At 42.7% G+C, this 270,002-nt stretch overlaps 1 protein-coding gene across 2 annotated transcripts; it reads left to right on the top strand.

Moving 5' to 3' along the window:
* The first annotated feature begins 42,801 nt into the window (after positions 1-42,801).
* Positions 42,802-250,727, top strand: CHST8 (carbohydrate sulfotransferase 8). Of its 2 annotated transcripts, none has more exons than XM_036390099.2 (4): positions 42,802-42,898; positions 88,017-88,241; positions 246,238-246,275; positions 249,309-250,727. In XM_036390099.2, the coding sequence occupies exons 2-4, from the start codon at positions 88,133-88,135 to the stop codon at positions 250,458-250,460; spliced, it is 1,299 nt and encodes a 432-aa protein (XP_036245992.1). In that variant the 5' UTR covers positions 42,802-42,898; positions 88,017-88,132; the 3' UTR covers positions 250,461-250,727. The 2 variants fall into 2 exon arrangements, with proteins under 2 accessions (XP_036245992.1, XP_036245991.1); XM_036390098.2 differs by lacking the exon at positions 42,802-42,898 and adding an exon at positions 43,042-43,135.
* The last annotated feature ends 19,275 nt before the right edge of the window (positions 250,728-270,002 follow it).

Genomic DNA, 270,002 nt, shown 5'->3' with positions numbered 1-270,002 from the left:
ATGGGAAAAAATATTTTCTTTTGTTATAAAAATACCAGAAGAGCTAAAAATCCAGCAGAATAGAATTCCAAGGTAGCAAATATAACTAACAGGGGCTCTAAGGAGAAGCATTAAGCAGAAAGCATAAATAACATGTAACCCAAAAAGACCTTAGAAACAAGTTCCACACCTGAACTTTTGAACTCAATCTTCCCACTGTACTATCATGTATAAAAATGGTATGATTGATGGGCCTGAAATTCACATTTCAAATTTTGCAGATGAGATTAAATTAGAGAAAACATCCAAACCATTTCTAATACCATGGAGGCGTTAGATTGATTATACTCTTGGATTAATAGATGGTAATTGGAGATACACAAAGACTTTAAAATCTTCAAGCAAAGGACTTGCAGAAGAAATAACTATTATTTGGAAAGGCACTGGAGCAATCTACCTCATAAAAAAGATAAAACTTACAGTGCAATATTGTTAAGGTTTTCAGCCAATGTACATATGAAATGAAAAAATAGACAATCAGATTGCTAAAGGAATAATGGAGAGATAAAGGGAGGCACAGTTTTATTTTGTAAGGCACTGGTTAGATGTCACAGAGACTTCAATCACTGAAATGAAAATATATTTTCACTATACCAGTAGCAAGCAGAGAAAGAGTAATATAATTAAGGATGTGCTCAGACACCCAGTGTAAAATCTCTGCTATCACTTGGAAAAATCAACAGTAAAAAAGGCTGTTCCACCCAGGGAGTCAAGGCTGAGCTACACAACTCTCCAATACTGCCAGCACGCACCAGCTGAGCTGGGATAACTCAGGGGTTTGCTCTGTCTTGAAAATATTCATGGACTCATTCATTCAAGGGTTCAGGTAGGCTTCGAGCTCCTCATGGTGACTGTGTGCACCAGGTCATCACAAAATGCACAGCACATGACACAAAGCTCTGCAGCTCCTCTGCTGCGTTTTCTAGACACGTTGAAAATGGGAATCCCCAGTGTTTCAGCCTTCAGTGGCAAGTGAAAAGGATACAACTGCAATAGCTATAAAATCTCATGATTGATCTAATGTTTCTGTGCTTAAAGTAGGCTTTTATATCCAAAGTTCTGCCAATCATATGGAAATGGCTGACAAAACAATGAAAATCAAAACTAAGGGTTTAGAAATGCAGTTTTTCTGAAGTGATCATAATATTGATAAACAGACAGGCTGAGTGCTATGAATGCACAAGCCTGCCCCTACCAGGTGCAAGATTTCTGCTCCTGCCTACTCATACATAACCATGCCTGACTCTCACCTGTGTTCCTTTGATTAGAACTATTTATTTGGGATTTTTTAAAGTCTTCATGAAAGTAGCATATATTCAGTGGAGAAGTGAGAAGATCAAAGTATTTGCAACAGCTACTACCTTTTGTAGTCCTGGAACAATCAATATTGGTTGTGGTATTATCCAGCATTACTGCAACAGAGCAGTGCTGTGAAAGCTTAAGGAAAAGCAGTGTTGATCAGCCCTGAGGGCCAACAAGAAACAGATTCCACTCACCAGAATTTGTTTAATCTACAAAATAAAGTCTGTTTGCTCACATGCAGCAATGGTTAAGAAGTATTAAATCTTGATCTGTCACAAAAATGCTGTGTGATTTCCAAACCTCCCCCTACCCTTGGCATTTGCAAAAAAAGGAAGCTTCTTGCTATTTATATCATATATATGATCATATATCCTGACAAACTGGTGGCACAGCAGTGCAGTAACCAAGGGCTTGTGTAGCAGTAAGAGCAGCTTCTTTAACACATGAGAGCTTTGGGGTTTGGATTGAAGCACAACATTTATTTGTTCACTTGCAGACAAACATGGAACCTACTGAGAGAAAGCTAACTGGGGAACAGCAGCTCAAACTATGATCCTAATCTTACAGGCCTCAGCTGAACCTCTTGAATGTGGGAAATGTGACTTCAAATCCTTTCTGGGGTGAAGAAGTCCCTTGCCTTCTAACCATCACCAGTTCATAAAAAGAAAATTTGAATGAATCTGTTGTGGGACAACTCATGGCAGCAGGTGAGACCTGTGCAATCCTGGCCTCCTCTCTCTGCCCTGTAGTAAGAAAGCAGGGCCTGAAAATCCTGCCTAAATGCTGATCTCTCCTGAAATCAGTCCATTCTGCTACAAATATTTTAGCAGCATCTCAGTGGAAAGTGAATTCTTGTGTAGTTTCCTAAGCACTGAGGCACCCTGAGGAAGGGCTCCAGCCACAGGTGTCACCCTGATTTTTTAAGATTTTCTAAGCCTTCTGATGTTGACATTCTTGTAGCAAACTTTCTCACACACTTTCTGTAAATAACTCATTGTTTTGCATTCCTTTATGGAGGAGGAGAAATTTGATGGACTGCTGGTTTGTCCAGTGTCATTGGAGAGGTGGCACTGTCACCCTCCAATCCACTGTCACCTTTGGAAAACTATAAATGTTGGAGTCAGAAAATCAACTTCCTTTTTCTTCTTCACCTTGAGAGCAGCGGTGTGCGCTTGTGTTCTTTCATGTCCTATAGTGACACGCAGGTGTTCACCAGGAGAACCCCTCCAAAGTCAACGTGGTGAGACTGCCAAACTACCTTTGTGTAGTTTCCTAAGCACTGAGACAGCCTGAGGAAGGGCTCCAGCCCCAGGTGTTCATCAGGAGAACCCCTCCAATGTGAGGTGAGACTGCCAGATCCCACCCTGGCACCACGGAGCTCTGCCCCCAGCCCAGGGGGAGTGTCAGAAGTGTGGGCATTGCTTGTCTGTGGCTGAGGCTCCATGGGCCCTCACCAGAAGGGATCAGGGCCATCCCCACCAGGGGCTGGGAGTTGTCACCACCCATGGCCAGCACAGCAGGAGACTCCTGGGAAACTCCTGACTTGCCCAGTGCCAAGCACACTTGGGATGATTCCCATGACAGAGCACTCAGAACTATGACAAGAGCAATCAGACCTCCTGCTTCAAATGAACCATCTTCATTCACTCCAAGACCTGAAAACACTTTTGAGACAGAGTTCAAAGAAGTAGAGCTTGTTTTTACAAGACCTGCCAATGTTTAGTCCTAGCAGATTTGCCACCAAGTCTCATAATAAGACAAACCTCCAAAAACCCCCAAGCAAACTAAAATTTTAGATGATTGAAACTGGTACTTGTTTTCCTGATGAGTTTCTGTTTAAATTCAGACTTAATAGAATTTACTCCCATAAAACAAACTCAGTCTGGAAAACAGGGAGCCTCTTCATCCTGCTTTATTGTTTAAACTAGACCTTCTGGAGACAGTTCTTCCTTTGCAAGAAAAACCTTGTTAAAGGTGACAAATAAGACTGAGATCAATGTTTTATTAAGGACAGACTCTTGCTACAACCTACACAGATTATTTTAAATCATGTCATTGTGTTTAAATTACAATTTTCATTTGAATAGGATTTAACTAGAGAAAGGATTTATTCTCAAAGTTTGGAATTCCTGTCGGAGTACCAAAAATACAGCAGGTGCTATCAAAAAAGTATGAATTCTTACCTTAAAGTTATTATCCTGACCAGAGCTCACATGTGCAGCACAGCACATACACTTGTAGCTATCTTTATTTCCATTTAGATATGTTCCATGAAAAAGCAGATTTGTGATTCTATCCATTGCAGTAGCATTGAAGAACTTTAAAACAGGAGCAGATAGAAAGGATTTAATTAATCTTATCTCAGCACATTTGCACATTGCTCTCTTGAGAAAACCAAACTTCTGCACATACAATTGTTTGCAAGCTAATGCTTTAGATACATTTCTCAGCAGAAGTTAAATGGCTTGCACATTTACAGTAAATTGATAGCTAAACCTAAGTCGGGCTGTCCCTGAACAAACAGAAATGATAGCAGCCATTAGGTTCTGTGAGTTAATGCCCTGTCCCAGGGCAAGGGGCTGCAGGCATCTGCTCTGAAGGAGCCACTTCAGGTAACAATGCCCTGGAAAGGTGCAGAGATAGCAGAGTGCAAAACCAGCAGATATTTACACTTTTACTTAATTATAAAATGCATCTAGATCACATGCAAACTGTTAAGTGTAGCTCACTGCTCATACCATTGCCAGTGTGCAGCCTCTGCTCCTGCCTGCCTGCCTGGGATGGCTGAAGGAGATGGGCACACAGAGCTTGGGAGATGGACAGAAAAGGGCTCTGCAAAAGCTCATCCTCCCTGGGGACAGAGCACTTCAGGCTGTTCTGTGCTGCTGCAGGGGCACCAAAACAATGGCAAAGGCACAGACAGGGGAGACACAGGGACCTGGAGGATTTGGGGGCGACTGCTTTGAAGTGAAACAGGGGTGCTTGCACGGGGGTGTGCAGGGCATGAATCCTTCCTCAGCTGCAGAGGACACTGATGGAGCTGATGACCAGGAGAGTCTCCTGGGCTGAGCTCCTCCTCCCACCTGTTACACAAGCAGATTCCTGTTGGCAGCAGACACAAAATGGAGGGGGGCAAGCTGTAGGAGGCTCTCCATTGTGTGTGTGGGTGACAGAGCCACACTATCCTGCTGAACAGCCCAGTGCATGCACGTGACTGGATTTGAACCTGGAAGAGACTAAACCTCACTGCAAATTTTAGGACTGTAATTTTAAAAGTCTGGTTGAGAATTCAATCAGAATATGGAAATTACATGCATAAACTTAGTTTCTCTGCAAATGTTGACACATGCTCCAAACCCCTCCTATTGACAAGTTTTTCTGTGCTGAATTCTCTCTTGAACTTAAAAAAAAAATCAGAGCTCCCATGTGCAAGTTTCTGCTCTATGTGCTATATTTGTTAAAATTATCATAAAAGAAAATTGACATTTTCATAAACTAGAAGGTTTGTATTAAGGTCATGCAATGAGTATTTATAGTCTTATTACTCTTTAGTCCCTGGTAGAAACTACCAAAAATAATCATGTAATGTGATATTATCACACTCCCACTAGTTACACTGTGAAAGTGAATTAAAACATGGTTAAAATGTTCTCCATGGAAGCTCTGAAGAGAGGCCAGAAGGACAAAGGAGGACACTGGAGCACAGATCTGAAAGCACAGCACATCCTGCCGTGTCTCAGTGTGAAGATTAGTGGCCACCATGCCCCACTCGAATTCTTCACCATTTTCTGCTGCAACAGCAGGGAAAGAGCAAAAAAAAAAATTAGCAAAGAAAGTGTCATTTGGATTTGTACAGTAACAAGTAATATACCTCCAAAAGTTCATCCATTCAGGCTATAATTCCACCTCAGATTATGAACATGTCAGTTCCTTCTGGTCTCATGGATCTACGACAGCTCCAGCCAGACTCTCAGAGGAGTGAGATGGGTGGCACTCCCTGTGGGCACTGAGGGGGTGTTTCCAGCTCTGCTGGGTACATTCTTCATGAGCTGCTTCTCCTTCCTTCCATAGCACACCCCCATTTATTCCCTTTGCACATACAGAGCAGACATTCTTCCTCCTCCCTCCTCCATACTGCATCATTCTGGTCTTAGGTGGAAAGATGGAGCCAAGAGGCCAAAAGTTTTGCTTCATTCCACAGCACAGAAGAAAATGATAAATTTATGGCAAATCACAAAGTGTTATCCTGCAAACTGAAGAAGGTGCAAAGCAGAGCCATCTGGCAGTCTCTCCTCCCTCCCTCTGAATCGCTGTCACATTTCAAAATCAGCCTGTGTTTTCCATCAAAATTGGGAACCCATGGGCCACAGGCTGGGAAATATCTCTAGAGTAGGTGGAACAGGGGGCAGAAAGCTTGAATCCTTACTTGCTACTGCATTTTGTGGTGATTTACTTCCAATCTGCTGCTTCCCCTGCTCCTAGGAGAAGGAAAGGAGATGGCAGCTGGGGTAGGCACTCAGTCACTCCTTACAACCATAAATGCTGGAGTAGTCAACAGGCAGGACCAAACTCCAAACTTCTCTGAGGGTCCTTCATTTCTCCAAGGTCATGAGACCAAAACAGTCATTCTACTCCTCCTCTGGGGAAAAAACCCTCCTCTCCCCCAGCCCCACTCCAAAGCTGCAGCTATGCTGACATTTTTGTAAATGTTTTCTATTTTGCTGCTTTTGACTAAAAAACAAGCTCCTGTGGAGAGACAGAGAAAAGCGTGAGCCCAAATTCAGCTCTTTTGATGAAAAGAGAATTTTTCTTTGTGTAGGAATGTGATTGTTGAGGCTCCATCTGAAGAGAGTTCATGGACACACACAGGTACCCATGACAACCCAGCACACAGAGGCCTGGATATTCTGCATAGGGATGGATGGGTTAGAACATCCACAATGACGAGGATCTTCCAAATGAGGGATGACAGCAAATTACTTCCATCTGTGATGTAAAAGAAAACCTTGGCATTTCATTCTACATACTTGATCTTCTCCAAGTACCTTCCCATTTGTTCTATAAATAAATAATGGTTTTACTTGGAGTGTGCTGTTCTCCCATGAAAGTGGAAAAGACTTGTTCCCTTATCAAGCACAGAAAAGGTGCTATTGGCTATAGGAGTGTCAACAAGGCAACATTTGTACTGCCCAGCAAACCCCAGGAAAGACAATAAAACAGAAAAATAGAGTGGCTCCAAGTTTAATTTGTTTGCTGTTCTAATTCTGTCTGTTCATTTCTGTTACCAATCCAAAAATTCTTAAATCTTTTGGGTAAAATACTAGCTTAACTAGCAAAACAGAACTACCCTGTAATCACAGTTCTGACCCAATTATTTCATTCTGCTTGGTGATCATTCCCTTCCATGGCTGAAAACTACAATGTAGAGCCACAGTCTGGAGTGAAAAAGCTGCCCAAGAGCAGGATTATGCCACTTTTTCATGCCCTGTGCTGTTGTGAGGCATCCTTTGAACAGTTCCTTGTGAGGATACAGAACACTACAGCTCGTGCTGCTGTGCATGTGCTCACGAGTCATGGAGAGCTCCATGGACATCCAGATCTCCTCCACAGCACTACTTTTTAAAATGTTTTTGAACACTAGCCATAAATTCTTGATCCAAGTACTCAGCTTAATCAGGACTTGCTCTTGTGTCTCATCCCTGCATAAAAAGAGAGAATGTGTCCTTTAAATACTATGGAAATATTACCTCTGACAAAGATGCACAAAATGCCACAGAATGCAGAGTGCACTTACATCACTTTTATTTATGCTGAGATATTTGAATAGTTCAACTTTACCATTTATTTGATTGGGGAAGTTTTTACATATTCATGCTAATTCTCAAGCAAGTGCCTCAGTCCGATTTATGTTGTAAGTTCTTTTCATTTTTTAAGCCATTCATGCAGGCTTTTCATTAAAGTAGAAGAGAATCTATAATGGATTCAATATGTAATGCAAAGATCAGCTTTGAAAATAGATCTATTTCTGCCTAAGTCATCAAATATTACAGGTACATCAGTCTAAGTTCTGAGAAAGTCAACTGAAATGAGAAGCTGCCATTGTGGGTGCAGGGAATTAGAGAGATTTTCCATTTGTTCAAAGTCTCCTTTCTATTTCTGTACCCAGATTTCCTTCCCAAGTCTGTATATCCTCCCTTCCCACATCCTGCAGCCTCTTTGCTATCCCTGCTCATGAAGTTCCCTGCTATCTTGTCCTTTGGGCAGTCTTTTGTCCCCCCTAAGCCATGAGACATCCAGTATGAGGCCTTGCAGTATTTCTGTAGCACTGAACTGGTAACTGGCCCAAACCTTTCATCTTCTTTTGGCAAAGTTTATGCTGAAGTCATTGGTTGAACAGTCAGTGAGTGATTTTTCCTGATTTGGCTTTAAATGCTGTGTATATTAAAATGGGAAGCAAAGCAAAGAGATGCTGTCAGTTAGCATCCCAGTACTGAGCACAAAATTAAGAATCAAAGTCTTTTCTCAAATTAGAACAGACATGAACTCTTAAGAATAGAGGAGAACCCACCAACAAAACATACAAATGAGTTCTCAAAAGGTATTTCTATTATTAATGAGTCACTGGTCCATCTAGGCAAGAGTTCTAAGTTCCCAGGGACATTTACAGGCTAATAAGTGAATCAGATAGGGTAACAAGGAGACAAAGGAACAGAAATCCTCAAGGCATCAGCTACAGCAAATGGAAGCAAATGAGAAGGTGTTCACAGCAGTTTGCTGTGAGGGAAAGGGCAGAAGGTAAAATGGAACTCTTGAGCAATGACAATCTATTTGGGCATCTGGCAATGCACAGCCAAACCAAACATACAAATTCATGAAGAGTCTGAGCAGCTTAATAACATGGCCCAGAGAATTTCAAGGCCAAGTCAACATCACTGGTGAGCCAGGCTGATGCTAATTGTGTGGTTCTTTGACATACTACTAGAGGAGACCAACAATTGCTCAGTTCATATTTGACAAACAATTGATCTGACAGCTTATTTGATTTATTTGGAACAAGGTATATAATGATTGACCTTCCTCTTTCCCGTATTTACTTTCCACTCATAGAGCTGCATAGATTACTTGTGAATATATTCATTGAACTTTTTATTGGATCGATTTTTCAAAGATGCTGATAGACAACCAATGTGTTTTCCTTTTCATTTTCTTGCTCATGTCATGCTGCTACACTGAGAGTTATGGATGGCCAGGAGCACAAGAATCAGAGCCTCAGGGAGCCCTCATCCTTCTTGGTTACAAACAACAGCAGAAAGCACCTCTTCATTAGCAGCTATGAGAGGACTTACAGCACACCAGTGGCAGCCCTGCCTCCATCCATCAGGACCATTCCCCTTTTACCCCAGGAATACCCACACCCCTGCCACAGTCTTGCAAACCAGAGAAAGTTTATATTCTTGCCTATTGCCAGAGCCTGAAGTAGTCCAGTAACAGAGATTTTACAATGCTTGAAAGATTGCATTTATTTTTAATGTAGCTCTGTGTAAAATCAGAACCATTCGAATTTTTTCTGTGAAGATATTTCAGTAAAAGCTTTGCTGGTAAGATGAGGAGATGCCTGTTGTTTAATCCCCCACATCTTTGCTGTATTTCTCCTGCTGTTCTTGTTGTGCTTGGTTCTTTTGCTAGTGGCTCAGTAAAAAAGCAGAACATAGTGATACTACTTGTTTAAATACATTTTGGGGGGGAAAGGCAAGCCCTGTACAAAACCCTAACTAACAAGATTGCTGTGAGCCCTGAGGAGCTGCAGCACTGCCTCTGTGTGTAGGTGGCCTGAGCAAATGGCAGACACAGCAAAGCACCAGGAATCTAAATACTGCTGCAGAGTGGGGATGGAGCTCAGTTCAAGTGTAAACAAGTGTAGCTCCATCCAAATCAGTAGCTGTGCCTGCTTTTCCCAGTAGGGTTTTGTGCCAGCTGTGCACTCCAGCAGCATGTCCCTGCAGCCAAGGCTGGCCAGCCCTCCAGGAGACACTGCTGCCAGCAAGGAGGGACAGCACTGGGGAGCTTGGTTAGCCAAAACCTGCCATTTTGCAAACATTATTGTTTAGCACTGCTGTTACTGCTTCTCCTCATTGTAGGCTAGGAAGTCTGCACTGCATGGAAAAGGCAAAAATGATGAATTCCTGTGGAAGTGACATGTTTACATGGCATGCTCACACATCACCTTTGTTTTGCTGGGAGCAAGGCAAGGACCAGATCAGAGGCTGGAGTTCCAGCAGGGTCCCCTGAGAGTCCCCTCTGAAGCCCTGACACAGCAGGTCCCAGGTACAGGTCATGTGCAAACGTGCAGAAAGTGGAAAATCAAACAGCAGTACGAACCCAGCTCAACACTGGTGAAGATTGTGCCATGTCTGTTCTAAAGCTTTCTGTTCTGTGTGCTGGAGATTGCAGTGGCATCAGGGCAAAGCCTGAAGCAGATCAAGGCTCAGAGGGACTGTTCTCACACACAGACCTTACTTCAAATAGAGAAATCAGAGAAGGGGAACAGGTGATAAAACATACTCCAAATGCCAAAATTCATCCCCCAGCTACTGCTGAACCAGATTAACTTGCCATGGCACGCAGGGAGCAGCAGCATCACCAGAACAAGCAATCCAGCTTCAGTGTCTGATACCACTTAATCATAGTGAAAGATGTTTGGCCTGTCTAGCATGTGTACCCCAATCAGAGATTCCTCACACTTTTACAGCAAGCCTACTCATCTTTCTTCCTAAAACAAATAATCTCTCAGGCTCATTGCAACCCACCAGTGACACTTAGTATTCTGATCACTCCATGTGAGCCCACCTGGTATATTGTGTTTTAAATCCCAGCACTGTTATGGCTATGCATTTTCACTAGCTCCATGCTAGAACACAATAGCCCTGTTCAGTAAGAAGTAAATCTAAATTTCAATCCTTGACTGATGAGGGCTATATAAAAGTGGTTTTTTTACACTTTTATGCATCTTGAAACCAAATCTGTCAAAACATGTTAACTAAACAATAGGATACTTAAACACTTGCTGCAATATCAAGAAGCTTTTTCTTCCTCCCATTTCACTGGGTACAAACCTTTTTGATCTTAAACGGTGACAAAGGATCATTGAAAAAGTCCCCACTGTCTGGTAATGTCTGGAAAACACTATTTATCCTAGACAGTTTATCAATGTGTCATTTAGCTCAAGGAGATTATAAAAAGGGATGAAGCACATCAGCTGCAGAGGGACTTTCAGAACTCTGACAACACCCCCACTTGGCTCATGGCTCACCTGCTCCCACATCCCCACTAAAAAGGATCCTGCTGAGAGTTCTGCTCTGCTGCCATATGGATGGAGCTGTGCAGTACATCCTTTGGCACTGGAGGAAATCCCTGACCCATCAGGAGATGGTGTGAGGTGTGATCCCAGACTGAGAGGGACCAAGAAGCACATGGGCCTTCAACAGCCAAGGGAAACAAAATACTGGGTCTGCTCCCAGGACCACTGACATCACTTGCAGTTTCTGAGGAGACCTCAAGGCCTTTGTGAACATTTGTGCTATTCTTTTAGCTAAAGTCATTGATAAAAGCAGGATAGATGTGAGCTCAAATGTACCTAAGCTGCCAGATCTCAATAGTGTAATGATAGAAAGATCATTTCCTGTAATCCTGTAAGCATCTCTCATTTACCAGGGTCCAGCTCTCCTGTCTGTACATACTGCTCATACTTCCCCATTAGCCTCTCTAGCAAAGATCAAACTTGTGTGTCTCATAACTCCTTGATGTGATTTATAAAGCTATCTAACTTGTTTTCTTCCTAGCTTATCTCATGTAACCTATTTGTCTTTTTATTACAGCATCTTATCTGCCCCTTATTTGCTGTAGCTATTTATCAAAGCCTTACAGTAATACCTATTCCTGCAGCATTATTGATGTGGGTGCCTGCACAGCCCAACCCCAGGCTGGCTGTGCTCTGGGAGGTGACAAAGCTCAGGCTGTGGAGCACAGTGAGCAGCAGGGTCACTCACACCCCTCCACCCCAGCTGTGCCTTAGGTGCCTTCACTCACCTCAGGGGGATGTCCCCACCTGCTCTGGGCTCTCTGGTGCAGGGAATGCCCAGCATGGCACTGGGCACAAATCACACCCACCAGCAGCTGTTTGCTGCAGCTGAGGAGAGAGCTCTTCAACTTTTGGGGACTGACTCACACTGTCTGCCCTAGCTTGTCTGTGGTAAGTGAGTTATACTGGTATTTTGCTGCACAACAAAAGATATCCAAGTCTTAGATCATTCAGAATATAGAGCCCTCTGGAGATGTGCCTGGCTTTATAACTCTATTGCCAATACCAATACTATTGCTGCCATAGTTGTGGTTATTTTCAATCAAATACCTCAGCCAGTGACAGCTCTTTGTGGTTGGTTTTGAGTCTAATTTGTTACTTAACACCAGCTTTAAAGAGGTAATGAAAAGCAAAATAATGACAAAAATATTGATCTTTAATATTTGTCACAGGCATCTTTTATGAAAAATCCTTTCCTTAGGATTTTTCCTCCTGAGAAGCCAAGAGGTCTCAGGAACAAAATGTAACCAATGGTTATCTGCTGCTGTGGAATGCAACAGGTGCATCTGGGATTGGTCTCACGTGGTTGTTTCTAATTAATGGCCAATCACAGTCAGCTGGCTCAGACTCTCTGTCCGAGACACAAGCCTTTGTTATCATTCTTTCTCTTTCTATTCTTAGCCAGCCTTCTGATGAAATCCTTTCTTCTGTTCTTTTAGTATAGTTTTAATATAATATATATCATAAAATAATAAATCAGCCTTCTGAAACATGGAGTCAGATCCTCATCTCTTCCCTCATCCTCAGACCCCTGTGAACACAAATATTCACAAAAGGCAATAGGAAAAGTGCTTGTTAGGGCTCATGTATATTCACATATATGTGCATTTATTTTGGGGAGAGAGATGTTTGAAGGTGTGTGGTCAGTAGGGATCTGCCAGCTATGATCTCTCCCATGCAGAGGGGCTCTGTGGTGTGCCCTGGGAATGCAAAGAGCACAGACTCCTTCAGAGCCATATTCTGTGTATTTATATTTGTATTTGAAAGCTGTAGAAAACTGAAGTCCATCTAAGTGTGTTCTCATAAAGAGATCTCATCAAACTTTTCTGAAGCAGAGATGCCACTTTACCCATCCTGTAACAAACCACGTGCAGCCAGAGTGCCTGAAATGCCCTGAGCTCTCCTGAGCCAGGAACCTGTGCTGGGTGCCTGGGGAGCTGTGGGGCAGGGCCCCCCTGTCACAGCCAGACTGTCCCCAGGGGTGGCTGCTGTGTGCTCTGAAGCCAGGGGGGCATTTCAATGGACACACACACCTCATATACTTCAAGCATATGTCTTACAAATTTATTCTCTTAATTAAATCTTCTCTACTTGAGTGAATTCTTATTAGCCACGTAAAGAAATGCCTTGTCTCATGAACATTACTATATGTTGATAGACAAAAAGTAGAGAGTTCCAGGCACTTATGACATATGTTTAAAAACTTACTAGTTTTTGAATTGTTGTCTTTCTCTTGTCAATTTAATATTTCCATGTCCTTTTATTTTTTAAAGCAGCAAATGGGAAGAAATTTGACTTGAAATTCTGATTTATACATCAACTCCAACTAGTTTTCTTCCTAACTAGCTAATCCTGACCTTCTAACCCTGTCTTCACACAAAATTTTATCTAATCATTAACAATCCAATTCTCATTTACCAGATCTACCAGGTACAGAAAAATTTTAAAATGGGCAAGTGGCAAGCATGAGAAACATGATGAGAAAGAAAATGAGGTGTCAGGTTTATAAGTAAGGGAAGATACAAAAGAGGTACAGGGAGAAAAGCAGGTGAGAGAAGCAATGCTTTATTAGTTGTAGAAGTTTTATCAGATTTTTCCAGCTCCTGCATTGAGTAGCAGACAGGAGAGCACTCAGCTGGCCAGGAAAGCTGCCATTAGTGCTGTGCCCTCTGGGAAATGCAAGTTCCCCAACCAGAGGATCAGGAGCCTCCCATGGCAAATTTGCTGGAAGGAAGATGAATCAGACTGAACTGGGACACGGGAGGAAGGATCCTGCTGGAGCTGGGAGAGGCCAGGGCTGACACCAGAAGGGGAACTATAAGATGGTCTCCTTTAAATCCTCCACAAAGGCTTCCTCGTGCACCAGGTAAGCCCACAAAAATTGAGACATCAGAGAGATGTGGATGGCAGGGCAAGAGGAGAGGTCAAGGCTGAACAATGGGAAACAAAAGGCACCATTTTATCTGCAGGAGAAAAGCAGTGGGATGCTTCAGAGTGACCTGAACGAAGAATACAATAAGCATTACAAAGTCTGCATTAAGGAGGGAGAATAATTTCTTCTTTTCAAAATCAAATTCAAGTAGAAGCAGCCTTAGCAAAAGCCACTTTATATAAATGAACACAATTCTTTCATATATCACAAAGACTGGCTGGGCCAGAGGACTCTCATTGTGTCTCATTTCCTCCCAGCTGTGGTGCTTTGGCTGTGCTGCCCACGGGTGTGTGTGACACAACTGCAGCAGAGCAGCTCAGCAGGAGGACAGGGGCTCTCTGTGACACTCACCAGCTGCCTTCTGCCTCCCAAAAGGAAAATGAAGGCCAGGTCATCTCAGAGCCCATGCACTGCATGATCCTTGTGGGTCTGTTCCAGCCCAGAATGCTCTGTGCTTCTGTGATGTAATTAGTTTGCACTAACTCAGTACAGACTGAGAACCAGGGATGGAGGTGATTTCAGACAGGTTTATTTCTGTGTGATCACTGAGCACCCCTGGGCAAGCAGGTCTGCCTGATTGCAGCAGCAAAGCCCTGCTGTGCTCCCAGCTGGGCTGTGTCCCCTGGTGTCCCCAGCCCTGCCCGGGCAGGCACTGTCACCCTGCAAAGTGGGCTGCAAGGTCAGAGAAAGCACAGAATGTGCTACAGCAAAGGAATGACCTAAGAACCCTCAGAACTGAGGAAACTGGAGGAAAACCAGGAGTGCCATACCTCTGGATGGCAGAGGTGAATGCTGATGGTTTCCAGGCTTTCTTGTGAGCAATAATCTCCATCAACAGGGCCACAGTAGGTGGACAACAATTTAGACCTGTGATGAAAGTAACTATCACCGTCTGCATAAAGGGAAAGAAAACACACAGCAACTGAGTTTCAAGGGTACTTGAGTAAGTCTGGTCTCTGTGATTGCATCAGCCAATGAGTTCCTGAGGTAAACAACCCATAGGACTTCACACAGAACTAGTCAGGGGCATCACTAGGAATTCACCTTGGAGAAGTCATGGAGAGGCACAAAAGGATTGGAAAGTGACAGTGCCCATGCTGAACACGGGGGAGGATGGCAGAGTGAGGAATGAAAGGGCAGCTGAGAATGCTGGAACAAATAAACAAGTGATTTGTAAGGCCAGGGAGGACATGAAGGAGATGAACAGCCCTGTGCATGAATCTGTCATGTAAAAATAATATCAAAACAATATCATTGCATTTTGCAACAAGGTAGCAGACCTTGTGCTGAAGGGAGAAGGGCGAACCTCATACTTACCCTACTAGAGTCTGACACTGTTTCTCATATTTTTATATGAGCTACAGATATACAATGTAGATTAAACCTCTGTAGGAGGAAGCAAGAAAGACAGGGTGACTTAAGCTGGGGAGGAGTTATTGATTGTTTACTGTTCAAAATGGAAGGATGCACAAAACAAAGGAATTGCCTGGGGATTTGTCCTGAGCCAGCTCTGCTCAGTGCCACATTGCTGTGACCTGGAAGGCAGGACACAGAGCATCCTCAGTACATTTGCAAATGACCCCCAGCCAGAAGGGACTGCAAATGTGTGGGAGGACAGCATCAGAATTGCAAATGGCCCCAACAAGCTGGGGAACTAGCACAAACAAGAGGGTGCATTTCAATAAGAGACTGCAAAAATACTCCACTGCAGAAATACAAAATGGAGGAAGATTGGTTAGTTGGAAGTTCTTTAGGAAAGGATCTAAGAATTATAATAAATTATACTGAGTGGCAATCAAGAATGCCCCAATTCTGAAAGAGACAGGCATGCATAAACAAAGGGATATTCTGCAGGTTGTGCAGTTTGCTGGGGAAGCTTAGCAGTGTGGGGTGCTGTCCTTCAGGAGGGACCTGCACCACTTGGTAAGGGTCTGAAGGAGAACAGTGGGAAAGGTCAAAGCCTAGAAAATGGGCCTACATGGAACTGTGAATGAGGATTTTCATTTACCCTAATGCTAAATAAAAGCTAGCTAGCTAGCTCTGGTGAAAAGACACAGGGAATCAAAAGGTTTCTTTGTCCACAGCTGATGGAATAGGGAGCAGTGTGGAACCCAGCATCCCCAGCCCTGCACAAAAAGAGGCATCAGAGCCTGTTTGTACAGACACTGCAGATGAGGGGGTTTATTAGAGGAAAAAAAAGTTCAAACCCACTGCAATAATCTGAAACCAGGTTAGATGGGCTCACACAACTACTTCAATAATCAATCCTATGATGAGAAAAGCATAGTCAAGATCAACATACAATGATCAAGGAATGTTAACCACTGAGTACTTGAGTTCAAGGTGTGCCAGTCAATCAAGGTGAAAAAAAAAATGTAGCACTAATCCTTCTTCAAGGATAAAAAACCTCCATGATTTGTATTTTCAGGTGATTGCAATATTATAAGAGAGATCATCACATTGAATATTCATAGATTGCCTTAGGCAAGGCCTTAAAGTGATCAGAGAAATCTCTGACTGCCCAGCATATAATTTTATTTGTTCTTAATTAAAATTTAGGATCAAACAAGCTTGTGTAATTGTCCTTAAAATGCTCCCTTCCTGGACCTTTATCCTGCCCAACCTCACCTCTGACTGTCTAGCCATGTTTCTTGGGCACTGCTTTTGTGTTAGCTGCACAGAGACGACTCCAAAACCTCCAGAAGGAAGCCCCTTCAAGGAGCCCTTCATTGCCATCCCAAACCCTGCAAACCACTCTGTGAGTAATCCCAAACCTTGCAAAGCACTTCAGCTGAAACACAGCAGCACAGCACTGCAGGCACAGGACCCCTCTGGAGCCAGCAGAGTGCAAAGCCCATGGCCCTGAGCCTGCACAGGCACTGCCAGCACGGAGAGGGACACCAGGACACAGGCAGGACACAGGCAGGACACAGGCAGGACACAGCTCATGCCCACCTCCACTGCCTGGCTCACAGCCACCCTGCTTTTCATGCTTATAGCCATAATAATATCCCCTGACAAACCCCCACATCTCATTCTGACAGTAGGCACAGCACTGCAGAATTAATGAATGAGCAGGAGGAGAAAACTACTCATTTGGAAGAAGTCTTCTGGAGCAATATAAAGCTGCAGGAAACCTGCCTGATTTGTCTTTTGGCAAGTTCTGCTACTAGCTTTAAATTAACACTGCAAGTGTTCTCAACTGAGTCTCTACAGGAACTAGTCAAGTGAACCTCAGCACACCTGTAATTGCACATTGAAGTTACTCAGACCTCAGTTTTCTGTCTTGGAACAAATTAGGTTTATTTTTAGGTTTTTGTCTTCACCTGAATCCAAAGCTACAGCTGTGTAATGTTAAGCTCACAAAGGTCAAAATCAGAAGAAAATTATTGCAGCAGCTGTTTCGAAGTGAAACATGCATTTTGCAGAGATCTGCTGGTAATGTTTTGTTCTGCTTCTCTGTTCTTGCACAATTTTCTGTGCAGAGACTCTTTTGACATTGGTATTGTATTCTGCAAGTGCTGGCTAAGAACAATTTCTCCAGCTTACACAAGGGTTTTAAAACTAACATTTTTTTTAGTAGTATCTTCATCCCTCCCATGTCAACTTAGCAGTGATTGAGAAAGGCTAATTGGGGTTTTTGGCTTTCCCTTACATCTTGAGTGTAATAATGTGGATCTATTTGTTTTGTCAGATTAGAGTGGTGTAAGAGCTAAGGAAATTTTTATGTTCTTACAGCTTCTGTATTCAAGTTAAGATATGATAAAGAGGAGGAAACCTAAAAATATGGAAAAAATTGTGGAAATCTGATAACTTTCAAACGTATATATAAGCTATCTAAACCTTTAGAACTATATAAGGCATCCCACATTCTTGCTCCTGTTGCTAAGAACAAACTGGAAGTCAAAGTCAGCAAAAGCTCTCACCCCAAATTATCCATGTCTCAGTCACTATCAAAAGCTCTAAAATATGTCAGATCTCACAGTCAGCTCCAGTTAAGAGTATTTTGCTGACAGGATTTAACTCCTCCTAATCTTTGTAGCATCGTACCTACATTTTCTCTCAGCTTTTCTTCATGTGCCAGACTTTGCAGTTTCCCCTCCAGGTCCCCATTCCATGGCCCTCTGTGCTTTGTGGTACCTCTCTGGAGGCTGCCATTCATCAGAGACACTCAGGGCAGCCTCCAGGTGTTTTTACTGCCCTGGAGGAGCTGCCCAGGGCTGGAGCAGCACTAAGGGGGGCAGTCCTGCAGGTGCTTCCAGCAGGGTCTCCATGAGGCAGCTCAGCTGGAGGGGGATCAGGAGACCAAGGCAGCAGGTGCCAGGAGCCTTCACAGCTCCAGCATGAGGGGATCATGGGTTTAATTTGGATTAGATTGTTTGTGACCGTGTTCACAGGGGTCTGAGGGTGAGGGAAGAGACAAGGACCTGACTCCATGTTTCAGAAGGCTTGATTTATTATTTTATGATATATTTTTATGATATATTTTACGATATAATTATGATATAATTATATTAAAATTGTACTAAAAGAATAGAAGAAAGGATTTCATCAGAAGGCTGCCTAAGAATAGAAAAAGAAAGAAGGAATGATAACAAAGGCTTGTGTCTCAGACAGAGAGTCCGAGCCAGCTGACTGTGATTGGCCATTAATTAGAAACAACCACATGAGCCCAATCCCAGATGCACCTGTTGCACTCCACAGCAGCAGATAACCATTGGTTACATTTTGTTCCTGAGGCCTCTCAGCTTCTCAGGAGGAAAAAATCCTAAGGAAAGGATTTTCATAAAAGATGTCTGTGACAATTGTTTGATCTTTCCTCAGAGAATCAAAACTTTCTAAAGGGAAAAAGCTGTTTTAGAGGTGCTCTCTAAAATCATTTCCTGGTGCACGGTGCAGTTCAGAGCCCAGTGTCCTGTTAAACAGGAGGCACCAGCAGATGGTCAACAGCAAATCCCAGCAGTGCCCTACCTGAAGCACTGTGCCAAAGGCTTACCTTCCTTCTCCTCCCAAATCGTTGGAAAGTTTCTTAAGGTCCCTGGGGAGGAATGCTGCAGATGCCTTGAAATTCAGGGTATCATGAAAATCTATCAATCTCAGTTATGAAGTGCCATAATTATGCCCCACTATCTTCATTACATAGGTCAAATTCCTACTTGAAATGCATTCAGCTCCCAGCACAACCATTACATTTGATTTCCATAGGATTTTTAGGGAGAGGTAGCATTGCTGACCCACAGAAGCCTTCCTGAGCTGTTCAGCCCTGTTTGATTTAAGGAGCAGTGCAAATTTCCCTTCTCTGTGCATTACAAACTTCATCTGCTTCCACTTAGTTACAAAGTTGAGATCTAAAAAAGGCAAAATCCCCAAGGCTGACACAAAGAAACACCCTGATTTATAATCTCAAGGTATGAAGAAGTAAATTTCCAGCCTAGTGAGCTACCCACCTAGCTGCAGTTATTATGTGTTAAAATTCCCTGTACACCACACAGAAAATTTGCCCCTAAGCATTTTTTAAATTTTTTTCCCCATCTTACAAACTGCCAGAATACTAAAGTGATTTTTAGGAAATTGCTCACACTGGTAAAAATTCACTATCTGATATCCAAACATAAGCCTGAAGCACAGAGGCCAGAACCAGCCCTCTAATTCAGAATAGGTAGGGATTTTCTGACAGAACATGTTCTGTCAGAAAATGTCAATGAATCAACTTTCCTCCAAAAAGGAGACTTTATCTATTTCAGTAAAATGTTCCCTGAAAAGTGTCTGACTGCCAGCATGGACAAAGCAAGCTCCTTTCCTGCCTAACCCCTGCAGAAATCAGACCAGAAGATGTGGGCACATAGTTGGGACTTTTCTTTCCAGGAACTCTCCCAGCCTCCCATTTTCCTATGTGTGCTGTCTACAGAAAAATGAACAATTTAGTGGCCCCCTAATGGGGGCAGCCCAGTGGTTCTGCCACCCTTGGAAGAGCAGCAGATTAGAAAGGTGTCTCCTCTCCAGCCCTAGTTCCAAACCAGCAGGGCTGGATGCCCAGTAGTGGTGTCCTGGCTCAGTGCTACCATTCTCAGGTAACCTCCTGCAATTCTGGAACTCACTGGGAGCTTTGGCCAAGTGCAGAGGGGAGCTCTGGACTGTGGCCAGTTTTTTAGGGCTAGTAAATAATGGGGGTTTGTCATTTCCTCTGCAGCACCTGGGAAAGGCTATCTGCCCATCTGCCCTGCTCCCAGCACTATCAGCACCCACTCCTGCACAGCCTTGGCCAATCCATCACACACTGATCTCATGGCTGAAATTCATTACAGGAGATATGGCTGGCTTCCTGCTTCTGCAGGAATGAGATTTTCTTCTGGAAACTGGGAGCTGATAAAAATTCCCTTTGTAAATATCAAGGCTGCTTGAAATATTTCCTTCTAATTTTCTTTTATGAATGTGTTGGGGGATTTTTGTGAAGGATGTTCAAGGAACAGACCACAGAACAGGGAATGGCAGAATGTGGGGGGGTTTCCTACTGAAGCAGTCAGCTTTTTAAGGAAATGTTGAAAACATTTTAATTTTGTCCAGTTCTGAACTAAAAATATTTATTTTTGCATCTTCTAAGGCTTCTACAAGAAATCAAAAATTTTCTTCCAAACAAAAATCATTTCACTAAAGCAGGCCAGTGTTTCCCAAAGGAATGAATAGCAGCTGTGCCTTTCAGCCCTGCTCAGCATATCCTGTACATCAAAAAGAGAGAAAGATGTGTAAAACTATTGATCACTTCTGCTTCAATGCACTGAAATTCTGAATTTAACAAAAGCACAAGCCCAGCACTGGAAATTTCTGTATGTTCCCAAGACAAGCACATTACAAGATAACTAGTGGGGAATTGCTCATAGTGCCCCAGGTTGAGTTATTTTCCCAAACAAAACCTGCCTTGGTCCTGCTGCAGGTTATAATCAGCTCATCCAGACAGGCTGTCAATTAATGCTCAGCTTGGGAGATTTTTATGATGTCCATAAAGAATTACACTGTGGCCATTGCACTCACACACTGAATCAAATGGGAATGATATACAGCCAGAGCAAGCCTGAAATAATGCCTTGCTAGTAATCTAGCCACATTATTTTAATTCTCTCTAATTCTCTGTGCTTGTGGAAATCCCACAAGAGAAAATCTAAATAAATGAATCATAATTATAAACATTGTTTATGTAATTGGCAAATGCTGCAGAGATAAGTGAGCACTGCTTATTCCTACACAAATACAAATTAAATCTGGACACTGCACCAAAGATCTGCCCTATAGTGCTCCAAATTTAACAAGACTCAAAGATAAAAAGCTCAGCCCACTACTGTGATTTGTCTCTCTGTCTTACCACGCCTCCATAGCTAAGCACACCCATACACCATGGTTTCCAAACTGGAATTATGGATCAGATATTTTAAGAAAACACAAGCACATTCTTCATATCCCAAGTGCAAAAGGAAAGGGCAAGATAATCCTCAGCAAAGTAACCCCTTATCAGGATCACAGGCAGCCCCATTACTGCCATGACAGCTAGCTCAGCTGTGAGCCAAATGCCTGGGAAAGGCCAGCCAAAAATCCATCAGTAAAAGCTCATTTTTCAGTGCTAAAGGAGAAACCAACACTGCCACGTGAGGCTGGCACGGGCAGGGCTGGGCAGCCCCTCTGTGCCAGGGCCAGGCTCCAGAGCAGGGGCTGGGGGCTCAGCAGGAGCTGGAAACAGCCCCACTCCCATTCACAACAAAACCCAATGAAGCAGAAATAACAGCCCAGGGCACGGGGATCTGCAGAGCTCAGAGGTGAGGGGGTGTCCTGAGCCAGCAGGGAGCCACCATGCATTCATTTCAATGTTCTACCAAATGAACTTTACAAGTTCAGAAGGTGGATTTTTTTAGGTGGAGAAAAGAAGACTATAGAAAAGAAGACAGGCTTTTAGGCACATTCTAGCTTTTTTCCAACTGTGTATTCCAAGGAAGCACAGTGCATCTGCACCTTTCTCTAAAAACATCTTTTCTAGGCACTGCAGTGCCAGTGGAGGTGGAGGATTGACAGCTCTGGAGATCCATTCTGCTGTTTACCCAATGAACAGGCACAACACAGGCAGCACAAACTTTGCTGAGCCTGCCTGACCAATGTGCCTTTGGTACCTGCTAAAAAATTGAACAGCCTCCAAGCAAGGTGTGCACTGCAGAGGGCACAGCCTGCGGGCTCAGTGGCAGCTGCCCCCATCCCCTGGCACTGCCCAGGCCACTCCAGGCTGTGTCCCAGGGCTGACAGGACAGAAGCAAACAACAGCCATGCACACTCAGGATCCTTCATTTTCAGCGAGAACCCACGTGGAGCCTCTCAAAGCTGGTGCCAGGCAATGTGCCTGGGGGATCTCAGACACAGCAGATCCTCAGAGGTGCTGCTCCTCATTCCAGCAGCAGCCTGGCACTCCCTGCACAAGCACAGCAGACATGCAGGAGCTGCAGAGCAGGAGATGGAAGTCTGCTCTTTAAATATCTTCTGTGCACTGTGTAAGCAGATTCAAGCTCATCTTCCTCAAATTGCTTTAGTAACCACATTAACCTCTGGGATTCCCCTATGTTTCCTGGGGTGGGTGAGTAATAGCTCAGGGATGCAGCAGTAATGGCTGAGCTCCCTTTCAGTGAGTACTGAACATGGGAATCTGTGCTTCTGTGCTTTCCAGAAATGATATATTATTAGTGCTGCATCTGAAATAACCCAGTAATTGCTTAATGCTTTATATTTACATAGACTGTACATTATGTTTGCTCTGAGAGAGGGAAAGAAAACTAAGCAGGAAAGGAGTTTGCAATAAACCTACAGTAAGCAATAAAGAGCTATAAATGGTAATCTGTCAATAGCATCAGCTTCTGGAAGGGCTTGGTTTAGGAAAAGAGGAGCATCCTTAGCTCCCAACAGATCTAAATCAGCCCAAACTGATGTAGTACCAAGCAGGATTGAGTCCTTCCTGAAGGATGAGCTATTAAATGCAAACAAACATAAAATCTCATTTGAAAGATCATATTCACTACAAAAAAGGGGAAAAATCATCCTCCAGATAAGGCACTGGTATGCTGGGACTCTGCAGTGAGCTCCAGCTCTGCCAGAGATTCCTTGCTTCATCTTGACTTCCTCAGTGTCCCTGTTCCTCTCATCTCTACCCTCACAATGGGGACATTCCTCTCCTCCCCTCCCTGTACTGGGCTGTGCCATCTTTCTGTGAGCATGCACAGTTCCCATGTGAAGGAGATGCCCCAGGCCAGCTGCAAACTAAACAATGATTTGTAATATTAATTTTTGAGCTCTTTCCTTCTTTCTCTCCTTCTTTTTCTCCATACTCACTGAGAAACTGATGTTAAGGAAGTTTGGCCTCTTCCAGCTTTGCTGACTGCATTTAAACTTCCATCCCTGGGAAATGGAGAACTGTCATGCACACCAGCTTGTGTGTGCTCATCTGTTTTCAAAAACAAAAACTTCCATTGCCTGGCCTGAGAAATAAACAGCCAAACCCTTGTAAGTAAGCAAGAATGTGCATGTGTGTGCAAACCAGAGTGGAAGTAAGCAAAGTTTGCAATCTACTGGTTCTCCAGGTCTTCATTCTTCAATTTAATGTTACCCTGAATGCAAAATGAAACATCTCTTACATGTATAGGCTGAAGAACCCCTCTGAAATCAGCTGGAATGGCTAAAAACCATTAGGCCAGGATTTTAAACATGGGGAAAACCTACTGAGAGAGGGCTGTGCCTGAAGCAGAAGCTGTGGTGGAGTGTGGGGATGGAGGGGAGAGCAGGAGCACTGCCCAGCCTCCCAGCAGCTACACACTGCTGCATGCTGAGAAACTGGCAGGGATGAGGGTACAGGAGAACTGGGAGCCATAAAAACTCTGAGGATATTATACAAGGATTACCATGGTATAGATATTGCAGTCTACTGTGGGCAGAAAGAAAGAAAAATAAGAAAGAAAGGAAAAAAAAAAAAGAAAGAAAAAACCCAAGCAAAGCTAATTTCCTCAATTTACATACAGTTGTGTCTTGCAAGTAAAATACAAGATTCAGCTATTCCCAGCTTCTTGCTGCACCAAGGGAAAAGCTGCTTGATTGGCACAGGGGTGAGCAGCACCAGAGCAGAAGGAGAAGCTGAGATAAAGAGTCAGGGGTAGGAGGGGGTGAAGGGCTTGGATCCAAGGGTATAAAACAGAGACAGGTCTCCCATTAACATGACAATTGTTCCTCAAGGCTCTGCTGCCTGTGCAAACTGCACGGGCCAGTCTGGCAACATCCAAAAGCCACAGGCATGGGCAGGGCCCCGAGCTCAGCCAAGCAGTGCCTCACCTGTTCAGGGATTGTCTCAAGGTACAAATATCCATGCAAAAAGTTATAAAATAAAATCATTTCAATCTGGTCTTTGCAGGGAGTCTCTCACTGACATGTTCTCCCTGCTGGGGGGCAGCAGTGTCACACTGCCCCACTGCTGCCCATGGGACAGCCACCAATGCCACCAGCCTGCCAGGCCCCTCCTCTGTGCTGTCACACAGTCTCTGAGCTGGAATCCAGCACAAGGCACTCGGGGCTTTGGTAGAATCCCAGCTGCCATCCATGGGGTCAGACCCTGGGGCAGGGGCTGTAGCCTGGCTGTGAAGGAGAGCACTCCCTTCCCTTTTGCAATTCTGACAATTCACATGCAATTCTGATAATGCCCTGCACCTTTTTGATAATTCACATGTATGATGATGTCTAAAAAACAGCCAAGGGAGGTGACAGGACTCCCTTCCACATGATCATTGAAGGAGTTACACAGTGACAGCCTACACCACAAAGGGAAGGAACCCTGGAGGAGGTGCCACCATACCTGGCTGCTGAGAGAGCTTTATGAAAATTGTGGGAAGAAAGAACTAATTAGCAGTGAGTGGTAGGAGCAGATCAACTTTTTAAAAAGGAAGATTTCCATTTTTATGCCATGGCACCTAAGTAACAAGCAGAAGGAAGAAGAAATAAAGAAAGTATATGAGACTGATGAATTATTTGACAATTCATAGAGCAGGACTGGGCATTTAGTTACAATGACTGAACAAGAAATGTGGTACTGCTCCCTCCAAGGAGTTACTGCACAGAGAGAAGCCTCTTCAGCTCCAGTGTGCCTTTGCTGGGCAGGGATTCCTGCAAGTTTGCAGATAGGAAAAGGAAGGTTTCAAGGTGTAGCAGCACCTCAGAGAAGGGGGCCTGCATCTCCTGTGGATGCCATCCAGTGTTCAGGGAATGATAGAGAGATAGCACTCCCCTGAACAATTAGCCAAAATCAATCTGGGCCCTAATAAAATGTATCCTGTTATGGACTAACCCACACAGAGCAAAGACCTCACTGACATCAGGGGAACAGCAGAGTCACAGGTGACACTTGCCAGAGACAAATGAAGGAATGTTTGCACAAAACACCCTTTAAAGGGGCAGTCAGCAGAAGTCCCAGGTGAGACAGAAATGGAAATATTGAAAAGCTGCCTTCCCATTGCCTTCAGAGCCTGTCACAAGATTCCTGGCAGCAGTCCGGCCATGAACAGCACTGCAAAGGCTGAAGAATTTGGCCAGCAATTTTTATTTTTCTGACAAAAACCTCAAGCCCACCCCACACACAAAAGCTGTGCAATGAGATACTATTACAATAGCTTGCAGGGAAAATCTTCCAGTTGGTCAGTCCAGCCATGGAGCTGAGTAGCTTAAGTAGTCTGAATACATTTAACTCCCTGTTTTCACCATGGAAATGCTCAACAAAACTGACCTTTTCAATTTCAATAAAACTGGATTTTCCTGTAGGTCCCCTGTCAGCCACTGCAATAATAAGTGGGAGTGCTAAAGCCCAGAATTATTAAAAACTGAAAAAGAATAAAATGGTGTCCCAGCCCCACTGCTGCTGTGCTGGATCTGACTGCATTCACTCTGCTGGCAGAGCTGCACTCTCCTTCAAAAATTTCAGAAAATACAATTCCATCTGTGATTATGCTGATGCCAATCTGGAGGATCTGCTGACTTCTTGCTAGGTCCCACTCAGAGCAGGACATGGCCATGGCATCCCTGCGGACACACTGCAGCTCCTTCACCTGGGCAGGCCATTTCTGGGGGTTGCTGGGTGCTCTGACCATCCTGGTGTGTTTGTCCTTCCTCACCAAGCTCTTCATTCCCCTGATCCAAAGCAGAGCACTAAGACTCAGTCTCCCAGCACCAAGGAAGGTGCTTCTTCCTTTGCCATCCAAGATGCTGCTCCCCTCTGGCTGGCCAGGCCTGTCACAGACATCTTTTATGAAAATCCTTTCCTTAGAATTTTTTCTCCTGAGAAGCTGAGAGGCCTCAGGAACAAAATGTAACCAATGGTTATCTGCTGCTGTGGAATGCAACAGGTGCATCTGGGATTGGCCCATGTGGTTGTTTCTAATTAATGGCCAATCATAGTCCAGCTGTTCTGGACTGTCTCTGTCAGTCACAAGCCTTTGTTATTCATTCTTTTTCTATTCTTAGCCAGCCTTCTGATGAAATCCTTTCTTCTATTCTTTTAGTATAGGTTTAATATAATATATATGATAAAATAATAAATCAGCCTTCTGAAACATGGGGTCAGATCCTCGTCTCTCCCCTCATCCTCAGACCCCTGCAAACACCACCACACAGGCCAAGGATGGACAAGGTGGGGAAATGGACAGGAAATGGCAGACACTCATAGAATTATTTCAAACTCCCAAGTTTTTATGTTTTTTACCAAGGAGTTTTGGCATACCTGTCCCACAGACTGTGATCAGTCTCAAGAATAACAGCTATAAAACATGGCTGGAAAAATATTGATGTCTGTTTAGATCCATGCATTGTCAAGTATCCATCATTTGGCAGCAGTTGAAGTAAGAAATTATTTCTTCTTTGTGTTTAACTTTCTCCAGTGTCTGTGTTCAGGGAGGTATCCTCAAGAGTGATGAAATTCAGGCATTCACATCTCATTCAATGCTTTGGAGATTAGGTAGTTTTGAAGTATCCAAATCTCCATTTCACATGTCACTTTTTTAGCAAAATATAGATATGGGTAGACAAAATGTGAAACAGAGCAGCTTTTAATAAACCCCTCAGGTTCCAGCAAACCACATTGTTATCAAGAGCTAGAGCCACATTCCAGCATGTCCCTGTGCTCCCCCACCCCATGCTGTACCAGCTCCAAAGGCTCTGTTTTCCCTGGAGATTCCAAATGGGCTGTTAACATGCCAGTTGTTAGCACTGTACTCGATTCAGATGTTTCACATGTCAGACAACAGCATCTGACTGAAGCCAGGCCTGTGCTTGGGGCAGAGCTGCCCTCAGGGAGCCCTAGGACACAGCCCCAGCTCAGTGCCTGCTCTCCCCATCCCTCTCACACCCAATCAGGCTGTGTTTGCCATCCAGCCATGAAGCACTGCCTGGCTCTGGCTGCAGTGTGTTACAGGGACCAGATCAGCCACTGCCAAGTAGTAGTGATGCCATTTCCATCTGAAGTGTGCTTCCAAGCAGGCTTCCATGCCCGCTGCCTGCTTGCATAAAAGAAAGATGCAAAACCCAGCCTAACCCTTTTCCTTGGCAGGTTTACAGATCCTTTGTACTTTCCAAAATACAAAATCATGCAAGCATCTGTGCTCACATCACTTTCTTTCCTTTTGCTATAATGACAGAACTTTTGGGTTCCTCTGTTCCCACAGTGGAACTAATCCCTGGAGGCCCAGCCTCAGCTGAACCTTACTCTGTTTGTTGGCTGCTGCAGAAGTGCAGAACACTCTGCTCAGTAGTGAGTTCACAGCTTTTGGTGCCTCCCTGCTGCTCCTTGAGCAGAGGCATGAAAGGAGAAATATTCACATTCTGCTCCCAGGTACCACAGACTGCCAGGTGATGGAGCAGTGCTTGTCCAGATCCCTCCTCCCTTCCCAACAGCTCCTGATGTGCAGCTGTCCCAGTCCTCTTCTGCTTGGGCACACCCAGCTCCTGCACAAAACCTGCCTGGAGCACAGGGCAGGCAGAGCCAAGAGCCTGAGTAGGTGCTTGCACATGGGGAAGGAGCTGTTGAATGCTCCTGCTCCACCCAAGTTGCCTTAAGCTCAGTCTCTGCTTCAACACAATATTTTTTCCTTGACAGCTTGAGAAAAATAACTTCTGTTATTCTGAAGCCTTTCAAAAAATAAAAACTAACAAAAATAAAATCTCTCTTCCTATTTGCTACTTTTGTGTAACTTATTGCAGTTACGCAGTGCCTGTGCTGCACAGCTCCTCCAGCTCCCTGTGGGGTCAGGGCCTTTGGGGAACACACACCCAGAGCTGTGGGATGAAATGATCCAATGACCCTGGAGGACTTCCAGTCCCACGGGGCAATGCCACCCTCGGGGCTACTGGGGCACCTTCAGGGAGGTCCAGGTTCAGAGAAGTCTGAAGAGTAAATTCAACTTTCAGAAGAGTTAAATCAAAGTTTTAAGCTCACCAGCATCACCAGCTTTATGTTCCCACCCAAGAGCCCTGTCTCTGCCAGCTGCATCTGCACTGGAGAGCCAGCAATGCCCTCAGTGGGGACACTGGCAAGCTTTGCCAAGACATGGCAAATTACAGAACTAAGGGTTTTAATTGCTTATTTCATACCTTCTAAACAGAAATAATGTTCCTGAAAACCCAAGGCAAAGCCAGCTGAAAAACAAGAGAATAAAGAGAGCAAGAAAAACCTTAATCCTGAAGTAAGGATGAGGATGAGCCCATCCACAAAATCTGAGTTAGAGCATTTTATTTAAGACTGTTTATCTTTACTATGTCCTGTTTAGCAGAGCTTTAGACCTTTGATCCTGCCAGTGCATTTGCCAAAGGCTGTACAGAAGATTGCACCTGAACACATCACCTTAGCAGTGACATTCAGATGCCTTTCAGCTCCATGACCAACACAGCTGCAGAGCAGGATGCTGATGGAAAGTGGATTAGGAGATTGCTCATCCTCTCAGAAAGTCACCTGGGACAGCTGTGTGTTGCTAAGCCCTGCATCAGATGGAGAGAAAAGGGCATTTTGCACAAGTCAGGAATTTGGTTTAACAGCTTCAGCAGGAAGCCAAGGCATGAGGCTGGTGGTTCACACTCCAACAAGAAACATAAGAAAACAACCCAGAGGTTTTTCAAACAGGCATGGCACAGCAGGCAAAGTCTGTGGCAGGGAGAGGGAGGATCCCAGAGCATCAAATGCCAGCCCTGCACCAGGCTCTGTGCACTCCCAGAAAGGGCTTTGAGCAGCAGCCTCCCTCCCTGGCAGAGATGTGAGCTCTGTACTTCCTACCAGCCACCTGGCTACTGAGTCAGAGCACATTTTAAGCCAAATGCTTGTGAGATGGGGGTGGAGGGGAAGGGGAAGCCTCTTTATTCTGCAAAAATGACAGGACTGACATGGTTCTTCATTTTATCCCTGCTCAGTACACACAGCACCTTCACAAATGTTCCCTCCCACACAGGGCCAAATGCAGTGCTGGTGCCACCCCCCTGTCCCTGGGGCACACAGAAGGGGACTTGCCCCTCTCCTCCCAGGAACTGGCATTCCTTTGACCTTCCCAAGACAATTTCATATGAAACTGGACTCAAAGGAACCATGCAAAATCAAAGACTGCCTGAGGGAAATAAAGCAAGCACCTTCCTGCATGCCATTAAAGCCCAAATTCTAAGGAAATAACCTTGTCTGCTTCAGTCAGTTTGTTTCACTCTGCTAGTTGTCCAAATGATTTTAAATTACACATGCTCAAATAGAAAAGGATGGCAGTAAATAGGAAGCTGTAAGTAAACATTGCTCCTTAAAAGGTAGCAGATGAGATGCTAGCCATACCATACAATGGCATCAAATATATACAGATTTTCCTAATATTTCTCCATCACTTTGATTTAAGAAAAAGATGGCTCCTATTTGCAGCCTGTCATGGAGTGATCTGAACACTGCTGTGGTCTTCCTTTGGGTTCCCTATAATTTATCTAATTTCCTAAGAACATTTCTGGAGAATCATTCAGGGATATTTCCAAGTTTTTCTATTTTTACTGAGTTTCCCTCAATCCAAGTATCCCCACAGGAATTAAAGCAACTGAACACAGAATCCTCACCTTTGTTGATCTGTCTTGTTTTCAAGAGATGCAGCTCTTTGTGTGGTCGAAAGAGACAACCCCAGGTGTTTGCTGTACACCACTCCCCATCCTCCTCATCCTCTGTGCAGTCATTGGCTGTGCTCCCTGTGCCCACCAGGACAGACAGGGAGGGGTTGGTGTGCCCACACCCCACGAGCACACACAGGGCAGCCTGGTTCCAGGCACAACTTCCCAAGGATATTGCCTGGGAATTGCAGTGAGGAACCTCAGAGAGGAGAAAACAATTCTTATCTCTACTTGCTGCTCCTGTTGTTTTTGCACATGTGGAATGGGTTATGGAGATTGTTAACCTGAAGGGATTTGGCAATTGGATTCTGCTGAGGATTGTTTGGTTTCCTTGGCCATTGGATCAAAGCAGTGTCCTGGCTGTCTCAGACAGTCATGGGTTTTTCTTTAGTATGTATCTTTGTATAGTACAGTATTTATCTCTTTAATATAGTATAGTATAATGTAATATAGTTTTAATAAAGCAATTGTCAGCCTTCTGAATCAATGGAGTCAGATGCAATCATTTCACCACGTTGGGGGCACCCTGCATTTTACTATAGCTTCCCTGGTGTCATGGTTTGACAGCAGCTTTGTCAGGTATTTACATCTGAGCACCGATTGGTTTGACCACAGCCTCCCCAAAAAACTCCCTTCCTTTTCAAACCAGGACACCTGGGCCCACAGGAGCCCTGGGCAGGTGAGTCCGAGGCCTTGACAAACCCAATTTCAGCCTCTACCAACAGTGCAGTGCTCAGGCCCACGCCAGGAGCCCCTCACTGGTGCTGCCATACCTGCTAGGAGCCAGGTGCTGCAGGCAGGGACTGTGCAGGGGACACTGCCCATGGGGGTCCCTGCTGGCACAGCTCCAGCAGTGACTCTGTGGCTCAGTGCCAGGCTAGGGGCTTTGTGCTGCTGGCTGGGGGCTGTGTACAAATCACAAACAGGACAGGACTGCTGGGAACTGCCTTGAGCTGTTTTATTTTCCAGCATCACTCCCATTCCATGGTTACGACAATGGGAAGATGCCAGCAGCTCACATCCCAGGCAGTCACCTGGGACAGCTGTGTGTCTGTGTCTGCAGACCAAGAACTCAATGTTACAACTCACTTTAAATGTTTTGCCCAATCACACAAAGCAAAAGCACATTGACAGTAGTTCTATCCAATCACCATAAGCACAGGTACCTTTGGTTAAACAATGCTGGCTCATTTCAAATACAATACCTGCTTGTGAGCCTTCAAACACAATGCACAGAGCTCCATTATTAAGCTTAGAACTTCCCAATATCTCACTAGATATATTTTTCTGCAGCTTAGGGAGTTATTCTAGCCAAATGTTAATACACAGAACAAAATTGTTCTATTTGTCCTCACTTTTCTACTTCTCATATAACTTTTCTGCTGACCAATCTCAGGGCTACTGCTCAGCTCTAATCACAGTTCTGCTGTCTCTAAGGCCTGTCTTTTGCAGCTTTCCCAAAACCTTCTGAATTTAAGGATTCCCACAGTTTTGGTTGGTTGATTTGAGATTTCTCAGCTAGTGCTCTAATAAGTGTGGTGGGTTCAGTGCTGGCTAATCACCAGTGCACTCACTAGGATGTACTTGCCTAGTTTTTGCTGTCAGATAGGACTAGGAGAAAGGTAAAGCAGGCTTCAAATTTAAAAGGGTATAAAGAAAAGTTTATTAACAGCAACTAAAAGAAAGAGTAATAGGAATCAGAACAAAACTTCTAGAATTCTTCTCTTCCCTTTACAACCTTTTATTTCTCAGTGACAATGTAAAGAAATAAAATTTAAAATTTTAGTCAGTTTACTATATATAGAATAGTCTTCCTTTGGTTCACTTAGGGAGAGAAGTCTCTCTTGTTAATGTTATGGAGACTTCTCTACAAGAAAACAGTTCTCTTGTGTTTCCCTTCATGAATAGTAAAAAAAGTTCCTGGGTATCTTTCATCTTTAACATGTGTTTTTCACAGAAGCATATACAGCTTTTGCAGCAGCTAGAAGCTTTGCATCACTTCCATAAATACCTCCCATGCAAAACCAGCCCAGCCAGCCATTGCTGGGAGCCTGGGCAGCCCCTGCTTCTGCAGGCTTGTGCCTTGAAACAGCCATTTCCAAAGTGCCCCAAAATAAACACTAATAGCTGCTGGGTCAAACTATTTGCTGGCTCAGTGGACACATGGGGCTTCCTCCTGCAGCCCTCTCTGCTTCTGTTTGACTCCTTTGTTAAAAATGCTGAGGAAAAGATACTTTCTTTTATAAATTAGGCTATTACCTCAGATTCACCTTTTCTCTTAATGAAAAGCCAGTTTCTACAGCAGGTCAAATGAATAGCCCTCAAGTACAATAAAGTCAAGTTCTTCCAATGTGTTTCTTGGAAAACAGGGAGTTCTCATGGTGGGTCCAGCTGTGCATCTGTACCCCTCACAACCCCCAGCAGGACAATCAGCACCTCTGCAGCCCAGGAGAAAGCAGCACCACCTCCCTTCTTGTAACCAACAGCCTCCACTGTCAAACACACCCTCCCTTTCTCTCCTCAGTTTCCTTCTGGGCTTTTCTTCTCCCTCCTGCCATTGCTCAGCCTGTGAGGGAATGCTCGAACATCGAGCCTTACTCTGGTTCCTAGAGTCTCACTTTTTGAAAGGATGAGATTTCCCAGCATCCTCAAGCCACTTCACATTTTCCTATTCTTCTTCTAACATATCCCCTATCCCTTCATTTGTGTTTACCACTCGTATCCCCTTTTCTATTTTTCCTCATTTTTTATTGATCCATTTTTCTTTTTACCCTCTTCCCTTCAATTCTTTGCTTCTCCTTTTTCTCCCTACCCCATTCTAGTGACACTTTCTGGCTAGATGTATTACCCACTGTGCTGAGGGGAAGCAGTGCATCTGAATTCAAGCTGCACTGTCCAACTACAGCAATTCCAGATATACTTACAGAAACAGCAAATCAAACTCTTGGTGTTCTCATCTCCCCGTGCTAAATTCCCAGGGCCAAATGCCTCCCATTATCAAAACAATTTTAAATAAAGCTAAGGGGAGAATTAAATGAGAAATAAATTGGGCATTTAAAGCCTGGTTTGCAGCACTCAGCTGCTCTCACTTCAATAACTGCAGTGCACACCTTCCATCAGCCCCCACTCTGCAGAGCAGTCTCTGTTTGCTGGCATGTTCCCCACTCTGCCAGAGATGATATGGACACCCTGCACTGCCAGATAAGCAAAATATGTCACTCTCCCTTGCCTAAAATTAAAATGGGTACATTAATTTATTTGATATCTGTTACAGGCTACAGCAGAAATCAGAGAGGGAGAGGGAGCACGTTCTGCATCGGCTCTGTGCTCAGAACTGTGATGTGGGGCCTCCCTGCACACACTTGGCCAACATTTTGTGGTAAACCCTCAGATACTTCTGCATAAAATGAGGGTCAGGAAATAAATACTGCTCTGGGATGAAGTGATTTTGTACTTTTTACACATATAGCAAGTGAATCCCAAGCTACCTTCTAACCACATCCTGTTGGGACAGGCCCTCCCCAGCTGGATGGGGGCAGAGCACAGCTGGATGATGTGTTCCCTTCATGGCCAATGTGTTCCCTTCATGGCCAATGGCATATCAAAAATCAGAGGGGTGGCAAGAAATCCTTTTTTTCAGCCTTAAACAAAATGAAAATCAAAACTGAGAAATTAGTTGTTCAGAGGCCAGGAGAGAACTAGCTAGAAGGGCTACATGTTTATACATTCGATGTATTTTCTTTCCATTTTGAAGAGAATAATTTCTAAACTGGCTGACACTCACGTGTGAATTATGACTTCTGGCTCTAGGGGTTGTAGATACAGGCAGAGCCTAAACACACAAATACTGCACCTGTCCTGCTGACACAGGGCTCTTTTTTGCACTGCTAAAGGGATGCAGAGGAAGTGACAAAGAAATGCTCATATTTAAATTAAGAGTCAGAAAAAAAATATGAAAAACAACAGAATATTTACACAGATGGACGTGGATACACATACACCTGTGCAGGCACTGTGAGGGGAGGAGGAAGAAGGAGAAATGGGAAAACCATAAAGTTCTCACCAAAACACACGAGTTCTGATAAAAGGAAAAGATCCAGTCCTTGTATACAAGCAAATTTCCCAGGTTGTGGTCTAATATGTATCTTTTGCTTTTTATTTAGCTATACTTTTGGAGTTACAGATTTAAAATACACAGAATCACTGTAGGGAACTGTAGGGAAAAGCAGAAAGAAGTTCCTCCTGAAGACTCAATTGAATTACTCTGAAAAGATTAATTAAAATTGAATTCTCTTTTGGCACAAAATCTCCTGTTTGCTAGTCCTTGCTACGTCTATTACCTAGTTTCCATTAGGAGATATTATAGTCTGTAATGAAATTATCTTCAAGGGCGCTGTGGGATTAAACAAAAAGTTTACTGCATTCTGAGAGCTGCAGGAGCAGCGAGGTTCCAGTGCAGATTGGCTTGCTTAATGAGAAAGTGTTCACATGTCATCACTGAATTCACATCAGGGATCTCCAGCAATGCTTTTCAAGGGACAGAAGAGCAAATAACTGCGTGGAGATTGGAAAACAGCTTGATTTGCAAAGTGACAGCCAGAAGTCAGGTCTTTACTCAATCTCTCCAAAAGCCTAGGGAGAGGAGAGGGGAAGGAGGGTATTTTCTTCAACCCTGAGAACAGCTTTATAACTAGAATAAGAATTATTACAAAGGAAAGGCCATTGGCCCCTCCAGCATAGGGATGTGGTTCTGCTGTCAGGATTTGGGGAAGCCATCCAGGGAATCACCTACATTAGGGATCAGTGTGAGTGAATTATTTACATTGCAACTGGTGCTTCAGGTCTGACATGCTATAAAATATTGCTTTCTGTTTTCTCACACTTGGAGTCTAATGAAACACTTGACATACCAAGAAACCCCTCAAAATGGACCTGGGGGCAGAGCCTGGCCCTGGATGACACAAGGGAGAATTTCACTGCAGTGTTGAATTAACAATAGCACAAAGAGTCACTGACCACTTTAACTGTACAAGGAAAATCAGTTTGAGAGAGACAGAGCAAACATTATTTGTGTTCTTTTTTTCTGCATATTCTCATTTTATGGCACTTGCAAGGACACTGTGAAATCCCCAGTGTCATAAGTGTTGGCCTCAGAGGCTGGCAATGATATCAAAAGGACAATATTTGTGTGTTGGCTGTTTGGGGCACTGTAACAGAGCCACCAAACAGGTACTCATCACATCCCAAATCTGTGCTTCTAGCCACACAGCCAGCAGCCTTGTAATGGAAAGTTAAAATGTAAACACAAGCTGCTATTTCAGTGCAATCACACAAATGTAGCAGCTTATGTTCTCTTTTCCTTTCTTTCCAGAAGGGACAGGGTACCTGAATCAAACTACAGCTCATCCTTTTTCTTTTTGCTCCTTTTTTCTTCTCCCTAAGTGCCCAGTCAATTAAATCTTGCTTACATAAGGAATTCTAACTTGCTTTATTCCTACAATGACAGTTGACAACGTTCAGACTAAAGGATGCCAAAATCTGTTTTTCCCTAGATAGCAAAAATACAAACAGAAATCAAACCCAAGCAGACTAATAAAGGATTACAAGAGCTGACAATGCTTTATGAATTTGAAAGGTTACATTGCTTGGTTCAAAATAAACCTGAAATCCCGAGTCTGCCCTGAGATTTTTGCCTCCCCTGTTCACACCATTCTTCCCTTTGCCATACAGATAGTTGCTCACAAAGGAGTTCACTGACATCACCTTGCTCATCTAGTCCAGATGGCCCAAAGTGATGAAAATCCAAAGGTATTCCAGGAAGTGACCTTGCAGGTGCTTTAGTGATTCAAAATTCAGAGAAGACTGAAAGCCTGACTCTGGAAGCATCACAGCTCTAAGGAAAACCAGCTCACCTAGGCAGCAGCTGCCTTTTAAAGGACAACAGCAGATTCCCCAGTTGACAAGACATCTGCTACAGTTTCCCACAATTCCTGACTTACAAAGGAAATAAGAGCTGGTTTGCATCACATATGTCAATAGCTGGATTTTTTCCTTCTTAACCTTCAGCTTGTGTTACCTCTAATGAGACAAGATGACAATGCCTGCTCAGAAATGAAAACAACAGGGGGAAATCTACAGGACAAAGGTAGTTTACTTTTTTTTCCTCTGAACTGATCTGCCTTCCTCTGAGAAGCTGGCCAAACTGAAAATCACAGGTCTGTACTGCTCTTACCCTCTGGGAGATAGATAGATAGATAGATAGATAGATAGATAGATAGATAGATAGATAGATAGATAGATAGATAGATAGATAGCTAGCAGATAGATTATAGCTAATAGGTAGATAATAGCAGATAGATTATAGATAATAGATAGATAGATAGATAGATAGATAGATAGATAGATTAGATAGATAGATAGCAGATAGATAATAGATAGATAGCAGATAGATAATAGATAATAGATAGATAGATAGATAGATAGATAGATAGATAGATAGATAGATAGATATAGATAGATCATTAGATAGATAGATAATAGAGAGATAGATTATAAGATAATAGGTAGATAATAGCAGATAGATTATAGAAGATAGATAGATAGATAATAGATAGATAATAGATAGATAGCAGATAGATTATAGATAATAGGTAGATAATAGCAGATAGATTATAGATAATAGGTAGATAGATAGCAGATAGATAGATAGATAGATAGATAGATAGATAGATAGATAGATAGATAGATAAGATACAAAGTGCCTCTTCCCAAACCACACCCAGCCTGGCAAAATAAAAATGAAATCAACATGGTTTTGCAAGGGAAAAGCCAGCCTCTCACTTTTGCTGAGGAGTGTTTGAAATGAGGATGGATCATAGTGTGAGTCATTTATGTCTCCTCTCTGATGCATTCACACCCGCCTACCACTGCAGGGGGACTCAGAGGAATGACCTGAATCTCAAGCACCCGTGGGTTTGCAAACAAAACCCAGCAGATGAGGTCATGCAAAGCCAGGCCTAAATCTATGGCTTCCCCTTTGGCCCTGGTTTGCTCCTCTCAGTATTTCAACAGTGAGAGAGCAGGAGAAACAAGGAGTGGTGCCATGTAATGAAACCATGGATCACAGAGCAGCTCCAGAGTATGGCATTCCCATTTCACAGGGGGGGGATTCAAGCAAGCAGACCAGGTGAAACCCCAGTTGATCACAATACTTGTACTTATTTTAATTGTTTATTGAAAACAGCATGACAGATGAAAAACTGGAGAATGAGGAAAAAGAAACATCAGCTTCATTCACAGGCTCAGCTCCCTCTGCATGAACCACACACAAAATCAATTCTTCATGTTATATGCTAAAAAAGAGTTGAAGTGTTAACAGGAACATGAGAGGGGAAAGACAGAGGCAGGAAAGGAAAGAAGAGGTGGCAGGAAGGTCTGGTCAAAGCCAGGTTTGTTTTGGCAGCAGGTGGGTGGGACAGATGAGGCAGAGGTGCACTCCAGGGATAGAGAAGCAGAAGGCAAGAGATGCTGAACAGGGAGAAGATGCTTGATAAGGGATCAGGAGCCAGGCCTAACATGAGGCTGGGAAAAGCCTGACTTCGTAGTTATTTTGCTTTGGTTGGTCCTCAGAACAGTGGTTCAGGAGCAGGCTTAATGCCTGCACAGTGCTCCCTCTCTGCTGACTCACACCACCAACTTACAAAACACATAAAATTGAGAAGAATGAATGCAAGTGTCAGGAGATCTGCCCCTGTTCCCAGCAGCCTAAAAAGGAACTTGTTTATGCCACCTATGAAAGAGCTGTGACACATTCCTTCAGTGATGGAATGACCCCACTAGGATCACTTTTACTGGCCAACATTGAGCATATTTTTCTCCAGTTCATCTTTCCAGTGTGGTTTATTCCACACATCCACTTGGAAAAACATGTTCAGCACCATCACAACAGCTGCACAGCAAAGTCCATCACTATACTGATAGATCATGGCTTCATTTCTTGCCCAAACACAGACAACGAGGAGCTGCATACAAGGCACATGCAAATTCTGTCCCTGAGCTTTACTGTCTCAGAAATGACAAAGCAAATCCATCCAGGACAATGAAGGCAATCCAAAAGAGCCCCAAGCCCCAAATGCCAGCATGGATAAGATTTGAATGGATCCCCTGAAGACCCAAAGCTAGAACTGCACATTGTATCACCTGCAACAAGTTAGTCCTTAGAGAACAGCATTACCTTCAGGTTTGGTTTGGAAGAGCCATCAGCAATTACTCCATCTTAACAACCATTTTTTCAGGATGGACAAAAAACTGGAGCAGCAAAACATTCCAAACCCCAGCAGCCTTATATGTTGTTCTGGGGAACATTTCAACACACATCTTCGCATGTGGAAAGAACCCCACACCTACCCAGTAAGGAGCACTCCAGCTCCCAGTTACTCCAAGTTATTGATGGAATTTCCAAAGAGTAGTTCTGAATGCCATTTTTGGAATTTGAGTCTGCCAGGTCTGGCTGCTCTCACTTAAGACTAAATCAAATGTTTCTCAGGCTTTCCTGTCTAAACCATATTGTTCCTCCTGGGCCCTTTGGCTATATTTTATGAAATAACTGATGTTCTCTATCTCCAGGGGGCAATTTATTACTGCTTCTACCAACAAGGAACCATATGATCTAATACATCTCTTCCAGTTCTGTCTTTTGAGGTTTCTATAATCTTTCCAGAGATTTTTATTTTGTTCCTAAAGAATGGTTTGTGTACCCTACAATTTGTCCCATGGATATTTCTTGGTCTGAAAAAGACATTGCCTCTCCATAAAAACCTTGCCAGATACTACCTATGCAGAAGCATTGCTCCAGGGGCAGAGTGCATGGAAATTTTTTTTCTTAATTTTGGTTAATTTTGGTCCCAAAAAATTCATTATTACTTTACTTTCTTCTATCCCTAGCGTTACTCTGTGCTTCCCCCTCTTCCTCACTGGCACTGTCCCAAAGCCCAGTCTGCCCAGCTCACCCTGACTGGCTCATTGTGTGTAAGCAATTTTAAGAAAATGGCCTTCAGAGAAAAGCTCTGTTCCCCCATTCAGGTCTGGGAACCCTAAAGCAGCATCAGTAACACAATCAGATCCTGGAACTGGCCATGGGAGAAACTTAATTCTAGCCCAAGAGCCTACATGGGCAGATGTTTGAAGCAGGGCTTTACCAAGCACCTCATACACATTTATTTCAGTGGGTGCCAGTCGGTGGAGCCTGCAAATGAGCTTGCTGCCATGTAGTTTACATGTGGGGCTCAATTCCAGGTGCATTAGCATCCTGTTGTGAGCTGCTGTTGGAGGGAAGGATCCAAAGGAAATGAGGGATTAGAGATGGGGGAGACAACAAGGCCCAGATCTGCTTTAGACATTCCAATGAGGCTCTTAATTTGCTGCTTTGCTGCACTACACACACACACACAGACACACAGACACACAGACACACACACAAATATATATATATACATTTTTTTCCCCATAAACCCCAACTGCTTTTGCTGCTTCTCAAGAAGGATGGTTTTGAAATACCCCCTCCAAAGCTGGGACAGATGTTTCCAGAGTTGGGGTTTATGAAGTTCCTGTGGCAGCTATTTCCAAGGCTGCTTTGTCATACATTTCTTTGCAAGGGACCAAGAATGGCAGAGAGGCTTTGCAGATAAGCATTTCAATTGCAACCTTTATACTAAAGTGTAATAGGAACATCAGGGAATTAAATAAAATTATATTTTTCCTAGATGTCTGCTTAAAAAGGAAATTCAAGATTTTATGGATGCCCCAGAGACAAACTATTACATTACATTCCTCGCTGTTCTTATTTGAGTTCTGTCTGTTTGAGCACCTCAAGTAGCACAGAATCATTCATAAAGAATGGGCAAGAGAGACTGTGTCCCATCAATATTTCAAGCTTGGTTATCAAATCAAGAGAAATTCATGAGTTCTGCTCCAGCTTAACATTTTCAGGTTTGATACTATTGTTTGACAGTTTAGAGGGTTTTCCCTCTGCATTCTCATTGTCATTAATATTTTATATAATGTTCCAGTTGATGCTATTGTAATATTATTTTTTTTACTTGGCTGTACTAACCAGTTTTTTCTTTTCTCTTTCAGCAGGGAGAAATTCACACTCATTTGCTATTTGTGGGGTGATGACATAGTGTGAAGAAGCAGTAATGATGACTGACTGATAGAAGACACCATATGTTCTCTTCATTTTTCTCTGTGCTATTTTCTGAGAGATGAATAAAGACTCAGTATCACATAAGCTTTCCTATATATAGTATTAAAAAAAATGACCTTTTTTCCCCAAATAATTGGCAGTATGGGAGAAATGATCTTTTTCCTAAAGCATTCAAACAGTATTGCTATAAATATCAGGCTCCAAATCATTAAGATAAATAATTTCCAGTCTTTTCCACCAGAAACATTTTACATGTATCCAGGCACCAGAAACAATTTTACAATTAATTCTACTCACCCCCAAATGTTCTCCATCTTTCCATAGCAAACATTTTGAAAATATAAGTTGCATTTGCTGATGACTAAGCAAAGGTAAACAATTCCTTCCAGTCTTAAAAGAAACTAGATTCTATACAGGGCTCTAAGTGACTGTGTGCAATGCATGGTAATCAGAAATCCTGATTATAAGCACAGCATCACTAGATCATGATACTACATTATATGCTGGGGTGTTTCTTTGCACCCTGAGTGTCTGAGTCTGTGCAACTAATAAAACAGATAATAAACACTTCAATAAATTGCTTTGCTTTAACATGTTTTAATATCAAAATAATTGGAAATCTCATTTCCTAGAAATAACAGAATAAAAATATTTTCTTGTTCTAGCATAAGCATTTACCAAGTATATTCTTTTCCTAGATAAATATTTCCTTTTTTTGTTTCCTCTTCATTCCACCCTCTCAAAACCAAGGCTTTGTGACTGTTGCTCTTCCTCCTAACTTTGTAATAGTCACTAACCAGCCTCAGACCACAGCAGAGCCACACACATATCTGCTAACAAGCAGTCAGGAGCAGAAACAAAGAAGTAAACAAAAGGGATTCACATTGCCTTCTGTTCCATTGGAGACTGAGAGGGAAAAAATAAAAATCAATCCTCTAAACACAGAAATAACCCCCAGAAATCAGTGGTTTAAGATACCTTATTTTTCAAATAATCAGGAATTTTTTGTAGGTAATTTTGAGCCAAAATTGGAGAAAAACATAATTGTGAGTCCTGCAGGCAGCAGGGCAGAGAACTCGCTGTCAATGGACCCAGTGCCAGGACTCTTGTTTGGGCTTTGTTTTCAAGGTCATCCATTTCAAGCATTTTTCATAACACAACCTGAATAAAGAATAGAGAGGCACAGTCTGCTCGCCCTGCTCACAAAGGCTCCCACCCAGATGTGGCAGGGAAGGTTCCTCATGCCAGGGGATGGCCCTTGGAGGAGGTTTTCTCCCTGGTCACCTGCCATAGCAACAGACACCGAGCAGTGTTTTACATGTACAGTCTGCAACTCACTTTACCCAGTTAGAGACTTATTGTATTGCTGTGACAGCTTATGCACCCTGCACCACAGAGAGCAGGACAGAAGGTGCTCAGGTACAGCAATGACTGCAGTTTTCACATCTTATTCTTCCTTTGAACTCCAAGTGGCATGAATGCCTCTTCCCCTGGAAAGCTGTCACGTGCACCTTCTTTTCCTATGACAATGGAATTACACAAAGTCTGATCTCAAAACTCTCATGGAAATATTCCATCCTATCAGCAATGAGCTGGCTTGCTTAAGGACTACAGACTTGGGTCCCTAATCAATGCTTTGATAAATAACACCTACTTAGAACAATTGATTGCTAAGGAGCAGACTAAGTGTAATATATTTCTGCTAATCTAGTCACAGGATTAATGTCATAGTTTATTTATAAAGATACACCTGAAATTATTCTGAGGGCTATAGATAGAATCCATCTTGACACACATTTCACACTGCACAGTGTCAGGTGGAGGTGGGTGGTGGGCACTCAAGGCAGCATCTCTGGTGCTGCTTTTTGGCAAGCTCCCACTGCCCCCAGGCTGCCAAAGCTCAGCTCCACGGCTCCCTGGCAGCAGGGGAGCTCCTGGGACCCACAATCCAAAGTGAGGAGTGTACCCCTTGATGGCAGGCTCTGGGGGCATTATTCAGTCCAATTAAATGGCCACTTCACTACACCAGCAATAGCCAGGCATGGCACCGAGGCCATTCTTGGGGATTACAGCCATGCCCCGGTTCTGCTCTCATGAGACTCTTTATTCTGCTGCACAGTTATGTGGGAAAAGCCTCTCTGTATTTTAGGGTGGAAAATAGCCAGCAGAGAGTGCAAGAGGCCCCTTCTGTGCTGTTACTCCACAGTCCATATGCAGGCTCAAGATAAGGCACCTTGGTGCCCACCATGCCCTGGCTACAGTGTGTCTGCTCCAGTTTGTTCTTCGAGGACACCATCACTTCAATTCTCTTCGATTACTTCTGTGTCTGCCCTTGAGGTGTGTGTTCACAACCGTCATTTGGGATCGAGTATGGGCCACCCATCTTCCCAACCAGTCTCAAAATACATATATATTGTGCAAATTGCAGCCCGGAGGAGACGCCCGGCAGGATGCATGTATCCACACAGAGGATACGGAGGAGCCTCCCTTCTCCTTTCCTCCCAGACGACACCGGGCAGCAGGAGCGCACAGGCTTCCCCCGCACCCTGCCCGGGACCTTTCTTCCCTCCCTCCCCGCAACGAGCCCCTCGGGGGGTGCAATGTTCGGCCGGGAGCCGCGCGGGCTCGGCATGCGGGAGCCGGGAGCGCGCAGGGCGGTCACGGGCTCGGCCCGCAGCGCCCCGCTCCGCTGGAACTGCCCTGCAGACAATGCACGATCCGGCGGAGCGGCGGGGAGCGCCCGGCGCCGCCAGAACGTGGCAAACTTGAGGCGAGAGCACCCCTGGAAAGGCGGCGGCCCCGCCCGCGCCGCGGCGGCGAGGGGAGATGCGCCGGGGCGCGGCGGGAGCGGAGCGCTCCCCGCCGGAGGCCGCCGCACCTGCTGCCGGAGGTGCGCGCTGGGCGCGGGGCGCGGCCGCCGGCGGGGCCGGGGCCGGCGGCGGGGCGGGAGGCGGGAGGCGGGGAGGGGGGCGGCGGCCTCCCGTCTCGGGCGGGCTGTCCCGCTTCACTCTCTCCTCCCCGCCGAGCATCGCGGGCGCGGAGCCGCGGCTGCGGCGCGCAGGGCGGCGGCGGGAGCGGCGCGGAGGATGCGCTGAGCGAGCGCGGGAGCGGCGCGGCCGCGGCGCAGGTCAGTGGCGAGACCCCCCCCACCCCCGTCCCCGGGCTCGGGACGCGCTTCGCCACCCGCATCCCCGCATCCCCCGGCCGCTCCCCAACTTTTCCCCGCACCACTTCGGGAAAGTGACCAAACTTGCGGCGGGGCCCCTCGTGCCGTGTCCCCTCCTCATCCCGGCGGTGCGACCCCCTGACCTCAGGGCTGCTCTCCCGGTTCGCGGCGCTGTGATTCCCGGTGAAATTACAGCCGTAATGCCCGGTGCCGGGAATTGCGGGTGCAGGGGCAGCCGGGCGCGGTGCGGGTCGCCCCGGGCTGCGGCGCGTCCCCTCCGCCCCAGCCCGCTCCGCTCCCTTCGCTGCCGGGCGGGGCCGGCCCAGCCCCGCTCGGGCACCGGCACCGGCACCGGGACCCATCCCCAGGGAGGATGGAGCCGCCGGCTCCGACGGGCTGAATGCTCACGGGTACGGCTCCGGCATGGATTTCTGTAAGGAAAATAACGGGTCCAAAGCAAACTAGTTGATAAATGCAGGCATCTCCCTAGACTGGAAACCCGGTTCACGCGGAGTTCAGTCTGTGCGAGCAGGAGCGGTATGACGGGACTCGGAGGCACTTTTTAATTTCTGGAGCTATCTTTAGAGAACAGGGGGTTTCTTTGGGCGCTGCTCTCCCTCAGGAGTGCTTTTCAGCACGTCCCCATTGCCCTGCCCCTGCTCGGCCACACGGCAGCTCGGACCGTGCAATGCCCCTTCACACCTCAGCCAGCCTCCAGAACGGGTGTGTTCAAACCACGGCAAGAATGATTTGTACAAGTATGTTCGCCCCAGGGTGCTGGTGATGGCAACCGGACAGCACCCTGCTGACCTCTGGGATTCCCGGGTGCTGCTGGAAGTAGTCAGGAATGATGTGATAGCTGCTCGTAGATGTGTCATTAGTTTTAGATTTTTCAGGGGTTAGGAAAACCCCTTATTGTGATTATGTTATAATATTGCTTTCTGTCTGTAGCCGACTTATGTTGCATGTAGATTAACATGTTTTAAAAAAACCCCAAAGATGCTCTCTTTTTTAATGTTAGACACCTACATAGAAAATTCTTGTATTTTATTGCAAGATTTAAAAGTTGCAGCTATTAAGAAAATAGGCTGTATCTACAGTACCAGGGAGAGAGGGTGAATAGTAAACCTGAACGGTCTCAGAAATGAGAATTGGAAATGCTGCTGCTAAATCTGTTTTGTTTATCAATGATGCTCACTATTTGACAAGAAAGCTATCCTCAGTTTATCCCAAGAAGATTTCATTTTGTCAGATGCCTGGTGTCTCATCAATTCCTTTCATGTCCCTGGGATTTTCTCTTTTCCAGGCTCAGGCCACAGCAGCTCTCTGTGTTGGGGATAACTGTTAAGCTCTTCTTTTGAATTCATGAGCTTCCAAATTAAACTTTTGCTGACACCTGCTACCTAGCCTGGTTGAGCATAATGACAGTGTCAGCCAGGCTACTGGAGCTCTGCCACCAAACAAAGTAAATTGCAACCAAAAACAATTGTAAGGTGCCTGGACTAGGTACCACAATGATTTGGGGGACATCTGGGAAACTCTGGCTACTGGAAATCCAATCAAAGTCTGCTTCTAATGGAGCTAACTTTCCAACAGCAATCACAGGCAGGAATTAAATCCATAGAGTAGATGGCAACAGAGATTAATAATCATCATCAATTAGCTGATGGAATCAAACAGAACAAAATGAGGGTAAACAAAAACCTGTCTCCCCCTCCCCCTTGAATGCAGTCCCACCTTCATTTATCCACAGTCAAGGCATTTATCCACAGTCAAGGATCTCTCCTGAGCACTGGTTTCAAGTGCCAAAAAATTTAGCAGGTGTCATAACATAAGGTCAAGACTTAATTATTTATATGGAGACATCAATCATCCTGTGGGGATGATTTATTTATAAATCACCAGAGCTGTAACAAAGACAGTGAATTCTGATTTCCTCCTGCTCCTTCCTGAAGGGACCAGGAAGGTCCACACTGTGGCCAAATGGCCTCAGGAGCCTATAGAAGTTTTTGCCCAGCCCCACATGGAGGAGGTTTTTCTACTCCTTTTAGATCGTGCAACCAAAATACCACCGGGGAAATCTCATGCATATTTGCTACATCTCAGTAATGAACATTTACTGATTATGGATTATCTGGAGAATTTAGCTTTTTAAACATTATTCAAATTTTTATGTTTATGTAAGCTAATAAGACTGAGGAGATTCAGTAACTACTTTTTGCCTTATGGTATTTGAAAAGAGTGTCCATGGGGCTTAGCTCAGCATCTTCCATAGTCGCTTTTAAAAGACTGAAATAGAATTTTTCTGCCTGAAAAAAACACCACCCTGTCTCTACTCAGTATAATGTTCTTTGCTCACAATTAATGCCAAAAATCAATTTTCTAATATGCTTTTTATGTTTCTGCTGAGCACAAACAGGATGGCACAGTAAAAGCTTTTATTGCCATCTGATTAGGCTGCAGTGGGGGTAAGTGAGTGGCTTGGGCCAGCAGGGCTGCAGGATTGCTGTGCTGGATGCAGCAAACACACAGAAAGGCATGGGATGCTGAGCACCAGCCACAATCCTGCTCTCAGGGTCATTCAGGGAAATGTTATCAGCTCTGTGGGCAGAAGCAGGATCAGGCCCGTTAGGTTTTCTGATAGCTGGACAAAGTCATGAACATGCACTTGGGCTGTTCCTTAACCTCCTCTTCTGGGATTTTGATAAAGGGTTAATTACAGCCAGGGACTCTCAGAGATTTGTCCATTTATTTATCTGTTAAGAGGAATCATGCTATTGATCTTACTCACATGACTGTTTTTAAGGCAGGGAGGTGATTAACTTTGAGTGAAACTGGTAAAAAAAGAATATAGGAAGAAAGATGGAAAAGAAAGTTCTGGTTAAAATAAGAGCTAGGATAGAAGGTTTCCTTTGCTTTTCCATCATTAGCTTGTGAAGATGTGTAGCCCAAACCCATCAGCTTTGCCACCAAGAAAAGAGGAGCACAAGGAGTATCCAGGGCATCCTGTGATCCTTCTGAACTTCATGGCAGGACTCCAGTTTGGCAAGAGCAAGTCAATAAGCTCTCCCACACATCAATTATTCTGTTCCCACTGATTGTAAAAGAAGACCATTTATCACTGTATTTCAGCGACAGAAATACTAAAATAATGTTTCACTGGGCTTATAAGAGGGTGTGAAAAAGGATGGATGAGCTGGCAACATCTTCAAGGAACAATTAAGACATTAAGAGTGCAGGAAAATATTTTTAGGAAATAACTAATTAGCAAGAAAATAGGAATTTAGGAGCCTGATTCAGTTATGAGATGTTCCTCAAGCACCCTCTGAATTTTGCTCAGAGCATGTGAAAAAATGAAAAATTCATAGTATTTCTTGTAGGCAAGACCAGTCATCTGCTTGTGTGTTTTTATGGAATACTGGGTATATTTATAGCATTTAGTAATGCCAGCAACATTCAATGTAAAGAGTAACAGATGAATGTATCGTGAAACAAGGCACTGGCAAGGCAGGTGGGAAATGATTTCCAAAATATTGCAGCAACCAGGCTGGGAGAAATCTAGGAAGATGGTAAACATAACAGACCTAGGTAGCTTCAAGCAAGGCCAGGGTTAAAGCCCAGGCTGAGCCCTATGCACGTGTTCTGAGGAGGGGGAGAGCCAGGACTCCTGTGCCAGCCCAGCAGAGGTGGCCTCCACGCCACGCCAGCCTCAGTGCATCCAAGGGCACGGGTGACAGTGAAATTGCAGCTGAGTGCAGAGACAAGAAAGGAGGGGAATGAGATTGTATTGGCTCAACTGCAAGAAGCAAATCACAGGCTTCCCCAATCAGACAGATGATGCCTAACTAGGGCACAACGTGAACCACAAAGAAAGGTGGCAGATTTCACAAATTAGTCATGGCAAAAACGGTGAATTTCACAGCTTGAAGTGAATTCACGTTATAGGATGAAACAGCACAAAGTGATTAAGAGCTCTAACTGATAGGAGCAATAAGCATGTGAGACTTAGTCATCATACAGCAGCCAACATTTGTCTCTGGCTTCAGCTGAGCCACAGGAGCAGCCCTTCAGCCTCCAGCTTTTGAAGCTGAGTGGGAGCTGGTGGGGACAATCACAGACAAGATCCCACAGAGGTTTGCTGGAGTTTCCTGTTTCTGTGAGCCATGGCAGCTGGGAGATGTTGTGCAGGCACAGGCTCTGCTCCCGCTGCCACCACTGAGACCTTGGAGCTGTGGCAGCAGGACCAGCAGGAGCTCATCTTCACAGCATGACCCCATGGTGAAGAGCAGAGAGGGAGGACAGCTGAGGAGGGGGGACACTGTTGCAGCACACTCCCTGCCATGCTGGGAGGACCTTCCAGGTCTGACAGTGCCATTTTCAGAGCCACTAGGTGCTGGCATGTGCCACCTCATGGTAACCACAGTATGCATCCCTAATAGAAAACAACCATTAAACAGTCTATTCACATTTTCTATTCTTTCAGGGGATCAAAACCAGTGTCACAAGCCTCTGTCACAGGTGGTGTTGCATGACTTTTGCTGGTAAAATATTTTAATAGCTGTGACAGCCCACTTTCAAGGTAATGTCTGTTAACAGATACTGGAATGTTACCCTACCACTTGTATCCCTGGTCAGATGAAGATAAAAATTCTGGAGAAAAATGTCACCATTATATCTCAATACTTTTGTTTCTATGTACACTGTTCTATCATAGCTATTGAAAATCCATAGAGCAAAATGGAAGCAAACTGAGCTAATACCAAGCAGGACAAGGCCACCCTGGAGAATTCCTAATTGAAAGTGTTGGCGGTGGCAGGCTGCGGCCAGGCTGGGGCAGTGCCGTGCCCGGGGGGTTAACACAGCCCGAGCTGGCAGGCGGGGCCGGGAGCCCTTCGGGGAGCAGAGCCTGGCAGCTTCCCGCTGCTGATGGAGGCTGTTCCAGCACCGTCGGGCCCGCTGAGCACAGCTGTGTTAATGCTGAGCAGGGAGAGGGGAAGCTGCTGAAGTTGCCAGGAATGAAGCCACAGAAGAACGTAATGGGGCAGTGCCAGTTCCTTCAGATCCCACCTGGAACTTATGAGCCATCCGCGGGGGGTAGCAGAGCACCTGCAGCGCAGATTATCCAACACTCACCCTCTGTGCAGAGTCCAGCTGCACCTCCACTCCACTGCCCGGCCACAGCTCCACTGCACGGCCACAGCTCCACTGACCGGCCCACCTCCACTGCCCAGTCCACCTCCACTGCCCGGCCACAGCTCCACTGCCCCGTCCACCTCCACTGCCCGGCCACAGCTCCACTGACCGGCCACAGCTCCACTGACCGGCCCACCTCCACTGCCCGGCCACAGCTCCACTGCCCGGCCACAGCTCCACTGCCCAGTCCACCTCCACTGCCCGGCCACAGCTCCACTGCACAGTCACAGCTCCACTCACTGGCCACAGCTCCACTGCACAGCCACAGCTCCACTGCCCAGTCCACCTCCACTGCCCAGTCCACCTCCACTGCCCGGCCACAGCTCCACTGCCCAGTCCACCTCCACTGTCCGGCCACAGCTCCACTGCACAGCCACAGCTCCACTGCCCAGTCCACCTCCACTGCCCAGTCTACCTCCACTGCCCGGCCACAGCTCCACTGCCCAGCCACAGCTACAGCTCCACTGCACAGCCACAGCTCCACTGCACAGCCACAGCTCCACTGCCCAGCCCACCTCCACTGCACAGCCACAGCTCCACTGCCCAGTCCACCTCCACTGCACAGCCACAGCTCCACTGCACAGTCACAGCTCTGCTCCTCACCCAGCACGAGAGGATTTCCAGTTGTACCCTGAAGAAAGACCCCAACAAGGATTGATCCCTCTTGAACAAAGTTTGAAAAGAATTATCATTTCTAAAGCATTTGATAGGAATGACCTTGGAGCCTTGGTAAGGAACTAGAAAAGACTTTTAAGAAGACAGTCAGGGTGAGAGACCCTCTTCTCCTACACTGATTTTGGAACCTGGCAGGTTTTAAGAGATCTTTCAGTTACGTTTTGCAAATCGATGCTAATTTGATGTATTGGAGCTTAGCACTGTGCCAATTCACTGTCAAACCAGTATTAACTAGGCATTTTTGGGGAATGCTTCTATCTCAAGGTCCATTAAATATGCAAACCTGGCAATTATTTCACCACCCTTAAAATACTTAATTTGAAATGTGCATCAGAGAACCCATAAATGGTCTTTGAGTCCTCATCAGAAGGAAGCCTTCCTCTCTTGAAAGTGCAAATCAGAGTCCTGGGAGAGGGGGCTGGTGACTGTGCTTGGGATGAAGACAGGAGGCAGCGGGGCCCGATGCTGCCTGCAGTGCTGCCACAGAGAAGCAGGGGCACGTTAAGGGCCTGATCTGCCGACCACCATTCATTCACACAGCAACCAAGCAGGAGGAAGTCAGGAAATGTTAAGTCAATGGCCATCCTGGAGAGAGCGCTAATTACTCACCTTGGGAGAGGTGGCTGGATCAGCTACAGGAACTTTCTGAGTGCTTTTTGAACCTGAGTGCCTGTCATCTGACATTCACCTAAAGATAGGAGCTAAATAAAAGTTGCTTTATTTTTAAGAGTTGTTAATTTAGCCATAGCTGCAAGAGATCCTGGTCTTTAAATCTGTGTTCCTTTAATACCTGCACAGAAACAGTTGGAGAGAGATGGTTTCTCCTTTCTCCAGTGTGGTCCTCAAATACAGACCCAATCCTCTTCAGGGTTGGGAGAATCACAGCAGTAGTTAGCAGTCACATGTATATTAGATGACACATGTATATTAAGATGACAGGCACCTATGTTTGAATATGGGATTTAATATGCCTTCATTTTTATGTCTGAAATGGGGATACTACTTAGCTCAAAGAAGATCAATTAATTTTTGTGTTGCTTTTAAGTTCTTTAATGGAAGATGTTACATAAATTATTATTTAATATACTTTAACAGGTTTTTTTTGCATGAGCTGCTTGATCTGCTTAGAGCATATAAATCAGTATGAGCTGCATTAGTAAAATAAGTTCAAAAATCTAAAGAGTACATCAGAAGTTAGACTAGTGCATAAAAAGCTAAAAGCTAAGTTTCTCTTTCATTGGCAAAAAGCAGACAGATTGGGTTTTTTTGTGGACCTTTAGACTCCTCATTTCTCAGGAATCACAAAATCCATTTGTGAAAAGATCTAGGAAATAAAGAAAGAAATTGTGCAAGTGACATCCTGGTCAGTAAAGCATGTGAGTCTGCAGGCACACAGACAGGATGATGCCATGAATCTCCCCTTTGTGCTGCAGTTCAGAAGAGGAGTTATTTTCTTCATCTGAGCAGATGCCAAAGGCTCAGAGAAGGGCGAGCGGACAGAATGCAGCCCCTTTCTTGGAGCAGAAATGTATTTGCCTCTGAGAGAAGAGAGAAGAGAGAAGAGAGAATCCCCTCCTAATCTGCAGTGATGAAAACCCCTTCATCTGGGGGTTACCACAGCACTGGGGGCAAGGCAGAGCATGACCAGCTATTATTTCATCCTTCCATGCCTCAGTCCAGAACTTATTCCATCCTACACAGATTTCCACATCCACCAGTTCTAGGGAAAGTTCCTTCCCTGCATCTCTAAGATATACAAACACTTACATGCTTTTTTCCATCTTTCCCAAAAGCAGACTTTATCACACTCACATCTAAAAAACTCCCTCTCCAACTACAGAAGCTAATTTATTACTTTTCTGGCTTTTCTTCTCAACCATTATTCAGATTACATTGTTAGTTTTTTTCCAATAATACCAAAGTCCTGTGACAATGTTTTAAAGAGTCACTTATAACTTAGTAGCAAAGTAATTCACATCTGCCTGTTAGTTATGGCTGTGGGATCCACCCAAGGAAGCTGCTGTCCAATAAATTACTGAACTGTCTGCCTTCACACAGTGCTCCCCAAACTCTCCAGCATCTCTTCCCTGCTTTCTATCACCTAACTGAGTGCCAAAACAAAGGATGGCAGCTGTTTCAGCACTTAATGCCAGTATTCCTTTGCAGACTAGGGGGAGGGGATTCCCTTTCAAAAGGCCACGTTCCCTCTGAGACTGGCAGTAGTATTATCTCACATCTTTAAATACCAGTCTTGGAGTTATTGGTGTGACAGCAAGGTGCAGAGATTTTATGACAGAAAATTTACATGAACAATTTCTTTTTTTTTTCAACATCAAAAATCTACTTTTGAACCCTTGAATTAATTAATTAATCCTTTTCTCATAAACACTGTAATTGTTTAATGCTTTGGAATAGCACTGCCCATATTGTTTTGTGTATGCTGCCACTCCTGCAGGTCTCAGTGTCTCCCCACAGCTTTAGATGTTGTGTATGCTCCTAACACATGTGAGTCTACAGCTCACATAAAGCTCTTCTATTCTGTACCTTACACAGGAGGGCTACTGCACTGATAGCAGCCAGTACATAGTACCTATAAATAACAAATCATCACACCTGCCTACACTGTGTTCTTCTGATACATTATTAACCTCTGGTGCAGCACTTTTAGTTCAAAATACTAGAATCAGCTTGTTATTCTACCTTTAGTTTACACTGGGAGAAACCTCAGCTCAGGATAATGTCAGGAGATTATCTGAGGTCTCTGTTATAGTAGCAGCATGTGTTGCTAGCACAGAAATTCATCTGGTTTTCATAAATATTTGATAGGGCTCTATCATCCTCATCATCATTTGGAGCTGGTTGGAAGAGGATCCCCCCACGATTGCAGCCCATTTCTGAGTTGTGGTGGAAAGTCAGTCGGTGATATTTCAATCACAGAGTTCTTATAACAAATTCCATTCAAATGCTCTCTGAAAGGGAGTTAAGGTTTCATCCTGCTGCTTAGAGAATGATACGCTAAATGCAGCTTCCCATGGGCTTGGCTGCAGTCCAGCACTTTGTAATTTATAGTTCTCCTTCGGAGTTCTGGCTGTGACCTTGGGAAGTTCTCCCACGTTTTGCTAAAGCACCATCCCAGAGCCCTCAGCCCTTCCCAGGAGCACAGGGCAGCTCCTGGGACACCCAGGAGCACAAGGGCAGGTGGGAGCAGCAGCACAGGGGAGTGTTCATTGCCTCTTTTTTACTATTAGGAGCAAATCATGGAATGTTGTTCTTAAATGACAGAAATTATTAGGTAGCTTCAAAGCATAAAATTCATTCACAGAAGAGGTTTAAATTATATTAGCCAAAGGCATTTTCTGCAGAGACAGCCACAAAACAGCTCTAATTTGAGATCTCCAAACAGCTGTTGTGCCCTATGTATTTATATTGAAAAAATAACTGGGAAGATTATGTTAACATGCAATTAAATTAAAAAAAAATTTTAACATAAATACTGATCTTATTGATAGCATACAGGGGGTGCCTAAGAGGCTTTTCTGAGAAATGTGTGTGTCCATGGCCAGAGGAACTGACAACCCAGATTGTAACACATGCCACTTTTAACAGAAAAATTGTGTAATTGAGAGAAATTATTGCCTTGAAGATTACATTCATTATAGATTGTAAAAGAGATATGTCTTCAGAATGACTGCAGTTCCCTTCAGTTAAAGAGCTATTCAGAAATACCAGTGTTTGAGCTCATGGACATAGCTGCAATTGTTTTAGCAGAGTTAGTGAGGTAAAGCAATTTAGAGGAAGGTACAGCAGACCCATGCAGCTCTTTTGTTTCTTTATGCTTTCCAGATTTTTCAAGGACATATCTTCTGAAAGTATTTGTTTGTACTTACCTATTTGGATTCCTTAGGATGGGGAATAATTTTAAAATAAAAAAGAATGGCTTTTAAAATATTGATTTTTAAAATTATTTTTTTAAAATTTTAAAATCATGAGAGAAGTCTCTTAGACTTTTTATTTCACCAATTGCTATGGATTTTCTGCAAAACAAGTGATATGGGTGTAGCTTTGAAACGTAAGAAAAACAACTCTTCATTTTTTCATTTGGTCTTCAAAATATTGCATCTGACATTATTTATGATTGGCACTTACCATAAATGAACCTTCACTGTAACCCAGTTGTATCCCAGCTGTATCTCTTTTGAAGGGCTTCTTCTATTACCTGATGTGAAGGCATCAGGGAATAATTATGTTAAGTAGTTTTTTGTAAACAATAAACCAGCAAACCCAAGAAACTCCCTTTGCTAGGTGCTCATCACCAAGACACCACTGGCAAAACATTCATCAGCTCCCTGGACCAGTCTAGAAATGGTGGCACTTCACTGGGGAACTTCAGCAGAAATATGTTTGGCTTTTTTCTTCACTTGTGGCCCAACTCCAGTGCAGTGGTTACACCTGTGGGCAGTGATGAGGAGTGTGGGGAGGCCCCAGGGCAGTGGTGCTGTGTGTGCAGAGACCTTTGCAGCGGCGCCCTGATGGGGAAGGACAACTGGCAGTATTTATGGCAGGTTTCTGTGCTAAAGGTTTCTGTGCTCTACACTGAGTATTTGTTCTGGCAGTAGCTCTAATTGTGCTGTAAACCACCCTGGGTGCTGGTTGCTGTGTGCCCAGGAGTTTGACTAGAAGCCAGCCAACAGTGAGCTCTGTGATAATGGTTCATCATTTCGCCACAGGAGCCCCATGCCCGTGGGTAGCAACAGCCTTCCTGCTTCCTCCCACGCTCTCTGAGCAACCAAATCCCATCTCCAGGGTGTCTTCTGGACTATAAACTGCTATTGTTTATTATTAGCACACTGTGAATGTGAGGTGTGTATTAGAGATACCTTTCTCTCACATGTTAGAGAATTAATATCAGCCTGTCTCCAACCCAGCTGACCCCATTCCCATGCATTTCTAGGGCACTGAAGTAATGGGGAGAGCTTGTGCAGAGGGGATCCACCACCAGAGCTCATAATTTCCTCCAGGAAATGTCTTCCCTTTGCAAAGTCCTGCTCAGCCCTGAGGATCTCCTCATTTTTTCAGTGGAACCCAGTCAGTGTTGGCTTTTGCAGTGCTCTGAGCAGAGGCAGTGGTTTCTTCCAGCTTTTCAGTGTTGCAGAGTTTTTTATATGATCATTGGCATTATTCATGCACACCTCCAGCTCCTCATCCTTAAGTGACTTTGAGACTTCCTTCTATAATCCATCATAACAGCAGCTCTCTTGGCTGGCCTTGCCTTGCCTTAGTAACAACTGCTTCTTCTCCCAGCAGTTCTCCTGACACCTCTTGTCAGCAGGACAGAAAGCTGATCTCAGTAAGAGGGGACTGTGTGGAATTCATCCACGTTTGGATGGGAAGGGAGGGTGCATGATGGATAAAGGAGATATGTGAGAGAGCATCAGAGGAAGCAGCTGGGCTCATTCACAGAAGCAGCTCTGCCCTCTAATTCCATGTATCACTGGGTGCCATTACCTGGAGCAGAGCCTGTGAGACCAAGAAATACTCATTCCATCTGAGCTGGCTCCTGTGTGTCTGACCAAAGCCCCTCTGCTTTTCCCAGCCACAGAGCATCATCTCCCTGGCTGCACAAGCCTGGCAGTTATGCCACACTGGGACCTTCCCTGTTTGGCTGTTCAACTGCCCTGTTACATTCTTTTCTCAGGGCTTCTTTTCTCCTCTAATATCTCACCTAAACTTTTTCTTTCTTAGCATCAGGCCATTGCTCCCTGGCCTACAATTTTCTGAGACTGTGAATAACTTCCTTCATTTCTGTTGTTCCTTTGATATTAGACTGTGGTCATGTTCACCCTGAGCCATCTCTTCCATTGGACTCTGAATTTGGCTTTCTCAGCCTCACCACACGTTATGTTCTCTAATCTACATGCCATTGTCCTCCTTTGTTTTCATCTTCTTTTGAAGTTTGGTTGCCAAAAATACAGAGCATCATGCTTTTAGATGGCTGTTATTTGTACTGAACTTACATGCACTTCCCACAGTTAGCTGTATTTTCTTACCCAGAAGGGCTATTTTTGTTTATGTTGGTTTACTTTATGAAATTATCTCTCTCCTCTCCAAATTTAATTTTGCAAATGAAAATATATGAAATAACTCTCCATTTTGCTGCCAAGGTACCAACAGAAAGCAGTAAGACTAAAGAAGGCAACTGGTTATAAAGGCTTCTAAGTTCAATCTTTGTGGGAATTCAGTGCAGTTTCTGCACGGGTAACAGAGGCAGGACTGTCCTCAGGATTATCCCTGTGCCATGTGTAAGGGTCTCTGCTATTTTGGAAAGTATTATCAGCTACCTTTCCCCAGACATTCAGTTTCTCCAGTAATATTTTCCTGTGATTTATCACCAAAATATGAATTTGTGTCCTATGGGAAGTTCTAAGTTTGGGGTTTTAAGATAAAAAAAAAAAATCTCAGTTTTAAAACTTGTCACGAAATACAAAATTCTTGGGAAGGAAATTCAGTTTGGTGAAAGCAGAAATGCTCCATCCAGATGATTTTGATCCAGCCTGGGTACTGTGATTTGGCTGCACTGATGAACCTGCCCTTGTCTCTGCTCAGCATCCCACAGGAGCTGCCAGTCCCAGCCCACCCTGCCCTGGGCTCTCCCCAGCAGGCCCCAGGGCTCAGCCAGCACCAGCTTCCACCACCCAGCACTGCCTCTCTTACCTTGTTGCTTTCCATAATAACAAATCAGGAAAAGGTTATATCCCATCATGGAAAAGGAGTGAGATCTTTGTATGGTGAAAGAATTGCAGCTCTCCAGAGCAACAGGGAGGTTGAGAAGAAGGGAGAAATTTGAACCTAAATTTGTAAAATGAGGTCATATTAAGATTTCTAACAATGCCTAAGATCTGAAGGATGGAACCAGCCTCCTGCACTGTAGCACATGGGGCTCTGGAGACCTGCTTTGGATGGATTGGATTTCTGCACATGTGCCATTCCCTGGCACTGATGGTGTCCCTCATCAAACACAAGAACCCAGCAAGCAGCACGGCTTTCCCAGCCTCTGCCTTGGGCTCCCCCAGCACTTGTGACCAGTCCCTTGGTTTGCTTACTCCTTTATTCTGTGAAACCACTGGCTCCTCTTGTCCTGGGCTTGTAATGGCTTTGCAAGTAGGGTCTCAGTTCTGAAAAATCATGAGAGAAAGAATACCTATAATAATACTGTTTTTAAAATAACTAATTCACAGTTCTACATTGACTTATTGGAAAAAAAAACCCTCCAATAACTATTAATAGCAATGCACATGAGGACTGCTGATGTAAAGAACAGGACAAACTTTCTAAAATATCTCCTATCTTTGTACTCTATAAATATTTATTTGTAGCAATACTGCTGATTTCACTGGCACCTCAGCTCACTCTGTGTCAGCAGAGCCATGACAGCTTCACAGGACAATAACAAGTTAAAAGTAACATCTGCAGAGCCCCTTCCTGCCAGAAGAATTGGCCTCTGAATAATTTTTCTTTTCAGTAGTTGAACTAAAATCAGTAAGGGGAAGAATTGCTTCAGTTGTCCAAAAGACAACTTGAGTGTTTCGTTTTTATCACTGAAACAGAAATCTTCAAAATTAAAACTTATTTACAATACAAAAATTACTTATTTTCTTATAAGTATCAAAACAAAACATTTGGATTTTTTTTTAAAGTTCAGAATAAAGTTTCTCATGTTTAATTAGCTGCTACTCTCATTAACCAAAAAAATAATCAAAACCCAACAAATAGTTCATAAAACACCTAATAAATGAAAGATCCCAGCAAGCCTCAGCAAAAATTACAATGAAGTAATTGCCTTTTAGAGGATCAGTGTTTTTAATGGGTACTGAAATGCACTTTGGAAAGTGGCTGTTGCATCTGTCTTTTAGTTAATTATTCAATTCAAAATATTTGAAATATGTGTTGTAAGATTATTTTAATTTTCCCAGCAGAGACACTGACAGTTCCTGGATGATACTGCACCAAACTGTCCTCTTTAATGACATTTTCTTTTTAATAGTCATTGATCCACACAAATTTGTGTGGATTGTCAGTTCCTAAATAGGAGCTCATCATTTACATTGCTTGTGAGAGCTCTGTCAAGGGCTGAGCATGGCACAGAGGATCTCCTGCTATGCAAGCTTGCCATATAATCACATGATTGGTGGATATGATTTGGATTCTAATATTTTGTGGCTGCTCTAAATACCACAGTGTACCAAAATACCATGTCTTTTGTGTGCTGACATGCTTGCTGACAACATTCTGAAAGGGAAGGTAAAATCCTGTGGTGAATCATAAGCAAAATAAACTGATTTGGAAAGCTGTATTTCCTGTCTGTCCCCAAGAACAAGAGCCTCTCATCTCCTTCTCCACCCTGTTTGGGCCAAAATATCACCTTTTGTTAGTTGATTGTTTAAAAGATTGAGCATCCCAACCCCGCTGTTGATGCAATAGGAACACAAAGGTCTTTGCCATCCTTCAGCACACGACAGGAATGGTTTATCCTGTCTGGGCCCTCGGCAGGAGCCCTGGTCCACAGCCCAGGGAACAGGCTGTGCTCTTTGCTGAAGGAGCAGGAGGGCAAAGCAGGGTGACAGAGGGCAGGGACAGGCTGAGGAGCCTCTCACACAGTCCATGGTGAGACACCAATCCATTCTGCCTCTCCTGACCTCCTGTCTCTGACACTGCTCTCAGCATATCCCTCCCCAGCCCCCACACTGACTGCAAAATGCTCTAAATAAAATCAGGCAGACAGCAGCCCAGGCAAGAAAAGAGGGATCTGGGCTGTCCAGGGGCCCTGGTGAGGCAACAGGCGTGAGGCAAAGGGGTAAAAGGGTGCAAGAGGAAGGTATAAATTCAAGACCTAGAGCTGAGACTCAAATATAGGAGTAAGAAGCCAGATGAGCTGAAAAGGGAGCTGGCATCCATGCTCCAAGGGATTCATGGAGAACAGAGGGCTGCCTGGCTGTTAAAGTGTCCTCTCAAGGACACCAAGGAGGATGGGAACAGTTCACAGCAATGCCCAGTGACAGAGACAGGATGAGACTCCCACAGGCTGGACCTTGCATCAGGCACAGTGTGGCAAAGCCTTGCTTTTCCCTCTCCCTGCTCTAGGTCTTGTCCTAGAGTCACCTTGAATGTTATGAAAGCAAACACCTTCTGGAAATGAAATTGTAACTTGTGGTATAAGAGCATGCATGAGGCCCTAAAAAAACAGGGATATTACAAAATCCTGTTTTAGTGGGTCTGGTCCTAAGGAGCAACTGTGGCTTCCAGCTGCTGTACAGAGCCTTGAGAGGCATCATCCTCTTATAAATACCCATTTATAATTTTTAAAAGACAAGACATCAATGTCTTTGTGACTTGTTCCCTTTATAGGGAGTGCTATGGGGGAAGAGATGGGGAAGGCTTCCCTGTCCTTTCTCAGAGAATCCCCTGGATTAGGGAAAGGGGAGTCCTTTGGGACCCTCCTAGATACCCCCGCTCCACTTACTCTTTTCTAGTGATTTCCAGCAATTCTCACAGATTAGTGCCCCCTCAGGACAGTTCTGCTCACAGACACATAATGCTCTGTTTTCCCCTTCCCTCAGCATCTCCCCTGAAATGGTATCCTTGGGAAGGAGGAAGGTTTACAGTTCTTCCCCCTTTCTTATCTTGTAAGCTGTACTCATTCTCTGCTGCTACACAAGCAATAAACCAGGCACCCAAGCAGGGATTGTCTTAGTAATATTCCATTTCTCTGTCAGACTTTAGGTCAGGTGATAATTTTGGATGAGGTATTGTCTGCAAAGACAATGAATGCAAGAAGCCATCTTTATCCCAGCAAGGGATAAACTACATGATCCAAGTGATTTTCCCTGTCACTATCTATGTTTCTACTATGGAATAAACTGCTGGACAAGGAGAAGGATTTATTGCTTGAACTGCAGTGATGGATACTTCCAAAAAAGCTCAGCTCAGGTTATCTCCTCATAAGGGCACTGTGTGTCCAGCAAAAAAAGGATATTTTGCTGCTGTGCAGAGACAACCTGGAGAGCACAGCATATTCCCCCTGAAGGCTTTCACAGATGGCAAGGATTCTTGGTGTGGATGGCTCAGGTCTTGAATATCAGTAGGATATATAGGATTCTTGGTGTGGATGGCTCAGGTCTTGAATATCAGTAGGAACTTGAGGCCAATTTTAGCTTTCTTTGTTTTCAGCCTTTCTGGGACATATTTCATTCTAGAACAAATTCCTAGGACTTGTGTTCTAAGGAAATTCTAGGAATACTGAAGTAGGGAGGAGAGTTCTGGGGAAATGCATGGATTACAGCTTTTCCCTTCCCTAGAAGCCTGAACCACATTCACAGCCTGTCCATGACCAACCTCAGAACAGGGGGAAATTTGCAGGCCTGATGCCAGCAGAAAACTCCTCCATGAAGCAGTCTGTTTTTAAGATCCTATTCATTATACAGTAAAGGTCTCACAGGCCAGTCTGTTTTTTTATATTTTAAATGAGAATGCTGTAGTCCAGCTCATAACAACAGTGAGGTACCAGCCCTCAGCCTTGTATATTTGTTATTCTGGGCAACTGAAGAAAAAAACCCTTTAGTGGGTTCAACAAAGGGAACCAAAGATAATTGTTTAGAGTATATAGACATGAAGGTGACTCGTGGATGTTTATACTTCCCAGACTGAGAAATGTTATTCAGGGGAACAGGATGTTTTGAGCCTACAGCATCCTATTTTTTTCTGTAAAATAAAACTCTGTAGTATCACAGGGTCAATAGTTTTCTTCTGCTGTTAGCCCCTAAATTCTATTAAGAAATTATTGAATATTCTTCCCCTGCCTCTTTTCCCTTTTTCATTTTTTTTGTTTTGCTTGTTTGTTGTTTGGTTGTGTGTTGTTTGTTTTGCTTACCAGATATAGAAATGCTTCTCTTAAAACATAGTAGTCAGTGAGTGTCTGTAGCTGACACTGGATAAAGCTGTCATTATGATTTAGGATTTCACTGATTGTCCTTTATTATTTTTATATTTTGTAAGAGGTTTTTAACTTTCCTTTTGTGTGTTCATGGAATTGTTTAAAATATGCTTTGCCATAGTAAAAGGATATTGAGCAGAGCCTGTTGTTATTACCATGCAAGCCAGACAGTCTGAACAGTCTTAGTCAGATGTAAATCCACAATTATAAATCACCATGTGAAGGGGAATAGCAATCACTGCATTTTGATCTATCACCACAATACTTTTCATATAAATATACTGACCAGAATAGGAAATGGAGGTGTATTTTCTGTGTCTTTATGCAGTATACATCTCTTTGAAGCACCATTTCTGCTAGACATCAAGAGTACCTCTGAATTAGAACAGCTCACAAAGAGATGGTGCAAGCCTTATGCACAGCAGAGGGATTAAAAAAAAAAAAAACCACAAAAACCAACTGGGTGGGAGAACTGTGTAGACCAGTAAAAATTCTACAAACTGGGGTGTACAGCATGTGTAGCTGTGTAAATATAATGCTTAAATAGTTTCCTCTGCTTCAAAGAGAAGGGCTGTCCTGGGAGCTATGGGGCAATCAGAGTTTAGTCCTTACTTTGCCATGGACTTGTGTGGTATTTTCTGCCAATCATTTAATTTCATTGTGCCTAAGTTTCTTCATGTGTAAAATAAATCCTTCAAATACAATTGGATCAGCTTCATACAGCAAATTACATCTGATGCTGAATCATGTCTTTTATCTCTCTATCTGCCTGCTTATTTTTATTGTGAGCTCCTCAGGGCAAAGACTATCACTTGAAGTCTCATATATAATAAAAGTCTCTTTAGCACCACAGATCCCATTCTCAGGGACTGCAAGCTTAGGGTAATAAAAATAAACAAATGTGATCAGCCACGGGAATTAAAATAAAGTATCCAAACCAAAGAAAATCTATACTTATGACCTTCTCTCATGAATATACTGGCCCCCAGAACAGATACACTGCTCAGCTGCATCCCTGGGCAGATGTAAAACACTTCATTGTTTGGCCAATTGGATGTGTTAAGAAAAGCTTTCTTGCCACAGCAGAGCCACGTAAGAATAAAATGAAGACCGGAGTCTAGGAAATGGGGTAGTTCATGTTTCAATGACCTTAACAAGGGTTTGGAAAGGAACATTAACATTCCTGAATCTCTATTTTCATTTGTAGGAGCAGGTTGGCTAGTCTAAACTTATCTGAGCTGGAGAAAAATAGGGGGGGGCAAAAAGGATTTTTCTGGTGACACAGACGCATGAGGGTGAGGTACCTGGAAAAGAGAGCTGAGAACACAAACAGGTCTGCCTGATTCCAGAGCCAGGGCTACCAGCCAGGTTTTGTGGCATGCTCACATAGCAAAGAAAGGCTTATTTAAAAAGTTCTATTTCTTAGAAGGCAGAAGCTAAAATTTTATTCTTACTGAAAATATCATCTCCTGATACAGAATAGAGCTAGAACCTGAATAGGAACATGACAGGGATTTGGTCTGCTGAGCAGTTTCAGAGGATGTTTACCATACTTCATCTGGTCAAAAAACTGAAGAATGGCAAAGATGGAAATATTTTCTTTTTTTAATGCCTAGTTTTCCTAGATTTGAACATTATTTGCAAATAAATACAGAGGAGATAATAGGCTTATTAGGCTGTAGAAAGATGCTTGAGAATGGTGGGAGGAGGTGAGGGGTCACTGAGGTCAGTCCCTGCAGGTTAAGCAGGAGCCCTCGGCTCAGACAAAGCTCAGTGTCTCCCATTCAAGCTGGTTGCAAGTGCAGAGCCCAAGGTTGTGTCCTAATGATAAGCTCCTGGTACACTGCTCATTATTTTTCATACATATTAAGCTCATTTTGCTCCCAGAAGAGGTCTCTGGGGTCAGCAGCCGCCGATGCCTGTTCCCTTCTTTGGCATTAACACAGCTGTGGCAGAGGCTCAGCAATTCCGCTTGCTGGGCCCACATTTTAAAGAACATTATTTTCTTCCAGAAAAACATTTCAGTTCTTGCAATCAGGGCTTGTTTCTGTAAATTAAGGAATGAATTGTGCCAAATTGTTCTCCTCTTCTTCTCTCTTCTAGGGTTATTTGCAATGTAGCTTATGCTACTGTCAGTACATCCACTCCGTGCTTTACAGGAAAATGAAATCATTACACACAACACAAATTGCCAGACCTCTTTCATAATCACACACTCTTAATTGGCATGTAAGCACCAAGATCCCTGTAATACATGCAGTAAAATGTCTCTGACTCATTTTTTTTCTCCCAGGTTGAAAGGTCAATGAGAGTATTTTTCTTTAATTTGACAGGCACACAAGAAATAATGCAAGACTCATTTATGGTCAGGTAATGCACAAAGAAATCTATAAATCAAGCTAAGGGGAATATTAGATCATGCTCATATCTGAACCCATCTGGCTTAGTTCACAAAGAATCAATATGAGGCAGAGAGCTCAGTATTACTCGTGATTTATGCTCTTGCATCTAAGGGGAGAAACATTTGCAATTTTTAAGTCTCTTCATCTGAAACAAAAGGTGAAAAAGAAACTACGGTTGGCTATTCCAACACATGCAGTAGGTAAGTGATACAGTGACAGATTACAGCTGCAGGGGGAAGGGATGCTTCATTCTGCTTAATGACTCAGCACATTGTTTTACTATTTTTATCTTCACATCCCCCCCCCTCCAAAATTATCAGTACAGATGTATTAAGAAATAAAATTGGCTAGATTTCCACAAGTTTGATTTTTGTAAGGGAATTGCCATTGATAGTTCACAGGCTCAGTGCTGTTAGAAAATACAGCATATTGTAACATACACTTTTCTTCACTGTCTTCTTTCAAATATTACTTTCACTAATAAACCCCTAAACACCCAAAAACGTGGCATGGCTAAATATTAATCCTGCCCCATACCATCCTATACACAAAAGCTTTTGATCCTTTTGTGAACACCCAGGATTTACATGAAAGATTTCTACTTCTCTACTACATCTCTCAACTAAATCAAATCTCCAGCTGGCCTTGAGTTGAGCCTCCCCAAGAGGCAGGAGGAGGAGGAGGAGTGTCAGACAGCATTGCTGAATGCTGCACCAGGGCACGGGGCGGGAGGCAGAGGCAGAGCAGAGATCTCACAAAGCAATTAGGGTATGAAAAACACACTGCAGTGATGGGTGCCATAAAAGTGTCAGGGGAACTGGGGCAAGTAAAACATCCATTTCAGCTTCAGTGATTTGTTTTACATACACTGCTAATATCCTTCATACAAATACCAAATGCAGTTTAATTTAAATCTTGGAAGCCATTTAGGCTAAAGTGAGAGACTGACATATTTTTCTTCCAGCTAATGTGTACAAGAAGAATCAATAAGTTTCCCAGTATAATTTGATGAATTATTACATCAGACATTATTGATCCAGTCAAAGAAGAAGGAGGTCAAAATAATGAAAATCAGTTGGTTGTCATTAGAAATGCTTGGGATATTCATTTGGAAAAGGTTGGTAACTAAAATGGTCTATGGGCTTTACACTTATTGATTTAATAAATAGAATAAGCCTTGCTGATCCAAAACAAGGTTACTTGTATAGGTGTTTCAGGGGGTTGTGTTGCTGAAAGCCAGTCTATATGTCTTCTGTATGTGTTTAAATTATATTTTAGTTCAGCACACTGAAAGCATTCATTTTAAACATCTGTTCCTTTCAGCCACAATTTTCTACTGCACTTTGCTGCTGAGAACCCTTAGACTTCATTCTGGTGGTAGGCTTAGTACTCTTTCAAGTATTTAGTTCAAAGTTTTTAATATGTTTGGCTGATTATTAGTAACAAATACATTCATTAATTTACACACACTTCATAAACACTGGGAAGGATTCAAGAGCCTCCCACACAAGAGGCAATTGTGTTGGGGCTGTGTTATTGACTCCTGCTTGGATAAGTCCTTCTAGCAGAGAATTACACAGTGTTGCACATTTCAGTCCAAAAGACTAAAAAATGTTTCAGGAACATGACTGGCAGTTAGCAGAGCTGATCCTCTGTGCAAACCCAGGGCACTGGGAATATTTCTGTGTCTGCTCTGGGGTGCCCTGACCCCCAGGGCAGCACTGACTCTGACCCTCACTCATGGAGAAAGTTTCCCAGACTTCAAGATAGACTGGAACCCACAAAAGTGTGCAATAGATTATAGAGAGCAGTGTAGGTGAATCACTTGGTGAGAAATTGAGGTTTTGGGATTTTTAGTGTGTTGTGGATGGAAGCAAGATGGAGGGCACAGGGTGCTGTCCTGGGTTTCTTCTTCATGCTTCTTCTTCCTCCTTCTTCATGAGTTTGGGTGGCATTTTGTAATTGGGCAGAAAAGTCCCCATTGTGGGCTCTGTGGTATCAGTTATTGGGTTAAAAGGGAAAAAAATCTAGGTATCAGCTCTTAATTGGATAGTTTAGTCTTAAAAGACCTTGGAACAAGAGATTGTTGGCCATTTTGTGCCTGATAATGAAAAGCTGCTGAACTCACAGCAGTGAGGCTGTTTTACTGATAAGAAATAATGAACGCCTGAGTGTCAACATGAACGACCTCAAGTGCCTTCAATCCAGACCAGAGAAACCCACAACTGGGACCGCCACAATCCTCCATGGCAGGAAGGGCCAGCCCTGGAGGCGCTGGCTGCCCATGGCCTGGCAGTGCAGAGCCCTCAGCACCGCACTGGCAGGGAGCTGAGCCTGCCCTATCACGCTCCACACACCAGAGAGAGAAAAGGAGCTGGAATGGGATTGATCTGGGGGGACACAGTCGGGATACGATATCCACAGCTTTCCTTCTCCTTGTCTTCATACCACCGGAGTCTCCTACTTTGGGCATCGCCCTAGTCTTGGTTTGTTCCCTCACTAGCTTTACTGTCCGGGCACTATTCCCCTACCTGGGGTTCACTTTCCTTTTTTGCAATCTCAGCCTTCCACCTCCGCGCTTTTGCTGTAACCACGGTGTGCAGCTGCCCGTGCAGCAGACACCGCTGGCCGCAGCCCCGGGTGCTCCCGGGCCCGGCTCTCCCTCACGCCCTCAGCAGCCCCGGCCGCTCCCGGGGCCCGGCTCTCCCTCACGCCCTCAGCAGCCCCGGCCGCTCCCGGGGCCCGGCTCTCCCTCACGCCCTCAGCAGCCCCGGCCGCTCCCGGGGCCCGGCTCTCCCTCACGCCCTCAGCAGCCCCGGGTGCTCTCTGGGCCCGGCGCTCCCTCACGCCCTCAGCAGCCCCGGCCGCTCCCTCACGCCCTCAGCAGCCCCGGCCGCTCCCGGAGCCCGGCTCTCCCTCACGCCCTCAGCAGCCTCACGTGCTCCCGGGCCCGGATCTCCCTCATGCCCTCAGCAGCCCCGGCCGCTCCCTCACGCCCTCAGCAGCCCTGGGTGCTCCCGGGGCCGGGCGCTCCCTCACGCCCTCCGCAGCCTCGGCAGCGGGCCCACCATAGCTCGAAAGGAGCTGCAGCAAACACAAGGGATCAGCTCACCCCACCCCTCGCAAGGACTCTGAACGCTCTGGGTAACAGCAGTACCCACCAGCTGCTAGGAGGGAAGCAGTGGACCTGAATGCGTTTCACCTGCTCTCTCTCAGGCGGCATTTTGCTGGTGCCATCGGAGCAGGCTGGAGCACTGCCTCTGGGAAGGGCAATTTAACTGAGCACACAATACAAGTATTATTGCTATAGCCCTGAATTGCAGAAGAGAGTCAGAGCTCTGCTACATCTCTGGGAGTTTGGGGTTGGTCACATCCCATCTGCTTCAAATGTCCTTCTAGCACAGGAAATGTGTATGTGCAGATATGGCTCACTGAAAGTTAAAATTTTTTACTCTGTCTTCTTTCCTCACTTGGAATTATTCCAGAATTTCTCTTGAGCATGAGAAACTAAATATGCTTTCCTTAAGGTCTTTAGGAATTCCTTGCTCTGGTTCTGGTGTAATAAATACCCACTGACATTTGAGTTGACAGTAGTTACAAAGCCTGGGCCACACAGTACAGCAGTATAGTGTGAAAAATTAAAACATCCGTAGCTGCTGCTTATTTGCTGCAAGTAGAAGGAGATCCTGAAAAAGAATTCTATATTTCATCCCAATCATCCTTCAGCATGGCCAATGCCTAAAGATATGTGTGTTTTCCCTTGCCGGCAGCACATCTAGCAGGCACAGAGCTGCGTAGGAGTTAAATATAACCAGGGTGACAAAAGTCATCTCCCAGACAGGTAGAAAATGATACGAGCTCTAAGGCACATGACTGGATTGATCGTACCTGCTGTGCACTAATTTGAAGGTACAATAGCAGGGCACAGAAAGTTGTACTGGCTAACTCAGTGTAACGGTATCACAGCCTCTCTACTGAGTTATAGTTATGAATCTCCTTTAGACAGCACAATGCAACTTTTCCTCCTGGATAAGATCTATTATTTTTGTCACCTGCTCTATAAGAAGACACCTGGACCATCATTATCCCCGGCCAACCTTATAGGTTCTTTTGCCTGCCCAAATTGGTTCATCCTAGAACTCACCAGAATGAGCAGTATTAGAATGAGAAGAGCTGGCTGGGGTGAAATGGAAGAGAAACACTAATTTCCAGTTCCTGTACATGCTGCAAGATGAAGCAGAGTCTTTGAGTTACAGGTATGGACATGGCAAAACTTTCTAGTCCTTTCTAAACAGCCCACATTTCACTGAGCTGAGGCCAGGCTGTAAAGTATAAGACAGAGAGTGCTTAAAGAGCCATTGCCAAACATTTTCTTTGCTTTCCAGGCAGTGATTTCAGCTCTGGACATTTATATGCAGTAGTGGTTTAGGATTAGATTAAGAAGTACTTCATGCTTAGGATTACACCCAGATTCAGGGAAGTTCAGATCCCTGAGGAGCAGTTATAGCCTAAAGCAGAAAGGCAGCTGTCCTGTGCATGGTGAGGTGCTGAGCACTGGCTCTTAACAAGACACCAGAGAGTCATTTGGTGTCCCTCTCCTGAAAAGAGAGATGATTTCCCCAGTGAGGAGCCTGCACTTGGGTCATGATGTTTGTATCTCTGTTAAAATGGCGCATTACTCCCAACACCGGTATCTTTCTGGCCACAGAGGCTAAAGTAGTATTTCTTGTTCATACTTTATGTGGTTTTTTCCTGCAAAGCTTCACTTCTTTATTGTTAATTATTTAGAAGCTCTGAGTTATGTAAATAAAATCTGTGACTTTTGCCTTTCCAGGGGCTGGAGCTAAGTTAATGTAGAGCAGTGCCAAGGAGCAAACGGGGTTAGAGCATGTTTTAAATTGCCATTTTCTTGCTTGTAATTTATTCTTCCTATCCCTAGCATTCCTCTGCAGAGATATTTATAAAAATAGGTGCTCCATGCACTGTATATCACAGGTTTATTTAGGATTGTTGTTGAAGATTTACACTGCTCAAAAGAGCAGTCATAGCAGATAATTCCATTTGCAAGCTTCAACAAAGTGTTCTGGGGAAAGTGCTGTTATCACCGTGAAGAATTTTAATGATGGCAGGCTTTACAGACAACTTCTTTGGCAAACAAGGCTGCAGCAAGATAACTCAGCAAGTTCCTTTGCCAGAGGTGGTTTTGTATTTTTGCTGCTGCCTGTTAAACACACCTTACCTCCACCTCCAGAAGTTTCAGCACCAGGTCTACCCTGCCGTGCTAACATTCCTAAACATAAAACATAAAACACCTCTCAGGATCTCACCTCAAAGGGTTGCTGGGTACCTCACAGACCGGCCACTGCTTCTTCTGTTATAAAACCTCTTGTTAAATGAATGTCTTTTGGCTTTGCCATTACAATAAGGACAATGATAATTTTACTAATAACCTGATATGATTCAATGTGCTCTCTGGAGAAGCTGGGTTAAGATACTTCTTACTTTCTGGGAGATTCCTCATTAATTCACATCCTGCTGACCACCAGTTTCAGTATTGCACTAAATTAATACTGTGTTTTAGTAATCCATTACCAACTTTTGGAGGGAGTGAGGAAGAGAGGAGTTTGCAAGTTGGTAAGACCCTTCACCTCACAGTCCTCACTGACCAGAGACCCTTTCTCTACACATTTACACCTGCAGGGACATTCCAGAGGGATGTCCATGATATTCTTGCTATCTATTGCATGTAATACATAATTATTATGTGTCATATATTGCAGATAATATGTAATGCTAATACAGTGCTAGATATTGCAGTTACCCAGCTTAAATTCCCTTTCCTACAGACAAACTGCTTTTCTGTGTCACAGCCTTGGTAACCCCTGAGAAGCCTCTGCCTTGGCTACCTCAGGCTCCCAGTGCTGCAGGCCATGCCACTGCTCAAAGGGGAGGAGGGACTCAGTGTCTGTGGCCTTCCCTTCACAACTCTTCACCGGTTCCTGGAAAAGGGAATTTTTGCTGCTCCTTCTCATATTGTTCCTTTTCAGCAAAACCGTCAGATTTTGGTGTTGTCAGTCTGGCATCCCCTCATTAGCACTGGAAAAGCTCATCAGTGTGATTCTATTATATTGCACTGGAAACCTTGCAAGATGCCACAGAACTCCCCTGTGATTTGTTTCCTTTCTCTCATTGCTTTTATGTTGTCGGCTAGAACAAAAGGAGTTTCAGTTAATTATCTGTGTATTTGCTGAAACCACTAACCTACATCCCCAACTAGCACAAAACAGTTGCTTGACTGAAGTTCTTGGCAGATTTAAACACCTTCTGGTCGTAAGTTTAAAAAAAAATCTATTCCCATTTTCCAATTTGCATATTCAAATTTGCTTATACAAAAATAAACATTCTACTTTTTTCACTATTCTCCTGTACCTAAGGAAAAGGAGGATGATTCAGCAGCTGGAAAACTAACCTGAACTGTGGAAAGTCCAAACTCATCTTCATTTTGTCCACAAATTTCCCATTTCTGTAGGCAAGTTCTTCAGTTTGCTTTGTAAAAGGCAGCAACAGCATTGTTTTCACAACGACAGATTGTGAAAAATCTCAGCTATTACAGTGACAGGAAAGGTGCAGGTGATGAAATAGATAAACTGTACTGTAAGAACAGAACATGAAGGCATTTAATCTGGTTTAGTGCTTTGAAAATACATGTATCTCCATGAATATGACTTTCTTTCAGTGCCATTCTGTTTTGATGCACTGTTCCTTTGTTGAATCCATTTCCTCAGCTCACTTCACTACCCAAAATATAGTGAGAAGACAGCTCAAAGACACTATGCCAATGTCATGCAGCACACAGGATGAGATGGCTCCAAGTATTATTGGTGGTGGTTCTTGAGTTGAAGCACCACCAAACAGCAAATCATAGCCCTAGAGCTTCAGGAGTCATTTCTTTTGCACAGTAGCACAGGACATAGCTGGAACTCAATTAATGTTTCCACTGCATTTTCATAGATCTGTGCCCTTGCATGCAATATCAGACAGATCACATGCAAAGTCACAGCCACCTCACTGATGGATACAAACTGAATGTCACCATCTATGCACCCACCATGTTGTCCTCACCCTTGATGGTAATTACATCTGATTTTTTTCTCCTCTTGGGGAAAAATTAAACAGCTGCAAGATGTGGAGATCTTATCACGTGTGTGGAGTGAGAGGGTTCAGATGTCTCTCTTCTGGCAGATAATTGCTTAGTTTAATGAGGAAGTTCTTAACCATTGCTTCTGTGCCTTGTATAATTATTTGCATATGGCATCATCAAGTTAAAAAGAGTGTACACATTCAGAACTTCTTCTCAGTCTTGTGTTAGACATTAATGAAAAGAAGCTGAGGGTAGGTTTCTCACTAATGATGATGGAAAATTAGTTTCAAAACCCCTGAGGTGTCTTGCAAGATACACCAATGATATATAAAGGTCCAAGGAGAGAAATTCAGCACAAAATATTGCCTAGGCTCTTTTGGACTGTTTCTCCAAGAGATCCTTTTCCCATTTAATTTGTAGTTATGAGGGAGGATGGCAAAGAGTAAACTCAGAAGGTTCTCAGAGATTGCAAGCCTGCAATACTCCAGCAAGCGAGCGAGGCTGATAAACAGCGCAGGCGAGACAGCGAATGCCAGCGTGGCATATCCAGTAAAGGTTACACGCCTGGAGACCAGCAGCAGCACACAGATTCATGGCTTGTCTTAAGTCTTGAGCTAGTGAAAAGTTGAGTGTCTAGAGAGGAGCAATGCTTTATGCATTAGTCATAACATTTGGAAGGGCAGCAAATCCACAGGCACAAGAGGCACAAAGGCACAAGAAAACAGTTGCTAGTCCTTCTCATTCTGCGAGCTGCAGCCTCCAGTTATTCCCAGGCACCTCAGCCAAACAGCAAGCACCCAGTTCAGAGAGGACCATGCTCTAGCTGCACTCTGTGCTACCCTCTGCTTCAGCATCTCATCTGTAAGCTTGTGTATTCTCTGATAAGGTTGTTTGGGTTCAGCACTTGTTTAAAGTGTGAGGGGAAGAGACAGTGTTGATCATTGGGAGTGACTGGTTCAGTCAGTAGTGACCACTCATGCAAGTGTGTAATACAAGCCACATTTAGCAGTAAGGGATCTGTTTGCCCAACCTCATGTTTTCTTGCAGCTAAATTGGGAAGAGCTGCAGGAGGGAGGGTCAGGTGATGCTTTTGGCATGGCTCAACCATTCAACACATCAGATAGGTCTTCAGTTTGGGGCGTTATTTATTTTCCTGAGCAATAGACTCCTAATGTTTGTTTGAGGGCCTGCATAGCTCTACAGATAAATAAGTCTATGGCAATAAGGCTGGTTTTTTGGATAATTTTCAGAACAGTTTAGAAATAGCCCATATATACACTCAGAAGAATGAGAGAGTTCAGTCTGAGAATTCCTCCACCACACAGCTGCTGCTCACTACATACACTTGCTGTTTGCATTGTCTCCTATGTCCCCTGGGTTATCCCTTTAATGGCTTTGACATTAAACACCTGAACAGTTGCTCAACATACAGAATAGAAAAAAAAAAGATGAGGCAAGATGGATAAAAGATAAATGGAGGTGACAAAGAAGGTAGCACTAATGGTTCAAACCAAAATAGCTCTTTTTATGTTTGAGGAGGTCCTTAAAACACAAATGCATCACGACCATTAGCCATAAGATGCACAGTTAGTCTCAGTGCTCTCAATTCACTTTGTTTTACTGATCTCAAATATTTTACACACAATTATGATTTTGTAGTTACAGTTTAGTTATGTGAGAAAGAGGCTCTAAAGTGTTCTTGTCACACAGTGTGTGCTGGAAGTGTGTTTAAACCAGAACTAAGGGTTTGAAGAGGTGTCAGGTCCTGTTTGTTTTGCAGTCAACACTCAACAATAATAAAGTCATGATGCTTCTTTAAAAGGGTGCAAAATTCACCTGTAAGAACAATCAAGAAAATTTGAATCAATAAACAATTTGGGAGAAAAAGTAAGGGACTGGAAGCTGGGAAAAACCAGAATAAAATCTAAAATAGTGCACTTAACATCCCTGTTCCACCTGAGTATTCTGGGGATCTGACACTGGTCCAGGCACTCTCAGGTACACACAGCAAGGCAGTAGTTGGGCAAAGCTGTCTTTTTCCCTGTGGTGCATGTACATAAACTCTAGTCACTGTTAGCCCTGAAGAGGGCTGCAGAGCTGCAACATTGCTATCTGGAACCACAGGAGTTCCTCTGCTGGCTTCTGCACTTTGTTAAATTAAACTTTTACAGCAAGATGTGACACCCAGAGCAGCACAGTGAAGTTTTTGTTCTAATCACTGTTAGTGTGAGTGATCAGCCCACACACTGCTAATTGCAAGTGGGGTAGAAATAATGTGCAGCCTGACTTGACTTTAAAAATGTGTATTTTCCTCAAATCCTACACTGTTTTTCCTCTATTGGAGTCACACAACCATGAAGTGTCATGATGAGGCAGCAGAACAGAAAAGGTAAAGATTTCAGGATTTCAGGCTCTGGATGTTTTCATCTTGCCAGGATGAGTAGAGGTGTCGGTCTGAAAGGAAGTGACTAAGGAGACAGAAGTTGCTTTCAGGGAACTTGAGCAAAGCCAGGCCAGTGGGAGGATTCCTTGGGGAGTGCACCCCAGTAAAGCTGAGCTGTGTTGTTGCAGCAGCCCCTCCCTCTGGGTGAGCAGAGCCCACACGCTCGCTCCTCTGTAACCCCAGCCACGCTGGCAGGCAGGGCAGAATTCACTCTGTCGGCCCTTCTTGCTGACATTAAAAGACACAAAATCTGCTGTGTATCCTAACTTAGTCTGGCTAAAAGGTGTGGAGTGGCTGGGCAGGATCTGCATCAAACTAAGGGAAATTTAAGGAAGGATGCTCTTCCTTCTTAAAAACCAGATTTCTCTCTGCTGAGTTTTTATGCTGTGCAGTAAGTGTGGCAACATGATACAGCTCCAAGTTTTTTCCTGGAGGCTGGAGCCCTTTACAGGGTCTTGTATCAATACATTTTTGTGCCCTTGAGAGTGTTTTGTATCAATATATTTACCATGCAACATGTATGTATTATGAAATTATAGTCATATTGACAATATTAGTCTTGGCAATATAGGACACAGAATTTATCTTTGTGGAGGAAAGCATCCTTACATCACAAAATTATGATCTAAAAATACATTTTGAAAAAGATATCATTTTATTAAAAAGCAATTTTGGCCAAGAAAATTGACTTGCTTTAATCAAAACCACCAAACTATATAAAACACAATATAAAATAACAGAGACATGACTACACTTTTGTGGGCATCTGAGCATAAAATGGTGAAACAATATTACCTCTCAAATGAAGGAACTCAAGGGCACTTTCTGTCACCTACCTACTGCTCGACCCATAGATGGGAGAAATCACACTAGAGAGCACCTGAGTCAGGTAAAGAAAAATCAGTGGCATTTCAGTTTTACTGATTTCGAGTGTTCAAAATTCTTGAATGACACTCTCCAAAATAATGAGGTTTAAAAATAGTAAATGTCATAAATGCTTTCTGGTTTTTATTCCATAATCAAAGTAATTGCAACACTATTTAAGGTTAAGTGCCTTATTAAGAATCTTTCATTACCTGTGATTGAATTAAGGGCCAGCAGCATTCAAACCAGTCCTGCAGGCACTTGCTAGCTGCTACTACCCCTTTCTTAATATAAGTAGCACAACTCTGTTATCTCCAGGGACTCTAGCAAAACATTAGCTTTTGTAACATGACTGGAAAGGTACCAAGTTTGGGTTATTTTCAGTCTGTGGGAGTAAGTTCCAGAAAAAGAGCTGGTTGGGGAATTCTCCAGCAGAAGGTTTTTCAGCAAGAAAATGCCCTTTTCGCACAACCAATGTTTTCTATGTGGAAAAAGAAAAATTTTAAAAATACATTTTTCCCTGGGAGAATCAAAACAAAGGCTGGCCCAGCTGCTGCCTGCTACACACTCCCCAGTTCCACTTTGAGCAAAAAGTGAGTTTAACAGCTGCTTCCCAGGCAGGCTGCTGGAGTGAACAGTCCCAGCTCTCTGTCCTCCTGGCCTGTGCCAGCTGCACAGGGAGAGGAGCAGCACAAACTGGGGAGGATTAGAGCCCTCCACATTCCTGGTGAAGCTCTGCCAGTTCCCAGGCTTGCTGCACTGCTCTCCAGGTGACAGCAGCCACCCACAATGAAAACACTACTTCAGGGCCCAAGAAATTAAATTTCTCTGAAAATCCATTTCTACAAAAATGTCACTTTGACATTTTGTCCTAGTTCAATACACCTGCTCTCCCTGGGGAGCAGAGTTTCTGGTTTTGAGAGGATTCTGCCCACGCATGGCAGGCTCTCAGAGACCCCCCTGCCACCACTGCTGTGGGTGTGACAAGGACACGGTGCCTGGGTGACCCTGTGGCCACAGCCTTGGCCATGGGGAAGGGCTGACCCAGAGCTGAGCCTCTGCTGAGGTGCTGGGGTAGCTGAGTAAGCAATTAACAAACCAGCCTTGAAATTAGAGCTGAGATCAGAAGAAAAGCTCACATCCCTCTATCACCGGGGCTATGAAATGTTTATTCCAACCACAGCACAGAAACATGGGTTTAATGGCACTTAAATATATTGGTGTTTTACAGCATCCTAGGACATGAATATATTCATCTCTTTGCTTAGTTGCAGGAAATTGCAGTGATGGATTGACATCATTTTGTAATTGCATGTGATGCACAACCAAAACAGAGCTCAGGCAGTGAGCTGCATTCTAACCAAATGCTCAGTATTTGTTAATAATGAAAGTTCAGCTAGCTTGATATAAGAACTGCATCTATAGGATGAAATATTAATTTATTATGCTTCAGTTGAGATTTTTAAGGTAGTCTGATTTTCCTTGAATGCATGTGTTTGTCATTATCAGCCTGAACACAACTAGCACTCTTCAAGGTTTCTGGCTGAAAAGAAATTGAGCGTGCAAATACTCTTTCATCATAATCACACTGACTGTGCAGGGTAATTCATAAAAGAGCCAAAATGTATTGAAATTCAATATTATTTTAGTCCAAATCAATATTAATAATTGTTTGTATTTTAAAGTGAAATTTACAGTTGAAAAATGTACAGAGATCAGCCCATAGTTGCTAACACATCAAATTTTCCTATTAAACTTAAAGGCACAGTAATTTTACTTCAAAATGTTTCTTATAAAGCAAGAGAAGCCATTGATCTGTGAAAACAGCTATCTATTATTTATGTGAACAACATTAGAACAGATTTGAATTATAAATGAGCTGAAAGGTCAGTAACTATTTTACTTTTAAGGTCTTGATTTTAAATTTGGCTAGCTTAATAAAAATATTTATGTGGGACGGCTCCCAGTGGAAATTGCACAGAAGAATTAGGCACAAAACACTGTCTACAGTCAAACCCCAATACTATTGGTACCTTTTACAGAACCATTAAATGTGAGTGATTACAGAAACTAATAACACTTTCTTTGATCTTCAGCCATAGCATCATAGAATGGTTTGGAGGGGACCTTAAAGATCATCTAGTTCCATTCTTTTGCGTGTGACTGCCTCGATTTCTGTACCAAATGCAGATAATTTGAGTTTGCAGTGATGTTATCGGAGCCCTCAGCCAGAACTTGGTCAGGGTCAGCCCACAGGAGAGATGGCACAGGGAAGGGGTGAATAACCCTGTGTTGGGAAGGATGAAAGTTTGACAAGAAAGTCTCACAGATATGTGTGCTTAGCAGAAAGATTTTTAAATGTAGAGTCTGATGAAGGAATAGAAATGAAGCAAGTTTTGATATAGAAGAAAAGAATTGCTGAGCCAGTCTCACTGGATAACCAAGGAGGCAAAGGGTGTGTTAGTTAGAAGGGGTTTTTATGGCTTAGAGCAAAGGATAAACCCACCCCAAACAAGAAGATGTTTTTACCAAGCAGAAAGAGAGCACAGGCAAACAAGGCAGCAAATGTGGCAAGTAGAAAAAAGGTCTCAGAATTTTCCACTGCAAGAAAACTGAAAACCACCTCCTAGCTCAAACTGTGATGTACTGACTTTTAGTGATTGGAGAACAGTAACATGAATATGGTAATTACAGTAGTTATGATAGGCTATAGATAATAGTTAAGGTATAGATTGGTTCTACTGTATTAAGATGCTCAGCAAAGAAAAGTCTATAATGCAATGGAACCAAAAGAAAAGTATAGAATGCATTGTAACCTAAACCAAAGGGTCTCCAGGCCTGCCTGCAGCTGGAGCTGACAGCTGTGGGCTCAGCTCTGTCACCCACCACCCTGGGCTGCTGTAACCTCTTGGATGGAATAAACTGCATTTTGGAGAGCCCCTGGGGTCCCACATCCCTCATTTCGGCTCTTACAGTCCTGTGTGGCACAGGGCTGCCCACACCAAACAGGAGAGGATCCCTGATTTGTTTTAGATTCCCTGCTTCAGAGTCTGGGCCCAGCTCCCAGCGTGCTGGTGTCCCAGCAGTACAGCCAGAGCAGAGGTGCTGGGGAGAGCCATGCCAGGATGGCTGTTTTCCCTCCCCAGGAGGAGTCCTCTGTGTCACAAATACTTGGAGAGTTGCTCCATTTCCTGGAGCAGGCACCATTCTGCCTGTCCACACTACAGCAAAAAGAGGGAGGAAAGGACTGAAGTTTTTAGGCTGTGTCTACCTTTTCCTCAGTGAATGCAGAACCTAAAAAAGATGGAGTTACAAACCCTGTGTGGAGTCAATAGGGCATGTCCATTCCTACAAGCATCAGTGGAACAACAGGAAGTTTGCTGGTGACATTTAGTGATCTCTGATATTCACAGCACACGGGTATGCCTAGCAGCTACTTGCCTTATCTGTTCTTATTACAAATCACACAAAACAGGCTTAAAAATAACTGAATAACAGCAAATCAAATAGTAATATTCTCCCACTGTACCAGCATTACAGAACTGATTTTAAAGAGATTTCATGCCTATTCAGGATGCTCATTACAGCTCAATATCAAAAATTGCATTCTGTTTAAAAGGCAGAGTGGTTGCATGTGTTTCCTCTGGCTTCCCTAAGTGTGGAGTGTCAGGAATTCTGGTGCAGAGTAGCTTGCAGAAAAGGACAAACTGGAAGTGTATCACAGGTAGGAGTCCAAGTTCCTGTACGGTGACCATCACACTGGTGTCTGCTGCCCTGTGTAAACGGGACCCACAGACAACTTGCAGCTCCTTTCTCACCCAGCCAGGCTTACACCTGCTGCAGGCACCTCCTGAGGAATCAGCCCCATTTCTGAGCACAGCTGTGTCCCTCTCCCCCTGCTCTGTGCCCTCCTGTTGTTCAAAGCATGGCTGTGCTGAAGCTGCAGGTGGGATTCCATCCCTCTTCCCCAAAGCTGACTTTGGCAAAAGGCAAAGCTTTTGGAAATGAAGGGGTGTAATGTCACCCTGTTCTAAGTTCTTCTAAGCCTTCTGATGTTTACATTCTTGTGATGAACTTTCTCACAGAGTTTTATGGAAATATGTATTTCTTTACATTCTTTTCTGGAGGAAGAGAAATTTGATGGACTGTTGGTTTGTCCAGTGTCATTAGAGAGGTAACAATGTCATCCTCCAATCACTGTCACTTTTCAGAATCTATAGAGTCAGAAAGTAAACTTCCCTTCTTTTTACCCGGGAGGTTCCAGTGTCCATGTTGTTTTGTTTCGTGTCCTATAGTGACAGTGTAAGGGTAGAGCAAATGTTCCCTGCCCTGTGTAAGCAGTGCTCCAGTTTATCACCAGTACAACCTTCCTGCCAAACCTTCCTGCCAAACCTGCCAAAGGGCTTTGGCAAAAGGCAAAACTTTTGGAAATGAGGGGGTGTAAGGGTAGAGCAAATGTTCAGTGCCCTGTGTAAGCAGTGCTCCAGTTTATCACCAGTACACCTTCCCTCACACTGCTGTGCAGCTGGCACTCCCTACCACACATGGTACAGCTCTGCTCCTCTGCAGCCCTGCCAGCCTCCACATGCTGCACATTCCTCCCACCAACACAGAACCATTTCACTCCTAAAAGGGATGGAAAAGTTTCCAGAACCTTCCCTTCCCTCATACACACCTGGAGATCTCCCAGTTTGCAGATCTTCCCTTGGTCCCACAAGGCATGAGGAGGAGGAGGGAGCTCAGTCTGGGCCAGCCCATGTAGATGGTGGCATGTCACAGCTGTGCCTCTGCACACCCAGGCAGCTCCCCTTTCAGCACTCAGTGCAGCTTCCCTTTGTATGCTGCAGTAACACAATGACTGAATAAAAATAAAAATTCTATTTCCTCTTGTTTAGAAATTGCACTTCAAAATAAAATGCAAATATTTGTTTCAGTTTGCTTTATTCTAGGGTAAAAGTTTCATTTGGAATCAAAATATAAAAGGCATTTTAAAGACAAAACCAGTTTTCCCAAGTAGATCTAGATTTAGACTATGCCTTCTCAACTGACTGCTTTGTTTTAACTGGCCAAATCAAGAACAAGAGAAAATATCTCAGCTCTGGCATACAGGCATAGTCTAAGTGAAAAGGCACCTTGAATAAACAGATCTTTAATTAGGGAGAAGGCAAATTTCAATAAGAAACAAATTACTCATGATGGCTAGAAGGATTAAGAGTCAGTATTAGCTGAGAACAGTCAAATGTGCACCATTACAGAAGGTGCTAGAGTCGATAAAGGAACCCTCTCCACAAACATGTGCCATTTGAAGGTTAGGAGACCTGTTTTGTTCTTCCTCTAGAAGAACATCACCACAAACCCACCCAGTCTGAGTCAGGAGCTTGTTTTCCTTCTGCTTTTGCAGAAATTTTGGTGTATTTTGTTTCCACAATTAAAACCACCCTCACTGGTGATAAAGGTTTTTATTTTCTAGGTTACAGGGACCATTTCAGTTTTCCCTTTCTTTTTTTCCTTTGCTTACTTATGACTCCCAGACACAGATTCTCTGCTTCAGATACTTTTGTCCTTTAGAAAAAGGAAATACCACAGAGGAATCACAAACCTCTGCACTGTATTACATGAACCACATATTATATATGGTAAAGTTAAGCCATAATGTTGAGGAAGAGAGCCCCACACATATATTTACATAAAACCACTCAAAATTATTGCTATAAAAACTATTTAAAATCCTGTAATATCAAGAGGTGTGACATGGGAATAAAACTTTTACCGAGTAGAAAGGAACATATTAACTTTTTATACACACATACACATATATACATATGTATCAGCTGCTCATAAAATCTTTAAGTTTTGTCATCTTTTCCTCTTTATCATAACACACCTAAACTGCAAAGAAAAATTAATTTATAAAGGAAAAATTCAAATTTACATTTGCTGCACACTGACATAAAAGGAGGAAGGATATCTGGGGTAATCACTTGTTTGGTACCCTTGGAAATCCAGCTTATTCCAGGTGCATTGAACTTCTGAGAGAAAACATTTTCATTTGAAATACCCAGGAAACCTATGGAAAAGATAAACAAAGCCAGACAACTGAAGAAGTAGTATAATATCATATAACTGTTATATGACAGTGTAATAATCTAAAAAAACCTTGGAGGATGTGAGAGTAACTTTAAATAGAAGAGAGATTGAGGCAAGTGGAAGGAACGGAGGCATTTCAAACTGGGCTGTAATGAGAACCAAGTGGGCAGCTGAATAACCAGAACTTCTCTGCTGTATTTTACAGGAGTTCAGTGTTCTCCACACAGCATATTTCTTTCTATATGTAATATTGGATGTGGATAACATGCCTGTAAATCCTGCAAAGGCTGAGCTGCTGTGCAAATTGTGTGCCTTCCCCTCCAGTGTGATAAAAGCTGGACAAGTGCATTATTGACACTCACTGTTTACACTGTCACTGTGCAGTTCCTGTGAGATGGTAATTTGAAACACAGTAAAAAACTTTTTTCATTTCAAGGGGAAACTGCTTTTGAGATTATGTTTTAGTTTAGGAATAGAATTATAAACCCTCGAGGATCTTGGAGAGGTGTGTGTTGACTTGCTGAGGCCCTGCTGCAGTACTGAGGAGATTAGTAACACATGAAGCCTGCTACAATTTGCACCCAGAAAGACAGGAAAGAAATCTTCTTGACTTTGAAAGGATTATTTTGGTTGTTTACTGAGTGCTGTCCCTTTTGGTCTTAAATTGTAGATGAAAGTGGAAACCAGAAGTGCCCCCTTCCTATTGCAATGTGTGATGGAAGTGAGAGGAGCAGCTTTAGCAGATTTGCTAGGGCTTTTGGAGTGGGAAAAAGGGGTCATACATTACCACTCTTGACTTCAGCCACATCAAACAATACCACATCCTTCTGCAATTATGCTGAAATTCAGGCTTTGGCACATTATATAGCTTTAATATCCCTTCTAGCACTGTGTGGATTCAAAGGACAACACTGGTGTATGTGAGAGTGTAGAACTGGACCCACAAATACCTGACAAAACAAGTTTCCACCAGAGAAAGAGAAAGCCTCTCACCCTCCTTTCCACACTCTTTTGGGTAAATGATGTATAGATGAGCAAAAGAGGCTCCTGTAATTTTCAGGAATCTCATCCTGTCCAGAATTCCCCATTTTGCATAATTGGAAGAGATGCTGAAAGCCAAGACGTGTAATGACACCGGTGACTGGAGAACAGAGCTGTTAACAGGCAATAAGTTCTGCCTAATTTGCTGCCACACTGCTGGAGTGCCCTGGTGGCAGGCAGCAGAGGTGGTCACTCAGCATGTGCAGCCAGGATCACTGGGATGCAGGAGAGGCTGCTTGGGCAGCAGGGGAAGAGGTGGCAGCTCCTCGGGCTGGTCCCAAGCTCAGTAGGTCCATCTTGAGGTCTTTTGGGTCGCTGTGACCCCGAGATTGTTCAAAGTCTCTTTTCCCAGCCCAGTGCTTGAAGAAGCACTCAGGGCTCTTCATTTCTCGGTCTCAAGGTTGTTCATTGTTCCTTATCTATAAAATTCTTTCTCCTGCCCTGCCAGGTCCATCCAGCAGGACAGTTCCAGGCACTGTGCCTGCCCCCAGGGCAGGGTTATGTCTTTATACTAAAAACTACCTGTACAATGTTTACAATTCCTTCCCAATACCCATCACCTGTGTTAGACAGTGAGCTTCCACTCTAAACCAATCTAAAGTGCCACCATCACAGCAGAAGATGGAGGCCAAGAAGAAGAAGGAGAAAGGCTGGACACGCCAAGATCCCTCCATCTTGCCTCCTGAATCCCCATTCTAAAAACCCCAAAATCGACTTTTCCACCCAGTGATAACTTCACTATTATTCTACCTAAACTGTTGTGTCTTGCTGATCTTCATCCAAGGTTGGCAATTTGCTCCATGGGTCATAATCAAACCCACAGGTGTTCTGGGCTCTGTGCCAGGGTCTCTGAGCCCCTGGCAGGGGTCCTGGCCATCCTGGACAGCCAGAGGGATGTGCTGGGTTCCCACAGGTCCAACTGACCCAAGTGCCAGTTCCTGCCTCTGCAGGATTCTCCTCTTGGGGAAATGGAGAGTGTAAAGTAGCACAAAGTCACACAGGGCATTCCCTTCCTGAATTCCAGCTGCTGAACTGTGCAGTGCTCAGGAGATACCCACTGGAGCCACCATCATGGTCCTGAGGACACCAGGCTGAGCCACCCCTCTCCACTCAAGTATTTCATTCCTGATTTAAAAGGATTTCAGAGCTGGATAAGCCCTCAATTCCTCCATTGATTTCATCAAAGTAGGTTTAATTCCTTTCCCTACAGGAAGGGAAAATTTGAATCCAGATCTTTTCAGAAGAGGGTTTTGGGGATGTTTCAGGAGCAGGATATTTTGAACAGTTTCAACTTTAAAGTTAGTATTTCACCTTTCTCCAAAATGCATAATTTCTATTATTACACAAAGAAGAACATAATTATATATGTAGTTGATATAAGCCAGACAAAATGTTTTGATTTCAAATATCACCTGGAAACAAATTTGTCCTTCCCAATCCTCAGGAAAAATCAAAGTTTTTGTTCTATTGATACGTGAGCCTGAATATAGTGATAGAAAATACAGCACCCAAAGAGGAACATTTAATGAATGGAAGCAGCCACAGGATTAGTAGTTTCCTACTTCTTTCTATGCTAAAGAAGCTAGAGGATTTGGGATACTTAGGAGTCATTTGCATTTCCTATTTCCAAGAAATGCTGACAGATGACTTTTAGCATCTCCATCTCTACTTTCGTAAAACTCCTATTAAAAGTTCATTTTGCTGGTGAATATGAATAATGTTTATAAATCCAATCTTTGCTTCTATAAATGTTATGATAAGCCTGATCTAGGAGTCAGGGGTAAAACAGACTGGACACTTGAGTCCCTCAGTCTTTGAAGCCTTTTGTCTCTGTAAGTGCCTTGAAGCAGGAAACACATGCTTGGCTCAGCTGCACAGTGAGAAGTAGCTGTGTTCACACACCTCCTAGAAGCAGCTAATGGATCTAGAAGAGATCACTTCAGTAATAATAGTAAATTTTTTCCTATATTATTGTAGTAATAATATTCCCTTTTTCTTAATTCAGCTATTTGCCCAGTATCACTATTCCAGTCTCTAACTCTTGGGATCTCCAGCTGCTCAGAGTGACCCCCAGATACATTAGAAAGTCTCTTTTCTTAGCTTGGTGGTTGAAGAAGCAGCCAGGGCTCTTCATTTCTCAGTCTCAAGGTTGTTTATTGTTCCTTATCTATAAAATTCCTTCTCCTGTCCAACCAAGGTCTGCTCAACAGGACAGTTCCAGGCACTCTGCCTGCCCCCAGGGCAGGGTTATCTTTTTATACTAAAAACTACCTGTACAATATCAGTATTTACAATTACTTTCCAATGCCCATCACCTGTGTTAGACAGTGAGCTTCTACTCTAAACCAATCTAAAAGTGCCACCATCACAGCAGAAGATGGAGGCCAAGAAGAAGAAGGAGAAGGACAGGACATGCCCAGATCCCTCCATCTTTCCCCCTGAACCCCCATTCTAAAAACCCCAAAAATCGATTTTTCACCCTGTGATAAATTCACTATCATTCTACTTAATTTGTCATGGCCTGCAGATCTTCATCTAAGGTTGGCAATTTGCTCTATGGGTCATAATCAAACCCACAGGGGCTCTGTGCCAGGGTCTCTGAGCCCCCTGGCAGGGGTCTGGGCTGCTCAGGACAGCCAGAGGGATGTGCTGAATTCTGACATCTAACTACATTACACAAGTAAAATTATCTTAGTAATGTAGAAAGTGAGTGCTTCATTATGATCCCTTTTCAGGACACCCAAAACAAAACCCAAGAGAAGAAAAAAGCCCTCACATCTCCCAACTGCCAACATCTCCCAGTGAAACTTCTCCAGATCAGGAGTGCTGAAATTTAACATGTAGTTTTTATTGCTGTCAGGCAAACCTTGACTTAGAAAACCATTTCTGCATTAAAAAGTGTCTCTCTCTGAACTGGCAATCCCAGCAGTGGTGCTTTGGCTGGGGCAGGCCATCTAGAGTAGGACAGCACTGAGGCTGTGCCTTGCAGTGCCACATTTCTCTGTACACAGAACCTGGCCAGTGGCACCTCCTCAGAGCTCCACAGCACCAGAGGGATGCCCCAGTTTGCCTCCAGGAATGGCACAAGCAGAGCTGCAGGAGGGCCCAAGCTGATCTCTGCTGCTCAGCACCTGATCATCCAACAGCACACAAGGTGCTGATTCCTGAATCCCTGCCTTCCAAAAGACACCTGCATCCTGCTGCTCCCCTTGAATAAACAGCTCTGCTCTGAGGCACCAGCCTGCTCCCAGCTGCAGGAAGAGCAGCTAAACCTCACACAGCGTGAGAAATGAAGTTTGCCATGTCTGTGTGAACTAGGCATTTACATTCATTCACAGGTGGTTTGTGATTGTCCAATTTAGCAATAAATTCTTTAGTGGTTTGCAAAGGATTTGGGTGTTTTGTTGACTTGCTGATGCACATACAACAATATACAATGCTGATGCTGGAATTAGTCTGTGTTCCTGGATTCACTGGCAGCTGCCTTGGCACCTTGCAGTGAAGCCTCAGGAAGGGAGAGGATAAAGGTGCCCTGCACCTTTACAGCCTCTGGCACACCTTGATCCTTCCCTTCCCCTGGTTCCACAGAGGTAAAAACCCTTTTTTGCTGTCATCTTGCCACAGTGCCTTTCATCCTCAGGCTGATTTCGCTGGGCTGGTCACCAGCAGCTCTGCAGTGGAGGGACAGCACAGCAACACTAATTTCAAAGAGGGCCAGGCAGCTTGGGCTCTGCAGGGTGGCTGCATGAGCAGGCAGAGAGGGCAAGGAGGGGCTGTAGGAGCCTTGGACCCTCTGTCCCTCCTGCTCCCTGCAAATGGCCAAGCTCTTGGTAAGCAGCTCTGGCAGTGTTGTGAGGGCTGCATACCCTGATCCCATGTTTTTCTAAGTCCTAGATTTCCTACACTCATACTGACCTCAGCTGAAGATAACAAGCCTTTTCCTGGGGAAAATGGGACAGCTTATCCTGCCACTTTGCTCTGCAGGGTTTCATTTTGCTTTCCTTTGATGCACCAGCGTGGTTAGGGAAAGATCCAGTTCTAGATGGACCAAAGGCTGGCTCCTGAGTTTCTACCCAAGGATTACAGCATGCCCTTAGATTGTATCTCATCAGTGCTGTTACAGCAGACAAGGCAGAGCATATCATGTCTGCAGCACTCCTGGATGAACAAACAGCCCTGAGCTATCAGACACCCTGAGTGCAGCCTGCCTGACCCACCTCAGACCAGGGATCAAACAGCAGAGGTGTTTTCTTTCTTGGACTGATGCAGTGCTGGAACAGCAAACTGCTCACAGTGAAAGTGTGTGGTCATTAGGCCTCCAGACAGAGATTGCCAAAAGCAGATCTACATAGCACTACTTTCAGAGGCACTTTTGTCAGAAGATTTAAATAAATCTTTGCAGGGTCTTCCCATACTGCTTGGGAGCAGGGAGAAATTAGTTCTGCTTCTGTGTTTGTAAAGAAAATATTTGCTGCCTGGAAATTTTGCTATAATATTTAAGTATTTTCCAGAAACATATTTGGATTTTTTTTAACCTAAAACTGTACATCTTTTTCCTTACCAGTCTTGCATTAATGATCCAACACCCCTTCTCCTATCTGATATTAATGCTTCCTCAGCTCACAATTCATGGGAGAGCTGTGGTGATTGATAAATGTCTTTGAACTGGAAAGTGCTGAGTGCTAATTGCTATCTGTGCACACTCATACTTGTGCTGCTTTCAAGTGCAGGGCAGTCACATACCATGGTAATGGGAAAGCTTAGGAAAATAGATATTGGTACCTAGGAGATTTATCCATCATAGGAATGTAATAAGGAAGAATAAATTAGAAGTTAGATGTTTCAATTCATTATTGCACATTCTAATGAATCATTTTCCATCTGTTTAATAGGTTCAGGGCAGCTCAAAATGGAGTTCAGATTGGAAGCTGCTTGCAACCTTATCTGCTTGCACTCTGGGTAATGCTAAGAATTATAAAAGTATGTTTTTGTCCATTGTGAGGAGCACAGTTAAACAATGAGACTGCAAAGTGCAAGTTGAAGGGTATGGATTGATCCAAACTCTGCCCCCCAGATGCTGGGACACTGGGTGGGTCAGTCCAGAGCTCCCCCATAAAGCATCCATCACATGCCTGAGGAAGTACTGCCTGATGAAACTGGCAGGTCAAGCTGCACTTAGGCTTTTTGTAGGCTTTTTCCCTCATCCATCTTTAAAATGATGTGATTGGAGTGTAAAGGGTATTTTCAAATGTTTCCCTAATGAGGATACTTTGTTCACATTTATCAGTCGTTGCTAACTGCTTCCAGAGTTCCTCTGCTCCTGGAGCTCAAGGAGCAGCCTGGGAGGGCTTGGGAAGCACATGCTCAGCATCCCTAAACCAGCCACAGCCATTCACCAGCTTGGCTCACAGAGGACATGCTCATTAAAGTCAACTGATTGGAAAAATAATTACAGGAGAACAGGGAGGGGGAAAGCTTAGACCCATCATTTAAAGATCTCTGATGTTTGTGTGTTGTTGAGAGGAAAGAGGATCTCTCTTTTTCTTTCTCAGACTCCTGTGCTTGCTGCTTGCAGAAACATGCAATGGCTACAGGCAACAAGCAGCAATTTTTCTTTAGTTATGCAAAACTAAAGTGTTTAAACTAAACTAAAACTAAAGAATAAAAGTGGCCTTTTATTCTTTCAAATATATGCTTTCAGCTAGCTGTGTTACTGTTGTGTCTTGAGGTGTCCTGAGGAGGCTGTAATGTCTAACCTAAAAGGTTTTGTATTCCTGGACACAGATATTCTACAGGATGTGGAATAAGGTAAACACTCTAACTGTTAAAAACTGCTATTGTAGCATTTCTTGCACTAATTAAAACCTGGCTAGGGATCTCCTTTCTTGATACTGCCTCTACTTCAAACAAAAACATTTCAACAAATGAAATCCAGGGAAAATGGTTTCACATTTTAAGCTAATTATAATAATTGTTTTAGAAACCTGTACTTGCTCAAGGGTATAATTCGTTAAAAAAAAGATCTTAGAATTCAACACTAAGCAAATATAAACCCCTTGTTATTTGGGGGTGGATGTTTTGCAGCCACTCCCTCTCAGAGATTCTGCATTTCTCACCAGCTCTGTGTCCCTCCAACTGGGGGCATTCCCACAGGCAGGGGCAGCACCCAGGGCTGCCAGGATGGGGGTCCCTCCTGCTCTCATCATCATCATCATCATCATCATCATCATCATCATCATCATCATCCCATCATCGTGGCCCTCCTGGAAACCCTCGGGCAGGGCACCTGCCTTGTGCCTGTTGGAGCTTCCTCCTCCCCATGGGCGTGCAGAGAGTATGAATAGGTGACAGAAAGGAAATCCTGTATGTCAGGAAACCAAATGCAATTCTTAGAAAGCTCTGACTGGACAGATTTACCAAGTGATGGTGGGAGTTTGGTGTTGTTCTGGCCTTGCCACCATTGGGTTTGGTTGGAAGTGTCCATTCATCCAAACCCCTGCCTCTGCAGCCAAACAAACCCTGCAGGGAACCAGAGAGGGTGCGATGTGTTCCCTGTGTGCTCATACCAGCAGTGGCTGGAACTGGAGCTCAGTTACTTTGAAGGCAAATCTGACTCCCCTGGTGCTTTAGAGCATTTGGCATTTAAAGGTAAATACAGGGAGTAAATGCAAATGTCCATCCATACTAGATTCACAAAAGGCACAGATGGACCTGCACAACCTGGCTTTGCTAGTGCTGAAAAAATTAGCAATATTTTCTTTTAGTTTTACTTGTCAAGGTGTGAGAAAAGTTTAAGGTGAAAAAAAAATACACAATTACTGTCTGCCATAATTTGAACAGAGAATAAAACTGAATTTGCTTATGCAGAGAGGGAATGCAGGGCTCTGCATTCATTTAAGATCCAAGCATCCCCCAGTGTTCCTGGCCTGGAGCTCTGGCTGCTTTACACACTGAATAAATATAGTTGCCACTAAATAATGTTAATAACCTTATCAGTCAGAGTCACAGAATGACTTCATCTTTCACACCTCATGTTCTTCATTGATGCCTTTTAGAACTTTAGAATGGCAGTACACTACAGAAAATTAAAAGCTTGCTAAGGAAACCATGAAAAGCATACGAGTTGCCCCAAAACCAAATATTCCAGGCACAGTAAGAACAAATCTTTAAAGACTTTTCCTGACATAACTACTTTGCATCATCACCTCTCCACAACCCATCCTTCCTGCAAACTGATGTTATACAGTCCTTCTGTATTGAAAATCCCCTTTGTAAACAAAGACCAGCTTCAGAAACTTTCCTTTAGAGCAGGTCACATTTGCAGTAAAAATATTGAGCAAGCAAAGTGATTGCTGCCCCTGCAGCCTGGTGCTGACCTCCAGCTGAGCCCTTGTGTTCAGTAATGTGCTACTGAGAAATCTGGTTACATTTTGGGAACCAGTTCCACTGCCTGTGCTCTAATGCAGTGCTACTGAATTCTTGTGTTACTGCCAAATGCAGGACTGGCACAGCACAGAGCTGCCTCAGTGGGTGACCTGTGGTGGCTGGTTTGAGTGGGGCTGTTTCTCCTCAGAGGTGAAGCAGCAGCTGCCAGTTCTGTGTTAGGCACAGAGGTGCAGCTTTCATGATTGTTCCCCATACATTATCTCCCTTTATGGTTTTCATATTGTTTAATCAGTGAGAAATAAAAATAAAAAGTGACATATTCTAAGCAAACAATTGAGAGGGATTTCTCTGAAAATTGAAGTTGTGGTGTAACCGTTTTTTCCCAAAATGTAATTTTTAACCATATGCTACATCATCTTTTCTACATGTTAAACAAAAAAGGACAAAAAATTAAAGACAACTGATGGGACAGAAATAGACTGGATGATTGCAATTAACTGTACAAAAGAAATACTAGAGAAATCAGTTATTTGGTCTAAATGAGAACTTAAATCTACTGATCTGCACTGGGAAAATAAATGCACTCTCTGCTAAGTTTGGTTTGGTTTCTTTACTTCTTGTAGATATATTACACCAGAATTCCAGATGAGAGGACGAAGACTATGAGTGCAGAGTGCCCTGGAGATCACATGCAGTTCTTTTCCTGGGCCAGAGCTGGATTGATCTGAGAACAGTAATTATGAGGCTGACATGTATGTTCTCCTTCATCTTGCTGTTTGGAGCAGTTGGGCTCGTGGTCTTCATTCACCTGCAGGATCCAGAAGAAATAGTTCATCAGCAGACACCAGGTTAGCATTCCTGTTTCTATTTGAATCACCTGCCTTTTCATGGTCAATATTTTGTACTTATATTCTCAATGTATTTTACATATTTCAGAGGATACCTCAAAAAATGTGTGTCATGCTTAATGAAGGCTACCTTGAAAGTAATTATCAATTTATTTTTAAAAAAATGCTGAAAAAACCAGTTCCAAGAGCCAATTAATTGATTATACAGGACTTTTGTCAATGTGCATAGGGTCCAGCTGGGTGAAGTTAAGTTTCTGCTAAAGCTGAGACCAACTTTTGCTACCAACTATATCACAATAAATGTGAGAAATGAGAGATTTCATCAAAAGTTCTGTTCCTGGAGATGCACACCTCTGAATTTACCTTTACTTGCTTATGGTATTCAGTGTGTCATGAGATGCAAAATAAGAGATGTATGAACGAGTCACATCAGAAACTTGAAATACTTTAGGATGCATTCACTTAATTTGCTTAACTTGAATTAAACCTTTCATAACTATTATTCATATGCATGTCCTCTTCCTGCACTACTAACTTGAAGCTGTGGAGAGCCACAAAGGCCACAGAGATGGGAGAACTAGAAAATTGTGGGCTGAAATAGTAGTTTCCTTTAAAAGGGAAGCATAAAAGTAGGAAAGGACCCAAGATCTCTTGATTTACTTGCAGTCCTTTTCTCTTTGACTGTGGCTGTAATGAAGGCTGCTTTAGAGCCTAGACAAATGCCAGTGCAGTTACTCTCATCCAGGATAATGCCACTGTGTCCTGGGGTTTGGCCCCTGTGTTTGCTCTGAAATTGTCCCCTGACTAAACAAATGCCTCATAAAACGTTTGTTCATTTGACATCTTCATTGTACAGCAAACACAACTGTGTCTATTTAAAATCATTGCTAACATTTTTAAATAAGCTGAACTGTAACACAGGGAACCCTTAAATAATTACATTAATTGCTAATTTCTGTGTCTAGGTTTGTTAAGTGCTTGTTTCCATGTCACTAAACAATCTGTACTTTAATATGTTGTTTATTTAGTCCAACTGCACAAACACCAATTTTGAAAGCAGCCACTCAGCTGAAACTATAGAAGTAATGAATCTGCAGTGTAGTGCAAAGCAGGGAATTAACTAGTTCCTTCAGTGCTTTTGCAATTTATTTTTGTATGCTTAGATGCAAAAGAGTTTATAGATTAAAAACAGAGGTACTGGCCATATTTGACTGAAACTGGCCAGGAGTTTAGGCTAGGGGGAAAGATGTATGGACAGCAAATGCAGGCAGTACTCTCATGCATCTAAGAATGAGTAACTTTACATTGAAAAGTTAATTTTTTCCTCCTGAAAGAGAAGATTTTCTAGTGTGGTCTCAAAAAGAGTTTAATTTTCTATTTTTTTTTTTGTTGTCTGTCCCTCATCTTGACCGGTTCTCTGCCATAAACCTCTTGAACACTGCTGATTGTAGTGCTCTGGGAAGGGATTTTTGAGAGCAGTGTAACTGGAGAAGGGGACACCCAAGCATATTTAAATAAAAGCAAGTTTGAACAGAGCTCCTGCCCCTGGCAGGGAAACTCACTGTGTAATGTGCTCGATTGCTGTGGATCCCTAAAACACAAACATGCCAACCATGCTGTTACTGCCAAAGGTGTGTAATCAATTCCTCAATTCTCACATTCAATTACTATTTATGTTAATAGGAGCCAGACTGCACCCTTGAGTAAATGGTGCTCGATACAATTACTTTTATTTCTGTTTGGCTGATTTTCATGTGTGTTAAGTGCTTTCAACTCCCAGTGGACTGAGAAACTCCTCATATTCACTGCTTTTGAAAATGATACCAGTTATCACTGAAACACATTAGGTGACTTAAAGAACACAGGTAAAACTATCCATTAATTCCATTTAAAAATACAGGCTGGCATATTTCCTTCCTGGACAGTCTGCTGTGAAATTCTGTCAATCCTAGGTGACATTTTTGGCATGCTGAGGAGGATCCTTCCCTGGCTGTGCTCAGAGTGCTGTGCTCATAAAGGGGCCTGGTTCTAATGGAGATGGGATATTTCTATAATTTGCTTGCCTGATTGCTCTCTCGAGAGAATTGAACAAATGCACGAATCATTAAGCTACTTAGGACAACAGATTCTGTATGGAAAAGCTTTACTGGATTAGCCTTTGCTTTTGTATTTCCTGTGTAGTAAAACACATTTGCCAGATGCTGGAATCAGCAGGGCTGGAGAGAAGTTGGTAACACTCATTTTCCACTAAAAAGCAGCATAGGAACCTTTGCATTGTCCAAAAGGACATTTTTCATTGTTAGTCTGTTCAGTCATCTTTAATTTAGGATAGAACAACTTATGAAACGAGATTAATAAAAATACTTTGGTACTTCAGTTTTATCTGTCTGTTTCAGAAATTGTTCTTGATTGTTTAAGTCCTAGCAAGCATGACAGTGAGACCTTGATGTAATACTTAAACCAGTATAAAATCCACAGTCATAAAACTTTAAGTAATGCTTACATTACTTTCACTGAGCAAAGTACTCCTGACAGTAGCTGTTTGTGTTGATTTGTTACTATTCATTTATTCTTTCCCTGTGCTTCACATTGCTACCTAATTGTGATGCTGTACTGAGAAAGCAATATCAAAGTAATTTTCCACAACATTAGTTACAATTTTCTTCTGATCTTCCAAGTGAAAAAATCCCATCCTGTTGGCTTCTGTGAGCATATAAACCTTGATTACATTTATCTGTTGGAAACCAATGCTTACGAAGTACATGTGCCTGGGATAGAGGGTGTAGGGCCTTTTCTGCTGATTGACAAACATGCTGTCTGTGTAGTTTATTTCTATAACATCACTCTGAGCAGATATCCTTAAGACAGAAAACCATTTGGGGTGGGCAGAACAGATTTCCCAGAGCAATGTGTTAAATACAGTAGATATTCCTGTGGTCATTAAAGAGACAATAACTTCCCTTGGGACAGTTGTTTTCTTGGTGTGTATGAAGAGTGCTCTCAGTGGGGGAACTCAGGATAAAAACTGAGAAGTGGTGTGAGTGATGGTCATACCCCATAGAGGAACACAATGTCACTGCAGTAATTCTCCATGTATAATTATATTTGCTCCCTGCACATGCATTGGTGCACAAACACAGGCTGGGCAGAGAGTGCCTTGAGAGCAGGAGAAGGACTTGGGGGTCTTGGTGGCTGAGAAGCTCAACCTGACCTGCACTGGCAAGCCAGAAAGCCAGCCCTGTGCTGGGCTGGACAGCAGTGTGGGCAGCGTGTCACATTCTGCCCCTCTGCCCCGCTCGGGTGAGACCCCACCTGCAGAGCTCTGGGTCCCCAGCACAGGAAGGACCTGGAGCTGCTGCAGAGAGTCCAGAGGAGGCCATGGAGGTGCTCCAAGGGCTGGAGCCCCTCTGGAGCCAGGCTGGGAGAGGTGGGGGTGCTCACCTGGAGAAGAGAAGGCTCCAGGGAGAGCTCAGAGCCCCTTCCAGTGCCTAAAGCAGCTCCAAGAGAGCTGGAGAGGGACTTGGACAAGGGCCTGGGACAAAAAGACAAGGAATGGCTTCAAACTGAAAGATATTACTTGGATCATATGTAAGGAGGAGATTCTTCCCTGTGAGGCACTGGCACAGGTTGCTCAGAGAATCTGTGGATGCTTCATACCAAGGCAAGAATGGCTTTGAACAGCCTGAACTAGTGAAAGGTGTCCCAAACCCAGGGCAGTGGAGCTGGAAATGGATGATCTTCAAGGTTCCCTTCCACCCCAAACCATTCCACAGCTCTAGGATTTCATGATATAAAACTTGCCTTCTGCAATAATCATGCCATTATTCTTAAACAGACATACTAAAGGATTTGTTCTAAGTCAAGCACATTTGCACATGGTACACAAGAAAAAATTAATACATATATTCCCATCCTAATGCTAATGCATAAATCTCCTGTCTGTGACAAGATATTCAACATTTGAAAAAACTTTAACCAAATATTTAGCTACTTCACCACTGTGTTAGTCCTGGAACTGATGCTGGTTTGGGTTTTGTCTTTTTTTTCTATGTTCTCTGTATATATGTATATATACATAATATATATATAATAAATAATAAAAAATAATATATATAATATAATAATAAAATAAATAGTTATATTATATTATATTATATTATATTATATTATATTATATTATATTATATTATATTATATTATATTATATTATATTATATTATATTATATTATATTATATTATATTATGCTATACTAAAGAGAAGGAAACAGACAGAAGGTTTAACAAGAATGAATAATAAAAACCTGTCACTGACTCCTCAGAGTCCAACACAGCTGATGGTGATTGGTCATTAATTAAAACCAATTCACATGGAAGCAATCAAACATTCACCTGTTGGTAAACAATCTCCAGCCACATTCCAGAGCGGCAAACCAGGGAGAAGCAAATCAGATAATTATTGTTTACACTTCTCTCTGAGGCTTCTCAGCTTCCCAGGAGAAGAATCCTGGGCAAAGAGGATTTTTCAGAAAATGTGACAGTGACATCAAGGGCACAGCATATCCTGAGAGATCTCTGGTGGATTGCAAACACCACAGAAACTCCTGAGGCACAGAGCAGGCAGTCCATGGGCTGGAGACAGCACTGTGGTGATGGGTGAGGGCCTGAGCACCAGGAAGGATCTCTGCTTCCTCATGGGACACAGTAAAGAGCTGTACTATTTACTGGACACTGCACTTGGCACTGTGTGCTCTCTGGACTGCAGTCAGTCATGTTAAAATGGCATAGACTTTTCTAATAGGAGATTTTGCCACATAAAAAATAGAGAAAGTATCAGTAATCTTCTACATAAGTCTGTGGGGGAAAAAATATTATTGCATTTTTGCCATATGGTTACTGAATTCACCAAGCTGTAAGAGTTTTCAGTTAGAACTTTTAAGATGGATATACATGCTTATCTGGGAGCTGAAAAAAGGTGGAAAATACATCTCAAAGGATCCATATTGTAAAAGCTCCTTAAGGGTGAAAACACAGAATGGCTTGGCACTCTGACTGTATCAGAATTTAAAAGTCAAATATGAATAAAACCAAGCCTGAAACTCATCTGACTGAGATTTTCCAGTGATTGCCATCTTACCTCATTGACCACTTTCTAACATTATTCTATCATCCTCTTTATCTTCTGCTTTACTGAGGGTGTGATGGGGAGGAGAGGGAGGAAGGGCTGGCACAGGGGCAGCACAGGGGAGCCACAGCAAATATTGCAGCAGCCTGAGAGCAAGCACCAGTACTCCAGCTGGACTGAAAGTTACCCTTTCAGAGCACACACACCTTGTTACTCACAAACTGCACTCCCATGCACATCTCCATGCTCACTGTTCATTTCCATAACGCTGTCCCATGCACTATTTGTTTGCCAGAATGTTGGAAAATTTCTATAAAAACAGTTAAAAACAAGCAAGCATTGTATAATTTTGGAAGTAATTTTCCTGCCATTTGCATCTCACTGCTCTTAGAAGCTAGAAGCCATTTAAGCTGCTTCTCACCTGCCAGTATTGGCAGAAACAATGAGCAAAGGATCTGGTGACTGCAGCAGAGGTGAGGTGGCTTGCTGGTGCTCTTTTGAGGCAGAAGAAGCATCTGTTATGTGTGTGAGGGCAGTTCTGCCAACTCAAGAGAGGCTGAACCTTCTGTAGTCACATACTCTGAGTCCTCTTAAACTGAACTTCCCCAAAGAAAGAACTTCCCTGCAGGCTGGTTCACAATGTCTGCAGTGGTTGGGATGAAAAGAGAAGTATCTGTTTCCTTGTCTGCCAAGGCAAGGCACTTAGTAGGGTGTTATGAGTATGATATTCCCTTTTCTGCTGCTTGAAACGCTTCTGGTTTGACTGTGAATGTGAACCTTGTTCTTCACATTGCAAAGAAGTGCTAGCAATGACTTGATGAGCCTGCTGCTATAAGGGATCAAACACTGGCCAGATGGTTTCAGAGGAAGCCCCACACCACCCTGCCAGTGCAAATCTGGTCAGAAGAAATATAGTTTAGTGTAGAAAGCAATAACAAATAAGCTGTTTTATCACCAGTGTACTAAACAGAGGTTGTCTCCTACAACTTTCACCCTGCTTTCCTGACTATGCCATATTCTTGGCAGTCTTACAAAAAATGCAGCGTTTATTTATTACATGGTATTGAGAAGGCACCACTTTTTCCCCCTTTTTTTCTTTTTTCCTTTTCTTTTTTTTTAGTTTCTGTTAACATTCTTGAGCTTTAGCCTAGTAAAGCAATTACAGCTCTTATGCCATAGCATGGCAGACCAGTATTTATTTGACCAATATTTTCTGTCAACCATCAGCAAGATTTTCACAGGAGTCACAGCACTGAGGTGTTAAGGCTGTGGAACTGGGATCCAAAGCTGCTGTGATTTGTTCCTGTCTTGCCCTGCTGCTCATAGATTGTGCTGTATTGTGTTATATCAGGCAATTCACCCACTCAGTGTTTCCATTTCCTCTTACAAAGGGAATTCTCTGCAGAGGATTCAAGGTGCCTAAGGAGTTTTAGATACCACGACAAAATACCAAACCCTATTAACTATGATATTATCACCAAATCCAGTGCATTACCAGCAGCAGTGACAGTCCCACTGCAGTGCTGCACACCCACAGCAGATGGCTGAACCAGATCCCCTGCCCTTTTATTTGATGGCATAAAGACCATGCCACTAATCCCAAATGTATTTATCAGCATAAAACCAGAGTGATGCAGTGCTGACTCACTCCCACAGGGCACCTTTCACTCCCACAAATTTCCCTATCCTCCCTCTTTCTGGGAGCATTTATTCTCTGACTGGTTAAAAAAAATAATAAAAGGTTTGATATTTCCTTTAAAGCTCTGTTTTAAAAACTGTCAGAAGTTGACACTTTGTTGTTGTGTCTGGCAAAAAAAAAAAAAAGCAACCTGTCATCTCTGAGCTGCATTCATTTATGGTGCTTGGCAGCATATCATGGGCAAAACTCAGCTGCACCCTGTCAGAGGACTCTCAGAATGGCAGATTCCTGAAAGTGTATTCCCAGGGAATGAGCCTGGATGCATCTAAGATTCCCCTGGACATTTTCAGAAGCATTACAAAAATGTGCAGAAGTTGATCAGCAGACTTTAGTTTCACCACAAAACATTTATTCTAAATATAAGACTGTATTTAATTTTCCATAGAAAGCGTGTCTGCACTAGAAAGCCTCCTCCCATATGTCAGCTGTCATTCAATTTGCATGATTTTTAAAATGTAGTAACATATTGAGGAGCTTAAGTCAGTATAAAATACTTCCTGGATTTTCTGCAGTTTATGGCATTTTAAACATGTTTTATGTGTTTCCATTTCTGAAAGTTATTAATATTCCCTTAAAAGCTTAACCAAAACTTCCTCTCTCCAGCAATATCATCCTTTTTCATTTAGTGAACATTAATTTTCCTTTCATGATTCTAGTCGAGCTTGAAATTAAAGGTGGCTTTCTTCCTTATTATGGCTTTCTTTGTGAATCAGCATCAAAACTGCCAGTTTACTGCTTTAGCACCAGTCAAGAGAGCAAAAAACCAAAGTAACCAAAACCAAAGTAAACCAAACTTCTTGGGGACATCTTCATCATTTTCTCCAAACCAATAATCTATCTATTTTTGAAAATAAATGACTGGATTGAGATCTGTCACCACTTGAGATACACAAGCTGGTTGACTGATTTTAATTTTATTCTGTATAGGCCCTTTCCTATGAGACACTATCTCACAGCAATAGTGCAATAAAAGCACTTCCCTATCAACTGAGAGCCTCAGCTCCTCATTCTGCTTCAGTGCCTCAAGGGCTCTGCTGCCCAAGGGTCAGAGTATTCTGCATCTTATGAAATTCAGTCTCATCTTTGTCACTTTTTCTTCTCAGCCACTTCAGAAGATCTGTGTGGTGATTAAGGGCCAAAATGCTCCAGCCAGGCCCTTCCAGTGCTGCCACTTCTGCACATCAGGGCAATTGAGAGATGCTCTTTCCCTCTTTTCTTTACAATCACCATCCATATCTACAGAAACTGAGTCTTTTGGGTCTTCTGTTCCTGTGCTTGGTTGGAAACCACACATTTTCTCACACCACTCTTGACAGGGACTGTATGTCTGATGTTTTGCTCCTTGTGGCACATTAGCCAAGAAATCTGTGTGTACAGACTTGGGGGTCCCTAAATGAGGAAAGCAAAACCCAAGGATGTGTGTGCACAGGGCCTGGGGGAAGGCAGGGACATCAGGTCCCTTGATGGAGCAACTGGGACTGAACAGCCTCAGGAGGGAAAAAAAGCAGGGTCTGAATGAAGTTCCCCTTCCTTCAAGGGTGCTCCACTGCCTTATTCCTTTTGCATTCTGATTCATTTACCTTTCTCCTTCCACTTGGCAGTGCTGAGCTTCCTGTAATGATGGTGCAGATGATGCTTGGGATAAACAAAGGGATATGGGCTTTAGAATTACTTCAGGCTTGAATTTCCAGGAGTCTTTGGATGGCCTGCACCCAGTGCAGGCAGAGTGGCTGGTATGGAAGCAGTGAACACACACAAATTCTTATTGTGGCCAGGAGGACAGAAAGCACAAACCTAAACAGAGGAAACTGGTCACTTGATGAGTGATATCTCCTTTTCTCAAGCTGTAGGTAGAGCACAAGGACCAAGGGCCTACAGAGCAGTTTCCAGCTTGTTGCATTTTCTTTCTTGACTTGTTTGACTTGTCTTCATTTGTTAATGAAGTCTTGCACAAGTTAATACCCCTAAATCAGACCACAGGAGAGATTACAGGCAGCAATCACTGCTGCTCTGTGTGAATGCAAGGAGCTTTAATTGGGCCCTCCTAATTGTGTGTGCAGCTGCTCAGGAAAACATGATGATGCTTATCTCATACAGGAAAACAAACTCTGCTCACTATTCCACTGTAAACAAGTGAGAAGGTGTGTATTCAAATGGTCACAAAAGTAAATATACCCACCTGCAGGCAGGCACCAGGAATTTTATGCCATAGCAAAGTAATTCTCTACTCATTGAGACTTTAGTGTAGTTCACTGTAATTGTTTAAAACTCGCCCTAAAGTGTGGTGGTGTTCACAGGGGTCTGAGGATGAGGGAAGAGATGAGAATCTCACTCCATGTTTCACAAGGCTGATTTATTATTTTATTATATATATTATATTAAAACTATGCTAAAAGAATAGAAGAAAGGATTTCATCAGAAGGCTGGCTAAGAATAGAAAAGGAATGATAACAAAGGCTTGTGACTGACAGAGACAGTCTGGACAGCTGGGCTGTGATTGGCCATTAATTAGAAACAACCACATGAGCCCAATCCCAGACCCACCTGTTGCATTCCACAGCAGCAGATAACCATTGGTTACATTTTGTTCCTGAGGCCTCTCAGCTACTCAGGAGGAAAAATCCTAAGGAAAGGATTTTTCAGAAAATATCATGGCTACACTAAAGACTGTGTGGAGAACTTAGACAGGGCTGGGATACCATTCACATGCTCAAGGTGAACGTCAGCACCTCAGCCACAGAGTTCACCTGGATACTGTGAGCAGCCAATACTGATTGCAGATGGATCCTCTGTTTTTCTGTGAGCTGTTAAATTGAAACCTGCCCCTCCACTTCATTCAGCTCAAGAGATGCTCTTTCCTTGTAAACAGGAGGCATCCTTAAATCACTACACAATTAAAATTCCCATTATTCTGCATTTATGAGCTGCTCATTCTCCCAGTGCTGAAGGGAATTAAGTTGCTCAAGAATGTACCAAGTCAGGTGTTATTGACACCTCTGCCCTGGTGATGTGGGTGTTCAGTGCTGCATGTCAAACCACATCCCTGCCTGCTCCAGTGCTGTATGCCACCAATACCTGCAGAAAGCTTCTTGGGATGATTTGTATTTTGTAGGAGAAAAACAAAATGAACAGACCTTACCAAACCATTATAACAACAGTGTTAAGAATGAAAGGCATATGATCTATATCTCTCCTAGAGAGGAAGAGAAACAGGGGAAAAAATATGTGTGCAGCAGAAGAATGGTGGGCAAAAAGGTCTGAGAAACATCAGCTGAGACAACTTCTTCACATTTGAAATTACCTAATGAAAGGAGCTTTGTGGGGTTTTTGTTGGAAAACATACAGAGAGACTAGTTCTGCTAAATATTTAATATTTTTTAAAGGAAAAATATTATTAAAATGAAAATTTGTAATTAAGTGATAATATAACATGAAATTTATTGAAGTTTTATAAGGTATGTCAATAGGCAAATGGGTCCAGAATCTGTGTGACTGAAGTTCCTGGGGTGCTACAATAGAGACAAGGGAAGTATGAAATTGTACATTTACTAAAGTTATCTTACAGCAGTGAACAAACTTAGAACAAACACGTGGAATTTTTGAAGCACAAAATATTTCCAAGCAACAATAATGATATAATTATATGATAGTTCCATATACAAATCTTTGGAACATAATACATTCTTAATGTCTACACGTTTGCACACCATGTTTTTCCTCCTGCTTTTTTCCAGAGATCAAATTATATATTCAGTATATTCTGATTATTCTCTGCCTTTTCCTCTAAAGGCAGTGGCTTCAATTCTTAATTGCGACCCAGTGGAGATAAGTTCACCACAACATAATTTAATGAACTGTGGAAGAGTTACCTCTTTCTGCATGAAGTATCAAGCTGCATGTCAGAGAAAGAGTATCTCCTAGGTGATGTTTCAGTAGATAATAATTAAGTAAGACATTTCCCACAATAATATCACCCACACACAAATGCAGCCCTTCCCCCCAAATTGGACAATACATGAAGTGAATTAATAAGCCAAGGACACTGTTCCTAAAGGAAATTCAGTCCCACAATTTCTTTCCTCCATAAAATCGCAGATTAGAAATCAGAAAGCTACAGTACAGACAAGGGAATTTTCCTGGTTTTCCCCTTCAGCTTCAAAGGCTGAAATGTACTTGATTTACCCTTCACACCAGTCTTGGATGTGCCATCACCAGAGTCCCTTCCAAGGGTGGAGGGGTTCCTTTTTGCCCTAAAAGATCCTGAGCAGATCAGCAGAGCACTCCCAGCTCACACAGCTGCCAGCTCAGCACCCCTGCCCCCTTTACTGGGGCCTTTGGGAAGAGATTTCTTGCCTTGCTGCATTTTTAAGTTATCTGTATTTTTGTGAAGGGAAAGAAACTCAGACTTTAAATCATCCCCTGTGAGCAGGACTGAGCTGCCCCATCTCTGCCCCCCATGTCCCTGCCATCCTTCCTCTCCCTCATCCACACCTGCTGCTTGCAGCCTGTCCCTACCTGAAACGGGAAGGGCATCCTTGTGTCCCTTGTTCTTTGTTTATATTTGTTGCAATTTAATCTTAATTAGATTTCAAATTCCTCAAATTAGGGTGTCAAATGCTGGCTCCTACTGACTTCAGAAGGGTGGGTGGATTTTTTGGCATTTTTACATCATTCAGCCACCTTCATCACAGCTTCCACACCACCACTAACACATAATCATGTGATTAAAATGAAAGATGTTTCACAAAGAACTGCTGAGGCAGCATTTCTAAAATTCTGAATATTTTAATATTCGTTTATTAAATGTTTCTGTGTTTCTGTCCTTTTAGCAACCAACCACCAATGCTGTTAAAACATTCAAATGAAGGGCTAATTATTCATATTCCAAGAGAAACCCTATTTGCTACAACAGCAGCTGCAATTAGCAAGGCAAACCATCTTCTTGTAGTCCTTTAGAGGAAGCAGAAGCAAGCACAGAACTCTGCTCTTGATAGAAGAAAAGTATTTGCCATGTCCTTGTCCATGAAGAAGGTGCATGGTGTTAGAGGCTCACCTTGGGCAAAGGCAATTCTGCTTTCTGCCTGTGACTTTGTCCCGAAACAAAGCATTTATTAGACCTGTTGCATGCAATGACTGTTTTTATAGCCTAGTTGCATTAATCTGTCTGTATTTCTTTTATTTGCCAAGCCTAACTCTTCTTTGTCAGGAATTTCCCAGAACTAAGACTCCTTGAATGCACAGCTGCATTGGGGTTGAGTGTCCATCTTCTCCACAGCTGTGTCTGAGCTGGGGGCACCTGGAAAATGGAAATGGGAGCTCAGGTGCAGGTGGCCAGGCAGGATTTTAGGCACAGAATGGGGCAATCCACAGGTTGTTTCACTGATAATTTCACTGTTTCCAGTCATGAGGAGGAGCTGAAGCCAGACCCCCATGGCTTGGAGGCTCTAAGGAGGGGTGGCCAGGTCAGGGTATGCAAAATATGTGGGAACCATTCCACACCACATTTTTGAGTCCATGGATTGCTTTTATGCTAACTAAAGGAGCCAAACAAAGAAAAAAAGTAAGCTTACACCTAACAAACCTCAACAAGAGGAGGTCTGTGTGTCCACACAATAATTTTGGGAGCTCACAGACTTAATGGATATTGAAGCTCCAGTTCAAAGGGTATAGTAGCCAGAAATGCATCTAAAGCCATGCATTTGCCTTGAGCTATAAACCAGAAATAATCTCTCCAAAAGGAGATTGAGGCAAAGCATACTAGGAGTGCTCCACACCAGTTACAAATAACCACCCAGCTGGAAAGTTGCATTTCCTCACTGGGCCAGAGCAGGATGGTCAGCAGTAAATGTGCCTGTGCTTAATGGCCCTTTTTGCAGCCCCACTCAAGGTTATAGGGAAAATCCCAGCCCCAGATCTCTTCAGAAGCCATATTTGCTTTGTCACTGCTCAGAGAACTTTTGAGGATGAGCCTTTGAGGGTGCAGAGCTCTCTTCTCCTCACTGTGGTTCCCCGTGCTGCTCATCCATGGCTGCAGCAGTGAGCAGTGCTGTGTACAGATGGATTAAATACACTCCAACTGCTCACAGCACCCACATTTTAACCCTCCTGCAAACATATTTCAGATCTCTTCTGACATTTCTTTCTACATCTGAAATAGCAGAAAGATGCATCTGGGGAAATAACCAAAGCTTCAGAATGGTTAGTCTGGTTTAAAATTAATTTTCCCCAAAAAGTGATGCAGAGGTGATGCATGTGGCTACAGCTGATACAACCTCACCCTTCAAGCTGTGCTTCCATTCAGTCCCTGTCCCTCTGCCCAGACAACAGTGCAAGCCCCTGTGGAAGTGAGTGACACTGGAAGGGGACAGCCCCAGAAATCCTGCAGGCATTTCTGGGGGAAAGTTAGAGAGGGAAGGCCCTGAAGCACCAGGGGTCAGCCTCAGCAGGCTCCAGTGGCACCTCTGCTGTCAAACCTCTGGTGCACTGGGCACATGGATCTCCCTTGGATTGCTTCAGCTACTCATACACATAAATTTGCTAAATTAGCTAATTTGCTCAATGATTATGGCTCCTAAAGCAGGTGGAGGTCCTTTAAAATGTACTTTAAAAATAGCTTTAGAAAACCTGATTCAAAGACTGTTGGAGATCTCAACTCACCTTCCAGTGTGTCCCAAGAATTTATCAGCTCCTGCAGCCCCTGCTTCAATAGAGTTGAACTCAGCTTACTGAACATGATACTCTGCCTTTTTCTTATTGCTGGTTAGAATTCATATTCACAGTGCAGCACTTTGAATCAGAGGTTTTCCCCAGATGCCTCTGATGCTTATCCTCCTTTGTTAAAGAGAATGCTACTTCATCTTGCAGAGCTGGTGGCCTCTTTTCAAAATCTACCACACTGCAAAGAATGATGTTGTCAGACAGACTGATCTTTCTCCAATAGCTTTTGCAGCACTTTTGTTATAAAGATGTTCAAGATAACATGGAAGAGAAAAGGAACAGATTTAGAGTCTCGGGATAACAAAATACAAAGCATGACAAAGAATCATAATACTGACACTTGTAATTGAAAGAGCTACTCAGTGAGTCTATTCTGAGTTTTGGGGAAGAAAAAGGGAAATGAGTCATGTAGGTTGCTAAAAATAATAAATAGATTTTGGTGAGAAATGGTAACAATATTCTTTTCAAAGATTGTTCCTTGCTTTGTTTCATTGCTGTAACTGATACTTAATTGTACTAACTGGAAAGAGCATCAGTCCAAGATAGCACACCTTCAGCAGTCTCAGCCTCCAATTCACAGTTAAGTTGATCCTGGGAAATATTAAGTACAATAAAAGGCCAGGAATAGCATGAATATCATGGGAACAGAAAGCCACTGCACTTACTGTGGCTCTGTGAAACAGAAATTATAATGAACAGATTTTTAAATGCATTGATATGGAGAGTCCTGAGTAACATTACCCTGACTTAAGTGGTGGCCCAGCTTTTGGGGCTGAGTTCTGCTCACAGCCCAAGGTCTGTATGTAGACTGCAGGATGGTCTTTTCTCAAAGAAAATATCTCAATCCATCACTTACTTGTAACCCTATATTAGCAGATTTATACTGGTGCTAAATACTTTGCCAAACCTGAGATAATGAAGAGTAGAAGTCCCCTAGAGAAGATCTCTCAGAGTACAGGGGGCAAAGCACAAGGTTCATTATGGAGCTGCACATCCAGAGACAGCTTGTGCAAGAGTGGAAGAGATTCTTCTGATACCCTCCTTCATGGGAGTGTTTCTATTCCTCAAGTAAACAGAAAGCACAGGTCCCTGTGAACTCACCTTATTTTGGCTAGATTTCCTGTTTGGTGGAGTTTACCCTCCTCCTGTGGGAAAGAAAATCCCAAGGGAACAAGAAGCCCTGAGCCAGTGCCTGCTGTTAAATAAATCCTGGATCTCCTCAGGGCTGAGGAACTGCTCCTGTTCCACATTCCTGCAGTGCCAGGAGAAGGGTCTTGGAGCAGAGTTTGCTGTTCCAGGGCTCGTGTGAAGCCAGCTGCTCCTGCCTTCACTCCTGTGAGGATTCTCTCTCTTTGCTGCACCCACTGAACAATTCTAAAGGACACAAACTCCAAGTGGAAAATCTACATGGTGGGCTCTCTCCAAGTATCTTTTTCTTGATTTCTACCTTTGCAAACAAGTTAAAAGTGCAGCAAAGAAGAAAATTGCTGGTGACACCTCAGACCTTGCTGGATCTCCTACTGTCACCACTCTGAGCAGCACAGAGAAGTAGTTATGCCAATTAAGAAGGGTGGAGTAATCATTTGTGTAGTAATTACATATCCCCTGAACAGAGAGAGACATAGTTCTCCCAGGATTTTAGAAGCTGTGGGAAACTTAGAGGAAAGAATTCAAACAATTATCTCTCTTTCTGTAACCATAGTTTATAGATATGGTTCTCCAGCATGTGCTATTCATAGGTCACCAATGGTGCGAGAGAAGATTCCTAAAGGCCAATCAGGTTGCAGGTCCACCATTGTTTCTGTAAGAACTGTGGATTTCTAATAAAAAAGAGCCTTTTCATGCCTTCTGATGAATCTGTATCACCTTTGGCTGTCCCTGATACCCCTTTGGTGATAATTTGGAAATAGAAGATGTCTAACTTGTCATTTTTGAGTGAAGTCATTTAACACAATTTCTGAATTCTCTGGATTTTTTGCACAAAGTATAGTAGCCTGCACAAGCCTTCTAATTAAAACACTATCACAGTGAATAGCATGTACCAGAGTTGAGGATTAGGTGATCTTATTCCTGTAATAGGATTTGCCTGCTAATTGTCACTGAAATGACAGCAGCCTCTGTTATTAGGAGCAGAGGAATTGCCATGGTGGCTCAGATCAGCAGCCCTTCTATCCATTAAAATATCCTGTCTAGCACCCAGCAGTGTGTAATGGCTTAGAAGAAAAGGCAAGGTTGTCTGTTCTGGAATAAACTGCTCTCAGGTAAAGGTTCCTCAGTGCTCTCATTACTAACACACAGGTTATGCCCTAACCCAGGAGCACTCATATTTCTTACAGAACTCCTTTTATGTTGGCAAAAGAGAACAATCTTTTAACTTCTCTTCATAAAATTCTCTTTCTGTGACCCCCAGACAATGGCTTAATTCAGAAGACACAGGGTGTGATGGCTGTCCCTGTTCTTTACCTGAATTTCTTTGTGGCATCCCTGTCACACCCAGAGCAGCCCATGGTTAGAACTTCATGAGAGACAAAGAGCAAAAATGGAGGGGTTCACCCAGAAATGTGTGACACAGTGATGCAAAAAGTGAGATGCATAGAGGAGACTCTTTCCTACAGCCTGGTTCTGAAATCATCAAGCTTCAGGATCAGTTCAAGGAATCTTGGCATTCACAAGACAACAGCAGTGGTTGTGGAAATTGCAGCTGAATTCAGTGATAACTCCTCCTGGCTTTTAGAAAACAAATTCAGATCTTTAGGCAGGGCTGTCTGAGGTGAGCTACAGCAGCTTCCCAGTGACAAGAGGTCCAGAGCACCAAAGAACCACCTTTGGTGCCTCAGCACGTCCTGCCCTGTCACCCTGTGTCCAGAATGTGCAAGGAGGAAGGAGCTGAGGAGGGAGAGGAGTAGAGGTGGGTGATGTGACAAGAGCAGCTCTCTGAATGTTTGTCTCATTAAAGCTCAAAACATTACCTGCCCAAGGCTAGGTCACACAGCAGTCTGGTTCTGACTTTATTGTAAGCTGCAATAATTTAATGATTTGGGATTCTTCTTTCTTTATACTCCAAAACCAAGTGATTGTTCTGAAAACTCACACTATGACTTCTGCATTTTTGTTTCTACTGCATTAGTAAGACAAAAGCAAGCTCTGAAAGCAGCACACTGCAATAGCAGGTCATTGTATCACAATACACTCAAGCTCTTTCAAACCATTCATTAGTCAAACATCTGCTGCAGATTAATACTGGGCCAAATTTATCTATTAGGTAATTCAATGGACTCCAGTACCATTTAAGCAAGAGATGATCTGTTCCAACACATGTACTCTCTGTGGGTAATTTACTCTGGTTTAGAGCTTCTCCCTTGCACTGCTCCAGCTTGAAATCCTCTTGCAGTGCAGTTGCTATTTACTGGCTTGTGCTGACACATCCAATTTTTCTGACTTAATTCAAGAAAATTCAAAATGCACACATTGCCAAGGAAATTAATTTATTCAATGAGCCCAGCAATGTCTACTCTTACTAATTCTGTAATGCTGGAATAAACAAAGTCAGAAATTATGCTTGGCTTTCTAGGCATCAATAAAACCTCATAAAACTGCAAGGACTCATACATTTCACTGTATAAAACCTAGTATTAAGGCAACTCAACTTGGAAAATTCATATTAATTTTAACCAAACAACAAATGAAGCTAATATGTATTGATTGCATTAACAATTCATAAATGCACAGAAATGAAATAAACAGTCTTTATAGCATTGCCATGTCTTTGAGGCATTGATTAAACTCTGAAGATGCTGGTCTGCCACTGCAGCAGCTGTTCAGCAAGCCCAGTGTTTGTCCATCAATGTCTTTTGTCATTGGTCTGGCTGTCCTGCTCCTTCCCAGGTTGGCAGACATTTCAAAAATGAACTGTCACCATGGGATAATCAATTAATCAAGCGTGAATTGCTTGACCGAATCTGCTAATGAATGTTAACATGTAAACACTTGTCAGACACTGTCAGACCAGAGGGGTTCTGTGCTGCTCTTGGTGTCTGGGAAACTGACTGGCAGCACAGCCCATGAGCACAGACCTATCTCATTGTGTTAATAATGCACATTGCTTACAAGGATTTCTGTAAAATAGATTAGCTGCAACCATAATGATTGTATTGATTTTACAATCTTTTCTCCTTCTGTGGAAATTGAGATGAATCTTTGGAGGAAGAAGTTGGTACCCTACAGGGACTGGGGGAATATGCAGGGCATGAATGGTTGATGCATTTTCATGAGCCATTGCCTCTCCTCACAAGGGCAGTTTGTAACCACCCCCTGTAATTACAATTCTGCTTAGCAACACCCCAAAAGTCCTATTGCTGTTTCAATGATAAGCCTCATTCATAGGGATTACATTTGTTAAATTAATATTATAACTATGCAACAGTTCTCTGTGAAGATGTACATTTTAATTATTTTGTATAAATATGGAAGCTTAAGCCACTGTGGCTGTGATTAGCAGAAGAGTGGGGGGTAACTATTTCAGAAGTGTCTGCTATGCTACCCAAGATCCTAAGGCACACACTAAAGTATCCATTTCTGTTCTCTAAACTTATTCTTGATCCTTTAAATAAAGAATTTTATTATCCAAACTGGTCAACAGAATGGGTTAAGGAATTTTTTAAACAAAAGCATTTTGTTTCTAAGGTCACCACTGGCTTTCAACCAAACACCAGATTTTGTCCCTCTAAAGTTTTGTTCCTTTTTTTTCTCAACAAAACTCACAAAGAAAAAAATTCACTATGATGTTTTTCTACATTCAAACACAGCAGTTTTACATATATTTACACTTTTCTCTAGAGCACTTCCCCTCCTGAACAATCTCCACTGAACACTGCACTTTTTTAAATGAGAGCACTTATTCAGATGAAGGATTATGGATTTAGTAATCCAACTTTGGTCAGGCTGGTTGTAAATTCAGAGCCTTGAGCCATGTGTCTGTAGGGATGAGCTGCACTGTGCCCACTGTAAATGCTCCTATTGTAAATGCAGGACCACTAACAGAAGGAATGATGAGGAGGACTCCATGTTCTCAGAAGGCTGATTTATTACTTTATTATACTGTATTATATTAAAGAATACTATACTATACTAAACTAAAGAATACAGAAAGGATCCTTACAGAAGGCTAAAAAGATAATAATGAAAACTCCTGACTCTTTCCAGAGTCCTGACACAGCTTGGCCCTGATTGGCCAAAGAGTGAAAACAACTCCCAGCAGAATGCAATGGAACAATCACCTGTGGGTGAACAATCTCCAAACACATTCCACAAGAGCACAACACAGGAGAAGCAAATGAGATAAGAATTGGTTTCCTTTTCTCTGAGGCCTCTCTCACTGCCTGATGAGGTCTCTGGTGTCGAGATGACCCCAAGGTGTTGGAAAGTCTCTTTTTCCCAGCCCCGAGACCAAAGAAGAAGTCAGGATGTGTCAGTTCTGCTTGCCAAGGTTGTCTATTTTCCCTTATCTATTACATTCTTTTTCTGACATGCTGAGATCTGTCCAGCAGGTCGGGTTGAGGCAGTGACTGCCCTTGGGGTGGTGTTGGGTTTTTATACTATGAACTACCTGTACTTTATTTACAATAATTTTCCAATACCTATCACCTATGTTAGACAGTCTGTCTCTACTTTAAACCAATCCAAAAGTGCCACCATCACAGCTGAAGATGGAGGCTAAGAAGAAGAAAGAGAAAAACAGAACGCACCCAGATTCCTCCATCAGAACCCCCATTCTAAAACCACAAAATTCTACATTTTGACCCTGTGATAAATTCACTATCATTCTACTTAAACTCTTGTGGCTTGTAACTCTTCACACAAGGCTGGGAATTGTTTCCAAGGGTTAAAATCAAAGGCACAGATGTCTGTGACTCTGTGGCAAGGTCTCTGAGCCCTGTCAGGGTCTCGAGTCCTGCAGGGCAGCCAGAGGAATGTCCTGGGTTCTGACAGCTGCCTTTCAGCTTCCCAGGAGAACAACCCTGGGTGAAGGAATCGTGTTCAGGGAATGTGAAGCTCCCCTCTGGTTTCCAGGGGAGGTGGGCTGGAGGCTGGCTGGACCCTGCAGCCAACACTGGCAGACTTTGCACACAGGAACCATTTCTACAGAATCTTCCTTTTAAAATTCAAAATCGCATTTATGGACAGGAACGATCTTATAACTTGTATTTTTTACTGCTGCCTGTGCTCTGAGCAGACTTTTGAATATGCACAAAGCCAGTTTGAACATGCAGAATGTCATTGTGTGCCCCATGGCAGCACTGCCCCTCTGTTTGAGGGAGGGCATGGCTGGGACACAGCGAGCCTGGCACACGGAGAGGGCAGGATGCAACCTGGGAAAGGCTGGACTGGAAGAGCCTAAATGAGAGATGCAGGACTCCAGGGGCTCTCCAAAATGCAGTTTATTCCATCCAAGAGGTTACAGCAGCCCAGGGTGGTGGGTGACAGAGCTGTGCCCACAGCTGTCAGCTCCAGCTGCAGGCAGGCCTGGACACCCTTTGGTTTTGGTTCCATTGCATTATAGATTTTTCTTTTGGTCACAATGCATTATATACTTTTCTTTTGGTTCCATTGCATTCTATACTTTTCTTTTGGTTACAATGCATTATATACTTTTCTTTGCTGAGCATCTTCATACAGTAGAACCAATCTATACCTTAACTATTATCTATAGCCTATCATAACTGCTGTAATTACCATATTCATGTTACTGTTCTCCCATCACTCAAAGTTAGTACATTACAGTTTAAGCCAGAAGTTGTTTTTCAGTTTTCTTGCAGTGGAAAATTCTGAGACCTTTTTTCTACTTGCCACATTTGCTGCCTTGTTTGCCTGTGCTCTCTTTCTGCTTGGTAAAAATATCTTCTTGTTTGAGGTGGGTTTATCCTTTGCTCTAAGCCATAAAAACCCCTTCTAACTAACACAGCCTTTGCCTCCTTGGTTATCCAGTGAGACTGGCTCAGCAATTCTTTTCTTCTATATCAAAACTTGCTTTAATTTCTATTCCTTCATCAGACTCTACATTCAAAAATCTTTCTGCTAAGCACACATATCTGTGAGACTTTCTTGTCAAACTTTCATCCTTCCCAACACTGGTATCCATGGGCTGGGGGTGAGCAGGATGAAACTCTGGGATAGGCTGGAATTTATAGACTGGTATAGGAGTGTGCCCCTTGTTGACAGAGTGACAAAACTGTCCTTTGTCCCCTCAAAAAGGAAAGAAGCCCAGAAGTTTCTCTCTTCTATTAGGTAAAAATGCCACCTCATAGGACCTTGGGGACTTCACCTCAAACTTAAGGATACCCAATTGTTCAGGAGCCCTAAAATCCCACCTAAGCAATTTACTAGAAAAAGAAGAGAACAAAGAAACTAATTGCTTTTTGTGAGGTGTTTTACCTGGAGCAAGAGCCTCTGGCACCCAGCTTGGTTTTTCTCTGATTGTTATTTTGCCTTTTATTAAACCCTTTTGTTTCCAGCACTGCCACAGAAGCCATCCTGCTGATTTTATGCCTCCAAAGGTAGCTGAGCTATCTTGGGTGTGTTATAGACCTCCAAAATCTTATGAGACCTGGCTGGAGGAGGCTCCTATAACAGACTGGGGCTAAGCCGCTTCCCCTGCTTACAGAACCCATTTCTGGATGACTTTTCTCAGGAGCTCTGGGATGGAGCAATGGGGGCTGTTCCAAGAAGCTCCCAAAGGGCAGCAGCAGCCCCAGCTGGGCAGCTCAGAGTTCTCTGAGTAACAGCACACAGCAAGCCAGGAAAATGGCATTTTAATTAAAATCATTTTTATTGAGTGAACTTTGTATGTGAAAATGGCATACAGACCTTTGGAACGATGTGCATTGGCTTTTCATTCTGAAAGGGAGCAGAATGTTCCTTTATGCCTCCCAGATCACACAATGTTAATAATCTAATATAGAAAAAGCATCAAAGAATGAAAATGGCATCTGAGACAGAACGTATCACACTGTATACCTGCTTTGCAAAGCATGTAAAAGCATGAAAATATGCTTCCAGTTGCTTTAATGCTACTTACCCTATATAATTCTCTTTTTCATAGCATCATTAAGGTTGGGAAAGACTTCTAAGTTCACCAAGTCCAACCATCAACTTACAAAGCCCAATCTTTTTGTCACATTATTGTAACAGAATATTTACTTAAACTTATATTATTACATTCAATGTAAACATGTGAGGTCACTTTCCAGAAAGTGACTAAACCTATAAACCTTGGCTTTATCAGCTTTTCAAAGCTTGAATTTAGATCAGTCAATGTACAGCTGTTTTGTTTCAATCAAAACTGATTTTTTAATATTATTGCCACTTCTTCTCTGGAACCACGTGTGATAGAGCAGAGCAGTGTGTTTCATTCATTCCCTACATTATAGTTTGTAACATAAGTGCTGCTTCTGAATGTCCATGAAATTCATATGTAGATGAAGTTGAGTTATTTTCTCAAGAGGAAGACATGGCTTTGGAGGAGAGGCAAGCAAGGAAATCCCACCCAGGCTGCACAAAATATTCTCTGGCTGTGCCCTTTTGAGTGTGGTCTTCAAAATGAAAGGAAAAAGAGAAAGGCAGTGCTCAAGTGTAACACAAATTAATCAGTTAATACAGTTATCAATTTTGCTTATCCTCATGGAGTCTGGTTCTCATTTATGTTTTTCCATTATAATTTATACTCTGGGAAAGGTCATGTAAATAGCTAGGAAGTATAGAGGGATGTTAATGTAACTGAAAATAAGGTTCTCATAATGACTATATATTTATATATAAATGAATAGAACAGCCTGCAATCATCAGACATTTCTTACAGCTTTTATTGAAGGAATGGACATTTTTGCTACTTCCCTGGATTTAACAAAGTCAGTAGAAAGCATACATAAATGTAAAGGATTGAAGAGCCCTTCCCTACATTTATGAAGCCTGGACTGTCCCTACATGGCATTCTCAATCCTTTAATGTCCCATGATGACGTTTTTGGATTGATAATATAATAATATAATAACTATTCTATGATATTGTTCAGGGTTTTTTTCCCAAGCTTATTAAAGCTTTGGAAAAGCTTTCCTATCTGTGTAGCTGCAAAAACCCCAAAATCCAAAGAGAAAGGCACGTTGTAGGAAATACATGGAATGTGTGCCCTCAGTGGAGCCACCCTGCTGAACATCAGGACGTGGTGTAGCCCCTGCCTCTGTCAGTGGCTCTGAGCAGGCATCAGCACACAGCATCTCCTGTCCCACTGCAGGTTTGCTCATCTCCAGATGGCCCATGGGCTGAGCAGGTGACTCCAGCAAGCCCTGTGTCTTGGTTTGGAAAGACAGGAGTCTGCTAAGGAAGGCAGGAGTCTCCCCTGAAATGGAGAATGTAAACCCTCCCCACCCCTCCAAATTGCTATAAATTTTAAATTGAGGGGCTCTCAGGCAAAAATATGGGAGCAGGAAATAACAGTTCTTTAATAGGGAAAAGAAAAATAAAAGGATAAAATAAACAATGCAGTGCACTAGAACAGCACTGCCGGAGTCAGAACCCAGCCTGACACCCTGTGGGTCAGGTGTTGGCAGCAGTCCCATTGGAATTGTGGCTCAGCCCTCCTGCAGTGCCAGGGGTGGTTCTGCTGGAGCAGGAATCCTGTAGAGAAGGATGGATTCTTCCTCTGCAGATCCAGTGGAAGAAGAGGCAGCTGCTGTTCCTCTGGGAATCCAGTGCAGAAGCCGTGCTGGTGTTCCAGAATCTCCAGATTATATCTGGGTAGCAATGCTTGGCTCCTCCCTCTGGGCTCACATCTCCCAATGGGATGCTGTAGTTCTTATCAGACATGCAGTGACATTCAATAGCTGTTATCAGCAGGTGTCTCTTCCCTAAGGAAGAGTGATTGTGAGCACTCAGAGAGAGAGATAAAGCAAACTGCCCACTTGACAAAAACCAGCTGCCATTCAGGTGGTAATGGAAAACATCTTGCCTTGCAATCTTCAACCCCCTGGCACTGGGCTTTAATGGGAGATGCCCAGATGAAGTGTGCCTGCAAACGATGTTGCAGTGATGGCTGAGTCCCTTCTGTTTTCAGCAGCTCTCACTTTCCTTTGCAGAGCAGCGCTGACATTTCTGACACATGCTCTGTGGCCGTCATAACATTCTTTTCTTAACCTTTGGCCAAAAGCACCTGGGGCTGGAAGGTCCCCACTACCTGCCAGGACCAGCTCTGCTCCACAGGCACCAGATGAGAATTCCAACATCACCCCAAAGCCTCAGCCCAGCAGGAGCTGCCCTGCAGCCTCCTGCCTCTTCTTGTTCAACAAGGACTTGACTTTGGGGACTCTCTGAAGTACATTTCATGTGGTTTCAAATCCATTTCCATACCTTCTAAAGTGCTTTATCCACAGCACATCTGTGATTATCTAACACCACATTACAGGGACCTTTTTGGAAAGACTTTGCCTGAAGCACAGATTTTGCAAACGTAGTCACACATGCTAAACCTTGATCCTGTGCCTGCTCCTGTGAAAACCAGTGACACAGTGGGAATGTTTGCTTTATACTTAATACACTATGGAGTGATATAATGACAGAAAAGCTTCTCTGTGTAAACAGGCTAAGGATTGTGAGAACCTACACAAAGAAACAACACCCACACTCCTCCCTTCTTCCCTCATTGCAGAAGTTATTTCTCTCTCTCTGTGGTATTACGGTATTTTTCAGCTTCTACACTTCTAAAGCTGATTTTAATTCAGTGTTTTCATTTAAAAATGCTGGCTGAAGATATAAAGAACATCAGTATTTTGAAGGCTAATTAAACTTGCCATATCCATTTTCAAGCTTTTTAAAATTATTTTTTATTTATTTGGTTAATTTTAACATAGCAGAGGTTTAGGGATTTTTTTGCAGTCATGTTTAATATTTTTCTGTTAAGATGAGGGCAGAACACTTATTTCATTAAACACAAAATGACAACTACTCACAAATGTACCTGATTGCAGGAGAAAGGGATTTAGAAAAAACCTCATGCATTTGAACAAATTTTTGAAATCATGTTTAAATTATGACACCAAGTGTTTTTGTTGTTAATATTATTTCCACCTTTCCCCAAGGGCAGCTTGAGCCCACCATGGGGCACAGTTTGCCCCCAGCTGGAGCTCAGAGAGAAGCACCAGGCAGGGCTGGCAGGTTGGCTCCCACTGCGAAGGGAGCAGGAGGATGCTCAGGCTGGACTGGAAGAGTCTGAATGAGGGATGTGGGACTCCTGGGGCTCTCCAAAATGCAGTTTATTCCATCCAAGAGGTTACAGCAGCCCAGGGTGGTGGGTGACAGAGCTGTGCCCACAGCTGTCAGCTCCAGCTGCAGGCAGGCCTGGAGACCCTTTGGTTTAGGTTACAATGCATTCTATACTTTTCTTTTGGTCACATTGCATTCTATACTTTTCTTTGCTGAGCATCTTCATACAGTAGAACCAATCTATACCTTAACTTTTATCTATAGCCTATCATAACTACTGTAATTACCATATTCATGTTACTGTTCTCCAATCACTAAAAGTTGTACATTACAGTTTAAGCCAGAAGTTGTTTTTCAGTTTTCTTGCAGTGGAAAATTCTGAGACCTTTTTTCTACTTGCCACATTTGCTGCCTTGTTTGCCTGTGCTCTCTTTCTGCTTGGTAAAAACATCTTCTTGTTTGGGGTGGGTTTATCCTTTGCTCTAAGCCATAAAAACCCCTTCTAACTCACACACCCTTTTCCTCCTTGGTTATCCAGTGAGACTGGCTCAGCAATTCTTTTCTTCTATATCAAAACTTGCTTTAATTTCTATTCCTTCATCAGACTCTACATTCAAAAATCTTTCTGCTAAGCACACATATCTGTGAGACTTCCTTGTCAAACTTTCATCCTTCCCAACACTGGAGCAGTCCTTAAAGATTTGGGATTCCCCTGCTGATGCACAACACCAGGACTGGGCTCAGAGGGCAGGAGGGAGCCCGGGGTGTCAGGAGGGAGGGATGAGTGCTCTGGTGACGGAGCAGCCGTGGGGAAATGCAGCCCAGCAGCTCCTGGTGGCTCACACAGGCAGAAATATGCTCTGATACTGCTGCAGTGGCACAGCAGACTTTAATGTCAACTTTCTCCTACTGCTCTTTGAGATAAATACAGCATCCTCCTTAATCCTACCAGTGGCTTAGCTGTGCATTTGCACTACCTACAGCTTACAGGATCAAGCCTGCAGTTGTTAAATGATCCAAGAGAAATGTATTTCAGGATTTTGCTATCTTCAAGGTTTACAGAAAAAGCTATTGGTGAAAAAGACAGTGAATAATCATATTTGTTCCACTATCAAATGGCACAATATAAAGAAAACATTATCTGAATTGGATCAGATTCAAAATGTTTATGCTGCTGCTGAACGCCACTTGAATGTTGCTGGGTAGATCAATTGAAAGATGGAATTTGTATCTAGTTCAGATTTGGAAATACAGGTGCACATAGTATGCACCTGATTAATCCACAGAAATCAGCAAAATACACAGAAAAAGGAGAGTCTGGAAGCCCCCAGCCCCCTGTGTAGAAACATGTAGGGAGACACAGTATGGGTAAATTAAGGTAATGTAGAATGTAATCTTATCCCCCAACGAGTTGCAGCTGGACCAATTACTAAAGATTAGGGGCAGGTCTGATCTTAACAGGCCACACCTGTAACCAATCAGAACAGTGGTATAAAAGAGTGGATTGGTGGGAGCTGGAGTTAGATGGCTGCTGCAAGGGCCAAGAACAGTCAGTGGTTAGAGGAGTTGCCCATGAGAAACATCAAAGAGGTATGAATCTCTGGTGATATGGAATCCTTGTGCTATAATGATAAGAGAACTGCTGTAATATATAAGACAACAGAAACACAGCAACACCAACTCTGGTCTGAGGCTGATGCTCATCTCTAACAGAAATTAACTTTTCCTGAGAAACCAAGGATGTTCTTTAAGAAATTCAAGATCCCTGCCCAGCTGCTGAGGCACACAGCACTGCAACTACTCCTTCTCTCATACAAGCTCATCTCCCCCCTCCCTCAGTGGCAAACCCTCTAAGCCAGCTGCCTTTTCCAGGTAGTGCTTTACACAGGAACAGCTTCTGCCTGCTGTTCAGTGGAGCAGGCATTCCTGTCACAACATAGATGGGAAGATTTCATTTAAAACTTACCTGACACATTACAGATAATAGGATCAGATCTTCAGTTACTGTAATTCCTTCAGAGAAATCCTTGTGGGAAGCTAAGGAGAGCTGGTTACCTGCTGGATTTCTCTGGCTAATTATGTCATCTACACCAAGTATTGTTTTGCAGACAGCATTGCACACACCCTGAAAAAGTTAATTAACCAGTAGAGCTGATCATGCTAAGTGGTTGTACTTTGTTAAAGAAAGCATAAATCTATTTAGAAGAGGAATCCTTGCTACCATACAGGAAATTAGCTCAAAAATAGCTTATTTGTCAGCTAAATATATACCTGCATCTCTCTCCCCACACATAGATATAAAAGGTTAAAAATAATCCCCTTGTTGGGTTTTATCTGTCCTTGCTCTAAATTAACACCTCTGTGCCTAAAAGGAATACCTGGCCCAGCTGATGAGCTCTCCTGAGCTGGTCCCTTCAGCCCCAGGGGTGTCACAGCTTTTCTACTGCAGTCCTTGCTGCCCTCTCACTCTGAGCAATCCCAAACACTGTGGGGGTACCAGTTGTGGGTTTCTCTGGGTCTGGATTGAAGGCACTTGAGGTAGTTCATGTTCAGACTCAGGTGTTCATTATTTCTTATCAGTAAAACAGTCTCACTGCTGTGAGTTCAGCAGCTTTTCATTAGCAGGCACAAAATGGCCAACAATCTCTTGTTCCAAGGTCTTTTAAGACTAAACTGTCCAATTAAGAACTGACACTTAGATTATTTTCCTTTTTAACCCAATAACTGATACCAAAGAGCCCACAATGGGGACTTTTCTGCCCAATTACAAAATGCCACCCAAACCCATGGAGAAGAAAGCAGAAACCCAGGACAGCACCCTGTGCCCTCCATCTTGCTTCCATCCACAGCATACTAAAAATCCCAAAACCTCAATTTCTCACCAAATGATTCACCTACACTGCTCTCTATAATCTATTGCACACTTTTGTGGATTCCAGTCTATCTTGAAGTCTGGGAAACTTTCTCCATGAGTGAGGGTCAAAGTCAGTGCTGCCCTGGGGGTCAGGGCACCCCAGAGCAGACACAGAAATATTCCCAGTGCCCTGGGTTTGCACAAAACTCAACCCAGATTATAGCATTGACTGATCTGTTTCCCTGGTTCTGTTTCAGCAGTTAAACCCTTGCTCAAATGCAATCTGAAGCTCTAAACAGGCTCAACTCTTTCCTGTCTCTGTGCTCAGGGCCCAGGGAAGAATTCCTTCACCCTTTTTATCACATGACAGCAATGTCACACTGCCTTAAAACTTCAGATAGAAGATGCACCAGTAATGCAGAAGGTCTATCAGTAGCATAAGGAGACCTTCTAAAAGCCTAAAATTCATACCACTAAAGACCCTAATTTTCATAAATGTCCTGTGTGGCCTCAAAGAAAGGCTTTCTGCTGTATTTAATAAACATCACATTGTAGGCATGCTGCCAGCCTTCACATGGGCCAAGGGACACACAGTAAGTTCCTACATCTTCAGTGTTTACTTCATGGCTGCTTTGGAATCAGCAGTGGCTAACTGTGTTGATGGAAATCTTGCCTGAGGTGGCTGAGCAGTCATTAAACCCTTAGCCTTCTGTTCAATATGAAATGACATGCTCATTCTGCATTTCTTTCACTGAGCTGCTATGGAGGAGCCATGATTCAATTGATATGCCTGGCTCAAGCCCAAAAATGATTGCAGTGCACTTTGCTGTAGCAGGCTGTCAGCTCACATTCAGAAAGCCATACAGGATGCAATTGTCTGGTCACTGGAAATAGCTTTGGTGCATATTTAAGCCATTTCAATGTGGCAATATGAGAATTAATTCTCTCTTCTCCTCCTGGAAATCGATCATTTGCATCGCAGTGCTGCTCAGTGTGCACGGAATCATGGCATCCCACAGCATATTAATATTTTAGTTTATCTCCTAAGTTATTTTTAGCAGCCAACTGTCCTTGTGTGAAGGCCCAGACTGCAGCAGACTGCTCAGGCCTGTCGTGTGCTGCTGTCATGCAGCTCCCAGCAAGCTGCAGCCTCCTCTGTGATTAAAGTCATCTCTGAACTACCACTCTAACACGTGGAATCACCAGACACAGGGTGCCTTTTCCCACCTGCTCACTGCTTATTAGCCTCTTATCCTGCAAGTTTTAACAGCAACTTGTGTTTCAGCTGATAAACACCTAGAACTGAGGCTCACTACAACAAAACACAACATTTTGGGATCCATTTATTTTGAGTGACTGCAGCATATTGTATTTTTCAGTAGGCATTTCTATTTTTAGCATTTTAATGATTGAGAAATTTATAACGATCAAACTTAATTAAATATCAATATCCTGGCTTTACAGGCAAGAATCGCATTTCATAAACCAGGTGGGTAATAAATTCTATTGCTTTGTGAAGGTGGTGTAGAATGTAATCTTATCTCCCAAAGAGTTAGGGCTGAACCAATTAATAAAGATTAGGAACAGGTCTGATCTTAATAGGCCACACCTGTAGCCAATAGGAACAAGTGATATAAAAGAGTGGATTGGTGGGATGTGAAGTTAGATGGCTGCTGCAAGGATCAGGAACAGTCAGTGCTCAGAGGAGCTGCCTACAGAAAACATTAGGGCAGTATGAATCTCTGGTGATATGGAATCCTTGCACCACAATGATAATAGAACTCTTGATGTATAAGACAACCAATACTGACCCCGACGTGATTTGGGACTAAACTATATTGCCCTCTGGATTCAGGATGACCCGTGGATTCGGGACTAAACCACATAACCCTCTGGGTTCGGGGAAAAAGGATTTGACCACATAACCCCGTGGATTCAGGGAAACAAGATTTGAGCATATAACCCCATGGATTCGGGGAAACAGGATTTGAATACTAAACTATTGATAAAATATATCAATTACAGCTATTAGTATTTGTTAAATATGAAGATAAGCAGTTTGTAAACTATAAAACTGAACTGACATTTAGAACTATATATATCTATACTATAATATGCTCTTTGAACACCAGTATAACTCTCAGTTGTAAATGAAATGTATAAATATGTCATAATGTCAATTTATTTTAATATGTCCTTCTGGTAATGCTGCAACTCTTTAATTAAAAGAACAAGGGGGAATTGTAGGGGGATACATTATGAAGGTGGTGTAGAATGTAATCCTATCCCCCAAAGAGTTGCAGCTGAACCAATTACTAAAGATTAGGAGCAGGTCTGATCTTAACAGGCCACACCTGTAGCCAATAAGAACAGCAGTATAAAAGAGTGGATTGGTGGGCTCTGGAGTCAGATGGCTACTGCGAGGACCAGGAAGAGTCAGTGCTTAGAGGAGATGCCTACAGAAAACATTGAGGCAGTATGAATCTCTGGTGATATGGAATCCTTGCACCATAATGATAATAGAACTCTTGATATATAAGACAACATGGACTTATGTCAAATTTCATATGCTGAAAAGATCCATGGTCCCCAACTGAAACTTTTGCTGTTTTTTTTCGTGACATAAAGGCTCAACAAGATCTGTGATGTGTTAGCTGTATGTACAACATATTAATATCTCAATTTCTCTACACCTTCAGAGGAAAACTTTTTGCATTTTGGCAAATTAATATAGTGCATATAGTTATTAAGGGATTTATTAATTTTATTTCCCCCCTTCCAATGCAGAGAATGAGAATATAGGTTGTTGAAGTCTTCAGCAATCATTAATGTTACAGATTTTGAACTTACTAGGCAGAAAACAAGGGAAATACAAATGTCAGTGGAGCTCTGAGTCTCAAAGGCTTCACCTTCAGGAGCCAGCCTTTCTGAAATTATGGCTTGATTTTGCTTTCTGTCCCCATGTAACCACATTACACTTGTGATGGTCTCTGTACAAAGGAAAAAAAAGAGAAGAATGCAACTGTAGCCATGATATTTTCTGAAAAATCCTTTCCTTAGAATTTTTTCTCCTGAGAAGCTGAGAGGCCTCAGGAACAAAATGTAACCAATGGTTATCTGCTGCTGTGGAATGCAACAGGTGCATCTGGGATTGGGCTCATGTGGTTGTTTCTAATTAATGGCCAATCACAGTCAGCTGGCTTGGACTGTCTCTGTCAGTCACAAGCTTTTGTTATCATTCCTTTTCTATTCTTAGCCAGCCTTCTGATGAAATCCTTTCTTCTATTCTTTTAGTATAATTTTAATATAATATATATCATAAAATAATAAATCAGCCTCCTGAAACATGGAGTCAGATCCTCATCTCTCCCCTCATCCTCAGACCCCTGTGAACACCGTCACATGTAACTCATATTCACCTTCAAAACTGAAACAAAAGAAGGGTGCAGAGCTCTCTCATGACTTTGCTTCACCTGTGATTGCTGCCCAATGCTGTTCTGCAGCTGCCACCACTGACAAGAGGAAACTCCCCAGGAAGAGCAAATCCTGAGCTGGAGCAGCACCTGTGCCCTGCAGCCTCTCCTTGCTTGTTCCTGCACCCAGGACAGGGACACAGCAGCCCCTCCTCCCCTTCCCCCCGTCCTGCTCCATCCCCACAGCCCCTGAGGCCAAACACCCCCTCCTGAGCAAGCAGTGGGAGCAGCAGGGCTGGGATTCTCACCCTTGCAGCCAGGCTGGAGTAGCAGGAGGGGAAATCCTCCCTGCAGGGCTCCTCTGCCTCACCCCCAGCAGATTTGCATCACCACTGAGCAGGGGCTGGGCAGGGTTTGAGCTGCCTGTGCCTGAACACTACTGAGGGGCAGAAAACAAGAAATTCCTGTATTTCACAAAACAGCTTTATTCTCTACAGGGAAGCCAAAGTGGGGGATCCTGCAGTTGTTATTTGCTGCAGGGATTGTTCTGTACAGTGGAGGTTGGGTAAATAGAGCACAGAAACACTAATGAAGTATTTCTGTACTCTGGTACACAAGTAATGACTGCTTAGTCAGCTTTTGCATTTTTTGAGCCAATTCTGGAGGGGTTTTATTTTTCTTTCTTCAGTCCCTTGCTTATAGATACAGAATCATGTTCACTTCCTCATGTGGTATATGATGTCTGAACTTTTAAAAATAATTTATTTTGCAGAAAAAAAATAGAGTGTCTGTAGTCATTATATGATACAACAAATGCTACAAAACTGGAAGAACAGGAATTTAAAATCTTAATTCATACTATGTATAAATCAAATACTGTGATGGCTCTTCTTGAAAAAACCATATTCTCCAGAAAAGAGACACAGATTTAAACTATTTTTTAATTCTACAGTCATTCCATAATAGATTATAAAAATTCAGATGCTCAGTACCAAACTATCTTTCAGAATATAAGAGGCAAATGACAGGTAGGATATGAAAAGGGTAATTAATTGGTTCGTTATTTATTAATTATAAAGTGAGGAGTTGGAAGGAGTGGCTTTGTTTAAAACACCTAGACTTCACTGTAACCACATGTTAAAATCTCAGCAGGATTGCTTTTAGGAGGAAATGGGAAAAATCACATCATTAATTAACTTATAATTTATTAATTAAAAAGGAGGTGGAAGAGGCAGAATTGCTTAAAACATCCAGACCCCATTGCTAATGAACATTACAGTCTCAGTAAGACAATCAAGGCCCTCATTGTGCCCAACATGCAAAGCAGGGGCTGCACCAATTCCTGTGCACACACCTGAGGGGTGGGCTGGGGGCTCTTGGCACAGCACACTTAGAAACAATTGTCAGGACTGTGTTTGGATGGCAGAAAGATAGCACAGCCCAGAAAATGCAGAATGTGCTGTGATACCATACAGCCAGACTGTCCCTCCCTCCACTGAAATTCCCAGGTAATGAAAAACTTGTTCTGGACACTTGGTCATGAAGGTATCAACACATAAACTGCCCCAGGAGCCTTTGGGCTGAAAAAAACTGGGATGAGTGCTTAAACCTAGATAAAAAATCACAGCATTTGGTAATTAAAGCTGATAATAGGTTGACTGCAGGTCTGTATCTAGCAAAGCACTTCCATGCATGCTGAGCTTGAAGTAATTAATTAGTTTTGCTTACATGCTTTAAAAAAGTCAGGTGAATGGCTTCTGTAAGCAGCAGCAGATCTGAAAACCTGAGCTGAGGCTTACTTTGAAAAGAGATTTCTAAAACAACCTGCAGTTTTCTTTCTGTGTCACTCATATTTCAAACTTGTTAGGTCCTACATGGCAGATAAATAGATAACACAACACTACATCTGAACATGTGCATTCACTGCTTAAATTCACTGCATGTCCTAAACAAGCCAATAAACAAAAGGTCTCAGGTGCTCAGCAGCACTTTACAGGATGAGGCTGGTAATGAGGAGCAACTACTCATAGGACTCCTGCTTATGTCTACAGTAAAAACACTCCTGGCTGCAGGCCAGATAATCACAAACATCACTTTGGTTGGTGTGGGCAGGTAAGAAGTGGCACAGCCCCCTGTGAGAGGGCTCTTTGTCATTTCTTTCTGCTCTCCTGGAAAGCAGCAGCAGCAGCCACCCAGAGAAATTGGATCTTGTGTTGGAGTGGTTTTGGGAGCAGCTGTACAAGGCACAGAAGATGTCCTGTGAAAAGCAGGGCTGTGTTTGACATGGCTTCAGGGGCTCATCAGCAAAAGGTTCCTGGCTGCTGAGCATTATTTCTCACAAGTGTCACCTGTGCCTCCATGCAAGCATCTGCACGGGCCAGAGAGGTGCTGAATTCATATTTAATAGGCTGCTTCTGTAAACACATCCTAATGGAAACAGTATTTGCCAGCAAGGGCAGCTCTGCCCGTGGCTTTTAGTGTGAGTAAAGTGCCCCTGTGCTTTCCTGTGTTTGGATTCTGCACTGCAGTGCCTGTGCTCCTGGCCATGCTGGTAGAAAAACTACACTGAGGCTGTTTTCATTTCCAATTGGAGGCAAATGCCACAGTTAGCACATGCCCTAGGGCAGGAAAACCCAAAAGAGCCAATAAAACCTCTGTGTACCATCTCAAGGAGCTCTTCTAAGTTTCACCCTTAAGAGAGTGAAATCTATATATCTATATAATATATAGATCTATATATCTATATAATTTATATAGATATATAATCTATATATATAATCTATATTATATCTAGATTATATAATTATATATAGGTATTATATATTATATATTTTTATATATCTATATCTATAGATATATATAATATATATATCTATATATTATATATATCTATATATTATATATATATATAAATCTATATATCTATATAATCTATAATGATTGAAACAATTAGGTTAGACTTATATAGAGGCAATCCAAGATACTGGTTCCAGGTAAATGGGTGATTTATTTCAATTACTCATCCTGAGCACAGAGAAGTGATTGCAGACCAAACCAGTTACCTGACCACAGCTGTGCCTGCCCACAGCACCTTTCAAAAGACTTGGAACAAATCATACTCATGACCACAGCAGGGCTTACCTGGAAGAAGCAGCCTAAATTTCATTCATGCATTTCAGTTATTTTAAATTTTTTTCAGTGTAGTCTGAACCAAACTTCCCAGCCCTAACTAAACTCTGCTGAAATCTGGCATCCTCTTCATGTAATTGCCAAGGCATTTTTATTTATGATGGAGCTCAGCTTTATATCAAGCTTGACTTTCTCACAGAGATTCCTTTCTACAGTCTTTTATTTCCCATTGACTGTAGCAATTCAGAGCCACAACTCCTCCTGGTATGGTGAGATGAAGTGCAGAGCTCTGCAGCAGGAGCTGCAGGAAACCATCCCCAGAGTGTGTCAGTGCAGGGCCAGCAGCACCCTGCCACTGAACCACTGGAAATTAAAGCTCCTCTCATCCACAGGGCTGTGAGGCAAACTCTGCTGTGCATAAATCCCACTGGTATCCAGGGCTGAACATCACACAGGTGCTGTTTTAGGAACTCTGCCTCAGAACAGCCAAGTTAAGCCCACTATTGTAAGAAATCCTTACTCTTTAGAAGACCCAAACATGTGGCAATAATACCTGATAAAAGTAATATAGGAAGCAGAAAACTTAAAGAAAGTACACTTTCAAAAACGTTTAAATATTTGCATATTTGCTGATCTAGAGGAATAAAGGATCCAGGTTGCCTGAGAAATGGATTATTCAGAAGAATAATGTAAAGTTCTTTCCCACTAGGTGCTGCTTGTGGTAACAGGGGAATCAGAGCCTGTGTTTAATTTCCCCAGACAGCTGTGCAGACCCAAACAATGTCAAAGATACTGCTTCAGGGAGTGCTACATCACACATATGTAGCAGTTTGCTAAACCAAGTCTCTCTGCTATTTTCCACAGCAACCTGATCCTTCCCTTTGAATTTTTATTCAAGTGTTGCACAGGTATAGCGAGGCAAGAAAGGGTTAAGAAGAAAATGTGGTCTTCATACTTTTCTGATTTTGTGAGCATGAATCTCTTTCATGGAACAGCTGTCAAGTCAGCCAAGGAAACAGGTCTGCTTAGGTCTCCTGACAATACCAACTGCTGCTGTTCATGTATCCTCAGTGACAGCAGCAAGATGAAAATCGAAATGAATCGCTCTACAAATGAGACACTTTTCTGCTTTGACTTTCCAAATGTGACAGTGTTGTTTGTTTTTTCAGTCAGCAACATTTAGAGATGTTAGAAGGCTCTGGTGTCAGGAAGTTGCTCAGGGGGCAGTTTAAAAAATTTGAAAATAAAAGGGGGGAGAAATCTGCATAACAGTTGCTTGCATAATAATGTTTGAATTTCTGTCCATCAGTACTAGTGCCACAAAACTGAGCAGCAAAATATTCCTAACCAAGCAAACTGCAGGCTTTGAGCAGCAACTGGGAACATTTCATACCTCACTACAAAGTATTTATTCATTATCCTTGCTGTGCTAAGGGTGCAAAATGTGGGTCCTGGCCACAAAGCTGAGCCCCAGCTCCCCTGGAGGGGCTGCAAAGCACAGATCCATTCCCTCCTGCCCTCTGCTTGGCAGAACCTTTGTCAACAGATCACAAATTACAGGGAAAAAGATTGTTAAAAGTGCTCTTTTTCAATGAGTTTGAAATAAGAACATTTGCCCTCCTATGCAAAGAGCTGAAAACACCCAAACAATCATTTGCAGTGTATGTGAAATAATATTTCTCCCCAGCTTGTACCAGGAGAACCCAAAGCACAAGGTATGCACTGAAACCCATCAGTTCTCTCTTGTTTTGTGCAATATGCAGCAAGAAACAAAAAACAAACTTGTAAAAGACTGATTTTTAACAGTTGCTTTAAAACTCATGAGCCATATCAAAACAAACACTGAAATATATTTTGTACATTGAAATGAAACCTTCATTTTAAAATACACCTTCACTGTGGCATTCTTCTCCTAATGTAACACCAAAACAAATCCTACTACAAGAAGCACATTCCAGCTTTTAGGTTTCCCCACAGTTTCAAAAACAGAAAAAATGAAATGCTATACCCCCTCCAAAAAAAACCCAAAAACAAAACCAAAGAAAAACCCCACCAAAAAAAATTGAGCAGGCTTTTAAAAATGAATTATGTATTTAATTTTATTTGGCTTCAAAGGACCATTGGGCTCACAGACTCCTCTCCAAGGTGGTTACAGAAATGCCTCTCACAGTAGATCAGCCCAGGCAGTGCTGCAGCAGCACAGACAGAAATTCTCTCACATCAGGATGGTTTTGGAGTGTACTCGGGGGTTTCTTGTGTAACACACTCAGTTACTCAGTGATATCCCAAATCTCTAGAAACTTTTGGAAGTTTTCTGTAAATCCACGGGGTGAAAAATCTGTTCTTAGTCCATGAATATTTCTCCAAAGCCCATCCTTGTCAAACAATCAACTTTAAAACTTTCTGTTATGTCAAGCAAAATTTATTGTAGGGAACAACTTCTCAAAATCCCTGGGTTTGCAGGTGCCAGCTGTGAGACATCCACAGAGCCCAATTCTGTTTTAATAATTAATATCAGCACTAGGTGCTAACAACACTTCCAATCTGAGAAGCTCAAAGTGATTTACAAATACTAATTAAGCCTCCAAACATGTTGTGAGTGTCCCCACATTACCAATGAAGGAAGGAAACTCTGTCATCTGGTCACTTTGTACAGAAAACCTGTGGGATTTGTCAAGAAAAAGTGTCAAGAACCCCACAAATCCAGTTCTGTACTGCCAGCAAAAGCCATCTTGTGTTCCTGAGGTTTTGTTAAGCTTTTTTTTAAACTATTTTCAGATTATACAGTATTTTATTGAACCATAGGGATAAAGAAAGACAGAAATTCTCCATCATTAACTGGTTGTTCATGATAACCAAATTATTTTGCAGCTTCTCTGAAGATGAGGAATAAGTGAAGATGAGCACCATGTCACTGCAGTCCCCAGCACTGCCTTCTCAGATCTTGTAGTTCAGCTGCTAAATTTAGAGCTATTCTTTACAACTCTCCATGCTCAGAATGTCTACTTGGGCTGCTTTTTTAACTCTCTTTTTGTTTTCCCCACAAATTAAACAATACAGCAGATTTTTAAAAAACAGCTGGGGAAGGGGAAGAGGCAATTTTTTTGTTTCTTTTGAAATTGCTGCAATCAGGACTGTGTTCTGCTGAACAAGTGGCAGTAAAGGAGCAGTGTTGGGGACAGAGATGGTTCCTGGTAAAGGGACAGTGCTGGGGACAGAGATGGTTCCTAGTAAAGGGACAGTGCTGGGGACAGAGATTGCTCCTAGTAAAGGGACAGTGCTGGGGACAGAGATGGTTCCTAGTAAAGGGACAGTGCTGGGGACAGAGATGGTTCCTGGTAAAGGGACAGTGCTGGTGACAGAGATTGCTCCTAGTAAAGGGACAGTGCTGGGGACAGAGATTTGCCTTTTGATCTCCTTGTTGAAGGGTACTCACATGTGATCCTCTGCTCTCACTGAAGACAAATTCTTTGCATCTCTAAGTCAAAGACCTGAGAGTCAGTCCCAACTTAGGACACAGGAAAACTCAGAAACTATCAGAATAGTCAATTATACAAAACTTTCACCAGATACCTGATGAGAGAGCTGATAGCCTGCTTTCTCTGCATTGTGCATCACAAACTCCCTCAGGCCATCTGTGGAGGATGCCAAAAGCCAGAAATATTCAGTATTTTGTTTAGGCACTGTGAATTCATGTCCAAACAAGCATGAGGCAGCTCAATTAGTAGGACTGCACTCCCAAAGATGGAACAATCCTGAAGTGCAGGCAAAGCTTCCAGTGCTGATCAATCATTTCCCATCCTTCCCAAGGAAAGCAGAGCTGCTGCCAGCTGGCACAGGGCCAGTGAGGGGCTGCTTGATAGGGAATGCTACAGAATTTAATTCTGGGGGTTTTGGCAGCACTGAGCTGAAGACAGGGGAGTAAGTAGGGAGTTCCTTGGCAGTTAGCAACAGAATATTGCCCTCCTCCACAGGGACAGGCTTGACAGGAGCATGTAAACCCCTACAGATTTCACCCTATGGATATCAGGCCATTGCCTCCCCCTTCTGATATTTTCTGTGTGCCTTCTTCTCCTTTCTAACTCTTCCAGAGCAATAGTCTCTATTTTTTAAGCCTCCAATATTCCCCATCAGTGCATCTGATCCTTTTCCACTTGGCCACTCCATATGAAAAGTAGCCCAGCCCTGGAATATCTCTGCACTCCCCTGACAGGCAGAGGACCAGGGCCAGAAATTAGAAATTACTCTATTGAGCCCCCAAACTGGCAGCCCAGGCTGCTTGCTGATGCATTCATCTACAAAGAATATTCCTGTCCTGGCCATCCATGTGCCAGTCTGGAGCTGGGGTGGCAGAGCCAGCCTGGCCAGAGCCAGGTTTTTACTGGGCTCAGTGTAGGGACTCCAAAGGGACCACCCCAAGGACATCAGGTGTGCCAGCTTGCCCTGCCCTAGGACACCAGCTTTTTCAGAGCATTTTAAATGTATAAATAATGTATAAATGTATAAAGAAACTGCTCTGGCACTACTGAGCTGGGTTTGGGGCTGCAAAAAGCAAGAAATTTTCACATCTGTCAGATTAATTTGAATGAGGTTGGTTAGTCAGAGCAGTTCAGTGGTTTGGAAAGTAAAAATAAGTCCTCAAGAGAGGAGTGGGGCCTCAGGGAAACTGATGATAAACAGACTTACCAGCAGGCTACACAATTTCCTGCAACAGATTCAGCCATGAGTGTGAAAGCCACGTGTGTGTCTGTAATTTGTATGTGCACACACACATCCACAAATCAGACTGGAGAAAGAGCAAGGGGTCTTTTGTCCCTTAAGTCATTGGAGCTGAATGGATTTAACCAGCAGGTGGATAAATTATGAGCCTCTTCATTTGCTCAGGTGCCACACTCAGACTTGGGCAGGGTCCTGGTCAGGGATGGGTGGCAGTGCCAGCCTGGCCCCTCCCCAGGCAGCCAACAGGCAAGAACTGCTCCCTGCCATCCTGAATTTCCTCCTTTGCCCATTCAAGGAATCTTTCTTGCTACTGTGCAGCTTTTAAGTCAATCCTGCCTTAACAGTTGTGAAGAATCCATGTAATATATACAATATTTTATATTGTGTTTAGTTATTATGTTTGACCTACACCAGAAAAATGTAATATTGACTGTTTTCCAGCATTTTTGGAAGCCCAGGAAACCCAGGATTCCTTTTCTTTCTACCTGAGCATTTCTTTTCCAGCCCCAGTCCTGGTTTGACTGGCTTTTCTGAATGGAGCACCATAAAGAAGCACAATATTTCCAGGATTATAGGAAGTGGGTTCACTGCAGGGTTCAAGCATCAGCTGTTGATCTTTGTCCCTGTATTTTGTCATGGTATTACTGCAGCCCCTAAATAACACAGGAGTGAATTGCCAAACTAAAACCACCTCATTTGTACGGATTCCCTCTGACAAAAATAGCAGGACCCAAATTATTGGGTAATGCAGCTTCTGGCACTGCACGGAGTAGATCAAGCAGCAGATTGTAATCTCTTTTGGACCAGTATGAATAACCAGATGTGAACTGGTCCAACAGGGGTCAGGACCTGCCCACAGAGTGCACCCAGCTGTCCCTGCTCATTTGCTGTGCACCAGGACCCTCAGGCAGGGATGCTGCTGGGGAAGGAAGGGCCCACCTGAGCCCCAGCCTGGCTGCTGGACAGCTCCAAAAGGGCCTTTCTGCACCTCACCAGGATCTCTGGCAAGGGCTAAAGTGGCCCAGAAAGATTATTTTGGGAGTATTATTTGGGAGTAATATGCTCATGAAGGTCACACTCCATTTTACACACTCATTTTACTCCATTATTTGGGAGTAAAATGCTCATGAAGGTCACACATGGTGACAAGCACATTTTCTAAAGCCATCCTGGCATTCCAGTGTATCCTGTGCAATCCCAACCTCTGTGCTCAGGGCAGGTGGGACCTCACTTCATAGGAGAGACTCCCATCCTTCTGTCATTAAAGATACATGAAAGACACGGCAAATTCAGAGACTTTCCGGAAAACTGGACCTGTGGTTTATTTCAGGTATAATTTTTGGTCCTGTGATATATTTTAGGTATGATTTTTGATCCTGTAGTTTATTTCAGGTATGATTTTTTTGTCCTGTGATGTATTTCAGGTATGATTTCTGGTCCTATAATTTATTTCAGGTATGGTTTTTGGTCCTGTGATATATTTCAAGTATGATTTCTGGTCCTGTGGTTTATTTCAGGTATGGTTTTTGGTCCTGTGGTTTATTTCAGGCATGATCTTTGGTCCTGTGGTTTATTTCAGGTATGGTTTTTGCTCCTGTGGTTTATTTCAGGTATGATTTTTGGTCCTGTGGTTTATTTCAGGTATGGTTTTTGGTCCTGTCATTTATTTCAGGTATGATTTTTGGTCCTGTGATATATTTGAGGTATGATTTCACTTTAAAAATGGAAGCATTCATGGTACAGACAGAACATACAGTGCAAAAAGTTTCTGACAGTGCAAGAAGGGAGCTTTGAGTATCCAGAAGACCAGGAGTCATTACTTTTTTTGTTATTCTGATCTGATTTTTTTCTGATTTGATTCTCTTTGTTTTAGACAAAGTGAAATGGGTTGTAGTACAAATTCTCTAAAGAAGCTCCTGCCTGGAAGCAGGCTGGATGCACCTTGCTCATATTCCCCACCTCCTGCACTAGGGGAATTTTTCTGTGAGCAGCTGTTTAGAAAGTTGTTCTGCCAGGAGCTCTTGGCCATGTGCTGCATGCAACATTTCCACACAATAAATTTGTGTGGAAAAGAGAAGGTAACCTCATTATGCAATTGTTCTTGTGAACATTAGGAAAGCTATTAAAAATTGATGTGATCATTTATCACAAGCATAGTTATTACAAATACTAATACAACAGATGTGATTATAGTTTACAAGTCAGTGCTACATGGGAGGATGGGATGTTGGCAATTGTTTGTCACACTTGGCTTAGGATTAATTTTTATTAAATAATATCATAAATGCATCATTTTGTTTTTTCAACTGTGCTCACAGATGGATGTTTGTCTCCTAGTAGCTCATTGTTTTAGTTCTCTAAATAGTTGTAGCTTCTAATATTAAAATGAGTAAACCACCAAATAATGCCAAATATTTGACATGCTCCACCTGTCAAACCCAGTTTGATACAAAGAATTGCTTGTGTATTTTTCAGAATGCAGGACACATTGTACAAGTTAACCAGCTTTATAACAAAACGTTCCTTCTGGCTTGATGCTAGAAAATATTGCTTCTGAAAGGAGATTATTTATTTATTCATAACAAAAACCCAGCAGTCCTACCATGTGGTTTGATGTCAGATATGCAATGTCAGTCAGGCTTGCTCTGTTAGCCAGGACCATTTGCCTGCCCTGTGTCATCTACAAAAATCTCTGTGCTCTGTGTTTACCTTTTGGAGCACTCCTTTCAGACACATGTGTGTGCTAATATCCAAATGCTAAATAAATCAATAACAAGTCAGGCTTTGTGCAAACTGGAACAGAAGATGGGGTGCCAGCATCACCCTGGGACACATGACTGACAGTTAATAATTTCCTACCTAGTAGTCTATAGATAAGCTTATTTTTGCTTTCACCTTAATACCACGTTTTATGCAGATAGCATCAAAAATACCACTTCTACTGTGATTTATAGTGACACTTGCACTCAGCTCATCTAATAGCCTTATTCAGCAGATACTATCAAAAATATGCAGCTAAATAGGAGTACTTCAAAAATTATTAGAATTAGTTTCTAAGGGCCTAATGCTACCTTTAATTAACTATGGAGCAGAAACATTGTCACTGTCAATCCATTAAATTTAGGATTTTGAATCCTTGGTGGTGCCTGTGACTCCAGCATTTTCCTCCCCTAACTCTTGCTGCCTGGTTTCCAAAAAAAAGTTGCAATGTGCGAAATGTGGAGGTTCTTGAATGATATCCTTAAAACAAGGGTAGGGGTGAGCCCAAATACCAGGCAGATGGAAAATTAGATTTAAGGGTATATGAAAATACCCCTGCCTTTGAATTGCTAGGTTAAAATGGAACAGATACCTCTCAGTATGGGGCAGTCTGTGAGAGAGCTGAATTCACTGCACTGCTTAATCCAAGGAGAGGAGAAACAGAGCAATTTATCAAAAGCATAAAACAGTATTTTCATCCTGCTGCTCTCCATTCACACAGAAAAAAAAAAAAAAAAACGTGAGTTGTTTAGAGAAAGCACAGATAGGATTGTGCTCAAGATTTCCAGGGAGAGGAACAAAACTGGGCTCTGTCCTCGACTGCTGCAGCCCCTGCTGCCCTTGGCACTGGGGGTCTCACACTCCCTCTCCTGCCAGCCCTGCCAGCCCTTCCCTGCCATCTCTGTCCTGTCCTTCCATCCCTGTCCTGTCCTTCCATCCCTGTCCTGCCAGCCCTGCCAGCCATGTCCTGTCCTGCTCTGCCTTGTCCTGCCCTTCCATCCCTGTCCTGTCCTGCCATCCCTTTCCTATCCTGTCCTGTCCTTCCATCCTTGTCCTTCCATCCGTGCCCTGTCCTGCCAGTCCTGTCCTGCTCTGTTCTGTCCTACCTGCCCTGCCCTGTTCCGCCCAGTCCTATCCTGTCCTGTCCTTCCATCCCTGTCCTGCCCTGTTCCGCCCAGTCCTGTCCCGTCCTGTCCTTCCATCCCTGTCCTGCCCTGCCATCCCTGCCCTGTCTTGTCCTGTTGTGCCAGCCCTTCTATCCCTGCCCTGTCCTTCCATCCCTGTGCTTCCATCCCTGTCCTGCCAGCCCAGCCCTGTCCAGCCCTGCCCTGTCCTGCCAGCCCTGTCCTTCCATCCCTGCCCTGTCCTGTCCTGCCAGCCCAGCCCTGCCCTGTCCTTCCATCCCTGTCTTGTCCTGTCCTGTCCTGCCCTTCCATCCCTGTCCTTCCATCCCTGCCCTGCCAGCCCAGCCCTGTCCCTGTCCCCCCCAGTGCTCCCAGCCCTGCACACACACAGCCCTGGTGGCATGCTGAAGTTAAACATGCTGAAGTTAAACATGCTGAAATCCACGAGGCCTCATGAGGCAAAGGGGTCACACTGAGCCTCCCCATGGTTTCTGTGAAGACAAATCAATTCTCAGTTTTTACACCTTAGATGAGTTTTAAGTTTTCAGCCAAGTTTTGTCCTGATTTTAGTTCCCACAGGAGATAGAACTAGAGTAGGTCAGCTGCTGCTTCCACTCACCACAAACACTGGCAAACCCAGGGGTTTGATTCAACCCCAAATGACAACTTTAGGAGGAGAGACAGGCAGAAAGCTCTCTGGCCTCCCAGCTGTGGCATTCACCTGGAATGCAGATGACCTAAGATCCTGTCCTGGTACCAAACTAAACACAACAGAAGGTTCAGCCTGAATTTGCACATCCCTGTCAGCCACACACTCTGACTCAAATGGTCTTTAATTCTTTCTGCAGAAAGGAAACTCTTGCAGCTGAGTTTGAGAGCAGCACCTACACTCAATTAACCTTGTAAGGCAAGTTCAGCCCTGATATTCACACCCTTAAAAGGCAGACAGGAGGTTGAGAAGGCTGACCAATCTCTTCTCAAGGTATCATTCATTCCCAAACACATTAAAATGCATTTTGTCAACCACCTAGGGCAGAGTACACAGCACCCTTCCCTAGAAAAGCCACAAACACAGATATTTGCATCATTTCCAGACCTGCCCATTTTGCAGCCAGTTACTCACCAAGCACAGCTTGAGGAGAGCCTTCTGGTCACTGCCCATGCCAGGTGCCACCAGTTTGTGCCTTACCTGCAGAGGGACACCCTGGGGACAGCCCTGCAGGGCTGGGTGCCCTCCCTGCACTGCCACATCCCAGGCAGGTCCCCCCTGCTCTGGCACAGCCAGCAGAGCTTTGAGATGCACAGGATGGAGGCAAGGCTCAGCTTTATGGAAATGTTATGGAAAGCTCTTCAAAAATTCCTTCTGGAGTAGTAAAAAAAGAAAGGGGAAGTGAGTATTGTTAACAAAACAGAGTCCCTTGAGACATATTTTATTTGCCAAGCAATGTACACAAAAACCAGATTAATTAAAGTTACATTCATATATTTTAAACAGCTTTAAATTATTGATTTCCATTTTAAAAATATATGCAAGCACAGTTTCTTCAGCAATAAATTTTTAAGATGGTGGGACATTTTACATCATACTGTTCTCTGGAGACTTTTCCTTGCATCTTGGGTTGTTCATGAAGCCAGGAATAGAGGAATAGGAATATTGTCTCTGTGGACAAATCAAGTCACCCTTTCACAGGACAGCATCACTTTTCATTCTAAAATTGCACAAAGCAAGTGGTAAAATAGACCAGTAAGGCACAAATTTGAACAGAATTTTTAATCCAATGCTTTGCTTTTCAAGCTGTGAATTGAGTGAAGTTTTACACACAGGTGATACACAGAAAAGCCTTCATAGGTTGATTTAAGTCACCAAGGTCTTGTAATTTTTTCTCAAAAGTGAGGGACAGTAAAAAGCCAGTGGGGGGAGTGGCGGGACAGTAACCTGTCCCTCCCCAGCTCCAGAGTGAGCAGAATGTGCAGGGGAGCACTGTCAGAATTGGTGTTTAATATGAAGAACAGCCACTGAAGCTGAAGCTTGCAAGTTTTTGACAATTATAGCTCTACCCTGCTGTCCTTCAGTGAAGCTGATGGGAGGTTTGCCTGAAATTGGTTTTGTGAAGCCAACAATGTGAGACTGCCATGAATATTTTAAAGTAAAGGAGTTGGAATACTTGAATGATCTTATGTAAATCTAGTCTAAGAAATGTATTGGTAATTTTTTGGAATGGGTCATTAAGCAGGGGAGAAAAGGTTGGAAAGCAGCCTGAAAAGGAGAACATTTTCAAAAGCCAAAATACTCCCCAAATGCTTCAGAGCCATCCAATTAATCTAGCTTGGGGAAGCCAAAGGAGAGCAAAGTGACAGAGCATCAAATACATGAGTAACTATAGGCAGATGCTCCAGTTTTTTCAGGAGACAGCAGGAAGTCAGTAATGCAGAGTTACCATGCTTAAATGCTGAATTTGAACCTTGTATATATTTTAAAATGCCTGTGATTTAGCATTTTGCTCCTTATCATTAGTGCTAAAAACAGAAGTCCTGCAAAAATTCCAAATCAAGCAGGAGTACAAGGCATGGTGGTGCTACCTCTGGTGAGAGTGCCAGCACCTCGTGGTGCCCTGGCTCACCCAAAGCCTCACCTCTGCTCAGGCTGCTGCAGGACACTTGTTTGATTGGCTGCTCAATTTTTTTTTTTTTTTTTCCTGTGGAACAGCACAAATATTTCTCAAGAAATCGATTTTTTTAATAAAACCAACAAAACCGCCCTTGGCAGCTGAAGGACTTTTAATGCCTGATTTCCTCAGTCATTATGTGAATGCATACTATTATTTGGAGTGTGGGAAGAGCACATTTATGAACATTTTTGGTGAAGAAGTGGTTGGGGTAGGGCTGTGTGTGCACAGCAGACAAAGGGTTTCCCAGTCTGCCTGGCACAGCTCACTCATTAAATCCCATCAGTTTTCTGTTCCTTTTCTCTTGAAGATTTATTCCAGAAGCAGCGCTACTTCTGCAGCATCCATGCCATGTTAGCAATTACTTACAAGTGTTTGGGATGTTGAAATATTTATGTACTTGTTCAGCTCATGCCCACAGAAAGGACTTTTGTCCATGTGAGGTCTGGTTGGGCTGCACTCACAATCTGGGGTGTTCTCCAGCCCTTCTCCTCCTGTGCTCAGGTGCTGTAGCAGGTTCTCTCTCAGGTTCTTGAGTTTTGAGCTAAGGACTGATGGCACCTTGTGATTAAATTGGGATTGCCAGCACTGCTTGCTCAGGGAGACAGAAGGCATCAGTAACCAGGACACATTTAGGTCATATTCCCACCAGAGAAGTTTTTCTCTAATTCCTGCTGTAAAAGTTCTGTTCCTATCTGATCCTCACAACTGCAGCTCAGTGACCAAGTTCCTGGCAACCTGCAAGGCACCTCCTCACCTCTGTGAGGCAGAGAAGAGCCCTGGTCTTTGTTTGGAGGGATGTGAGGGTGACTGTCCCCACTCCAGCAGGCAGGGTGGGCACTGCAGTCAGGCCCCTTTGGGCTGGCCAAGCACCACTCCCATAACCAGAGTAAAAGGGGCTGCAGGACAGGAGTGGGCACAGATTGAGGAGCCCTCCCTCTGTATTTCCAGGGTTTGGCAAATTTTCCAATGAAGCAGTCATCTGAAACACTTGGATCATTAGAATGGGTCAGCTATTACCTATGCAAATACCTGAATTAGTTTCAAAGAGCTTCAATTAGCTTCAATTCACATTCTCTGAAAAATCCCTTCACCCAGGGTTTTTCTCCTGGGAAGCTGAGAAGCCTCAGAGAAAAGGAAAACAAATCTTATCTCATTTGCTTCTCCTGTGTTGTGCTCACATGTGGAATGTGTTTGGAGATTGTTCACCCACAGGGGATTGTTCCATTGCATTCTGCTGGGAGTTGTTTTCACTCTTTGGCCAATCAGGGCCAAGCTGTGTTGGGACTCTGGAAAGAGTCATGAATTTTCATTATTAACTTTTTATCATTCAGTAAGTATCCTTTCTGTATTCTTTAGTATAGTATAGTATTCTTTAATATAATATAGTATAATAAAGTAATAAATCAGCCTTCTGAGACCATGGAGTCAGGTGCATCATTCCTGCCTTCACTGGGGCATCCCCATCCCTGCAAATACAATAGTATGCCTTTGAAAAAGTGATCCTAGTATAAATACCAAATAATGTTTTATGAGGGGAAAAAAAATCACATTTTCATGGCTTTACTTAGAAGTAATGCTGATGGCAGCAATTCTGTGAAAAGATAAGTTTGGGTTTATGTGACAAACAGACCTTCACAAATTACTGAGGCTGTTTTGTAAACAATTGGTGACCCACTGAAATGAGGCATGCAATATTCAGAAAAGATCTGGGGCCATTCCAGTGATTTAATAAGGCAAGGACAATGCCAAGTACAAACAGAGGTAAAGTTTGGGAAAAACTGTAACAGTGAAGCCTCCTGCAAATAGCTAATCCAGATAATTAAACAAGAAAATCATCAAGATAGATATCATCCCTAGTAGCATACTTAGTGGCTTCAAAAAGAACTCTAAAATTGGTGTTTATGTGTACTGGAGAAAGAGCTGGTACCCAAAGATGTGCTCATCATAGACAAAAGTATTTAAATTGCTTCTAGGGAGAATTAAGAGATCTGGACCTTTCAGAAAAATGAATAAAAAATATTTTGTTGACAAAATAACTAAAATTGGTCAGAAGAATTTTATCTAAATCCCTGGTTATGGGTCAGACACTTGGGAATGTCTTTCTCTGTGCTTCAGATCGAGGAACCCAAACTCCTCTCTGTTTTTCCCCCTGACACCAAGGATCTGCTTTGGCCTCTCTCAGAGTGCTCTCCCCTAAATGGGGCTCATAAAGCAAAATAATGTTTCCCATCCAAAGCTCAAAAAGTAAATTTGTACTGCAGATGGCAGCTGAGTACCAAATGGTTTGGTGTAAACACAACTCACGTTTCCTACATGGCCTCTGTGCTTGAAAACACCACACTGATTATGAAGCTCACAGTTTTTCATGCCATGAAGCATCAGAAGCATTCCTTTCATTCTTATTAGGAATTAAGAAGTAGAATATAATTCTCTATACTGAAAGGGTTCTATATAGTCTCTATATTGAAATATATACTTTTTTTCTCTATATTGAAATATATCTATTTTTTCTCTATATTGAATATATATTCTATATATTCTCTATACTGAAAGGGTTGGGAAGTGTTGCCTATATTTAGACATTACACTAATGTCCCTTTCTCAGCCTTTGGAGTAGGTAAAGCATTTTAGATATTTATAAACTTGTTCATTAGTGCTCCCTTCCCTCCCATGTCAAGTTACACAAAGAATGAACAGGAGCACAAAAATTCACCCAGGGCCAAAGTATTATTGATCATCCTCACAACATTCCAGTGACAGCTGCTTACATTTACTGCTGCTCTAAATATTAATAAGGGTTAACTCTAAGTTACTGGCATTATTATAGAAAGAAATTGGATATCACATTTCTGTGTAAATTCCACTTTTTCATCCTGTAAATATCAGTGCATGTTACATATTTGAATTTTCACTGCATTAAAGGTTCTAAAGTTCAATGGTAATTAGTGTAATCAGGTGCCAAATGATTCAAGTCCCAGGAGAGCAGTATTACAGAAGGAACTATGGCAAAACTTCAAGGACTGAATCTATGGAATAATTAGTATAAACATTTTTAGCATAATAGCATAATGATATAATACTTATATCATTTGTTCTGTGGATTTTGCAAAGCACTACCTATAAAAATTTTGAAGGACCTTAATTTGACAAAAATAAGGGTTAAATTATCTTATAATTATGATGTTAATGTTTGACAGGGAACACAAATTACTTTAGGGAGAAGCCTAGCTAGTTGGGTAGATGCTTCTGCAGCACAATCCAGAAACCAAAATTATATAAATCCAAGTGCTGTCCAATTTTCCCTAATATTTACTCTAAGTCTCATTTTCCTCCTACCAGAAGAATTTCTGTTTCACGGGTTTGATACTGAACCCACTATCAGGGAGAGGTGGTACCTCAGAAAGGAGAGCATAAATATCTGTCATCAAAGGAAAATAACTAAACTGTACACAGCAATTAGCAGCCATCAATTCAAAATCTACTTTTAGAGTCTTGATTCTGGAAAACCTGACAAATAGCTGAGATTTCACTCCCATGAACAGCACTAAGGGGATCTCAGAAAAAACATAGTTAAGACCTTGCATATAGGCAGTGCTGTCTTTCTGGAGAGCATTTGATTCCAAAGGTAAATTCAAAGATCCCTGGTGCTTATGTCTTATTAAAAACAAAAATCTCCAAAGATAATACTTTAATTAAAGCAATATCATTTCCTTGAATACACAATTTCCTCTCTGTCCCTGTCTGTTCAGCCTGGCCTTGGGTAGCAGGAGCAGTCTGTGAGCCCCAGCATTAATGAAACCCCTGTCTCCTGGAGATTTGTGGGTTTCATTGACAGAAACACTGAGCTGGTCAGGCTGAAGCTTTTCTAGCAGTTGGGACATTTTTTGAGTTGTTTTGTCCTGGTGTTTGCTGGGCTTTCTCACCCAGCTGCCAGCCCCATGCAGCTCTAAGGGTGATTCCTGCTGGGATCCCTCCTGCTCCTTTTGCCTGATCCTGACCAGTGGGTTCAACAGGGATGAGAGGCAGGAAAACACACATGGACCTATACACTTGTAGAAGTTTTTTCTCCACATAAGCCACCATGTTTCTAAAATAAAAGTGTGTCCTGTGTCCCAGTGACACAGCAGGGAGGGTGGCTCACTGGAACAGACACTGCAGCTGCTTGCTGCCAGTGCTGAGACTGGAAACACGAATCTCACTCTTCCCCCTGCCCTGTTCCCACCTTACTCAGTGTCCTTCAGCCTCAGGGGGGTTCTCCCCGTGGGAATCAGTGTGGTACCTCGGAACCTTCTCCCTGCAAAGTATTTGGAGTTCAGCCCCAAAGGGAGAATCATGACAGCCACAGGATAAACAATGCCCTGGTAAAGGTTGTTTTCACCTTTTTATGTTGCTGGGACCCATTCTTCTGACCTTTCTCCAGAGAAGCTTATGTGATATGATGTGAAATACTCACCTAATCTAGATGACACTGCAACAAGCTCGTACCCAGTGCACCAGGTAGGTGTTTTCCTTTTCCTCAGCTGAGGGAACTGGCTGTGCCAGGCTGATTAGTGCTTAACACAAACCAGCCTGGACATGCCAGGTCTGTCAAGAGCTGCATTGTCTGTGTTTCACAAAACATTCACAGAACCAGAGTATGCTGAGCTCGGAGGGACCCATCAGAGCCACCCAGTGCAGCTCCTGGCCCTGCACAGACCCCCCAACAATCCCCCCTGTGCATCCCTGGTGTCCAAGCACTCCTGGAGCTCTGGCAGCCCTGGGGCTGTGCCCATTCCCTGGGGAACCTGGGCAATGCCCAGCACCCTCTGGGGAAGAATTTTTTCCTGATATCCAACCTAACCCTGCCCTGGCACAGCTCCAGCCATTCCCTGAGGTCCTGTCCTGGACAGGAGAGTGAAGAGATCAGAGCTGCCCCGTTGTGAGGATGTTGAAGACCCCAGTGGGGTCTGGCCTCAGTCTCCTCCAGGCTGAACACACCAAGTGCCCTCAGCTGCTCCTCACTGAGGCTTCCCCTGCAGACCCTTCCCCACCCTCATGGCCTCCTTTGGGCACTCTCCAATGCCTTCATGTCTTTCTCATGCTCTGGTGCCCCAATCCCAGCACTGAAGCTGAGGCTGCCCCAGCCCAGAGCAGAGCAGAACAATCCCCCCTGGCCTGGCAGGGCTGGGGCTGATGCCCCAGGACAGGGATGTCCCTGCTGTCCCCAGGGCACTGCTGGCTCAGCTCCAGTGGCCACTGGCCAGGAGCCCCAGGGCCCTTCCTGCAGCTGCTCTGCAGCTCCCAGTGCCCCCACACAGCCAGGGCAGAGCCCAGCCCTGCCTGAGCTGAACTGCACAGGGCTGGGATTGCCCTTCTGTGCCACTGAGCCAAACTTCACAGGGCTGGGATTGCCCTTCTGTGCCATGGCCTGAGAACTTCACAGGGCTGGGATTGCCCTTCTGTGCCATGGCCTGGAAACTTCACATGGCTGGGATTGCCCTTCTGTGCCACTGAGCCAAACTTCACATGGCTGGGATTGCCCTTCTGTGCCATTGAGCCAAACTTCACAGGGCTGGGATTGCCCTTCTGTGCCATGGCCTGAGAACTTCACAGGGCTGGGATTGCCCTTCTGTGCCATGGCCTGAGCTGAACTTCACAGGGCTGGGATTGCCCTTCTGTGCCATTGAGCCAAACTTCACATGGCTGGGATTGCCCTTCTGTGCCATTGAGCCAAACTTCACATGGCTGGGATTGCCCTTCTGTGCCATGGCCTGAGAACTTCACAGGGCTGGGATTGCCCTTCTGTGCCACTGCCTGGGGCTCTGCAGCCTCTCTGCCCTCCAAGGAGCCGACAGCTCCTCCTCATTCAGTGCCATCAGCAAACTCCCCGAGGGCTCCTTTGGGTCCTGGCTCCAGACCATGAGTGAGGGTGTTGGGCACAGGCTGAGGGTGCAGCCCTGCAGAGCCCCAGGGGTGACAGGCCCCAGTCTGATGTCACCCCAGCCACTGTCCCCCTCTGTCACCCCAGCCACTGTCACCCTCTGTGCCCAGCCCTGAGCCAGCTGCTCACCCATCCCATGATGTGTTTGTCCAGCTGTGGCCTGGACATTTTGTCCAGAAGGATCCTGGCAGAGATGGTATCAAAACTTTGCTGAAGTCCAAAAAGATTCCATCAAGTGGCTTCCCTTGATCAGCCAGGTGGGTCCCCTGCTGCAGGAGATCAGGTCTGACAGGCTCTGACTGTGTGGTCCTGGCAGACCCTCAACACCTCCCAGAATAATTTTTCAGTGATTTTAGCAGGCCCTGAAGTGACACTGACAGTCCTGTAGTCTCTGGGTTCCTCCTTTTTTGCCCTTCTTGAAAATCAGGACACCATTCACCAGCTTCCAGTCAGCTGGGACCTCTCCAGATTCCCAAGACTGCTCAAAAAATCATCAAGAAAGGTTTAGCAATGACATCAGCAGTTCTTTGAGGGTTCTTGGATTAATCCCCTCAGGCCCCATAGATTTGCAGGGATCCATCTGGAGCAGCAGATCTCACACAATTTCAGGGTCAGCTGGGAGTTGATCACTGTCACAGTCATGGTCCTCCAGCTCAGGGCACTGAGCCCCCTTGGTCTCTGATCTGTGTTGAAGACAGAGGCCAAGAACACAATAAACACTTCTGCCTTCTCCCTGTCCCTGTTTGGGAGGTGACCATCCTCATCCTGGGACAAGACATTATTATTTCTGCACTTCCTTTTGTTATTAAGATATTTGAAAAAGCTCTTTTTTACTGTCCCCCACATTTCTAGCAACTTCAAGTCCAACTGAGCTTTGGCTGCACAGACTTTCTCCCTATGGTGGTGAGCAGCATCTCTGTCTTCTTCCCACAGCACCTGAACTTGCTTCCAGTGGGTGTAAACCTTCCTCTTTTGCTGAATTTCCAAGAGGAGATTCCTGATCAGCCAAGCCACCCTTCTGCCTCACCTGCCTGACCCCTGACATTTGGGAATTGCTGCTCCATTGCCTTTAGGAGGTGATGCTTAAAAAGTGACAGTACTGATGGACCCAGCACCTGCCACAGCATTTTCCCTGGGTTTTTAACTCACTGCTTCCCTGAGCAGCCTAAAGTCTGCTCCACTTCATAAAGCATAGTTTCCAAACTCCCATCTGTTTGATTGACAATTTAATATCCTTTTGGATCTTTTTACTCCTCATGAAAAAAGCCCACCACTTCAAATGAAGGATGCTGTGTTTTTAATCAAATGTCAGGGTTGATCTCCAGTGCTTTGGTGGAAGTATTTGGCAACACAGGGCATGTCAAAATGAGTAGAGCAGTAACAGCCAAGCAGAGGAAAAGAGCTCCCAAATATGTTCTCCTGCTTCAAGGTTATCTCTTAGGTTGAAGATTAGATGTTCATTTGCCTTGGCTCATGTCAGGGAGTGCTGCCTTGACTTGGAGAAGAGCTTCCATCCCCTCAAAGTGCTGACTATGCTTATATTTAAGGCTGAAATCTTGAACAAAACCACACCTTTTATATACTGCTATAATTGAACAAAACAGGTACTTTCCAAGCACTTCAGCCCAGTCTCCCAGTAAATATCTCTCATTCTCCTCCCAGAGAAGGTTTATGTAAATCTTAATTACTGCATCATAGTTCCAATATTTACTGACATGCTGTAAATCCATTGTGTACAAAGCAGACTAGGATCCAATAATACAGAGGCATTGTTTAATTATATGTTTATTAGAGCAGTAAAACTAATAATCCCCAGTAAAATCTTTGAAAATTATCCTGTCATGATAGAGTAATCACTGTCCTTTCAGTGAGGATAAAAGCACAGCAAACAGACACTGCTTTGTCACAAAGCTGCAGCAGGCACAGCACACAGCTCCAAGCCCAATTCACTCTGTCAGCCTTACACAACCCATGGATTTAAAAACATGCATTAGGAAAGCAATGGAATAATTCAACTTTCGGTGCCTATATCAATTATTTCTTTTCAGTGAGTCTCACTCCCAGGGAATGGAATCTAAAAGCTCATTATATACACACAGCTCTGATCCAAGGCCAGGACAGTTAGGGGATCTTCCCTTTGGACCAGCCATCTGTGAATGAGGCCAGTCCTGACAAGTCCTCTCTGGGGCACTTCAGCAGGGCTCTGGCAAGATGGTTTTGATATGTACATTTCTGTTCAGTCAGGTAGCATAGGGGCATTTTGCCTTTTGCAGGTTTGCACGTGTCCTCTTGGTTGGAGTGTCCCATAATGCATGAGGATGCAGGCTGGTCATGTACCAGAGAAAATGTATCTTTATCACCAGCTTTCCCTAGAAATTAATTCTAACTGGGAGAAGAACACTTATTACAATGTGCATGTATTTTTCCATGTGGAGACAAAGCATCAGTGTCCCTTTATCTGCCTGTGAGTTAAGGAGCTGTTCTTCAGCTTGTGGGCTGTGGCTGTTGCTAAGACAACTGTGGTGCAGCCGTGACAATGGCCGTGATCATGCACCACAAGCTGCAATTTACCCACAGGTTCCTCATTTATTGGAGCAGAGAAGCAGCAGGATGGCTGCTGCACCACGTCCCACATGATGGAGTGCTGTGAGCATGGTGTGAGTGGCTGTCACCACTACTCTGGGTCTAAACAGATGCTGTATCTGAAAGGAAACCCAATGCTTGGTAAATGCTTTATCAAAGTGTAACCTCTGAGCCTGGGAAAGGAAATTAAGGAAAACCCTTCCACTCTGGAATTGCCTCAAATAAAACGCAGCTGTCCATATTATAAACTTTGAAGGAGTTCCTCAGTTTTAGTGCACAACTGTAATGATGTCTAAATGTAAGAGTCCTTTGGAGACTGAGGAAACAAGCAAGAAACAGCAGTCTGGGGCTTTGCATTTTGTCCCTCCATTACCTGGAAAGGAATAGGGCAGTAATTGGGATTCTCATGCAGAGCCAGCACTGTAGTGTGTTTTACCACCTGGGAGGATGAGCTAACAACAAAAGTTCTTTGCTCTGTAAATGGTCTGTACCATGTTGGTCACTTTCTGGGAACACCTTGAGGATCAGTTAAAGTGTTGTCCAGCTCCTCAGGAGCAGCACTCCAACAGTACAGCCTTCCCTACTGCCAGCAGGGTTCCACAGTGCACAATTAATTTGGCCAGCAGAGCCTTACATTCCTGTGCTGGCTAAAATATAAAATTATTGGGATGCTTTTCTTAAAAAGTGGTGTGTTGTAATCCTATGACCATGCAAAAGTGAGCCATGAGTCACTAAAGGTTAATTAGAGAGGGATGTGCCCTGTGTGGGCTGTGCAGTCGCCCTCTTGCACAAAGGCAGGGCTGGAAGCTGTGGAGGCTGAGCAGGCAAGAGGAAGAAAAGAGCACCTGAACCCTCAGATTACTGAGGAGCTCTCAGGGCAGCAGCACTGCAGAATTCAGTGAGGCACTCTGATATTTCTGAATTTCAGTTTTAATATCTTCATAGCCCTTGCAATGCACAATGGAGTCGTATTGCTGCTGCAATGACACTGAGACATCAGGAAAAGGCACTGCCTGTCTTGTTTTGTGCATCCAGCCCCCACAGACATGCACCTTGTGTTCAGGGGCTTGTCAGCACCCAGCAGCTGTGCCTGCATTACTGCTGATAACAAGCACTAGGGAGGTGAGGATTGAAAGACAACTATGGAAGGTGGCTACAAAATGCATGTCAAATATTTATTTTCTTGTAATCCAGTACTTCCATTTCTCTGAGAGTCCCCCACCTCACCAAGACATTTGTAACTACAGGTTCCCACTCACATTTTCTCATGGACAGCAATCAAGCCAGTCTCATTACTTGAACAGTGCTTCACACTCTACAGTGTGTAGGTCTTTAAAATTCTTTTTCTGCCTCCTTGTTTTATCATGTATTTATTTTGTGCATAACTATTTTAGTTTACTGCAATAAAATCCATTCTCCTTAAGGCACAATCTATAATGAACAAATAAAAAATGTTATTTTGTTCAGAATGCGTTATGAACAGCTTAGTATCAATTTTAAGGAAGTGTGACTAGCTTCCTAATGGCTTCTTATTTCAGTTATTTCTAGCTGCAACTAAGCCAGACAAATGCTTTAAAATCATTCCTATTAAAGCACTTGAGAGGTTTTTAGCAATGCTTAGATGTCCCATCAGTAAGACATTTAAATAACACACCTAAAAATAGAACTGCTTCAAGAGATCATACAGGAAACATGCCATAAGGGAAATATGCTTATGATAAAAGAGATTTCCTATACATATTCTTAGCTTCATGAAGCCACTTGAGAATCCCATTTTAGAGACAGGAAATTTATGTACTTTAATCCTTATTTATGTTCTTCAAAATCAAACTATCTTCCAAGCTGCTCATGTCTGAATGCTCCAGTTATGTCCTAAAGGCTCAACACTTTGGGAAAATTTCTGCCTTGCAGGACCCTGATTATTCAGATTTAGGTTTTGAGTATTATTTTCCATACTTGGAGCAACAGTGGAGTCCAATACATCTGAACTCAAGAAACCAGCCCAATTTTTTTTCTGCAGCAATTCACATCTCCCAGGCTTCAACACAAACTTTGATCAATCTATTAATTCCCTGATTTCAGCTTCATAATGGAGTTCTCCAGATTCCATGGAGCTCTGTGGGACTTCTGAGCATGAAAGAAATGCCAGAGCACCAGGTGAGGTGCACATCCCATTGAAAGCCTTTCTCCTGCTGTTCCTTCCTGCATTCCTTGCCTTTTTCCCAAGAAACACATGGATTGGATTTGCAGGGTGCCCCAATGAAGGAAGGAATGACGCATTGGACTCCATGGTCTCCGAAGGCTAATTTATTACTTTATTATACTATATTATATTAAGGAATACTATACTAAACTATATTAAAGAATACAGAAAGGATCCTTAGAGAATGCTAAAAAGATTATAATGAAAATTCCTGACTCTTTCCAGAGTCCTGACACAACTTGGCCCTGATTGGCCAAAGAGTGAAAACAACTCCCAGCAGAATGCAATGGAACAATCACCTGTGGGTGAACAATCTCCAAACACATTCCACATGTGAGCACAACACAGGAGAAGCAAATGAGATAAGAATTGTTTTCCTTTTCTCTGAGGCTTCTCAGCTTCCCAGGAGAAAAATCCTGGGTGAAGGGATTTTTCAGAGAATGTGAATGCCACACACATGGATGTTATGAACATTACAATCAGCCCTTAGACCACAACAGATATTCAAACCCAAGGAATGGTTCCTGTTGTTCTCCATTTTTGTTTCAATTATGGCTGTTACACAGGCGTCCATTCACTCACTCTGACATTTCCCTCTCATCTCTGGAGCTGAGCAACTTCCACAAAACAGGCAAGTCCTTTGGGCTCTGTGCATTATTTGGCTCTTGGTTTGTATAATATGCCAGAGCCAAATTCAAGAGACAAATTCTGGTTTTAGGTAGAGGAGAGTGAGTGTTTGACACAGTTAGAAGTGAGTAATGACTGTCAGTAAATGCACTGAGGCTCTGAGCTCCCTGCAGTGCCCCACAGCACGGGGGTGACACGTGGTGGTGTCAGAGTCTCCCATACATTGTCCTCAAGGCTTCAAACCACAGCCATCATGGGGAAATTTGCAACTGCACTTGAGTGTGGTCAAGAGTTAAACATCATCCAGCACACTTAGCAGGTCCCTCCTTTTCCTCAGAACAGTACCTATAAATCAGCAAAAAATAAATATTTGTTTTGCAAATAGTATAAAAGGAACTAGAGAATGTCTTATGTGTCCCCTAAGTGTAGGAGTGGTTGTTAGAAAGAATGAACTGCTCCTCTGCTACCTGGCTGGACAGCTGCAGCTGATGAATTTTGGCATGGATACTATTAATGACAGTCATTTATGTGGGAAGACAAAAGCCCAATCTTCTCTTCACCTATCTTTTGAGATAATGGTAGAGATTGCTGTCCTATTCCTGAAGGAAAAACAAAAAAAGTCTATAAATTCACTTAGATGTGTGTATTCAGCTTTCTATACATCACTCTGCAGTTTTAATTTTTACCACATTATGTCACTCCTATTTATCAACAACCTGACTTCCCTTCTAATGTATTACATTTAGAAATCCATTCAAGAGTATGATACACAATTCACTGTGGCACAAAACACAATGCATTAATATATTCCATTAAATCCCCACAATCCCCTTCTCTGTCAGTCAAAAGTCACAAAGCAAGGTCCACTCATTTAATTCCTTTCTTATTGACTCATTTCTCTTAAATCAGCTTAAAGAGGAGGTACTTTGTTTTAGAAATTGAATCACAGTTTCACTTTGGAAAGGCAACCCCTGTCAATATTACAGACATGAAAGGGGTTGTGAAAATTCAGACCTGCTTGGGTCCTACAGGGTGATACTTATCTCTGCTGGGTCAACTGCAAAAGTAAAAGCATGTTATAAATTATGTAAAATTCAGTAAAATTCAGAAGTAAAAGGATGTTATAAATTATGTCATAAAGGCTGGACCAGGAGTGATTGGAAATAAAAGAGATGAAATGGAGCAGACCCCAAAAATGTAAGATTTCTTTTCATGGTTATACAGATACAAATTGTGTTTATAGAAATTTGCATTTAAAGGGATGTATGTTAGGTACTAAGTCAATAATTCAAGGAGAAGAGAGGAAGCAATGAATCACTCAAAGGACCAGAGACAGCAGTGACTGAAAGATCTGTTGGGCTGCATTTTTGACATTTGCATTTTCCAGGAAAACAGAACAAAACAAAACCCAGAAACAAATAAAACAGAAAAGAAAAACAACAACCCAAAAACCAGCAAAAAACCACAAAAACCCACAAACAAACAGGGAACAAAACCACCACAAAAAAACCCCAAAAATATATTTAATAAAGAGAATTGAGTTTTTACTCAATTTAATTTTATCCAAAATTAAACTTATCCAAAACAGCAAAGGATTTTCACTTCTCTGGAGGATGAAGCTGGATGGTACAAAAAGCAGGTTTTTTATTGGGTGAGGTGGAGATTCTCCATTCTCTCTCACCCTGTTTCTCCCCATTGCCCCCAGCAGCTTTGAGTCCTTCCCCATGGCACCTCAGCCTGGAGCCTCTCTGGCAACAGCAAGAGGAGAAGAGAAAGAGAATTCAGAGAAAAAAGGAAATTTCATGTAAATATTGCCTGAGTGAAAGGGTTTTGGTGGCAAGACAATGTTTTGGTGTCATAGTGACAGGACATGGCAAGCTGCAAAAGTGTGTCAAAAGAAAAGAAAAGGATGGAGAGGAGTTGCTAAAAGAGAATTCAGGTAACTAGGAGCCACCAAGGAAAATTCATCTCCCAGGACAAAATCTCAAACTCCCAAAAGCATGCAAATTTCCAAAACTAGGCATCTATATTTGTTTCAGTCTCCTGTGAAATTAAAAACCCTGTTTACTGATAGAGAAAATTCTTTAAATGTAGTTGTTATGGTAAGTTAATTATTGATGGCATTTTAAAGGAAACCAGCATTGGGGTTTCCTCCATGGGTGCACCTGGGGGAGGGAAGGGGTAAATCAGTGACTGTGGGGTCTTTTTCTTAGACCTTTTCTTTCAGACATGAAAGCAGCTATGGTAAAACTATCACTAACAAAATCCAGATGATCAAAGAGCTTGCAGTAAGTCTGAAATGTCCCAAATAAAAACAGATTACTTAAATTGCAAATCCCTGAACACAGGGAAGTGTCTCCACAGTCTGGTGAATTACCCAACTAAATGGAGGAAATATAACAAAACTGGCCTAAATAGCTATTCAATAGCTGCCACCAGTGAACCTTCAAAAGGAACTAATTTTTAAAATGTCTTGATTAAAAACAAATATAAAGTATTCCTGCAGAGCAATTACAGGATTCTTTATGTCTGACATGCCTTCACTAATGAGGAAAGATACTGAAGTTAATTTTTATGAGAGTTCTTGTCATCTAATATTATTAAACTGGACTGGCTTTCAAGGGGCTCATAAGCAATTTGTTGACACTGTATTAAAAGGTTCATGTACTGAATTATAAGTAGTGTAAAATTTTGGAACAGAGGCACAGAGAATATTTTTGGCTTCCATAATTGTTTACCATGTTTACCATGGTTTAAAATACATATCTTGTGATACTCATGTGTATTTTACCAAATGACACTGGAAAGGATATTGATTCCCTTGCAATAAATGAAATGGCAGCAAAACCACGAGGACTGAGCAAGTGCCTTTGGTGAGCTGGTCAGAAGGACATCAACATTAGAGTCTGGCACTTGAGGAACACTTACAGTCTGTGCTTATGACATTCAAAAGAGTTTACTACTTTATTCAAATAAAGGACAATAGCTTTAATAATTATTTTTCTAAATTAGTTTTTTAAAATATTTGTTATCAGTGGTGTGAGAACTTGGTAGCATGCTGAAATCAAAGAATGCTCCTGGATTTAGTTCTGAAATAGTGACAAAATAAACAAATGAAATGCAAATAGGCTTTTATTCTCAGCACAGCCTGCACTGTAATGATTTAGACATATAAAGAGGCAGCTACATGGTGTGAGAGCCATTTCTGAAATGGCTATTCTCTTCTATTTCTGAATTCTACATGCAATTGATGAAAAGGTTCAACTTCCTTTGTTGGTGAGGTATCTCTGTTATCCCAGCACCCAGGCAAGCCTTTGAACAGCAGCACATTGCATTTCCTCCCAGGGAAACACCCCTGGGAGACAAGGGGAACTGATACACTGCATCCCTCAGGAGCACACAGAAAAGGAAAATCCCCAGTGGGGCTGCTCTTTGGTTACCACAGAACCAAGGGATTGCTGCTTTATTCTTGGCACTGCTCAGGGTCTCTCCTCCCCTGCCCCAGAGGCAGCTGATTGCCAGAGGCTTTGCCAGGTCTGACCCACCTGCAAATTCCCTCCCTGGGATCTGCCCCACAGACTTTGATTGCACCCAAGGAAGCTCAGAGTGCTACCAGAGCTACAACCAGGACACTTGTGTACAAAACTGGCTTTTTTTGTTAAAACTTTGTGCAGATGCACAAACATAAAACAATATGTGTAATGCACATACAGCTTTATCATTTTGTATAAACTGTTTAAAACTAGCTGGTTGTCCTCAGCTGTATATTGTCATTTTATCCTGCTCTCATCTTGCATATACTTTGATTATGTTTTGTAATTAATTCTGTGCCCTTGATGAATATTTTAATTTTTCCCCTATCTGAGTCTTTTTCTTCCTCCTCCCAAAAACGAGGTTTGCAATGTAATTAATTTTAAATGGTAGGAAAAAAACCAACTGAATGGAATTCTATGAGGTTTTTCTTTTTCTTCCGAGTCTTTTTCTTCCTCCTCCCAAAAAAAGAGGTTTGCAATGTAATTAATTTTAAATGGTAGGGAAAAAAAAACAACAACTGAATGGAATCCTATGAGGTTTTTAATTTTTGGTGCTTTTCTTTTTTTTTTTTTTGTTTCCCCAAAGAGGATCAGTTAGTAAGCCTTACTACCTTGATATTGTCACTTGAACTTAAGACCTATAAGCAAAGTGGTTGCCTTGCAAACAGCACATTTGGAGCATTTTAAACAAAACTGGACATGGTCAGCAAACATATGTAACTGAAATGAAAAGTCTCTGAAAAGGCCTTGTTAGGGAAGGAGCAATTTCAGGCAGCAGGGGTCAGAGAGAGGGTGCTGGGCAGGTTCCTGTAAATGAGCAGTGTCTCTGTCAGGTTCATTTGGTGAATTCTGCATCCCACTGCTCCTGGGGGGAAATTCAGACACCAAAGTACAGGCCTGGCATGCAAGCCACTTCCAAAATGAAAACAGTGGCTTTCAAAGAAGATTAATAAAAATCAAAGCTAACCCTTAGCACTGAATAGCTTGATTTGATGTGAAAGGCCTGCCCTGCCCTGCAAAGCACCCACCCAGCAACACAGCCCAAACTGCTGCCTGGGCACACAAACATCTGCATGAACATCTGTCAGCCTGCTCAGAGAGCCCAGAGGAGGCTCCAGCATGGGCAGAGGGATGGAGCAGCTCTGCTGGGAGGAAAGGCTGGCACAGCTGGCATTGCTCACCTGCACAGGAGAAGCTTTGGCTGAGCTCAGGGTGGCCTTGAGGGCCTGAAGGAGCTGCAGGAAAGATGGAGAGAGACAATTGCCAAGGGCTGGAGGGACAGGAGCCAGGGAATGGCTGCCAGTGCCAGAGGGCAGGGCTGGATGGGATCTTGGTGTGATAGATGAGTAATGTGATGATTGACTCTCACAATTAACAGACAAACATCATGTTTATAGGCTAAGAAAAGTTTTATAGGTTTGTAGTTCTGTTGTACCCCCTCACGTGGCTACCAAGGGACATCTGGGAGGGCTGCTGGTCACTGTGGTGACATCTGAGCTCCAGTCAGGATTTGGGAAGAGATCTCCTCCACTGGACACTGAAGAAGGGGTCCATGGACAGAGCTTTGGGAGGGGTTAAAGGGTTAAAAGGTGAAATCTCCATTGTGTGGGTGAGCACAGGGTGGGGAAATCCTCTGCTCCCAGAGCCAGAACCTTTTTCTCTATTCAGTCTTCTGTTGTGTTTTTGGTAAGGTTTAATAAACCTTTCTAAATTATGAACAGTGAGTAACCATTTCTCACATTGGCAATGAGGAATTGTTCCCTGGCAGGGTGGGCAGGCCCTGGCACAGGGTGCCCAGAGCAGCTGGGGCTGCCCCTGGATCCCTGCAGTGCCCAAGGCCAGGTTGGACATTGGGGACAGGGGAAGGTGTTCCTGCCATGGCAGGGGTGCAATGGGATGAGTTTTAGGTCCTTTCTCAGGCCTTTCTGTGATTCCATGATCTGGGCACCTGTTTTGTAGAAATGTTGGGAAGGAGAGCCATAATCAGGTGATGTTTAAACCCTTTCTGATGACTTGATAGGCAATAAAAATTGTGCAGGAGAAACACTGAGAACTGATTAAATAGAAATGTGTCAGATGCAGCACTGAGGGTATGAGAGAATAAGGAGTTTAAACATTTGGATAAGCATTTTAACTCTCCCCACACACACTTCTCCATCAGTCTGCAGCATGACTCCCCACAATTTAGCCTATAGATCAACCTCAAAGCAAACTGGCTCACAGTGAGCTAAAAAAGAAATGGAAATTACTTCCTTCCCTGCTCTAGAAGTGATAAAATTTACCCACAATATGAATCATTTGACTGATTCCAAATCTCTTGGCCAGACACTTCTACTGATAGGATAAGAATAAACGTTTCTATTTAAGGAATGATTTTATAACCTGTTATCAAAATTACAATTTATTTTTCTTTTATAAGCAAACAAACAGCACTCTGAAAGAGAGATATTTTGTACCAGTCTGGCAAGCACTTAGGAGAGACCAAGGCAGGAGAGGGTGCTGGGAAGGTCAACGGAGCAGCATCAGCTGCCAGGAGTGAGCACAGGGCACAGCCCAGAGATGCTCCCTGGGCAAGTTCCTGGGCTTCCCCTGCACTGCAGCCCCAAACAAACACCTGAGGGGTGTTTGCCCAGCTCCAGAAATACAGACAGGGGGAACAACCTCAGAAAATGCAGAGAACTGTAGCTCAGGTAGAGAACTCCATGGCCAGCCCTGCTTTGCTCTGATTTTCCTGCCAGCCAACCCTCAGCTGGAATCAATGCCCCAAAGAAAACAGTCCCAGGAGGGACAAAGCACACAGGGTGCACCTGAGAGCAAAACCTTCTTTGGGGGATCTATTTACCAAGTCAAATGTGATTTAGACTCCAAAAACCTATGTGTTTGTCCAAAATGATGCTTCCAGGATGTGTCATTCTTCGTCTTGCAAGAGGAGGAGGAGAGCAGGGACAGCAGGGGCCGAGGCTTTGTGCACAGACATAGAGCTCCTGAGAATTCCCAGCCTAAACCAACAGGGCAGGACCAACCTTGTGTCCCAGGAGCTGTTTGTCCTCATCCTGTGCAGGGTGGCTGGGCCACAGGAGAGTGAAATCAGTTGTTCCTTCCACCAAGGAGTGGGCTCAGAGCTGTGGAAAGCCAGGCACCATTTATTGCCAGCCAGGGGCCTCTGTACAAATCACCAGCGGGACAGGACTGCTGGGAACTGCCTTGAGCTGTTTGATTTTCCAACATCAGCCCCATTACATAGTTATGGCAATGGGAAGATGCCAGCAGCTCACATCCCAGGCAGCAGACAAAGAACTCAATGCTACAACTCACTTTATAAGTTTTGTGCCCAATCACACAAAGCAAAAGCACATTGACAGTAGTTCTATCCAACCACTATAAGCACAGGTACCTTTGGTTAAACAATGCTGGCTTATTTCAAATACAATACCTGCTTGTGAGCCTTCAAACACAACACACAGAGCTCCATTATTAAGCTTAGAACTTCCTAATATCTTGCTAGATAAACTTTCTGTAGTTTAGGGAGTTATTCTAGACAAGCGTTAATACACAAACCATTGTTCTGTTTGTCTTTGTTTTTCTACTTTTTAAATAATTTTTCTGCTGACCTATCTCATGGCTGCTGCTTAGCTCCAATCACAGTTCTGCTCTCTCTGAGGCCTGTCTTTTGCAGCTTTCTCAAAACCCTCTGATTTTGTGAATTCCCACAAGAAAAGGTATTTTTCCCTACATTACTAGTTTTTCTTTACACTAGAGAACTTCCAAACAATTAAGTGTCTCAACTAGAGCTCAAGTTTTAACATAAGTGAAATATTTCCCAGGGCATTATGCCAAACCTGGGTGCAGCAGGACACTCCAGACAGCTGCCCTGCAGCCACAGACACTGCAGAGTGTGGGAAACCCCTGAGAGCCACAAGGGAGATGGAAACAGAGCCTTGGGGCAGGATTTGGGTGGTAGAAAAGCAGTGCCAGAGTTGTGAATGTTCTGAATTGTGCCCAGCCCTGCTCAAGCAGACCCCCATGCCAACATCTGCTCTCCCCACAGCTGCACAGCCCAGAGCAGTGGAAGTAGAGCTCCTGACCCTTGACAAAAATATCAAAGTGAGATGTGAAAACCAACAGGAATGCATTTTCCACGCTGCCAGTGCCAATTTATGTATGATAAATGTAGATGCAGCCAACACACTTCTGCAGAGGAATTGGGAAGTGGGGTTAAAGGGCCATAAATGTGAGGCTTTTCCCTACACTCTGAGAAGCTGAGCTGATTTTGAAAGCATTCCACATCCACTTTCTCTACTATTTCTAAAATAATTTTCCTTCTTTCCCAAGATGCTACGTGGTCATACACAGGCCAAGTTTTGAAATTTAATCTGAAAAATGCTTGAATCTGCACTAGGTATATTTACAAAGAAAAATCTTAAAGCTGCCAAGATTTGTAACACTGCAAGATGAAAAACTCCTGGGTATTTTAAAGAATAAGTGATTGTATACTTGATACCCCAGAAGAATCAGCTGCTACTGCAAAGTAAACTGGAGCCAGAGGAAATACTTCTGCTACCTTTTGTGGGCTTTATGCCAGCATTTGTACGTCTGCAGCATTTGATGCCAAGCTATAGATGGAATAGAAATCACTAACCAGCTTTACATCATTTTGTTGGCTATATTTTATGGTTTACTTTAATTTTTACAGTCTCTGGCAGTATATTTCCCATTTAAGAGTAGAGAATTCTTACCTTTCTTCCACAGGTTATTTCAATGAGCATTCAACTAATTGTTGTATTACTGGCACTGATTTTACCAATTTCTTTAGGAAAGGCTGGTTTTAATTTCAATAAAATGCAAATTAAGATAGATATTGGACTACAGAAATCTCAAAAGCTTTCACAATGGTCATGAAAGGTGCCAGGCTGATAAAACTGGGAACTGATATTTTGTACTTTTCTGCATAAAAGCTGCAGGAAAGCAAATTTCAGCACCTTCCTATGCCATGGAGCACCTTCCCCTCAAACCAGCCAGAGGGGGGGAAAGGAGCAGCTCGAGCCTCTTCTGCCCTATCAAAGCTCCATCCCTGCCACAATGACTGTGCCTAGTTTGCAAAACAAAAAATATTAAACTTCTCTCCTCTAGCATTGATTTAAATCACATAGAAACATTCTGAGAACAATGGCAAGGCAGCTGGATGCCCAACTCTCAGAAACACTCACATATGGGATTTCATTTGGGCACACACTGCCAGTTTTGGATGTCATGACTCTTTTTACCGTAGCATTGATAAATTAACTCAGAGGCATTACAAATTTGATTTGGGGAGCAATTAATTGACACCTCCTGAGGCAATTTATTGCCCAGATTCTGTCCAGGTGAAAAGCACACAAATGCTTTCCCATATGGAGGAGGGAAGCTGCTCTCTCTGGTGTGTCCAGTGGCTGTGAGGGCATTGCAGACTGCAGCAGGTACCCTCAGCAGATGGCAAGGCACTGACAGCTTTGGATGTTCCAAATTAAATGAATCAATACCGCTTGTTCCAAGTGAGTGGGTGTTTAATCACATTCACCCTTTCTGTTGGGGAGAGATAATGTTGATTTTGCTAATAAAAAATACGAGAATTGTGCAGAAGATGGAAATGTGTTTTAGATTCAGAACAAAAGGTCAATTTTCTACCCATCATCAACTCTTCCATTCTCCTATCAAATCACATTTGAAATAAAAGAATTTTTGAAGGTAGAAAAATCTGACAGTTTCCATGGTGAAAGTAAATAAGTTGTTATAAGGTTGTGTGCAACTGGTCCTTTCTGTTACTCAGAAATACAGTACAGATAATCACCTCTGATCTTAAACCTTTAGGCTTTCCAATCCTTGAGCCAAACTTCATATAAAAATCATTGTCATATTAATTGTCATATGAAAGATCAGGTTTCTACACATCTATCATTAATCTCTGTGTTAATAACAGATATTTGAATATTAGTCCTTCCTATTTTAGGAATGATAGATAGATAAAACCCCAAGTCTAGAAAGATAGAACCCAATGATGGATAGAATATGAACCCAAAGTCATAATAAACAGGTATAAATCCAAAATGAAAAAATTAATTGTTTCCTTTTCTGCATGTGCTCACATACATGGAAAATTGAGCTATTTTCAGAGAAATTTTTGGCCTGATTTAGGGCCTTGAAGAGCCATCAAAGGGATCAGTTGCATGATCAGTACATCAGCAGCACAGCAGACTAGTCACTGTTACTCAGAGTTCTCCTAATTGGGTTTTCCTCAAGGAAAGCAATTCTGTTTAATGACATAAATTGACAAGAGCTGCTACTTGAGCATGACAGCAATATCAAATATTCTGCTTAATGGCAGCATTTGGTCAGTATTGAGAAGCAAAGTGGTGTTTTACCAGGTGTGGTTTAGGCATGAAACACTCATCTCTTATCTTTTATCAAAAAAGATATCCCAAAAAGAGTAAAAAGGCAAGACAAAAAAAAATTAAATGCAGTGGATATTTTATACATTTAATTAATATTTTACTTAGCCTTTTTAGACTTATCTGCCATGAATTCTTCCTACCACGTGTGAACATGCTGCATTCAAAGCTCTACAGAATAAATTACTTTTCCTTTAAGGGAGATAATGGGATCCACTGTGGTGTCCCAATTAAGAGAATTCTCACGTACTAATTTTATGCCATCTAATTAAGGCTCATTTATGGCTCCAGTAGGCTGACCTGGACTTGTGGTGAATAGCAAAGACTTTGAACCTCCAAGGCTGGAGATGTTCACCCTGCTAGGTCAGGAGCAGCCCTGAGATCTCCCCAGCACATGGCTGTGCTGCAGTGGGGCAGATGCAGCCCAGATGTGCAGTTTGCAGTGGGGCAGATGCAGCCCAGATGTGCAGCACCCCCTGGCTCTGCTGAGCCCAGCTCAGCCCCTCTGGCACTGGCAGAGCCTTGCTGAGAGCCCAGCCCTGTAAAACCCAGCTGAGCCTTTGAGGGGCTCTGCAGGGAGGGGGAATCACCTCTACAAAGGCCCTGGGGTCACCAATGCTCGCTCTTTGCCTGGGATGCTTTCTAGAAATCTCCATTTTGTGATAACAGACCATACACAAGAGCAGTGTGCTCAGGAGAAGGAGCACACCCCAGCAGCCAGTTTGCTGTCACCTTGGTGGGGTGGCCCTGGAACTGCTCAGTGCTGAGCTGCTCTGCACTGAGAGTGATAGCAGGTATTTATTGCAGCTCTGTGCTGGGGACAAGGACAGGGGCTGAAACAAACCTTCCAAGGACTTCACTGGTCTGGAAATGTGTCCCAGGGTGACTGCAGCCAGAAGAGGAGGAAATGTTTTCAAAGGATGAACTGCTCCTGGAAAAACCCTCCAATGTACAAGGCACAAATAAGCCCTGATCCAAAACCAGCCTCGAATGTCTTCAGCCTCAAACTGTTCTCCCCATGTGGGCACATTTATGGGAGCCAAAGCAGGGTGTCACTGAGCACAGCTGAGAGCTCTCCCTGTGGGAGAGTCTGTTCTGACTCCTGAAAGCTGCCAGTCTGTCCTCCCTGTTGGTTATCTGCATGCAATCCCATTCAACCATTTAATGTGGTCTCAGCTACCTAAGCCATGCTGGGTTTTGAGTTACCCAGGTGTTGAGAAGGGCACAAGATGTTCTTGTGGTGGGCCTAAATCCCTACATAACAACCTGCCCCCAGCAGTCTCTGTTGCTGTACCAAGCACAGAGGAATGGCTGAGCCAGGCAGGACCCTGGGGCCAGCCCCAAGGCTGACACTGCCATTCTCAGCAGCTCTCACTGCCATTCTCAGCAGCTCTCACTGCCATTCTCAGCAGCTCTCACTGGCACAGGTCTTTTTTCCCTTTGTTGCTTTCAATCAGGGGGCACAATTTACATCTGGAATAAGTCAGCAGTGTAACTGTGCACTGTTCCACTGGAGGGACAGACTGCTGTGTGCCTGCCTGGATGCCATCAAAATCCTGGGCTGGCACCTCCTCCTGCCCTGATAGCTTCATGCTCTGATGGAAAACTGACTCCAAACTTATGTTCACCATAAATCCTCAAGCAGTAGTTTATTACTGTTATGCTAAGGAAATGTTCCCACTTACTGGGCTATCCAAGGATGGATTCTGTGTGAGTTTTTCTGACAGCAACCAATAAAAACCTTCACAGCTGTGGCTGCAGAGATAAATCTGCACACTGTGTCCCTGCTGGAGGACATGCACACATACATTGAGGGTACAGAGATGTACACACACAAGTGTAGGAGTGTCAGGGGTAGGATGGTCAGGACAGACGGACACGAGAGATCTCTGGAGCCAGGTCAGGAATTTGGGGTTTATTGCAAAGGGCCTGGGTGCAGGGCCCTGCTGGGAGCTGCCAAACACAGCTCAGAGCAGGACTGAGAGGAGAGAGGGGGAGAGAGGATGAGAGGGAGAGAGAGTAAGAGGGGAAGAGAGTAAAAAAGGTAAGAGCGTAAAAGAGTGAGAGAGTAAAAGCATAAGAGAGTAAAAGGGTAAGAGAGGGAGGTTCCCATTACAATACAATAAATCTTCTTCTGTGTTGAATATTCTAATTCTCACTAACCAATCTAGTACAAGATACAAACCCTACAGCATTTCCATACACCCTATAAGAATCATTACATTACCACACTGTGTTACATTTTAAACCCTATAAACTCCTCTTTAGGCCCCTTCTGCCAAGCTGGCAGGGTCTGCTCTGACCCTTGGGCCTGTCTGCAAGCAGAGGGTGTTGTTCCATCAAAAGGGGATCACCTTCAGCTGGCCATGCCATTGTTTTCCAGTTGTTCAGTAACTGAGGGATCTCAAAGCTTGCTTTCATTTCAATCTCACTTATAGTTTCCATATTCTCCAAATCTCTTGCCAGATAATCATATTTATAAAGTTTTCCTATTTCATCTTCCCCAACACACAGGCTCTTGCCCCATTTGGTGTCAGGGAGCCACAGAGCAGAGCACCCACCCCATGGGGCTGTTAACCTTCCCAGCATCAGCAAATGTGCTCTGTGCTGTGCTGAGAGAGCCCTCAGTGCTGAGAACACCAATTTCCCCAGCCCCTGCAGCCCCACAGCTCCCCGTGGGCCTCTGCAGCTCCAGAGCTGTCATTACTGAATGTCTGACCAGCCTCCTGCTCCCACAAAACTCATTACCTCCTCTGGACAATCATTTCAGCAAAGAGCAGAAAATACCATAGGACTAGAAAAAGAAAAATGAGAGCTGGTAGGCTTACAAAGATTAGATGGGTTTGTTGGACTGGGAACAAAATCAGGTTTCTTGTTAGGAAGGGAAGAAAGAAGAAGCACATTTCCAACCCTAATTTTAGCCCCTTCTGGAAAGGCTGTAATGGGTTTGGAGGAAAATGCTCTCCTCCTTGAGTTTCTACTGCTTCAGTTGAAATTCCACTGGGTAGTCTGGAAGTATGCCACAGAGACCTGATACAATAATTTTTATTTTATGTTATAAATAAATAATATTATGAAATAAGAGCAAAATGCAAACTTAAATATCTGTGTTTACAGTGCACATATGAGAATTCACGGGCAGAAATGGAGAAGCTGTCAGAGCACAGCAGCACAGATGCAATGGTCTTGCTGTGACACTTCCTGCATTTTTCAGGCATGATAGCAGGGAAGGAAAGGCAGCCCAGGGAGAGAAAACACACCAGCTATTACAGCTACATCTCCAGTAAGAATTAAATACAACAAAAACCTAAGTATCATCCTGGAACAGTGAATCTTCTCCTTCTCCACTTGGTCTAACATTAAAATGAGTACAAACTGCATCAGCATCATGTGATTGTAAACCTTGTATCTGCTGCAAGAGATTCAAAGGGCAGCTTGCCTTCCAGCACTCTTGTTACCCAGGAATATGTTTCTGTTAGTGCTGACTCTAAGTCTCTACTTAGAAAAGAAATGTAATTCCACTACCAAAAGATGGCCCATGATGACTCTGCTGTGGTTGCTGTGCTTTGTTATGCTGTGAATCCAAAGGAAGGTTCACACCTTGTAATATTTCTTCTTCCTTCTTCCTTGAATATTTGGAAAGCCTACTGAAAATGCTGCCTAAAGAGACACAAAAAGACCCCTCACAAAAAACAGCAATAAAATTCACCACAACTCCTAGGTAACTGTTGGTTTGAGAGCAGTACAGCACAGAAATATCCAGAGGCAAAGAAGCAATGCAACTCCACTCTTTAAATAACCAATATGATTCCCTCCAAATCTCCATGCCCATGCTGAAACTTTTCTGCTATAGATATTTTCTTTCAAGGTTTTAAACCTGCTGGAACAGACCTTGGTGCCCCATGCTGAAGGCAAGACCTCCAAGGGTTCTGAGTAAGCAGATCCAGCTGAGGGTGAGGATGTCATTTGGTGAGGGCAGTCAGGAGAATTTACATGTTCCAAAAGAACTGACTGCGTTCTCAAAAACATCTTATTGACTTTCAAGTCAATGGTGCTCGTGATCTTAAACTCCTTAAGTGCTTTCAGAAATCCAGCACTAGTCTGTAAATCAGATTTGTTCTGTCCAGTTTGCCCAAGAGGCAACGCTTTCAAGTTTTCTTCCAAGTCCCAGAATCAGCAGTCACCTCAAGCAGCTCCTTTCTTAGAGACAGAGAAGTGAAAACTGTCTGAATGGAGAAACCTGTAACACTCAAAACTTCTGAGACCTCTGGTTCAGGTGTGACATATGACTGCTTTAAATGTTCTTGCTAAAAATAAAATATTAGGAACAATTCTTTGTGAAATGGAGGCACAATGAAACTGCTAAGTTTCAGTTCAAAGCTTTCCCTTGCTAAGAGAACAACCAAAACTGAAGAGATGACAGAGTAATATTCTCATTTTTGCTATGAACCTTCATGATTCTATGATTCTGAAATGACCACTGGGCCAGGACAGCACGATGTAACAACCCAGGCAGGAGCTGCCCCCCTGCCCTGTTGGTCTGCAGGCACTTGAAGCAAAACTGCTCTTACTCATCTCAGAGTATGCCAGGAGATGCCAGGAGCACATCAAATTTCAGCCTCTGTGTTAAACAATGCCAACGTTTTCCATGAACTTCCAAGGAAGACAAACTACAGTCAGAACCCATTCAAAGCTTTGAACTTCTGTGGCATCAAAAGTAACAGAGAAATAATACAAAGAATTGCAATTCTCACCAGCTTTTTTCAGTCACAAGTACTGGACATGATGAGAGAATTTCAGGTAAATTCAGAGATTGCCAAGGATAATAAATAAATGCCAGATAAGTGCCTCTTGCAGCTCTGTCTTACCCTCTGTCCCCAGTCCCTGTTTCCTGCCATCCCTTTGCACAAAGCTCTTCTTACCACAGCATGTCTGGTTTAATCATGTGCAGCTATTGTAAAACATAAGGGCAAAATACCTTTTTTAAAATTGGGCCAAAACATATTAAATTAAGTCTTCCATCAAAATTCCTACTGCTTCTAAAAAACCCAGGAATTACATTTACTAAGTGAATTACAGGCTTATAAACAGAAACTGATAAATGCAATTAAATATGACAGAGAACTTGAAAATTCATAGGGGTATTAAATGAGGCTTTCTTTGTATTTCCTTCCCTCCTTTTCCCTGTAATGAAGAAGCTGTTACTGGCAGCTGGAATTAACCACAAGCTGCTTTGAATGCTTTTAGTCTGTCACTTGGCTTTACACTCCAGGGCTGACACTGAAAGTAAGTCCCTTCTAATAACCCCACAACATATTTTCTGCCTACTCTGCTCTCTAATCACAACCATGGGCACTTCCCAAATGAGCCCTGACAGCCCTTAGCCTGGCACTGGCACTTTGAATTCCAGCTGAGCAAAGTCTCTCTGCTGCTGTGAACTTTGGGGAGGGAAAAACTTTGGTTTTCTTCAGTTTCCATTTGTGAACATCAGAAATGATTGAATGATTCCCCCAGTCTCTCCTGCCCTCACAAGGCCCCATCTGCAGAGCTGGGTGCAGCCCTGGCCTCCAGCCCAGCCCAGATGTGGAGCTGTGGGACAGGTCCAGAGGAGCCACCAAGGTCATTGGGGCTGTGGAGCCAGGCTGGGAGAGCTGGGCTGGTCCAGCCTGCAGAAAAGAAAGTTCCAGGAGGATCTCATTGCCACTGTCCAGCACTTACAGGGTCTTGGGACCTCTGGCTGCTCACAGTGACCCTGAGAAAAGTTGGAAAGTCTCTTTTCCCAGCCCGGTGCTTGAAGAAGCAGTCAGGGCTCTTCATTTCTCGGTCTCAAGGTTGTTCATTGTTCCTTATCTATAAAATTCTTTCTCCTGCCCTGCCAGGTCCATCCAGCAGGACAGTTCCAGGCACTGTGCCTGCCCCCAGGGCAGGGTTATGTCTTTATACTAAAAACTACCTGTACAATGTTTACAATTCCTTCCCAATACCCATCACCTGTGTTAGACACTGAGCTTCTACTCTAAACCAATCTGTGAGTGCCACCATCACAGCAGAAGATGGAGGCCAAGAAGGAGAAAGGCTGGGCACACCCAGATTCCTCCATCTTGCCCCCTGAACCCCCATACCAAAAAACCCAAAAATCTAATTTTCCACTCTGTGATAAATTCACTGTCATTCTACTTAAAGTTTTGTGGCTTGTAATTCTTCATACAAGGTTGGTAATTGTTTTTTCCAAGGGCTAAATCAAAGGCACAGGGGTCTGGGGCTCTGTGCCAGGGTCTCTGAGCCCCCTGGGCAGGGGCTCAGGTCCTCCAGGGCAGCCAGAGGAATTTCCCAGGCTCCAACAACAGGGGGTTATGAAAAGAGGGAGAGGGACTTTTTAAATGGCACATAGTGATAGCACCAAGGGGAATGTTTTTAAACTAAAAGAGGGAGATTTATATTAGATTTATGTTAGATGTGTGAAGGAAATTATTTACTCTGAGGGTGGTGAGGCCCAGCACAGGCTGGCAGAGAAGCTGTGGCTGCTGCATCCCTGGAAATGGCTAAAGCCAAGTTGGACCCTGCCTGTGACAGGGAGAATTGGAACTAAGGAACACCTCTGCTCTATTGCATATTGTCATTGCAGGAACCTTAATTAAAGGGAACACTGTTGACTTTGTTGCACAAGAAATACCTGGAATAAGTAGAAATAGATCTGGAAGTTCTTTCAGTCTGTCCTCCCTGTTGGTCATCTGCATGCAATCCCATTCAACCATTTAATGTGGTCTCAGCTACCTAAGCCATGCTGGGTTTTGAGTTACCCAGGTGTTGAGAAGGGCACAAGATGTTCTTGTGGTGGGCCTAAATCCCTACATAACAACCTGCCCCCAGCAGTCTCTGTTGCTGTACCAAGCACAGAGGAATGGCTGAGCCAGGCAGGACCCTGGGGCCAGCCCCAAGGCTGACACTGCCATTCTCAGCAGCTCTCACTGCCATTCTCAGCAGCTCTCACTGCCATTCTCAGCAGCTCTCACTGGCACAGATCTTTTTTCCCTTTGTTGCTTTCAATCAGGGGGCACAATTTGCATCTGGAATAAGTCAGCAGTGTAACTGTGCACTGCTCCACTGGAGGGACAGACTGCTGTGTGCCTGCCTGGATGCCATCAAAATCCTGGGCTGGCACCTCCTCCTGCCCTGATAGCTTCATGCTCTGATGGAAAACTGACACCAAACTTATGTTCACCATAAATCCTCAAACAGTAGTTTATTTATTACTGTTATGCTAAGGAAATGTTCCCACTTACTGGGGCTATCCAAGGATGGATTCTGTGTGAGTCTTTCTGACAGCAACCAATAAAAACCTTCACAGCTGTGGCTGCAGAGATAAATCTGCACAACAGGCACACAGCTGCCAATGAGAATTGTCCTGTGCTGGCCACAAACTGCTGGGAAAAGGGAAGGTGAGCTGGGATAAGCCCATTAAAGGCACAGCAGAGATACAACCAGAACTGCACAGAGTGGTTCTAACCCAAAACTTGGCTGGCCATAGCCCTGCAGCTCCCTTCCCACATGTATCTGACAAATTCCCTTTCCTAGCCTGTACAAGGAAATCTCTTATCAGTTATATTTAATCTTAAAATAATATTAGGAATATCATGTACTAAGCCTGCAGCAAAGAGATGAGATCTCCTGAAAATTCCTCACTATAAAATGATATTTCTGGAGGTAACAAAGTGCAGTGTCACCTATTTCAAGCTTCATGGTGCAGAATATAAAAAATAAGAGACTATGGTCATTGATTAAGATTGGAAAGAATTTCAGCCCTTTACAAATCTGTGAACTGTTATCCTAAATTTTTAGGATATCAGATATTAGTTTTTTTTATCCTAAATTTTTAGATGTTTGCATTCAAAATAGATTCTATCCTTTAAAATCAAAAACACAAACAACAAACCAAACCAAACAAACCAAATCAACAAAAAAACCAAAGAAACAAACATACAGAAATTGAATAACAAGTATTTCCCCAGGCAGCAAAACCAATGTAGGGTATGGAGTCTCTGGTGGCTAATAGGGTGCATTTGACCATTTGAAGGTTTTCTTGTGGCTTGTGGTGTTCATAACACATTTGAGCACTTGTGGAGCTGAAAAAACGCCATCATCCAAAGCTGGCAGCGGTGGCGGATGCACAATTCCTAGAAAAAATAGTTCACAACTTTGGATAGCAACTGGAGCTCCAAAATCCAAAAAAAATGATGCTTCCCCTCTTACATTTCTTTAGAAAGGCTCCATTCCTTTTGTTGGTTTTTACCAAAGCAAACTCGAGAGCTGTCCCCAGGCAGCAGCCGCGCTGCACGCGCCTTCAGAGACCTCCACTCCCTTCTGGCACAGGCAAGCAAAGCTGCCTGACACTGGAGGTCCCCAGAGATAATCTTGCCAAACAAGAACTCCTAATTTCACTTATTTTTTGCATCCTGCCAGCCACAGCATAGAAGGAAATGCTCTTGCTGCAGCAGGACCACACTGTGGGCACTGCCATTAAATCAGGCTGGGTGCTCAGCAGAGCAGAAGGTTGTTCTGAGCTGGGGGCACTGCATCCCCATTGCTCAGGAAGAGCCCAGGCTGAGCTCATAAGACACCAACTGCATGGTTTTAGTTTGTTCCACAGATCTGTGTCACTGTCACATTCTCTGAAAAATCCCCTTGCCCAGGATTTTCTCCTGGGAAGCTGAGAAGCCTCAGAGAAAAATGAAAACAATAATTATCTGCTTGCTTCTCCTGTGTTTTGCTGCTTTGGAATATGGTTTTGGACATTGTTTGCCAACTGGTCATTGTTTGATTGGTTTCATATGAATTGTTGTGACTTAATGACCAATCACACTCAGGCTGTGTCAGGACACTGGAGAGAGTCACAGGATTTTCATCAGTATCTTGTTAACAAGATTCATAGGGGTATGAATCTCACTGAAGCCTTCTGTCTGTATCCTTTCTCTATTCTTTAGTATGGTTTTAGTATAGCATTCTTAATATAATATAATATAATATAATATAATATAATATAATATAATATAATATAATATTTCATAAAATAATAAATTAGCCTTCTAAGTAGGTGGAGTCAGATTCATCAATTCCTCCTTTGTCCTGGGGACCCAGCAAATACCACAGATCTGAGGTTCCAGAAAGGCATCTGTGATGTATCTCCTTTCATCACATCTATTTTTCAGTCTGTCTGTTTGAACACATTCATAAAAAATGTGCAACAGACACTGTCAGGTTCATCAGCATTCAGGAAAAGAAATAAAATTCACGAATGTGTTTTGGTTTATTTTGACTATTTCACACACCTTTCACCTTGTATATTCATCAGCCTTTCAGCAGCTGCAGGCATCTGCAGGCTCTGGAAGTCATCCCACAGGTACCAAAGATGCAGTTTGTACTGCAGGTGTTGTAACACTCTGACCTCTACTTGAAGAAATGTGTGTGTGTCCACACCTTCCTATATATTGGAGGTGTCATGGTGAAAATGAAGCTGGAAGAGAATTTTTTGTTTTCACTTATAACTTTTTTCTTTTCTCTGAAGTTTCACATTAACAATCCAGAGACCTTCCTGTTAATTATTCAATTTTTGAGAAGTTTTATTGCCATTGAACAAGGCTGGAGATTTTCAGACTTGCTAGCAGACTGCACCTGAGCAAGGGAAGCCTGCCCAGGCAGCTCCAGCCTGGACTGTAACACTGGCTTTCTTTTGCTCATTTGGTGCCCAGGAATATAAATGCAGGGTCTATCACCCCAGCTAATGAAATTTCACAACATCAAACATCTCTTGGAATTCACAAAAAAATAAAGACCAGCAAGGGTGCCTAAGCTATCATCCTCAAAACTCTGGGCTGTTTTTTGCAGCATTTTTTTTTCCAAAAAAAGTTTTAAAGGAGCAAAGTGATGGGTTTTTCCAGCCCTTTCCTTGCAGCAAACAGGAGTTCAGAGTCCATATTATCCCTGGCACAGAATGAGCCAAGGTCCCTCTCAGTGAGTGGATCAGAGCACAGACAGCTCTGCCAGCAGCACTTCCAGGGACATTCCAGAAAAACAGCAGAGACTGGCACAAGCTGCCACCACAGGAGCCTAATTAGTGTTTCCCACAGCTTCAGTGACATTTTTGCCAATGTAAATGCAAACATGCTGTATTAATTGTCATTTCATTAGAAATTTAATCGCTTCTGAGGGGATAATAAAGAGAAGAGAAAAATATTCACATAATGGGAAAATTAGCTCCAGAAAATCTTGTAATATGGTCATTGCTAACCTTCTTTCTGTGATAGTTTTTTTCAGCTAAATGCAAAGGAAACACAAATGCTGCTCCTTTTTAGAGTCTCTCTAGAGTACCACAGATAACAGAATAATGACCTTTCCAGACTACCTAAGATAACAGAATAAAATTAATTTACCAGAATTTTCAGCCACTTCAGGCTCTCCTGAAAGGAAAAGGAAAAAGTTACAGATGCAGGTGCTTTTCAGACTACAATGCCCAATTCTATCCTTTTAGTTTTGGCACCTTTCAAGTCAAGGCTTTACCTTTTTTCTGAAGGTGTGATAGGCAGCCACTTTGATCCCTACCTGCTTGCAACATTCCTTTGTGCATTCACAGCATTGTTCTCTGTTACAAATACAGGCGAAATTGTAGCTTAAAAATAAATGAACATTGTGCAGCATGGGGAGCTGATGTCAAAGTAGACTGAATAGGTTTTTATTTAATACTGAAGTCAGTCTGTGATTCCTAAAGCTCCTAGCCCAAAGCATGGTAATTCAATGGCAAATTAACGCAAAGTAACCTCATGTAGTAACTCTGAAAATTAACATTATATGTCTTCTACCATACAGAAAAAAAATATATATCTTACTGTAATATATGAGACTTTTTCCAGCTCTGATACCCTGGTGATAAAAAAAAACCCAGCAAGAAGAACCACAGCTCAGGCATGGCACATGTGAGCCTGAATGACACAAATACCTCTGGAAGGGCCGAGTTTTAGGGGAAAAGGAACAGGACTGACTCAGGGTGGAGCAACTCAGCAAGAAGGGAATGTATTGGTGATTCAGCAAACCCACAAATTTATAAACCCACAAAGAGGAGTGTGGCACAGCAGCCTGATCAAGGTATGGGAAACCCTTTACTGGGTGCTCTGATTGAGAGAACACAGAGTCTGGAGCTCAAAAGGCTTAAAAAACTAACTTGGCAGCAGAAAAAGTCACCAAGGGAAAACCATATCTTCCACCTCTGCAGATGATCAACAGTGGTTCTACAGTATGATATTTATGTAGTTTAATATCATTTAATATCATTTACCCTGCTGCAAAGACACTGCAATCTGGTCTCCTTTCAAACCCTTCATGTATAGCTGCTCACAGAATCCAAAGACTCTAACACAGCCCTTGGTTTCTAATCTCCAAGAAAACTCCTGACTGCAATACAGTCTTTTCCACAGCTCCATTTTGAAACTGCTTTTTGTATCCAGCCCCTTTTGGGAGCCATCCCAGCTGATCCAGCCCAGCCCTGCTGTGTGGCTGGTACAGCATCCCCTGCCCACCACACTTGCTGCTCTTCCAGCACTCCCAAAACACTTCCAATCATAGCATAAGGTCCCGTTTGACCCCAAAAGTGCAGAAATAGCCAGGTTGTGCAATCAATTCTATATGTGATTGTGCAGCCTCCAGTGTTTCAGCACCTCACACCAGGCACACGCTCCAGCACACTCTGCTCCTTCCACACACACCATTAATATACAGAATGTGCAGGGTTAAACCAGGACTGATCTCTGAAGAGCATCATTAGTAATTGCTGATAACATCCCTTTTAACAGGATCTGTGGCAACCTTCTCTTTAGTTAGTTCCCCACAATCCTTGCATTGATTGCTTTGTATCTTCAAAAAGGAGAAGCTACATGTGCAGCTATCACACTATCAGCAAGTAGCTGCTTATCTCTCCTGCTTTTCTTTTAACTGATTGGCAGTCTTGTTAACTGACCATAAAATTACAGGAGATAGAATTAAAAACATAATCTTATTCCTTATTTGTCTTTAAAATCTGCAAAACCATTTTGCTGCAATTTTGAAGATGGCAGCTCTTGACAGTGCTGCCACTAATTTGGCCAGCTTCATTTCTAATTTAAAGTTATTCCGGAATTTCTAATCCCTTATTTGAAATTTCCATTACTCTAACCACAACTGCCTTGGCAAGAAATATGTTCACACAGCTCCTGTCTGTTAATGCCAACCTAGTCAGACACTCCATCAGAAATATCTGCTGCCTTTGCACCACACAGGTGTGCACTCACCCATAGTCAAACCATTATTACTTATAGGGTCCCTTGAACCAGAGGCTTTTTCCTGACATTAAAAAAAATCAGGATTTTTGGGTAGTTATAAGACATTAATGGTAAAGTCAAAATATTTTGTTGTTCTTCCTTCTTTTTTACCTGGCAAGTTCTTTTTGATGAGTAAAAGAACAAATAGCTCTCTATGATGCCATATGAATCAAACAGCTTGAACTCCAGCCTTTTAAGCAGAAGTACCAGTTTGTAACTCATTTAATGAATACTTGAGTATTTTGTGCAGTTTTGGACACCACAGTATAAAAAAGGCACTAAGTTATTAGACATTAAGTTCTTATGAAGTTCTCCAAAGGAGGCCATGAGGATGGGGAAGGTTTTATGAGGAGCAGCTGAGGGCACTTGGTGTGTTCAGCCTAGAGGAGACTGAGGCCAGACTTCACTGAGCTCTTGACATCCTCCCCAGGTGCAGGTACCAACCTGTGCTCTGTGCCCAGGGACAGGACCAGGGAGCAGCTGGAGCTGGGCCAGGGCAGGGTTAGGTTGGATATCAGGAGAAATTCTTTCCCCAGAGGTGCTGGCACTGCCCAGGCTCCCGAGGAATGGGCACAGCCCCGAGGCTGCCAGAGCTCCAGGAACACCAACCCCAGGGATGGACAGGGGGGTTGTTGGGGTGTCTGGGAAGGTTCAGGGGCTGCACTGGATGATCTTGCTGGGTCCCTCCCAACTCAGCATCTTCTGTGATTCTGTGTGCTTTGGTGTGATTTAGCCACTTCTAAAAGTATCTCCTGTAGATATCTCACTTTTTTTGCTTTCTTCACACCCCCACGACTTCCACTCAGGCTGTTCATCCATTCATTGCCACCTTCTCTCCAGGTTCACAGACTCAGCTTATTAAAAAAAATAAAATACATTACATCCTTTCCAAACTGCTCCATGCACTTATTTATAAAACTGTTGATTAATTCCAACTCTTATGCTGGAAATAATAGAAAACATCCTTCTTGAACAAGATGACAAATATAAAAGTTATAATAAACTAATTATCTGTAATTTCATCCTTGCTCTTTCCATGAAGTTCATTAATCCGCTCTACAGAATCACAGGTTTTCTTGGATTAACTGATCACTGCTCCAGGTAAAGGTAATTTTACAGGATTGTGTCAGTCTTTGTTTGAAGGAGCTTTTGCTCACAGCTGCTTCACCTTACTCTTAAAACCCCAGATGCAGAGCCTTGATTTTTCTTTGACCTATTTCCCTCTTTGGCATAATTTTCAAAGCATTTCACTGCAGAACTTCTGGTCACAACTACTTTTAGCATCTACAGGGGTTCCTCAGGGGCAAGAGTAGGGTCAAGTCTGTAAATCCTAACACCGATACCCTCACCATCAAACATCCAAAATATAAAATATTCATGCACAGAGATAATGCTGTTAAAATGTTTCTTGCAAATATTACATCCATCTCAAGCCTGTCCCCTCTCCTCCAGGGGCACAGCATTGACAGTTGGTTTAATAAGTGATGCTCAAGCTCTGTTCCACTCATTGGTTCTTTTTGCCAGGACACTCAGCCCAGCAGGCACCTGTAGAGTACACACTGAAAATTCTCCTTCAGCCTGTGTCACATTTAACAAAAGCCTTAAAGCAGAATCTTGGGAATAACCTAGCCTTTAATAAATACATGGCTTGCAGATAAACACTACTCTGATTTTTAAAAATACTCCCTAGAAAGAGCTACATTTACTGTTGGTGCTCCATCAGATCTTTGTACGGTACTGGTGTCATTTTCATCCCGAAGATGAGAATCAATACTTTCAGCATGTGGTTTTATTCAGCTGGCAAAGCTTCCAGAAAATGTTGGAGCATAATCAGGGTGGAAGAGAGTGAGCTTTAGATTGTAGTCCATGCTCAGAGACATTTCAATGGAGGGTTTCTGTCCCTTCCTGAAGGGCTTTTATTGCATTGCTGAAGGTTTGGGCTGGGGAGGATCAACACCCGACAGACAGACACACCTCAGCACAAGAACACATTTCCTAGTGAACAGTCAGAGAACTGGAAGGTGCAGGGCAGAGTATCTACACTTGAACAGAATGCAAACTGACTCCTTTGGCTCCAAATCAAATGAGGTCCTTTAGTAAAGTATACTTTCAAATAATTGATCTACTACATGGTATGCTTTGAACCTTCATGGTGCACACATTGGCTGAATGTTATGGTAACCATGCTGAAAGAAATAAATCTGTGCATTAAAAATGGGGAAGGAGAGATCCTAGAGAATTTGTTTCCCTGTTTAAACATAACATTTCTTCATGCTGAAAGGGAGATCCATCACATGGCAAACATACATAAGCAATTAATTTGCTGAGAAGATTTGTACTTCCCATCTAAATATATTACTAAATGGGGAGCAGAGAGAAAGATCAACATTCATTAGGCAAAATGAGGGGGGGGGGGGGAGAATTCATCTGATTAAAACATTAGCATATATATATGACAGGAATCTTGAACCTCAATGCATTCCCAGCCACAAGTTCTTGGGGGTACAAGTCATCCCTGTCAGACATAAAACTGCAGCAATCAAAATGGCAGAGAGTCATTGGTAGAAGGGAAATAACAGCAGCTGAAAAAAAGGATGGCTTTAGTATAAGTCTTTTCTAAAACTTTGTGATACACTATTGGAATGCATCATAAATTCCAGAGGCTGTTAAATATATTGCCTGGGAAGAAGATTGTAAAAAACCACAACTGGAGTACAATTACAAAAGCTTTATAAGTTACTGCCCTTCATCTCAGTCACTGCAACTGGTGCAGGCTTTTAAACTCAATAAGGACTCCTGCAGTAAATAAATTTCAATTCACCATTGCCATGACACAGAGTTTGTCCAAAGGCAGTGGCAGCAGCTCAGCTGAAAATGGCAACACAGGAGAACACCTGGTCACATGGAGCTGTCAGCTCACTTCCTGAGGGGGAGTTTTGCTGTGAGGCAAAGGCAAAAATATTTCAAATCCTCCTGATATTAGACAGAACTTTATAAAAAATATTCTCCCTTACTCAAATCCATCTTCTACTTTATATCTAGTAGGTATCAGCAGAGTGAGCTGAAAACACAGTACATAATGGGTATATGCAAACTCTGATCATAAAATCTTGGTGTTATATTATCTCAATATTCCTTTGTTTCACAGTGGTAAATTTACTGTTGCTAAAAGAAGCTGGATGTAGATCATAATATTTCCAAAAAGTGTTCAGAAACATATTCAGCCTCAACCTCTATCCTTTATTATCTTACTTCTCTGCAGTGAGCAAACTCACTCACAGACTTGTGAATTCTGCTTCTCCATAAGAGACCAGGCATCCCAACATGCAGAAAAAAAATTGTATTAATTTCTTTATCCACAGTTCTCTACCTCTCAGAAACAACCAACAAAACAAACAAAAAATTTCCACCTAACTAAATCTCTCCATAAATCCAACCACACAATTGCCTTAATTTAGAGATAAAAAGATAACTGCATTGCAGTTTATGATCACAGATCCAGAGATTAAAATGAACTCAATAAATAAACAAGCTGTGGTTTGCTGCATCCTGCAAACCAAATTCCTGTTCTGCTCAAGGTGTTATCAGGGATATTGCCTATCATAAATGATCAGCAAAGGGGAAATTTTCCATCTTGCAACTTACAGAAGGAAAACCAGTAATAGAAATGCACTTCCTTGGCTACACTGGTTAAGAACACTGCCATGATAATAAAGTGAATTGGAGAAACTGGGCTGATGGTATTGGAAATAAATCAGAGGGGTGGGAGGGCAATGGGCAGGAGCACTGAGTCACAGATTCAGTGTGACTGCTCAGACAGCAATGCTAAAACTCAAAATGAAATCCAGGGAACTGAAATCTCAATGCAGAATTACTGTATTTGCCAGGATCCCCGACGAAGGGAGGAACAATGAATCTGACTCCATGTTCTCAGAAGGCTAATTTATTACTTTATTATACTATATTATATTAAAGAATACTAAACTATACTAAAGAATACAGAGAGGATACTTACTGAATGCTAAAAAGTTAATAATGAAAACTCCTGACTCTTTCCAGAGTCCCAACACAGCTTGGCCCTGATTGGCCAAAGAGTGAAAACAACTCCCAGCAGAATGCAATGGAACAATCCCCTGTGGGTAAACAATCTCCAAACACATTCCACAAGAGCACAACACAGGAGAAGCAAATGAGATCAGAATTGTTTTCTTTTTCTCTGAGGCTTCTCAGCTTCCCAGGAGAAAAACCCTGGGTGAAGGAATTTTTCAGAAAATGTGAATGCCACGTTGGATTCTTTTCATTGAGAGATTTACTCTCTTTGTGTTTGGTCCCCACTCAGAGCTCAGCCTGCAGAGCTCCCAGACAAGCACAAGGGCACCTGCAGAGCCCTGCACAGGACTGTGGGCAGAGGCTGGGCAGGCTCTGCAAAACTCCAGGCTGGTTTTAAGGACCTGGCAGCAGCAGAAACCCAACTCGGGATTCCCTGGATTCTCCAGGAACAAAAAGCTGGAACAGCCCAAAGGCAGATGTACCTGCAGCCTAAATGTCCAACTGTGGGGCTCTGCCACCCAAGGGCTTTACCTCTCACTCAGCCTCTGGATGTGAGACACTTCCTTTGCTGTTTGGTTTTTAAGGTGTGCACAGAGCTTGAGGAAACAGAAAAATCACCAGAGCAAGAAGTGGGGTGCCTGCAGGGACAGGAACCCTCCTCTGAGAGCAGGGTGCAGCTTCCTCAGCACCTTGGCCAGCTCAGATCCATGCCTGGATCCAGCTCCATCTTCATCTTCACTGAGTCCTGTGCTGCTTCAAACCAGCTCTTACAGATTAAATTGTTGCAAAATGCCAGAGTAATTTTCCTTCCTGCATAAAAAATAAGTCCTATTTAATTTGCCTCTCATTTACATAATTGGTAATATTTTTCTTCAGCAATTAAGTTTGTATTTAAATTAATTTCTTGAGACATTAAAAGCTGGACATCCTCTGCAAGCTAGAGATTTTTTAAAAATATTTGATAGAACTGGGACAAAGCCAGAAAAAAACATTTCCTCTAACTTTCAAGATTCAACTCAAAGGTCTTCAAAATCTTCTCTCTCTTTTTTTTTTTTTTTTTTTTTTGCATTTGTCATTTATGAAGCATCTTTCAAAAACAGTCATATGGACACTTCAAATTTCTGATAATTACACTTCAATTATCCCTACAGCTATGCATGGATCCAAATTTTACCTTTAGTTTGGAAAGAGCTTTGGTTCTCACCAGCATTGGTCTAGAAAGCAGCAATCCCAAGTGACCTCAATTCCATAGTGAATTCCTATCTTATTTGATGGGATATTAGATCTTATTTGGTGGGACAGAGTCTGCCCCATTCCATAAAGTTATTCTCTTCAAGTAAATCTCTATCTCTATAATTTACAAATTATGTCAGGCCACAAAGAATAGTGGACAATTGGGAATTACAGCAAGCCATCATCACTAAAGGTGTTTAATATCCAAAATGCAAAAACTGAATGCTTTTACTCAGTCCCAGTGTTAATAAAAGACTGTCAGTCAAAATGGGGGTCTCAACAATTATGAAAAAATAAACCATGCTTTCAAATATTTATTTCAGCATTTGTTGACATGTAACTACTCAGTGGAATAATAACTGCAAGAGCAGGAAGCTGCTATCATGGCTGGAAATTTAATCATTGAAGTAGTGCAAACTTCATCACTTATTGATGATGTAGAACATCCCCACAGCACACAAGACACAGAGCTTCCCGCTGAGTGTTGGGAGCAGAAAAAGCTGAGACAGAAAACAAGAACATTCCCTCAGTGCTCCTGAGCAAAAATGCACTTTTGGGGAGCTTCCTTTCTGCCCCACAGCTCCAGGGCAGTGGCCAGAAGGGAACCATGTGCTCATGGATCTTATCAAACACAAGACACTCATAAGATTCCTGTTGAAATCACCTGTGGTATTTTCAGGGTCCCCCGTGGCAGGAAAGAATGATGAATCAGAGTCCATGTTCTTAGAAGGCTATTATATATTATATTATATTATATTATATTATATTATATTATATTATATTATATTATATTATATTATATTATATTATATTATATTATATTATATTATATTATATTTTTATTATGCTATACTAAAACTATACTAAAGAATAGGGAAAGGATACTTACAAAAGGTTTAACAAGATACTAATGAATCTCATGACTCTCTCCAGAGTCTGACACAGCCTGACCGTGATTGGTCATTAATTAAAACAATTCACATGTTGGATAAACAATCTCCAACCACATTCCAAAGCAGCACAGGAGAAGCAAACGAGATAATATCGTTTTCCTTTTTTTCTGAGGCTTCTCAGCCTCCCAGGAGAAGAAATCCTGGCAAAAGGATTTTTCAGAAAATGTGATGATGACAATCACCCACCAGGCACCCTGAAGATCTGGAGAGAGAAGAGAAATTTCTCTTTTGGGCTTCCAGGCACAGCCCATCAGGGCTGCAGATCCAAACAGGGAGTTCCAAGGAAGTTACCAAAAGCACTAAAAGCTTTGGGGAAAATGGAGGAAGAGCCAGAGATTCAGCTTTTTTCCTTTTAATGTAGAAAAGAGAGCAGGAGAGGACAGAAAATGAATTGTCTTAATGTAAAACACTTACTGAGAGGGAGCTTGATGAATGATTTTCTGTGTCTGCTGGGGAGACGACAAGACAAAATTGGCCTAATTTTCAGAAAAGGACTTAGATTGGGATAAATTCCATACATCAAAAGGCAATTAGAACAGAGCAGGCAGCTAGCAGAGGTTATGCAAACCCTGTCATCCTTTACAGGCACAGGTTAGTGAGACATTTGTCAGGCAGAGTGCAGGTATAACCTCCTTCTCTCAAGAGCTGCTCTTCCTAAACGTTTTAAGCCTGGAAAAACTTTATACACACTGGATTTCAGCTTGCCTCAAGGCCTGCCATGTGATCCTTTATAAAGTGGGAGGAAATAAAGGCACTGTCAGAGGGGTGACCTCGTGGAGTGGCTCCCTGGGGGAAAGGAAAGGAAAGGAAAGGAAAGGAAAGGAAAGGGGAAAAGGAAAGGGGAAAAGGAAAGGGGAAAAGGAAAGGGGAAAAGGAAAGGGGAAAAGGAAAGGGGAAAAGGAAAGGGGAAAAGGAAAGGGGAAAAGGAAAGGGGAAAAGGAAAGGGGAAAAGAGAAAGAACAGTCTGGGGGCTTCTGGCTGTAGCTGTGGGTAGAGCACAGACTCCCCCAGCTGTGGCACTCTGGAGCAGTGACTGTGGAAGAGCTCCAGGCTCTCACTCTCCACACCTGCAGGAGAGGGCAGGGATTGTGTAAGACAGGAATCTGTACTTTGTCCAGGTCATGCAAAGCCTCAGGTCCTCTGATCATCTCACTAATATACCCCAAATTACTTCTAAATGTGCATCTGCTTTCCTGACCCTGAATTTCCCTTTTGAGGAGGCAGGAGCTCCCCTCAGGGACAGCCGACATTTGATCCATGTCCCCCTTTCTGTCCTGCACGGCCACATCAAGATACTGAGATCTGTCAGGGGAAAGAAATGCTGTGGAGAAAAGGAATCTGCAGGATTTCCTCCCTCTTAATGAGTGGATGAGCATTTAATCATTCTAAGTCAATTTAAACTGCCTGCTTGTTCTTCAAAAGCTTAACTCCTAATATTCATTTTAACTGAATATCACAGAGAGAACATTACCCCGGCACACTTCCCTGTCCCAGTATCAGTCTGCATAGGGCCATTGATGATTCTAGCACAACAGGAATTTCTTCATTTGCCTGTAACTGGTGGAATTTTCAAAATACCTTCAAGAACTGGATTAAGTGAAATGTGAAATATGGTGCTAAACAACCTGGCATTGTACAGGAGCTTTGGAGGTACCCAAGTCAGTCCAAATTGAAAGGAAAGGAGCAGTTTAATTTCCTTGGCATCCACAGATTTAAAAAGAAAAATTTAAAAAAAAAAAAAAAAAACAAAACAAACACCACAACTCAAAGCTTCCATCCAAGTATGAATTCAAAGTTAACTGGACAAGCAACAAAGCAACAATTCATCTTGGTAGTCAAGGGTAGATATTTTTTAAAAAGCATTTAAGTAGCGGCCCCGTGGGTAGTGACATACAGGGGAATGCAAAGTGATGTCATGTAGTGACAGTAAAATTTTTCAAAGTCATAATTTTTAATTTAGTTGCTATGCTCTCCATATACTGCTGGAACTGTATAAAAAGGGATTGCAGTTTTTAATTCATAGATAAAAATGACTAAAATTTAGTTTTCTCATTATCCATTGTCTGAAGAAGGCCATGCTTATGAGGCACAGATAAGAAAGCTCATTTAGATCTGTTTGTAAGAACTGGGATTTGCACTTGTGTGTTTGGTAATAATTATAGCCACATACTTACCCTGCCACACACAATCTATCATCTGATTATTACTGTCCACCCACTGAATTTTAGTGATGCCAAATGCCTCTCATTACCAGGGACACTGGCACCGGGAGGCACAGTAAAAGCAGGAGACAGCACTATCATAAATAGTATCAACTACAGGAGCTTATTTGATGGGCCTTGCTCCCAACTCCAGTATCTCTTATGAATTGCCTTCATTAAGTATCTCAGAAGCCCAAGGTTATTTAGGAATTTGTAGCTGTCAAATTAGACTTTGTGACAGAGCAGCCTTGGTGATGCCAGCAGAGCAGAGCAGGGAGGGGGCATGTGTCAGTGCCCCTCTGTGGGTGCAGAGCAGTGGGACATCAGCTCTTTGCTCTCCTTGTGCTCTCTGCTTGTCCATGAGGAGCCCTCCAGGCCAGCCCTGACCCCAGCCCACATTCCTGAGAGGTGCAGGAGGCAGGACAGCCATGTACAGATCACCCAGGGAGAGGGGGGAGCCTGGGAGGGAATGACTGCCTTGCCCAGAGCAGCTAAAGCCACCAGCAGGGATCAGCAGGGCAGGGATTCTGTTCACCCTGAGCAGCTCCTGTGTTACTCACTGCTGTCCCTGCCTCCCCTCACTGGCCATGGAGTTTAGCCCCAATGTCTCAGCAATGGCTGAGGTTTGTAGCCCAAATGGGGACTCTGAGCCCAGCTCTTCTGACAGTGAACAGCTGTCCTGGTTTTAGGCAAATTTGGGAGAAAACTTCCAAAAGGGGCCCCTCCAGAAAGCAAACCCACATGGCCCCTGTGCCCAGCTGGGTCGGGAAGGATTCCTTGGAGAGAAGTGGAAAGAACCTGTTTATTTACCAGGCACAGCAACCCCAGCACACAAAATGAACAATACCAGGTGACACCACTCTGTCATCGCTCTGAAAAAGATGACAAATTCAGAAAGTCTCTCTGGGGGTGGTCGCTCTGTTATCAGTCCCTCCGGTGCTGGGGCAGCTGCTGCCCAGAGTAGGCCCCGCTAGGCCACAAGGTGCAAACTCTCGGTGATCCCAGGTCCCAGTCTGGAGCAGGTTTGAGTAGGTCCAAAAAAGGGAACAGGGAAAAATTCAAACTGCTTAGCTAAACTAACTAATGAGCAGAAGCAAAAAGCAGGAGCAAAGCAGGAGGAAAGCAGAAGCAAGAGCAAGAGCAAAGCAAAAAGCAAAAGCAGCACCATGTACTGCCCCGTCTGTGTGTCCGGCCAGCTGAGGGGGAACAGGCTGATAACAAAACCAAAACCAAACCAAAACCAAAACCAAACCAAAACAAAACATTTGCTCTTCAGAGCCAGTCTTGAAGGCACAGAACACAATATCCAGTGTTGGGGAAGATGAAACAGAAAAGCTTTATAAATATGATTGTCTGGCAAAAGATTTGGAGAATATGGAAACTGCAAGCGAGATTGAAATGAAAGCAAGCTTTGAGATCCCTCAGTTACTGAACAACTGGAAAACAATGGTGTGGCCAGCTGAAGGTGATCCCCTTTTGATGGAACAACACCCTCTGCTTGCAGACAGGCCCAAGGGTCAGAGCAGACCCTGCCAGCTTGGCAGAAGGGGCCCAAAGAGGAGTTTGTAGGGTTTAAAATGTAACACAGTGTGGTAATGTAGTGATTCTTATAGGGTGTATGGAAATGCTATAGGATTTGTATCTTGTACTAGATTGGTTTGTGAGAATTAGGATATTCAACACAGAAGAAGATTTATTGTATTGTAACAAGAACCTCCCTCTCTTACCTTTTTTACTCCCTTATTCTCTTACTCCTTTTACTCTCTTACCCTTTTACGCTCTTACCTTTTTTACTCCTGTACTCCCTTACTCTCTCACCCTCTCATCCCCTCTCCCCCTCTCTTCTCTCAGTCCTGCTCTGAGCTGTGTTTGGCAGCTCCCAGCAGGGCCCTGCCCCCAGGCCCTTTGCAATAAACCCCAAATTCCTGACCTGGCTGCAGAGATCTCTGCTCTCCATCCATCCCCACTGTCCTACCCCCCAACACTCCTACAATCCAGCATAAACTGAACACACAAATTGGGACACAAGCACCATAATGTCACCCTAGGACAACAGCTCAGTTCCATGCCAAGGCCTCCAGGAGCTGCAGCTGTCACAAACACCCTGGGTTGCACATCAGCCAGTTTGGAACAAGGCTTCCAAGCTCTACCACCACTACCAGCTTTCTAAATGCTCTTCATTTATAGGATAAAGCAGAAGAGGTAGAAATAGATCAGAAACCAAGTAGAAAATACAAACTATGGCCATAATGAATTCTGGTCGTAAGCACTTCTCTTCCCTTGGTTTATCTGACTGCTCCCTCACCTTGGACAGCCCCCTGGCTTCCCTCCAGTGCCCTGATTGCAACCTGCCTCCCTCTGCCTTGGGAGTTCTCTGATCTGACCCAACAGGCAATCACTGACCCCCGATTCTCTCCCTGATCAGCTCAGCTCCCATTAAAAAATTAACAAATAAAAATAAAAATAAAAATAAAAATCTATTTTTAAACATAAATATAAACATATTTATAAATACAAATATAAATATATTTATAAATATAGATATAGTTATAAATATAAATTTTAATATAATACAAAATTTTTCTATATTATATAGAAAATATATAATATAAAAACATATTTTACATATATAATATATATTTATAATATATATAAATATATATCTATAATATGTAAATATATATATTTATTTCTATATATCATTTCTATATATAAACCAATATAATTTACATCTAAATATAAAAATATATAAATATATAAAATTATATAAAATATTATTTATATATATAAATATAGATATATATATATTAAATAAATATAATATAAAATTAACAAATACACTGAGAACAGTTCTTCAAAACTTATTTCTTCTTAGCCAAGTCTATTTAAGTATATCCAGCATTGCCATAACAAATAGCACACACAGATGCAGAACTGAAATTCTTCTGTGCAAGCAGTATTTTGACATCTGTAACCACACACAGGCAGAGCACAAACACTCACAGAGGCTGGCCTTTACCTCTCCTCTAATCCAGAGAGATCCTAGAAAAGAGATGCAGCCCAGACACCCTTTCTCAACACAATGGAGGAACATGATGGTTCTTTCTCACCCAATTTTACCAAATTACAATTAGATTAACTATGCCATTTAAGCCATTTTTGAGATCAGCAGGTGTCAGGAGAGGCCAGCACCTTCTGAGCAGCAGAGCAAGGCTGAAATCCTTGGGACAGAGCTGCTGCCAAGGGGGTTGGATGAGGAGCTATCTGCATATTTCTATGTCATTATTAAAGCTCCATTTTGTTATTATTTTAAACATATCCACAAGTGCCAGTCTGGGGAAACAACTGAAGTCCTAGGAATCTTTCATTCTATTTGTTTCTAAATACCTGGAAAAACCCAGGGGATAGGAGAAAACCCTGCCAGTCTTTTCCTTCTCTAGGTGGCTCTGTCTTCACACCTCCAGCGTCTGAATCTGTATTTTCCTGAATCAGAAATCTGCTTTTGGATTAATCTTTCTGAGCTTTATCTGGGTTGTTTCTTAGTAAAATCACTATTTCACCTACAATCTACCCAAGCCAGTGGAATAATTGCTCTTTTTTCTGTTGCAGTGGGGTTCTGTTGCTTTTGTCAAGGATTCAGGTTATGGTTCAGTATTTAACTCACTTCTAGAGAATTCTTTGCTGTCATCTGCAGTGACAAGTGGGAGCAGTTTTCATAATCACAACTAAAAACTGTAGCTCAGAAAATAGATGTGTGACTTCAAGCCTTCACAAGGAACATCTTGACATTTAAATCCAATTACCCTTTCTCCTTCCTGATGAAAATATGATACCAACTAGAAGAAAATTCTCCTAGACAAATATATCATATTCTCCAGCTCCTATAAACTTTTTGGCACCACTTCTGGTATTACACATTGCATCCTTTATCAGTCATTTTACAAAAAATAAAGGGTTAGAAAGTGTGTGGTAATTGATAGGTGATGCCAACAAGTCTATAAAAAATTATTTGGAAAGTCTTTGTAGAATGATGATCTTCTCCCCAGCTGAAATCATTAATTGCAAAACTGGAATGAACTCCAAGTTAAGACAGACTACTGCTCTTTGTAATAAATTAAACTGTCAATCACTCAAAGCACCTTTAATAACACCCTGGTTCCCCAAGCTCTTAAATTACGGGCTGAATTTCATTTATCAGTCTGCTCTATGTGAAAAAGGATTAATTAAACTCATTCCAGTATTACAGTAAGGCTCTATTTCTCTTAGTACTACAGAATAATTGACTGCAAATGAATTGAAAAGTGAGTAAGTAATTGTAGTTATTATTCTGATGTAAATATTAGTTCTCTTTTGACATTTCAAAAGATTTAGTAGAGGCACTTTAGTGATAAGACAGATCATTACCCTGGCTAGGAAGAAGAGATAGCATAGAGAAAGTGAAATTACAATCATTAGTTTAGACACCTAAAAATACTCCTATTATTTGCTTTTTCGTATAGTTATTATGCACCTTAAAGTACATTTTCATTAACTGTTGATCCTGATTTATTGTGTTAGGTATCCTGCAGTAAAGGCAATGCATTATGTCCTGGTGCTTTGGAAAGAACTCAGAGGTAATGTGAGTTCTGACAGAGGAATGAGTGAGGAGTTTATCTCAGAGTCAGTCATGACACTGCCTGTGCTTTAAAATTCCAATCAACAGATTGCCACTGTGAATGACTAATTTTTATTTAAAAATTATACCAACAGGCACACTGAACAGCAAGAAATCACCTTTTAATTGGACAATCAGACTAGCTCAGACAAGACACTGCAGCATCTCCAGAATGAACAAAAGATTTGCTGTTCAGAATTGTGGGTAACGGGAGACACTGAAGCCATGTTCTAAATATAGCATCTCCTGACATCTGTCTAGAGCCAGGGCCACACACAGAATATCAGCAGCCCAAAATTTAGCTTCTAAGTCTGCATTTTCATTTGGGGGCAGCTAGAATGATTTCAGCAATTCTTTGAGAATTGTGGTTTTTCCAACATACAACAAAAGATTGGTTTTCTTATTTTATTATTTATCGTTACAACATTATTGTAAAGCAAAACCTGGGGGGAAAACCAAACCTGAAGCCTCTGAATCTGGGGTTTTTTCCCCAGCTTTTGCTTCTTTTCTCTTCTTGCTCCTTTCCTTCTCTGCAGTTTTGATTCTCAATCTCTCAATAGATCAGAGGAGAACTTCAAAGCAGCCCAGCCTCCTGAGCAGGGAGTGATTGGAGCATTTCAGTGCCCAGCAGGACCCAGGGCTGCCTGCTCTGACTGAGCTGCCAGCACAACTCCTGCACATTTCACTCATTAACATCAAGCCACAGCTTGGACAGACTTGGCTTGTTATTGTTTATTTTCTTCTCCTCTTTTTTTTTCAGGCTAAAACAGGCTGCTTACCTCACAGAGCTTTAAATAAATGTTTCTTCCTCAAGTGCACAACACACAAACCTGCCAAGGAATGCAGATGGTATCTAATTTCTCTGAGAATTTATCTGTTCTTTAGAGATATCCCTTTTCTTTCCCTGTTTTCCTCCTTTAATTGAAGAAAACTCTGCAGCAGATTGGATGAATGTTTAATTTTACACATCTTTGAAAGCAGAGCATCATAACCCAGATATTTAGCACATATTTAGGCTTTCTTGTGGGTTGTGTGTAATAGAAACAGGTGGAGAAATGCAAGTTAGTTTTGAGTTATCATAAGGATACCTGAGGGTAAGTGGAACCAGAATACCATTTAAATCTGTTAATTCAGGGAGTCAATTAGCACATTGAGAGGTGCAATTATTGGTAAAGGGACTTCACCAAAAGAACATTCTTCATCACTGAAATGTAAATGTAAACACAATGTTTATCAATAGCTCAAAACAGGCAAGACATTATTGAGAATAAACATCTACACAACAATTAATATATTTAAGTGGATCATTAATCTTTTTCCAGCTACACTTTGAAGACCTTCAATGTCAGAGAATTTTGTGTTTCCCCCTTACAGGTTTAGTATGAAGCATTGCATTTTATAGATAACAAAGACATTCTGCAACTAGATAATTAAGTTTGCTCATAATTTGTTGTACATTAAGGTAGCAAATCAATGTGGTCACTGAAGCAAAGTGATTCTTTAAATTAAAAACAAATGTGTCTGCAATTTGGGGTTTGCCCCTGCCCTCCCTGCCTGGCTTGTCACCAATTCTTTGTTTCAAACAAGCACTCAGATACAGCAGGCATCAAACCATTTAAAAGCCTGGCTGAGGAAAATTAAAATAACTCTAATTTCATTACTTAGTTCCCCCAAAACATGGAAGTAGGCAAAAAGAGAAATAAAAATAGATTACAAAGAAAAACTGCTGTAAGACAAATAACCATAACATTAAGGGGCACTTGTTTACACTCCATGGAAAGTTCAATACATTAAATAAACCTTTCAAAGGGGCATCAAAACCCTGTAAAAATCCTCTTATTTGACAAAAGAGAAATATCTACTTGAAAGTACAAACTAGAGGATCAGGTTAATTTCACAAACTTGTATATAAGATCATGAGTTTTATAGAAATCTGTAGCACTCTCTTGGAAATTAGGCATATTTCTTGTGAAAAACAAGGGGGCAGGAGAGAAGTAAATGCATGACAATCCCAGAGAAAAATATATCAGAGATGGACTGAAAAATAACATGAGCCAAATAAAGTTACACTCATCATGCAGAAAAACAAAGATCAGTGGAAGGGCAACACTTCAGATAAACAAGACATAACTCCATCAAAACCTCTGGGAAAGATGGGGAAGGAGACTTTCAAATTGGTTTAATTTCTAGGTGACAAAATTTGGCTGATAAAATAAAATAAATAAATACAAAAATAAATAAAATAAAATAAAATAAAATAAAATAAAATAAAATAAAATAAAATAAAATAAAATAAAATAAAATAAAATTCAGTATTTTGCCTGAATCTTTCCAAGCAGTTGGAAAGACAGTAGGAAATGAGGATCCAACTCTTTGATCTATTTGTCTTGGAATATTCACCTGTTTTACAAAGGGAAAACTTCTGCATCCCAAGCTCTGCAAAACTTTCCCAGCCTCATGTCTGCCTTTTTCCAGCACTTTAATTGGTAATACCATGCAGCTCCACAAAGTCATAATGCCCACTACAGAAACCATTCAAAACAAAAATCACAGCCTTCAGCCAAATCCTGAGATTTGATTTTATTGAAATCATCCAATCCAGTAAGAACTGGCATACTTCATAGGATATCCAGGATTTAAGACCCAGGTTTCTCAAACATCTGAGCAGTGTTGGATAACAAATGGAATTAGGGCATTAAAATGGTGAAAGAGAATGGGAATGGAGCTGCCAGGAGGGCTCTTGCAGCAGCAGGACACAGGACTGGCAGATTCTCCAGCTGGCTAAACGTAGCTGTAAATTGGTGGTTTCAGGTTAAACCTGTGTCTTTATGTCTCAGCTTTCCAGCTGTGAAGCTTGAGGAAAATCCTCCCCTTTAAGACACTGAGATTTCTCAAACAGTGGTGTGTAATTCCAGAGTGTGTTTGCATCTTCCCAGGCTCCCTGCACCAGCTGAGCAGGCACAAGCAGAAACACAAGGAAAGGATTCCTGTGCAAACCCAGGGCACTGGGAATATTCCTGTGTCTGCTCTGGGGTGCCCTGACCCCCAGGGCAGCACTGACTCTGACCCTCACTCATGGAGAAAGTTTCCCAGGCTTCAAGATAGACTGGAATCCACAAAAGTGTGCAATAGATTATAGAGAGAGCAGTGTAGGTGAATCACTTGGTGAGAAATTGAGGTTTTGGGATTTTTAGTGTGTTGTGGATGGAAGCAAGATGGAGGGCACAGGGTGCTGTCCTGGGTTTCTGCTTTCTTCTTCTCCATGGGTTTGGGTGGCATTTTGTAATTGGGCAGAAAAGTCTCCATTGTGGGCTCTTTGGTATCAGTTATTGGGTTAAAAAGGAAAATAATCCAGGTGTCAGCTCTTAATTGGATAGTTTAGTCTTAAAAGCCCTTGGAACAAGAGATTGTTGGCCATTTTGTGCCTGCTAATGAAAAGCTGCCCAACTCACAGCAGTGAGACTGTTTTACTGATAAGAAACAATGAACACCTGAGTCTGAACATGAACTACCTCAAGTGCCTTCAATCCAGACCCAGAGAAACCCACAACTGGGACCCCCACAGATTCCATTTGAAAACTGCAACTGAGGAAATGCTTTGGGGTACTCCCAGTGTAGAGACTTCAGAGAAATATCCAGCATGAAATGATGAGGAAATATGTGGGTGAGGTTCTTGCTGACCCAGAAAGGCTCAGGCTTTTACTCAAAGGGAGCAGCTATAAGAGCATTCTGGTTTTTAAAATAACTTATAATAAAATTAAAGTAGTGTGGTATTCACATGCCCTGAGCAGAGAGAAGCTGTGAGAGAAGCAGAGAAGAAGGAAAAACAATTCTTATCTCTGCTTGCTGCTCCTGTTGTTTTGAACATGTGGAATATGTTGGAAGATTGTTTACCTGAAGGGATTGCTTGGTTGGATTCTGGTGATGGTCTTTTGATTCATTGGCCAATTGGATCCACGTGTGTGTGTCAGGACTGTTGGCAGACAGGGTTTTTGAGTAGTTAGTTAGAAGTAAGTATGACGTAGTAGAGCTATAGGATAGTATAATGTCATGTAATATGGTTTTAACAAAGTGAGCATTCAGCATTCCAAAGCCTTGGAGTCAGATGCCAATCATTCCCAGATGTTGGGATCACCTGATTTTACTATAAAGCAATATTTTCATCCAATGCTGATTCAAATTGAATCAGTAGAAAAGCGCTCATTAACTTTAGTGGAATTAATATCCAGCCAATTTGATTAAAGCTCTATAGACAATTACTCTTGGTTATCTGTAACATAGAAGTAGTACTGATGCTAAATTATCCATAAAGTCCAAACTGTGAACTATCCCAAACCTCCAAAATTCAATGAGTTTGAATTTTAGCCTAGCCAGTAGGAACAGCTGGAGTCTGTGTGTGTTCACTCCTGTGCTTTGTGTGTCTGAAGGTGTGAGTGCCCCTCTGCAGGAGCCCCTTTTGCCTCTGTGTGTGTGTGTGTGTGTGTGCAGGTGGCCCTGGCTGCCCAAGGGCTTCCCTCTGCCCACTGCTGCACACCCAGATCAGTTCCAAACTCCACATTAGCTGAGTCTCTGAGCTGAGACTGCACAGAGCATTTCACTCCAGTGTTGCATTGATGGCAGAGTTAAGGCTGATCACATTGTTTAAAATTTTCATTGCATAAAGGATTCAGGAGAATCTTTAGACTGCAGTCAAAAGCAGAGGTTTAACAATGCCTGGCAGGCTTCTCTCTTTTGTAGTTCCATTTTGTGATCTTCATTCTCATAGTGACACCTCGTTACCCAAACAGGCAGCACTGCCTGCTTTAAATTTCACCAAGCTCCTGCTTATGAGGATTTCTCATCCAGCTGCTGTGTACATGCACAGGAGAGGGGAGAGCTCTTTTGTATCCAGCTTTCAGTTCTTTCTGTCATCTCCCTTCTTGTGGCACAGCTGACTGACACTCTCCTGACTCTGTCCCCAGAGCAGCCCATCACACCCTTCTCATTTCATGCCATACCCTTCCCCTACTGTCTCTAATAACACAGCAATATTATTAACTGCTTCATTCAAACCAAAAAGAAAGCACCCTTTTTCCTTTAGCCTTCAGAAAAATGTGACTCAAACACATTTCTAGGACAATGACTCATTTAGATTCTGCCTTCAAAGTTCAATTTTGTATGTGCCTTTTGAAAATTGAATGCCAGGATCCTGCCAGGAAGTAAAGGGCATCATTTCCTGGGGTTCAGGAAGGCCAATCCCCCTTTGCAGAAATCATTTTGTTATTCCCCAGCACAGATCTGAACTGTTCAAGTCAGGATTAAATGAATTTCTAGCTCAGCATGCACCATTTGCTTTCAGGAGATGTCCAGGCAAAGGCATCTAATCCCAAATCCTCTGTGGTCACAGGCTCTGTGGAAAACATTCCCAGCACAGAACACCCTGCTTGTGTGCTCAATTCTGCTCTGCAAACCAAGAAACCCAGACTGAGTTCATTCAAATCCCCCTCCCTTTTTCCTGTTCCCTTTTTAACGTTTCCCAACATTTTAATGCTGCTTCCTATTCCAGGGAGCAGCAATACCTGACCTTGTGTCAGGCAGGGGGCAAACACACAAACCCTGCATGGAACTGCTTTGCTATTCCACCAATCAAGGAGGAATATTAATGGCTGCTCTCTTCCATTTTCCTACATTCTAGAATATTTCTTCCAGTTTCCAAATGTGCTACAGTCCAATATTGAACTAATATTCTTTAATTATGGTCCTGTTGCTGGATACTACATCAAATTATGAGCACATTAAAATCCTGCTGTTCTGCCTACTGTGACACACAAAACCAAGTTTATTTTCTCAGAACTTCAGGCATCATGATGCACTCAACTCATTCACAAACACAACAGATGCCTTGATTGAATTGCTTTCTAGTTATTCTTAGAAAAAACTTTAAATTATAATGATGCATGCCTAATTGCCATGAAAAAAATTCTTTCAACAACTTCCAGAAGAGAACATATAAAGTTTTTGTCTGTGCTCAAGAACTGACTTGAAAACAGAAAATAAATAAACAGAAAATGAATCTTAAAATTGTATTTCACAGTCATGCTTAGAAGCTCTGGAATTCTGCTACTGATGAAAATGGGCTCCAAAACTCGTCAGCAGATAGAATTAAAAATTCTAATTAGAATGGAACATCACATTAGTTGAGTAATTTCAATCTCCAAGTGGTCTCTAGGAAGGGTTATTTTAGGAAGCTGGAGCCAGCCCTCAGGCCCTGTGGAGCTGCAGCTCAGAGTGGGCACACAATTCCAATGTCACCTGCTGTCTGCAGCTCCACACTGACACCACAAAGCTGATTTGTTTTAACTCCAACCACCTTTGCTGAGAAGGAGCTGGCAAAATGAGTATCAAATGCAGTGCAAAGCTCAGCTGTACACCTAACTATTTATAGATATGAGCAAATCTGTTAGCAGGACATCTAAATCTCCTTTCCTCCCTCCTCACAATATATGGCACACATGAGGCAGATGTGCAGTAACTGTTCCCACAAAATCACACCCTACAAACCCACTGGCATTTTTTTAAATTCAAAAGTTAAATCCTGCTCCTTGGAAACCAAGATGTCATCGAGTTTAGTTTGCCCATTAATATTGGCCAAGTATTTCCTCCTCCCAGCAGGGCTGAGATACCCAGAGACTTCTGAGGGCTCTGCAGCCTGAAGAGAGAATATGTGCAGCTGCTTTTCAGCTCTGGGGAGATGAAGGCATGTTTCACTGTGTTGTTACAGCACTGCTGAAAATTTAATTTAACATTTTTACTGCTAATACACATATGTGAAATCTGATCATCCAGATGGCACAAGAACTTAAAATACAGGGTCACAAGGAGGGGATGAGGTTTGGGGGTTTTTTGACTCTACATGAAAAGGAAACACAACCTTCCTTCATGGGTTTAACATTAATTAAATATAGATAGATCTCTGTGCTGACTGCAGGATGCCACATGGTCATTTCTTTTCAGCATGGAACTCTCTAATTTCCTTTGAGTCCATTTAGAAGTCTATTATATTAAGGGAGGGAAATGCATCACTTTGGTAATTATTCTGTTTACACTCCCACTAAACCACACAGCCTTAACCACAAGAGGAATAAAGATTATTTCCCAGGTTAATAAGGGTTACATTCATGACAGAAAACTCATGCAGTGGAGCACAGAACACCTTCAGATCAATTCTGTGCAAGGCTGCTGCTGTAGCCAGGATTTGCACTGCTGGCCATGCACCAGAGTAACACTGACCAGTGCTGCATCCAACCTTCACCTGTCTGCCTTACTCAAGATTTTGTCATCCTCTGCTGGTTTTGATGCAGCCCAAGAGGAAAAATTGGGTCCTGTGACTTATTTGCATTTTTACTGAACATTCTTAAAAGGTTTGTTCTCATCTACACAATATAGGTTTTAAACTATGAGAGCAATACAAAGTGAAGGGACTAATCTCAGTTTTAACTAATCATGTTTTCTTTAAGGGACATTAAGGATTTAGATGTACAGGATATTAAAGGACCACCAGATATCTTTCTCCAAGATCTCTCTGGTTTATGATTTCTTTGTAGTTAATTACTGGGGAGATTGTCTGTCCTCTCCAGGCTGATGTGCAAAACTGCAGAAGGTGCTGAAGGGCTGTCAGCAACCATCTGAATCCTCAGAAATGCCCTCAATGGTAATTAGCCATGTTGAAGTAATTTCTGATTCAAGGCATTAAAATTAAAACTAAACTACTAGAGTGAGTTTACAGGAGATTTGTGTGACTCGGACTCTGCTTAGGGATAAAAACAGTTATGACTTCACCTATTTGTCTTCCATGAATTTACAGGAATTTTACATAGTTCTCTCACAGCAATCCTCCTGAAGAAGTATTTTAAAATATTGACACTTGCAGCTCCTTATGCTATTCCTAAAAGTCATTGTGTGAATTACTAGGGGGAGAAACTGGAGAATCCAACATTGAAGGATGGTTACTGTGTAGAGGGATACTCACACAGCCAAGTGCAGAGCCACATGCTGAACTTCCCAAAGCCAGTGGGGAAGCAAAGGGCTCTGGGAGGCTCCAGGGATCCATCAGAGAAGAGGATTCCCCCAGAGGGTCCCTGCCCAGGTGCCCTGCTCTGAGCACTGGGCACAGTCCTGCTCCAGGCACAGCTGCTGGGTGCCAGCAGAGCTGCAGGGACAGCCAGGCTGCTGTGCCTAAATCCTGCACTCCAGCCTGGAACTGCTCTTTTCCTTTCTTAGAGCCAAATCCCTCACACACCAAGCCTTCCACAACTAAAGCAAAGGCTCTTTAAAGGGAGTTTCTGATCAATATATTGTAATTTCCATGGTTTGTTGGTACTGCTGGTGCTTGCAGGCGTTCCCAGAGGGGCGGCCAGGCTGCTCCTTCCTCAGGAGATAACAAGGCTCCTTATCACTCCAGAGAGCTTGTCTGGCACCAGCACTGCTGTCCCTGTCCCTGCCCCTGTCCCTGGTGTGGCACTGCTGCCAGCCAAGCTCTGCTGCTGATTCCCGGCGTGCCCAGGCCTGGGTGCTGCTGCAGCACCAGGAAAGGGAATTCTGTTATGGCAACTATTCCATCACTGGGGCTTCTCCAAATGGCAGAGGAAATAGAACAAAGTTAATTAGAGAGAAGAGAATCTAGCCTGAAATATGCACAGTACAGAGAGATGAAAGAGGACAGAATAATGCAAAAATTAAATTGTGAACAAATGAAGGGAGGCACGCTGAAAAAGGGGTCAGAAAACGTGTGAGGGAGGGCTTGAAGGCCAGAGGGTAAAAAGCTGATTAGCTGTTAATACACAAGCAGATCTGAAATGGTGAGGTAATTGTCTTAGGAAGCGAGAGAAACTTAAAACAGAAACACAATAATGACACCGAGTACAAAAAACCCTTTGAAATTTTTTTCCTAAGAGAGCTTTATGCAATAAAAAGAACTAAAAGAGGAATGAGGCTGTGATGGGAAAAATCATTGAGAAATTGCAAAAGGCATACAAGCAAGGGGGAGGACACAGGAAAAGATCTAAACGTGCAGTGCATGTAACATCAGCTGCCCAGCAGCTGCAATGTCACAGTATTGATGTTTGGTGTCCTGCAGCTTTCCCTTTGAACTGAAAGGGAAATCAATTCAACCTCAAATAGCAAAATTTGGGCTCTGTGAAACATGGTGCTAGGCACCATCTTTTGGTAAAATTCTTGTAGAAAATGAACAGCAGAGAGGTTATTTAAATTATAATCACACTGAAATGAGCAAGGAAAGGCAGTTTCAGAACAATCCCCTCCTAAATGCTAGGATTCAACTTACATTTTTCTTTAGAATGCTCTCCTGGATTCACCTATTCCTTAAGCCTAGCTGGGTCTTATAGTTCTGCTCAAAACTACTGTTGAATGTATTTCATAAAATCCCTTTTAATTCTTTGGGGAATCATTGAAAGTGCTGCAGATTCATTCCTTCATGTTTCCAAAGGCAGGTAAAGTGTTTTACTCTGGGGCTGTGAAAGGCAGCATTAAGCAGTACAAAATATGAACACAATAGAGATGTGATGACCTGCTAAACTCGAGGGTGTCATAGAATCACAATAAAAATCAGGTTGCAGGGCACTTCTGGAGGTCTCCAGTGCAACCTCCTGCTCAAAGCAGAGCAGGCTTTCAAGTTAAATCAGGTTGCCATGGTCTATCACACCTTTATGAGAAATTACCACAGAGATTAAGAATAAGCAGATATTTTAGGAGCCAGTTTTCTTCTGTTGTCTCAATCAGAAGGAGCAGCCTCTGAATCCTGCAAAGCAGCCTCACACATCAGAGAACAATCAGACTGCCCTGTTAGTGGGGCAGATGCTTTCATCCTGAGCAGATGATGCTTCAGTGGACACAGCAATAGCCCTGCTCTGGTCAGTGGCCTTGGAAGAAATCCAGAGTGGGCTGCAGGCACAGTGAGCACAGGCTGCTGCAGCTCTCCCTGCCATCAACTCACCCTAAGCCATGCCCCAGTACAAGAGAACTGAAAATTGCCTTCTACTGACATTTCTCTTTGGAAGGAGAAAGTGAAGTGCTTCTGACCCCAATAGTCAGATTTTTAGAAACTCATTCTCCCACAGATAATGGATTCACTTCTGCTGCATAAAGCAATACCCTCCTAACTAACAGGATTTCCGGGGAAGAAAAAGCTGCTTCACCCCCAGTACCATCAAAATCCCAGTGACATTAACGGGCTCCTTAAAGCACAGCCAAAGCTGAAGGCACCAGTGAGCTGTACAGGCACTCTGAACCAACATTTCAGCCCAGCACAGACTCCAGGAACACAGAAATAGCACAGGGGGCTGCTGGCACACACCTGAAGTTGGGGCAGGAAGGAGAAATCTGGTAAATACTCCTGCTCCCCATACCAAACACTGTGTGTGCCACACTGGAGAAAAGCACACACACACAAAAGTAGAACTTTTGCCAAACAGCCACTGGTTCCTTGGTTAAAAACAAGTCTTATTGAACACAGTAAAAGCTGTTAGAGCACCCTTTTGACTCCAGTTTTATCAAAACTTCCATTAAATGATGCTGACATGCAATTACTCTACTGTTAAATACCAGGCCACTGCTGAGCTTTGACTAAAGGCCACTAATGCATGTGCTGGCAAACAGGCACTGGATCATTGTCTGTGCTGGGGAAGGCAGAGAGAGGCTGAGTCAAAACTGCATTAAACTTCTATTTACCACTGGTTTTGTAAGCAATAAAAGTCTGAAAGAGAAGTACAGTGGCTCCTACCTTATAGTCAGAACATTTGGCACTCCAAAGTGGTGTTTTATGTACGAGTTTGAAGAACCAGGGTTCAATGGTGGCAAGAGGATCCTGAGCATTTCTCTGAATTTGCCTCATATCAAGTAACTGACGCTGTTTAGGAGAGTTACAACCTGATCTCCAAGTCTCAATAGGAATTATACATAGTTCTGTCACAGGAATTCTCCTGAAGAAGTATTTTAAAATATTGACACTTGCAGCTCCTTATGCTATTCCCAAAAGTCATTCTCTGAATTACTAGGGGGAGAAACTGGAGAATCCAACATTGAAGGATGGTTACTGTGTGAGAGAGATACTCACACAGCCAAGTGCAGAGCTACATGCTGAACTTCCCAAAGCCAGTGGGGAAGCAAAGGGCTCTGGGAGGCTCCAGGGACCCATCAGAGAAGGGGATTCTCTAGGAGGGTCCCTGCCCAGGTGTCCTGGTCATTGTGACACAGTGTCCTGGTCATTGTGACACAGGTATCCTGTTCATTGTGACACAGGTGCCATGGTCATTGTGACACAGTGTCATGGTCATTGTGGCACAGGTGTCCTGGTCATTGTGACACACTGTCCTGGTCATTGTGACACAGGTGCCATGGTCATTGTGACACACTGTCCTGGTCATTGTGACACAGTGCCATGGTCATTGTGACCCAGGTGCCATGGTCGTTGTGACACAGTGTCATGGTCATTGTGGCACAGTGTCCTGGTCATTGTGACACAGTGTCCTGGTCATTGTGACACAGGTGCCATGGTCATTGTGACACACTGTCCTGGTCATTGTGACACACTGTCCTGGTCATTGTGACACAGTGTCCTGGTCATTGTGACACAGGTGCCATGGTCATTGTGGCACAGGTGCCATGGTCACTGTGATACAGTGCCCTGGTCATTGTGACCCAGGTGCCATGGTCATTGTGGCACAGGTGCCATGGTCATTGTGATACAGTGCCATGGTCATTGTGGCACAGGTGTCCCTTCCCCGCCAGGTTCCTTGCTGCAGTCTCAGTCCTGTGCCTTCAGCCCAGGTGTTAACCCAGGATTTCTGCAGGTCCAGCAGGGGTGGACCACAGCTTGGGCCCAGCTGATCCAGAGGGGCTGTCACAGCTCTGGGTTAGCAAAGGAGCTGGCAGCTGGGCTTGGGCACACAGGAGTTGAACACACAACACAACACACGTGTGAGGTTGTGACAACCTCACATGGGGCTCCCCTCAGCACTGAAAGACCCCTTCAAAGAACTGGTGAGGAGAAAAGTAAAGGGAGCCTGAGGGAAGTGAAGAGCTCAGGAAAGAGGGTTTAAGCAGAGGCAGAGAGCAGAGCTGGTCTGTCAGAGGCTCTGCCTGGAGACCCAGCTGGTACCTGGCTGCAGATGTTCACCAGGACACACCCAGGGCCACTGCACAGCTCATCCTGCAGCCCCAGGGGTGGGGCAGACACCAAGGAACAGCAGCAGGGAACATCCTGCACTTACCAAGATTTTACTTCCCAGGCTACCGTGCTGTATTAGTTCCCTTAAAATTAAAATGGTTGTGATCAGATAAAGCAGCACTACAAGGAATTGTTGCTCAATCACTGATGCTTCTGAAAGAAAACATCACAAATAAGTACAATTTAGGCTGTTAGAACTTTACTTTCTTACATTTTATTTAATGCAGGTGTATTAATCCACGTTTACATCAAAGTAGAAACCTTTTGTTATAGTGAAGAGAAGAAGGGAAGGGATACTTAGAACTTTCAAGCCCTTAGAAGACTACTAAACATAGGAGAGTATTATGAAAATACTAATTCATAATCCTTGAAAAGAATTAAGCTGTTTCTAATGTGAAAAACTTTAAACTCTTTCATTATTTAAAACCCATTGTGAAAAAAAAAAAAAACAAAACTGCCTGGGGTCAAATTTTATAAACAGAGACACCTAAAAAAATGTTAACATGAATCCCTGGCTCTCTTTACAGAAGCATTTGCATAACAGACCGGGCCTGTTCCCTGCACAGAGCCTGAGGAAGGTGCCCATGGGCTGTGGGCTGGGACAGCAGAGTCCTCTGCATCTGCCCCCTGCCCTGCCTGGCTCCAAATCCCAGCTCTGCAAGAGGCTGACCAGGAGCAGAGCCCAAAATCTGCCTGTGTCCACCTTCCTCTGGAAACCCCTCACACCCCCAGAGCAGCTGTGGGGGCTCTGCAGCCCCAGCAGCTCAGACCTGCTGAGATCCCACCCTGCCTCCAACCCCACACACTGCAGAGTCCAATAAGTGTGGTGGTGTGAGGGTCTCCAGGATGAGGTGAGAGCTGACAATTTGACTCCATGTTCTCAGAAGGCTGATATTATATTATATTATATTATATTATATTATATTATATTATATTATATTATATTATATTATATTATATTATATTATATTATATTATATTATATTATATTATATTATATTATATTATATTATATTATTATACTCAAGAAAGAGAAAGGCTACATCAGAAGGCTAAACAAGAATGATAACAAAAACCCATGACTGACCAGAGTCCTGACACAGCTGGACTGGGATTGGTCATTAAGTCAACACAATTCACATGGAACCAATCAAAGATGCACCTGTTGGTAAGCAACCTCCAGATCACATTGCCAAGCAATCAGATAATTATTGTTTATATTTCTTTTCTGAGGCTTCTCAGCTTCTCAGGAGAAAAATCCTGGGCAAAGAGGATTTTTCAGAAAATATCATGGTGACAAATAAGATGAAGTTTTTATAAGTCCAAGTGCCCCGTCCTGCATTTTGGCCACAAAACCCCCTACAGGCTGGGGACGGGGTGGCTGGGCAGTGCCCAGGCACAAAGGGACCGGGGGTTTTGGTCAACAGCAAGTGACCATGAGCCAGCAGAGTGCCCTGGGGGCCAAGCAGGCCAATGGCTCCTGGCCTGGCTCAGGAATGGTGTGGCCAGCAGGGGCAGGGAGGTCACTCTGCCCCTGCACTGGCACTGCTGAGGCCACACCTGGAGTGCTGTGTCCAGTCTGGGCCCAGTTTGGGAAGGATGTTGGGATGTTTGAGTGCCTCCAGAGGAGGCAACGGGGCTGGAGAGGGGCTGGGAACACAAACCCTGTGAGTGAGGAACCCCTGAGGGAGCTGGGGGTGCTCAGCCTGGAGAAAAGGAGACTCAGGGGTGCCCCCATCACTCTGCACAGCTCCTGAAAGGGGCCTGTGCTCAGCTGGGGCTGGGCTCTTTCTCCAGGAACTGACACAACCAGAGCACACAGCCTCGAGCTGCACCAGGGAAATACAGGGTGGATAGCAGGGAAAAGTTTTTTACATAAAGAGTGATAAAGTTCTGGAATGGCTTCCCAGGGAGGTGGTGGAGTCCCCATCCCTGGGTGTGTTTAACAAAGCCTGGATGTGGCACTGGGTGCCAGGGTTGAGTTGAGCTGTTGGGGCTGGGTTGGACTCCTGATCTTGAAGGTCTCTTCCAACCTGGTCATTCTGTGAATTGTGAGGGGCTACTTGTCCTTGGGAAGCCTCATTTTCAAAGCATCTTTCTTGGCTTAGATTTAAGGCTTAGACTAGTTTAACTTGAGCAAAAGGACCCTGGTAAGTTACCTGGTGTAACAGAACAGCAAATTGCTTTGTCAGGCTCCCAAACATTGGCAAACACCAAATTTTACTCAAGTCTATCATGATCCCTAAGAGTCATTGAAATCTTCCCAAACACACCCCTGCTTTCAATCACACCCATGCCCTGAGACACTTCAGCTTTTTTATAGCCCTCCTGGTGACTGACAGAGGCTTCCCTCCCACTGAATTAATTCCTTGTGTTGTTGGAGCCACAAAAAAAGCCCCTCACAGCAGCCCAGTGTTGTGAGAACCTGACACCCCTCATCTTCCTCACAAACACCCACTCTCAGTGCCCTAAAATGCTGGAGATCCATGGATCAAACCTTGCTCTGAGAGCACCCTGGGTCTCTGCACAGCCATCATTCAAAAGAGAAAGAGGGAATTAGGCCCAGAAAACTGCTGCTGGAGTTGTCATTTGACAGAGGCCTTGGCAAATGCCAAGAACACTCCTTGGAGGAAACCAAGACCTTGAGCTGTGCAGGAGACCAGGAAGGTGCAGGGTTTTCTATGTGAGCTGTTGAGGCTTTAGTTTTGTGCTGCCCTGCATCTCCTGCTCCCAGTGAACCTGCATTGCTGAACCAGCACACAAAGCAGACAGGAGGTTGGCCAAAGCTGGGTCAAGAGCCCTTTAGTAAAGGCAGGAATAAAATCCCAGCCATGGATGAGCCTCCTGTCTTAAGCTCACCCTTGGAAGTCAAAGCCTTGATGTATTTCTGAACTTGAGTCCTATGAACTCCAACCCATTGTACTTTTTGTGATCAGCCTACATAGCTTGAAAAAAAAATTGAACATTTGAGTACTTTTTCTCCAATAAAATACACTGCAAGTCTGAATTTTTTAACCTTCTTGATATGGTACAGAAATCAAAATAGTTCAGTTATAGGAATTGGGTTTAATTCTGCAGCAGCTGCAAGGTGCAGCTATATTGTAAAATACATTCTTTTATTTGTTTTTGGAGTCTGATAATGACCTACCATTCCCCATTTCAGTGGTATTTGGATATTACTATGTTTCTGTAATATTAACAACACCATAATCTTCATTAGTATGCAAATCTATACCATCTGAGAAGCTCCTGTTCTCCTCCATGCACTCCTTTGTTGTTGCAGCCTCATGAATTTCATTATGACACAAGATTATTATCAGACACTGGGAAGTGGGGATGGGGAATAGAATGATGTGGAAATTATAATCTCTTGGTTTAATAATGAATCCAGCTTCATATTCCAGTTTGGTTTTGCACAAGCTGCTTCTGAGAGAAAAGGGAGCAAAAGGCAGGAAATTCTTCCAAAGCTGCTTCTGTCCAGTAACCTTTCAGGCAGATGCCACTGGAGGGGAGCACTGGAGGGAGATGCTCCTCAGCCCTGTGTCTCATTTACATCTCAAAAAACAACAATGATTCTATCCACATGTTTTTCCTATTCATAGCTTTACAGATGGCAAAGGAAAACAAGAGAATTCATGCCATTCAAAAACTCCTGGCCGTTTCCTCTCCACTTAAACTGATACCAATTACCAGTCTTCGTCTGCAATCACAATAATTATTAAACAACTGTAATTATTCTTGGAGCAGCCTGTGGTTGTAAAAATAAACACCATTTGACAGAAAAGAAAGCTGTAGGAGTGCAAATATTCCTTCCAGTGTGGAAACTCAGGGCCCACGTCCTGGGCAGGCTCCGGAGCAGCCAAAGCTGCTCAAGCCCAGCATTCCCAGCTCCATTGTGGGGCCTCTCTGCTCCCAGCCAACTCTTCTGTGCTTTCAGGCTGCAGGGACTTTAGGGCAAAGCTGAAGCAACAGAAATTATGGGATTAAGCAGGGAAAGCCCATTGGGCCTCCCTGTCCAGCCCTGGCAATTGTGCAGCTGCCCCCAGAGCTGTGGGAGATGCTGCAGCAGGGCCATTGAACTGCTGCTCTCACACCAGGACAGCATCTAGAATTCTCTTAGCAAAATAAAAAACCACTCCTTCTAAGTCATAAACAATCCAGCAATTTCTAGAAACAAACATGATTCCTTAGAAAATAAATTGAAGTCACCAATGTTGTGTTGAGATCCAATATTAAAAGCAGATTTCTATCCCTCCTGTAAAACTTTGTATTTTACCTGAATTACTGCTTAGGTATTATTAATAACTTAATTAAAACCTCCAGTGCTCTCTACAAAAGCCCACACCCAGGTCCTGGCTGGGATGTTTAGTCAATTGTGGCAAATCTGATCAGCATTAATATGGGATTATCTCCTCCTTTCCTGATAAGGATGGCTGCACACCAGCTCACATGCTCATGGGAATTCAGGTGACATTAACTGCTGTTGTTTATTAACCAATTTGTTAGAGGCCTCCCCTTCTCAAAGGAGATTTTAGTACTAGAACAAGACTTATCTGCAAAAGCTCCATGAATGGTGTAATTATTCTAACCTAGTTATCACAGAAAAGATTAGTAAACTCAACAAGACTGCCCAATTTCAAAAGCTATTTCAGATTACTTATCACAAAGAGGTGTGAATTATTACATTATGTGATCTTCACTGTAGGATTTCTTTGGCTTTTTTTGCTATTTAAAACTTACATTCAAATTCTAATATCAATATGTTTATATTTTAAAATGCAGACTAGCAATTCAAAATCCCACATTAATTAAACCACTGCCAGTTTTTCTATTTTCCTACTGGGTGCTGTCAAAAATCAGAACTTTTTTCATACTGAAGTTGCACTGACAAGCTCAGAGTTGTTCACTTTATTCTCCTCCTCATTAAGGAAAAACCTGTCATTAAAAGAAACTATTTGAAGCAAGAAAAGAAATGTGTGAGTCTATTTAAAGCTAGCAGGGAAATGTGTTTGGACTTTGATTATGGCAATTAAAAAGCCCTGCTATTCAAAGATGGTGATTTTTTAGTATTAAAATAACACTTCACATTCTTCTTAGACATTTTACTAAAAAGATTGTTAAATTAGGTGATAAAAGGTTACTTTTGTCTTTGAAGCTGAAATATGTAACTATTATTTCTTATCTATTTAGAATTAGAAAAGCTTCAATATCATCTATTTTACAGGACTCATTATCAAAATTCACCAGGCTTCATAAAACAAACAAATGCTTCACTTCCTGCCCTTGTTTAATCTCAGTAAGACAATTTCTTCCATGGTTTGAAAAGGAAGATTTCTTTCAACATTTGATGGAGCAATATCTTTTTATTTTCAAATTGCACATGCTGTGCTTGGGAAGCCATAACCACCCTCCTTTCAAAGCATAATGTGAGAAACACAGCTCACTGTTAGAATTTTTATAAAAGTTTAATAAGGGATAAAAGGGACAAACTCTAGCACTGGGGTGTTTTGGTGATCAGCAAAAAAACCACATCATTAGCTTAAAATAATGTTCTTTATATACTGTTACATTACAGGGGGTACATGCATATTCACAAGAGTTTATACATATTTTAAACATTCTGTGAGTTTAGGTGTTCTATGAATTCTTTTGCTTGGGTTTAATCTTTGACATGCCTGCATGCCATCCTTCAGATTAAATTAATATATTTTATTTTTTCTCATGGTTTCATCTTCTTGTTTTTACACTCTCTGATAACGAGGAGTCAATAAATTGGGTTTTGCTTTTTGTCACTGTTATCATTCAGATAAGATAGTCTACAAAATGTGAGGAACTACTTGATTATCTTACACTGTTCTCTGAGTTAGTTACATGAATAAAAGCACTTTAATTACATAATCTCTGCTTTAATATTATGCTACAGCTTAAGATATATTTATCACACTACTATTTATATAAGCTATGCTGTGCATACATAAACTGACAGATTATACTATACTAAAAGGCAGTTAAAAGGAAATATAAATTGTCCCATATCAAAATCTTTGTGGTTAATAATAATATGTAAAAGGTAATACATAAATGCAAAAGCCAATACTATATTGTCATAGAATTCACATTGCCATTGTCATTTACAACAATAAGAAATGGGGTCCTTGTCAGGAATTTATTTTAAGAGGAAGACTCAGATCAGGGTTGGCAAAGAAAAACAATGTTATCTTTTTTTTTTTAAGGCCAGAACAAAGCTAAAATACAACTTAAAATGTCCCAGTAGGTCAGATCACAATGCAAAGTGAAGTACCATGACACAAAATCATAATTATTTCAATGATAAATATTAAATTAAGCTTTATCTCCTACTGATTTGAATGTTGGAAAATATTCATGCCATTTATACACACAAAATTTTTACTGGCAAAATATACAGAGCTGAAAAATCCTATGATGAATTACATTTTCATATACTTTCTAAGTTTTGACTACTAATCCATCCTGCTGAAATTACATCATTTCACATCTCTAAGCAGACTTGCAAAGTACTGTCAGTTTTTAGATAATCCATCATTAGCATTTCCATCACTAACCTTCAAATTGATACTTCCCACTAAATTCCAAATTATGTTGGTCTAATGATGCTTGCTCACTCTGGGACAGAGAAGTAGGTAGAGTTATTTATAACAGAGTTTTTATAGAAGTAAAAGTACATCATCCATTTCCTTCAGTGCCCTCCAGCCATCACTGAAATCACAGAGACACAGAATCACCCAGGCTGGGAAGGACCTTGGAGAGCATCGAGTCCAGCCTGTGCCCAGGCAAATCTGTCCCCAGGCCAGGGCACTCAGTGCCACATCCAGGCTTCCTTGAACACCTCCAGGGACAGTGACTGCACCACCTCCCTGGGCAGCCATTCCAATGCCCAATCACCCTTTCTGTGAAGAATATTTCCTAATGTCCACCCCAAACCTCTCCTGGTGCAGCTGAAGGCTGTGTCCTCTTGTCCTGTCCCTGTTCCCTGGGAGCAGAGCCTGACCCCACCTTGTGACCGTGTTCCAGGGGTCTCAGGATGAGGGAAGAGACCAGGATCTGACTCCATGTTTCACAAGGCTGATTTATTATTTTATGATATATATTATATTAAAACTGTCCTAAAAGAATAGAAGAAAGGATTTCATCAGAAGGCTGGCTAAGAACAGAAAAAGAAAGAAAGAAAGAATGATAACAAAAGCTTGTGTCTCAAACCAGAGAGTCTGAGCCAGCTGACTGTGATTGGCCATTAATTAGAAACAACCACATGAGCCCAATCCCAGATGCACCTGTTGCACTCCACAGCAGCAGATAACCATTGGTTACATTTTGTTCCTGAGGCCTCTCAGCTTCTCAGGAGAAAAAATCCCAAGGAAAGGATTTTTCAGAAAAGATGTCTGTGACACCCCCTGTCTGCACCCTCCTGGGTCAGGGAGTTGTAGAGAGGGCTGAGGTCTCCCTTGAGCCTCCCCTTCTCCAGGATAAACACCCCCAGCTCCCTCAGCTGCTCCTCACAGGATTTGTTTTCCAGACCCCTCCCCAGCCTTGTTTCCCTCCCCTGGTCTGGCTCCAGCCCTCAGCATCCCTCCAGCATGGGGGCCCAGCACTGACACAGCCCTGCAGGTGGGTCCTGCTGGTGTCCCCCAGGGCCAGGGCAAGGACAGGCAGCTGCTGTTGGTGCCTCTGTGGGGATGTGCTGCCTTCCACTGACACAGGATTAGCTCATGCAGCAGCACCTGGCAAACACCAATTCCAGTGGCAGCACCCAGGTAACAGCACTCAGCAATAGCCCTCTGCCTGGCTAACAGAATGCCTTCATCAACAGGCTTCATTTCAAAAGTAAACCCCCTTGTGGATTCTTTTCCTTTTGTCTTTTACCTTTCCAAGATGATCCATGCTCTTCTTCCAGACTTAACCAACCCCAATCAGGCCAGTGCTAACATTTTCACCTGTGTTAATTTAAGGTATCAGCAGATTCAGCCATAAAATCATAGAAATCAAGAGATATAAACACAGAAGAGAGAGTCTCCTCTCAGGGCCTCTGGCTGCTCACAGTGACCCCAAGATATGTCAGAAAGTCTCTTTTCCCAGCCCGGTGCTTGAAGAAGCACTCAGGGCTCTTCATTTCTCAGTCTCAAGGTTGTTCATTGTTCCTTATCTATAAAATTCTTTCTCCTGCCCTGCCAGGCCCATCCAGCAGGACAGTTCCAGGCACTCTGCCTGCCCCCAGGGCAGGGTTATGTCTTTATACTAAAAACTACCTGTACAATGTTTACAATTCCTTCCCAATACCCATCACCTGTGTTAGACAGTGAGCTTCTACTCTAAACCAATCTGTGAGTGCCACCAGCACAGCAGAAGATGGAGGCCAAGAAGAAGAAGAAGGAGAAAGGCTGCACGCGCCCAGATTCCTCCATCTTGCCCCCTGAACCCCCATACCAAAAACCCCAAAATCGACTTTTTCAGTTTGTGATAAATTCACAATCATTCTACTTAATTTGTCATGGCTTGCAGATCTTCATCTAAGGTTGATAACTTGCTCCGTGGGTTATAATCAAACCCACAGGGGCATCTTGGGCTCTGTGCCAGGGTCTCTGAGCCCCCTGGCAGGGTCTGGGCTGCTCAGGACAGCCACAGGGATGTTCTGAGTTCCAACACTCTCCCAATCCAAGTGTTTTCTAAGAGTTTTCCTGTGCTCTGAAGCTTTTCTGAGCCATGGCACATTAAAATTCCCAACACTGCTGCAAGGGCCTGTGTCAGAAAAGCAAAAACTGGCACCAAGTCTGAAGAGAGGCTCACCCAGGAACTGCAAACCCCATCAGACAATTCAGCCTCTCAAAGTTCATGCATTTAAACAGCATAAACAGTTTGGCCTCACACCTCAGAAACCAGCCCTTTTTAACGTGCTCTCCTCTGCAACCTCGAGTTAAGCAGGACTCTTTTCATTTCTTATTGACTCCCAAACTGGAGCATGTCAGCCTATTATGAGTATTTTCCTAAATACTAGCAAATTATTTCTTTCCTCTATGCTTTAATTAGGGTTGTATCTACACTTGTGATAGATATTTAATAGTTGGCAATTTTTTTAGAGGTCTTACACAAGATAGTCTTGCAGTGATTACATGTTACAAGAGATTAAAGATCACAGTGCCTTGGTAGATAGAATTATAAATAACAATATCAAAGAATATGAAAAAATCCTTGAAAGTAATTATTTACTAAGAGAGAGAAGAAATGCTGTTTGACAGGTATCAAAATGAGAGTTTTTAAATTTAAAAAAAGTCTTAAAAATTAAAAACTCTTCCTTCAAGAGCTGTCTCAACATACAAATCCCAACACTCATTACTCACAATAATGAGCTCAATGCATGGCAATTGCACAGCAAGTCCAACCTTTATTTGACTTTTAACCACTTAAATGTTTCTGCAGCCCAGCCTGCTTGCTGGTAGTTGGTTTAGACACCACCCCACATAAACAAAAACCTAAAAGAGACAAGAAGAACCATAGAAAACTAGAGCCAATGGGGAGCCAACCGCTTAAATGTCTGCTGAACCTGTCCCTCATTTTTATACAATGAATTTGCTTGGGTAGAGTCCTATCCAAGGGGGGGTTAAATATCTGTGAATTAAAGTTCTTTCCAACTGCAATGGAAGGCAACAACTGAGTTCTGTATCTAAACTGCTGCCCCTAAAAATCTGCAGGAGCCAAAGCAGGGGAGCAGCAGCCAGCCCTGATCTGGAGCCCTGATCCTGGGCACTGCCACTGGCTGGGACCAGGGCAAGGGAAGGGGGAGAAGCCTCACCCAAAGCTGTTTTGCACTGCAAGAGGTAACGAGAAGCACATACACATGTCTGCCACAAGGTTAAGAAAATCTCTTTGCTCCAAAATCTCTTGAGTGGACTCTAAATTTATAGGTAAAATGTCACCATTGAGTCAGAAATGACACAGGATAAGATCAGAAGGCAAAGAGCCAAAGACAGCCCATTTATTCAGCCCTCTCCTCTTTATACCTTGGTTTGCTACCGGTGGACCTGACTGGTCATTTAATCAGCACGTTTCACATGGCTGGCTAATTAAGAAGACATCCATCTGTAAACAACTTGATGAGAACAACAGCTTGTCAAAAACACCACTTGCAGATTGTTTAATACTTGACTCTCATTGCTTCTCTCCAGCTCCCTAAAGCTTCCCAGACAGGTTCATGGGAAAACTTATCCAGCTTTCTCAGTCTGACCTGACCGTCACAGGCACAGTAAAACATGCAGTGTTCTAGCTATGGAAATGCATTAAGATTTAGCAGTTAGAAATTATAACTATTACCCTCACTGGGCTGTGATTCAGGCTTTGGCCAGCAAAATGCAGGGGCTGGAAGCCAGAGGGTCAGAGGGGCCTGGCTGGGAAATCCCAGTGGGTTTTGGGTCCTTGGCCAAGCCAAGGGCACGAGGGTACACAGGAATGGCACAGTTAGTGCTGGCATTTCAGTGTGCTGGTAACTTGGTTATTTTCACTTTTAACCCAATAATTAATCCCTCAAAGTCCACACTGTGGACGTTTCTATCCAATTACAAAATACCACCCAAACCCATAAAGAAGAAGAAAAAAAAATAAAGTAAAAACAAACCAACAAAGAAAAAGAAATAAAGTAAAAAACCCCAACCTTCTTCCACCCTAAAACCTCCATTTTACTTCATATTTATTACTATATTCTAAAACCCCAAACTCTAGGTTTTCCACCCTATAATATTTCACACTTCTAACCAACTATACACCCATTATCCCAATATTATTAATCAATTTTAAAAACCTCTTCCACAACATCAAATTAAAGGTAATACTCTATTAATAATAAAAATCTATTTATACAAAAAAATTAAAATTCTTAACATCCAAAACTCCAACGCTTAGTCACTGAGGTATAGATTGCAGTTAATTTCCTTAAAAAGAAAAAAAAAAACCAAACCAAAATCACTACCAAAATCACTTTGCATCTATCAATTTAATTAAGCTGAACATGGTGCCTACAGCACAATGTATTTGCAACCAGCAGAAGCAGAGGAAGGAAAAATAAATGATATTTTATTATTCAGACACAACTACCACCATGTCTGTCTATACAAGCTTTTTATAGCCCATCTCATCCCATCTATTTCAATATCAATTGTTCAGCAAACAATTGGAAAAATAATGTCTAGAGAAGAGTGAAATGCTTTGAATTGTGTCTGTCTTCCTAGAAAAATTTCAGGCAAAAACATCAAAATATCCTTCTCAGTCTTAACAAACCGTTTCAATTTTCCCTGATAAAAGTAATTCTTAATTTCAAAAGCCTGTAATGATGAATTGTGAAAAAAATTGGGAAAAAATTTAACATTTTGAATGTATAAAAATATCTCACTTATACCAAGACAATATTGCTTGTAATATTACAATCTCTCTAAGAAGAAAAATCTTTCTTCAGCCCTAATTATTTTAAATATGCAAAAGCATCCACATTTGGCACTTGATTCTGTGACTGCAACCCTTGTTCTTGTAATTGTTCCTGAACCAGGAAAATGCAGTATTTGTTTAAAATAATAACAAGGCATAACAGCAATCATACTTTGTTTAGTAAAAACAACTTTTATTATGCAAATCATTAGAAAGAACACTATCTAATCCCTGGGAAAATCTTGTGTTAAATTGGATAAATTAAAATTAATAACATTACATTTACAGAAGGCCTTTTATCCCATTTTTATGCCCAGCATGTTTCAATTCATAATTGGAAGAGAGGCAATGAATGTTTCAAGTTAAAACAATTCAATAAAACCTGAGAAATGTTTAATTTTTCCTATCACTAAATGGAGCCAGTGAGGGTGTAGCTGGGCAGTAACACATGGCCTTTGGAACAGCCACAGTAAATTATGGTATTTTAATTCTCCAACCAGAACCACTTTAGTCTTGTCCTCTCTGCTTTCTGAGAGTGGATTGCATGAGTCTGACAGCTCAGGGTGTGTTTTGCTTCCAAGGAAACAGGAAAGCAGCTTGGGATGTCTGTCTGACCCCAGGTGTGACCTCCCACCATGCCCACAGCTCTCCATGGCACTGGGCTGGCTGCTCCTGTGTCACAGGGCATTCCTGGAGCTCTCATGGTGCAAAATAATGAAAAATATCAGCCTCCAACAGAACAGCCCAAACTCTACAAACACTGCCAAGCTTTATAGTTCATTCATTTCTCTTTCAGTTTGGGAACAAAAAGTGATGCAGCGAATGTTTTCCAGCCCTTCATTGTTTCCATTGTCTCCAAGTTTTCTCTTAGGGAGCAAAGTTTGTAGGGAATGGCCCCATATTTGATTGTGTCTGAAAGCTCCAGTGGTCCAGAAATAATATCCACAGTATTGAAAGGAGTTGCTTGTATTAAAACAGATATAACAAAGGGCCATACAAAAGTTTGCCTCTTCAAAACCAGAAACAGTGAAGTGCACCTGGAGCCATTTCCAAGAGGTCTTGAAAATGACCACCTAAAAACAACCATGGACTTTGGGAATGAAAGGGCTCCAGAAAGATTGCTGGAAAATCATTACATCTGCTCCAAGCTGAGCATCAGCACATCTGAAGGACAGAGCCAGCTGGTTTGGGAACATACATTCTTTCCAGTCAAACAAGGAACAGTTTACCTGGGGAATATAAATCTAAAGTTTGGCTCAGGATTTTTTACTTAATTTTCATACATTTCTAATTTTAAAATAATCTCTCAGCAGTATTTAGGGTGTCTTAATAAACCAACTTTTAAAATATTTTTAAGTATTTCTTCTATTCGAAAGAGCATTCTGCTAATAAGTAAGACATCACTGGGAAATTGCATTTTAAGTCCAAGGTGATGTTGATGTATACTTTAAAAAGAAAATCCCTAGACATGTTTATAATTAACACCATTATCCAACAGCTCTCCTTTAAACACTCATCCTACTGCAGTACATGTTTGCTTTCAGAATTTTTCTTATGTTGGCTTTGTTCCCTTTTCTCTCCTTCTATAAAACACAACACAAGACTCATAACTTCATATGAAAAAAGTAATTCCAAATTAGGGCTAACTGGCTAATTACACTCCTTCATCCCTTTTATTCTGTATCAGGCAGACATAAATCTATTATTTTTTTCAAAAAATGGCCCACTTCATCAAGAGCATGTGAAACTTGGAGAGAATTGTTGTTAGCAGAAATCACCTGAAATGCCCAAAACACCAACTTCATCAACGATTCAAAAACATTGCTGCTTCTTCATTCATCACAAATAACAGAAAATTAAAATGTTTTCAGTTGTGTAATATTAACTCTTCTAAATAGAATTAATTAAAACCCTTTAATGCCCATTTATTTTTCTATGTTTCTTGGAAAGATAAAACTATTCTATGTTTCATGGCCATATCCAAAGCAAATAAAGAAGGTATATGAGAAAAATACCAAAGTAATGTCCCCTTTTCAAAGTTTGTTACTGTCCCCTTCTGTGAGGCAGCAACTTCCTCTGTTAGTTCATTGCAACACCAGGGATTTCTTTCTTCTTTTTCTACTTGTGTGCCTCAGGAGCAATTAGTGAGAGAGAATGGGTACTTCAGAACTTTTCCACCTATTGCAAAAGCTGCACACAGTATATTTTGTAAAATTATGGACCTTCAAAATTTCATTGTTGTTGATTGCTCTCCACTTTGCAGTGCACAGGGCATCCTACTGCCTCACAATCATTCCCATTCTGAGTCAGGGAAATTGGTTGTTAATGTCTTCCTTTGCCCTCATATCTGTTTCATGGGCAATGAAAAAAAAAGCTTAAATAAAAAAAGAGAAGAAAAAAGTGGGGTTTGTCAGGCTGAACTATCAAGACTTCCTTTATACAACATAAAAACCTGAAATGCATGTTATTCTTGCTGGGGTTTATGACTATAATTCATTCCATCAGGCTTTCTTACATGAATCCATAAACTGATGCAGACAACAGAAATTATCTCAGTGAATACAGGGTTGGTTTTCATTCTGTGCCTGGAACAGCCAGGTTTGCTGATAGGAAATTCCAGTTATTACATTTAACATGGAACACTACAGTCCTTCACAGGGATGAAGTTACATTAATCTGCACCAAATGGGGCTTTGGCTCTCACTCAGGGTAACCCTTATGCAGTGCTACCTCCATGATAGGTTTAATTAAATCTGTTCTGTTTCTGGCCAGGCTGGGGAGCACAGGAGTGTTGTATCTGGGGCAGGGAGGAATGATGGATCTGACTCCATGGTCTCAGAAGGCTAATTTATTATTTTATAATGCTATATTACAACAAAGAATGCTATACTAAACTATACTAAAGAATACAGAGAGGATACTCACTGAATGCTAAAAAGATAATAACGAAAATTTGTGACTCTTTCCAGAGTCCTGACACAGCTTGGCCCTGATTGGCCAAAGAGTGAAAACAACTCCCAGCAGAATGCAATGGAACAATCACCTGTGGGTGAACAATCTCCAAACACATTCCACATGAGCACAACACAGGAGAAGCAAATGAGATAAGAATTGGTTTCCTTTTCTCTGAGGCTTCTCAGCTGTCCAGGAGCCAAATCCTGGGCGAAGGGATTTTCCAGAGGATGTGAATGTGACACACAGGAGGGCACAGCTGGCTGAGCCTTGGGCTGGGAGGCTCCTGGGCACAGACCTGCAGGGGCAGTGCCAGCCTGGGCACAGGAACACAGCCAAGGTGCCTCCTGTGTTTGTATCTGGCCAACTGAAAAGTGCATTTTGTTGGTGCTCCATGGAACAAACAGCAGCACTGGGCTGCTCTGCTGAGCTTACAAAACACCTTTTGTCTTAAAATGTGGCCAACAGAGCTACAATGACCATGGCTGGTTTCTTGGGGGTTTTCTACGGGGGCTTGTCTTGCAGACATTTCCATATAATCAGATTTTCAAAGTGGACATTTCTCCATTCATAAACAAGCCAATTTTCACAGGCTCAGGTGCAGTTATGGCTCAGATAGAAATTAAAATGGTGACAATGAACCAGATTTTGTTCAGCTCCTCCAACAGTCCTTCCCTGCTGGAATATATTTCAGGTTTCAGTTAGTAGGAGTGGGTCAAACAGCTCAAAAAAATACATCTGGCCCAAAGATTTTCTGCCTGAGGCAGAAACAGAGCCAAACAGCAAAGCAATCATTATTCCCATTTGCAGGAAAGAATGACTTGCCTAACACCCCACAGGGAATCTGGAGTAGAACTAAACCTCAAAGCTGGTAAGCCCAGCTTGCTCCATCATCTGCCTGAAAAACATGGAGCAGACATGATTCTGCTGTTTAAAGCTCTTTGAAATTAAAAGGATTCTCACCCCTATGGACTCATAGGTATTCAGCATCCATGAAAAGTAAAAAGCTACATAAGAAGGTTAAAAAAGACAGAAAGAAAATTCATCTGTGTTTTATGGAGGCTGCTGAAATGGATTTCCCTTTTTTACCTATGCTGTGAGCTCAGTAGGAAAGCTGATTTATCCTGTGAGTGCACAGCAGTTGCTCCCTGCTAGAGCTGCTGCTGAAGTTTAATTGGAATACACAGCATTTGTGTAATGTTCATATCATGGAGAACATTTAGGAAAAGCAGAAAGGCCCTTTGAGCTCAGCACACTCATTTCTGTAGCGATCCTGAGCACTGAACCCAAGTGGAAATACAAACCACCAAATTATTTCTTTGCTGCCTGTTTTGGTCGGAGACTCCAGGGGCAGAAATGGCTGCTTGCAGAGGAGAAGGAAAAGGGGCCAGGCCTGGCTAATTCAGGGGACTGGCAATGGGATATGGAGCCTTTCATCTACAGGGTGCTGAATCCAGCACAGGGCTGTAGCCACCAAAAAATTATTCCCATCAAATGGAAGTTCAGTGGCCTGAAAGAAATCATTTAAATGGTTTCTGCTTCATACAGGCACTCACAGCAGAGAAATTATTGCTATAATTAGCAGTACTGCATAGTCATCAGTGGGGTGGAAGCTTTTGGTGGTTTTTTACATTGCCAGAAAAAGAATGTTGTCCCTAAAAAAATCCTAAAGTGATTATTTTGACCAAGAACATTTTTCATTAACCTAAAGATGTAGTTGGTTTGGGGATTTTTTTTTTTTTTTTGCATTTTTATCATTATTTTAGTTTTATTTAGGCCCCTTTGGTAGTTTTCTTTGCCTTTCCCCATGCTATAGATCAGAAGATAAAAGTCTTCCCCAAATGACTTTTCCTAAAAAGTAATTTACACAAATACTGAGAGGTGAAAAACTTCATGCTGTCCAAAACAGAACCTTCCACTGCTAATGTATTTGCATTTGGCTCAAACATTAAACACTAAGTATTTTTAACTGAAAACTTCCCATTTTCCAGGGAACTGGGTGGCATTTTTAGTTTAGGGTATCTATAATCTATAATCTATAAAACCCACAGCATTTCAAGAGAAATTTTAGCAAGACTAAGGCCAGGATTCAATCATCAGGACCGGTGGGGATTGGTTCAGTACCTGCAAGGAACCTGAAAGGGATTTCCCCAGGAGCTGGGAGCAGAGCCAGGGTGGCTGCAGGACACAGGGCCATAGAGGGGCTTGACTCAAAAAGGGCATTTAAAGGTGAGAGTCCAACACCCCAGCAATGAGCAGGGACACCTCCTCCAGTGGGATCAGCTTCCTCAGAGCCCTGCCCAGCCTGACCTTGAATGTTTCAGGGGTGGGGCATCCACACCCTCCCCATGCAACCCGCTCTGCTGTTCCATCACCTTCACCCTGAAAGATTTCTTCCCTACACCTAGCTTGAATCTCCCTGCTTTTATCTCAGTGGTCCTATTGCCACAGCCCCTACAGAATGTCTGTCCCTTTCTCATTGCTGTTTTCCTTCCTGCTCCTGACGCTCAGCCTGGTGCAGTGACTCTGCTGTGGTTTGTGCATGGGGCAGAGCTCCTGCAGGAGCCCCAAGCAGCTCTAACTCACCCTCCAAAAGTGGGAACCACACCCTGACCCCAGGCATTGGGAATGCTAAAGCCAGGACTGGATCAGGCAGATACATTCCTGCTGCATTTAGTGTTCCAGTTAACAGTTCCCATTTTATCCATCTCATTATGCAGGTGCAAGGCAGGGGTCACACACTTACTCACAGTTTAACAGTTAAAGACAGGCTTGTGCTAAATGAATTTGTGCAGTTGCATTGTGAAAATTCTATGTTCAATAGGTCTCATCAAATGTTGTTGCCCAAATTGGTTTAATAACACATTCAGCTGTAGAACAAAACATGCGGGGGCAACAGTGCAAGAGCTTTTTCTACTCTGGGGGTACATGTCATGTTTCTGCAGTTAGAAAACTCATATATACACACACATGCTCACTGGATTTCTTTACTGACTAAAAAAAGGTCTCTACATATTTATGGTAGCAGTTCTGCAAAGAATTCTGAACATTATGCAATCTGAAGCCTTATGACTACCTAAGTGTAAGATTATTTTTTTGAAACAAAATTACAGCACACGCTCAGAAGAAGCAAAGGGATTGTTGAAAAGCTAGCAGCATATGACAATAAAAATGCAATTATGTCTGTGAAACTTCATATGCTTCACACTGCAGAGTGTTGCACAACACCACTAAAGATATGTTACACAGATAGTTAGAATTTAATTTGGGGGTATAACAGATTCCTGAGTCCATAACAGTCACTCCAGCATTTCATTTAGATGTATCCACAATAATACATTTCTTATTTTGAAATAAGATAGACATCACAAAAGAGACAAGCTCAAGTGCAGTATATGAATGGAAACCCAAGGCTTCTTCCTAGAAGATGTAGGACTATTAATGCAACCTGGGATTTTGTAAAGGTTAGGCTTCACAATTCTGCCTCTTGATTGTCCTGCAATAAATGGCCCATTTATTTGAACTTTTTGGGGGGTGGTTTGCCATATTAGTTAGGTGCACAATGTAGTTTAATCTATAATTCTCAGCTCAGCAGCCAGGCCTATCTCATACAGCCAGAGTAGCTCACACTTAGCTCTGGCTGTGGAGCAGCCAGCTCTGGGGTGGAAGCCAGGTGAAGCTCTGTGGATAAAAATCTGGCCCCAAAGCAGAGAGCATCAGAAAAACAGACATTATACCATATATCATGCAATTGTATTCCTGTACTGAGGAACAAACCAAAGTATCTCAATGAACTATTGAGGCAATTAATTTAATTGCTATCCTATAATGTTTTAAGAGAGTGCTATCCTATAATGTTTTAAGAGAGTACTATCCTTTCCCAAACCATCAGAGCAATGATTCTTTTTCTGTTCTAAGCTTTGTGGGATGACTGTAAAACTCTACAGGAAATCACTGACTTTGATACAGAAGACAGACTGAGGGCCATGACAGAAGCAGAGATTTTTCTTTATTAAACTGATATCTGCACCAATTTACACAACTATCCAACATATCCCTTCAGTTCAGCTTTTGCTTTCCTGGTATGAGGGGCTACCACAAAGAAAGGATGGGGAAAGATCAACCTCAGCAATGAGAACAGAAAAAATCCCCAGCAACCCCTCACATCCCACTTGTGTCAGTCCTAGCAGCCAGGTGAAAGCCCCTCAGCCTGGTGACCCCCATCCTACAAGGCAAAGGCCCAGCTTTGGGGGCTGTGTGAGCATCCCAGCCCAGGGCCTGAGCTCCCCCTGCTCACCTGCAGGCGCTGCCCTGCTGGGGCCAAACCAGCCCAAACACAGAGCAAAGCCCAGGGCAGGAGCTGAGCATTCCCACCTCTGCCAGGGTCACCCCGTTCAGAGCTGCAGGAGAAGCTCAGCCTGGACTCTGCTGCTCCCAGAGGTTTATGGACAGGTGTTGGGAGTTTTGTGCAGGACAGTGGACATATGCACCATATGCACAATCCAGCCTTCACAGAGACTGAGTAAGGTCACCATGGCCTTGAAGGACACAAAAGGAGAAGAACACCTTCAAAAGAAGACAGTTCAGGATGCAAAGGCAGACAAGAAAACTGCAGTGAGACGCATGAAGAAGAAAGACTGACCAAAATTAGCTGAAATATTAAAATGCTTGAGTAAAAAGGATTTAACCTATCATGTAATAGCTTGAGGAGGGAACAATAGAGAATAGTATAAAAATGGCTTGCTTTTTGTACTAAAGTGGCTTCACTTGATCATATTGATCATGGCGTGATGTCCCATTACTGATCCTCCTCATATTTTGGTGCCCGAACAGGGACAGACAGGGATGGTGGGATAGTAATGAACACCAGCAGCTTTTTTTCCAATTTAAATTTATTTGGAATTTAAATGTATTGGAATTTAAATAACCCGGGGCATAAAGGAAAATTTGGGGAAGAAAAAAAATTTGGTTGAAGAGGAGTGACTCCTTTGGTGTGTTTCTAACAATCTGAGCAAGGAAGCAGCAGAGGAAAAGCAGAGGAAGGCAATCTCCAGGGGTAATTATGAGTAGCCAACCCCACACACACTTTTCTGCTCCAAGAATTGTACCTTTTTTCTGCTCCAAGAATTGTACCTTTACCAAGAATTGGTAAAAACTCTCCACAGCCACAATGACTGAGACATGCAGACCTCAGCCAACCTACTCAGAGAATTTTTACTGGTGACACACTCTGTGTCTCTCTATATCCCATTTTCCTCATCCTTGTGCCACAAGACACATCAGCCTGTATTGTAAAAGCAAGGGGAGAAAGAATGTATCTGACTCCATTGATATTAGAAGGCTAATTAATTACTTTATTATACCATATTGTTCTATATTATATTACACTATATTACACTGAATCTGCACAAGCACTCAACTCAATTGTATAGAATCTTGTGACTGCTGACTGACAGTCTGCACACACATGGCTTCAATTGGTCAGTAAATGAAAACACTCACACTAGAATCCAATTACCAATTCCCTTCAGGTAAACAATCTTCCACAATGCATTCAGCTTGTGAACAACACAGGAGTATTGCAATGCTGGGAAGGCCCAGTGATGGAGGAATGAAGAGGAGGACTCCATTGATATCAAAAGGCTAATTAATTACTTTATTATACTATATTATTCTATACATCTAAAACTGAACCTGCCAAGCACTCAACCCTGCACACCCTGCACAGACTCTCGTGACTGTCCCCCAACAGTCCTGACACACACACACACACACAGAGCTGGCCCTGACAGGCCAAGGAAACAAAACACCATCACTTTGGGTAAACAATCTCCATATTGCATTCTACTTTGGCACAACATGGGCACAGCAAATAAGAATTGTGTTTTCTTTCTCTGAGGTTCAGAGAATGTGAAACCCAGAAAATCCTTGGGAAGTTGTGCCTTGCTTTTCTCTGTGAAGAGAAGTGTGGGGCTACAGAGGAGCAGTAAATGAGATAAGAATTGTGTTTTCTTTCTCTGAGGTTCAGAGATTGTGAATCCCAGAAAATCCTTGGGAAGTTGTGCCTTGCTTTTCTCTGTGAAGAGAAATGGGGCCACAAGCCTGTCCTGCTGAAAGGTCCCCAGGCACCTGCAGCTGCAGCATCTGCCAGGGAGGCCACAGGAGCTCCTTCCTCGGGAAGTGGCTGCTCACTGTCGAGAGCAGCTCTGTCCTGCTGCTGCAAGGCTTTCAGGAGCCTGTGCAGGGGCTGCAGTAGCTCAGAGTTCGGTGGATGCAGCTGGAAGAGAAGGGAATGCAATGATCCTGTCTCCAGCTGGATCAGATGTACTACAGACAACTGCATTTGTCCACAATGATGGTACACCACAAGCTTTTGGGAAAAGGAAAGGTGTTGCTGCAGCCTTTCTCTGAGTCTCATCCTGCTGAGCTTGGTCCCTCCCAGTTTCTTCAATCACATGAAACCCAGATGTCTCACACACAACCCTTTCTGTTTCTCTCCCATTCTACTGAGTCTGTTTGTACCTAGAACCCTCTCATTCTTTTTTCTCAATGTTCATTTTCCACTAAATATTATTCTTCTGTGTATCTGGAGTACCTGGTGAATTAATTAATTTACATTAAAATGGACACACAGGCCGTTTGATGTAAGAAACAGTGCCCAGACCAACACATGGCAGACAACTCTCCCACTTCCAGTAGGTTGCAAGGCAATGATTTAGTAGGCATTGCTCTAGAACAGGCTGCCTGTTTAATTATGGTAACATAATTAATTATGGTAGCTCAGCCAAATGAGATTGTGGCCACTCTGTTCCTCAGTGATCCTGCCCAAGGAATGATGCTGGAGCAGGATGTCAGCCATGGGGTACAAAATTGGTCATAACACCCATCACTTCTGGAGGGGTAAGAGAAATGGGACTAAAAATCCTTAATTTATTAATAAATTAATATATAAATATATTGATTTAATAATATAAATTTATTAATTCAATACTATAACTATAAAATAAATTAATCCTTCATTTATTTTTGTTTCTTGATATCATAATTTAATAATTTATTACTATAACTATAAAATAAAATAGTCCTTAATTATTTTATAGGACTGAAAATCCTGACTTTATTTTATATCCTTATTTTATTTTATATTTTAATATATATATAATTTATATAAATATTTTTTTTTATACTAAAAGGAACAGTATCAAGAGATGAGATGAAACACCGAGGTGTTAAGGAATTAATGATACATGAAACTGTATCTTTTTGCTCTCTAAGTGATCCTGTAAAGGTTATCAAACAAAGGTTTGGAGAGAAACAACTGGAAAGCTGCAAAAATAGAGCAGTTAGGGAGGGGGGAAAAGCACACAAGAATGTCACTAGGTGTCTTTGTTGAACCCCCACACCCAAGTGTCTCATTGCCAGGGTCACAGCTCAGTGCCAGTCTCCTTTGAGCCACACTTTGCTGTCTGCAGCTGAGCCAGCCAACATTTACTGGGCTTCTTTTCTCGCCAGTGGAAAATGCCTGGAAGCAGGGAAGTTGTGCATATTGCCTAGAAAATCCTCTGGTGTTTCAGCATTTCCCACCTTGAGCCCACCAGGCACACGTTTCACGCGCAGCAGGAGCGTCAGAGCAGTGCATGTGCATCTAAAAATTCTTCATGCATTTCACCTTTGGGGGAGCAGACACCATTTTTTGATGCATGTAAACCTGATTTAATAGAGCAAATGTGTTATTAATGCTGCCCCTGTGTGTGGTGTGGTCCAATCTGGCATCCCAGGACTGCAGGCATGGTCCTGAATTCAGGACTTCCCTGTCTGACACAGGGGGAATATTGGCAGGCTGCTGCAGTCAGCCAAATAAGTCTTAAAGTAATTCTGTTACAGAATTTTATTTTATAGTAACAGGAAGAAACATAATAGGCCTATAGGTCAGGTGAAGTACAGTCAGACACCCCAAATTTTCCCCTGATATGTACTTAACACAAGAAATAGCAGATATATAGCAGCTGTAAGAGTCACTTGCTAATAATTAAGTATTTATGATTTCATCTCCTTGCCAATTTTAAAATGCAGACTGAAGGAGGCAAAACACATTAATCTGATGCAGAGAGCTTTTGTTTGGAAAAATAAAATCTCTCTTTACAAAACCTGCACAGCCATCTAAAATGCTGTTTACTTCCCTCTGCAGTTCTGTTTAATATGTATTTGGGGCTAGAACATACCATTTAAATGCTGACTCTCAAGTGGAATATCCTTCTCCCCGTTCTGTGTGGAAAACAGAAAATTTTGCACAGAATCAAGAAATGAAAGAAGGTCATGACATTCTAGTGGGCTTTTTTATGGTTTATGAAACCCTTCATTAAACTTTTAGAAGCCAAAACCCTGAATGGCTTTGGGAGAAAGCAAAAACCTCTGAGTGCTTCTGGGGAACATCACCTGTAATTTATTCACTTTGAATGCTTTTTATGGAGCAGCTCAAGACAGATGCATGACAGGATTCCAACATCCAGAAACCCAAGGCATTAAGTAATTGAATCCATAACCAGGAGCTGGTAAATGGGAAGTCTTATGAGTTATTCTGTAAGTGTGACATGGAGAACAGCTTGCTTCACAATCATTATTTTACTGTAGTGCAGAAATCACATAATGAGCACTTCATGCTGTTAGGATCCTAAGCCTTGATTGTTGGAACATTTCAGTCATATTAAAAAAATGATATATTGGAAGCAGATAGGAAGAAAAACAGTAATTGGAGGCTCAGCAGTGGGTTAAAGCCACAATTTATTTACCATTTCCCTTGCATTAGATGAAACATTAACAGGATTATTAATAAAGATTCTGTATTGGGTTTGTCACATAGCAGCAATGTGTCATCCCATTCTGCTGCCAAAAGCATGTCAGTATAGTTTTCTTAAGGCTGCAGAGAAATCTTCTCTAGTCTAAAATTACTGAAATATGTTAATTTTTATAGCTGCTTGAATTAGTACATGACCTTTAAACAGAGAGGCAAAAACCATATATCCATCTGAGGATATTGATTTCTTGGTTACACAAGGTGCATGCATCAAGGAAATTGAATTACAAATTAAAATTCAGCACTACTTTATTAAAAATCAGGTGTTGATGAAAAGTGATTCTCTTTACAAGATGCTCTTCTAATTTCCATTGCAGTAGCTGTCACCAAGTGTAGACACTAGTCCTCAGAAAGGCTGGGTTTATTTTTGGTCATGCAGTTATAATTCAGAATTTTTCCATGGTTTTTTGCATTACTTTGCTGTTTATTTGGGAATACCTGATTCTCTGATCTATGACATTAAAAAAACCCAACAACTGTCCTCCTTCAGCTGTTGCTCAGGTGCCCAGAAAAATCTCAGAAATGGGAAGGGGGAAAGTGCAGCACAGCTTTGACCTCTGCAAATGAGAGCAAGTTTGGTTAGGCAGCAGGGCACCTCTCATCAATTCACCTCTTTGCCAGCTGAGCTTCAAAGACAGCTCACTATTTCAGGATAAAGGAAAATAAAAATATTCCTCTTAAAAATATTTCAAGTGGACTCATTCAGATTTTGCTGTGGTAATTTCTCAAGGTTGGTACTTCATGGCTTTTATTTTTAAATTCCTGACATGAAATAATTATATAAAGTATTCATTTTAATAGTTCATAGAGCAACTGGAAGACAATTTCATAAAAATAATGTGTATATGACAATTAAGTATATAAAATCTCCTATAATTTTAAGATATTCCCAGTTCATTTGGCTCTAAGGAAAAATGTACTATGAACAGCTTTTATTTGTTACTTTTATGTATTTTTGAATATACAAACACGTTTTTTAATAAGTAATATACATTAGGTCAGTCTCAGAACACTAAACACAAACCCAGCTGCTGCAGATTAGATGCAAAATCAGAAAAAAATAAAGAGGAGAACTTCTGATCTCAGGTTAGGGAGGAGATGGGAGCAGCTTGCTCTGAAATTATTATTTTACTGCAGAGTAGAAATGGCATAATGAGATCTCCACAGTGCCAGAAGCTGTAACCCTTGATGGCTGGAATACAGCTGTCACATTAAAAGGGACACCCTGCCAGCAGAGTGGCACTGCTGCAGCAATCCCAGACCTCACATCTGGGCTGCACTTGCCCCAGTCAGGAGCTTCTTACTGCAAGTCTAGGCCAAGGTTGATGAAATTATTTAATGTGCTTTATTGCAGCAGGGTTGCTCAAGTAAGTCAATGGAAAGGTACATTAAAACTTATTATTCTGATTGACAATAGAAAAAATTGAAAAGCCAGAACCTATTGTTCTAACAAATTGTCCTTAAGAACCCGTTGCATGGAACAACAGGTAGTTTAACCCATTGCTCAGCTGTATCCATGTACTTTAAAGAGAAATGCTTAAATCACACCAAAGAAAACACTTTTCATCAGGACACTGATGAGGAAAAACAGGTTTCTGTACATCTTCAATGCAGATCATATATCTACATGAGTTCAACATTTCTTTATGAGATGCTGTTCCTGTGAGGGTGAGCCAGGTGATCTTCACTGTATTTCAATTTTATTTTTTTATTATCCCCCTCCAAATAACAGCCAGCAGAAGTGATACCTGCAAGCCTGGAACTACAAACAGGACTGTAGCTACCAACAGAAAGAACACCTGGCCACAGACTGAGCTGTTCTGGTTCAAAACAAAATAAGAGAAAATCCTTTAAAAAAAGAAGAGTGACACCCTTTCACTGCTGGTACCATCTACGCAACAAAATCCCGCCTTATGTAGGAACTTCCACATTTCAGAAAGAGGAATAATGTGTTGAAATTCTACCAACCACTATTTCCTTACTGTGAATATCTTCATTATCATGAGTGTAACAACTTTCAGTGTTTGGATATGCTTGTGTGTCTTGAGGGTGGTACAACCCTTAGGTCTGGGAATAAATATCGTACTGAAAACCCAGTCAGAATTCATTTGAAGTCTTTCTTGTCACTCCCAAGACTTCAGGAAGCCAAGAAAAACCCTCATTACACAATTTAAAATTATGTTTAAAATTATAAACCTTAAAATCAAAGTTTCTTGATATTGCAAAATATTACAGAAAATCCTAGTGAGTCAGATTACATTGGATTAAACAGAGAATCTTTGTAGAGTCTCAGCTGGGTAGAGAGCATCTTCACATCAGTAATTCATTCCATTTGGTTGTTTGGTGGTTTGGGTTGGGTCTTTGTTTTGCTTTGGTGTTTTTCCTTTGGGAGGTGAGGGGGTGGTCCCCTCATCTCAAGGAAAGGAGGAATTTCACTGCTGGGATTTAACCCCAGCCAGCAGCAAAGCTCCACACAAGGTCACTCACTTCCCCCACCCAGGGTGGGACCAGGGGGACAATTGGAAAATAAAAGAGAAAACCCACAATGGAGATAAAGAGAGTTTAACAGGTGAAGCAAAAGCTGCCCAGACAGGCAAAGCAAAGCAAGAATTCATTCCCTGCTTTCCATGGGCTGGTGCTGAGCACCCCTATCACACACAGGGGCATTGGCAAGGCAAAACTCATCACAGCCATTGTTCCCCACCTTCCCCCCGTCCCTCAGATTTACATGACCATTTCCATGGTCCACTTGGGGTCAGCTATGTCCCCTCCCAAATTCTGGTGCACCCCCACCTACTCCAGGGTGGGCAAGGAACAGAAAAGGCCTTGACTTTGTGTAAGCCCTGCCCAGCAGTAACAAAACCATCCCTGTATTTCAACACTGATTGCAGCACAAATGCCAAACACACCCTCACACTGGCTACTGTGAAGAGCATTGGCTGAGTGCCACCAAAAGTCCCAGTATTCACTAATTAACACTTGGTGACAGGAGAGAAGGAAGAGTTATAAGGAAGGTTCTGAAGGAGTTCAACAGAGGCAAGTTAGAGGCAAACAGCAATAAGGAGAATAAGGAATGTCCCAGGTCACAGGTCAAGGAGAGGTCTGTGTTGTTGGGGATTCCTGATTTTGGAACTGGACAGGAACCCAAGGAAAGGAAAACAAACTGGGCACTGCCATGGGCAGAACGTTACCAGAGCTCAGGGTCACCTGCTGCTTTGTGTTTGTGGTTTGGTTTGTTGTTTGGGGATTTTTGCTCATTTGTTTAGCTTTGTTTTTTTAAACCTTTTTTTAAAACCTTTATATAAACGATTTAAAGCATGAGGAGGACATGGAAGCCTGTCTAGAGTGAGTATTCTGGTTTTACCACGAGCCCTGGCTAGAGGCAGTGGATGATGTGATGCACCCACACACCTGCCAGACTCTGTCAGGAGGGGGGATAGAAAAAGAGGGAAAAAATTAAAAAAAGATAAATGCCCCATGTGTCATATTGACATCCTTGAGCAATCAAAAACCATGAGTCAGACTCAAAAATACCATAATTTTAGTCTAATAAATCTGAGAGTTAGTCTAATAAATCTGCGAGTTGAAGTAACAAAATGACAAATCTGATTAATTTTTTAATGTTTTGAGAGGGCCTTTAGATCCTATTTTCCTGGCAACTCATTTCATTCCACAAGTGACACCAGCATAAGAAGCAGAGGAAAATCACCTCATAAAAGCATGAATAGAAATGCTGCCTTTGCCAGTGACCTGCAATATTTTGAGCTCCCCTATTGAGGAATACAGCAGATTATGACTTGGCTTTACAGCTTTATTAAACTCCACGGTTTCATTGGCATGAAATCATTTACAGGAGCAGCAGCATTAGAGATTTAAGTGATAAGACCCCACAGACCCCTCCCATTGAAGCTCTGCTGCCCTGTTCCCCACACACCAAGGGAGACTGCAGATACCTCTGGTACCAATTCCCCTCCTCCTGCCAGCAAAAAAACCACCAGGCTTCATGGAAGGAAAAGGAGAAATGCAGCTGACCTTGCAGCAAAATACCTCTGTGTCTGGCAAGAGGGATGGGAGGAGCTAACACTGAAAATATCACATACCTGCTGAGGCAAAAAGTCATTTACTAAATGTAAGTGGGGAATTTGAATAGGGCTCTGTGACAGAGCTCAAAGCCCAGGGGGGTTCCAGGGATTCACTAAAAAGAAGATTGGACTGGTGCACCTGGGCAAACAGTTCAGAAGGAGATGCCCTAGAACTGCTTTAAGAAATACAGAACTGATTTCAGCCCTGTGCCATTTTTTTGCCCAAATTGAATAGTTAATTGAACAAAAAGCTAATAGTTATAATTTGGGTAGGTAGAACCAGGAATGGAAGACAGCTTTCCCACTCTTTGGAATGGTAGCAGGCAACAGCAAGCTTCTTAGTCTACAGATCATAGAAAAATTCACTTTTACAACAGAGTCTCCTGATTTTCTAGACAAATATATTTATTTCAAATATATATAAAATATATTTCAATATATTTATTTCTATTTCTAGGCAAATATATTTATTTCTTTGTACATACTTATCTAGGATAGTGAGTACTATGTGCAAAGCATCTCAAGCCTCATGTCATTTCTCTGTCTCACTACAGTTTGGCACTAGCTCAGAGAACCACTGAATAATTTAAACCACCAACACCTACCAAGATGAAGGAAGAATTTCTGTAGTTCTTGAGCTGTCATAATATGAACATACCACCACAGAGTGGAAAAAATATACATCCTTGGGTGTAACTACATTAATTTTCAAATAATTTGGGCTTCAAACTTTAGCAGGTACAGAAAAAAAGAGAAAGCTTCATGAAATGAGGAAGTTCACCTCAACTGTGAATCCAGCCATTGTGATTTTAATGGATATGAAGTGATTTCTACAAGTACAGACTTAGCTCACTGAGCAGTTTCATATTTGCAAGCTTCATTAAATACATATAATTTCCAATTGCAGTGAAAACAGGGATAATTTCAGCACCACCCTTTTTAAAATAGTTCAACTTATAGCATCAAATTGTGTCATGCATTGCCAAACAAAAATAGTGCTATCAGTTTTTGTTTGACAACGCTGGCAGAACAAAGCTCAGAGCACAGAGCTGCTGAGAGGCCTGCAGCTATTTATGGGGAAGGATGGCAGTCATGGAAGCTTTTCAGAGATTCTTTAAAATGTGACAAAAGGAATTAAGGTTAAACTCCATGTAAGACAGAGTATTTTTTACAGTTTATATTCCTATTATTTATTTTTCTTACATTGAAGGTAGAGGTTATCTGGGAAACAAGATTTAACAAAGATAGAAAAAAAAATAGATGAATTTCAAATGTTCTGTTATTAGGCCTTACCAAAGCATTTAATAAGTTGAATTTTTCTAGTAAAGCAATTGAGAATTTAATTAGTTTCTTAATTTATTACTTCACAAGACTTGAATTATGAAACAATAACATAAGCTGCACTCTAATTGCCTGAGTATGTCTGAAGATGACAGTGTGTTTAGGCTTTCACTTGAGCATCTAATCTAAATATTTTAACAAATAGCACAAAAAACACTGTAGTTGTTCAAAGAGACATTGCAGAATTACTCATTTTTTTGTGACAAATAAAACCATTCTATTAAAGTGTTATGTTTGCTGTTATATTCCATATTGTGATGGGGAATTTCTTTGCTTAATATTAACACAGTTCTGTGGCCCCCTTGAGAGCTTGTTAAGAAGGATTATTCCCACTAAAGCAATAACCTGAAACAAGGCTGAGCTGGTGGTACCATGCAAGTTTAGGGGCTGAGGCAGGTCTGGAGGGCAAAGAGTGAGCTCAGCCCTCCTGTCCTATATGTGAAAAATGCCAATCACTTGTTTTTAAAATTGTAAAAGTTTAATAGTAATAAAATGGTTATAAAAATAGCAATATAATGTATTTTATATCGTATGTATTACATCATATAATTTATATAATATTAGAGTAATAATAATTTGGACAATTTGAATTAGGACAATATGAGACAACAGAACAAAGAGTTACGGACAGTCCTGGTACCTTTTCTGGGCAAAATAAGCCCAAAAAAGGACCCACGTTAACAGAGGATTAACCCTTAAAAACAACAGCCTGTTGCATATTCATACACCTCATCCATGATGCATAAATTCCATTCAAACACAGGATTCTGTCTGGGCAGTGCCAGCTTCTTCCTCTGAATCCTGACTGCAGTCTTCAGGCTGAGCGAGGCAGGAAGAAGTTCATTTCTTCTGATAATGGGGCAATAAATTCTCTTTCTCTGAAAGATTCGGGTGTCCTGTGGCTGCTATCTCGGTGCGAGCCCTTTCTTTGGGAAAAAAGTATCTTACATAGCATAGTTTCTATTTTAACATTTTGTTAAAACCTAAAACTATATTTAACACACTACTTAAGAGAATTAATACAGCATAACTTCCTAACACAACACATACAATATTCATTTTAATATTTGCGAAAAGCCAATTGTAAAATACGCATTTTTCACATATAGGAATGTGCCCTCAGTTGACAGAGTGACAAAACTGTCCTTTGTCCCCTCAAAAAGGAAAGAAGCCCAGAGTTTCTCTCTTTGATTTGGTGAAAAAGACACCTCATAGGACCTTGGGGACTTCACCTCAAACTTAGGGATACCCAATTGGACAGCAGCCAAAAAGTCCCCCCAGAGCAGTTTACTAGAAAAAGAAGAGAACAAAGAAACCAATCACTTTGTGTTTTACCAGGAGCAAGAACTTCTTGCACCTAGCTCAGTTTTTCTCTGTTTGTTATTTTACCTTTTATTAAACCTTTTTGTTTCCAGCACTGCAACAGAAGCCATCCTGCTGATTTTTATGCCTCCAAAGGTAGCTGAGCTATCTTGGGTGTGTTATAGACCTCCAAGAGCTTTTGAGACCTGGCTTGTAGACACTACTACTATTACTCCTGTCCTCAGCCCCCCCTTTTTGCATTTGTTGTTGTTGAAATGGCTCCCAAGGTATTAAAAAGTCTTTTTTCTCAGCCCCACACTCGAAGAAGAAGTCAGGATTCCTCAGCTTTGCTTTTTAAGGTTGATTAATTTTTTATCTAATATATTCTTTTTTGGGCTTGCTGAGATCTGGCCAGCAGGTCGGTCCATGGCACACTGACCGCCCTTGGGGTGGTGTTAGCTTTTTTTAAGAACTATGTGTACTTTATTTACAATAATTCTCCCATATCTATCACCTATGTTAGACAGTCTGTCTCTATTCTAAACCAATGTGTGTCATTCTAAACCAATGAAGTGTCACTATCACAGCAGATGGAGCCCAAGGAGAAGAAGGACAGGACATGCCCAGATTCCTCCATCTTGCCTCCTGAACCCCCATTCTAAAACCCCAAAATTCTACTTTTTCACCCTGTGACAAGTTCACTATCATTCTACTCAAACTCTTGTGGCTTGTAACTCCTCACACAAGGTTGGGAATTGTTTCCATGGGTTAAAATCAAAGGCACAGGTGTCTGTGACTCCGTGCCAAGGTCTCTGAGCCCCGTCAGGGTCTCGAGTCCTCCAGGGCAGCCAGAGGAATGTCCTGGTTTCCAACACCCCCTGTCCTCAGCCCCCCCTGTCCTGAGCCCTCCCTGGGCTCAGCTGGCTCAGATCTCATCCAGCTCCTCCCCAGCACACAAGGCACAAAGGGTATTTTTTACATGAATCTCAGCTTTTAAAATGTATCTCCCACTATCCCAAACTAAAGTTTTCCTATCAGGTAACATTCAAAAAGTATTTATATCAAACAGCTTTATGGTCTTTCTTGATGGTTTAGTAATATTGTTAGCTACAAAACTTTTACAGTGCATAGGAGTCGACATGTTAGCTTATTTTTTAATTGCCTGTACTGTTTTCTTCACACAAGGAAAATTAAACACTTCATATTGCAGTAATAGACTGAGTGGGTGGATTGCTTGATTTGGGTTTTTTTAAGCATATTGATACTTCTGAAAGTCATAAAAAATATATTCCACAAATTACCATTATAGGAGAAACTAAATATCCCTAAAATGAGAACTTCTTAAATTAATCTGGTGTTTTCATTTAATGAAAACTTCCACTCTCAGCTTGAATCAAAATCCTGTTTCACCTGGATCTAAACTAAAAAAAAAAAAACTAGTAAAATTTTTTATTTTGTCCTTTGGAAGAGAGCTTTGTTTTTAATTGCCTGTACATCTGCACCTTGTTCCCTGGAATAACATCACCCATAAATTTGGATTGTTATTATGCCTGTCTGCCAGTCTTCCCACCAGGTGGTGATAAAGTTGGGGCAGACCCAAAGTAAGAGTTCAAGTAAATTCCAGTCGAGTTTCAGCTACTTACATAACATCTGTTAACTCTCAAATTGAGAATTGTTCTCTCTCCAACAGGACAATTGGCAGCTTTTTTAAAGATCCTAGCCTCATGTGGCAAAAAGGAGCAGATTTCTGGAATTTCTGGTTGCTTTGAGGTGCACATCACTTTCTCATTGTCCTGGCTGTGTTACCACACCACTTATTGCAAGAATACCAAAAACTCACTGCAAGGGAGCTCAGTGACACGTGGCAGCTCCTCCCTGAGGAAACAATCCACGATTCCAGAATTTTGCAGGCTGTGTTGGTGGAGCTCAGTGATCTGGAAGGCTCTGAGGGACTGAAATGTCCCAGTCAACGGCTCAAATCACTGCCATTGGCAAAAGCAGAAGGGCCTTGGTGGCCATGGGGGCCTTGGTGGCCATGGGGGCTTTGGTGACCATGGGGGCTTTGGTGACCATGGGGGATTTGGTGACCATGGGGGCTTTGGAGACCATGGGGGATTTGGTGGCCACGGGGGCTTTGGTGGCCACGGGGGCTTTGGTGACCATGGGGAAATTCGTGGCCATGAGGGATTTGGTGGCCACAGGGGCTTTGGTGACCATGGGGGAATTTGGTGGCCATGGGGGATTTGGTGGCCATGGGGGATTTGGTGGCCATAGGGGCTTTGGCAACCATGGGGATTTTGGTGGCCATAGGGGATTTGGTGGCCATGGGGGATTTGGTGGCCATAGGGGCTTTGGCAACCATGGGGATTTTGGTGGCCATAGGGGATTTGGTGGCCATGGGGGATTTGGTGGCCACGGGGGCTTTGGTGGCCATGGGGATTTTGGTGGCCATGGGGGCTTTGGTGGCCTCAGGGGATTTGGTGGCCATGAGGGCTTTAGTGGCCATGGGGGATTTGGTAGCCACAGGAGCTTTGGTGGCCATCGGGGATTTGGTGGCCTCAGGGGCTTTGGTGTCCATGGCCCCAGGGCGGGGGGTGAACGCCCAGCCCTGGAGGAGCCAGGCTGGGAGCCAGGGAGGGGAAGAGGCAGCTCAAAAGCAGATGCTGCCAGGTGGGACAGGCTTTGGAGCAGGGCAATGCCCTCCCTTGCACCAGTGGCTCAGCTTGGAAACTCCCCTGAGGAAGGCCTGGGATGCTCACACAGAGGGCTGGAGGTTTTCATCCCTCCACATGGGCCACACCTGGCTCAGCTGCTGGGAGAGGCAGGGCCATATCTTAGGAGGGGTCATAAACCATCAGAGCCCCACAAAGTGCCCCAGGATCCACAGTGTGACACAGACTGTGTAAAACTCCCCCCAGGGGAGGTGCCTGGGCATTCACCCAAACCTGAACCTGTATGAACCCAGGGAACTTTGTGTTTCAAAAATTCGGCCACTTTCAGCACCACTTCAACAACTGCACATTGAAATTGCAAGTCAAACTCTGTCACTGGATCCACAGATGGTGACTTTTCTACTCTTCACCTTTCTGTCTCTTTCTTTGTCTCTCTCTTTTCCTAACTTCTTCTCAGTATATATTGCAAACCAGACTAGAAATTCCAGTCAATGCCTTAGTGAGTGCCTTGTTGTGCCTGGATACGTTCAAGTTGGCTTAGTTGGAGTTGGCTAAGTTTGAGTTTGCTAAGCTTGAGTTTGCTAAGTTTGAGTTTGCAAAGTAACTTATCTTGGATGTTGTTTTAAAGTTTGCCAAGTAACTTATTCTGCCTTAGTGTTCTAAACTTGGCAAGCAGAAGTTTGTTATTGAACCTCCTGGGAATTTTGTAAAAATTTCAAAATAAATCAGACAACCTTCTCATTTATCCATTGAGAGGATCAGAGCTGTGAATGACTAATTGATATCTAACATGGCTTAATTTCCTACTGAGACAAGCAAAGGGTTCCTATCATTCAACATACTGATTTTTAATTTTTTTTTTTCAGGAGAGCAACTTCTGTTTTTTGCAGTCAGGCTCAGAGTTTGAGGAAGGTGAGGAAAAGAAGGATGGATGCCATTTATGAGCATCAGTATTCAAACTGTCTTCCCTGGCCTGCTCCTTTCTCCTCCCTCTAAAGACACAGAGGAAGACCATGAATAGCAGTAGTTGCAGGGTCTAACAGTGCCATTTGTCACTGCCAAGATTCATCAGCGATACAGGATTACAACAGGGAACAACTGAAAGGTTAAGGATTTATCTAGAACATCTGAAGTGGATATTAAACAGAGATTAATAGCAAAGTGATTAATGAAAATTAATGGGTTTTGTCTTAGCTACTGTAGTACTGAAAACAAAGAAACTTGTTCTCTTTCCAGGAGCCATCATTGACCTCTTTACTTGCTAGCAACACTTAGAGTAGGTACATATGTTAAACATTTTGTCTTTTAATTTTACTGTGCAGAAATTTAGACAAGAAAATAAATGTGTTCTCAGGACTGAAGTGCTGTAAGCACAGAGGCAATGACTTCTGGAGATGAGTGTGAGAAACAGGTTTTAGTGTCTAAATGTGGTTCACTGCTGCTGAAACTGAGACCCTCTGAGCAATAAAAAAATTCATAAAAGCTCATGAAGGCAGTTTTATTGGTTCTGTAGAACCACAATCAGGATTTTCCTTTCAATATCTATCTGGTGCCATGCTTTTTAAAAGAGTTATAGGCTTGCAAAGTTACAGGAGGTATTTAAAAGGCATGGAGTCAAGGAGTGGCTGGGGGTGCTGGGTTAATGGTTGGGCTCAGTGATTGCAGAGTATTTCCAGGTGGGGCCTGTGTACAAATCACAAACAGGACAGGACTGCTGGGGAATGCATCTCAAGCTGTTTTATTTTCCAGCATCACTCTCATTACAGGGTGATGACAATGGGAAGATGCCAGCAGCTCACATCCCTGGCAGCAGATCAAGAACTCAATGCTACAACTCACTTTAAATGTTTTGCCCAATCACACAAAGCAAAAGCACATTGACAGTAGTTCTATCCAACCACTATAAGCGCAGGTACCTTTGGTTAAACAATGCTGGCTTATTTCAAATACAATACCTGCTTGTGAGCCTTCAAACACAATGCACAGAGCTCCATTATTAAGCTTAGAACTTCCCAATATCTCACTAGATATATTTTTCTGCAGCTTAGGGAGTTATTCTAGCCAAGTGTTAATACACAGAACAAATTGTTCTATTTGTCCTCACTTTTCTACTTGCATAATTCTTCTGCTGACCAATCTCATGGCTACTGCTCAGCTCCAATCACAATTCTGCTGTCTCTAAGGCCTCTCTTTTGTAGCTTTCCCAAAACCTCCTGATTTTAAGGATTCCCACAGCAGAGGATATTTCCAACAAAAATTATTCTCGTAAAGATCAGTGGAAAGCTGATGGGCCATGAGGAGAAGGGCTGTGAGCCTGATACAGCCTGACACAGCCTGACACACACAGTCTGACACACGCAGCCTGACACACACAGTCTGACACACACAGCCTGACACAGCCTGACACACACAGCCTGACACACACAGCCTGACACACACAGCCTGACACACACAGTCTGACACAGCCTGACACACACAGTCTGACACACACAGTCTGACACACACAGCCTGACACAGCCTGACACACACAGCCTGACACAGCCTGACACAGCCTGACACACACAGCGTGACACACACAGCCTGACACACACAGCCTGACACAGCCTGACACACACAGCGTGACACACACAGCCTGACACACACAGCCTGACACAGCCTGACACAGTCTGACACACACACAGCCTGACACACACAGCCTGACACAGCCTGACACAGCCTGACACACACAGCGTGACACACACAGTCTGACACACACAGTCTGACACACACACAGTCTGACACACACACAGCCTGACACACACACAGCCTGACACACACACAGTCTGACACAGCCTGACACACACAGCCTGACACACACAGTGTGACACAGCCTGACACACACAGCCTGACACAGCCTGACACAGCCTGACACACACAGTCTGACACACACACAGTCTGACACAGCCTGACACACACACAGCCTGACACACACAGTCTGACACACACAGTCTGACACACACAGCCTGACACAGCCTGACACACACAGTCTGACACACACAGTCTGACACACACACAGCCTGACACAGCCTGACACACACAGTCTGACACACACAGTGTGACACACAGCCTGACACACACAGCCTGACACACACAGTCTGACACACACACAGTCTGACACACACAGCCTGACACACACAGCCTGACACACACAGTCTGACACAGCCTGACACACACAGTCTGACACACACACAGCCTGACACACACAGTCTGACACACACAGCCTGACACAGCCTGACACACACAGTCTGACACACACACAGTCTGACACACACACAGCCTGACACAGCCTGACACACACAGCCTGACACAGCCTGACACACACACAGCCTGACACAGCCTGACACACACAGCCTGACACACACAGTCTGACACACACAGTGTGACACACAGCCTGACACAGCCTGACATCTCCCTGCCCGTGCTGCTGGGTGGGGTCAGTGACACACGGGGGCTGCTGAGCTGACTGAGCCCCAGAAAATCCTCTCTGGTCCAGCTGTCAGCACAGAACCCAGCCATGAACTGCATGGGGTTCTACAGGAATACTTTTTTTAAAAAATATGAAATCTCAAACCTGAAGCTTTTCATGTGTATTAAAAATAACAGCTTCTGCTATAGAAAGGAAGAAGAAAAACATAACTATTTCCATGTTGTTTTTTGCCATAAGTGTGCTTTCTCTATTTTAACCTCTGAATGTGGACACTAAAAAACAACTAAAACATTTTCTGCTCTTATTAAATGATGTTTAGCAAGATTTGAGTTCTTAGTGCTGTAACTTGCTGTCTAAAACGCTAAAGACATTTCTAGTTAATTTAACATAACATTTACTTGGAATGAAATCAGAAGTATTCTTATAAAAATATAGGATAAAATGAGTTCATTACCATGTCTCTCACTGTCAATAAAGGTGATGTATTTCTTATAAAGTTCTTACTTAATAGTTTTGAACTAGTAGTAGCATTTTACATGTCATGAGTATCTGGACGTTTATTTGGTTAAAGGAGACATTAAATACAGATAAATATAATTAAATACAGTTGAAACAAACAGCATTCTTCACCTGACCCAGCATTTTTATATTACTTTATTTTAGTATTCAATAATTCTCTAATTCAGTAACAAGTGAGTCACGGTTCCTCAATCCCTGTGTAGATTTAAGGCAAAAGGAGTCCCTATCTGGATTTCTAATTATTTGTAATTTTATTGCTTGAACAAAGCCACATACAGTTAAGGGAAGGCAGAAAAACACTCAAAACATTAGAAATCCTAATAGGCACTTCTCTTAAGATATTTGCATACATTCATTTTGGCTACTGTGATGCCTTTAGGGTGTTGACAGAGAAGAAAGAGAACCCTGAGAACAAGAGAGAGTTTGTGCAAAGCAGTAAAATAGACCCATTCCTTTTGGAGGACTCAGAGAGGAGATGGTTTAAGTAAAGATGCTACAGCTAGCTTTAGATCTCTGTAATCTTAATGTAACAGGCAGGGATTTGTTTGCATTATTTTACTGGCAAAGGTGAAATCATATTTTAAAAGTATAAAATTATAAAAAAATTATAAAATTTAAAAGGAACACCTTTTAAAGAGTGTTGGTTATGCAGATTTTGAGATTATGACCAGAAAGTAGTATTAAAAAAGAAAAACAGTGAAACTACTCTATAGAACAGTCATATCCTATCCACACCCAAATTTTTCTGAAACACTCTACAGAACCAAATAAAACTTACAAGCCCTGCACTAAAAGTCATTGAAGTGGTTCACAGACACAAACCTAAGTTTCTCAAGGAACATTTCTATTCTCTATATTCTCTACAGCAGTTATTCCACTGTGGCACTCCAGGTGAAATAGAATGTGAGGCCAAACAATTGGCAAATGATATTTGAAAATCTATGCTGTCAAAGGAGCATGCACCATAAGAGCATTGGGAAAAAGTTTGTGTCAACAGCATCTCCATCAACATTAACGTATAAACACAGGCAGAATTTGGGAGAAACTCCAAGACAAGTAAGGTGACACAAAATATGACAGGAAAACCTTTTGGGCAGAAGTTACAAAAAAAAAAAAAAAGTAACTTTGTTCAAAATACTGCTTTTAATTTCAAATTCAAAAGTAACTGCAATTTAATTCTCAGCAATTTAATAATTTATGGAGAGCACCCTTAGAATGTTTGCAGAGCACTAAGCACTCCTGTTCTTGGTTAATGAGCTTGCAGCTCTGCACTCCTCTGGGAGGGCACATCCTGCCTGTTTTATAGCCAAGCAGAGGCACAGAGGCAGTGATGAGCCAAGCCTCCAGACCAAGCCGAGCCTGCCAAGCTCCTAACTTTATAACTTTATGTTACATGGGCTCTGAAACCTCCCATGCTGAAAACTCTGGAAAATTAAGCCCATTTAAAATACAATCAGCAAACACACAGTGATATTGTCTGCATTAATTAACTGTCATGGCTTTAACCTCAGCCAGTAATTAAGCATCACTTGCTCACTTCCCACAGGGTGGGCGAGAATCCCAAGAGTAGAAGTGAGAGAATTCGTGGTTCAGACAAAGCCGGTTCAGCAGGCTGCCCTGGCTAACCCAAAATGTCACTGTACTCCTCATCTATCTGTGCCCAAAAGTATTACTGAGTCTTCAGAGCCCGGTGCCAGGGCTGGAAATGGGACCGGGGATGCTGGGATGCTTTCAAAGGCCAGGGAGGTCTCTTGAGAGAGCCACCCCGGCCCTGTGGACTTGGACCCGGGCAGGGGCGTTTGGCTTCTCTCTCTTGAGGTGTTCCTGCCCCTTGGGGTGTTTCTGCCCCTGGGGTTGCTGACACAGAGCTGGGGCAGCCTGGGTGAACGCTTCCCTTTTGGGTTCTCCCTTGGTTTCTGGGTCCCGCCGTGCCCGGCCGAGTTCGGGCTCCGTGTGTGCCGGAGCGCGGGAGCGGAGCGGGCCCAGCCCCGCGGCTCAGGGCGGCCCCACAGCCTGAGGGGACACAGGCCCTGCTGGGCCATCCCCTGCTGTCCCTGTCGTCCCTTGCCATCCCCTGTCATCCTCTGCCATCCCCTGCTGGGCCATCCTCTGCTGTCCCTGCCATCCCCTGCCGCCCTTGCTGTCCCTTGCCATCCCCTGCTGTCCCCTGCTGTGCCCTCCCACCCCCTGCTATCCCTGCCATCCCCTAAAATCCCCTGCTATCCCCTCCTGTCCCTGCTATCCCCTGCCATCCCCTGCTGTCCCCTGCCATACTCTGCTATCCCCTGCCATCCTCTGCTGTCCCCTGCCATACTCTGCTATCTCCTGTCATCCCCTGCTGTCCCCTGCCATCTTCTGCCATCCTTTGCCGTCCCCTGCCATCCTCGGCTGTCCCTGCCGTCCGCTGCCATCCCCTACCATCCTCTGCCATCCATCCCCTGCTATCCCTGCCATCCCCTGCCATCCCCTACTGTCCCTGCCATCCCCTACCATCCTCTGCCATCCATCCCCCACTATCCCTGCCATCCCTACCGTCCCCTGCCATCCCCTGCCATCCCCTGCCATCCCCTGCCATCCCCTACCATCCTCTGCCATCCATCCCCCGCTATCCCTGCCATCCCCTGCCATCCCCCACTATCCCCTGCCATCCATCCCCTGCCATCCGTCCCCTGCCGTCCCTGCTGTCCCCGCCGCGGGGAGGGCGCAGTTCCTGGCGGATTTCCCCTCTCGGGTTCAATCCTCCCCCCCGGCCTGGGCCCCAGCCCTGCCCCTGCCCATCGCTGCCGGAGCCGGGCCCGAGGGCTCGGGGCAGGGCTGAGCCACGGCCTCTGCCCTCAGAGCCGCCCTCAGGGGATGCCCCACCCCTCTGGGCTCGGCTGTGTGCCCTGCAGTCAGTGAGCCCTGGTAATTCTCTATCTAGTGATCAACCACTGTTATTTTTGCCTGATGCTGTTTCTCCTGTTAGTAAACTGGGGTTTTTTTTCACTTACAGATATTTGTATTTCATTTCTCCTTATTGGTGGAAAGGGATCAGTTAAAGCTATCAAGGAAGGCAGCTCATCGCAGAGTGTCTGCCTCTTAACTTGCCTTAACACGAGACACAGGCAAAGCCAGGCCAGGCACACACACACAGCAAGCAAAGCAAAGCAAAGCAAAGCAAAGCAAGGAGGATTTCATTCTCTGCTTCCCAGAATTTCAGCAGGGCCCCCTCAGGTGTCAGTGGCTGCTCAGCCACCCTCAGTCCATCATCCCCCTCTTCCTGCTGTTCCCAAGGTTTACACAGTGGAATGGCACACACTGTGGAATATTGAGTCACTTGGAGTCAGCTGTGTCCCCTCCCAAATTCTGGTGCAAACAATTGGCAAATGATATTTGAAAATCTATGCTGTCAAATGAGTATGCACAGTAAGAGCATTAGGAAAACGTTTGTGTCAACAGCATCTCCATCAACATTAACATATAAACACAGGCAGAATTTGGGAGAAACTCCAAGACAAGTAAGGAGCCTACTCCAGCCTACTCCATTTGAGGGCAAGGAACGGCAAAGGCCTTGGCTTTGTGTAAGCCCTGCCCAGAAGTAACAAAATCAACCCTGAATTTCAACACTGATTCCAGCACAAATGCAAAATACAGCCCCATAATAGCTACCTTGGAGAAATTGATTCTATCCCAGCCAAAATGAGCACAGTAACAACCTCGGAAATTGTCTGACCCACACATAGCCATTTACTAACAGCAGATTACTTCAGAATTTTTCTTCCATTAATTCACTTAAGACAATATCTGCTGACTTGTGATTTGACAAAACGTTTTTTTATTAAAACACACCATTATGAAATACAAAATGAGGCACTACAGAAAAGATCTCTTGAGGATGCAGTGTTGCAAAAATATATTCAGACTTTATGCCAGAGGTTCTGTATCCAAACTTTTAGGCTATTATAGTTTCTCTGTAAAAATAAAGCACGCAATGCATCATTCAGTCTTTCAGCAAGCTCCCCCAGCTAATCCAGCAGCACTAGGCTGGCAGCTGGGCTCAGCACACCAGCAAGAACCAAGCCTGCTAAAGACCACACTGCCCATCTTCCCCACAGTGTATTCCTTTTATTACAAATGTAGTTTGAAATGAAAGCCTGTCCTGAAGTGTCTGACAGTCACCAAGGAAATCACTCACATTGCTTCTTCCAGCACTTGCTGTCAACAGATTGGCAATTTCCACCTTCCTTAATGGGGAAAAGAAAGGAAAATTATGTCAAGTGAGAGGCTGGAATTTCCTTTGTTTACAAGAAAAATTTGGATCTATAGCTCTGTTTAGGAGGTACTAGACTGAGACCAGATCAAGCTTACTGTAATTTTAATGACTTCATTTTATTAATGTAATATATTCTTCTTATAAGATTACAAGCCCTGCACCTCATACAAAGCATTCAAGTGAAAATACACATTTCTCAAGTTCCTCTGGGTAAAATTGGCTTGAGAGATTCTCTGAGGAATACACCCTGAAGAATTTCATTTTGTGCAAGCAAACCAAATACACAAGAAGTTATGGGGAGAGATTTGATGCCTTGCTACTATGCATTTTCTCAAAGTGGAATCTTTATGTTCTGAATAGCAAAAAGTATAGAAAAGCTGTCTGAAATTGCATGTGATGTGTCTCTGCAAGTTTTAGTTCATTTGAACCCACAAAGAAAGTTTAGAGCATCTTTGAAAAGAGAATCTGAGATTGCATGAAAAGCATAAACCCAATTCCTGCCAGAAGGCCTTTGTTGCCTTCAGATGAAAAAGAAAATCTAAAAGGGGTAAAAAGCACCAAAGCTGGATTTGCATGAGGAAGCAGAGACCGACATTTAAATTCATTCTAAAGAATGATGCAAAACATTTTTATTTCTTTGTCCTTATGTTTTAGACATCTTCACTTTTTGGATAATTAAATCTTTCCTACAGAGATTTATGACAGTTTGGTAAATGCTGTCCCTTTTTAGGCAAAGACAGAAGACTGGAAAAAAGTGAGAGTATGTGAAGGAGTGGTGTTCCTTTCCATGCCTGTTCCTGATGGTTTTAGGTTTATCTTGAGGCAGAGACACAAAGAAATGAAAAATGAGACCAAAACTTTACTCTGTGTATTTTTTAACACGTACTTATTTTCTCGTATTATAGTTCTTGCAGAAGTAAAAAGTCACTAACAATTTTATCCTTTATTTTTCTTAAATAAAATTTAACAGGAAGAAACTTGCTTTTTGGAAGCCCATAGTAGTTTTCAGCTGGTTTCAGAGGAGCAGCACTAACTTCCCAATCCTTTCAGGGAAAAGTACAGTGAGAAAAGGAGGATTGAGTAAAGAGATTAGGAGAGCAGTTTACCATCACATGTAAAAATCCATCCTGTGTTGCTGCTTGCTCATGGAGGAGCTGATCCGGTACCCACTGAAGTAAAGGCCAAATTTTCATATTTGAAAAGACAATAATATACAATCATAGATAACTATTGCTTAAGCAGAAGCTGTTCTAATACTGCAACAAAGGGAGTTTTAAACCCATGCTTCCAATTCCAATTCTCAGAATATCAAGTTTTCAGACAGTGGAGTGCAAAGGTTTTAAATCTTTTATTTCTGAATAATGACTAATAAAACTTAGGGAACTCAGTCGTTTGAGTAAAAACTTTTTTTTTTCTTCTTCACCCAATGGATCCACTCTAAGGCCATGAAAAGATCACCAAATGGAATTGTTAAATGTTTATACATAGAGTGTGACCTGTAAGAAACAAAAACACAAGACAGAATGTGTCACAGACACATTTTATGAAAAATCCTTTCGTTAGGGTTTTTTCTCCTGAGAAGCTGAGAGGCCTCAGAAATGAAATGTAAACAATAACTATCTGCTGCTGTGGAATGCAACAGGTGGACCTTTGATTGGCCTCATGTGGTTGTTTTTAATTAATGGCCAATCACAGTCCATCTGTCTCAGACTCTCTGGTCAGTCACAAGATTTTATTATCATTCCATTCCTTTCCCTTCCTTGCTAGCCTTCTGATGAAATCCTTTATCTATTCTTTTAGTATAGTTTTAGTAATATAATATAATATAATATAATAATATAATATAATATAATATAATATAATATAATAATATGTCAGCCTTCTGAAACATGGAGCCAAGATTATCATCTCTTCCCTCATCCTGGGACCCCTGTGAACACCACCACACAGAAAGCAGCACATGTGAAGGAAAAGGGCATCTCAGGTGGAACAAACAGCCAGGTCAGCCAAGGCCTGTAGTGAGCCACTCTTCTGCAGTGCTGGGGTTTAAGCAGCACCAGGCAGAGGCAGCCAAAGAAGGGATCAGTTTGAATTGCACTGTGTAACTCACACACGTCCAGCCAGGCTTCACAGAGCTCTACCAGGCAGAGTGCTGCCTCTGCAGACTGAAACAGAGGGGCAGATTGTGTCAGAGGTCCTTCAGCCAATGCATAGCAGAGAGAATGGATCAGGTATAGATATATGCAGGGCACTGAGTGGGCCATGGTTCTATTGAAATGCTCTGAACAATTATCATAGAAAAGGGATCAGTGAAATTAGACACATTCACACACTTTCATCAGCTAAATAAAAGTTCCATTCCCAGCTAACCATATTCAGCAATCAATTAGCTACTCACTGTTTGTATGCACTGACTTACAAAATCAGATGATTCAATTGTAATACTAACTGTATCCCAAATTTGAGCTCTCAGGGCATATGCAAACCATCCACCTCTCAATTCATACAGGCCCCTCCTTGGGCTGATGCAGCATTCTACACTGGGGTACTAGAAAAATCAGCAAGTGCTATTATGTGTGAATGAAAAATGCAGATGTGCCCATCAAATGGCAATAGCAGAAGGGATCTCACTTCAGGCACCACTGATAGTTCAGCCTGACAGAGAGAGGCAGCTACAGCAAAACCCTGTACCTCCTGCATGTAGGGGGATAGAATATAAGAAAATAAAGATAAGATAGTGTAGAAAGTAATCTCACCCCTAAGGAGTTGCAGCTGGGCCAATTATCAGAGATTAGGAGCAGGCCTGACTTTAACAGGCCACAGCTGTAAGCAATGAGCAGAAGATGCTATAAAAGAGTGGGGTGGGTGAGAAGGGAGCTGGAGTCAGTGGCTGCTTTGTGGAGAAGAAAGAGTCAGTGCTGTGAGGAGATGCCCACGAGAAACACCAAGAAGGTATGGAACTTTTGTGATAAGGAGACAACATTATGGAACCCCTGCAATAAGATAACAACACCTGCATGCCAGGCTTCCTGGGGAGGAAACAGGGACGAGTGCCCAAGTGAGGAGCAGCTGTCTGTTCTCCCTGCCAGAGCAGATGTGGCCCCTCTGGAGGAGCAGTGTAGCTCACCCAGGTGTGCAGATGGACAGAACAGTCACCAGTCCCCACAGGAGGCTGGTTTTCTCTCCCCATGTTCCTGAGGTGCCCTGCCACACCACTGCTGCAGCAGCTCCTTTACTCTTCTGCCAGATCCCAGCTGTGAGCAGTGCAGAGGAGGGGATGAAGGGCAGTGACCTGGCAGGGAGCAGGAGAGTGAGGAGATGGCCACGTGGGTAGGGGAAAGCTGTCCCTGCAGCAGCTCCCTGTGCTCCCTGACTCTGGGTATGGGCAGCTAGCTGGGGGAGGATGGAGACAAGAGCAGTGCTAGGAAGTGCACAGGGAGAGAGGCACCAAAGGCCTCCCTCCAATGCCAGAACCAAGCTGCAAATGCATCAGAGTCTGGGATATGCAGATTGTCGTGGTAAGAGCTGTGGGCTGAAGTTAATAGAACGAATGTCCTCCAAATCCCAGTGCTGCTAAATTGTCTTTCAATGTTTACCTGACATAAAGCTTTGTTTAGATCAATCCTTATGTCCTGGAAGCACCTGAACCTCTCAGGCACATGCCACATGAAGCATTGTGTCCTCAGTGAGGCGTGTCCATTTTAGACTTTCCAGGTGTTCCACTGCCAATTTTCATTGAACTTTGCATGGCCGAGGAGAAACCATGAATATCAAACTGCCATGTTATTGATGGAGAAATTGTGAATTCCAAAAGGTTTGGAACGTTTTTTTAATGGCTTCTCCATACCTTTAAAAAGTTTTGAGCTTACTAAAACTCAGCACTGGCACTTTGACTCCTCCTACCTGGTTGCACCTCAGGTCAAGTCCTTAGGTACCATCTAATGCCACCTGAATCCTGGTGGAAGTAGTCAGCACTCAGTTTTTGAGCAGAACCATTTCTCCCAAAGTCCTACTGAAAGGAAAGTCAATTCAAGACATTATTCTCATGCACCCATGTTGTTCTACCCATCAGTCATGAAAATCTGGCTGAAGGAGTGCAAGTGAGCTCCTTAATAAGAAACAGAAAGCCTTCCACAAAGAAGAGTAGATCCAGTGAGAAATGACAAACAGCAAAGCCCCACTGCCCTTCCAGTGCTCAGGAATAAAGAGCCTGGCAAGGAGCTCAACCCCTGACACTGAGCTTCCCAAGAACTGCTTCTTTCTCACAGGGCACGAATCCAAATCTGTCCAATTATCACCCTGTCTGCGCCAGGTTTTGTAGCTGTTGCAGGTGTTAAACTTTTTTTTTAATGTTCCATATTGATCTCTTATACTAAGAAGTCTTGTCAATAATCAGCTATGAGGACAGGAGAAAGGGAACCTCTATCAGTTCCAGTTAATTGATGGTAACATAATAATATGCACCATTTGGATACACATCTGTGCTTTTTGATCTCCAGTCAATCTATCAAAGCAGTGAGCTTCAGCACTCAGAGGCATGCCTGTGTAGATCTACTTTTTCAATTTTGCCTGCAGCCTTCTCTCTTTCCATTTGTGCTTTCTTTCCCAAAGAAACATCCCTGCAGAGTGACATGAAAGGAGTCCAAAATTCCACCTGTATTATTTTGTCTCCCCTCCAATAGAAAGACCAGTGAAGCTTTCATGTCTGACTTGCACAATGTCTGGAAACATTTCTGGGTTCTGGATGAGCTCTTGTAAGGAGCTACATGAAGTCAAATTACATTAAATGCTTCCCTGAAATTCATTGAAATTCCTCTGGTTACCTGAATAGTTCGACAGGCTACTAAATATAAATGCAGTGCTAGATTTTAAACTTTAGCTTTTACTTTTTAATAAATCCGGGAAAGTGTAATGTCCTTGCCAAAGTCATGCTACGAAGGCAATATGCAAATATTAAATATGAGAATGAAGAATAACTGAAAGGTATTAAGTAGAAATTGCAAGTAACTGCTGACAGTGCCTGAAAGCTAATGATGTTAATTAACAGTATTCCCAGGGATAGGTCCAAAGAAGGAATGGGGAATGCAATAATACAGACCTGACTTTTCTGTTTTCTTTATAGAATTCTTATCGAATATAAATTAAGTCAGAAAATGGCAAGTTCCAATTAGTATGGCTAGATAGCAAGGGAGACAAAGTAAACAAGTGGTTGTACCTTCCTCATAATGAATTCACAAACAGCTCCTCCTATTCTTTCAATTAAGCCTCCAATATAAATGTGCCATGCCCCTTCCTTTATTGGGTATCATGGAAACAGAGCAAGCCTAAGTTCCATCATTATTTAGTCAAGAAGATGGATTCAGTTTATATTAGAATATAAGACCATTCTGAAAAAGCACAATATTATGTGTTATTCTCATAGAGTTTATATGTCTGTTCTCTTAGTATGTTGCAAGTCAAAGAAGTACCAGGGTTTCCAAATCCCAGTTAATAAAAGAGTCTGAGTCTGTTCCTCAATCAACTTCCAATCTCACCAACAGAGCAGAGGACAATTCGCAGCCCCACTGCAAACTCTGGGTGCAAATGTATCATTTTCTGGATAAAAGTAACACCACAGATTCAGACAATACTCAGCTACCAATGTCAGCTGTGTAGGTAGTGGGACTTACCAGAATGACACAGCAACACTTATTGAGTTTTGATTCAAAAGGAATTTATTTCTTTAAAATGCTACTGTTTCTGTTTCTGCTTCTCGCCTGCTTTCACTTTGACAAATAAAAAATTTGAGAGGCAACCCATATCAAAACAATTATTTCTCATGAGGCTGTTTTTAGAATAATAAAAAAATAAACAGCAGCTTCAAGAGATGGTATTTCTGACTAGTACACAACACAAAATAGGTACAGCAAACAGGCAGCAGGTACAGAGCCTTTATGAGGGGCTGTGCTGGTTTTGCATGGCCTGGCTCTTGGTAGCAGGGGGGGCACAGAGGAGATTCAGGGAGAAGCTGCTGGAAGCTCCCACCATGTCCAGCAGATCCAGTCCCTGAGGGCTCTGAACATGGACCTGCTGCTGGCCAGGGCCAATGAGAGATGATGGGAATGCCTCTGGGAAAACATGTTTAAAAAGAAAATCAAAATAAAGGGGGACACTGTTAATTCTAGCTAGAGAAGAGGAGGAGGTGAGAACATGTGAGAGAAACAACCTGGAGACACCAGGGGCAGTGGGGAAGGAGGGACAGGAGGTGCTCCAGGGGCCAGAGCTGGGGCTCCTCTGCAGACCCTGGTGATGACCATGGTGAGACAGCTGTGCCCTGCTGCCCTGGGGATCCATGGGGATGCAGAGATCCACCCACAGGCCATGGGGATCCATGGGGATGCAGAGATCCACCCACAGCCCTGGGGATCCATGGGGATGCAGAGATCCACCCACAGGCCATGGGGATCCATGGGGATGCAGAGATCCACCCCCAGGGAATGGGGATCCATGGGGATGCAGAGATCCACCCCCAGGCCCTGGGGATCCATGGGGATGCAGAGATCCACCCCCAGGGAATGGGGATCCATGGGGATGCAGAGATCCACCCCCAGGCCCTGGGGATCCATGGGGATGCAGAGATCCACCCCCAGGCATGGGGATCCATGGGGATGCAGAGATCCACCCCCAGGGAATGGGGATCCATGGGGATGCAGAGATCCACCCCCAGGGAATGGGGATCCATGGGGATGCAGAGATCCACCCACAGCCCTGGGGATCCATGGGGATGCCGAGATCCACCCCCAGGGAATGGGGATCCATGGGGATGCAGAGATCCACCCCCAGCCCTGGGGAGGTGCCCACACCAGAGCAGGGCATCCCTGGGTGAGGCTGGGACCCAGTGGCAGACCCAGGGGACAGAGGGGCCCTGTTCCCAGGCTGGAGCAGCCTGTCCTTGGACACTGCAGCCCTGGACAGACAGACAGACCCATCCCAGAAGGTCTGGGAGGGCTGTGCCCCTGGGAGGGACTCAGGCTGCAGCAGGGCACTGGGAGCTGCAGCTTGTGAGATGGAGCCAAGCTGGAGAAGTTCTCAGAGAATTGACTCCTGTGGGTGGGACCCCACAGCCTCACAGGGAGGGACTCCTCTCCCTGAGCAGTGGAAATCTCTGGTGATGAACTGAATGCCCTGCCCTGTCTCCCTGAGCTGTTGGTAGGGGAGTAAAGGTGTTTTTAAGGGCTTATTTTAATTCTCATAATCCTCCTCTCACTTTGTTGGTAATGGAATTTACTTTGCATCTCTAAATTTAGCCTTTTTTGCCCTTGGACTCTTTTCTCCCCTCCTGATATCAACTCATGAACCTTTCAGTTATCTTTTCCCCTCTCCTCTCCATAAGTGAGTGACTTTGTGGGTGCCTGGAATTTGGTCAGTGTCAAACAAGACAGGGGGAAACAACAGCAGGAAGATAATTTGGGTATTTTGTGAGAGAAACGCTGTGTAGGCATGAACACCATCCTCAGGTGGGAGCTGTATCTCCAAACAATGGGTACCCAGCTGCACACCTGATCTTTACTCCAAGATTCCCCTCCTGGGAAAGGAAGGCCAGTCATGTGGGAAGGATGGCCTAAATCAAGCTGCCAAGGGGGACACAGCACCTTGGCTATGAGGGAGTTAATGGGGGATCAGGAATCAGTGACACCATGGCAGGACTGTGCTTCAGAACAGCTCTGGGCACGTTTACTCTTCCAGCACAGGGATCAGCTACTGGTGCATAAATCAACTGGGAATACCAACCTCTTTGACAGGAAGAAAGTCCTCAAGAGGCAAATATTAAAAGTCACTTAATGTGTGTACTGATCTCTGCTTTGGCTCCCCGATTTGTAATTTTTTCTTGTTCAAACTGATGGATGAACTGAATGTTTTTAATTATTTCCAGGCTATGCCCTTCAGAATTGCATTGCTTTCCCTGCATACAGTACTTCTGTCCAGAGACTCCCTTGCTTCATTAAGATGGAAAGTCATTTCAGTTCCAAAAAGCCAGAGTAATGGTGTTTTAATCAAGTGAAGTGCACACAAGCTGCTACCATCCTGAGCACCCCCTGACAGAAATGCAGCAGCACAGGGGTGCATTGCATGCTGCCTGTAGGATGCAGGAACCCCCAGATCCCCTGCTTTGGAAATGACACCACAGTTTCACCTAGAAATGCCACATTTTCACCTAGAAATGCCACATTTTTCACCTAGAATAGCCACAGTTTCACCTAGATCCAATGTCTGCACCTCTGAAGCTGGCTTGGACAGAAAAGCACAAGAGTGATGGAAAGTAATGGAATGTTAGCACAACACCAGCACAGGAGAGGGGAATATGGGCCTCTCCTTTTGGGAAGTGTTCTACTTCACCACAACAACTGCTTAAGAACAAGCCATCAGTCAGAGTTCAAAATTCCTCAAATAATATTTGAACTATTAGAACTTGTCTGCTTGACAATGGTGGGATTTAAACAAAAAGCTCAGAATTCAGGACAAATGTGTTACCTGAGTTACAAAGGAACTCACACATGAAAGAAAGTTCAAAGAGACTAAAAAACCCCAAACCTCAGCAGCTTGGAAAATTTCTGATGTCTTCCAAAAATAGGGGAAAAAAAGAAGCTCTTTCCTCAAAGAGCCAAGATTAACTACTTAGAGCTGCAAAGGCCTGGTTTGAAGACTGCTCCAGAAACATTCCACCATTTCCCCCAGTGCAGAGGAAATCAGCACCAAACCTGTCTGCCAAGGGCTGGACTGATCATTTACCCCAGCACCCACAGGCAGAGTTTGCCATCACACACTTGCAGCCTCGCTGGGGCTCAGAGGGATCAGACTATTTAGATATTTAGATTTTTTATATTTATATTTAAATATCAGATTATTTAGAGTCTCTGCACAGATTGGCTTCTTTCCTGATGTACAATTCAGGATGTGCTGCTGCTTTGCTAAGCCTTCTTTACTTGGCCTCATTAATTCCATCTGTATTAAAATGAGATGTTGTGTGTAGCTTAGATGGAACTTTTGAAGGCATTTTTCCAAATGAAATTGTAAGTTTATGTTAGAAAAAGGATTTATAGCACATAGTTAAAACAGGCACACATACAAAATCTGTTCTAATTAGGCCTTAATTTTTGCAGAAAATGCTTTTATTTTAGAGGTTTATATATTTCAACAGTATTCCAGATGTGTATACTACATCTATATTTTATAGAGATGTAAAACCAAATAATTTATTATGGTAGCAATCTTTAACTTAATAACTAAATTTCTTTACTGAGTAATTTAATTCAAAGAGGCAAGCAACTGGACACCAGAGGAAGTTAGGATCAGATATGGGCAGGTCTTTTATACTGTAGAAGCTGAGTTAAGTTGAAATTATTAAAAAAAAAAAAAAGGAAAAAATCTATCTTGATTTTCTGACCAGTATTTTTGGGAAAATCTTCTTCCAGCTAAATTGTTTTCATGTTTATCAGAATTCTGAGTACTACTCTATTAATCATTCTGCAATTAAGTACACATTGCTGTCTCTGAGAAAAGACCTAAGACTGGGGCATATGTGGATGGGACACTTGGCACAGATGTTCCTGAAATGCCATAACATCCATTCCAGAGTAAATGTCACAAATCTGTTTGGGTGAAGCAAACAAGAGCAGTCTGTGCACTGAAGCCCTGTAAGGGATGAGTTGCAGATGCAGACTTGAAGTTATCATTTTTATTAAAAAATACTTCAGCTGTAGTTGAGTCTCAAACTAGAGCAAAACACCAGAGGCAAACCAAAATTAGGTCTTGAAGCAGAGACAGAGGAGAAGGCAGAATGGTAAAACTATACAGTATTACACAAGGAAGATGAAAGCCATTTTATTGTGTTGCTAGTAGCCTTTGGAAAAGAAAATAAGGAGCTCACAGTGGATTCACTGTGTGGATAAAACACAGGCCAGGCTCAAGCCTGGAAAATCATGGTCCCACAAGTGGGAGAGGAAAGAACACCATGAAAACCAACATAAGCAATCTGTAATTAGAGAATGAGTCTGTCCCTGCTGCTCCTCTGTGTTTGGGCACTGTGAGATGTTTGCCATCATCACACCTGGCACCTGAGAGTTATTGATCACTGCCTTCAACTGCCTGCACCAGACACCAGTGCTTTATTTATGACCAAAAATATTACCCTTTTGGCAATAATGTCAAAGACCTGGTAAAAATATGGATTGTAAAGGTGTAGCATAACAATAAATTTAGATTTTGATTAGTGTAATAGATTTGTGCAATATAACTTCCCTGACTTCACTGCACTTAAGAGGGTTTTATCTTGTAGATTTAAATCTGAAGTGACAGACTGTATCATGAGAAAGACAACTAAAAGAAGCCAAATTTAGATGTCACAAATTCAGAAAACATCAAAGAGATTGGCAAGTGCTTCACCAAACATTTATATTAAGCAGGAATTATTGTTCTGATTACATCTTAAAGCCAGTAAATGAATAACCATTTTTAAATGGTTACTCATCTCCTCCTAGCATTTATTTTTCATTTTTCAAAGCAAAGCATATCAGTACAAATTATTAATCTCTCAAATAAGTTATCTTTATTAAACACCACTATGAGAACACAATCATAATTAACCACAAAATAGTTAGGTCTCATACCTGCTCTTTGCACTACTGTGGGATTTTATTAATAATTATCAGTCGTGGCACCAAATTTAAGAGGTAATTACACAAAGTGAGTGGGTTTGCTGCAAGGTACCAGAGCTTGCTTTAAGTCAGAACAAACAATCACAACTGAGGGACTCTAACCCTAAGTTACATTATAATTTGGAGCCAACAAATGCTCAGTATTTGTAACTGATTCCATCTGAAGTACTTCCTCAGTTTTTTTGATAAGTGACCAAAAGACTTTCCTCATCTATTTCAGTTTTCAAAAGTAAAAAGCTCAAAATACTTTTGGAAAGGGAACACATCTTCCTCATCTTATAAGTAACTACTCCAAGCAGCTGTATTAATGATGCCTTAGAGTAAAGGCCAAGCAGCTCAAACAGCTTCAAATTAGGCCCTTAGGGTTAGCAAAAAAGCAGCAGTTACATTTACTGACAAATACAACATTTTCATGGTATAAACAGGTCATCATGCTTTAGTATCAGTTGTTTCAAAGTGCTGCTGCTCAGGTTTTGCTGGGTTTTTGGACAGCAGGTTCCTGCCCTGCCTTGCTGTGTAGCACATTACACAGCAGTAGAATAAATGTGGTTTTTTCCTGATCACAACAGGAACTGGAGAACAGCTCAGGAGCATCTCCTAAAGCCTGGTACAGCAGAATCAGCCTCAGGTCTCCAGAACCCACACAGGAATGCTGCAGACAAGCTCTCTTTCTCTTTAATAGACACTTTCTGACTTTAATTTGCAGCAAAACATTTTTGAGAAGCAGCTAGGGGAAGCCTTAAGACTCCTTCTGTAAGGTGTCTAGAGCTTATTTCTGATGAAGTAAAAACAATATGCTCTCTACTTGTAATAGGCACAGAATCACAATGATGTCCCACACAACCTTGAGTTCATTGCTGAAAAATTGCAGGAGTGGAGTTAAAGCTCAAACAAAAACCAAAGGCATCATGAGCACCCTTAGAGGAGCTCTTGGAGCACAGAAATAATCAGAGCAATTTCATTTAGACTCCACCACGAATATCAGTTTGTAGATCTGATTTCAAAACTAAAGCATGACTGATCATCTAGGCTGGACTTGCTACCTTCCCTGCAGCAGGTCACAATGTGAATTATCATGCAAGGATTTCCTGGGAGCTTTCCTGGCACTATGAAAATCAGCCTGATGGGGCTGACAGAGCTTTCACTTAGTGCTGTGCAAGACCTTTAGCTGTAATTGTCCTTGTCCAAAAGGCTGTGGATTCATCATGCAGACTTATTGAACTGAAGTCTTCAAGCAACATTGACAGTGATGACAACAGCTCTAGCAGTTGAAAAGCCCCAAAGAAATGTCAAAATCCAGTAGTGCTTCCATTATCCATTTCTGCATTATTAAGTTATACCTAACAAATGTTATGGTCATGAGAGAAACCCTACACATCAGCTAAAGCTGCCAACTTGGATTTTCACATCTTTATTATTCTACTTTCAGGTAAATATCACTGTAGAAGTCAGAAGATTAGAGAAAATATGATTCTGTGTTGTTTGCTTCTCCAAAAGTGTGCAAATATTACCTCACACATAACTCCACAGTGTGTTGTCTTGACAGCAGAGTACTCATGCAAGCTGTGATTAGGATTAATTCTGCCCTATCAGAGGTTCCAGAGTACAAGCCATAGAGGTTTGGGTAAATACACAAAGGACAGCTTGGTTTTGGTTTTGTTTTAGATCTCTAACCTGGAATCACAACCTTCAGCTGATTCTTTTTCTGCTACTGGCCTTTAAACTGAGGTTAAGCAATCACCTCTGTTCCACTTTTGTTCATCTCAGTTTCCCCATCTGTAAAAGGGTGAAAGTCATAGAGTCTTTCACTCCATTTCACAATTTTTATGACATCTATACATGAAGAGGCCTTTCAAGGTATATTGTTGCTATGAAATATACATTAATTATGAGTCACCATTGGTCTATTTGTCATTGTGTTAACAACACTGGCTGTATCAGTCTAGAAGAGAAGAAACTGATGTTTTTTTATTTCTAAATAATTACTTTACTTTCTTTCTTTGTTTAGGGATAAAATATAACATGGGATTCCAGCAACCAAAAAAAGTAAGTTTTCAGAAGTACATAAAGAAAATTGTACCCATATTCTGAGTATGGAGTACAGATAGAGATGGCTCAGATAAGGCCACTACACGGAGATGAAGCACTGAAAAGGAAGGATGCATCAAAAACTTAAAAGCACTGAAAAGGAAAGATGCATCAAAACGTGAAAATGCAAATTTCCCTCTTAAAATAGGAATTTGATAAGCTATGCAACTTCAGTTTTATGAGTTTTTTTCCTAGACTGGATATTGCTAAAAGATACTGTAAACTTTGCATATATTAATATTCTGTATGAAATCTCACTGATCAAATGAATGCCTTGAGAGGTACTTAAAAACAGGCTCAAGAAAATTCTGGTGAAATTCCCCCATCTAGTGGCAGCCAGGCTGCGTGGGGCTGCCTCCAGCAAGGACGAGAGCAAAGCGTGCCAAGGAGCAGCCGTGCCCAGATGTGCCCAGCCCTGCCCAGATGTGCCCAGGTGCCATCGCCTGCTCGGGCAGGTGACAGGGATTGACAGCTGTTGGGAAAGAGGAAAGTTTGACAAGAAAGTCTCACAGATATGTGTGCTTAGCAGAAAGATTTTTGAATGTAGAGTCTGAAGAAGGAATAGAAATTAAAGCAAGTTTTGATATAGAAGAAAAGAATTGCTGAGCCAGTCTCACTGGATAACCAAGGACGCAAAGGGTGTGTTAGTTAGAAGGGGTTTTTATGGCTTAGAGCAAAGGATAAACCCACCCCAAACAAGAAGATGTTTTTACCAAGCAGAAAGAGAGCACAGGCAAACAAGGCAGCAAATGTGGCAAGAAAGTAGAAAAAAGGTCTCAGAATTTTCCACTGCAAGAAAACTGAAAAACAACTTCCAGCTTAAACTGTAATGTACTGACTGTTAGTGATTGGAGAACAGTAACATGAATATGGTAATTACAGTAGTTATGATAGGCTATAGATAAAAGTTCAGGTATAGATTGGTTCTACTGTATGAAGATGCTCAGCAAAGAAAAGTCTAGAATGCAATGGAACCAAAAGAAAAGTCTAGAATGCAATGTAACCTAAACCAAAGGGTCTCCAGGCCTGCCTGCAGCTGGAGCTGACAGCTGTGGGCACAGCTCTGTCACCCACCACCCTGGGCTGCTGTAACCTCTTGGATACAATAAACTGCATTTTGGAGAGCCCCTGGAGTCCTGCATCCCTCATTCAGGCTCTCACTGACAGCTCCCCTGCAGCTCCAGCCCTCTGCATCCAGGCTTGCTCTGACAGAAGGCATTCAGGCTGCCCAAAAGCTCCAGGGTCATCATCAGCATCATTAAGGGTGCAGAATTCCAGGAAGCCTGAATTTGCTAACCTTTAAATATCAGCCATGTCATGAGTAAATGGGATTGAATTCCAGCCAGTCTTGTAAAGGGTAATGTTTAGAAATACATCTGGTATTTACAAAGACAAACACATTTCTGACAACAGAAACAACCTCTGAAGGTGAGGAACAATCACTCCCAATACTGAATAGTGTTTTGCATAACAAATTATCAGTTGGTTTCCCAGGCTGCACACCACCTTCACTACCAGTGCATCCAACCTGAATTCTGCAAGTGTCCTAAAACTTGTGTTTAATACTGATCTCTTGTGTTCAAGTTTTGTACGGTAATTATCAATATAAGCAAGTCATCTCCAAAATACAATTTGATTTTTTTGTTTTTTTGTCACCAATGTCTTTTGTAATGAATCCTGAACCTCTTTTCTGAGACTTTTTTATTCTCTGACCTTTAACAAGAATGTGACGAGATAAAACCTCCATGACAGGACAAGTTTGTCACCTATTGCATTGCTTTTTTTCAGACAACAAAGACTTCTAACATTGATTAAGATTTGATCTTAAAGAGCACCCTGAAAGAGCACAACCCTTCTAATCCCCAATCGTACACCTTAAAATCCACACAGTATCTTATTTTTAAGCCAGTTTTAAATACTATTGGGGAAACACTGAAAGTCAAAAATTTAAATTTAAAATTGTAAGCCCTCTACCTAAGCATTTTGGGTCAGCAATAAACATTCTACAACTACATCTGCTCCTCTGTTGAAATACTCCATGGTAGTTTATATGCTACTCTGATCCAGGTGACCTCAAAATGGGGATGACACATAGCTAAACAGTGACCAGAACAAAATTGTAATCTTAGAGGTATAGACAGGATTTAATTGAGCTACCTGGAAAAGCAGGAAGTGCTGGAGCACACTTGGGCTGTATGCAGGGAGTATTAACAGAGAGATCCCTCAATGAAAAAGAGCAAGTCCCACAAGCCTCACCCCCAGACCTGCTTTGCTTCCTCAGCTTTTGCTGAGCTAATCCCAGCCCCAGCTTCATTCCACCTCTCTCTGCTCTCTGTGTCCATTGCTCTGCCCCAGGCTCAGCTCATCCAGCCTCCCTTTGGGGTGCCCTTCATGCTGCCCTCCCCAAAACCACTTCTTGTGTGCCAAACCTCTGCATTCTCACTGCCACCTTCCTGTTTCCCTCTGCCCACACTTCCATCTCACTCCACCTTGCAAACTCTACAAACCCCCCTCCCTTCCCCCTTCCCCTCTGTGCCAATCTGCCCTCACTGCAAAGATCAATTACTGATGTGGGGGTGGTGGTGGGAAGCAACAGCCCAAACAAACAAACCCTTCAGTTTGTGTGACATCAGGGGCAGTCTGGAATAATTAAGCAAGTCCTCAAAATACTCAGACACATTTTGTAGAAATTTCAACATCTAAGACAAAAGTATCTGTCAAGGTCCTAAATATCTACACATAAAATACAGGTAAATCCAAATAGGAACTAGAATTGACTGGAAATTTAGATCAGGGTCATCTCTGCCTTTGAGTTCCATGTAAGCACAGAACAAGGGGACAAGAGAAGAGCCAGAGTGCAGTGCTGAAGGCTCGTGAAAACACATTTTGTTGTACAGTTCTAAAAGTTACCAAAGATCCACGTGAAGTGGTGCAAGCTGTAAGTAGTGACAATCTCTCATTTACTAAAATCTGTAACCTGTTTTTCCTCAGGAGGACTGTGTTTCCAGCAATAACCAGGATAGAAGATTAAGAAAAAATACTGCAGACAGAGCAGCAACACTTAAGCAGAGCAATTCATTAGAGCCATCTGCAAGCGTGCCCACCAAGCTTCAGAGCGCCGACAGAAGGCAAAGCAGCATCATGTTTGCCATGAAAGATCAACAGAAAGGTGAAGAAATTAATTCCATCAAGCTCCATAAACGCAGGAGGAGGTTTATAATTAAAAAGAGCCCAATTCTGATTTCCATGAACAGCTCCATTCTCAACCTGCCCACACTTAAATATGAGGATAGAAACAACAGCAAGTGGAAAAGTCTCTATCAGATCCAAGGAGAAAGGAAGAGGATTATGAGGGAAACTTGTTCAAAATACAAGAGTAACAACAGAAGAATAATCACTCCTTATCACGTGTCTAGGATATTTGTAGAGGATAAATACAGGGTTTTGTACTGTGAAGTGCCAAAAGCTGGCTGCTCTAACTGGAAGCGGGTGCTGATGGTGCTGAACGGGCTGGCCTCCTCCACAAAGGACATCCAGCACAACACCGTGCACTATGGGAACTACCTGAAAAGGCTGGATGGCTTTGACCACAAAGGCATTTACCACAGGCTCAGCACCTACACAAAAATGCTGTTTATTCGTGAGCCCTTTGAAAAGCTGGTGTCTGCATTTCGGGACAAGTTTGAACACCCAAACAACTACTACCACCCTGTCTTTGGGAAAGCCATCATCTCCAGGTACCGTGTCAATGCCACCAAAGAAGCTCTAAGGACAGGCTCTGGAGTCAAGTTTAAAGAGTTCATTCAGTACCTGCTGGATGTACACAGGCCAGTGGGGATGGATATACACTGGGATCATGTCAACAGGCTTTGCAGCCCGTGTTTAATAGACTACGACTTCGTTGGGAAATTTGAAAGTATGGAAGAAGATGCAAACTTTTTCTTGCACTTAATTGGTGCTCCACAAAATTTAACTTTCCCCAAGTTCAAAGATCGTCACTCCAATGAAGAAAGAACTACCACTAAAATTACACAACAGTATTTTGCACAGCTTTCTCCTTCTCAACGACAACAAAGCTATGACTTTTACTATATGGATTACTTGATGTTCAACTACTCCAAACCTTTTGAAGATTTATATTAATTTGAGGGCCTGGATATTTCCACAGTCGCATCAGTTGAATTGTGTGACAAATCCAGGCGACATCTGTTTATATATACTTACCTGTTAGCAAAGAATTGGTTGAAGAGCAGGGAAAAACACAAACCAGAATATAAACAGATGTTTACACCTTCACCTTAATTGCCTCCTTTTTCAAATCATATTTTTTTCTATAATTTCTCTACATGAAATGTATGTACATATATGTATCATATGTCAGGGTCCCCAAATAAAGCACAGAATTTTCCAGGCTGGTGTGGCCTGTGTTTGCACTTGGGGGTGTTTGAAATGAGGGGAGCACAGCTGGCAATTCTAAAGTGCAGCCAGTATTTCAAGCCCTTTACTGTTCAGAAAGTCATTCTTTAAGTGATGGATTAGCAAGAAGGCAAATACACTGAGCAATATTTACAGTTTGTTGAAATGTGCAAGGCATGAAGCCATTCACAGGCCCCATGTGTTGAAGGTGGATGTTGATCACTGATTCCTGACATTCTTAAGTTAGTCAGGGAGAAAAAGTCCAATCAAACTCACACTGTTCATAAACACACTGGTGAAAACAACTAATACTTAATGACCATGTGAGAGCAGTATTAAACCAGATGTTGCAATTCAGAGGGAGGATGTGTTCTCCCCCTTCAATATTTCCCTTATGGCACGTTCATCTGCAAAAAGATAAAATGCAGGAGAACATTTGCATCTTTATAAGTGTTATTAAAATTCTTTTAATCCTTTGCATTAACATAAATCTCTGGTTTAATCTTCGTAGTCACCAGGAATATCAAATCTTTCCATCATAATAACAAGCAAGAATAAATGCCACTTCCTGCCCAACAGGGTAGTTCTTTTCATTGCTGCAAACAATTTGCACTTGCTTATTTTAGTAACAATTATATCTGACTTAACATGCAAGAAATATCCCAGGTGTTTTAGTTCAATTTCTGTGCTTGAGAGGACTTTCTCATCTCTAGCAGGGTGTCTTGTGAGAATAAAATACAATTATTGTCTCTAATCACAGAATATTCTGATTTGGATGTGACCCACAAGAATTCTTAAGGCAAACTCTCAGGTGAATGGCTCATACAGGAATCAAACCCCAACCTTGGCATTATCAGCACCATGCTCTGACCAACTGAGCCAGCCTCAGCTCTGTAAATTTTCACTCAGATTCTGTATACAGAACTCTTGTTTATATGTCATTTATCCACTTGACATGATATTTAAACTGGCCATACTGGAGCAAGGATCAAAGTCCATCACAATGGCAAACCTGGACTCCCCAGTGACTCCTGGAGTTTGTATTTCACAGCCACATTCCACCCCAGCTGGCACTGAACACCTAAGGAACAATGCTTGTTCTGATCTGCTTCTAGGTTCACATCCTCATTTGGATAGTTTCATGCATCACAAGAACTGGCATTAGAGTTTCCCCAGAAACACCCAGTATATTTTTTTGGGTTTTAAAAATTTTAATAGGGGAAAAATTGTTTCAAAAGACCTTGAAGTAAAAGCTTTACTGACAAATAATTTACATATCAAGGCTGACATCACATTTTCCATTTTTGTTCAGAGAAAAATTGGTTGCACTGGAGTAGTGATGTGGAACTTAGACTGTTCCATGGAACCAGTTACCCTTTCTCCTGCCTTTCTATCACTGCCTTGCTGCTGCAGCAGCCCCCACCCATCCCACTTTTCCACCCACCCAAAGGCTTGTTGGTCTTTCCACAAGGCTGCAGAGCAGCCTTTGCATTCAGAGCAGAGTTTCTGCCAGTCCAGCTGGGGCTGAGCTCAGAGTGCCAGCCCAGGCAGGCACAGCCTCACCCAGAGGGCACAGCCAGGGGACAACAAGGCACAGGGATCACCCCCAGTGCAGCTGGAGCAGATCCTGAGAGGGCTGGGAATCCTTGGAGGGTGCATTGGGCTGTGAGGAGTCATAGCCAAGATCACCAGTAGGAATTTAAGTGAAGCCACCCTGTGACCGTGTTCACAGGGGCCTGAGGATGAGGGAAGAGACAAGGATCTGACTCCATGTTTCAGGAGGCTGATTTATTATTTTATTATATATATTACATTAAAATTATACTAAAAGAACAGAAGAAAGGATTTCATCAGAAGGCTGGCTAAGAATAGAAAAAGGAATGATAACAAAAGCTTGTGTCTGGGACGGAGAGTCTGAGCCAGCTGACTGTGATTGACCATTAATTAGAAACAACCACATGAGCCCAATCCCAGACCCACCTGTTGCATTCCACAGCAGCAGATAACCATTGGTTACATTTTGTTCCTGAGGCCTCTCATCTTCTCAGGAGGGAAAATCCTAAGGAAAGGATTTTTCAGAAAATATCATGGCTACAGCACCCTTAGAATTTAATGGCATTTAGTGCTCTGGGAGGTGATGGTGCTCTGACTGATGCAACCCATGGTCTGTACTGCAGTCACCAACACCAGGAGAGCACTGCTGGACCTTGCAGCCCCCTGGGCTCTGTCAGGCTCTGGCCCTGCCAGCAGGTCAGGGCAGCAGAGCTCGGTGTGCTGAGCTGTTCTGCGCAGCAGGTGAGCTCCCACTGGGAGAGGAACCTCAGGAGAATCTCAGCTCATCTCCCTGCAGCAAAGGGAACGGGCAGAGTCAGGGCTCAGCTCTGTGAGAACCAGAACAAAGCATTTGGATTCACACCTCTGCCAGTTTAGAGTGCTTTAAGGGAAGATTGAGGGACTTAACCCTTCAGCTGGATTCACATCAAAAACCTGACTCTCCTCCTTCCTCCTGCCTCCTTCCCAGCTCCATTTCAGCTTAATCCACACATCCACATGAATTGATACAGTCACATTTACATCTGAAGGGCTTGGTGCATTCCCAGATCAGCAAGTGCTCACTGTATGAGTGAAAATACCCCAGCAACACCAGTGCAAAATTGCACTTCTGATTGTACTTTACCCACCACTACCCCCTCCATATCTCTTTTAGTTAATTTACAGTAAAAGATAACAACAGGGAAGATACATTTTTAATGACAAATGAAGGTGAAGACTTGGACAGGTTTTATTTTCTCTTTAAACAAAACCTGATCAATGATTTGCATGTTTATAACAAGCTGTATATGGCACAGTAGTGGCTGGTTTACAGTTTCTCAGGGAAGACAGAAGCACCCTTCTAATACTCACAGGTAATTAGTACTGGCCAGTTGCATTTATTTGGCTCTGATACTTCAGCTCCTATTCCCTGCTGAGTAGTGTAAACAAGGTAACAAGTGGTTTTCAAGGGATGTTTGTAAAGATGCCCTTTAAAGCCAGAAGAAAAGCAATATCTTGAACAAAAAAATCCAAGGCAGCAGACAAGTAAACTAATATTTTCATGTCAAGCAAAATTTTTAAGTAAAAAGCAATAATTTTGACTAGATAGTAGTAAATTTTCAGATTGCTTATTTCCCTTTGGATTATCTTGTCTTTTTTTTTCCCCACATATGAAATCTTGGCATTTTCATTTCAATGCAATTTAATTTTTTCAGAGGTGTTCATTCTGAATTCATTCTCATATTTTATCTTTCTCCTCATAGAGAAATATTTCATTTCTTATGGAAAGTGGAAATCAAAGACTGTACCAAAAAATCCTGCTGTCAAACAAACAGTCTAGCTCAGAGGTCAGCCAAGGTAAATATTAGACAAAATAATTTTGTCAATCCAATTCGTTTTTAAAGTCAGAGGTAAGGACCCAGCTCCAGCAGTCACAGAAGGTGAGGTGTGAGGGCACAAAAAACCAGAACAGAATCTCCCCCATACTCCTCAAAGTGTTCTAAAGCCTATAGCAGCAAAAGAGATGAACACAGACACAAAAACAAATTGTGTAAACAAAGTGTGCACTTTATTATCTGCTTTTGCAGAGTCTGAAACCGAAGACAGCACTAATATTTTAATTAGGGGATAATTTAAGAATTTGATATTGGGATGCTCTGTAAGTGAAATTCATTGAGATCTAAGCAAAGTCATGTTCTTGAGACCTCTGTGTACCCAAAAAGTCACCCTTGCAATGTGCACAAACTGATGGTGATTTCCTGGGGTTTTTATCCTTTAAATCCCCTCACTGCCATATGCACCTACCATGGCTGACCTCATACCAGAAGTGTCAGTTTATGGGGGCTTATGCCTCCAAAAATAAAGGAATCCAGATATTAAAATGAGTTTTCTTAACTCCTTATGACCATAACTTTTCAGAATTTCCATTATGGGGTTCCAGTGCTTTCTTCCATAACAATCACTGATGTCTGAGCACATCAGACTGCACAATGTCAAGAGAGAATATGAATTGAGGACAGGAGTTCACTTTTTTTTTTTTTGGCCCCAATTTGGACTCAATTATCTCAGAGGTCTTTTCCAACTTAATTCATTCTGAAATTTGGTTTACTGGTTTACAGCTCATCTTATATAATGATTGAAGTAAAGAGGTTTTAAAGTTTTTAAAGTGTAGGTACTGAATTCTGGTGATTCCCTTCCTCCCCTGCCTCATTTGAGCAACTTCCTGAGAAAATCCACTCCTTGGATGATCAAAGAGATCTTTTTTGGGAGAGAGGGACACACAGAGAGGGGGAGAGGTGCACACATGGACTGCATGCCCTGCACTGTGCATGAACTGTATCCCATTGCTTTGCACTGCTTTTCCTGTTTGGGCAATCACTGACAGCAAGAGCACACCTTTGACAAATCCATGTACAATTATCTGCCTATATACTCCCAGATAAAGTACCTAGGAGAAAACCCTATGAAAATAGCATTATACATACTAAAGCACCTACAAACTTGCAAATACATGGAGACAGATATAATGCCAAAAAAAATCAATTAGAAAATAAGTTCAATGTACTTAAATCATCTGCTTTTTTTTTTTACATAGCTGTTTCTAGTGTCTCTGTACAACAGCACAAATTAATTTGTCAGGCCAGCTCAACTGGTGCCACATTACCAGGAATGAACAGATAAAAAGGGAATTTTCTTTTCTGGTGTTGTTTCTCTCAACCATGGCTGCTTTCTTGATACAAGTTGCTGGCATTGATATGAAGGATTTTCTTTTCCTACCCCCAACAAGAAATCACAGAGGTGGCTGGGCATATTTGGAATACACTGGATAAATCCCAGCCTCCCCATTTCCATGTCACAGACTCTGGAACACATCTGCATGCAGCACCAGTTTGTTTTCAGAGCACAGCATGAGAGGCAAGGCTGAGCACAGCCTGTTGGAGCTGATGGTGCTTCAAGGGATGATTGTCAGCTTGGCATTGTTTTGTGTGGGGCTTTCAGAGCCTCAGCATGCACCTGCACGCTCCTGAATAATGACCTGGGAAGTGTCCCAAGCTTCATATGGCAGGATGCATGCAATCTTTGTCCAAAGACAACAGCTACTCGGGAAGGACCAGCAATTTTCTCAGCTTCTCTCTCTGGAACCTCACAGGTAAGTCTGTAAACAAGCATCTCTAATGTCTGCCAGCATGATCCTGCTGTACAAACGCACCAGAGTCAAGAGCAGGGCACCTTTTCCCTTTAGCTACACTAGTGACCAGTGGTAAGACACTTGAGCCAAAATTTCTCATAACCATTCAAACAGAGGTGCCCAGAATTAAACATGCAGTAAAGATTCACAGTGGATTTGAGTTTTGAGAATGGCAGGCACCCACCCCTTCCAGATTCAGTTTAATCCTGGAATATGTTGAAGCTTTATCCACAGTGCAGTAAAGGGCAAGAGAGCCCAGGAGTGACACAGAGGAGGAAGACAGACATGACTAAGCCTTGCTCACTGCCATCAAACTATTATTTCAGTAATATTTTATAAAGCAATTGACACTGTGAGTTGTGACTCATGCTAGAGAATAAGAATGATTGCTTTACCACAAGTCTAAGAGAAACATTCAACCTTGTAAAAATATTTTCTGGTGTGGTTTAAGGAAGAACTGCAAATATTTAGTTTAAAATGACACTTTGGGAAGTCCTGTGCATACACACACCTTAGTGCACAAGTAACTTGCACCTGGTGAGGAGCATATGTACATAACACCTTCTGTGTGGATAAATCCTTCAAGAGCCATTTTCCAGGCAGTTTGTGCCAGAGTGACTTTTACACAATTAGACAAATAAGCTTGTTCAAATTCTGCCATCTGTTGCCCTTTTTGCCACCAACATTTTTTTAACTGAAGACACATTTATCAGAATTGCAACAAAGGTCAAGTTTTCCATTATGTACCTACTTTGCATGAGACCCAAATTCTGTTTAAATTCAATAATTACAGCTGTGCTGGCCCTATGTTTCACATTCAGCTTTATGGGATCTGTATGGGTGATCATTTCTAATAGCGTCCTCTTTTCTTCATGGAACTCAAAATTACACTGTCAAGTTGGGGAAATGAAGGAGGCTTTCAATCCAACTTTTCCACAGTTATTCTCCAATCTGGGAATTCTGTCCAGATTTATTTTCACTTAATACAGGAAATTTTCTCTTGACATATCCAGCCATAAGCATGTCATGAGCTGCAGAAGGTGCTAGGATTATGTTCAGGCAGGGAGAGCAGCAGCAGTGCCCAAGGGGACTGCACTGAGAGCTTGTCCCAACCCATTAAACACCAGTGGAGGTGGCTCCTTTCTCAGGAAAGGAGAGCTCCAGGCTACAGTTCACCTTCAAATTCATAGATACAGACTAAAATGCATTATGATCAAGAGAAAAAGTTCTTTTGTCTTTGTTTTGAGTGTGCATCCAGTGGGTACAGCCCTTCCCCTGTGCCATGATGGAGGCACAGAGAAGCCACGTGGAGGTGAGCAGCCCACAGCCAGACCCTCCCTGAGCTGCACAGGACAGAGCTCCACTGTAAAATGTCACTGTGCTCTGTAAAATGTCACACAGCTGACCTGCCCCCACAGCATCCATGCACCCACAGAGCCAGGTGTGCTCACACTTAGGGCACGTCACTGGGATTGCCCTCTTGTCTGACGGGTTTGGGTCCCATCTACAACTGCTCCACTCACCTTCCCCATCTCTGGTGAGGAGGAAAATGCAGCAATGGTATCATATTTAGTGTTTTACACTGCATTTTATTTACAGATCTCAAATGCATTTAATTCACCTACTGCAAAATATAATGGAAAGGAGTTTTCCTCACCAATGTTACCAGAATAATGTTTTCTCATTAATACACGGGTGGAAAAAAAAACACAAAAAACCCAACCAAACAAAAAAAAAAAGCAACAACAAAACCACAAAAAATCCAAAACCAAAAGCAAAACAAGACAAAAAAACCCAAAAAACACCCAAAAAAACAACAACAACAACAAAAAAAAAAACCCAAAAACAAAGAAAAGGAAACACAAAAAAAAAACCCAAAAAGAAACCCAAAAAAACCCCAAAAAACAACAACAACAACAAAAAAAACCCTGAAACAAAGAAAAGGAAACACAAAAAAAAAAACCAAAAAGAAACACCAAAAAAACCCCAAAAAACCCCCAACATCACTTCAGCACAGGTAACCTGCCCCATAAAACAGACAATGTGATAGAGCAAGCAGCTGCAATATTTATATTGTCTCACATTATATTTCTCCACTGAAATCCATGAAGACATGAATCCTGCTCAAGTGACACACTGTGTACTCATCAAGGTGATACTGTCTGTATAAATCAGGCATACAGTGACCCTTTCAGGCACTGTGGAAAACACAGCAGGCATCATATGAGATGGGCTATGAATCTGACAATTTATCCATGTTCATCCTTGAAAAAAGGGGGTGCATTTGTATTATCTAAAATAAATCTCAGAACTTCATTAGATCATCCCACCAAAATTGGATGTCAGGTTTGTATTACAGAGTACAAAGCAAACAGCAGCTGGTAATGATCAAAACCATTTTACCTTGGAGCTCTTTCATAGTGAGTTTCAAAATTGACAGCTCAGAATAAAAAGCTAAGCCTGCCATACTTGACCAAAACACACAGCTTATGAACACTCCAGAATGAACATGTGCAGAAATAAAATCAATTTTAGAAAAATTCAGAAGATAAAAGGGTTGAGAGTTGATTTATCCCTTGCCTCCCCTATTGGAAGGAGCTGCTTCTCCCCCACAATTCACTGCTTTAAACTATGAGAAATAAGTAATACCCAGAATTACAATAAAGACTGGCTTCAAACACATTTTCCCACTCTCTACCTTCAGCTCAGAAACCTCTTTCCTTGCAGCTGTACCTGCCAAGCAAAGTAACACCTTCCTCTGTGGTAACACCTGCCAAAATCCTGAGCTCCCCAATCCCACTGGATTTGAAGGCTTTGCCTTGCCTGATGCTGCAGTGCAGGAAGTTCTGACCCAGCTACTAAAGGAGCAATGTCCACTCACTGACTTTGTACCAACCTGGGAGTGTCCAAACCTCAAAAGTACATGGTTCCCCTTTTCTTGCCTTCAGATTTTATGTTGTAGCCTTGCAGAATGGTTTCAAACCAAATGGGTTTGTTTCTCACTTATCAAAATCTCCTTTTCCTCCTGAAACCTCAATAATGAGAGATGGGGCTGGGGAGAAATGGCACTGTCTGGTTTCAAATGGCCTGAATCTTCTCAGAACTCTCAAATGCTCCTGCATTTAACACCACCTGCACTAACACCTACCTTTTGCAGGTTTTGCACATGGCATAAGTGACAAATGATGCAAAACAGGTCTGATAGTTTTGGAAATCTAAGTCAGTGTGGATTCACATTCTCCCTCACAGCAACCAAAACCTGCAGATACACTCAGCCTCACTAATCCAAATCTGGGGAAAAAAATGCTAATACAAATCCAAGTAGATGCATCCACACTTCAGTTCTGCCTTCATTGACTGTTTGATTGGTAATTAAGGCATATATTTGGTTCCAGAGATGTAGGAAAAAAACTCAAATCCCAAAGGAAGCAGTCGAATCTGAGCCCAAGGTTATTAATCATACTGCCTCTAATTGTATATAAAGTATCTTTACTCCCTCAAAAATGTTTTTTTAAATATTATGGGATTTAAATATGTCACAATATTCTGGATATCTTGATTAGATCTCCTTTAATATACTGCCTCCGAATAATTCGTGATTTATTTAACAGAAATGAAGAACTCTTACTAATCATTAAGATTAAGCAGAATTTTTAGCCTGACTAGACTAGCAACAAAAGTTGATAAGGGGATTTTTTTTTTCCTTAAACAGTGCTTTTTACTGTCTTCTTGTAATTAAAGTTCCAACCCAGGTCCCATTAGGCTGATAGTGATCCCCCCTGTGAATCAGACAGACCCTCAAGTCTTCCAGTTTCCAGAGTAAAGTCTCACTGGTGACTAGCATCTGGGAAGGGTTTGACTGAATCAAGGGAAAACTCACTAAGATTAAAAGCCTAAAGAATTTTGCTCCTCACTGACGTTTAAAATGCTTTCTACATCATTCCCCTGACCTAGCAGATCACAAAGCACCACACAGGTTCCTTAAGCCCACCTTCCCCTGCAGTCAGCCCTGCACAGGGGCCAGTTCCATGGCAGGCAGCCAAAGAACACTATAAATGAACACCACCCAAAAAACACTACAGCTCACTATAAATGAACACCACCCAAAAAACACTACAGCTCACTATAAATGAGCATTACCCCAAAAACACACTACAGCTCACTATAAATGAGCATTACCCCAAAAAACAGCTCACTATAAATGAACACTACAGCTCACTATAAATGAACACCACCCAAAAACAGCTCATTATAAATGAACACCACCCCAAAAAACACTACAGCTCACTATAAATGAACACCACCCAAAAACACACTACAGCTCACTATAAATGAGCATTACCCCAAAAAACAGCTCACTATAAATGAACACCACCCCAAAAAACACTACAGCTCACTATAAATGAACACCACCCAAAACCAGCTCATTATAAATGAACACCACCCAAAAAACACTACAGCTCACTATAAATGAACATTATCCCAGAAAACAGCTCACTATAAATGAACACCACCCAAAAAAACACTACAGCTCACTATAAATGAACACTACAGCTCACTATAAATGAACACTACCCCAAAGAACACTAAAGATCATTATAAATACCCTCCCTCATTCAGGGGCCCCTCAGATTAGAGCAGGAAAATCAATTTAGTAAATGTTAGGGAGAACAGAACCTGGCCAAGAAGAAAGCCAAGGGAGGGGAAAGAAAGGGGAAGGGGAAATGGGAAGGGGAAAGGGAAAGGGAAAGAAAGGGGAAGGAAAGGGGAAAGGGGAAAGGGGAAAGGGGAAAGGCAAGGGGAAAGGGGAAAGGGAAAAGCTACACAGAATCCCTGAAGAGAGGAAGAACTGGCTTGCAGGATCTGCCCAAGGTAGAACACACCAAGCACACGCTGCAGCTGGGCCAGGACTGCTCCTGCAGTGGAAGTGCTTTGTAAGTATTCCTCACACCTACAGAAGCTGAAGCAGGGACATTCTTCTTTCTTTTCTGGCTTCCATGCCCCTTACATCTTTGTAGTCCTTCCACAAGTGTCCCAGCTCTAGTAAAAGCTACCACATCCCTCCTCTGGCAAGAGCAGTTCCAAATTTCCTTCCCAAACTATGGTAATACATGTTCTCAGGGGGCTTCATCCATTTATCACCTTCTGATCCTGGCTTCCACAGTTTCTCTTCTATGTTACCCTTACAGTTCCTATAAGAATCCCCCCTCAGTCTTTCCTTCTTCCCTCAATCAATGTACCAGATATAAAACCTGGTTTTATTCAGGCTTTCAGACTCTATTCATGGTAAAGACATTATAGAACTGACTGGGCACTGGTCTGCCAGACCACCCAAATCAGCTTCCTTTATTCCCTGTTTATTCAGTATCTCCCCCTTACAGTTTCTCTGTGCTAATAAGCAGAAATATTCACAAATCTATAAATAAGCATACCTTTGCCATCTTCCAAGCCATGCTCACACACCTTGAAGAAGTTCAATTTAAAATCCTTCTCCCTAATACTTGTTTCTCTCCACAAATGCAGAAGATTAGCCCACAAGCTCTGAGTGGGCCAGAAGGGCAGATCTACAGAAATGGATAATCAGAGCCTCACACTTGCAGCAGAGACAAAGTCAACCTTGTCTGCCCATCAAGGTCTTCAGAAGGATTAAGGACAGCTGTACAGCCAATCCAGAGTTATGGGTAAGAGCCAGAGGCTTTTTCTTGAAGAAAGGGATCCCCAATATAAGCAATGAAACTCTTTCTGTTACCTGATTTACACATAACAGCTCCGTGCATGGCTGCTTTTTTTTTTTTAAGCTTTTACCAAATGCATCTCAAAACAACCACAAGCAAAGGATCAAGGACTGCTCTTAAACAAGCATTAAAATAAAAAGGACAGTATACCTTTTGCCATACCATAACAATATGACATCTTATATTTACCATAAAACAGAAACAAGGTTGTATGTGGCATTTGATCAGCTGAAGAGTTCACCAATCCCAGTACTGTGTGTTAGTATTTTTAGCTCTAAAGAACTGAAAAAAATAGTGGCATTGTAGCACAGCCAGTCAAACCAAAGGGAAAACAAATCAAAGCACAAAATGGAGCAGAGGTAGAAATCCATACATTCCAGCTCTGCATTCAAAGTTACCTTCCTGCTTAGAGAAAGATTTTCCCTTTCATTCCCTTCTGAAGCATTCAATAGAGCTTAGTGCCAAAGGCAAGATTTCATATTCACTAGAAGAAAAATTCTGATGTTCTAAGGGAAGTCTCATTCAGCTTGTCCCAATATGTTTCTGTGCACCCTACTGCTTGCCTGTAGCCTTAAAGAATAAGGGTCTTTTTATTACACAGGTGATCTGGTGGCAGAAAAGTATAAACTATTCATGTAAAACACCTTGCTGCAGTTTGCTGAAGACTTCCATGCTCCAGTTTTGGGGAAGATAAGGTATTTCATTGGAAAAAAGAAGAATTTTAAGATCTAATTATGTTCCTTAAACAAAAGCATTTAAATTATTATACTTTGTGCTGTAAGTACTTAATAGAGCTATTAATCAAGAAAAGAAATTATTATTATTATGTGGTGGTGTTCACAGGGGTCCCAGGAAGAGGGAAGAGACCAGGATCTGACTCCATGTTTCACAAGGCTGATTTATTATTTTATGATATATATTATAATAAAACTATACTAAAAGAATTGAAGAAAGGATTTCATCAGAAGGCTTGAACAGAATAGGAATGGAATGATGATAAAATCTTGTGACTGACCAGAGTCTGAGCCAGCTGGGCTGTGATTGGCCATTAATTAGAAACAACCACATGAGCCCAATCCCAGATGCACCTGTTGCATTCCACAGCAGCAGATAACCATTGGTTACATTTTGTTCCTGAGGCCTCTCAGCTTCTCAGGGGAAAAAATCCTAAGGAAAGGATTTTTCATCAAATGTGTCTGTGATATTATTTTTTTTTAGTGCAGCCTGTTCTTTCAGAAAGAAGTGAAAGAAAGATGCTGCCATCATTTACAAGTACAACGCCAAGCACAAGAAGTTGAAGTAACTCTTGATCACAGGGTGCTGAACTGCTTCAAAAATCAAGTTACTACAGCCAGGAGTTATTGTAATTCAAATTCTAATTTGAATTAGAACTGTTACTGTAGTAAAAAGGTGAAAGGTTCAATTAGTTCTTCAAAGATGAAAATTGTCACAATGAAGTTTGTCCAAGATGAAAGGTCTCAAACGTATCTGGGGGTGCCAAGGGCACCCCAACAAGAAACCCTTTATTGCTCTGTGGCCAGAACACTCTGCAGAAGTGTCCTGGTCCCTGCCATGTCTGGAAGAGCAGCAGGTCCTGCACACCACAGAACATTTCATACAGTCCCAGGGGAACTCTGAGACACTTTGCAAAGGATGCCACTTGAGGAATGGATTCATTGCAATAAGAGAATGGTCACAGAAATCAGGTATCTGAGCTATTGCTTGAACTGCCACTAATCCTTTGCAAGACACTATAAATTGCTGCATTGGAAGTTTCTTGGAGTCTTCTTTAACTTGACAATCAACACTTCATATGAGACAGAGTAAGATAACCAAATAAAAATAACCAAACTGGCAACACAGCACATTGCAGCAGAAAGACACCCAGGAGTCAGCTCTGATTGCCCACTGCTGTTCCAAGGACCACATAAACACAGTGCAGAGTGATGAGAAAGGACAAAGCAAACTTTCATGTTTGCTCAGTTGCTCAGTAGAAGGCACCTACTCAGTCCTCCAGAATGCATCTTCATTACTTATTGCAATTTTTTTACTCTTCTGACATTCAACCATCTGAAACAAAAGGACCACTTGAAATGAGAACAGGAAAATGCACCTGACAAATTAAGATACTTTATTTATCCATAAAAAAATTAGCACATTGTACCATAGGAACTACCTTGCCACACTGTTATTTCACTTCCACCTAATTTTTGCCATACTCTTCATGGTCTCTTCCTTTACCTTGTTGTTTCCTCACAGTCACAGATTATTTCAATATCTGTCTTGGAAGAGGTGGTCTTTTCCTCTGAAAACTGGAAACATTAGTTTGCATCCTAAGCAATAGTGAGCTCAAGTTTATAAAGAAGGCAGGGGCAGGGAAAGGAACTGAACCTTTCATAAGCATTCCCATTGGTTTTGAAAAATCTGGCAGCTGCCCAAAGGAAAAGATTGTCCCAATAATAGAGGCTGTGCTGCTGAAAAATGTCATTTCTAAAACTGTTGATCATTAGCAAAATACCATAGATCAGGATCTTTTTAACCAGAAGCACTAGAATAACTTGAGAGGGTGACTGAAGCCAGTGAACAGCATTCCCCATAATTACTGAAAAATGAAACTAATTTCTTTTCACCCTGAACAGCTTTCACCTCTTGCCAGAGGCATTAATGTAGAATAGGGATGTTAATAATGAGGACAGTAGGAACGAGAAGTGTTTTAAGATTTAAAGGCTGACTTTTTAATGGTGTTCGTGTTGTAGCGTGGCATGCCATATAATTAATGCAATTCCTTCTTACCAATTCAAAAATGTGTCCTTCCCTTCACAGAGCTGCAGTTCTGACACTGTTTAGAGCAACTCTTGGCCCTTGAATCCTCTCTTATCTCAGATCATTAACTGGTTTAGGTGACACCACAATAATGCAAGTTACTCTCATTTTGTAAAGTCTTTTCAAATCTAATACAGCTAGAACTGTAGGATGGTTGATGCTCTCAGCACCCCACCTGATAAATAAGACTGACAAAGTATTCAGTAGAAATGGGCACAGCAAATCTTTCTCCAAGCACTGCCTACATTTCTTGTGCTGCTCTCACAATTTCAATCACCCTCATTCCAACTTTAGGGAAACTAGCTGGGGTATGAGCAATAAAACTGGAGCAGAACAAGGCCCTATCACAGAATGACAAATTGTGGGACATTCTTGGGCTGCTCACACAGAAAACCAGGCAGCTTCATGCTCAGAGGTACCTGCAACCTGCAGTAGCTGCATGAAAGTTATCAGGGAATCCCCATCCCTGTCACACCTTTCCTACAGTCCACATACATTCAGACAGGCACAAAGACTGACAGCTTTGCTGTCACTCTGTTGAAATTCAGTTGATTTCAATGACAGCAAGCTGAACACCCAAGTTTTCTTGGGGAGGGGAACAAAAAGCACCAAAAAAAAAAAAAAACCAAAAAAAAAACCCACCAACCAAAAAAAACCAAACCAAAACAAACAAAAAAAGAGGAAAAAAACCTCACCAAAACACCAGCACATACCCCACCTGAATTTTTTCAAATTTTCAACCTCAATTTTGAAAAATTGCCTACTTTTCCTTCCATTACTTTAAAGCCAGGTTTGAGCAAAATCTCCTTTTTTGTTTAGAGTGAGTAGGAAAAGCATACTAACAACTTCTTCCTAGCTATATTCCACAGGCAAATTTAGATTAATGACCAGCCAGGCTGTCTTGACCCTTTGACCCTCAGTTATTCCCTTTACTCCAGTTCCCAGAAAGTTCAGGAGAACCTACATAGTACTTGAAGATTTTAATCTTTTGTGGCTTTTAATCAAAGTGCTAATACTGTTGCACAGCTCTAAAATTCACGCATCTATATTATTTCAAAAGACAAAAATATTCTTTGTTAATTATTACAGTCTTGCCACTATCTGCTGCCCTGATCTCACATATTCACTGTAGACTTCAGTCTCAAAGCATTTTTAAAATACAGGAATGTTTTCATGCACTGTTTAAATGTTGTCCTCTCTATAGAAATAGCCTGAATTTGACTTCATGACATTTGATGATAGGAGAGAAAAAACCCCAAAAGATAAACCCACCACATGCTTGTGATGTTGTGAAACACCAGCAGCACATCCCCAAACATCCAGCACAGAGTGAGGCCAATGGGGCAAGGTTTCTATAAGTCACCTAGAAGCTTCCCCTTTGCATGGACTTTTTCTCAGTCACTGAAATCAAAGGAACCTATAAATGTCTATTCTGTATTTTCTGTAAGTGATAACATTTCCATGAATAGCACAAATTGACGGGGAAGGTGCCTTCTCTAATTACCCACTGTGAAAGCAGAGAGTCCAAACTGGAATTTATGATCAGCTTAAATAATAATCAGTCTAATGACTAGGCTGGCAACAGACAGGAGCTTGAAGGAAAGAGATGAGTTGCTGCAGGGTTATCATGGGGGAAGCTGTTGCTTATGAGCCAGGAGCTGTTGAAAAATCTCCTCTGAGAGTTTGAAGAGACTTGCAGTGGAGGACCACAGAGATCCAGCACCAACTGAAAGAGTTATAAATAATTTTGTACCAATGCACTTTCCATACACAGCAGCCAGAGGATGCAGCATCCCCAAAGAGACCAGACAAATTCACAAAGATCACCCCCATAGGAGACTGCAAACATTTTTAATGTACTGCAGCAGCATGAAAGATAAGGACTGTAGAATGAAAACCTACATTGTGAAGGGGTCACATTTATGATTTGAAAAAATATTAAATTGTGAAGTCTACAAATAGAGCAAAAAGAATGAGTGATTGCTTTCAAATAGATAAACAAGCAGAGGTTTACATGGGGTAAAACCCAATTGGCTCCTGCTCCATGATGATCCATGGCTGTAAGGACACACACAGAGCTGTATTCACAACCCTGACAATGCCTGACTCTCATAATGTCCATGGCACGGAGAAGCCCTCCCCACCTTTGCTGCAAAACACATTTGCTCTTTGCCTATGACTTCTTGTAAAAGATAGAGAAGTTTTCTTTACCATTTCTGGCAGTGGGTTTTACTGTATACACATATTAAGGTTTCCAGTTAACAAAAGATGGCACAGCTAAGAATCAGTGCTGTTTATCTTCAAAAGGCTCCTGATGCAGTAGGGACTGAATTCTGTACATTTAAGGAGCACTGAAAAGGCTGTGGAAGCACTGCTGATCTTTGCATCCATAAACATCCAGTGTAGAGGGAGCCTGGGGACTGTGTTCAGCAGTGGACTTCTGCAACACTCACTCTAAAATGGACAAGGGATGAGGGAGGAAATAAAGGGGCAGCAGCAGTTCATTTATTTATTGTATGCTATGCCTTTTTAATCCTTCTCTGGCTTTGCCTCTGCATTAACTAGCTAGCTAACCTGACCAGAACCTCTCAAAACCACAGGCTTGAATCCTGCTCTGTTCCATCTTGCTCACTTTTCCCCAGTACACAGTACACTGAAAAGCCCAGGACTTCTTGTGCTGAAGTCAAACTTCATCTAGCTATTCTTCTCCGACAGCTCCAAACCACGAAAAGTAGTGATGATATATTTAGGCTGTTGTCCAAAAATACCAGAAATGTCTGCTTCTTTTCAATTGCTGTACCTCATGTAATGGTTTGAGCAAGCCCACATCAAGCCACTGCAGAACCACTTAGCATTCTCCAGCCATGAAACCAGTCCTACTGCAAAAGAACAGGGGGAACCTTCTCTCTGCATGGCAGAACAAACGAGCACAACAGAAACCTTGTCATTTCCACCTCAGAACAGAAGTGAGATTAAGACATGGCTGACTGCAGAGCTTCAGGAAAGGTCATTTAAACACCAGTCCTCTCCCAGGCCTAGGCCAAAAGTAGGATCTGAGCAGAGGGTGGTAGATGAGGGGTGAGGGCACCAAAGTTCTCTTTAGAGAGACGTCACGTTTAGATGACTGCTAGGAATTCTCAACAGACATGGCAGAGCCCAGGCAACCATTTTGTAAAGGTCCTTTACTAAGAACACTAAAATACCACAATTTCCAAATAATTGCAAGCCCTGTGCATTTTCTGAATTCACTTGTACAAGTAGCTCTCAACTGAGCAAAGCCCAGCAGCTCCCAGAGCCCATCAGTTCCTTGGGTAGATGGGGCTTAAGGGCAGGTAGCACAGCACAGCTGGAGCTCAGCGAGGGCTGCAGGAGACATTTATTCCTCCTGACACTGTAACTTACTGTGTCGGTCACAATGTTATCTGGGTCACCGCTGCAAGTTTGTGTGGCATCCACAGCAGCCCTGCTGGCAGGCTTCCCCCCAGAGCCTACAGCAAGGCAGTGCTAGAATCCAACCCTGATGTGAAATATTTTGGTTTTAAAATTTTTGGGGGTTTTTTTAATTGTTTTTAAAATTTTAAAAGTTTAATAGTAATAAAAGGGTTATAAAAATAGTAATACAATTAGAGTAATAATAATTTGGACAATTTGAATTAGGACAATATGAGACAATTGAGACAAAGAGTTACAGACATCTGGGTACCTTTTCTGGGCAGCACGAGCCTGAAAAAAGACCCCACAGTTAACAGAGGATTAACCCTTAAAAACAACAGCCTGTTGCATATTCATACACCTCATCCATGATGCATAAATTCCATTCAAACACAGGATTCCGTCTGGTCATCGTCAACTTCTTCCTCTGAATCCTAACAGCGCCTTCAAGGCGGGAAGAAGTTCATTTCTTCTGATAAGAGGGCAATAAATTCTTTTTCTCTGAAAGATTTCAGTGTCCTATGGCTGCTATCTCACTGCAAGTCCTTTCTTTAAAAAAAGTATCCTACATAGCATAGTTTCTATTTTAACATTTTTTGTAACCCAAAACTATATTTAACATACTACTTAAGAAAATTAATACAGCATAACTTTCTAACATAACACATATAATATTCATTTTAATAGTTGTGAAAAGCCAACCATAAAATACATGCATTTTTCACACTGATCACTGCAAATCTTAGATTATGATATCTAATCCAGAAGAGAGACAGAAATTCCAGAAGAGAGAGGGAAAATTGTCATAGGAAAGAAAAGGGAAAACTGAAACTTCAGTTCCAGAAGAGAATTATCAGCGAGCAGTAGCATCGTTAAACCACATTCTGGCTGTCAGACATGCAGCACCAGCACTGTGCCCATCTTTGAGAGTAACCTCGCTCCATTTCCTATTCGTTCCCCTTCCCTGGCTGTGCCCACAGGCAGCAGTGAGCAGTGAGCAGTGGGCAGTGGGCAGTGAGCAGTGAGCAGTGGGCAGTGGGCAGTGGGCGGTGAGCAGTGAGCAGTGGGCAGTGAGCAGTGGGCAGTGGGCAGTGAGCAGTGGGCAGTGAGCACTGAGCAGTGAGCAGTGGGCAGTGAGCAGTGGGCAGTGAGCGGTGAGCAGTGAGCAGTGGGCAGTGAGCGGTGAGCAGTGGGCAGTGAGCAGTGGGCGGTGAGCAGTGGGCAGTGAGCAGTGGGCAGTGAGCAGTGGGCAGTGAGCGGTGAGCAGTGGGCAGTGGGCAGTGAGCAGTGAGCAGTGAGCGGTGAGCGGTGAGCAGAGGGCAGTGAGCAGTGAGCAGTGAGCAGTGGGCAGTGAGCAGTGGGCAGTGGGCAGTGGGCAGTGGGCAGTGAGCAGTGGGCAGTGGGCTGTGGGCAGTGAGCAGTGGGCAGTGAGCAGTGTGCAGTGAGCAGTGAGCAGTGGGCAGTGGGCAGTGGGCAGTGGGCAGTGAGCAGTGGGCAGTGAGCAGTGGGCAGTGGGCAGTGAGCAGTGAGCAGTGGGCTGTGGGCAGTGAGCAGTGAGCAGTGGGCTGTGGGCAGTGAGCAGTGGGCAGTGGGCAGTGAGCAGTAAGCAGTGAACAGTGAGCAGTGAGCAGTGAACAGTGAGCAGCGAGCAGTGAGCAGTGAGCAGTGAGCAGTGGGCAGTGGGCAGTGAGCAGTGGGCAGTGGGCAGTGAGCAGTGGGCAGTGAGCAGTGAGCAGTGGGCGGTGAGCAGTGAGCAGTGAACAGTGAGCAGTGGGCGGTGAGCAGTGAGCAGTGAGCAGTGAGCAGTGGGCAGTGGGCAGTGAGCAGTGGGCAGTGGGCAGTGAGCAGCGGGCAGTGGGCAGTGGGCGGTGAGCAGTGGGCGGTGAGCAGTGAGCAGTGAGCAGTGAGCAGCGGGCAGTGGGCAGTGGGCAGTGGGCAGTGGGCAGTGGGCAGTGAGCAGTGGGCAGTGGGCAGTGGGCAGTGGGCAGTGAGCAGTGGGCAGTGAGCAGTGGGCAGTGGGCAGTGAGCAGGGCGGTGCATGGCAGCCGTGCCCGGTGC

This window comes from Molothrus ater, chromosome 12 (assembly GCF_012460135.2).
Source record: "Molothrus ater isolate BHLD 08-10-18 breed brown headed cowbird chromosome 12, BPBGC_Mater_1.1, whole genome shotgun sequence".
Classification (NCBI taxonomy): Eukaryota; Metazoa; Chordata; class Aves; order Passeriformes; family Icteridae; genus Molothrus; species Molothrus ater.
Note: the sequence above shows the minus strand (reverse complement) of the source record. Positions and strands in the feature narration are given on the sequence as shown.

Coding starts and splice junctions, on each gene's coding strand:
- CHST8 (XM_036390099.2), top strand. CDS start 88,133: ATGAGGCTGACATGTATGTTCTCCTTCATCTTGCTGTTTGGAGCAGTT. Junction 88,242..246,237: donor AGTTCATCAGCAGACACCAG/GTTAGCATTCCT, acceptor TTCTTTGTTTAG/GGATAAAATATAACATGGGA. Junction 246,276..249,308: donor GATTCCAGCAACCAAAAAAA/GTAAGTTTTCAG, acceptor GTTTTTCCTCAG/GAGGACTGTGTTTCCAGCAA.